Genomic DNA, 243,983 nt, shown 5'->3' on the forward strand with positions numbered 1-243,983 from the left:
GGGTAAACATGCGTCACAGTGTTAACGCTACGTTTTTATGGAAATGATGGCATGTGGTACTTATGTTATTGACTGTATTTGGGGACGTGGATTTTTTTAATATCCTGAAATAAAACCCCGTGAAAATTCGGGTTAGAATTGGTCTTCAGCAACCAAGTCTTGTAGGAGGCGACGATCGGGATCGGGTGGTCAGGCTCGCTGACTTGGTTGGTGCATGTCATCGTATCCCAATTCAGTAAATTGGTGCTTATGATGTCAACCCCTGGATTGTCTGTTAGATTATTTAAAGACCGCCATCATGTAGCTGGAATATAGCTGAATGCAGCATTAGAATATACAAGTATTTATAAGAGGTGAGGTGAGGTGAAATGGGGTTTAACGTCGCGTCCAAGATTATTGCACTTATATAGCGACGTGCATGTACGTGTGTGTGTTTGTGTGGCTGCTTGTACTAGTCCGGACTGATGCCGATTTATAGTGCTAGCTCACTGAGATACCATGCCGCAGTTTAACATGAATACCCCGCTCAGACACACTATACTGACTCCGAGCCGACCAGTCCTTGTTTAAGCCCCTTAATGCCCAGCGCCTGACAGGGTAACAACAAGTACCATCTTATAACGTCTTTTGGTATGACGCAGTCGGGGATCGAACCCCGGACCTTCCGCTCTCCGCTTCAGCACTAGACCACGGAGGTGGTAGTATTTATAAGAACCTATAAGGAATATATATACTAAATATAACAGTAACTATGATACTAAGTGGTGTATATGTTGTGTTATTGAAAATAACAACATACTATTAGATCATTTGTCTGTTGTGTTTTTCCCATGAGATGTGAGGCCACCCCATACCATTGCACTTCCACCCTCAAACTGACGACGTAGCGTAACACAGGCGTAGCTAAAACGTTCTCCTGACGCCTGTTGGCCCTTGCACGATCATCAGTGCTCTCCAGTATGAAACCTGGAGATATCTGTGAACAGTAAACTGTCCCAGTCGTGTATTTTGAACATCAGATGCTGTGTACACAAAGCAAGGTGTGGCTGACGGTGACGTGGAAGCAGAATTGGGCGTATCGTTGGACGTCGCGGTCGGATGTTTTGCTCCCTCAACCGGTTGCACATGCTTCTGCCACCTTTTGGTCTCAACCCAGGAATTGCCGAGCCCTTAATGTGGCAGTTTGGTATCGATTCATTAGATGCACCAACCGAATATGGTTGTCTTGTTGACGTGACGTCACACGTGGACGACCGGCCCGCGGCATGTCATGAGCGTTGCTTAGCTGTAGATAACGTCTCCAAAGATATGGTATTGTGTTTCGATAAACATTAAAATGTCGGGACAGTCTGTCTTTCGCCATTCCTGTTTGCAGCATACCCACGGCGTGTAGTCGTTGATTTTCAGCAATGTGCTGTTCACATTAAGAAACACGTGAGTATCATGCTCCCAACAAACAAGCAAACGCCTAAATTGTGGGCCGTCCATTGTGAATCACGACTTTAGATTCGAGGAGATGTCTTCATTGATATGTTTTGAAAGATGCATTATTTAATTTCAGAAAATGTTTTTTATTGAACTTTACGTGAAGCACAATTACTTTTTCTGTTAGTATAGTTTCTGTCCGTTAGTATAGTTTCTGTATTATATAATTATAATCTGTACAGGAGTTTCGTGAAGAATACCGTTCAATTTATTTTGCCACTGCGTATTTCAAATTATCAAAATTGTTGGTATACGGGTGATCCAGTAGAGGCGTCCTTTACCTTTACGAAGACTTCGTGTTTTACATGGATATGGAAATGACATGCCGTGATATAACTCACTCACTCACTCACTCACTCACTCACTCACTCACTCACCCACCCGATCCCTCTCACTCACTCACTCACTCACTCACTCACTCACTCACTCGAGTGTGTATTAGTCTATGTCACACCTGCACCAGGAGATGTCCCCTCCGTGGGAGATTGTAATGTGAGAGTCATACATGTATATCAGTTCCACCAATCCATACCGCGTCTGGCATTAATGATTCTGTCCACGGCTAGGGTAACTGCTGCACATCGGATTGAAGCAAGTCACCACACCTGTGACCCCTATCAGTTCGGTGGGTTGTGTGTAACATTCACATGTAATTTTCACTTTGTTCTGGGGTTTTTATTTGTATATTTTATTGTATTTTGTATTTGACGCTGATTGTCAGGTTTCTAATCAGGGTAGTTCATATTCACGTGGGAAACCAGGTTCCAGCCAGCAAAACACAGTTGTAACATTGATTATTTCTGAGACAGATCGATCAACGGAATCACAGGCTTAACTTAAATCTATAAAGTGAACGTGGACAGTTTCTTCTTTGTTTCTAGTTTCGACAATAGACAATCAGTAGAAAGAATAGAACATACACACCACACACGACACACACATACACACACACAAACACACACACACACGACACACACACACACACACACACACACACACACACACACACACACACACACACACACACACACACACACACACACACACACCACACCACACACACACCATCCATACATACACACCACACCACACACACACTATACGTACATACACACACCACACACACAAACACACACACACACACACACACACACACACACACACACACACACACACACACAGACAGACAGACAGACAGACATACATACATACATACATACATACATACATACATACATACATACATACATACATAAGACGAATGGTGCTTCTCTTTCTTCCGTGTGTTTAACAATGAAACAAAGATACCCTGGCTAATCGAGGATGGGTCATTGCAGACGTAAGTGGAGCAAGCCCCAGCCTGTGGGCCGGTAACTCTCCAGGTCTTACACTGATCCAGTTAGGCAACCGGATTACAGGTTGGCCTCCACACAAAAACAGCACAATCTCCCTTGTTGCTCAACAATATAATCCGATCAGGTTGTCACTGGACTCGACTGAGTCGCCATCCGACCTGTTCCCCTCATTTAGTGTTGTGCTGTGGGAGGACGTTACTGTTGTGGAGGTGGAAACAAACCTTGAAAATGTCGTGGAGCAGTTTAGGTAATGTCACATTGAACATAACTGTACCAGCATCTCACCACTTCTTACTCAATGTAGCTGTATTGCCGAAACCGCTCTTAGGTTGTACACCGGATGCTTGTGTTGATGGTGGTTGCCATTCGTCATTGAAGCATCCACCTGCTGGTTGTTGCCCATTGAATTAATCAATTAAACTGTTTCCATGTACCATGTGTTAAGTTGTGATGCCGGCTGACATTACATAGTTATATTATCACTGGTAATGATAAGATTAATATGCATTTATAATCTGTGTGTAGACGCAATGATACAGTCGGACATCGGAGCAGACAGACATGTACACATTGTGTATATATGATGATTAAACATAAGGCCATTCGGACATTATTTCATGTATTTTGTGTAGACGGGCTGTAGACGGAATATTATATGATGCATATACTATATATATAATATTTAGAAATTGAACGTGGGCGACATTTTAATATTCTTCGTGAATTTATATAATGTAAAGTTTGTAACTTAAACCATATCGAAAATGAATGTCACTTTTTGTCAATTTGTCCAGCAAAGTTACATAAAAATCTAAATTTAACATCTTTCCAAATATTCTGAAGTTTAATACACACCTGTCATCACAAGACCCTATTATCAATAAAAAAATACAGCAAACTACTTGTTTTTGGCCAATGCTGTAAGAACACAAATACTCCAACTTTGATCATATGCAATGATGTAAAAACTGCTTTTATTATTAAACAAAAACCAAAGAAATTGTATTTTTCGTTGGTACAAAAAACGTCTGTGGCCTACAAGTACTAAATAAAGTGTATAAAGAGTATACAATATAGAATATAATTATTTTGACAGATTTTGCAAGATTTGGTTTCTCGTGTTCTCAGATTGATAGCCGATGGAGGTGTATACATACACGAACTTCTGCTTGAAATCGAAACATCAGTTGTACTGTTAAATCTACTGAACCAGCCCATGCTTGCTCCTTTATAACAATGACCTTGTGCTGGGCGCCATTAAGTTCTATCAAAACCAGCACGAGAAAAAAACACTTTATTAAAATAACTTGCTTGTGGAAAACACAAAATGTTGTAGAGTATATAATATACCAGAGACGACAGCATGGCCGGGGAGGGGTACCGAACCAAGAGAGTGACATATACTGTTTGGTTGGATTACGTTTTCAGTTAAACACATGGATTGCCATATAGACATGCGTTAAGGTCTATAGTAGCTGCGTTTAATGCACCCGGTACAGGTAGGTCGGTGTGAACAAATCGGCTAATGGTTTCAAACCATTTGAACGGCCATGACAATCTCAACACACGAATATGTCGATATGACTATAGAACATAGATAGTATAGCCTTCGACTAAATACACACATGATCATATTAGCTGTTGATATTCCCTATATTTGCCAATCTACATGCTTAGGAAAACAAGTTTGACAAAATATCTTCCTGTCTACAATTATGGTTTTGTTTTTCTCGATGTGATATTTGTGGCTGGTGACATAGCTGACCGTTTTCAGAAGCTGTCTTAGATCTCCATGACATCCAGTCAATAAACATTAATGAAACTATTTCACCACAACGTGTACACAGCGAGACATGACCCGCTGTTTTGTTGTTTTGTAGAGCCCTGTAAATTAATAGAACCTACATATCTGGTAACGTTTGACACTAATCAGTGCAATTACCCCAGGAACAATAGTATCAATGTCGGCATGATTACGGCTTTACAATTAGGGTAAAGGGGGCTGTAGGCACGATTGCCCCGACGTTGTACCGTGACGTCACGAGGGATCATGCTCCAGTGCGCTGCATGACGTACCCCACCATCAGGCGCTATTGTCCTTGCGTACATGGAACATGTTATACGCCTGTATAATGTACATAATGATGTATTATTAGGATTAATACAACCATCTACAACATATTTCCTCAGACTTCAGGACGTCCGATAACAAGGTCTTATTATACACACTTGAACTTACATGAATACAATTCATCATGTTTCGTATTTTAGGAGTAACCAGAAACTTAACGTTAAAAAATATTATAACTTAAACTCTCGCATCACAACACACCCTCTCATCAACTTTCATATGTTCTCACAAAATAACACAAGCTCTCATATATTTATACATGCTTTCATTATATAACACAAACTCTCACTTTCTTCCAGACACCATCTTGAGCCAGCTTGACTCTACTGTCAACGGGAAGAAGGCTGATGCACTGGCACAAGACACCAACGCCATCGTCGCCTTTGTGCCTCGCAAACAGAAGAACGCACCAATAGTGACCCCTGTGGAACACGCGCACTTTGTCACAAAACGGGAATCTCGAAAAACTCTGATGGGAAAGAAAAACCGAATTTTCCCCAAAGGTGGGGACAGGCAACCTACAGAGGTGGATATCGAGATGGAGAAGTTTGCCGCTAGTGGCATTGACCTTGAGAACGTCACCGACGAGTTTAAACAGTCGGAGGTCATGGAAACCATCCGCGCACTTCCTTGTAATATGATGGTCAAGGTCATGTTGAGGTATATCGTGTTTCTGAATTCGTCTTTATTTGTATTTTTTAATCATTAGTTTTATCTCTTTCTTCGGTTATTTTTGTAATTGACTGATGGATTGATCCATCCATCATCCATCCATCATCCATCCGTCCGTCCACCCGTCCTTCCTTCCTTCCATTCTTTCATTCGTAACCTGAACACAAAGACCATCGAGAATATTATGCAACACATTTTCATGAAATACTATCACAATTGATAGTAACACGAACCTGCGCTCGCACCTATTCAGGATATTAGAACGCAGGTGTATAATGTATGTCAGATAGTCATTATCATCATGCAGTGAGTGCAACATCTGTGGCGGCAAGCAACGTGAGCCATGCTGCAGTGTCAGGTGATACATTGTAGTCTTCGGGAGGACATTATCACCTTCACAATCGTCGCTGTCCTGGTAATGGCGGGCATGGACACCTACAGGGAGCTCTGGGGAAATCTCTGATTGCCTCACCTGTCCTTCCAGGATTCAGGATTCCAAGCGATTCCCCCGTAAGGATATACATGGTGATATTCCAAAGATGTTTTGCATTTAGACGAGAGTGATTCCAACTGATTTTCGCTAACTCTATGTTTAGATACGAAAAGGTTCTGTGGGCAAGACTCTACAAATTGTAACTGCACCTGGACGCATCTGGAAGCGAATCATCATGATACAAATTTGAAAGGCAAAGCTACAGTGCACACATATTGGATCCATTGATATGTAAATGTATAAATGCGTATCACAGTTGGCACTACTTATGGATGAGGACATATATAACAGAGTGTCCACGGGGTTGTAAATCTGGTTCACATTGAGGTGCAGCGTAGAAATAGTATCCTTGGCGTCACAGATCCTGGCAGAATAAGCATGTTCTGAGAAACCTCTACAGTTGGTACAGCGGAGATCTAAACCCACTGAGGACCACGATGCGCCTGGGGAAAGGCGATAAGAAGTTGAGTCAGAAGGAGCTGAGGAATTTATTCATCAGGGATTATGTCAAGAGCGGGCGGATGAAATGGGCTCGTCACAGGTACATGGTACTTGGTGCACGATATTAGTGCATGATAGGTGATGTTTGGTGCATTGTGCATGGTGGCGTGGTGACGTGGTGGAGAGGTGTCGTGGTGTCGTGGTGACGTGGTGTCGTGGTGTCGTGGTGGCGTGGTGGCGTGGTGTCGTGGTGACGTGGTGACGCGGTGACGTGGTGATATGGTCGCGTTGTGGAGAGGTGGCGTGGTGGCGTGGTGACGTGTTGATGTGGGGACGTGGTGTCGTGTGGATGGATAAACTAAGGTCCAGCACTAGGGACTTGGAATATGATGGAATCAAGATGAAGGTTGATGGAGTCACTTTTCTAAGTCAAACACATCTGATAAGTAAGTTGGTAGCACTGATGAAGTCAGTAACACCAATCACCACCACGACATTTGAAACTACCACATTTTGTGTTTTATTTGTTTGGCATTAATGCAGCATCATGACCTCATATTTTGTTTTTAATGCAACCGTGAAATTGATCAACCATCACTGTTAGTCAGGCGGAACACTAATAACAGAGACATGGTGGATTCATATAGGATGTCAGAACGAATTCATAACTGAATACAGACATGATAGTAGAGATGTGTTGGTCATCAAAGAAAAAACAAATCAGGGGTTGGGGTTGGCTTCGACAGATGTGAAACACTGGTTGTCCACTTCCAGAGGAGATCGGTTTCTGTCCTGACACAACTGCCATACATGAACCGCCATTATTGGCATTGTACTGAACAGACATACATGTATGTCACATCTATGACTCATATATAAATATACATAGCATCTGGATGATACGGCTGCGATAGATCCCTATAAGCACTCATACAATGGTGACCTCAATATGTTTGCAGAGAGAAGCTTTTCGCTGGTCCAGTTCGGGGTCTATCAACATGGGAATCCTGGAAGTACCAAGTGTCCAGGGTAGGTATCAATGTACGCCCCATGGCTTGTTGCGTGCTGCTTGTCATTGAACGGATTTACTGTAATTTCCCTAAAACCATCTCTCTGTGGTACAAGCACGTCTCCAAAAGCAGTTTTATTTGTTATCTGTCATAAAAGTTTATTATATATTAGTGTAGATCAATTAGATTAAGTAGAAATGTATATTTGGATGCTTGATATCATCTGCTGAAGACGTTTTGCGATAATGGCAAAACTAATTGGATCGCTCATATAAGATTAGTATGCATTTAATATTTTAGTATGGATGGATATCTATGGTAATTTGAATTGTTTCATAAGCCTATTTAAACATTGCTGCAAGGAATAAATGTTATATTTGGGATAACATTTTCTTAGTATAGTACAGATTCTCGTACTCCCGTTCGGGATTCGAACCCACACTTGCACATAACATTTGTTACATTTGACCACTTTCTAAATGGCATTGTGTATTCATAGCTTTCGGCCATGGGAGCCGTGCCAAGTTACACTTGTCAGAGGGGTACTCAAAGTACGTGATCTAGACTACAAGTCGTCGGAGTTTCATTTTTGTGGAAGCCTCGGTGGCTGAGTGGGTTAGATCTCTGACTTTGTGTGCTGGCGATTAGGTGCCTCACTCTGGCAAGTGTGGTTACGAATCCCGGACGGGACTCAACTCAAAAATGTACGAGAATCTGTACTTTACTAAGAATTTTATCCCAAATGTAACATTTGTTACACTTTTTAAATTGCATTGTGTATTCAATGCTGCAAGTATATTGAACTTCAAAATTGCCATTGTAATATTGAAAACATCCACATGCTTGCAAGTATTTTATTCTTACATTTACGCCACTGTACCAGGGAAATATCTGTCTATTTTGCCATGTAAAATGTTTTGCGCACTTCGCTGTCTAGCTAAAAAAGATGAATGTACAATACATATTCGGCTCAATAAACAACATATTCATCACTTAGAGTATGTACGAAAAGTGATCTTTCAGAAATACAAAATGAATATCATTTTCTATTATATCGTCAATTTTTTTAAAATGTCAGGACAAATTTATCCCGGAATATTATTATGTAAAAACGTCATTTCAAAATTTAATAATAGTCACGATACCCTAAAAGAATCTATCAAATGTATGTCCAAATATTTAGGAAGAAATGTACCCATGAAATTAGCCATGCAACTATATGACTGTTTGTGAATGTATTATGCATGTGCAAATTATGTGTATCGAATATGTAAACGAACTTTAGGCCCAACTTCTTCTCAAAATATATTCAATAATATAAACATGATTTCACGCCATTTCCAGTATTGTGTTGACAGAATATATAGGCCATTGTTGACGTAATACAACCTCAATATTAAAGACGTCTCACCTTTACAATTGATGTCCTAATGGCCATGTTACCTTCCACGCACGGTTTTCAGTAGACACTATATGACGTATGGCTACTGAAGAAACAGTGTGTATCCCACTGACGTGTTAACTGACTACTATGGGATGCATACGTGGGGAAAACATTCAGAGAGTTGTTTCGTGAAATCAATACGACGCGCACACTCGCCCTATTTATTACGATTTATTCTCAATATAAGATAATGAAGAACCTTGTGTGTTTACATACCAGACTTCCCACAAGTAATTGGCAGAGATATACACTGAGGGGCAAAAGAAAGTATACCAACTTTGTTTTTTCATAGAATTAAAACTTAAAAAGAACCGGTGTTAAATTTGATAATGTCTATTAAACCATCACTCATCCCTGTAACAGTTTGTAAAAAGTAATCTGTGGCTGTGTTATTTTGCTTAACAACAAATTGGGGTATACTGGGTTAAGAAATGAATTTAAACCAAACCACACGACCACTGTTTCCAGTGGTATCAGCAGTTGTGTATTATGCGAACTTTTATTTGTTTTTTCTAAGGTTTTAAATCAAAACAAATGAAAGACAATATAACCATATAGACGTATTCTTTGATTGCTGACGAAGCATCAGCACAGTTCATGGTGGGATATGATATCAAACATATGATCAAATCAACTGAGAACTATGGTTTCCTATATTCACCAGATTATAGGTACTTGTGAGTGAGTGAGTGAGTGAGTGAGTGAGGTTTTACGCCGCTTTTAGCAATATTCCAGCAATATCACGGCGGAGGACACCAGAAATGGGCTTCACACATTGTACCCATGTCGGGTACCCGGGTCTTCGGCGTGACGAGCTAACGCTTTAACCACTGGGCTACCCGACCGCCCCCTAGGTACTTGTATTCTGTCTCTACACAAAATCGAGTCAGAGCTATATTAACACCTAGCTCCATTAATTGTCCCAAATTATTTTGAAATCTACTTTGGTATATTTGTATATGTGTTTTGCGGTCACCTTTAATTAATATATGCTCGTCTCTGTGAAAATACATACGTGTTATATGTCTCAGTGAATGTTACCGACTTGATACGTCATGTGTATTTTGGTTGTGCATGTACGAAGCCCCCTTGTGCTGTGAAGGACCATAGAGATGTTTATGGGCTTCCTAAAGGGGTGGTGGGGTAGCCTAGTGATTAAAGTGTTCGCTCGTGTCGCTGAAGATCCGGATTCGATTCCACACATGGGTACAAAGTGTGAAGCCCATTTCAGGTGTCCCCCGCCGTGATATTGCTGGAATAAAGCGGCGTAAAACAAATCTCAATCACCCCCCAAAGGGTAATACAGGACCATTTGTTTCATAAAACGTTGATGTCTTACAATCATTAATATTCGTTTCGCTGTCAGATATAATGTCTCTATAAAATGGAAGTAACAGATCTAAGAAATCAGTCATATAGCACCAGTCGTAAGTATAGATCAACGTCACAGAGGAAAGCCTTCTTTGTCCGTCGAAGATCACGGAAATAAAGGCATGCATATAGGCCAAGATGTATCATATTGGACGTCATCGTCTTCGTCAGTTACTTTTTTTCTTGAATTACGTTTTGCTCAACACTCAACACATGTGCGATTTGGAATGAATCAGTGGCGACCACATTTTATGACAGAGGGAGCAATCCTCACATAAGATCTTCGCCACGTTGAACTGTAAACGGAAAATTAACACTGAGGTTCAAGATATCACAGTATCAAAGCAACGCCTCAATGTATCTGAGTCAGTTCTCATTCGCATCATGTCCGTTCCTTAGTACTGTGTATAATGATGATGGTCAATATTATTGTGATCAACAGTCGTGGAAGAAATTCAGGATTCATTCAAGAGAAGTGATGTATTCCATCGAGTTATGGGGAAGCTCATTCCGTGGGATAGAAGGTAAGTACATATTATATCATTTTTTATTTACAACAATAGTAATCATAAGGATGACGAATGCAAATGTTCTTCTTCATAATGTTCATAGACAACACATTGACCTGTTTATATACTGCTACTGCACCATGCCCATGCGCGTGGGTTTAACCATTTTACTCGCATTTTCAGCCATTTTGTATTTATGTGATTATCTCCCTTCTTTCAAGGTCACCAAGGTACGGGGGTGCTGTCCTACTTTGTATTCCTGAGGTGGTTGTTTGGCCTCAACTTTGTGCTGTTTCTCCTCCTGTTCGGTTTCATCACTGTGCCCATGATCCTGCAGCCTGACATCAACTACACCGGCACCAGCACCGACACCGCCGTCAACCTCTCCTACTACTGCACAGAACTGTACATCCTCAACATCTCCACCAATGCAGGAGAACTCATACTCGATTTCATCCAGGGAACGGTATGTTATGACAGCCTGCCAGACTTATCCCCCTTTAGCCTCTTCAGTTGTGAAGGTTCTTTAACACCATTTCGTAGTTCATTAATTAGTGTAGCCATCTCGAACTGTACACATATCCGCTGACCTTTCGCCAATACTGACTGTCATCACTATTTGATAGTGATTCATAAACACATGTTCATAATATAGTGCGAATCATACAATGGGCTCAGTTTTTAGTAGGAGTTTCTTCTTGTTGCTTTTAATTTATACTAATATGGACAGATTTTTGGTCTCTATATGCCGATAAACGAAATACAAGTGATTTTAAAATGAATATCAACTATGTGATTAAAAACGTACAATTTGAAGGTTAACCTCTACATTTTATTATTTGATGTGTATTAATATTACATAAATAACTCATTGTAAGTCAGACTAAAGAAGGGAGTACCATGTTCCCCATATCTCTCCAGGGCTACATGGAGAAGACGTACCTGTTCTATGGCTTCTACTCGGGCACCCAGTTCCTGACGGGGTCTGGCGTTTCCAGCAGCTACGTGTACAACGTGCCCCTCGCCTACTTCCTCGTCGCCGTCGTGTGTCTACTTGTCAGCCTGTTCCTCATGGCTAAATAGTAGGTACCTGCATCCACTACACACTATGTATCTGCATACATCACACAAGACACACTATGCTCTATGATTGATTTGTACCTGCATACAATACACGCTATGTATATGCATACATCACACAAGACACACTGTGCTCTATGATTGATTTGTACCTGCATACAATACACGCTATGTATCTGCATACATCACACAGGACACACTGTGCTCTATGATTGATTTGTATCTGCATACACTACACGCTATGTATCTGCATACACCACACAAGACACACTGTGCTCTATGATTGATTTGTACCTGCACACAATACACGCTATGTATCTGCATACACCACACAAGACACACTGTGCTCTATGGTTGATTTGTACCTGCATACAATACACGCTATGTATCTGCATACATCACACAGGACACACTGTGCTCTATGATTGATTTGTATCTGCATACAATACACGCTATGTATCTGCATACATCAAACAAGACACACTGTGCTCTATGGTTGATTTGTACCTGCATACAATACACGCTATGTATCTGCATACATCACACAGGACACACTATGCTCTATGATTGATTTGTATCTGCATACAATACACGCTATGTATCTGCATACATCACACAAGACACACTGTGCTCTATGATTGATTTGTATCTGCATACAATACACGCTATGTATCTGCATACATCAAACAAGACACACTGTGCTCTATGGTTGATTTGTACCTGCATACAATACACGCTATGTATCTGCATACATCACACAGGACACACTGTGCTCTATGATTGATTTGTACCTGCATACAATACACGCTATGTATCTGCATACATCACACAAGACACACTGTGCTCTATGGTTGATTTGTACCTGCATACAATACACGCTATGTATCTGTATACATCACACAGGACACACTGTGCTCTATGATTGATTTGTATCTGCATACACTACACGCTATGTATCTGCATACACCACACAAGATACACTGTGCTCTATGGTTGATTTGTACCTGCATACAATACACGCTATGTATCTGCATACATCAAACAAGACACACTGTGCTCTATGATTGATTTGTACCTGCATACACTACACGCTATGTATCTGCATACACCACACAAGACACACTGTGCTCTATGGTTGATTTGTACCTGCATACAATACACGCTATGTATCTGCATACATCACTCAAGACACACTGTGCTCTATGATTGATTTGTATCTGCATACAATACACGCTATGTATCTGCATACACCACACAAGACACACTGTGCTCTATAATTGATTTGTACCTGCATACAATACACGCTATGTATCTGCATACATCACTCAAGACACACTGTGCTCTATGATTGATTTGTAACTGCATACACTACACGCTATGTATCTGCATACATCACTCAAGACACACTGTGCTCTATGGTTGATTTGTACCTGCATACACTACACGCTATGTATCTGCATACACCACTCAAGACACACTGTGCTCTATAATTGATTTGTACCTGCATACAATACACGCTATGTATCTGCATACATCACTCAAGACACACTGTGCTCTATAATTGATTTGTACCTGCATACACTACACGCTATGTATCTGCATACATCACACAAGACACACTATGCTCTATGATTGATTTGTACCTGCATACAATACACGCTATGTATCTGCATACATCACTCAAGACACACTGTGCTCTATAATTGATTTGTACCTGCATACACTACACGCTATGTATCTGCATACACCACACAAGACACACTGTGCTCTATGATTGATTTGTACCTGCATACAATACACGCTATGTATCTGCATACACCACACAAGATACACTGTGCTCTATGGTTGATTTGTACCTGCATACAATACACGCTATGTATCTGCATACATCAAACAAGACACACTGTGCTCTATGGTTGATTTGTATCTGCATACAATACACGCTATGTATCTGTATACATCACACAAGACACACTGTGCTCTATGATTGATTTGTACCTGCATACAATACACGCTATGTATCTGTATACATCACACAGGACACACTGTGCTCTATGGTTGATTTGTATCTGCATACACTACACGCTATGTATCTGTATACACCACACAGGACACACTGTGCTCTATGGTTGATTTGTATCTGCATACAATACACGCTATGTATCTGCATACACCACACAAGACACACTGTGCTCTATGGTTGATTTGTATCTGCATACACTACACAGGAGTCTATGTGTTCAATGATTGCAAAGGGAGATGTTCAAAACCTTGAGAGTGAAAGTGCTGACATCACACGCTCCGTTATCGTTTTTTAAAAGAAACCTAGAAAGCTCCCGGCGCAGTGGTGACAACTGTTTTCATTGGCCGATAGGTTTGCCGCGTTTGTCCATATTTCAAAGCCGTTATAAATCTACTGTGTCTTCTATATATGTAAATCCTACAAAGAACATTGCATACATTGACATACTTGACATTGTGAATAATTAAAATAACAATTAACAATCGGTAACTAGCGTTTAACAATTTACAACCTGTTTGGGTAATAAAACACCAGCTGTCCCCGACCCTATTCTGCACACTACATGGCAGGCATCTTCAGTGTTGGTACTAAGGTTACATAAGTAATCACGGCAATCAACTGGATTGTCAGACAGAAAAAGACTTGCGTCAAACAATCCGAGGCAGAAGCAGGCAGCCTGGGCGTCGGCCCGATCATCATGATCGTTGATATTGCGCAGCTCGTTTGTAAGCTTGGAAGAGGTGAAGGTCACTCATATGCTATGTGTCCCACTGGTTGCCCCGAGCTGTGTGTCCCACTGGTTGCCCCGAGCTGTGTGTCCCACAGGTTGGCCCGAGCTGTGTGTCCCACTGGTTGCCTCGAGCTGTGTGTCCAAATGGTTGCCCCGAGCTGTGTGTCCCACTGGTTGCCCCGAGCTGGGTGTCCCACTGGTTGCCCCGAGCTGGGTGTCCCACTGGTTGCCCCGAGCTGGGTGTCCCACTGGTTGGCCCGAGCTGTGTGTCCCACTGGTTGCCCCGAGCTGGGTGTCCAAATGGTTGGCCCGAGCTGTGTGTCCCACTGGTTGCCCCGAGCTGGGTGTCCAACTGGTTGCCCCGAGCTGGGTGTCCCACTGGTTGCCCCGAGCTGGGTGTCCCACTGGTTGCCCCGAGCTGTGTGTCCCACTGGTTGCCCCGACCTGTGTGTCCCACTGGTTGGCCCGAGCTGTGTGTCCCACTGGTTTCCCCGAGCTGTGTGTCCCACTGGTTGGCCCGAGCTGTGTGTCCCACTGGTTGGCCCGAGCTGTGTGTCCCACTGGTTGGCCCGAGCTGTGTGTCCCACTGGTTGCCCCGAGCTGTGTGTCCCACAGGTTGGCCCGAGCTGTGTGTCCCAAATGGTTGGCCCGAGCTGTGTGTCCCACTGGTTGCCCCGAGCTGTGTGTCCAAATGATTGCCCCGAGCTGTGTCTCCCACTGGTTGGCCCGAGCTGTGTGTCCCACTGGTTGCCCCGAGCTGTGTGTCCCACTGGTTGCCCCGAGCTGTGTGTCCCACTGGTTGCCCCGAGCTGTGTGTCCCACTGGTTGCCCCGAGCTGTGTGTCCCACAGGTTGGCCCGAGCTGTGTGTCCCACAGGTTGGCCCGAGCTGTGTGTCCCAAATGGTTGGCCCGAGCTGTGTGTCCCACTGGTTGGCCCGAGCTGTGTGTCCCACTTGTTGGCCCGAGCTGTGTGTCCCACTGGTTGCCCCGAGCTGGGTATCCCACTGGTTGCCCCGAGCTGTGTGTCCCACTGGTTGCCCCGAGCTGTGTGTCCCACAGGTTGGCCCGAGCTATGTGTCCCAAATGGTTTGCCCGAGCTGTGTGTCCCACTGGTTGCCCCGAGCTGTGTGTCCCACTGGTTGCCCCGAGCTGGGTGTCCCACTGGTTGGCCCGAGCTGTGTGTCCCACTGGTTGGCCCGAGCTGGGTGTCCCACTGGTTGCCCCGAGCTGTGTGTCCCACTGGTTGGCCCGAGCTGTGTGTCCAAATGGTTGCCCCGAGCTGTGTGTCCCACTGGTTGCCCCGAGCTGTGTGTCCCACAGGTTGGCCCGAGCTGTGTGTCCCAAATGGTTGGCCCGAGCTGTGTGTCCCACTGGTTGCCCCGAGCTGTGTGTCCAAATGATTGCCCCGAGCTGTGTCTCCCACTGGTTGGCCCGAGCTGTGTGTCCCACTGGTTGCCCCGAGCTGTGTGTCCCACTGGTTGCCCCGAGCTGTGTGTCCCACTGGTTGCCCCGAGCTGTGTGTCCCACTGGTTGCCCCGAGCTGTGTGTCCCACAGGTTGGCCCGAGCTGTGTGTCCCACAGGTTGGCCCGAGCTGTGTGTCCCAAATGGTTGGCCCGAGCTGTGTGTCCCACTGGTTGGCCCGAGCTGTGTGTCCCACTTGTTGGCCCGAGCTGTGTGTCCCACTGGTTGCCCCGAGCTGGGTATCCCACTGGTTGCCCCGAGCTGTGTGTCCCACTGGTTGCCCCGAGCTGTGTGTCCCACAGGTTGGCCCGAGCTATGTGTCCCAAATGGTTTGCCCGAGCTGTGTGTCCCACTGGTTGCCCCGAGCTGTGTGTCCCACTGGTTGCCCCGAGCTGGGTGTCCCACTGGTTGGCCCGAGCTGTGTGTCCCACTGGTTGGCCCGAGCTGGGTGTCCCACTGGTTGCCCCGAGCTGTGTGTCCCACTGGTTGCCCCGAGCTGTGTGTCCAAATGGTTGCCCCGAGCTGTGTGTCCCACTGGTTGCCCCGAGCTGTGTCTCTCCGACATACAGCCTGTAAATAATCTACATGAGCAACTATCGAGTTACCATGACACGCAATCAGCCACAACACATCTATTGTCAGGCTTGTCAGGGAATATAGTCTATTCAGGTGATCGTGTGACAGGACCTGTTGAGGATGGCATGAGGTATGTAAGCTGAGTCTTGTACTTACAGCACGGCCAGGGGATTTCGGGAATCCATCATGGACGAACGCGAGAACGGCAACAGCTGCAGCAACAAAGTGTTCGCCAGCTGGGACTACTCCCTCAGTGACGCCAAGACGGCCAAGATCAAGCACAACAGTATCCATTATGATATAGTCGTGAGTTAACCACTTGCATTGTCCAGCATAAAACAATAGTCAATGACCAGTTAAATGTAATACAATAGTCCGGTGCTCAATGGCAATAACGTCCGACGAGTAACCTCGGTCTACTCCCATGACCTAATGTCCTAGAGTGACCTCGCCCTACCCCCATGACTTATGTCCTAAAGTGACCTCGCCCTAACTTCAATGACCTTATGTCATGGAGTGACATCGCAGTAACTCCCCCTGTCTAAATGTCCTAGAGTGACCTCGACCTACCCCCATGACCTCATGTCCTAATGTGACCTCGCCCTAACTTCAATTACCTTATGTCATGGAGTAACATCGCACTAACTCCCCCGTCTAAATGTCCTAGAGTGACCTCGCCCTACCCCCATGACTTATGTTCTAAAGTGACCTCGCCCTAACTTCAATGACCTTATGTCATGGAGTGACATCGCACTAACTCCCCCCGTCTAAATGTCCTAGAGTGATCTCGCCGAGGAGCGGTTTGACAGGGAGCGGAACGAGAAATTGAAGGATGGGTGCAAGCGCTTCAAACTGTACTTTGTCAGGTTCCTGGTCAACGGCTTCGTCCTCGCCTGCCTCGCTGCGGGCGGCTACGTCATCTTCTATGTGACCACATGGTCTTCCAGGGTAAGTCCAGGTGTCGGAATACAACAGACTGGCCGATCGATAGTTCTCATGGAACACATATACATGTTCTTGACCACTTTAATAATATTTTAAGATAGGTGAATATTCAGCAAACATTATTTTGATACATAGATCATTGACATTATATCTGACTTCAGTGTTTAATGACCACTCTCCTTTTATTCAGGGAACGGGTGACTTAGATATCTGAAGATATCAATTCGCTGTTCAGAGTTGCGTACCTTAGCTTTACCATGATCCTCGTATACGAGTGTTCTCATACCAGGTTCTTTCCAAAAATAATCATAAGTTTGTTAGCATCATACCGTATTCGTTGATATCTCAAAAGTTGTAAGCAACCTGCACCCTGCTTTTCCCAACATCAAGCAAGACATACCGCTAAAATACTCTTCCAATCGGCGTTAAATCCAACTCATTCACGCACCGTTCTTTAAAATGCCGTAAGTCAAGGTCATCGTTGTATATAACGTCTCCCCCTACAGTATGTGGCGTCCAACAGCTCAGCCACGGGAACGTCCGCCTACATCCTCCTGGTGGTACAATACATGCCCTCCATCATCATCACCGTCCTCAACGCCGCAATTCCCATCGTCTTCAACATCATCGTCAAAGCTGAACAGTACACCCTGGACTTCGTTGTCAAGATCACCCTTATCAGGTACCGAAATGACTGGTTTGCTGGAACATATGTTGAATGTTGGACATAGCATCTGAAGATGAAGATGACCCATCTAAGACAATAAATTGAAGTCTATCCAGTTTGATAAGAATCTACATCGAAACTTCGCTTAATAAAACCAGAAGTTGTTATCCATAAAGTTGTGTGTTTTCTTATGTGTTTATGTGTCTTCCCAGGACTGTGTTCCTGCGCCTGGCCTCACTCGCAGTGCTGGTCGTGTCCTTGTATACGGACATCATCTGTGACCCAAGGGACTCGTGCCAAACAAACCAGGCGCCATGTACCGTCATCAAGGTAAGGCACCAGAAGGATTGTCTCATGGAGCCCCGGACCTGGTGCTGGAGGTAGTTGCTTTACTTCCTTCTTAGGCTGCTGTTAAAGTTGACTTTGTGACGTGTGTGACATCCATATATGACTGAGTTCTGTGTACAGTACTGACTTGTTCCGTTTAATGTCCATAGAATTATGTGAGTAATGTGGAATGGTCTGTGTGTAATGTGTGAGTGTTCTGTGTGATATGTGGAATGGTCTGTGTGTAATGTGGAATAGTCTGTGTGATATGTGGAATGGTCTGTGTGTAATGTGGAATGGTCTGTGTGATATGTGGAATGCCCTGTGTGTAATGTGGAGTGGTCTGTGTGTAATGTGGAATGGTCTGTGTGTAATGTGGAATGGTCTGTGAGTTATGTGGAATGTTCTGTGTGTAATATGGAATGTTCTCTGTGTAACGTGGAATGTTCTGTGTGTAATGTGGAATGTTCTGTGTGTAATGTGGAATGTTCTATGTGGAATGTGGAATGTTCAATGTGAAATGTGGAATGTCCTATGTGGAATGTTCTGTGTGTAACGTGGAATGTTCTATGTGTAATGTGGAATGTTCAATGTGAAATGTGGAATGTTTTGTGTGTAATGTGAAATGTTCTGTGTGTAATGTGGAATTTCTATGTGGAATGTTCTGTGTGGAATGTGGAATGTTCTGGTTGTAATGTGGAAGGTTCTAGGTGTAATATGGAATGTTCATTGTGAAATGTTGAATGGTCTATGTGGAATGTTCTGTGTGTAATGTGGAATGCTCTGTGTGTAACGTGGAATCTTCTGTGTTTAATATGTCACTGTTTTGTTTGTTATGTGGAATGTCCTGTGTGTTATGTGGAATATTCTGTGTGTAATTAGGAATGTTTTGTGTGTAATGTGTCACTGTTCTGTGTGTTATGTGGAATGTTCTGTGTGTTATGTGGAATGTTCTGTGTGTAATGTAGAATGTTCTGTGTGTTATGTAGAATGTCCTGTGTGTAATGTAGAATGTTCTGTGTATCATGTGGAATGTTCTGCTGACAGTGCTGGGAGACGTACGTGGGACAACAGATGTACAAGTTGGCCATCCTGAACTTCCTAGTAACCGTCGTCAAGGTGTTCCTGGTCGAGCTCCCGAGAAAGTAAGTCAACCTTCCAACGCATCATGTCAAACCAACCTGTCAAACACTCAAACTCAATGACAAACCAGTTGTTTCCTTGACCATTTGTTATCGGACCATTCATCTGAAGTTGGCCGCATCTTGCAACTAACGTCAACATAACTGTGTTGACAGGCTGGTGGTCAACAGGTGCAGGGCCAAGTTGTTCCAGATCATCGGGCCCCCGGAGTTCCAGATCGCACAGAACGTCCTTGACCTTATCTACACCCAGACTGTATGTTGGTAAGCAAATATATAATGTCTGAATTGAGTGCTTGTGAACATGCATTCACAAAGACAAAACTGTAAGTAACTTAGAAATGTATAACAGAAAAATAATGATCTGATGAGAAATCTGACATATCACCATAACTAAGGAAGAGAACATAAACATTATTGGAAAAAAAGATTCATTTAAAATTTTACAAAATTAAAAGTCGTTATTTAACCAATTCTTCAGTGCAGCGTAACACAAGTACACTTGAAGCATTCAAAGAAAAGGGGAGGGTTTTTTATTTAGTTAATCATTCATCCCACTATCATGACAAGAGGATATTGCGTGTGTCGAGTGAAATATCCTGTTTTTCTCATCGAGTGACGGGGGGAAAAGAGATATTTTCACGAGTGTCGTAGCAGTTGAGTATATGTGTTGTCCGCAGTGATCGTGTAGGCAGTGTATACTTTAAATTTAGTTGTAGTGAACAAGAACACCCCCTCCCCCCTTTTCTTTGAATTATTACGTTTAACTGGGTTACAGTGCTGAAAATAGAATAAATAACGATTTTAATAAACAATGTTAAAAAATGAAAATGAAAATTCTTTCTAATAATGTGTATATTGTTTAACAATGGAACTCAGTCGTGGACACGTCAGCAATCAGTAACCCTTTACCCTTATTGTAACAACATTCTTCACGCTTTAAACTTGTATCTTGTCAGTCGGTCCTCCATGTGAAACCACCTCTCTTCCAGGTTGGGATTCTTCTTCGCTCCCCTGATACCGGCCATGATAGTGATACATCTGTTTGTGTTGTTCTATGCCAAGCTTGTGAGTATGAAGCCAAGACTCGAAATACCCGTGTAAATATTTTTTTACCTACAACACTAATGGCCCAGTGAGATGTTAAAGCACGCCCTCGATACGATATTGGAGTGTGTAAATACTTTATCAACTATACAGAGATAGCTGGAAAGTGACTTTACCACCATGTTGTTCCGTCAGGTTTTGAAAGGGGCTGTTATGTTCCCAAGTCAATGATTACTGCTGCGAAATAGCCAGCCAGCCATTTTTTTAAATTTAATAATAAATAATTATACAGTAAACTACGGTTATAACGAACTCAAAAGGACCACTAATTTTAGTTCGTGATAACCGTAGATCTTTATATGCATATATACAGCATATACATCTATACAGCAAATTACTGGGACTAAACATAAGTTCGTCATATCCATCAGTTCGTTATAAGCATGTTCGTTTTAAACATAGTTTACTGTATTTAATAATAGATAGATAGAAAGTGACTTTGCTGTCATGTTGGTCCGTCAGGTTTTGAGAGTGGCAGTTATGCCCTCAAGCCACTGATCACTGCTGCAAAATAGCCAGCGAGACTGTAGGTTCTATTTAATATTTTGATACGTCAGTGACACCCCTCTTCATCCTCCTGTGTTGCAGTTGTCGGCCCTGGTGGCGTGCGAGCCGTCCAAGAGGCCGTACCGGGCGTCTCGCTCCAACTCCTTCTTCATGATGGTGCTGCTCCTGGCCTTCTTCCTCTGCTGTGTTCCCGTGGGCTACACCATGGCCGCGTGGGTATTCCGCTGACATTGTACTGAGTGAGTGAGTGAGTGAGTTGGTGTTCACGCCGCTTTGCACAGTGTTCCAGTCGTATCACGGCGTGTCAGCTTAATGTGGGAGGAAAGCCCAAAGTGATGCACGTCTCAGACGTTTACCACTTTGGTGAAACCCACGGGCACGGGTATGGTGCTGACAAATCTTGAAACATAATCGGGTCCTACCGGGATTCGAACCCACTATTATAGGTTTCTGGCGTGTCAAAGGGACACAATTCTGCACAACGAATTGCGGCGCCTTAGACCCACTAGGCCATCTCATTCAGGTGTAATTGAATTATCACATAAACCTAAAGTTAAATAAAGCCGTGTATGGAGTTCATGATTAGAAGACACGGGCTACTGGGTAGAGTCATGTGTCTTGTAGAGTTACTGCCCTTTTGACGCCAGGATCTGCAACCCACACCGATGGTTGACCCTTGGATTGTTAGCGACAATCACATGTTTAAGCATTTCATCGAATGGTGAACGTTTACGACCAGCGTTATGATTGAAATAATGTTCAAACTGTAAAACACATCGCACCTATACTTGAGAATTAGGAATCATCTCCATGGTGTGGTGGATACCAACGTTCGGAGTCAGTATACTGTGTCTGAGTGGGGTATTCGTGGGAAACTGCGACATGGTATCTCTGTGGGCTGGAGCCATTAACTGCCATAAAACCGGATCGGTACAAGCAGCCACACACGGGTGCATGCACACACGCACGTTACTATATCAGTGCACTAATCTTGAACGCGATTTTAAACCTCATTTCACCTCACCTCAGCTAGAAGTAAACATAAGTAGCATCAATTTTGTATCAAATCATGGTAGTGGTTGATTTAAGATATAGTATATTAACATGTCACATAGTCTACATTAAGAATAAACCAATGTATAAAATACCATATAAAAGCACTGTCCAGCTATTACTGTCTTATGAAATACAAAAAACATCTTTTGTAGCATAATTATTTTGGAACACTATTTCCGTCTTTTCATAAAAGGCATTAATAAAGAAAGAAAATACAAAACATACAATTTACGTCCTTGAAGATATGAATATTAGTTATTAGTTTTAAGGAAAATGTCAAATGTCATATTATGCTGATTTAGTTGTACTGTTTTCTTCGTTTAAATGAAGATTGAAGATATGCGGCTAAAGGATGACTGAATTCTTTACTTGACATAATAAATGTAAATTGGTCAATGAGTAACATTAGTGGGACTATCGGGTTCAAATGAAACATGTTTTCCTCCAGCTTGCCTCCCTCCAAGGGGTGTGGTCCGTTCCGCATCTACAACATGATGTACAGTGTCATTCAGTACACAGTAGCTGCATGGCCCGACATCGCCGAGACCATCTACAACGTTGCAACATCTGCTGCCGTCACGGCTTCAATCATTATACTATTGTGGTAAGGCAATTTGTTGAAGCATACAATCTCTCTTGTTTTAGGCCAATGTGTGTATGTTGTTTAATGTCGACAAGCCGGATCACTGAGCGGCCTCCGTGGTGTTGTGGATTGGGCGTCTGTTAGATAACAGGTTCTGGTGGTTCGATCCCCCGGCCTCGTCATACCTAAAGACATCAAAATTTTGTACTTTTTTTATCCTGCCTGGTGCTGGGCATTTAGGAAATAAATCGGCCCAGAGTCAGTATACTGTGTCTGGGTGGTGTATCCTTGTTAAAGGGCGGAATAGTACAAGCAGCCACACAAACACGTGAATGCACGTCGCTATGTTAGTGCAATGATCTTGGGCACAACGCTGAACCTCATTTTACTTCACCACAGCAACCTATGAAAAAATCAGTGCACGAAATAAGTTATGACGGTCCACCTCGTCGATAGGACACAAAGACCGCAATCTGTCAGGTCAAACACCCGGCACTTATTTTCAACCATAATTTCGGTGGGTTTTAGGCCACATATTTGATTACTATATACCTATACATGTGTGTATAATATTATAATGCTGTTGTTCCCGTTTCAGCCAAATATTTGGTTGAAGCACATTATGACTATATACATGTACCTATACCTGTGTGAATAATATTATAATGCTGTTGTTCCCGTTTCAGCCAAATATTTGAGTGAAGCACATTATTACTATATACCTGTGTGTATAATATCATAATGCTGTTGTTCCCGTTTCAGCCAAATATTTGAGTGAAGCACATTATTACTATATACCTATATTTATTATATACTTATACCTGTGTGTATAACATTATAATGCAGTTGTTCCCGTTTCAGCCAAATATTTGATTGATGCACATTATTACTATATACCTACACTTACTATATACGTATACCTGTGTGTATAATATTATAATGCTGTTGTTCCCGTTTCAGCCTGTTGGTGTATTACTGTTCAGCATTGAAGGGAGCCCACATCGAGAAGACCAAGACACTGATGCATCAAGTTAAAGTTGTAAGTTCCTCGGGAGAATAACACATCCCCGATTTCTTGAATGACTTTAACCCCAAACCCCAACCGACCCCACCCCCACGAGCTAATTTGCATATTTCGTGACGTTTGTCTTGTTTGTAAACAAACGCGAAATCAGAGTAGGGCGGTTGAATGAATATTTTTCGGTATAATTTACAAAGGGATTATATCAGAACCTGGCCTGCGCTGAGCATAAAACTAATGTATGCTCCATGGGGTGACCGGTCGCTTCTTATCCTGCAGAGTCGATACCAATGAAAAGAGGACCAAATTACAATGGTCATGACATCTCAGTGTACTTATTTATTACATGACACATATTTAACTAAATTACCAATAATCTTATCATAACATAACATAACATTACAATTGCTTTTTATCGCACGATAATGGGGAGATGGCACGGACTTCCATACTGAGGACGCCATTGCCTGTGAGAACAACACCAAAACAGGGTGGATTAATTGACCGAGGGTGTGCAGGTGCTAATGGGCTAAATTAGATGCTAAGCTGCCGTTGCATGGCAACTACCGCTGCCCGCCCCCTGGTAACATACATATTTTTAAGAAATGCAACGGCTGCTTAGCAACTACCGCTGACCGCCCTCTGGTAACATACATATTTTTAAGAAATGCTACGGCTGCTTGGCAACTACCGCGTTGCCATAGTAAGCTATAGCTGCCTAGCTCAGATCGCACAGAAGGCAACTTCCGTTGCCTGCCTAAATTAGCAAAAGTATTATGGCTGCTACCGCTGCCTGGCCAAAGTGGTAAAAGCATTGTGGCTAATACCGCTGCCGGGCCAATATACATGACCATTGGTTGCCAAACGTGAGCTTTGTTTACCATTCCACGATTCCACGGCAGGTTCCCACTTAATGTACCAAAAGTAAGTGATAAATAAATAATTGGATGATTGCTTAATTGTCTTGTGACAGTGGCACCATGTTGCCCCAAAACAATAAAGATTCAAGGCTTCAAATAACCATGTTCTACTATATTCCATTAAAATAACCATATGTGTCATCCATGTATTCCGCTTACATAACCACATGTGTCATCATTGTAATCCATCAAAATAACCACATGCGTCGTCCACGTATTTCACTACAATAACCACATGTGTCATCCTTATATTCCACTAAAATAACCACATGTGTCATCCATGTATTCCACTAAAATAACCACATGTGTCATCCTTGTATTCCACTAAAATAACCACGTGTCATCCACGTATTTCACTAAAATAACCACATGTGTCATCCTTGTATTCCACTAAAATAACCACATGTGTCATCCTTGTATTCCACTAAAATAACCACATGTGTCATCCTTGTATTCCACTAAAATAAACACATGTGTCATCCTTGTATTCCACTAAAATAACCACATGTGTCATCCACGTATTTCACTAAAATAACCACAAGTGTCATCCATGTATTCCACTAAAATAACCACATGTGTCATCCACGTATTCCACTAAAATAACCACATGTGTCATCCACGTATTTCACTAAAATAACCACATGTGTCATCCTTGTATTCCACTAAAATAACCACATGTGTCATCCATGTATTTCACTAAAATAACCACATGTGTCATCCTTGTATTCCACTAAAATAACCACATGTGTCATCCTTGTATTCCACTAAAATAACCACATGTGTCATCCATGTATTCCACTAAAATAACCACATGTGTCGTCCTTGTATTCCACTAAAATAAACACATGTGTCATCCTTGTATTCCACTAAAATAACCACATGTGTCATCCTTGTATTCCACTAAAATAAACACATGTGTCATCCATGTATTCCACTAAAATAACCACATGTGTCATCCACGTATTCCACTAAAATAACCACAAGTGTCATCTATGTATTCAAATACAATAATCACATGTGCTCCATGTATTCCACTAAAGAACCACGTGTCATCTTTGTATTCCGCTTAAATAACCACGTGCCATCTTTGTATTCCGCTTAAATAACCACGTGCCATCTATGTATTCCGCTTAAATAACCACGTGTCATCCATGTATTTCGCTTAAATAACCACATGTGTCATCCATGTATTCCACTAAAATAACCAATTCATTCAATTTTCATGTTAATAGCATTTATTTATTTTGGACTATATTGTTCATACACTGTCTGTAATTTATATAGTTAGAAATCTTAGCCCCAATGAATTATTAACTAATGCTGTTATTAGGGACATGTCAGAGAACGAGGCTTTCCCTCGTACCAGCATGATATAACGTACTATCTAACCTCAACCCGTCAGTCAGTACAACATGCATTGCCGTCCTATAGCTGGATTATTGCTAAGTGTGGCGCAAAACAACAAACAGTACCACGTGCACATCCTAAGCATGGGTGTTAAAGCTTATTGCAGAACCTGAAAACGATCGATTTGTGATTGAAGTCAAAACAAAATACCAATCTGTCTTACAAAATGCAAACCCTGATTATGGGTATTGAAGAGTATTGTTGAGCCTAATACCTATGGATTTCTTATTGAAGTCTAACAGCTGTGAAATGAACATCGAGCCATGACATCTTATGTCCTTCATTGGTACAGCTCAATGCGATTTCGACACAGACTGATGCGACACCTGCCCGTTTGCAGGTGGTGTGAGAAGCATGTTATAGTTCACTTTGACACACCGTAATCGGGACGTCGATGTAAATATCAATATACAATATACGCATAACTGTAACAGCTTTAACATACACAATTCATTTTACAGCAATCAGTCAACTTAGAACTCGAACCGTTACAGGGAAATCAATACGATAGTGGCAACCGAAGGGGTGGGGTGGGGTGGATTTGGGTATACGTGCCTGTGACAAGCCCGTGGTACCAAGATTCTCTTGTGATTGACAGCGTGCTGGTGGGGGTTGGGTTTCTGAGGTTGAGTTGAGTGGGGTTATAGTTTTCTAGCACATACATATGTTGTATCTGTAAGTGACATATCAGAAGCTGCAGGATCAATGATGATGATGCTTGACGTATGAAATTCAATTTATTTATTCATTCAAAGCGACACATGGTTCAGATGGTCGAACATTTTTTTAATCAGAAAAGGTACTAGCTCATTTACCTTCGCGCTGAAAGAATAAACAAGGTGTAGTCGCTTTCTCTCTTCCCAGCCCATCCTCTAAATGATATAATTATATGTTTAATAAGTAGAATTTTGGAGTTGTGTATCAATGAAGACATGATTGAATCATTTAAAAAGAGAAACTGACTTCCACTTTGTTTGAGTTTAATATAGTGAGGGTCAAACTGTCTGAACGCCGGAGCTTGCAAACTCACACAAAGTGAAAGTCAATTCTTGTTTCATGTCACCAGCTGGCATCTCGTAGGATATTTCATAATGTCTAATTGTGAACGTGGACAGTCGAAACACGACCGACTCTATCGCTGACAAAAATAGTGCCTCAATATAACAATGCCCTTCAGTAATATCATAACATCAAGTGTAGTTTAGGTACACCAACATTAGATTATAATGTCTGTTTAGAACCATCTCAGTATGTCAGTCACAATGTTAGCGCGACGTTACACATTGAGCTTACGAACGTTTATCAATTCTACCACAGTCCAAAAATGCCAACACGGTCACAAACATCTTTTCCACCTCAAATATATTCGCTCTATTATTACTGACAAATCTTTTAAAAATTATACAATTATGAAACATATCAAACTGTGAATCAGTAATTTGTTAAATCGTTACACATTAAATATATACATTGAACCAGTATAGAACCTGGCAAATCCGCTCGCAGGGTTCAAGCAAAACTCGGCATAGAACTGGTCATGTGACGAAACCGTCTTTCCCCCCGTCCGTGATCCAACTCCTGTTGACTTATCCCTCCGCCTGTTGTTGTTATCGATAGCCATGAAGACAACTTTTTGTACGAAAACAAAATCACATTTGAGATCTGACAAGGATGAGTTGCAAAACATGGGCATCTTTTTTTTGTCATTACCAGACGAGCTATCTTAGTTCTTGCATTAGACCCATTAAGATCCGGGTTAGAATAGGTCTTCAGCAACCCATGCTTGCGGTAAGAGGCGTCTAACGGAAGCGGGTGGTTAGGCTCGCTGACATGTTTGATGCATGTCATCGTATCCCAATTGCGTAGATTGATGCTCATGATGGCAATGACTTGATTATCTGGTCCATACTCGATTATTTACAGACCGCCGTCATATAGCTAGAATATTGCTGAGCGAGGCGTTAAACAACAAACAAACGAAGTTCTCGCATTGATACATCTTGCACTTAGCTTCATCCTATGGAATGCTTACTTTAGTACATATATAGATCAGAATTCCTATCACAACACTAAGTGACGTGTTTTATCTGTCTAGGAGGGACAAGACAAGCGGTTCCTGCTTGCCAGGCTACAGGAGGTGACGGGCGAGACCACACCCTTTCTGAAGGGTCGCAGGACACCCCGTGGGGTCAGCCAGAGACCTGATTCCGGCAGCAAGAGGAAGCCCCGCACGAGGGACAGCCAGCGTTCGGACACCCGCCTGAACATACCACCCGAACAAAGCAATGGCAAATCTCCGCACCCTAATCAGCCAGCTGACGACGATTGGTGATCTGCATGTGACCATCTTGCGTCAACTGTCTGAATGTTTCTGCGCACCCTGTGATAAAGTGTTAAAGTTATTTTCATATTCACTGTGCCAATATATGAAAATTGTTATGTACCTATTGCCATTTAAATCTGTCTCTTATTTAGCCGCTGCACGTTGCCATGATGGTTCCGTCTGACCACGTGTTGACTTCTCCTACCAGCAGCTGTCATGAGGAACACAAGAGTGGCGATGCTTTGACCTCGGTGTCACAGTCACCGCTCGTTACACCCACGACGAATATGCTGTAACCAGGTTGTTTTTGTTCATGACCAGACAAATGTTCCCAACCACAGCCATGATTAGTTGACGAATTTGTTGTTAAGTAACTCTGAAACATGAAACATTAAACTTGGAACAATAACACGAAACAATAAACATGAAACAGTAAACAAAACATTAACGAAGCAACATAAGACATGGAACAATAAACATGGAACAATAACATGAAACAATAAACATGGAACATGAATTATTAACGAATAAACATAAAACATGGAACAATAAACATGGAACAATAAACATGAAACATAAAACATTAAGGAGAAAAACATAAAACATGGAACAATAAATATGGAACAGTAACATGAAACAGTAAACATAACACATTATCGAAAAAACATAAAACATTGAACACTAAACATGGAACATGAAACATTAACGAAGAAAGATTAAACATGGAACAATAAACATGAAACAGTATACATTGTGAACATACACGGTTATTGCTATCTTGACGTGATCAATCTGTGATCTTTTACCTGTCTAGTTGATATGTTACCTGGTCAATCTGTGATCTGATCATCTCTTACCTGTCTAGTTGATTTGTTACCTGGTCAATCTGTGATCTGATCATCTCTTACCTGTCTAGTTGATATGTAACCTGGTCAATCTGTTATCTGGTCAATCTGTGATCTGATCATCTCTTACCGGTCTAGTTGATATTTTGCCTCCTCAATCTGTTACTTGGCCAATCTGTTATCTAATCAGTCTTTCACCTGTCTAGTTAATATGTTGCCTCGCCAATCTGTTACTTGGTCAATCTGTTACCTGGTCAATCTGTTATCTGATCAGTTTTTCACCTGTCTAGTTGATATGTTGCCTCGCCAATCTGTTACTTGGTCAATCTGTTACCTGGCCAATCTGTTTTCTGATCAGTTTTTCACCTGTCTAGTTGATATGTTGCCTTGCCGATCTGTTATCTCATCATTCTCTTACATGTCTGTTTAATCTGTTACCTCGTGACTGTGTAACCCGGTCATTGTGTTACCTGATGGTCAATCTGTAACCTGCCACCCAGTATTAAGACTAACTGTAGTGTGATAAGCCTGTACCTTATGTATACTCTGTGTTTGGAACGATTAGTATCCGTCCTGTGTACAGATCCAGTGTCCATGTGTTGTGTAACAAACCCCATGTCGTCTATCCGAGGGTACCACGTGGATGTGGCCACACTTTTCTTGTGATAACAAATAATTTCCCAACGCAGAATGTTTCCAATCTGCATAATAAAATCTATAATGATAATATTTGCACAATTCTTAGTTCGTAAAGATACATGAATATTATGCTATATTTTTGCATATATGTAATAGGTATGTATTTATACTGTATATACATCAAGTGTACACAATGAACAGTATTTTTCTTATGCGGGGTCGCTCTGAACCACAGCGGAGGCAACCCCTAGCCAGGATAGCTTTAATACACAGGATACCTTCATCTGGCTTCACCTCCTGTCTCTGCAACAGCCTCATTCCGAACTCCTTTTGACGAGAAGTGCTTTCCTAGTGTTCCGTTCTCAGTGAGATGCTATGTACAGCTGACAGATGCTATGTACAGGATGTACACGGATGTGGATTCCATTGCTGCGAAAACGTCCAAATCTCCCAGATCTCGTCACTGGTCACGAATCTTGCACCTTTAGTTCGAGTGAAGTGCCTTTCAATGTACACGACTAACCATTGACACATGGAGATGGGGTGCACCTTATCTGGAGCTGAGATCTAGTGTTATTCCACGTGATTCTTTCATGTGGCCAAGATTTGTTTTTTGTTGATTATTCTGTCTATTTCTGAATAAATCTACCGTGAATGTGTGTTGTTAGTAGTTTTTATGCTACCCATGAAGATGCGGTTTTAAATTATCTTCAGCAAGCCATGGTTGCTGAAAGTGGGTACAAACATGATCGAGTAGTCAGGTATGTCATCATATCCCAATTGCGTAGATCGATGCTCAGGATGTCACTGGATTGTCTGGTCCAGACTCGATTATTTACAGACCGTCGTCATGTAAAACTAGTGCTGAGTACGGCGTTAAACGGTGGGATACCTCGGCGGCTACTCGTCACGTTTGGGCGTCAACGGGGCTACCTCTACACAGTAATCAGAACCGAAGCTGTGGAGGACCTCGTGTATCGTCACAGCGTAGAGGTTGGGCACCGCTTCGATTCGTATGATGACAGCCATTTGCAATGAGTCCTGTCCTCAAGTGACAACCGAATCGACGTCTGTCCACCAGGGACCCATTCCACAAAGCGACATTAGCGCTCAGGTGATCGTAACTCCGATTCTTTAACATTGGCTAACGATTGTAGTAGCGCTTAGAACGTGGAACGGGGCCTAGAACCTTACCTTGAGGAACCGCTTGAGAGCAGCAGGAATAGCGTCCAGGAGAGTTATGAAACTCATCCTACTGACACAGCAACAACAGAGGTTCCGTTTGGCATGGTGTTAAGCACTACAACCTTGGCATCTGAGAACTGGTTGAAAATCCATTGTTCGGTTGAAAGTAGGTTCCTGTTCCATGTGATGGACGAACCATTGATGATTTGGAGGTCAGGGGATATGGCGTATACACCTTGGAGCACATACACATACACATTTGGAGCGGCTGCAGTTGCCACTTCAGCAGATCCGACGTCTGAGGGAGGCCGTCATTCGGGCACGTGGAGAGTTTACTTGCTACTGAATCTTTGAGCTACGGGCGTCGTCATGTAGGGACTCAAAGCATACTGGAAAGGGATATGTAAACATCATTAGTAAATTCATTCAAATTACTTTTTTTCTCACATTTTGCTGGCGATACCTGTATATTTGTAATTACCAGTTCTCTAAAGTGCTAAGTATCGCCTACTGTAAGTGTTTTCTTAGCACGTAGTGTTGACACAATAGAATAGCCAAACATACGGGTGTGGGGACACATCAAGGTAACAGCTATACAAGGAGCAAACGCCATCGATGAGTCTTACATGAGTTATAGAACTTATACCAACAGCACAGGAGTAATGTTGATGTCCTCGTGCTTGATTGTTCATCTGTGTTGAACACAGGATTATATATTCCAACGAATGTCTCAATATATTGACATGTGTAGCTTTACAATGCTAATTCTAATTTTGTTCATGATACAGGGGGTCGTTCGGGCAGCAAGTTCATTCAAGCCAGACAACAGTCAAGGATGACCATCCGGGTGGCCTATTACTATTATGCACGCATACCGTATGAAAGATTTTATTGTTGTACATATTGCCTCTACGTATCGACTGACTTAAACTGGCCCGGTTGTAACTAGATCTATATTTGTAGTATTTTGTAGTATTTGACGTCAGCGGTTATACCTGGTGGCAACCGACGTCAGCGGTTATACCTGGTGGCAGCCGACGTCAGCGGTTATACCTGGTGGCAGGCAACGTCAGTGGTAATACCTGGTGGTGGACGACGTCAGTAGTTATACCAAGTGGTGGACGACGTCAGCGGCTATACCTGGTGGTGGGCGACGTCAGTAGTTATACCTGGTGGTGGACGACGTCAGTAGTTATGCCTGGTGACAGCCGACGTCAGCGGTTATACCTGGTGGCAGGCACGTCAGTGGTTATACCTAGAGGTGGACGACGTCAGTAGTTATGCCTGGTGACAGCCGACGTCAGCGGTTATACCTGGTGGCAGGCAACGTCAGTGGTAATACCTGGTGGTGGACGACGTCAGTAGTCACCGGTTATACCTGGTGGTGGGCGACGTCAGTGGTTATACCTGGTGGTAGGCGACGTCTGTAGTTATACCTGGTCGTGGGCGACGTCAGTGGTTGTAACTGGTGTTGGGCGACGTCTGTAGTCAGTGGTTGTAACTGGTGGTGGGCGACGTCTGTAGTCAGTGGTTGTCACTGGTGGTGGGCGACGTCTGTAGCCAGTGGTTGTAACTGGTGGTGGGCGACGTCTGTAGTCAGTGGTTGTCACTGGTGGTGGGCGACGTCTGTAGCCAGTGGTTGTAACTGGTGGTGGGCGACGTCTGTAGTTATACCTGGTCGTGGGCGACGTCAGTGGTTGTAACTGGTGTTGGGCAACGTCTGTAGTCAGTGGTTGTAACTGGTGGTGGGCGACGTCTGTAGTCAGTCGTTGTCACTGGTGGTGGGCGACGTCTGTAGTCAGTGGTTGTAACTGGTGGTGGGTGACGTCTGTAGTCAGTGGTTGTAACTGGTGGTGGGCGACGTCTGTAGTCAGTGGTTGTCACTGGTGATGGGCGACGTCTGTAGCCAGTGGTTGTCACTGGTGGTGGGCGACGTCTGTAGCCAGTGGTTGTCACTGGTGGTGGGCGACGTCTGTAGTCAGTGGTTGTCACTGGTGATGGGCGACGTCTGTAGCCAGTGGTTGTCACTGGTGGTGGGCGACGTCTGTAGCCAGTGGTTGTAACTGGTGGTGGGCGACGTCTGTAGCCAGTGGTTGTAACTGGTGGTGGGCGACGTCTGTAGTCAGTGGTTGTCACTGGTGGTGGGCGACGTTTGTAGCCAGTGGTTGTCACTGGTGGTGGGCGACGTCTGTAGTCAGTGGTTGTCACTGGTGATGGGCGACGTCTGTAGCCAGTGGTTGTCACTGGTGGTGGGCGACGTCTGTAGTCAGTGGTTGTCACTGGTGATGGGCGACGTCTGTAGCCAGTGGTTGTCACTGGTGGTGGGCGACGTCTGTAGCCAGTGGTTGTCACTGGTGGTGGGCGACGTCTGTAGACAGTGGTTGTAACTGGTGGTGGGCGACGTCTGTAGTCAGTGGTTGTCACTGGTGGTGGGCGACGTCTGTAGCCAGTGGTTGTCACTGGTGGTGGGCAACGTCTGTAGCCAGTGGTTGTAACTGGTGGTGGGCGACGTCTGTAGTCAGTGGTTGTAACTGGTGGTGGGCGACGTCTGTAGTCAGTGGTTGTAACTGGTGGTGGGCGACGTCTGTAGTCAGTGGTTGTCACTGGTGGTGGGCGACGTCTGTAGTCAGTGGTTGTCACTGGTGGTTGGCGACGTCTGTAGTCAGTGGTTGTCACTGGTGGTTGGCGACGTCTGTAGTCAGTGGTTGTAACTGGTGGTGGGCGACGTCTGTAGTTATACCTGGTCGTGGGCGACGTCAGTGGTTGTAACTGGTGGTGGGCGACGTCTGTAGTCAGTGGTTGTAACTGGTGGTGGGCGACGTCTGTAGTCAGTGGTTGTAACTGGTGGTGGGCGACGTCTGTAGCCAGTGGTTGTCACTGGTGGTGGACGACGTCTGTAGACAGTGGTTGTCACTGGTGGTGGGCGACGTCAGTAGTCAGTGGTTGTAACTGGTGGTGGGTGACGTATGTAGCCCCTGGTTGTTACTGGTGGTGGGTGACGTCTGTAGTCAGTGGTTGTAACTGGTGGTGGGCGACGTCTGTAGTCAGTGGTCAGGGCTTGGTGATTTGATTGATGACGTGTCAACGAACCCCGACTGTGTAGGTCGTTGCTCACGATACCCATCACTGCGTTGTCAGTTACAGACACATGGACACACACGCATGCACGCACGCACGCACGCACGCACGCACGCACACACGCACGCACACACACACACACGCGCGCGCGCTCACACATACACATTGTAGAACCACAACCTACAGATTATACATGCCGTGTTTGCCATAGTGGTATTTCATTGCCAGCCACTATTGAATATATACAGAATTAATATATTATCAACTCGCCCGCACTGTAGAAGTCAGCTATGTTGTTTACTTCTTCTCCGACTGATTTCATAACACTGGAGAAAAGAAATGATCTCTTTAGAAATCCCCACCGTCACGGTCCTTGTGCAAACGTACCCGGTTACTAGGTACAATCGGACGACTTAACGTACGTTTTCCATACACGTCCAGAAAATATATTATCTATTCAACTGTGCACGGCCCGACTATTCTTCTTTTGCCTAGAGAACATTAAACCCACTGTACGATCCTTCTTGGAAATCTGTTTAGAGCAATCAATAGAGGAACAGTTAGTATGGTTGAGGAGCATTCATGTCGACAAGCCTACTCTTCGACGGTGTTATAACAGACGTATAGCAACAGTCGGGGCAGTCACACACAACATATTCATACCCTGATATATTCACAGGTAGGACAAATATATTCCTTTTGCATTTCTGTGCTGAAATTACATTTTAAACGTTAATTCATATCAGCAAGAAGTTTGAAAGTTGTCAATCAATTATATATGAACATAAACGCCAAAGACAAGGAAACCCTTTTACATTTAGCATATGGATTACTTCTCTTACCGCTTGTATGTGTCTTTGTTAGGCAATTAAAAGTTGGAACAACATGAAAACGTGACACATTTTAATAGATAACAAAATATTTTATTCTTTGTAAACGCTGTTTCAGAGCTACTTCTTGCCCCCTCACCAGGTGAATACTGAGTATACTCCACACCCTTACTCAGTGTTTGTAAAAATAAATGGCACGAATTTTGGTTTATTTCATAACACCTTCCTTACAATATATACACTGAAGAAAAGGATTTCGTGGGACATAGTTTCATGATAACATATTTTGATATTTGCAAATCCCTGAAAGACGTGTGTCTGTGTTTGCTATAGATGTTGTCAACTGATGGGTAAAGTCAAGATCTATCCGGAGGCAGGTGCGACGTCTGACGTCGAGAAGCAGAAACTAGCTGCAGGCAGTGGAATTAACCTGGAGACCATCCACGATGACCAGCAACTCATTGAGACAATCAGATCCCGTCCGATCTCCATCAGGGACAAGATCAAGCTGAAGTTTGTATTTCTAGCGAGAATTCAGTAAATACCACAACAGGTTTATCTCATATGTTTTGACAAGCAATCATTACTCCACTGTCTAACAACTGGGGTATGACTCTTGTTAAATTATTTGAGTTATTTGTGTGACTATTACAGTCTATTTGCTGACAATGTCTTATATTTTCCTGAGGTATCTGACAAATGGGCTGTGATAGGGACTTATCCATTTTACCACTAGGGTAACATACATTTGATATAAAGAGAAGACATTTGTAATTTTAAGGTGTCTGACAAATGTATATTGCAGCATATGATACCGTAATTGCAAACATAGACATTGCATTGTAATGTGTTCGGTATGTGTTATTTCCAGTATGTCAAATAGTGAACTCGTAATTATAAATGATTGACCATGTGGAAAGTTGTTCTGTGTTTACCATTATCACGGCAACACGATGTACTATCTTTCGTTCTTGTCAACGTTAACCATTATCCGACCACCATAACATACTGTTTTTCGGTGGGTAGCTTAGTGGTTAAAGTGTCCGTTTGTCACGCCGTAGGCCCTGTTTCGATTCCCCGCATGGGTACAATGTCCCTAGCCGTGGTACTGCTAAAAGCGGCGTAAAACACAACTCACTCGTTATTATCGACGCTAACCATTATCCCGGCACCCTGACGTTCTGTCTTTCATCGTCGTTTTAACAACATAGTTTACAGGGTCCGCCCGACCACGATTTTACAAACGCGAAAAAGAAAGTTCCGCCACGTGAGTTTCCCCCCTTAAGGCAGGATACTTCAAGACGGGTCCACATGGAGGGTAACTTGATGGCACTATGAAACAAACCTTGTTCACTGTTTCTTCATTTCTTCTCGCTGACAATCACATTTGGTACAAATCTGATGTATATTTAGACTTCAGATCTTACGATCTTAGAAACAAAATTCCGCAAACCTAGTTATTATTAACACATAGGCCTAAACATCCATCCTTAAAGTAGGAGGTTGAGAGCCAATCCTGACATTAGTTTTCAAATTGACAAACTGATAGTGACAATCTCGGATTAATATTTTCAATGGTTCTCTTTCTTACTCCATCTTCAGAGATGCGCTGTGTTCCGGGTCGGTCGGGCTCTCCACATGCGAGTCATGGCGGTACAGCATGGCCAGGGTAGGTAGCTGCCGATAGCCTCGGGGATGTTGTATAGAGTCGCGCTGACTGATACTGTATATACTACTGCCAACTGAAGCTGCACATATACATGGCGACGTGTTACATCTAGCTCCTGGCTTCTAACATATATCTCCTGGCTTGTTACATCTATCTCTTGGCTGGTGACATATATCTCCTGGATTGTTACATATATCTCCTGGATTGTTACATATATCTCCTAGATTGCTGCATATATCACTTGTATTGTTACATATACCACCTGCCTTGTTACATCTATCTCCTGGCTTGTTACATATATCTCCTTGCTTGTTACATCTATCTCTTGGCTTGTTACATATATCTCCTGGCTTCTAACATATATCTCCTGGCTTGTTACATCTATCTCTTGGCTTGTTACATATATCTCCTGGATTGTTACATCTATCTCTTGGCTTGTTACATATATCTCCTGGCTTGTTACATCTATCTCCTGGCTTGTTACATATATCTCCTTGCTTGTTACATCTATCTCTTGGCTTGTTACATATATCTCCTGGCTTCTAACATATATCTCCTGGCTTGTTACATCTATCTCTTGGCCTGTTACATATATCTCCTGGCTTGTTACATATATCTCCTGGCTTGTTACATCTATCTCTTGGCTGGTGACATATATCTCCTGGATTGTTACATCTATCTCCTAGATTGTTACATATATCTCCTGGCTTGTTACATCTATCTCCTGGATTGCTGCGTATATCACTTGTATTGTTACATATACCACCTGCCTTGTTACATATATCACATGGCTTGTTACATATATCTCCTTGCTTGTTACATATATCTCCTGGCTTGTTACATATAACTCCTGGCTTGTTACAAATATCTCCTGACTTGTCACATATATCTCCTGGCTTGTTACATATATATCCTGGCATGTTACATGTATCTCTTGGCTTCTTACATATATCACCTGGCTTGTTATATATATCTCCTAGATTGTTACATATATCACCCGCTTTGTTACATATCTCACCTGTCTTGTTACATATATCTAGTAGATTGTTACATATATCTCCTGGCTTGTTACATATATCACCTGCCTTGTTACATATATCTCCTAGATTGTTACATATATCATCCGCTTTGTTATATATATCACCTGTCTTGCTACATATATCTCCTAGATTGTTACATATATCTCCTGGTTTGTTACATATATCACCTAGCTTGTTACATATATCTCCTAGATTGTTACATATATCTCCTGGCGTGTTACATATATCTAGTAGATTGTTACATATATCTCCTGGAATGTTACATGTATCTCTTGGCTTGTTGTGTATATCTCCTAGCTTGTTACATATATGTCTTTGTTGGTGACATATATCACCTGTCTTGTTACATCTATCTCCTGACTTCTTACATATATCACCTGGCTTGTTACATATACCTCTTAGATTGTTACATATATCACCCGCTTTGTTACATATATCACCTATCTTGTTACATATATCTCCTAGATTGTTACATATATCTCCTGGCTTGTTACATATATCACCTAGCTTGTTACATATATCTCCTAGATTGTTACATATATCTCCTGGTGTGTTACATATATCTCCTAGATTGTTACATATATCTCCTGGCTTGTTACATATATCACCTAGCTTGTTACATATATCTCCTAGATTGTTACATATATCTCCTGGCTTGTTACATATATCACATGCCTTGTTACATATATCTCCTGGTTTGTTACATATATCTCCTGGCTTGTTACATATATCTCCTGGCTTGTTACATATATCTCCTGGCTTGTTACATATACCACCTGCCTTGTAAAATATATCTCCTGGCTTGTTACATATATCTCCTGCATTGCTACATATATCACTTGGCTTGTTACATATATCTCATGGCTTGTTACATATATCACCCGTCTTGTTACATATATCACCTGGCTTGTTGCATATATTTCCTAGATTGTAACATATATCTCCTGGCTTGTTACATATATCTCCTGCCTTGTTACATATATCTCCTGGCTTGTTACATATACCACCTGCCTTGTAAAATATATCTCCTGGCTTGTTACATATATCTCCTGCATTGCTACATATATCACTTGTATTGTTACATATATCACCTGCCTTGTTACACATATCACCTGGCTTGTTACATATATCTCATGGCTTGTTACATATATCTCCTGCCTTGTTACACATATCACTTGGCTTGTTACATATATCTCATGGCTTGTTACATATATCACCCGCCTTGTTACATATATCACCTGGCTTGTTGCATATATTTCCTAGATTGTAACATATATCTCCTGGCTTGTTACATATATCTCCTGCCTTGTTACACATATCACCTGCCTCGTTACATCTATCTCCTGGCTTGTTACATATATCTCCTGGATTGTTACATATATCTCCTGGCTTATAAAATATATCACCTTCCTTGTTACATATATCTCCTGCCTTGTTACATATATCTCATGGCTTGTTACATATATCCCCTGGCTTGTTACATATATCTCTTGGCTTGTTACATATATCTCCTGGCTTGTTACATATATCTCCTGGCTTGTTACATATATCTCCTGGCTTGTTACATATATCTCCTGGATTGTTACATATATCTCCTGGCTTGTTACATATATCTCCTGGCTTGTTACATATATCTCCTGGCTTGTTACATATATCTCCTGGCTTGTTACATATATCTCCTGGCTTGTTACATATATCTCCTGGCTTGTTACATATATCTCCTGGCTTGTTACATATATCTCCTAGATAGTAACGACTTCTTGTACAGCCAGGCCATGCACACTGATCATTCGTCCAGTTTCGTGGTACTGCGGTTTAAGTTAGAAATCCAAAGCTTAACATAACATATGTCATACGGCCACCTATCCTGATATAAACAGTTCTTGAAATAAGCAGCTTGAGTCTGTATCATTTTTATCTTTATCCCAACCAGTCAAGGCAGAAGTTCAACATGAAAGCAAAGGAAGCGATCAGTACCATTGAGTTATGGGGCAGCTCGTTTCACAGCATAGAAGGTAGGCCTCTATGTTATACCTCTGTTTAAATCATATGAAACCACATTTGTTACAATGTACATATTACACAAGGGAATTAAATACGATTATATAGGGACAAATGTTTGCCATTGGCTTTGACAATTCAGCCGTCACTATATTTAGTTCGCAGGAGTGTTCTGGTATGCATACCGGAAGTGATGTGGCTTTATGCTTGAATTATCTACATCTTGAATTCAAATCCCGCATTTTCCTATCATTATATGCATTGTGTTCATCATTATATCACATAGACCTTGAGTAATTTTGTTGAAAACTGACTAAAAATCATGTTTGGTAATAAATAACAAAACTCGTTCTCGTTTAATATCAAGTTCCCTCGTAAAATATTTCTTCTTCTCTGTATAGCTTGATATGAAATGGAAATGAGAGTTATTATATATTTATCATATCCTATAATTATATCCCCTTGTTCAAGGTCACCATGGTACGGGGGTGTTATCCTACTTCGTGTTCCTGAGGTGGATGTTTGGCTTGAATATCCTCCTGTTCCTTCTGATGTTTGGCTTCATCACTGTGCCCACCATCCTCCAGCCTGCCATCGACTACACCGCCACTAGCACCGACACCGCAGTGTCTCAGTCGTACAGCTGCACACAAACCTACAAGGAAACCGCCACGACTGACGTCGTACAGTTCATGCTGCACGTCATCCAGGGGACGGTCAGTTAGCTCCATATAGCGTGTGTCATATAGATTGTTTCATATTCTGGGCACACGGTTGACCATGTCTCCTGAGGCAGTTCCCGTTAGAGAGTTGCGTTATGTTAAGATATTAAGATGCTTTGTTCGTCAAATATCAAGTGGTCGGTCTCTTAACATATACTCACTGCCAAAAGAAACGCGAATACCATAGTTGATATATGACGACTTCTCATATTCAAGAGATATTAGATTGGGTCGATGCACATACTGGTATGTCGTTCGAACCGATGCTCATGAACGCATCACATGTGACGTCATAGGTCCATGACTAGAGATGCACCATTTGTCTCGTGCAGAATTAACGTGTAAAGTTTGGAAATCACGTGCAGCATATCGTGATAAGAATAAAGTCACTATTGGAAACATCTCTTCTTAACATACATACTTCTCTATATGTTTCTATGATTCGCGGTTTTTTTGGCGGTGAGTATATGTAAAGAAATTCCGATTAAGGAATATGGGGTGCAGGTTTAAGGTCTCGGCGGTGTAACATGTGACTGAAACATGTTTCGCGAAGTGCATAGATCGCTGAAAGAAGTTTGCTTATGAATAGGTGCATTCAGGCCTTTGTGTACAACGTTATACACATTGAAGAGATATTGACAATCGCCCTGGTCTTAAAACTTGGCGTGTTGGCACAATAACCCTGCTTGTGGGTTTCTGTGAGGTGGTGCATGCTTAGAACCTTCACACATAGTCAAGCCGTAAAAAACTAATATTAGTTCAAATCGCTGTTAAACCAAACACACCCATAATCAATAAATATAACAAGATTCTTTTTGCAATGAAATGTGGTACAGTGTTCTGATGTTGGCAAGGTCCATCATGGCAACGTCTGTAAGTAATCGAGTCTAGGTCAGTCTGGGTCACACGAGGAACGGACCCCGCCGTCGGGTGACACAATGACCACACGATCACCACCCTATCATCATACTGGTCTTGGACATGGGGTGTTTTGGGATGCGGAATCCCCTCAGAATCCCAATATGCTCTGCTGTGTCTGCCCCAAGGAGGCTAGGAAAGACGAAGTATTTATTTTCAAGGTCGCTATGTTGCTGATCACTTCAGATTATTACCTGAGTGTGTTTGCGTGTGCTAAATAGCATCCAGTAAACTACGTTTATAACGAACACGCTTATAACGAACTGACGTATATTACGAACATATTTTTGGTCCCGGCCATTTGCTGTTTATATGTTGTATATATGCTTATAACGAACTACGGTTATATCAAGCTAAAATAAGTGGTCCCTTTGAGTTCGTTATAAACGTAGTTTACTGTACACTTTGAAAACGCATATTCGATTTTTTTGTAATATTGGTTAAACAGACACAAAAATCAAATTGTTCTGGGTATTTAGGCATGAGATAATCAAACCAAACAATGTCGGGTTCGAATGTCATCCGATGTCATCCACAGGAGGTTAATATGTCTTTATCACATACTGTCATTATTAACATAATCGAGGTTTAATAGATATTGCTATTCACTACAGTATCTGCAGAAACCACGTGGAAATGTGACTAAAGTCCTTTGGCACTCGACCCTTCGCCCATGTTGGTGCCTCTCTATGGATCTCCCTTCCCTTCAGCCGTGAAAGTGCACCTAGTATCGCTGTGTTTGAGTCTGGACTCACTGTCCCCACTCTGTTGTATAAATGAACATTTGCTGATTTGTGCATTGAGCATGTCCCTCAGTGATTTGGAATTTGTGCTATACAAATAGCCTTATTATATTTTATTATTATGAAGTGACCAGGCCCACTAAGGATATCGAACCCACTGACAGCTGCCATGGCTGTTTACATACGCTCTCCCACATCGGGAAACCATCATCTCATCCTTTAGGGAACGTTATGCAATGGTTTTAAAGGAAGTAGCATCTACATACATACCTAACTATAAAGTAGATTCTACCAGATGATCTCATGTGCCTTATCGGATCATGATACTAAGTTTATCGAATTGGCTTATCGCATCGATAACACTAACCATTATAAAACGGTTCGGTTCAAGGCAGGCGATTGTGTGCCTCTGTGATCAGGCAAGGCTCTGTGTTCCAGGGCTACATGGAGAAGACACACCTCTTCTACGGCTTCTATTCGGGAACCCAGTTCCTGCGAGGAACAGGCACAGCTTCGACCTTTCCGTACAACATCCCCCTGGCTTACTTCCTCGCCTCTGCCGCGTGTCTGGTAGTCAGTCTTCTCCTCATGGCCAAGTAGTAAGTTTTCTTTTAGTTTGTTTGTATATAATTAACGCCCACTCATCACTATTGCCTCTATATGACGGTAAATAGTTGTGTCTGGACAAGGTAAACCAGGGATTGATATTAAGAGCAACAAGCCAATGTCGGGGTACATTGGCACGACATCACTGATTCCATTAAGTCGCCTCTCACAACAAGCATGGGTTGCTGGGGGCCAATGTTGACCCTGAATCCCCATTTGTTATAGATCCAATAGTCGCTCTTGACGGTACAGTGAGGAGTGAGTGAGTATGGTTTTACGCCGCTTTTAGCAATATCCCAACAATATCACGGGGACACCAGAAATGGTGCACATAGTGTACCCATGAAGGGAATCGAACCCGGGTCTTCGGCGTGACAAGCGAACGCTTTAACCACTAGGCTACCCCACCGCATCTCTGGACGGAAAAGTTCATGGTGTAATGTTTAGAGAGTTGAACATGACATTGAAAACAATAGTTTACTGGATTCTTTTTCTACTGTTAGGTACGTGGCACACTTGTGCCAATGAGATGTACTGATTTTTCTTTAACGATCTATGGGATCTACGGAGTCCGCTGTTTTACTTGATTATCCAGGAGCATCCTATGTTTCATTTGTGAATATATTTGTCAAGAAACCATCTCTGAAATTATGTTGCTTGGTTTTCCCGGGAATAAAACAGCCTCGTTTGGTTAGCAAACATTCTAAAATGGTCCATTTGGTGATTATATGTCTGGTACTGGGGTTACTTCAATTACAGTGTGTGAGTTTCTTCACGTAGAGGAATACATCTTTCCAGGACAATCCGTTGATTACACAACACTCCCCATTCGTTGGCCGCGTCATAACGAGAGACGTTACGAGAAGGTACTTATTGTTACCCTGCCTGACGCTCAGCATTAAGGATTAAAACAAGGACTGGTCGGCTCGGAGTCAGTATACTGTGTCTGAAAGGGTCATCCATGTTTAACTGTGACATGGTTTCTTATTTGGCTGACACTATGGAACCGACATTAGTCCGGACTAGAACGCGCAGACGCACATGTTCGCACGCACGCACGACGCACACACACACACACATTCACTATAATCTTGAACGCGACGTTAAACCCCATTTCATCTCACCTTTGTTTTGTACACATGTAAACTTCCCGTTTCTAGCACTGCGAAGGGTTTGTGGGACTTCGTGGTGGACGAGCACGACTCCGGCTACGACTTCTGCAGCAAGGTGTTCTGCAGCTGGGACTACTCCCTCAACGACGACCACACGGCGACTGCAAAGTACAAAAGTATTAGCTATGATTTCAAAGTGAGTGCAGTATTCTCGTCTGTTACTCCATGTAGCTAGGCCCCTCGCGTGTACATACATGGTGGCTAAACCAAGCTTCGATCTAGGACGTCTCAATAGCATCGTGTAGAAGTGTTCAGGAGGAGCCGGACATATATTTTCAGAACATCCGGTTTGTCAAGCAAACTGTTGTTTTGACGTTTTTATACCCTGGAGCCATACTATTTTTCCAGTACTTTCTAGCTCCTACTCCTACAAGAATACCAGAATACCAAGTGGCCCCTCCGACAATGTGCCCCTGCGTTTAGATCATTGCACTTGACAATCTCGTAATAGAGGTAACGTCAGCGGCAAATGGCGGAAGACTTCCATCACTTACGTCAGTCCTTGCTTAACATGAATTAATGTGAAGAACCGGTTCTTTACAAGGACAAGGCGTGTCAGCTTAATGTTGGAGGAAAGCCTGAAGTGATGTAGGTCTTAGACGTTTACCACTTCGATGAAACCCACGAGCAAGGGGTATGGTGCTGACAAACCTAGAAACATAATTGGGGCGAACCGGGATTCGAACCCACAATCATAGGTTTCTGGTGTGTCCAAGGGACGCAACTCTGCACAGCGAATCGCGGCGCCTTAGGCGACTTGGTCATCTGTGCCCCCTCGTGTAGATGAGATTCGTGTGTGAAAATGTTCATGTAGACTGAATAGATGAATGTGTGAAGACGCTCTTGTAGACTGAATCAGTACACATGTCAAGACGTTCGTTTAGACTGAATAGATACGTGTGTCAAGACGTTAGTTCAGACTAAGTAGATACGTGTGTCAAGACGTTATTTTAGACTGAATAGATACGTGTGTGAAGACGTCGGGTTAGACTGAATAGATACGTGTGTGAAGACGTTAGGTTAGACTGAATAGATACGTGTGTCAAGACGTTCGTTTAGACTGAATAGATACGTGTGTCAAGACGTTATTTTAGACTGAATAGATACGTGTGTGAAGACGTCGGGTTAGACTGAATAGATACGTGTGTGAAGACGTTAGGTTAGACTGAATAGATACGTGAGTCAAGACGTTAGTTCAGACTAAGTAGATACGTGTGTCAAGACGTTATTTTAGACTGAATAGATACGTGTGTGAAGACGTTAGTTTAGACTGAATAGATACGTGTGTGAAGACGTTAGGTTAGACTGAATAGATACGTGTGTCAAGACGTTAGTTTAGACTGAATAGATACGTGAGTCAAGACGTTAGTTTAGACTGAATAGATACGTGTGTGAAGACGTTAGTTCAGACTAAGTAGATACGTGTGTCAAGACGTTAGTTTAGACTGAATAGATACGTGTGTCAAGACGTCGGGTTAGACTGAATAGATACGTGTGTGAAGACGTCGGGTTAGACTGAATAGATACGTGTGTCAAGACGTTAGTTCAGACTAAGTAGATACGTGAGTCAAGACTTTAGTTTAGACTGAATAGATACGTGTGTCAAGACGTTAGTTCAGACTAAGTAGATACGTGTGTCAAGACGTTATTTTAGACTGAATAGACACGTGTGTGAAGACGTTAGTTTAGACTGAATAGATACGTGTGTGAAGACGTTAGGTTAGACTGAATAGATACGTGTGTGAAGACGTTAGGTTAGACTGAATAGATACGTGTGTCAAGACGTTATTTTAGACTGAATAGATATGTGTGTGAAGACGTTAGTTTAGACTGAATAGATACGTGTGTGAAGACGTTAGTTTAGACTGAATAGATACGTGTGTGAAGACGTCGGGTTAGACTGAATAGATACGTGTGTGAAGACGTCGGGTTAGACTGAATAGATACGTGAGTCAAGACGTTAGTTTAGACTGAATAGATACGTGTGTCAAGACGTTAGTTGAGACTGAATAGATACGTGTGTGAAGACGTCGGGTTAGACTGAATAGATACGTGTGTCAAGACGTTAGTTCAGACTAAGTAGATACGTGTGTGAAGACGTTATTTTAGACTGAATAGATACGTGTGTGAAGACGTTAGTTTAGACTGAATAGATACGTGTGTGAAGACGTTAGGTTAGACTGAATAGATACGTGTGTGAAGACGTTAGGTTAGACTGAATAGATACGTGTGTCAAGACGTTATTTTAGACTGAATAGATACGTGTGTGAAGACGTTAGTTTAGACTGAATAGATACGTGTGTGAAGACGTTATTTTAGACTGAATAGATACGTGTGTGAAGACGTCGGGTTAGACTGAATAGATACGTGTGTGAGGACGTCGGGTTAGACTGAATAGATACGTGTGTCAAGACGTTAGTTGAGACTGAATACATACGTGTGTCGCGTCCTTCTGTTGCCCCAGTGTGACCTAGCCGAGGACCGCTACAAGAGGCAACAAGCTCGGATACAGGACAGTTGTTGTAAGCGATGTGGCCTCTACACCCTCCGCTTCCTGGTCAACGTCTTTGTCATCGCTTGTCTCGCAGGAGGAGGGGCAGCCATCTTTTTCGCAACAAAATGGTCAACTGAAGTACGTTTCTTTTTTAACTATGTTTTCCTCCCTGCCACTTAGATGCCAAACATTACTTTCTCTGTCCAGACATCTACCATAACGGTGGAGTTATATTGATTCATTTGTCTTTACAAATAAAACACTCTGATAGCGACGTATGCTTGATACATCGTCTCACAATACTTCCACAAAACCATCAATTCCTGCAACTCAGTTGAAGAAGCGCATACCAGCATCAACGTGGTCACCTTTGGGCCAGGTATCTTCATTCTTCCAGGTGCAAACCCTTTCTTCCAATTTATATAAGTGAGTGAGTGGGTTGGGTATAACGCCGCTTTAAACAGTATTCCAGTTATATCGCGGCGTGTCAGCTTAAGGTGGAAGAAAAAGCCCGAAGTGATGCAGGTTTCTGACGTTTAAAACTTCGATGAAACCCACGAGTAGGGGTATGGTGCTGACAAACCAAGAAACATAATCGGGGCGAACCGGGATTCGAACCCACAATCAAAGGTTTCTGGCGTGCACAGCGAATTGTGGTGCCTTAGACGTATTTTGTAAAAGACTACATGTTACACAGAGACATATGACACCGTCCTCTCCCCTTTTCCCAGTTCGTGTCCGCTAACCCGTCCGCCGTAAGCTACGTGCTGCTGCTGGTGGAGTTCCTGCCGTCCCTCACCATCACCGTCCTCAACGTCATCATCCCCCTCATCTTCGACAAGGTCGTCTTGCTTGAGAAGTACTCCCAGGCTGTGGTCGTGCAGATCACCCTCATCAGGTGCGCAAACAGCAGGACTTCATTCCTAAAGACATGACGAGGCACACCCTCAAAATATGTGTATACATAGAATGCATGTTTGATGTTTGGTGCACTTTATGACGGCGGCACATATAATAATACTAAGTCCATTAAACATTTGTCCATGGCGCCACATTATTATCACCACGATCAATGGATCAGTGTGAACCCAAATTTTATTCTCAGCTCCCTGGGGAGTACACAACCCAAGCTGCCAGTCACTTAACCGTACCTTTCTCGGAGGCCCAAACATATTTCTTTTATGATTGTGATGTTAAAGTATACCACATACCGAACTGTTCAATCAATTACACACTCGTGAATATCTGGGTCGGAATAGGTCTTCAGCAACCCATGCTTGCGTAAAAGGCGACTATGCTTGTCGTAAGCGGCGACTAAAGGGATCGGATGGTCAGGTTCATCTTGGTTGAAGCATGTCGTCATAAACCAATTGCGTAGATCGATGCTCATGATATCAATCACTGGATTATCTTGTCCAGATTCGATTATTTACAGACCGCCGTCGTATAGCTGGAATATTGCTGAGTGCGGCGCAAACAACAAACAAACAATCAAATGTACACACTATTGATTATAACTTATCGCACTTGTGTTTGAAGGACTGTGTTTCTGCGTCTGGCCTCCCTGGCTATGCTGATAGTGTCCTTGTACACTGAGATCCAGTGTGATAACAGAGACAGCTGTGGGACCAATATTCTACCTTGTACAGTCATTCCGGTAAATATTTAGTTTACCTTTTCTGTTGTGAGTTCGGTTGTGTGAACACTGCGTGGAACAGTACATTCACAACACACTGTGTCTTACATCGGACTCATGGACGTCCACATCTATCCTGGGGCCCGTTCCACAAAGCGATTGCAGCGCGAAGACGATCGTAACTCCCATATTTTAACATAGACTTAGGCAGTCGTAGCGCTTAGATCGCTTTGTGGAACAGGGCCTTGATTCCAGCGGTTCTGAGGCAGTGGAGGTAGACTAGTGGTTAAAGCGTTCGATCGTCACGCCGCATGCCCGGGTTCGATTCTCCTCATGGGTATAATGTGAAGCCCATTTTTGACGTCCCCCGTCCTGGTATTTCTGGGGTATTGCTAAAAGCGGCGTAAATCGATACTCTCTCCATTGGCTCAATGTAGTCAACGGAATCTGGCTATTACCGAGTTATATTATTATTATTATTATTATTATTATTATTATTATTATTATTATTACCGCTATTTTCAAGATATGACGGTGGCCTAGTGTAACCATCTGACCATGATCGGATTGTAAGCGTTTGTCTTTCATCTAGGTGTGTCGTCACATCTGTCTGACAATTCGTGTTTGAGAATGTTTTGTGTGTAATATCATACTGTTCTGGTTGTGCTATCGACCGTCCTGTGTAACATCAGAATATTATGTATGTAGTTCTGTTCTGACTGTTGTGCATGGAATAGTGAATGTTCTATGTGAAATGTGGGACTGTCCTGTGTGTAATGTCTTACTGTTCTGTGTGTAATGTAGAATGTTCTGTGTGTAATGTAGAATGTTCTGTGTGTAATGTAGAATGTTCTGTGTGTAATGTAGAATGTTCTGTGTGTAATGTAGAATGTCCTGTGTGTAATGTGTTACTGTTCTGTGTGTACTGAAGAATGCTCTGTATGTAATGTAGAATGTTCTGTGTGTAATGTAGAATGTTCTGTGTGTACTGAAGAATGCTCTGTATGTAATGTAGAATGTTCTGTGTGTACTGAAGAATGCTCTGTATGTAATGTAGAATGTTCTGTGTGTACTGAAGAATGCTCTGTATGTAATGTAGAATGTTCTGTGTGTAATGTAGAATGTTCTGTGTGTAATGTGAAATGTTCTGCTGACAGTGCTGGGAGACGTACGTGGGACAACAGATGTACAAGTTGGTCATCATGAACTTCCTGGTAACCGTCGTCAAGGTGTTCCTGGTCGAGCTCCCGAGAAAGTGAGTGATGTGGACGTGACCTACAGTCTTATTAAGACCACACTGCGACAATGAATGAAGCATAAACTAATCCAATACATAGACCCACAACCCAGGTTGTCACACCTTGTTCCATAATAACTGACCTAACTCTGCCGGTAGTCAGTGCCCTTTCATCATTGACCTGCCGGTAGTTAGTGCCCTTTCATCATTGAGCTAACTCTGCCTGTAGTCAGTGCCCTTTCATCATTGACCTAACTCTGCCTGTAGTCAGTGCCCTTTCATCATTGACCTAACTCTGCCGGTAGTCAGTGCCCTTTCATCATTGACCTGCCGGTAGTCAGTGCCCTTTCATCATTGACCTAACTCTGCCGGTAGTCAGTGCCCTTTCATCATTGACCTAACTCTGCCTGTAGTCAGTGCCCTTTCATCATTGACCTAACTCTGCCGGTAGTCAGTGCCCTTTCATCATTGACCTAACTCTGCCTGTAGTCAGTGCCCTTTCATCATTGACCTAACTCTGCCGGTAGTCAGTGCCCTTTCATTATTGACCTAACTCTGCCGGTAGTCAGTGCCCTTTCATTAGTGACGAAGAGTTGCAGGTCGTCACTGCTGTTTCCTACTGCCCATGTATTAGTGACGAACAGTTGCCGGTACTCACTATTGTGTCTCACACGAACGTTCTGTCCAGGTTCATCGTCACCAAGTGTGGAGACAAGTCCAAGCTGCTTCAGATGATCGGCCCTCCGGAATTCCAAATTCCCACGAATGTCCTTGACCTCGTGTACACACAAGCTATCTGCTGGTATGTTGCTAGGATACACTGTCAGTCTTGTGATGTCACACTGTCTGCTGGTATGTTGCTAGGATACACTGTCAGTCGTGTGATGTCAGACTGTCTGCTGCTGTTGTTGCTAGGATATACTGTCAGTCTGGTAATGTCACACTGTCTGCTGGTATGTTGCTAGGATACATTGTCAGTCTTGTGACGCACACTGTCTGCTGGTGGGGTTGCTAGGATACACTGTCAGTCGTGTGATGTCAGACTGTCTGCTGGTAGGGTTGCTAGGATATACTGTCAGTCTGGTGATGTCACACTGTCTGCTGGTATGTTGCTAGGATACACTGTCAGTATTGCGATGTCATACTGTCTGCTGGTAGGGTTGCTAGGATACACTGATATTTGATATATATGGTTTCAATCAGCGGTATTGGCAATGATAACGCTCTGTAACAATAATGTGTCACATTAAGCCCGCAGTTATTAACTGATTAGTAAACTTAAGGTTATTCAATAGTTGCCGTCATAGAATGTTATTGAGGTGATGTGAAATGGGGTTTAACGTCGCGTCCAAGATTATTACATTTATATAGCGACGTGCATTCACGTGTGTGTATGGCTGCTTGTGCTAGTCAGGACTAATGCCGATTTTATAGCGCTAGCCCACTGAGATGCCATGCTGCAATTTAACTTGAATGCTCCACTCAGACAGAGTATACTGACTCCGAGCCAACCAGACCTTGTTTCCGCTAGTTAATGACGAGCGCCAAGCAGGTGATATGTTTTAACGTGTTTCGGTATGACGCGACCGGGGATCGAACCCCGGACCTTCCACTCTCCGGGCGGAGGCTCTACCACGAGACCGGGCTTTTAGAATGTAAGATGCAGTGTACTGTGTATATGTAAACCAGAATGTCATTGTGTGAAGGTCCTGACGAAGTACTTCCTCTGTTCCAGGATCGGCTTCTTCTATGCCCCTCTGATACCGGCGCTCATCATCGTCCACATGTTCGTGGTGTTCTATGTTAAGAGGGTAGGTGATGAGTCCAGAGACACCAGTCGATGGTAGGCATCTTGTATCCGAAACTGGTACTGTTTGCCTCGTTTTCTTAGCGTTCACTATACATCCGAACTGGTACACAAACTTTCACGGTCCCAACACTGACGGCATAAAGTATGTTTGTGTGTATGTTTGTCTGTTGTTTAACGTCGAAGTCAGCAATATTCCACCTATATGACGGCGTTCTGTAAATAATCGAGTCTGGACCAGACAATCAAGTGATTGATATCATGAGCATCGATCTAAACAATTGGGAATCGATGACTACACCTACCAATTCTGCGAGTCTCACCACCCGATCCTGTTAGTATATATTGTTATGTTTATTCATGTATGGGAGGCCATAGGGCCATGCACATTTCAGTTATATATAGAAACACACAGTTCAGGCAGTTTACATTGGAAACAATACTAAGGGTCTAATATCTGGTCTTTGTACGTAATGATAGCGCCTCCTTCACATACTTAGCTACATTTCTGAGTATACAGTCATTTTGATTATTTAAGAGATTGCGAAAAGTATTAATACATGGATTGTTATAGAATCTTACAGGAATATACTTTTATCTTGATGCGTAAAACGGGCAAACAAACACAGATTGGACTTCGTCCTCGATACAACCATTGTAACATAGCCGAAAAAGCGTTGTGAATAAACAATATCCTCTCTTCTGCCCATGTTACTCCATATAGGCAATTCACTTAATCTCAACAGGCACATCATACGACTATGGTCTCTATTTCTGAAAGTTGTAACACAGTATTCTATATCCAATAATATCTTGACGTGTAAATAATACCTTAATTTACAAGACTGATAGATTTTCATCTGTATAGTCTGTTAAATCCAACAAACGCTGTCTAAACAGCTGCAAGAAACAATTAACATCACCAATATTCTGTTCGTGCCACACATAACCAAATCCATAAATGTCGACTAAATATTTAACATGTGTTGCCCAAGTAATTCTACCACATTCATCCAGCTTCTTCTTTAACAAATAACACTGTCGGGGATATGTTTCATCATTCCAATCGTTATAAGAAGTTTACACTAGTATTTAACACACTTCACATGATAATCCACATGCAAACCATATCCACCACATCCAGCTAATATTGTTGTGTTTGATACATGTTTACCCACTCCAACTTGGTCATCCATCGTGTGCACTGTTCTGCGTTCCCGTTAGTCGCCTCTTACAACAAGCGTGGGTTGCTGAAGTCCTATTCTCTGCCCGGATCTTCACGGGTCTCATGGAATAAAGAAATGAATTATTTCGTAAAACCATACATTCGTGAGTGAGTGTGAGTGAATGAGTAAGTGAGTGAGTGAGTGAGTGAGTGAGTGAGGGAGGTGTTTGTTCCAAGCATCCCATGTTTGTACGTATCAGGAAGATGGTTACTGCATAAACTATGACTATCACCACAGCAGACACGAACTTTAGCTTTAAAGACAATGTTACCTAACGTGTGTGTGAGTGAGTGTAATGACGCTTTGAACAGTAGTACGGTTACACGAGGGCGTGTTAAGCCCACGGCAATTCAGGCCCCTGGAGACAACAAACCACGGGTCGTAAACACGGCGACCTTTATACCCGGATTGATGTTTGTCAGGTCATGTTTTCACATATTCCCGTCGTATAGGAAACCACTGTCAGCACTTGATACAAAGAAGATAAAAAGTGCCCGATGGATGCAAATCTAAAAAATGCTTTCAATAAACGTTAGTCAACACTGTGGCTTGTATTGATAACATCTTCTCCATGGAGTTCCAACCCTATAAGAAAACATGTTCACTGAACAAGGGAGAGACTGGATATATACTCATGGAAATAAGTAAGGGAAAACTTGATTCTAACATGCTGAATTTGTATGCGTGCTATATCAAATGTACTGACAGTAAAGCTTATTGGCCTATTCCCCTATTCGTTTCCATCAGCATACGACAACTAGATATTCGGCGACGTGAGCTCACACAGCATATATAGCACCCGTTAGTGAGTTGGCTCTGTCATCGCCTATAGCGCTATTCCAGCCATACCACAGCGGGGACGCCGGGCGTGAGCTTTACATAGTGTACCCATGTTAGGAATCAAACCCGGGTTCTCAGCGTGACGAGCGAACACTTCAACCAGCCTTGGGCTGATTTTGACATGTAGGTGTCTTAAAGTGTTTTTCTTTTAACGGTATATCGTTCCACAGCTTGACAGTTACCTTGTTTGTTGCAGTTATCTGCCCTGAAGGCGTGTGAGCCGTCCAAGAGGCCGTACCGAGCGTCGCGCTCCAACTCCTTCTTCATGGTGGTGCTCTTCCTCGCCTTCTTCGTCTGCTGCATCCCTGTCATCTACACCATGGCCGCGTATGTACTCAGTAACCTATTGTACCGCCCCTGTGGGGAGCCGGGGCCAAGCGGACCCCTGTCCACCATGGCCGTATGTACTCAGTTAACCCTTTGTACCGCCCCTGTGGAGATCGGGACAAGCAGACCCCTGTTCACCATGGCCGTATGTACTCAGTGAACCCTTGTACCGCCCCTGTGGGGAGCCGGGGCCAAGCGGACCCCTGTCCACCATGGCCGTATGTACTCAGTTAACCCTTGTACCGCCCCTGTGGGGATCCCGGACTAAGCAGACCCCAGTCCACCATGGCCGTATGTACTCAGTGACCCCTTGTACCGTCCCTGTGGAGATCTGGCCAAGCAGACCCCTGTTCACCATGGCCGCGTATGTACTCAGTGACCCCTTGTACCGTCCCTGTGGAGATCTGGCCAAGCAGACCCCTGTTCACCATGGCCGCGTATGTACTCAGTGACCCCTTGTACCGTCCCTGTGGAGATCTGGCCAAGCAGACCCCTGTCCACCATGACCGTATGTACTCAGTGAACCCTTGTACCGTCCCTGTGGGGATCCGGGGCCAAGCGGACCCCAGTTCACCATTGCCGTATGTACTCAGTGACCCCTTGTACCGCCCCTATGGGGATCCGGGGCCAAGCGGACCCCAGTTCACCATTGCCGTATGTACTCAGTGACCCCTTGTACCGCCCCTATGGGGATCCGGGGCCAAGCGGACCCCAGTTCACCATGGCCGTATATACTCAGTTAACCCTTGTACCGCCCCTGTGGGGATCCCGGACTAAGCAGACCCCAGTTCACCATGGCCGTATGTACTCGGTGAACCCTTGTACCGTCCCTGTGGGGATCCCGGGCCAAGCAGATCCCAGTTCACCATGGCCGTATATACTCAGTTAACCCTTGTACCGCCCCTGTGGGGATCCCGGACTAAGCAGATCCCAGTTCACCATGGCCGTATGTACTCGGTGAACCCTTGTACCGCCCCTGTGGAGATCCCGGCCCAAGCAGACCCCAGATCACCATGGCCGTATATACTCAGTTAACCCTTGTACAACCCCTCTGGAGATCGGGCCAAGCAGACCCCTGTCCACCATGGCCGTATATGCTCAGTTAACCCTTGTACCGCCCCTGTGGGGACCCCGGGCCAAACAGACCCCAGATCACCATGGCCGTATATACTCAGTTAACCCTTGTACAACCCCTCTGGAGATCGGGCCAAGCAGACCCCTGTCCACCATGGCCGTATATGCTCAGTTAACCCTTGTACCGCCCCTGTGGGGACCCCGGGCCAAACAGACCCCAGATCACCATGGCCGTATATACTCAGTTAACCCTTGTACAACCCCTCTGGAGATCGGGCCAAGCAGACCCCTGTCCACCATGGCCGTATATACTCAGTTAACCCTTGTACCGCCCCTGTGGGGATCCGGGGCCAAGCAGACCCCAGATCACCATGGCCGTATGTACTCGGTGACCCCTTGTACCGGCCCTGTGGGGATCCTGGGCCAAGCAGACCCCAGTCCACCATGGCCGTATGTACTCGGTGACCCCTTGTACCGGCCCTGTGGGGATCCTGGGCCAAGCAGACCCCAGTCCACCATGGCCGTATGTACTCGGTGACCCCTTGTACCGGCCCTGTGGGGATCCTGGGCCAAGCAGACCCCAGTCCACTACGTCCGTATTTACTCGGTGACCTCTTGTACCGCCCCTGTGGGGATCCCGGCCCAAGCAGACCCCTGTCCACCATGGCCGTATGTACTCGGTGACCCCTTGTACCGTACCAGTGGGGATAGCGGGCCAAGCAGACCCTAGTTCCCCATGCTTGTCGCAGGATCCGACTTAAATGAGGACCGGAAGGTTACAATGTGTGATCTTGTTGGTTGTGTGTCACTGCGCCCAGACAACATTGGTCGTAACCTGCCATCGTAACCTGGCCTTGTGTTGATTATGAACAGGCCGTCGTGCTATAGATGGAACAGTGCTGTCTAGGGCGTAAAACAACAGTCAGGCAATGAGTGTCCCCTTTAACATCAGCGTCAAGAACATCATATCGATAGTGACGTTACATGTGTTAAATGTTTCACAGCGCTACAAGTGGACAAGAACAAAGAACAAGGTCAAGTCAAGGTCATATTTTGCCAAATAATGCTGTTAATGAATAATGTCGTGTATGGGGACTATTTTTGGGCAGATGATATAATATTGAATCCTTTTATATCTCCATCTTGCAGTTTAAGTCCGTCAAAAGGATGTGGCCCGTTCAGGATCTACGCCTCAATGTTCAGTGTGATCGACGAAACAGTCCAAGGTTTCCCCGCTGTTGTGGAGTCTATTTACAACGTCCTCACGTCGGCCGCCATCACGACGTCGGCCATATGTCTGCTCGGGTAGGTGGTTCACACTGAATATACTCCCATTGCCAGGCGGTCCTTGGCTCTAAAGTGTATCCAAGGGAGGTCATTTAAAGGGGCATTGACACGGTACAAAGAGTTGGTACAACTTCTGGCATGCAATTAGTTGTACGAACTGAGGTTGTATAAGACACCATAACACCCCTCCACTATACGGCACAACCTCCTGAACGCAACAAGCCGCCGTTCGCCCTCCCCTTTGGCGGGAAACACTTTGTCTTCCTTTAGCTGTGAACAGACAGAACTGGCTTTCATCAGTCAAGACGGACTCTCTGCTAGGCACGTGGCTGCCAACGACGTACAATCCGGGCCCATATCAATCTCTGACGACGATGTTGCGCTGTCAATAACTGTACTCTGTAAAGTTCGTGAGCCCTAATTCCTTGAGCCATGGGTCGCCTGGCCCCTGTCTGTCGACTAACCTTATGCCCGAATGCACTCTTCGCTGATGACGTCACTGTCAGGATTCGATTCCGGCGATGCAAAGTACGCAAGTACCGGTCTTCATTGGGCATAGTTACCCTGGGTCAGCCTGTTCGTGGCCTGCCTGATGTCTGTCCGGTCTGTCTGTAACGCTGCATCAAGTTAGTTACAGCAACACGGGAGCAACCAAAAGTTCTAGCAATGTGGGCTTGGGTGGCTCCCATCAGTATCATACCGAGGGCTCGTTCGCGTTGTTGGGGTGTCACTGGTGGCCGTTCTGAGGTGATTGTTTATCAGTGTGAGTGTCTGACATGACGTTCGTATCACTTATATACCGTTATTGCACGTGTAGTTTGGCTGCCCAAGTGTTTTTCACTTTTTCGCATATTCTGCGATGATTTCAGGTTGTCGTTGTATATTCGCTACCCTGAACACGTTACCCATATTTCAGGTTGTTGTAAATAGTCTACTCCTGAACACGTTGCCCATATTTCATTTAACGCGTTGCCCATATTTCAGGTTTTCGTTGTGAATTCCCTACTCGTAAACACGTTGCCCATATTTCATACTGTCGTTGAATACACCCTACTCCTAAACACATTGCCCATATTTCAGGTTGTCGTATATATTCTACTCCTGAAGACGTTGCCCATATTTCAGGTTGTCGTTGTATATACCCTCCTCCTAAACACATTGCCCATATTTCAGGTTGTCGTATATATTCTACTCCTGAAGACGTTGCCCATATTTCAGGTTGTCGTTGTATATACCCTCCTCCTAAACACGTTGCCCATATTTCAGGTTGTCGTATATATTCTACTCCTGAAGACGTTGCCCATATTTCAGGTTGTCGTTGTGAATTCCCTACTCGTAAAGACGTTGCCCATATTTCAGGTTGTCGTATATATTCTACTCCTGAAGACGTTGCCCATATTTCAGGTTGTCGTTGTATATACCCTCCTCCTAAACACGTTGCCCATATTTCAGGTTGTCGTATATATTCTACTCCTGAAGACGTTGCCCATATTTCAGGTTGTCGTTGTGAATTCCCTACTCGTAAAGACGTTGCCCATATTTCAGGTTGTCGTATATATTCTACTCCTGAAGACGTTGCCCATATTTCAGGTTGTCGTTGTGAATACCCTACTCGTAAACACGTTGCCCATATTTCAGGTTGTCGTTGTGAATACCCTACTCGTAAACACGTTGCCCATATTTCAGGTTGTCGTTGTATACACCCTCCTCCAAAACACGTTGCATATATTTCAGGTTGTCGTTGTATTATTGCTCGGTGATGAAGAGGGCACACGTAAAGATGAAGAAACTGTTGCAGCACCAGCTCACACACGTACGTCACTTCTGGCTTGGGCTGATCCCATTGCACTCTCAGGGATATAAACACCATATTATAATCTCGGGGATAGAAACACCATATTGTAATATCGGGGATAGAAACACCATGTTGTAATATCGGGGATAGAAACACCATATTGTAATATCGGGGATAGAAACACCATGTTGTAATATCGGGGATAGAAACACCATATTGTAATCTCGGGGATAGAAACACCATATTGTAATCTCGGGGATATAAACACCATATTCTAAATCGGGGATAGAAACACCATATGGTAATATCGGGGATAGAAACACCACATTGTAATCTCGGGGTTATAAACACCATATTATAATCTCGGGGATATAAACACCATATTGTAATATCGGGGACGTAAACACCTTATTGTAATCTCGGGTATATAAACACCATATTGTAACCTCGCTTTATTTCTTACCATGACGCTGAGGGTCGTTGTTCATTTTAGAAGCCACTGGTTGTGTGACCAATGCTCCCTTATGGTTGCTGTGATAGGTCACCATAGTTAAAATGTCTAAATCAGAAGCTTTTGCACCTACTGTTGCAGAATGGAAAAGACAAGGATGTAGAACGTGCAAGATCACGATGGGGTCCGCGTGCAGTCAGAGGTGGAAGGTCGGCTGAACCGGTCAGAGAGAAGGTGAAAAAGCAGACTCCTACCTTTAGCGACATAGACAAGTCTTACAGCAATGGCGCAGCTCCATCTGATACCCATGCCTAACAGCAATGACACGGCTCCATCTGATAGACATGCCTTACAGCAATGACACGGCTCCATCTGATAGACATGCCTAGCAGCAATGACACGGCTCCATCTGATAGACATGCCTAACAGCAATGACACGGCTCCATCTGATACACATGCCTAGCAGCAATGACACGGCTCCATCTGATAGACATGCCTAGCAGCAATGACACGGCTCCATCTGATAGACATGCCTAACAGCAATGACACGGCTCCATCTGATAGACATGCCTAGCAGCAATGACACGGCTCCATCTGATAGACATGCCTAGCAGCAATGACACGGCTCCATCTGATAGACATGCCTAGCAGCAATGACACGGCTCCATCTGATAGACATGTGTAACAGCAATGACACGGCTCCATCTGATAGACATGCCTAGCAGCAATGACACGGCTCCATCTGATAGACATGTGTAACAGCAATGACACGGCTCCAATTGACAGACATGCCTAACAGCAATGACACGGCTCCATCTGATAGACATGCCTAGCAGCAATGACACGGCTCCATCTGATAGACATGCCTAACAGCAATGACAGTTCCTACCTACATGACTGTGACAAACGTTGCAGAATGATGTGTTGAACGTCCATCTTACCCGTCAGCATCTTGCTGATCTGAGCTGTACAGCCATACTGTGATAGATATTACATGTCGTAAGATATTTTATGTGTATTTATACCAAGAGATTATAGAAATAGTTATTTTGCTATATCTGTGATATACTTTATACAGCATTCAGGGCGCTTGCAGATGTTTGGGTGACGTTGGATGGGGAGGGGGAACAGCTAAATAAATTAAATGTGCGAAATGATTAGGACAACCATTATAAATGCCCAGGTACCCACCATAAGACACATTTGGTAAGTTGACATATCTGTGTATAATTTGTCGTATCTAGGTTGTGATTTATTACCTTCTAGGAAGCCTTGCAAAGTTATCCTTCAAGTTATCCTTCAAGTTATCCTTGTATTGTCATTGGCCAAGTATCATTATCAACATCCAACATTGTTCTGGCGAATGATATAATTACCTGCTATAAAGTTACCTTATATAAAGTCCAGGTATGTTTATGATATTTATTCTGTGCTAAATGATTTCATAATTAAACATGCTCTCCATGACGGTGTCTGTCCTGTCTTTCCTGAACGTGTCTTGATATTTTTTTATATATCTACAGGTGTGTTAGGTGATTGGCGAAAGCCAAGCCTCGCGCCCACAAAGAAAAGTAAACACATCTTTAGAACTGACACCATATAGTACATGTATAGAACTGACACCATATAGTACATGTATAGAACTGACACCATATAGTGCATGTATAGAACTGACACCATATAGTACATGTATAGAACTGACACCATATAGTACATGTATAGAACTGACACCATATAGTACATGTATAGAACTGCCACCATATAATACATGTATAGAACTGACACCATATAGTACATGTATAGAACTGACACCATATAATACATGTATAGAACTGACACCATATAGTACATGTATAGAACTGCCGCTATATAGTGCATGTATAGAACTGACACCATATAGTACATGTATAGAACTGACACCATATAGTACATGTATAGAACTGCCGCTATATAGTGCATGTATAGAACTGACACCATATAATACATGTATAGAACTGCCACCATATAGTACATGTATAGAACTGACACCATATAGTGCATGTATAGAACTGACACCATATAATACATGTATAGAACTGACACCATATAATACATGTATAGAACTGACACCATATACTACATGTATAGAACTGACACCATATAGTACATGTATAGAACTGACACCATATACTACATGTATAGAACTGACACCATATAGTACATGTATAGAACTGACACCATATAGTGCATGTATAGAACTGACACCATATAATACATGTATAGAACTGACACCAAATACTACATGTATGGAACTGACACCATATAGTACATGTATGGAACTGACACCATATACTACATGTATAGAACTGACACCATATAGTACATGTATAGAACTGACACCATATAGTGCATGTATAGAACTGCACCTAGGGACGGTAGGGTAGGCTCCTAGTTAAAGCGCTCACTCGTCGCCCCAAAGAGCCAGGTTCGGCTCATTACATAGGTACAATGTGTCAAGCCATCTGTGGTGATATTGTCAGAGTATTGCTACAGGCGGCGCGAACACCAACTCCCTCACTCCTTGTTACACCGGGAAAAGAGGGGTATCCTTAGCAATTAGGTCAAGAGTGTCACGCTGTAAAAGGGTGTAACCAACGTAACAGCTCAATTTACGAATATGCAAACATTGTCAGACTATACATCATGTATTAAGTGACATTATAATGTGGAGGGACCGTCATATAGCTTTAGTGTACCTATTCAGCTGCATCATATACAAACGAGACATGCGCTCCCCTGTGAACATGTTTATATTCAGCGCTGTGCTCTCCGTGCATGCAATATTAATGTCATCTGGATGTAGCAGCACATTAAAAAGCTGCTGAAAATGAGGTCTAATCAACGTCAGCTCTGGAGTGGGCGACTAATTGTCAGACTGTCGCGGATGCACGGGGACGTGATGTTTGAGGAAGTTACTGTTTGCTTGAGTCACGGACAGTGACGGCGCTAGAACACGTCACGGGTGATAGTCTTAGACGACATACAGTACTGAGTCTTCAGCTGTTTGTCAATGCAGTCGCCAGACAGGTCACATTCTACGAACCGTGACCACAATCACTGTGATGCTTCAAGGACGTACAACACGGGACTGTTCACTCAAGCGAACACTGCACGGATCGGTATACGATACTAACATTCAGTGTGAATTCTCCTCTTGAAGAACGTTTTGTGATTACATGGATCAACACTTCAAATGATGATGCACGTGGTTCGTGGAACAACCCACAGCAAACTGAGCGAAGGCTTTGACAGTTTGTAATTTCAGGTAGGTTCAAATAATGACCTTGACCCATGGTGGCTGAATTTAGGTCAGCTAGGTACAGATGTAACTGCATGCCAATTACGTCAATTTATGTAATTATGGGTAATTATTGAATTGCAGACATTTTATTATGCCGTAAAGCAAAGCAGTGTAATTATGGAAGTGTTTACGGAAGGTTCCCCGTGTAGCTGCGAAACATGTCGTCTGCTTCTCCACAGCAGTCACTACTTCCGCTGTCATGTCAGCACGAGATATTCAGAGCTCACAACTGTTCAAACGCCCATTGCTGTAATGCATGGAGTTAAACACGGACTGCAGTGTCCAGGCGTATTGTTAAACATGTAACTTGATGTACATCTAGGGTGTATAGTTAATGTGATTGTACATCCGTGCTTACACCGCACAACGGCGGAACAGCTGATTCGCAAGTCTTGCCAACAGTGCATGCTTGATCTTTTGTTGCAGACGACTGTGGACTTTTGCTATTGAAGTTTAGATTATTACATAGCCAACGCGCCTGCAAGTGCATATATTGTCTTCCTGGATATATTTGAGATCGTCTTTGGAGATCCATCCACTTCTAATCGCATACTTAATAGTCGGGAGATCTAGATTGTGTTTATCATTTTATAGTTTCACCTCGCCGTACTGATAGTGTCATGTGTGTGGACTGATAAATGTCACGGATGTCTGTGACGTAATGTATGTTAATAGTACCAGGTACGACTTGTAGCTTTTCCATGTCGAGTACAGGGACAAGTCATTTATTGTGGATTGGAGTCTTTACGGCAATGAGGGTACACAATTCATCGTTTGTATGTTCATGTTCGCCATGGACGCAGACTTGTTACAGTATTGAAACTGTGTTATCGTGAATAGCAAACAAATATCGTGTCAGATAGTGTCCCACATCATACATCTCGCCATTGCATTCCCTCAACAATTCTCCCTTCAAATAGTTGTCCATTTTGTTCCTAATCCTTACCGACGGCAATTGACAAAATATTTTTTGGTAAGTGTAATTAATATGCAGACTATGCTGCCGTTGTTGTAACTGTCCATTTCATTCATGATTTCCCCGAATTGTGTTTGTTTCTCAAGACCCTCCCCGCCACCGAACTTGTCAACCAACCCCTTCTCTCTCTCGCGGTACCCGCGGGTATTCGGGGTACGAATTAGGTCGTCTGCAACCCATGCTTGTGTTAAGAGGCGAATAAATGGCTTTGTGACCTGGTTGATGCATGTCATCGTATTCCAGTTGTGCTGATCGATCATCATGATGTCAATCACTGGATTGTCTGGTCCAGATTCGAATGCCGTCATTTTGCTAGAATATTGCTGAGTGTGGCGTTAAACAACAAACAAACAAATCCCTCTCCCGGGGGCGTCACCGGGTAGAACAGACCCCCAGTGTCCCATGCTTGGCAGCAAAGGAGAGGCTGATGAGGATCGGGTGGTCAGATTCGGTGACGGCTGATTAATCATTCTCCGATTTTGTGGATCGGTGGTCATGCTTTCGCTGAATGGTTAGTCTGGTCAAAAGTGGCAGTGTGAAACAACAAACCAAATATATAATGATAGGGTGTCGGTTGTGATATTTTCTCACAAATGAGTGAGTGAGTGAGTTTGGTTTAACGCCGCTTTTAACAGTATTCAAGTTATATCACGGCGTGTCAGCTGAATGTAGGAGGAAAGCCCGAAATGATGCAGGTCTCAAACGTTTATCATTTCGATGAAACCCACGAGCACGGGTATGGTGCTGACAAACCTCGAAACATAATCGGGGTGAACCGGGACTCGAACCCACAATCATAGGTTTCTGGCGTACCCAAGGGACGCAACTCTGCACAATGAAGTGCGGCGCCTTAGACGACTTGGCCTACCCGTGCCCCCTTCTAATAAATGTTTCTTAATGACAATCTTGAACACGACAAGTGCCTAATACGTCACCCGTGAAGATCCAAGTCAGAAAAGGTCTTCAACAACCCATTCTTGCCGTAAAAGGCGACTATGCTTGTGGCAGGCGGCTAACGGGTTTGGCTGGTCAGGCTCGCTGACTTGGTTGATGAATGTCATCGTATTCCAAGTGTTGTGGGTCAATGCACATAATGTCAATCACTGGATTGTCTGGTTCAGACTCTATTATGTTTTAGACCGCCGTCATATAGCTGGAATATTGCCGAGTGCGGCGTTAAACAACAAACAAACAAGCCTTAAACGTATATCACGACAATGAGAGCTGCAGTCTACGTGTTACAGTGTCACACATGCTAGTGCTCCTACTGTTTCCAGCAGACTATACTACACAAGCCCTGTATGTACACTGGGGACAGATCAGCAGGTGTCAGCAGGCGGTCGCAGGATGAGCAGGAGGACCACGCAGCGTCCCCCACTGGACCTGTCATCAGATAAGGTGAGCTAGATCGTCGTGGTCCATTATCGTTTTCTGCATCGCCATCAACGTCATTATCATCAACATCATCATCCCCCATCAACACCCCCTCTCCCCTCCACAATCAATGTCATCGTCATCTTCATCAACACCATCCCCATCATCACTGTTGTCGTCGTCATCATCATCCCTTTCATCGTTGTCGTCATCCGCATCACCACCACCATCCCCATCATCTTTGTCGTCGACGTTAACATTTGTTTTCATTATTATTATTATTATTATTATTATTTTGTACACCATGGCCAACCTCACCTACGTAGTATCACTGTGTCGGTATTATTGTTGCTGTGAAAACATTGTCCTAATACTGGTTTTACTTTCCCTAAAGCTAGCCAGAACACGAATTAAAATAGCACTGTTGTTACAATGTGAGAGTACCTCTTTGTATATATCATTATATATTTCTTTTCGGTTAATGCAAGATAACAGTGAATGTGTTGACTTGCCTTTGTTTGTGACGTGTGGCCGGTGGGGCAGGATACGCTCACATTTTCGCGAACACCTGGTATCATCACTATTTCATAGTGATTCATAAACACATGTTCATGATATATTCGGAATTGTACAATCGACTCTGCTTTTAGCAGAGATTTCTACTGGATATGGAAAAGGTTTTTTTCGCTTTTATTGTGAAGCCCTGGCAGTTGTAAGGAGTACAATCCATGAGGTTACAAATACATATAATTGACTGGTAATTTCCATCAATCACAGGAGCGGTTACGTGTTGAGCAATTACAGTTCTTGTACCGGAGTAATTAGCACAGAGTGTACTTCAGAAGTTGTGAATGTGTGAGTGAGTGACTGTTTAACATTGCTTTGTTTTCCCTGTTACGTACAATAAAACAGGGCTTCCAAACATGAACATGTTTAATTAGCCAATAGCATTGAGGATGTCATGCAGAAGATGATCACGTCTTGAATGTTGCCCGGATGTCCGGCACGCTGTCCGCGTGATGCCCCTCTTCACAGCCTGGTTCTCAGCGCAGCATACCCAGAGAACCAGGCTGCTCCACGTCCGCGTATCATTTCGTTTTGTTTGCTTGATGTTTAACGCCACACTCAGCAATATTACAGCTATGTAACGGCGATCAGAACAGTCCAACAAGTACTGCCAAATAACCTTCAGCATGGTACAGGATCACAGATTTCTATCAGTGATTGATCACTAGAAGCAGCATTAAATTAAATTAGGCATGCTATGGATTTGTTACAACGTGCAAAAAGAAACTATGCTGGAATCACGAGAACACATTTACAGAAGAAGAAAACTAGTTTATTTGTGTGCCCCGCAGTGCACAACAATCACGAAGTTACACTACTGAATTCAATGATGTACATTATCAGGCAAACATGGCCAATGAGACACAAATTAAAACAAAAAAAGTACACATTACAAGTACAAGGTGTTAAACAGTATATCAACACAAAACAAAACACTACATTACTTAAAATTCTAGCACAGTCATTCGTACTGCCGCCTAGCCAAGAAATGCAACATATGTACTCACGCAAATAAACTTGCAATGTCACGCAATGTGATATGAATATGAGATATAATTGCAATATCAAGCACAAGGACTCTTTTGCCTGTGGAAATAAATGTATACACTTAATTGATGGGCCGGTGTGATTCTGCGTCGTGTCCTGGCCATGAGTACGAAACCATGCCACACACTCGTTACTAACTGGATGTGGTCCTGGGGTACTTCACCATGGCCAGCCACTGGTCAAGTGTTATTTAAAGCATGCAGTCCGTCTTATGTCACACATCTACAAGAAAAACAACCGTTTATTTACTGTTGCCGCACAGCAAAAGCGCTTGCATAAAATGAGATTGTCATTGATTAAGTGTATTTGTTTCCTCATAAATGTTTCCATGAAGCTCGGGTTAGAAACGGTCTTCAGCAACCCATGCTTGCCGTAACACGTGACTGAAGTCAACAATGCTTGTCGCAAGAGGCGACTAATGGGATCGAGTGGTCAGGCTCGCTGACTTGGTTGATGCATGTCATCGTAACCCAATAGCGTGGATCGATGTCAATCACTGGATTGTCTGGTCCAGACTCGATTATTTACAAACCGCCGTCATATAGATGGTATGTTGCTGAGACCGACGTTCATCAACCAACCAACAAACAAACATTAAACACGAAGAATGAGCCGTTACCAAACTATGAATACACCACTGTAGACCCGATGATTAAACTCGAAGCTATCAAGACAATACTAATATGAACTAAAGTATGGACCAGTGCAATTCATTAAAATACGATTTTAGTTCTCGCTACCGCTAAACAAAACTTTGTTTAGCGGTAGTGGGAACTATGATCTGACTTTAATGAGATTGGGCCGAGTGTTTTAGGTTTAACTCGCTTTGAACAGTATGTTTTTATCACGGCGTTTGCCGTTGGAGAAAACCCACAGTATTGCATGCAGGCCGTATAGACGTTTACCGCTCGTAGAGCCCACGAGCAGACAGTCACAAGGCTCGACACGAAGGGGACTGGGTATTACTTCCTGATGGGTGTGATCCTGACGGCTCTGACCGTGTCCTCTGTTGCCTCACTAGTTCCCCATTATAGCAAGCTTCTCTCTGAGTTTGATACAAAGAATCATAAAGGTGCGCGATCTATTCATTCATAAAACATACCTTCAATGAAAGTTATTCGATTTTTATTCACATTTTCTACGCCATGGAGCTATACACGCGGAATTACGGGCGACAGTGTGTCAAGGCCCAGATACACTGTGACGATCTGTAACAGCTTGGACGACGTCCCACGCGCAATATATACGAAGGAGCGCGTTAACGAGTATAGTTTTACGCCGCTTTTAACAACATTGCAGCAACGTCACGGGGGACACTAAAATGGTCTTCTCCCGTTGTCGTAAGAGGATGCGGGTTGTCAGGTTCGACAGCATGGATGATGGCGTCATCGTAACCCAGCGGCGTGATACGTTGTTTGGTGGGTGCCACCGGTCGGGCGCGAACACCTGGTGTCTCACTGATTTTCAAAGGTCCATTCATACACTTTTCACCACTATTTTGGCTTTTACGACCAATTAATGGCATCTGGCTCGGCGGATAATATAGACTGGTCATTCTCTGACGTTGACATTACGCATTATAATGTCATTCACTTTTTGGGGGGGCCCAGGCTTGATGATATACAGGCTGACGTGATATTGCTTGAATATTACTTACCGCAAAACAAAAACCAAAGTGTGCTCATTCTAACATTTGAATCTACCACCTGAACAAAGTGTTTCAAGGTGATGATGACGCGCGTTCCCTCTTCCTCCCCGTCCAGTGCAGTGAGTGAGTTAAAATTTAACGTCGCATCTGCATTATTCCAGTGCAGTGACGAACCTATACGACCCGTCAAGATCCGGTGTAGAATAGGTCTTCAGCAACCCATTCTTGCCGTGTGTCAATCACTGGAGTGTCTGGTTCAGACTCGATTATTTACAGACCTCCGTCATATAGCTGGAATATTGCTGAGTGCGGCGTTAAACAACAAACAAACAAACAAACAAACAAACCTATGTCGCCTTCAGACTCACGCACGTACTGTCGGCTTCAAGTCTTTCTTATTCAGTTCTTTCCCGACTAATCCACCCGATATCGCACAGGTGTACCTACGACTTGTGCGTCCACTATGTACAATGTAAAGTGGGAATTATGTAAATGACTGCTCCGTGGGTGTATACTTGAATGTTGTTTTGAAGACTTGACTTGTCATCAACTAAATAACCGACGTATCGATCTGTTGGACGATCACTCTCGAAATGAGCAGTAGATCCGACATTCGCTTCTCGGGCGACGCAAAGTTGGATCTTTCAGACAGATGTGACGCCAGCGCTAACAGTTCTTTAATTAATGTAAATACAAAGGACAGGTTGTGTATCCAATGGAAATTATGGTAAATCACAGCAAGTCCATTGGTATGCATCGCGAGTGAGTGTGGCAGTATATAATTCCGATCATATTTATATATCTATATTCATATTTATCTTTTTAATTAGTTTAATCGGAGATGTTAACAACCATGATGTCAACAGTAAACAGGCCAACTACGTATCTAACACAAGCCACAATGTTATCCTACTTGACCTAACCTACCAATATAGTGGGTTGAGAGTTGACCACTTGGATGCTTCAATTGGATTTGGAGAGAACAGCTAATTTATATAGACGTTATACTCTATAAGTCGTGAAAGTAGATACACTTTGTAAATGTGATTTCTCCTGCAATTATTGGGAGATGCTGTTGTTATATATTTCTCGACACGTATAATGAACATATAGTGTTAAAATGTGCATAGTTCGGTATTGTGCACACGTGCAGTACAGAAAGATATGAGTATGCACTTTCGCGTGCCTTTAATCATTTTATCAATACATCTAGAGCTCAGGGGAAAATATCGTCGACGAAGTCGTTTGGCTGTTTTTTGGCTGTTTTATACTGACTTAACAAATTCCCTTTGTTGTTAAAATCAGTTCTGTCACAAAAACATTTAAAATATTAGCAGTTCGGGGTGAGATCATTGCACGTAAATTCTTCATTCTGGTGGCGCAAACACACACACACACACACACACACACACACACACACACACACAACCAGCAACCCATCCTTGCCGTAAAAGGCGACTATGCTTGTCGTAAGCGGCGACTGACGGGATCGGGTGGTCAGTCTTGCTGACTTGGTTGATGCATGTCACCGATCCCAATTGCGTGGATCGATGCTCATGATATTAATCACTGGATTGTCTGGTCCAGACTCGATTATTTACAGACCGCCGTCATATATCTGGAATATTGCTGAGTGCGGCGTTGAACAACAAACCAACTAGCCAACATACTCTACCACTCCAGTCTAACGCCGGTTTTACATTGCTAGCCTACTCAGATACCATACCACATTGTTTCGTCTCAGACCCGACCAGTCATTGTTTGAGCCCTTTAATGCCGAGCACCAGGCACGGTAACAACAAGTACCATCTTTAAACGTATTTTGGCATGACGCGGCGGGGCATAGAAGCACCGACCTTCGCTTTCTTGGCAGACGCTCTATCCCAAAAGACCACTGAGAAGGTCTCGCAGTTTAAGAAAGTTCTATCCACAAAAAAGAATCAAATGAGCAAATTGTGCCGCAGTAATTCAGTAACATAAGCAGTATCCTTTGGGAAAAGAACAAATTTCAGGAAAGGCAGTGATCAAGTACTTGCCGGAAACGGGATGTACACTAAACTCCATCCACAAAGATATGAGTACAGCATTGAGGAAGGATGCCCCTTCCTGTGCCACAGTAAAGAGGCAGACAGCGGTGTTGAAGCGTGGGAAGGTGAACCTTGCCGACGACCACTGTCCAATAACATCTGTGACGTCAGCAACACTAGAAATATCCAGAGAACACGGTACTGCGAGACCTTCCGGCGAATGACTAGTTCAGGAGGCATTCGGGGAGTACATTCCATTATCATAGAAACTGGCAATGAAGAATGTATCAGCTCGTTGGGTTCCAATGTTTTTGACATCTGATAAAAAAACGCAACATGTCTCGTGATAATCTAGCTCTGTTTGAAGCTGATCCAGTAAGGTTCTTGCAACGATTTGTGACTATGGATGAAACCTTGTTTCACCTTTCCATTCTGAGTCCAAAACAATGGAAGTATTTGACATCCCCACCACCAAAGTGAGGTGATGTTAAATAGGGTCTAACGTCGCGTCCAAGATTATTGCACTTATATAGCGACGTGCATGCAAGTGTGTGTGTGTGGCTGCTTTTGCTAGTCCGGTCTGATGCCAATTTATAGCGCTAGACCACTGAGATACTGTGCCGCAGTTTAACATGAATAGACACAGTATACTGACTCCGTGCCTAGCAGTCCTTGATTTAGCCCCTTAATGCCGAGCGCCAGACAGGGTAACAACAAGTACCATCGTTGAAAGTCTTTTGGTATGATGTGGCCGGGGATCTACTACTTGACCACTTGGCGGTCCCATCACCAAGGAAGAGTGTCCCATCAGCTGGAAAAGGTTAGTCTCCGTGTTCTTGGGTGCCAAGAATATCATTTTGGGGGACTATCTTCCAGAAAGCCAGACAACAAACGGAGCATTTTATGCTGCACTTCTGAGTCAATAATGTTATGAAACTAGTACAAAGCGGCGTGGGAAGCTGAGAAAAAGGACGTCAAGACAAAGCTCCAGTGTCTTGTCAACGGTATCTCCAGGCGTCTTAATGTACATGTCAAAACAGAGACTCTCGTAACTCTACAGTTAAAGATGCACGTTCGACTGTCGTTGCACTATAGACGCCTTGTCGATAGAGCCAGAACTGTCACACGCCCTCTGTTGTTAATCAGTTTGTCACAAATAAAATATTGAGGTTTATAAGACATTTAGTATTCAAAGATGGCGATTTTACTTGAAAGTGGACGTGTACTATGACGTCACAGAATGATAATTATGGAATTTTGTCAGTTATTAATACTTGGAGTGATGTTTTGTTTCAGAAGGTCCGTACAATTTGCATTAGTTATCAAAGTATGTACACAATAGATAATGATATCCATCGGCAAAATATCTGTAGACAGGTTCTATTGGCAGACGTTACCATCGTCATTGTTCATACTCGTAAAACGTCCTTGTATGGTTAATTTCAACGGTGGCGTGATTAAATGTGCAGCTGCTGTATCATGAACGTACACCCACAACGAAGGTCGTGGGTTCATTGTGAAAGTTTATTTCAATTTTGTCGCATCAAGCACACCTCATTTCCACGTCAGAGAGCCCACTTCACAATGTCAGCGGTCAATCCCAGCCATGTATACACACACAATGCTGTCTGATCAGCCTGTTCAACCAACAATATTTACTCTATTGCTTCAGCCCAGAAGCAGTTAATATAACTCAATTACAAATTCTTAACTACACACATAAAAAAATACCGAAACTTATTAGAATGTTCTTTTTCAAGAATAACTTTACACTGTCACTCTGTCAATAAGCATAGTGTGTACCTCTAAGTTTGTACATAGTGACAATTTGGTATGCAAATATCCCATCCCATCACCTGTAATTCATTAATCATTTAACAGGTATGCCGGGAGCAGTGATGTAATGATGCACCATTGTCAACACAGTTCGTGAGATATGCAAATAGTCCACATACTCCCCTTGTCAATTTCACTTAGCCACATATGTCACGTGACCGATCTAACGAAGCGAGCACGTGGTCGCTGTCAACAAAAAGTGCGTGCAAACACCGAGCGAGTTGAAGTCTTGCGAAGATGCTACGCCCGTTATTTGCGACCTCCGTCGCCTTTGGAGCAAGAATTCCGTGGACGTTATGGCGGAGAGCCGATTGAGAAAGAAGCAGAGTCCATACCCAACTCTTTCTGATAGCTTCTGCGACGGTAAGGCATGATCGCCGGCAATTTCCAAAGTCACGTGTTACTTTATCAGAAAATTGACAGCTTACCAGATTGGGATATCGACAATATTTTTGACGAAATACTTCAAACAGTGGTGGTTATGTTGTCAAACACAGAATTCCGAATGTTGTTTGGAAATTAAATCAGATGTGACTTACTTTTGGATGTCAATTGTGTTTGCACATAACTACTGGTAGTGGGATAGAACACAGCGCTTAACGATGCCCGGATGTGATTGGTAAATATAAGCAGGTACACATTCGAGTTTGAACTGGTAAGAGTTACCTACAGGGAACAAACCCAAATCTGACGTTTTATTCTCAACCCCGTTAATCCAGGACAGAATACAGTAAACCTGTATCATTTAGCCATCAATGTCTTCGGGAGTTTTTAGATTTTTTATAACAAACTATTTTTACATTTCTTGAACAGTTTATAAGCGCCACAATGTACGGAAATACTTGTCACATTCTTGAGACGAATGTATGTTCCATATATTTTGATGATGAAACCAACAGACAAATATTAGGTACTTGAATGAAGTGTTATGCTTGCACCAGCCATTCTACTGACCTATAGCAGTCTCTTTGTGGGGGAAACCACCTTACAAGTTGTTAAATCTCCATAGAACTCATGTGGAGTAAGTCAAGGGTGTATGCTGAGCCGTGTTTTATTGATATTTTCCGAAATGACTAACTGGACTGAGAGAGGTGTTTGTCACAGAGTGAAGTACATGATGTCAGGCTCGTTGACTTGGTTGATGGATGTCATCGATCCCAAGTGCGTGGATCGATGCTCATATTAATCACTGAATTGTCTGGTCCAGACTCGATTATTTACAGACCGCTGTCATATGACTGGAATATTGCTGAGTGCGGCGTTAAACAACAAACCAACCAACCAACATGATGTCATGCTATTAATGTACATGGGGTAAGGCTAACCAAAGGAAATGTTTCTCTAGCATCAGCTTTAAATCTGGCATGTCATTCATTTTTTTTGCCAATTAAAACTGGCCTCAAAGTTGAAATTTTTACCAAGTAGCCATATGGCTACAAGTATTTTTTTCTGAGTAGCCAGTGGTAAAATCAAGAAGTCAAGCCAATATTGTAGGTAGCCAAAAGCATTTGAAATTATCTTTTATCAAATTTATTACATGCACAAGACATAGCACTAGTCTTGGAATTGTATATTAGTGGAAACTGCACTTGAGTTTTGTTAGACTCGAACAGTGATGCAATTTATGTTTCTGGATAACATCGGTATATCCTTGCTTATCCAAAATACTATCAACTAAATTATAATACTAATTACATTAATATTTATGTATGTCGGTTCATTGTTGACTTTAGGAGGAATTATTTGCAAGTTCAATTAGTAGCAGACATGTTTATTTTTGTGTCTACATATGTGTAGCAATAGAAGATAGTCGCCACAAGATATTTTTCAAGGTAGTCATTTGGCTACCTCTGAATTTTAGACAGTAGACAAATTGAAATTTAGGTCGCATTGGTGACCATTTTAGTTGTAACTTTGAGGCCTGTAAAATATATATTTTTCAAATTTCCCGCTTCTTATGAAGCAGACTATTAGCTATGCTTGACAAAGGACATTGGGGGAAGATGTTCTCTCGGAGAAGTTGTTAATTGCTGGCTTTCAGAAATAGTGGATACCAAAGAGGTACAGAACATTGGACAATGATAGAAGCATCCTGTTACAATTACTTAGGGAGCGGTGGGGTAGTCTAGTGGTTAAAGTGTTCACTCATCATGCTGAAGAACCAGGTTCGATTCCCAACATGGGTACAATGTGTGAAGCCCATTCCTGGTGTCCCTCACTGAGATATTGCTGGAATACTGCTAAAAGCTGCGTAAAACAATACTCACTCGCTACATTTACTTAGGGATGATCTTCTTGTCCTGGTGAGCCTGGACAAAGCATGTGAAACATGACACTGCCAGCTGAAGGCGCATGATTTCCCAGCTTTGAAGTATTAAACAATCATCACTCTATATCATTCAAAATAATTTTAAAATTTTAACAATAGTAAAATATCACCATTATTGTAATAGGTTTGAAAACTTGGGGCTACTCATATGAGACCATGTAAAATGACCCAAAGTTTGTCTTTTAGAGATCTGTATGAATACCTTAGGTGTATCCAGAAGGGGGTTCCAGCCAGGGGTCTGGACTACCTCCCCTTTTGATAACCAAATGTAGTATGTTGTAAACAATAAAAATATCCGAGAGAGGATATTGATATTTTGGACTCTTCCCTCTTTCTCATGTTTGGTTCACACAGCACTGTAGATATATTTATATTTGATACAGCGTTTTAATCACAAATGTTAAAATATACAGTTTCAAAACTGTCATGATAAATTTGAGTCAGCATAATTTCCTCAGCCTTATGCTCCATATAAATCAATACTTAAACCCGTGGAGTACTGGTACCCACTGGAGCTATGTCCCAATTAGCACTGTAGTCTCCATACTGTGTCCGTTCCAGTGTCTGAGCCATCACTTGAATATTCAACAGGGTTATTCCTGTGGAAATGTCAATACAGCTGTACTAAAATGCAACAAAGGTAATTAAGGGACCAAAGATTTAATATTCTTAGGGGGACCTGGGATTTTGTCTGGAGATAAGATATATTTTCAACTACAGCTTCAATACCATATATCTTTTTGTATTGATAACTGTCGTAGAGAATTTGAGAAACCCTTGTCTGAATGAATAAAGGCTGATTACCCTGTAGCTATAAAATTTATACGCCTAAAATCTTAATTGCCATTACTTATAAGATGCTAATCCCAATTGTTTATCCCCAATGTATTGTACATGACTGTCAGCCATCCTGAACGAGCTGTGCAACTGTGTCACTCATTGCTTACTCAGTTACTGTGGTTAATATTTAGGACTTAATGGCTCATATGGATATGAGCCTTGGTCCCAAGATGTAAATGGAAAAAGGTCTTACCCTTAACCTTGCTAGGGTTCGGCTAGGTACCCTGGGGCACCAACACCATCAGAACTAGCACAATGTGCTAACCTGGCACATAGTGCTTCTTGTATTGTATTCTACCTGTCTAATGTAAACACCAGCCTGACTGTTTGTTTTTATTTTCTGTCATATGAATAAAATATTTTCATATAAATTGTAATTTTCTGAAAAATTAAATACATATATGCAACTTCCCATGAACTAGTTTTTCTAATAATATGCAAAATACCGAAACTGACTTCATGATTGTTACAGGGAACAGTAATATAGTGGTTTCTTTAGATATTATTATTGGCGTTTCTGTTTCCTGTTAGATTATGATGTTTCTGCGGCTTCCTTGCTACATATATCATGGTGGTGACAGGGCTGCCATGTGAAACCTACATGGTGACAGATGACACATTGTCGGGGTCATGGCTTGGCGGGTCAGGATTCACCTCAGTAAGCTTGTGAAGTCCTGAATCTCACACTCAGAACCTGTAATGGCGAGACTGGGGATACAAGGTAGGATATTGGAGTACTCGTACCAGAATTTGCTTCTACTTTGACTTAACATGAGTTGCACTCTTCCTGTAGTGGAGGTGAACATACTGTTGGAGGTTGGAGCAGGCTATGAGACTGGTAGACAGAGAGGTTGGGGCAGGCGATGAGACTGTGGTAGACAGAGAGGTTATGGCAGGCTATGAGACTGGTAGACAGAGAGGTTGGGGCAGGCGTAGAGACTGTGGTAGACAGAGAGGTTGGAGCAGGCTATGAGACTGTGGTAGACAGAGAGGTTGGGGCAGGCGATGAGACTGTGGTAGACGGAGAGGTTGTGGCGGGCAATGAGATGGTGGTAGACAGTGAGGTTGTGGCAGGCGATGAGACTGTGGTAGACAGAGAGGTTGGAGCAGGCTATGAGACTGTGGTAGACAGAGAGGTTGGGGCAGGTGATGAGACTGTGGTAGGCAGAGAGGTTTTTGCAGGTGATGAGACTGGTAGACTGTGGTAGACTGTGGTAGAGTTGCTGGGGAAGGTGATGAGACCGTGGTAGACGGAGAGGTTGTGGCAGGCGATGAGACTGTGGTAGACGGAGAGGTTGTGGCAGGCGATGAGACGGTGGTAGACGGAGAGGTTGGGGCAGGCGATGAGACTGTGGTAGACAGAGACTGTGGTAGACTGTGGTAGAGTTGCTGGGGAAGGTGATGAGACCGTGGTAGACGGAGAGGTTGTGGCAGGCGATGAGACTGTGGTAGACGGAGAGGTTGTGGCAGGCGATGAGACGGTGGTAGACGGAGAGGTTGGGGCAGGCGATGAGACTGTGGTAGACAGAGAGGTTGTGGCAGGCAATGAGACTGTGGTAGACTGGTAGATGGAGAGGTTGTGGCAGGCGATGAGACTGTGGTAGATGGAGAGGTTGTGGCAGGTGATGAGGCTGTGGTAGACGAAGAGGTTGTGGCAGGTGATGAGACTGTGGTAGACGAAGAGGTTGTGGCAGGTGATGAGACTGTGGTAGACTGGTAGATGGAGAGGTTGTGGCAGGCGATGAGACTGTGGTAGATGGAGAGGTTGGGGCAGGTGATGAGACTGTGGTAGACTGGTAGATGGACAGGTTGGGGCAGGCAATGAGACTGTGGTAGACGGAGAGGTTATGGTAGGCGATGAGACTGTGGTAGACAGAGAGGTTGGGGCAGGTGATGAGACTGTGGTAGATGGAGAGGTTGTGGCAGGTGATGAGACTGGTAGACGGAGAGGTTGTGGCAGGCGATGAGACTGTGGTAGACAGAGAGGTTGGGGCAGGTGATGAGACTGTGGTAGACTGGTAGATGGACAGGTTGGGGCAGGCAATGAGACTGTGGTAGATGGAGAGGTTATGGTAGGCGATGAGACTGTGGTAGACTGTGGTAGACAGAGAGGTTGGGGCAGGGGATGAGACTGTGGTAGACTGTGGTAGATGGAGAGGTTGGGGCAGGCGATGAGACTGTGGTTGACTGTGAAGTTGTAGCAGGCTGTGGTGTTGGGTTCGGAGTAGATTGGATCCTTCATTATAAGACGGTACTTCCCAAATAGATAAATAAGTTATTAGTTATATGTAAGAAATTTACAGTTGTAGTTATTGCATTCTTGGATGATTCATGTATACATTATCTCTCCTGAGATTTACAAGTGTTCCTCTGGTATGAACATGACTTTGTTCTTGTGCAACACTGATGTGTGTGTTAATTGTAGCCAGTCAGCGTGGTATGTGACATGAGGTAGAAGGCAGGCAGTCAGCTGATGGTGGCAATCAGTGACTGAATGGATTCTCTGTCTGTTATTTCCCATGTGGAGAAAAAGAGAAAACAGAAACAATGACCTACATTGTTACAGAGAGCATTGTATGCACAATTAATAGAATATGTTCCAGGAAAATAATGTTAGTAATTTCTAATGATAGTTACTTTCATTAACTATAATTTACTATGTTTACTATAAACATACTATTAACATTGACATAAAGGTAATATTTGTTCCTAGTTGGGTTTAACTGGCAGAGTCATTTGGACTGGCTCAGAGGCTGATATTTGAGTGAGTATGGTTTTATGTCCCTTTTACCAATATTTCAGCAATATCACGGCAGGGGTCGCCAGAAATGGGCTTCACACATTGTACCCATGTCGGGAATCGAACCTGGGTCTTCGGCGTGACACGAGAACACTTTACCAACTAGGCTACCCAACTGCCCCGGCTGATAATTGACCTCATTTAAGCACCAAATGTCAGTACAAATGGTTATTAAATGTTCATGTTGATATAGTTAGGACTAAAAGCTTGAAGAGACTTGTATTTCACTGATAACAGGACCAATAAAAACGAAGATCTGACTGCAATGTTAGAATACAACTCCCGATTGTTCTTCAGTCCCTGTTCTTTTATGCTACAATATAGCTATGTCATATAACATTGTAAATGAAGCAATATGTACCAGACAAGCCAGTGGTCGATAGTATGAGCAACACACCATGCTGTTGGACACATTGCGACAACTACATCCCCATTGTGACCACTGGATTACCATTGTGACCACTAGATCCCCATTGTGACCACTACATCTCAATTGTGACCACCGGATTCCCATTGTGACCACCAGATCCCCATTGTGACTACTACATCCCCATTGTGACCACTACATCCCCATTGTGACCACTACATCCCCATTGTGACCACTACATCTCCATTGTGACCACTACATCTCCATTGTGACCACTACATCTCCATTGTGACCACTACATCCCCATTGTGACCACCGGATTACCATTGTGACCACTAGATCCCCATTGTGACCACCACATCTCAATAGTGACCACCGGATTCCCATTGTGACCACCAGATCCCCATTGTGACCACTACATCACCATTGTGACCACCGGATCCCCATTGTGACCACCGGATCCGCATTGTGACCACCAGATCCCCATTGTGACCACCGGATCCCCATTGTGACCACCAGATCCCCATTGTGACCACCGGATCCCCATTGTGACCACCAGCAGTCACTTGTGAAGCTGAGATTCAGGGCTTGATTCTCTACATGGGTGCTATTGTGTGAAGTTTATTTCTGGCTTCCCCCACTGTGATAATGGCTTCAATATAAAAAAAAATAACCTTTTAGAAAATAAGGTAACCTGGACAAATTATTTAAACATTGTGGAGAGAAGCAAGGTATGTGTTTAAATGTTTTCAAATTGGATTACATATTCTGACAACCCAAAATTGAAAAGTGAAAAAACAACATCTTTAAAGCATTGTCTGTTTTCATTCCTCTGAATGCAAATGTTTGTGTTTGCCACAAAATGATTGTAGATTTAACTGCAAGACAATTAAATTAATACAACAGGTTAAGTGATGAGTCGAGTTTGACCAGCGCTGCTCACAGTCACAGGGTCAAATATTTCCTTTATGTTATCAATTTATGTTATCATTTCCCACCTACCAACCAGGAACAAAAATCTCTAGACCAAGAAATATGAAAGGTCGGCCAAAACATAGACGAGACATTTGTGCGAATAATACTTTGGTTGTGTGTGAGTGAGTGGTTTTACACCGCTTTTAGAAATATTCTAGCAATATCACGACAGAGCGCACCAGAAATTGACTTCACACATGGTACCCATGGACGAGCGACGGCCCCTTTGACTGTAGGACACAAGGACAGAGATGCAGCCATACTGCGAAACAAACTGAAGAGCAATGAGTGTGAATGCCACTTTAGGACAGCCGGCGTCCAGAGAACATCGGACTTGACGGTGTGAGAGGTGCACATGGAGTTTATTCTCTGCCTGCATTCGTCAGTGTAAACAAGGAAACCTCTCGCCCCTGCTGTTGTTATCGACTGCATGGATTATGCAGATTCTCGGGTTCAAATGTCAGGTCGTGAATATTTGAAAGTTTTTTTAGCAGTACATGTTAATTCATTCATCAAATCGTTGTCATCTTTCAGACCTTTGAAAAACAGCATGAGAATATCTTACAGAGAAAACCTAGAGCTCCCCATGGCATGAGACCAGATTGGGGATTGTTCTTCTGGTTTTTACGGATTCATTTTGCCAAGGTTTGCCTCGCCGGCCTGCTCCTACTGTTGACAGTGGACAAAACACAAACCCCTTCACCTGTTTTTGAAGCTGTACAAATGTTGTTGGCACTTTCTTCACCATGACTTGTAGTGTCAGCCAGGCCGGGTCTTAAGGCCACTTTTTAAAAACAATTTTGTATGCCAACCCTTAAGTGTATTGAAAATTAAATGAAGACTTAATTTTTTAACTGTTAAGTCACTTCTTTTTACATTTTTCCGGCAAAAGCACACACATTGGCACTTTGTCTACCTTTGTGTGATTTTTGGAATTGGTAGAAAAACTGTGAACCATACTATAAATCATTTTGACATGGCCCAACCTAATAGCAGGGAATCAGGTTTTCCCGAAAAAAGAGAAAAAAATGTGTAGGGGGTCTGGAAATTTTTATTTGATTGTATTTTAAGCAATTTCGTGCAAATTGGACAACATTCACACCAAGAAATGTAATAGCTCAATGGCAAAAGTCATAAGGCAAATAAACAAAGATGGTGGATGCAGTAAAATTTTGCAGTTAAATCAGTACTTGTAAAAAAACGGCATAACTTCCATGCACCCGGCTTCCACTGTCACAAGTGCGTGCAATGTCTGACCCTTTCCCCATGTTGAAGCATTTTGAAAAAAACTTACCCTGTACTTACTTACCTTTTGTTGAAAAAAACAAAACTCCATTGCAAACATAAGACATTAATACAACATATATCTCCGTGTTATGGGTTTTCGGACACTGAAGAAACATTCATAGTTTTCTCGCTAATCACATGAACAACTGTAAAACCTCTAATTCACTTATAGGCTAAAAGACAACTTTATCTTAAAGACAAGCCATCATCTGAGTATTTACAATTTCTGTGTGATGCCATACCTCACGTTATAGTGCAAGTATTCGTGATAGAAAACGTATGACGCGGAAAGCTCTGATCAAAAACAGGACAAACCGCAACAGTTGTCCGGTTTTCGATAACATTTTTCAGAGTGTTTTTTTTTAAATCTTTGATTATATTTTTACGTGGAAGATGATTTTTTACGAGGACTACTGTTTTTAAAACCGCGATTTACTGCTTTTCCAAGGAGATTTGACATCCCTGTGATAGTGAAAGTCAGTATAGTTGATCACAGAATGATGATGATGATGATGATGATACATTGTAAGTAGAATTTCACCTGAGTGTCTGTTGATGTCAAGTAAATTCACACTCAAGCTGCAGATTTTTAAACTTGCTTTGACTTGCATTGGTCTGTCTACCTGTATACAAGGGTACATACTTGAACAAGGATTCATTAATCCGAATATTTGTTAATGTGGAGGAATGCCGGGGGACCTGTATCAAGAGGACCACACTGTACTGGTGTCAACCTTTGGTTCCAGCCTCGTGTTAAGGATGCACATATAACTCACAGAAAGGTCTGATGCACATATAACTCACAGAAAGGTCTGATGCACATATAACTCACAGAAAGGTCTGATGCACATATAACTCACAGAAAGGTCTGATGCACATATAACTCACAGAAAGGTCTGATGCACATATAACTCACAGAAAGGTCTGATGCACATATAACTCTCAGAAAGGTCTGATGCACATATCACTCACAGAAAGGTCTGATGCACATATAACTCACAGAAAGGTCTGATGCACATTATTGTTAAGATTGGTTATGGAGGTTGGCCATGATACTAAATTGTTTGATCATATAATTATGTTCAAGTTGGATCTGTGTAACATCAGGTTTGTTTACTTGTAGGGCCTGATTTCTGACCCTGCCACAGATGACATTGAGTCAGTTTTTGACGATAACCCAGGTCAAGAAAGCAGACCTCTTCTTAAAAAGTGTTCGAAAGGTAAAAGTTTTACCGTAAAACTCAGATTATGTTGGTCGGATTACGATAAATAACCAAACAAGGCTCATTTATTGAACTGGACCATTGATATGACAAATTTGCTTTAGATAATGAGTCCTTGTAACTCTTGTCTTCCAGTCATTTTCAGCTGCAGTATTTACATATATGTATTTGGAAGCTACAAACAAATAGATCCTCTATTGTATTTTCACACTCTTTAATCTTATTATCACATGTTTTTAAAGTTCTTGCATGGTAAGGGGGCAGTGGGGTGGCCTAGTGGTTAAAGTGTTCCGCCTAAGATCCGGGTTTGATTCCCCTCATGGGTACAATATGTGAAGTCCATTTCTGGAGTCGCCTGTCGTTATATTGTTGAAATATAGTTAAAAGCAGCGTTAAACCGTAGATCACTCACTCATGCGTGGTGAAGGCTTGTGGTTGCAGAAAAGATATAACATGGTAGCACAATTAAATTATTAATTATTATCTTTGATCAGAGCCACTGTATTTGATACAAGAAAAAAATATAGTACCCAAAATAGACTGAATTTTGTGAAGCTTAACGTACAAAAACTTCAAAAGTAAAAAAAGTCAACCAACATAAACAAATGAAGGCTGAACCATCCAAGGGGGACAACTCATGTCAAGTCATTAGCTAGACAGTTGGCACAGTTCCAACTTGTGTTCCACATATTTGCAGTGTAAATATTGTTTGTTTGTGAGCACACAGACTGACAAGGCAGGGCAGCTGCACCCAATGTTATATGTATTAACCATAGACACACTCCAATATTTGAGGCTGATGTCAGTTGGTTGTGTCTAACTGTGATTCAACTGATGTTGCTTCAAAATAATGCCTTGTCTATTTGTGATAGCGTTACAATTTGATCTGAAACTGTGCATGAGGTGTATGGAAAACCTCATGAGTTTGTGTTGTATGAGACAACAATTATTTGTTGTTTGAACATATTGGGTTTAATTTGTTAATATTCTGTACTATGTTAACACCAAATATTTGCAAGGAAATAAAAAAAATGAAATTTCATTTCATTTTATGGTATACTTGAATTTAGTAATAGTCTTTAATGAAATATGAATAATTTGCACTTGTATTTCATGATATAGCGATTCCTTTGATATGACAATGTGTTACTATACATATTGCTGAGATTTGGTAGATATGTTGATTGTTAGGTCGCCATGCATTTCACAACAGGATACATAAGACGTCTACAATTGTCATTTGAAGTAGACATCCTTAAGTTAAATGACTAGAAGCCCAATATGTATCAATGAGTCAGTTAAGATAATAATCACTTGGGAACTCTTGTCCATACCATTGGAAAATTGTAATTTTACTCCCCATTTTGCTTACTGTGCCCTTCTTATTTCTAGAGTTTGATATTGATATGTAACCATGTAATATGATGAATAATTATTTGTGATTTTTTGTGATATTCCCAGAATCAGTTCCTTGTGATAAATTTGAATTTGTCTCAAGCTATATGCAAGTAACCTTGCAGCTGTGTAACACTTGGCTTAAAGATTTCAGAACCGTATCTCTAGGCAATCCATCCATGTTATTTCTTTACAACAAAAGGGTCCTTGTTTTCAAGCGTATAACCTTTCATTCAACTGTGGTTCGGTTCTTTAGTGATACTTTCAAGAAATTTAAGTAGTCTTCACGACCACCCGATGTCATTTCAGATGTATTTGTGGATGTTGACGAGAATGACCTACGCTGGAGGCGGTGTCCCCAGGCGGCCATCTTGTCCCGCCTCCCAAGTCACCGTGCGCTGTCGTCAGACCAGGGCTACACATTGTCCCGCACCCTGGAGAAGGCGAGGCGGAGGCGGAGGAGTACCCGGGCGCAGTCAGACGGAGGACGCCCCAGCGTCACGGACATAGAGAGTCATCCAGACGTCATCTCAGAAAGGACTTTAACAAAGCGGAAATCAAGGCGGAAATCATCCAAGGGTTACGAAGTTCCAGTGTTGGATGAAGTTGATGGTGACTCTGAATTCCTACGGAAGGAGAGCATACGGTCAATGACGGCGAGTCTGGCAGTCAAGCGGAAATACAGGTAGGACAAAAGTAGTCGTTGTCACGGTGATCATCATTGCCTGGATTATTAGGGCAAGTGAAATCATTCTGAGAATTTCATAAGTGCATTTTATCATTTTTTTTTAAATTGAAATTGTCATTTTCTGACAAGCCAATTAGAAAGAAAGCACTCCATGGCACATAGCTTATAGATTGAAAGTTTGACTGATTTTTATGGTGAGATTGACGGAAATGAAAACGTCAGAATTACTGCTTTGTGGCCTGAAAACATCCAGTGCAGTATCAATGTTGCTGTGCATAGTGAGCTGATCAACTGTAGCTAGGCCACGTATTAGTTCCCACTGTGAGATATGTGCATCAAGGGAGGTAATTCTAGCTCCTTACCCGGCAAAGAAGGAAAATCTTTGAGAGATTTGTCATTTAGGTCAGACCTGTATATGTGCTTCTTCGTTTGTGAATCTAATCTATTATAAGATTATCTAATCTTGTAGGTTAGAATGCATGCTTAAGACATGGGACAGTGTTAAGATCGTCAGTAAGGAAAAGAAATGAATGAAATAATAAGCATGAAATTTTAGAGTATTTGTTTCTTAATTCCTGTTCATGAAAACTTGAGGCAACTTGTTTTCGTTTCCTATAAATATCTTGTTTTAAAACTATAACTGCTGTTGATGGGGGATGGAGATGGCTGTTATAGGTGTAAAAGAATATTCTGTCCTTGTGTCCTTGTGACATATTCTTTTGTAAATATATTAAAATATAATATATATAAAAACAGGAAGAATATGATTTGACCTTAAATTCATACAAGAGACTACAGGTGATGTTGCACACTGTACGTTGTGTATTTGATATTTCTATGACATAACCTTCATCTGTGGCAGATATACAGCTAGCTCATGTATGCATACAAAGTGGACCACCACTGCCAACAGGTTATTGTCATTTCCTGACATACGACACGATCAGGATCTCATCGACATATTCAGTAGCACTTAAATAACAGCGTGGTCATCTGGTTACATTAAACATGGAAAATATGGACAACTGCCAAACAAACAAACAACAACAACAACAACAACAACAACAACTGTCTGGGCTGCATTTAGAGGGGGCAAGGGCCTTCAGCTCATGATGAGCCCAACCAGCCTGACTGTGCCAGGGTCAACCAAACTCTCTTTGTTCCATTTTTTATTTTAATCTGTAAATAATAATAATAATGATAATAATAATAATAATAATAATAATGTGTGTTTACAAAGCGCTAGTCTCCATGTACACTGCATGCTGAAACAGCACATTTAGTAATCACGAAACAGATGAATTTTGAGCTGAGATCAGAACATGTCCGAGATCTTATGCTCAGAGGAATTTGTTTATGTAATCTGTAATATTAAAACCAGAAGAGTAATGGTGGAAATGTCATTAACACGATCTCGGGAAGTTGATTGAGGAGGAAGACATATGGTATAAGCCTTTTCCTGTTGATATTTTCATATGAAGAATGTTCTAACAACCTGTTCATCCTGAAACATCATGGCTCCATGGTTGTATGACGAGGAAGCGGAGGGACACATCGCTGGAATCAGCCAAATAGTGCTCAACTATCAACAAACAGCAGCAGCCAGTTTAATACACCACGGAACTTCATGAATATGCATGGGGAAGAGATTCTACATTTCAAATACCAATGCTTTCATCTTTGAGTGCCATGATGTCCTGAAACTCGTGAATATATTCACAGAATCTAGGAAATGGTGAATTGGGATGTTGCAACATTGAGAGTCCTCCAGACTGTGGCACCATGCATGATGAACAGAGAGTTGGAAAACCGAGTGAGCGTGGCATCACTGAGAGCTTGAGATAATTGGGGGAATTAAACACTGACAGACTATCTGCCAGGAATCAATATGATCAGAACACTATGCCTATTAGAATAATAACAGACTATCAGGAATCATCGGAATCGGAGAGCTGACAAGGAGGTAACTTGATTTAAAGCTGTGTACGATTGATTTGATGTTTTCAAGGGAGGAGTTGGTGTTTTGCAATGATTAATGGACTATATCTGGTTTGTGTGTTCGTTGAAGCATGCATGATGTCAATGACAATCAATATCCCCTGTAAACACAGACAGGCAGATGGTATTGTCTTCTCCATGGTACTCTCCAGAGCACGACTAGTTTTGTTAGTCTCAGCTGAGGATAATGCTTCATTTTACTTCATTGATATGGAAAATATCAGTGTTTCTGTTGAGATCTTACTTGATTCAGGAAAGTGAGTGAGTGAGTGAGTATGGTTTTACGCCGCTTTTAGCAATATTCCAGCAATATCACGGTGGGGGACACCAGAAATGGGCTTCACACATTGTACCCATGTCGGGAATCGAACCCAGGTCTTCGGCGTGACGAGCGAACGCTTTAACCACCAGGCTACCCCACCGCCCCTGATTCAGGAAAGATAATATACAATTATATATACAGAGGATATTTGTATTTGTTTGTCAAAAAACATGTTCAGCTCGTTGACTGACATAATTGCATTGATATGTGACAAGAGCAGACAAATAACATTTGTATTTGGTGTGTCAGAGAAACGGTTTAGTTTGGTGCAATGTATTATCAAACACTATGCAAACGTCAGATAATATTTTCAATTTGTCACCTGAGACATACCGGTATAGGTGTTGAATGGCATGGGGTGTCATACAAATCGTTACATGGCACCGAAGTTGAAACTTTCCATTGATGTTTCCTAGTTTGTGTCATTCAATACTGATTGAGCGTGTTTTAATCACTGTGTTGCCTCCATACACCGGGTCTTGTGATCAGTGTTTGTCCTCTGTATACCAGGTACACCCTCACCCCAGTATCTTCCCGAGGTAACTGACTGTAAAAGTCCAGTTTCCACTCTTGCTGAACTAGGCTGGAATTTCTTGGTTCGATCGTAGCACCACCAGTGGCTATTACCAGTTATGTCCCTTCGATACCCCTCCTTCTGACCAATCAGACAATCACGGCGCCCAGTCAAGACAATCTGTTTGATAATCAAGATCTGTGTTGTAATAAAATGGGTCTTACTTCACGAAGTGGTTCAAATCACGTGAGCACCTTGATTAAGAACATGAAAAGGTATGGAAAATATCTGTTGATGCCGAGTTGATTGTTCACATGCTTTGCAAAACCAGCAGTTGACCGAAATCTGCACAGCCGTTTCCAAACCGAATGGTGATTTTGTTATACGATTTTGATTAGACTATGCATAGACTCATAGGTCCAACCAAAATATAACTCCACAATTCCAGACTAGTTCGGCAAGTGTAGAAACTGGACTTTCGTAGTCAGTTAACTCCCTTGCCTCATGAAGATGTCTCCCAGTGAGAGAGTCAGTGTGCAACCAGGGTCATTTACTAGGAGCCTGGTAGTCATCATCACCGCATCTGTGTTCAAACTGAATCATTCCGACTTCACTTATATTTAAACTTTATCTTTCAATTATTTGCCGTAATGATTAAACACTGCCATCATTAGCCTGCGACTTAATGACCTGGTGTAAGTGCCACTTGGATGGTGTTCAGTGTCACTAGCTATGTAGGTCACATGCTCATAGAGGGCATTTAGCGCTACTTGATGGATAGTGCATGTAGCACAATGGAATGTATAATCGGAAAACAATTGAGCTCACAAGGACAGAAGAACAAACTGGCATTGTTCACCAGATACTTTCCTTAGGTCCTAAGTACCTTAAACTTAAGAAGTACGACTGACACCATCATCGGACTCGGATGTGGTCGGACAGAAATGTCAACAAACCCTAATTCATACAGTTTGCACATCGTTTTCTCGGTTTCACCTCAATGAACCTACAAAATTCACAATCAATCCTTAAATGTATTTTCACCCAAACAGTACTTGACATTAGAATGAGAGTGTTTGTCTCGTTATGTATATGCATGGGCGGATACAGCTTTTTTGAAAAGGGGGGGTGCACAATTAAGATCTATTTATTTTCTTTGTTGGTAATTTATACAGAAATAAAGATTTTTTTCGAAATAAAAAGGGGGGTTGCGCACCCCCGCAACAACCCTCTGTATCCGCCCATTATATGGTACTATGTTATGAGTTCTGGCACGCATGCAAACACTTCCTAGTGTTTTACACAACAGAATAACAGTGCTAACAGCAGCGTATAGTGAGTGGCTGTCTTTGATGACATTGCAACATGTTGATAACATCTACGTGAGATACAGTATGTTGGCAATATTTTTCAAGTTGTTTCTAAAAAAAAGATTTAAAATTAGACATATATTTCATCAATTCCTTGAAAGGCATTTAGAAGCGATGCACATAAGGAAGAGACGTTATGGAGGGCATTTCTTTATTATGAGGAACACTTAAAGAAGCTGACATCCATAATTCTCTTCCTTATATCATATCATCTTTGCTAAGTGTTGCTGGTGATTGATTTACATTTGACAACAGCCTATCCACCGGGCGTATAAAGGCTTCTTTATATTATTTACTTACATAAATCCCTTCTCATAATGTCTGTGAAGGAATGCTGAAAGATAAATATATATATGTCTAAACGCTACAATGTGATTCCCATGCTCTTGGTATCTGAGAAACTGTCTGTTTTCATTACATGATTTCTATGATGTACATTAATCTGAAATTGATGACAGTTTCTGTGTTATTTATGTCAGTGGCCACCAGGTGGCCTGCACTCAAGGCAGGGGTTGTTAATATCAGCGAGGACTGACAGAGTCAACACAGAGGTGATATATAGGAGATGGTATATATACATTGGGGAATACACCTTATCAGCTGTTTGGGAAGGATCGATAGACTTTTGACTGTACACAACACCTCCTTGTGTCCAGGACATGTTGTGGAACAGAGTGACTCACTCCCCTGTTTTATCCAGATCCATTTGACAGTGTGCCATGTTACACTTGGCTCGCTGATGCATCTCATTCAATATGGATATTTAGTTGGAACATGAAGCAGGTTAACTGAAATAATAAATAACAGATTTATGTAGTCCAAGGTTTGAGTGGAATCTTGTTGTAGTATTTCTTTAATTGCTTGTGTATTGAATAGTATGTTATGTACATACTTTTCAATTAGTTTGTTGAAATAAATTTGGTTCAAACATGACTTGATTACAAACGATTCCTAGCTTTAACTATTTAGCTAGCTAATAGAACTTGTGTGTTTGTCTGCTGTGAGAAGTAAGTACAACCATGTCTCTCGTGAGAGTAGATGGAATAATCTTGTCTCCAAGTCGAGGTGGAATAACACTTAACCGTTAAATATTTAAGTTGGTTTAAACTCTTTTTTACTTCTTTTTAAATATGGGAAAGCTAGTTCCATATATGTCATTTGTAAACCTGTACCTTTCAAATATACAGGGTAAAACAAGGAGGTAGTTGTGATAAAAAACATGAAGATTATACAATGCTAACACACATGCATCCATCCTGACCTCTCACCTTTCACCAGTACCACGTCCCAACTACAGACGACATCCAGATGTCCCCTTCAGAATGAGTAGCTTGGTCCAAGGACCAACACCCATAAGAACTTCATGCTTACAGAACCCATGAAGATCCGGGGTAGTATAGGTCTTCAGCAACCCATGCTTGTGGTAAGAGGCGACTAACGGAATCGGGTGGTCAGGCTAACTGATTGATGCATGTCAACATATCCCAATTACGTGGATCCATGCTCATGCCATCAACCACTGGATTGTCCAATGACAGACCAATGTCATACAGCTGGAATATTGCTGAGTTCGGCATAAAACAACAAACAAACAAACATGCTTATAGTCACAATAATGAGCTTTTTAGCAGTAGTTTTTGTGTTGGGTTAGGATGTGATACAATTTGTATGGTACAGAAAGAAATGTTGAATTGCAGAGATTTGTGGCATCCATGTCCACAATACACAGATATGAAGGTTGATGTTGTTCATTGAGGTAGAAAACTGGGCGTGTTCAGTACTTAACTCCTTTAAGACTAATGTAAAGATCAGTGTGTACATTAAATGTTTCTCTGTCACGAAGTGGAAATAACACGGGTCATAAATAAACACCATTCCTTTAATCCAAAACCTTTAGTCATAAAAACAAACAAAAGGCATTGAGTAGTACATTCCACCTCATCATGAAGTATGAAGTAAATGTCCTACAAACACGGCCAGTAAGCATTGGGGCTGTCAGGTATAACATCTCGGCCAATTTGCATGACATCATGACGAGCACAACCACTATTGTCATGTTTGCCTGAGGTAACCACAGTGTACTTAGTCTGTCCACAGTGTACTTAGTCTGTCCACAGTGTACTTAGTCTGTCCACTGTGTACTTAGTCTGTCCACAGTGTACTTAGTCTGTCCACAGTGTACTTACTCTGCCCACAGTGTACTTAGTCTGCCCACTGTGTACTTAGTCTGTCCACAGTGTACTTAGTCTGTCCACAGTGTACTTAGTCTGTCCACAGTGTACTTACTCTGTCCACTGTGTACTTAGTCTGCCCACTGTGTACTTACTCTGTCCACAGTGTACTTAGTCTGTCCACAGTGTACTTAGTCTGTCCACTGTGTACTTAGTCTGTCCACTGTGTACTTACTCTGTCCACTGTGTACTTAGTCTGTCCACAGTGTACTTACTCTGCCCACAGTGTACTTAGTCTGTCCACTGTGTACTTAGTCTGTCCACAGTGTACTTAGTCTGTCCACAGTGTACTTAGTCTGTCCACTGTGTACTTACTCTGTCCACTGTGTACTTACTCTGCCCACAGTGTACTTAGTCTGTCCACAGTGTACTTACTCTGCCCACAGTGTACTTAGTCTGTCCACTGTGTACTTACTCTGTCCACTGTGTACTTACTCTGTCCACAGTGTGCTTAGTCTGTCCACAGTGTACTTAGTCTGTCCACTGTGTACTTAGTCTGTCCACTGTGTACTTAGTCTGCCCACAGTGTACTTAGTCTGTCCACTGTGTACTTACTCTGTCCACAGTGTGCTTAGTCTGTCCACAGTGTACTTAGTCTGCCCACTGTGTACTTAGTCTGTCCACTGTGTACTTAGTCTGCCCAACTATGCTTGTCGTAAAAGGCAACTAACGGGATCAGGTGGTCAGGCTTGCTGACTTGGTTGATGCATGCCATTGATCCCAATTGCGTGGATCGATGCTCATGATATCAATCACTGGATTGTCTGGTCCAGAATCGATTATTTACAGACAGCCGTCATATAGCTAGAATATTGCTGAGTGCGGCGTTAAACAACAAACCAACCAACCAGTCTATGGATACCAAAATAATGATGTTTTTATTCTATTACCCACTGTGAAGGTAATTTATCAGTTTTCTAATATATAAGAGACAAAACTTCTTACATATTCATAAGAAATCTCTGCTAAAAGCAGTCGATTGTGTGATTCTGACTATATCATGAGCATGTGTTTATGAATCCGTATCACAATAGGGATGAGGCCAGGTGTTATGAAATATTATGGATCAACTGCTTATTGTCAATTTATATAAATACCAGGTTGGAAGCTGACAATCAGATATAAATTGTCACTTCATGGAAACAGCAATATGAATCATGTGTATTTGCAGCTGTCATTGTTGGATGTTGGACGTCTATACAAGCTGGTTGGGTGCAGGGTCCGGGGTGGTGGGGGATGACAGAGCCATAGTGTCTACCTACTGTAGCAAAACATTATATACACAAAATGGAGAAACTTTATTGAACTGAATTTGAATAGTTGTACACATGACACTTGCTGTAATGTCTATAAGGTCACAATAAATCAATTACATGTAATTGACTTTCATCCAAATCTGAAGCAGGAAGCATCTGATATTATTTTTTGAAGGACAAACAGGGAAAGGTATCTGTGTACATTGACACGTGGTTCCCGTGCAGCATGAGTATTAGGACGGTGTATAGGAGGTGTTTCATCGCGTTATGTAAGAAGAGAACATTATGTGTGAGGTGTGGTTGATAGGTTTTGAGCCTCACAGAAAGATTTGATCAAAAGACATTAAAATGGATTATTTTTCAGCATAACCCCTAATCAACAATGTAAGGGGATGTTGAAGAAGCTGCCATGACGTCATTGTTGGAGTAGATATGGGTTCCGGCTGGGGCTTTCTTCATCTGTGGCAAAAGATGAAAGTCGTGTACACTCTTATAACTGTACATGTGTTGTGCTGATGTCAGCTGTCTGATGGTGTGCACTGTAAACAAGATTTAGTTCCATGCATTTATATTTAAGTTCCGGCGGAAGTTTGACCACCAACATTTGTTCCTTTGGAGGTGGATATCGCGTCAAGTCTTGGTTCCTATCACACTGACATGTGCTCCGGTCATATATTTCACACACATGTGTTCTACCTTGTGAAACTGTCAAGTGTAGGAAAGAGGGATTTTTTATGGAGCCATATCAATAAATGGGGCATGGGTGGGTGTAGAGGTGGAAGGGTGGAAGGGAGAAAGGATACATGAATTTTACGCATGGAACAAATACTTGCAATGCATGCAACAATTGCGCTGTGTGTGAAAATTCCTATTTGACACTTCCGTTAACATTTTAAAAAAAAGAAAAATTCTTTACACGAATGTTTTTTAATATATCTATGTTACCATGGTAAATAAATTTCTCCAGAGCTGCAGATAACTTTTTGAGCAATTGAGGGTTTCTATTTTAATTGGGTTGTTACATTTTTGTTTGGGTAACCAATATTTTTACACTCCTCTATTCATCACTCTATTGGGTTTTTCCCAAAATTAGGGATCATTTCAAGATGTAAAAAAATGAAATAATGTTTTTGATGTATATAACTGTTCTAAATATATAGGCTTGACTAAATTAGCTCGTAATTGTGGTTTGGAAACTAGCTCCTTTGTACACATGCTGGAAAAGCTTCATTGGGTATTTATGCGTGCTGTTTTTATACATTTGAGTTTTTCATTTAATGCATGTGTTTCTGTACGCATTTTAATTGAAAATAATTAGGTTTTGAATATTTTGGGGGGATATATTACGCAAATGCGCTGCTTATCTGTAGCTCTGTTTCACCTTTCATCATTTTCTGTTAGATATCTCAGTCTTTAGGATACTTCACCCCACAGCCCTAGTATTAACTGGCGAGTGCCTTTTAGTGTAATTTACTTGTCATAAACACCGTCATTTCATGGAATTCTTCTGCAGCACTACTTCTGATTTCGGTTGTGTTTTGGGCTCTGCATTCTATCCATTTCTGTCATAACTGAATGTTTTCACATTTGCCCTTATCATTAACTAACTACCAGGATTTGTTTCATGCTTTTCTTTGCCATCATATTCTTTTGTGTTTCTTTTAGATGATGTTTATTTGTATTGCGGTTGTAAGTCTTAGTTTCCCTGTTTTTCATGTTGCACTTTAACAGTATACAGGAACATTGCTCATAAACACACCCAAACATTGTTCCTGTCAACTGGAACATTTCGCTACAGGTTCGGAACATTTTCACTTAATTTTATGTATTTAATCCTCAAATTTTGTCCTGGGCAGAACTACTCGTAATACATGTCTACTTGCCCTAGTGTGAGCACAGAACTGGGCATAGTATTGTCACTCATTGGTTAGAGAGGAGCTCCCCGGCTCCAGACATCTCTGACACCGGAGGGGCAAGGCTACACAGTGACATTGAATAAGGAGTGAGATGAAATGGGGTAAAACATCATTTCAAGATTATTGCACTCAGATAGTAAGTGAGTGAGTATGGTTTTACGCCGCTTTTAGCAGTATTCCAGCAATATCACAGCGGGGGACACCAGAAATGGGCTGATGATGACGATGATGATGATGATGATGATGATGATGAAGAAAGGTATATGTCAAATAAATGAAAATATGAAAAATAAGGTGAGTTATGTAGGCTATATATTATATTCTTTGTTAAGTATTTACCTTTGGTCTGAGTGAGATTAAGGAAATGGTATCCAAGGACAACCAGTACTTTCTTGACAGCTGGCAACATGTGGCACACATTGCAATTTTCAAGAAAATGTCAATATAAAAAATATATTAATGTGGTTAAGTGTAACAATCTTGTGTACCAGATGTGACCTCACTTGATATGGTACCACTTTGTCTCACTGTACTGATAAACAAACAGGCAAACACAAGACCAGCTTATCTCCAAGTTGTCTCCAATCACCAAGCTACATATAGGTCAAGGGTCGTGAGATCACATGACCTGACATGTTCTCCTAGTGAGGTCACTGAGTGCAATGTCAGATAGAGCGGCCAGCCACAACTCTTCCTGAGTTCTGGGGGTGTTGAGTCACTGTAGATTTACTTGTCATTGTAAATCCACATGGAGATTTGAACTGGAGATAAACAGGATATGTCCCAATCTCCATAACTGCGTTGTTTAGGCTATGACAACCCCATGTATACAGTCACGTTGTATAGGCTATAAAAATCCCTTGTATACAGTCACGGCTGGTGACAGGCTTTGACACCAGTTCCTATATATATATACTGCATGATTCATGACGGGCACAGAGACTTCGACAGTCACGATAATGTATGGATGACGACTTGTGACTGAGAAGATGTCCAGGCTAAAGGTTTTGTTGAGTTAGGCTATCTTAAAATAGGATGAAGGTGTGTGTGTGTAGTGTGTAGTGTGTGTCTGTGTGTGTGTGTGTGTGTTGGGGGGGGGGGGGGGGGGGGGGGCATGGAGCAGGGACCCATCATTACTGAATACTGGTTTCTGAACACTGGTTACTGAACACTTGTTACTGACCACTGGTTGCTGAATACTGAACACTGGTTGCTGAACACTGGTTACTGAACACTGGTTGCTGAACACTGGTTGCTGAACACTGTTAATGAACACTGGTTACTGAACACTGGTTACTGACCACTGGTTGCTGAATACTGAACACTGGTTGCTGAACACTGGTTACTGAATACTGAACACTGATTACTAAACACTGGTTACTGAACACTGGTTACTGACCACTGGTTGCTGAATACTGAACACTGGTTACTGAATACTGATCACTGGTTGCTGAATACTGAACACTGGTTGCAGAACACTGGTTACTGAATACTGAACACTGATTACTGAACACTGGTTACTGAACACTGGTTACTGAACACTGCTGAATACTGAACACTGGTTGCTGAACACTGGTTACTGAACACTGGTTACTAAACACTGGTTGCAGAACACTGGTTACTGAACACTGATTACTGACCACTGTTTACTGAACACTGGTTACTGAACACTGGTTACTGAACACTGATTACTGAACACTGGTTGCTGAACACTGGTTACTGAACACTGGTTACTGAACACTGATTACTGAACACTGGTTACTGAACACTGGTTGCTGAACACTGGTTGCTGAACACTGGTTGCAGAACACTGGTTGCTGAATACTGAACACTGATTACTGAACACTGGTTACTGAACACTGGTTACTGAACACTGGTTGCTGAATACTGAACACTGGTTGCTGAATACTGAACACTGATTACTGAACACTGGTTGCTGAACACTGGTTGCTGAATACTGGTTACTGAATACTGAACACTGGTTACTGAACACTGATTACTGAACACTGGTTGCTGAATACTGAACACTGATTACTGAACACTGGTTGCTGAACACTGGTTGCTGAATACTGGTTACTGAACACTGGTTACGGAATACTGAACACTGATTACTGAACAGTGGTTACTGAACACTGGTTGCTGAACACTGGTTGCTGAACACTGGTTACTGAATACTGAACACTGATTACTGAACACTGGTTGCTGAACACTGGTTACTGAACACTGCTTACTGAATACTGAACACTGATTACTAAACACTGGTTACTGAACACTGGTTACTGACCACTGGTTGCTGAATACTGAACACTGGTTACTGAATACTGACCACTGGTTGCTGAATACTGAACACTGGTTGCAGAACACTGGTTACTGAATACTGAACACTGATTACTGAACACTGGTTACTGAACACTGGTTGCTGAATACTGAACACTGGTTGCTGAACACTGGTTACTGAACACTGGTTACTGAACACTAGTTGCTGAACACTGATTACTGAACACTGATTACTGACCACTGTTTACTGAACACTGGTTACTGAACACTGGTTACTGAACACTGATTAATGAACACTGGTTACTGAACACTGGTTACTGAATACTGAACACTGGTTACTGAACACTGGTTGCTGAACACTGTTAATGAACACTGGTTACTGAACACTGGTTGCTGAATACTGAACACTGGTTGCTGAACACTGGTTACTGAATACTGAACACTGATTACTAAACACTGGTTACTGAACACTGGTTACTGACCACTGGTTGCTGAATACTGAACACTGGTTACTGAATACTGACCACTGGTTGCTGAATACTGAACACTGGTTGCAGAACACTGGTTACTGAATACTGAACACTGGTTACTGAACACTGGTTACTGAACACTGATTGCTGAATAGTGAACACTGGTTGCTGAATACTGGTTACTGAACACTGGTTACTGAACACTGGTTACTAAACACTGGTTACTGAACACTGGTTACTGAACACTGATTACTGAACACTGGTTACTGAACACTGATTACTGAACACTGATTACTGAACACTGGTTACTGAACACTGAATACTGAACACTGGTTACTGAACACTGATTGCTGAACACTGGTTACTGAACACTGGTTGCTGAACACTGGTTACTGAACACTGGTTGCAGAACACTGGTTGCTGAATACTGAACACTGATTACTGAACACTGGTTACTGAACACTGGTTGCTGAATACTGAACACTGGTTGCTGAATACTGAACACTGGTTACTGAACACTGGTTGCTGAACACTGGTTGCTGAATACTGGTTACTGAACACTGGTTACGGAATACTGAACACTGATTACTGAACACTGGTTACTGAACACTGGTTGCTGAACACTGGTTACTGAATACTGAACACTGATTACTGAACACTGGTTGCTGAACACTGGTTACTGAACACTGGTTACTGAACACTGCTTACTGAATACTGAACACTGATTACTAAACACTGGTTACTGAACACTGGTTACTGACCACTGGTTGCTGAATACTGAACACTGGTTACTGACCACTGGTTACTGAATACTGACCACTGGTTGCTGAATACTGAACACTGGTTGCTGAACACTCATTACTGAAAACTGGTTACTGAACACTGGTTACTGAACACTGGTTGCTGAACACTCATTACTGAACACTGGTTACTGAACACTGGTTACTGAACACTGATTACTGAACAGTGGTTACTGAACACTGGTTACTGAACACTGGTTGCTGAATACTGAACACTGGTTGCTGAACACTGGTTACTGAATACTGAACACTGATTACTGAACACTGGTTGCTGAACACTGGTTACTGAACTCTGATTACTGAACACTGGTTGCTGAACACTGGTTGCTGAACACTGGTTACTGAACACTGATTACTGAACTCTGATTACTGAACACTGGTTGCTGAACACTGGTTACTGAACAATGGTTGCTGAACACTGGTTCCTGAATACTGAACACTGGTTCCTGAACACTGGTTACTGAATACTGGTTGCAGAACACTGGTTACTGAACACTGGTTACTGAACACTGGTTGCTGAATACTGAACACTGATTACTGAACACTGGTTGCTGAACACTGGTTACTGAACACTGGTTACTGAACACTGGTTGCTGAATACTGAACACTGGTTACTGAACACTGGTTACCGAACACTGGTTACTGAATACTGAATACTGGCTGCTGAACACTGGTTACTGAATACTGAACACTGATTACTGAACACAGATTACTGAACACAGATTACTGAACACTGGTTACTGAACACTGGTTGCTGAACACTGGTTGCTGAACACTGATTACTGAACACTGGTTACTGAACACTCATTACTGAACACTAGGTACTGAACACTCATTACTGAACACTCATTACTGAACACTGATTACTGAACACTGGTTACTGAACACTGGTTGCTGAATACTGAACACTGGTTGCAGAACACTGGTTACTGAATACTGAACACTGATTACTGAACACTGATTACTGAACACTGGTTACTGAACACTGATTACTGAACACTGGTTACTGAACACTGATTACTGAACACTGGTTGCTGAACACTCATTACTGAACACTGGTTACTGAACACTTATTACTGAACGGTGGTTACTGAACACATCTTACTGAACACTGGTTGCTGAATACTGAACACTGGTTGCTGAACACTGATTACTGAACACTGGTTACTGAACACTGGTTATTGAACACTGAACACTGGTTACTGAACACTGGTTACTGAACACTGGTTCCTGAACACTGGTTACTGAATACTGAACACTGGTTCCTGAACACTGGTTACTGAACACTGGTTGCTGAACACTGGTTACTGAACACTGGTTGCTGAACACTGGTTGCTGAATACTGAACACTGGTTGCTGAACACTGGTTACTGAATACTGAACACTGATTACTGAACACTGGTTGCTGAACACTGGTTACTGAACTCTGATTACTGAACACTGGTTGCTGAACACTGGTTGCTGAACACTGGTTACTGAACACTGATTACTGAACTCTGATTACTGAACACTGGTTGCTGAACACTGGTTACTGAACAATGGTTGCTGAACACTGGTTCCTGAATACTGAACACTGGTTCCTGAACACTGGTTACTGAATACTGGTTGCAGAACACTGGTTACTGAACACTGGTTACTGAACACTGGTTGCTGAATACTGAACACTGATTACTGAACACTGGTTGCTGAACACTGGTTACTGAACACTGGTTACTGAACACTGATTGCTGAACACTGGGTGCTGAATACTGAACACTGATTACTGAACACTGGTTGCTGAACACTGGTTACTGAACACTGGTTACTGAACACTGGTTGCTGAATACTGAACACTGGTTACTGAACACTGGTTACTGAACACTGGTTACTGAATACTGAATACTGGCTGCTGAACACTGGTTACTGAATACTGAACACTGGTTACTGATTACTGAACACAGATTACTGAACACTGGTTACTGAACACTGGTTACTGAACACTGGTTGCTGAACACTGATTACTGAACACTGGTTACTGAACACTCATTACTGAACACTAGGTACTGAACACTCATTACTGAACACTCATTACTGAACACTGATTACTGAACACTGGTTACTGAACACTGGTTGCTGAATACTGAACACTGGTTGCAGAACACTGGTTACTGAATACTGAACACTGATTACTGAACACTGATTACTGAACACTGATTACTGAACACTGGTTACTGAACACTGATTACTGAACACTGGTTGCTGAACACTCATTACTGAACACTGGTTACTGAACACTTATTACTGAACGGTGGTTACTGAACACATCTTACTGAACACTGGTTGCTGAATACTGAACACTGGTTGCTGAACACTGATTACTGAACACTGGTTACTGAACACTGGTTATTGAACACTGAACACTGGTTACTGAACACTGGTTACTGAACACTGGTTACTGAACACTGGTTCCTGAACACTGGTTACTGAACACTGGTTACTGAATACTGAACACTGGTTCCTGAACACTGGTTACTGAACACTGGTTGCTGAACACTGGTTACTGAACACTGGTTACTGAACACTGGTTGCTGAACACTGGTTGCTGAATACTGAACACTGGTTGCTGAACACTGGTTACTGAATACTGAACACTGGTTACTGATTACTGAACACAGATTACTGAACACTGGTTGCTGAACACTGGTTACTGAACACTGGTTGCTGAACACTGGTTGCTGAACACTGGCTACTGAACACTCATTACTGAACACTAGTTACTGAACACTCATTACTGAACACTGGTTACTGAACACTGATTACTGAACACTGGTTGCTGAATACTGAACACTGGTTGCAGAACACTGGTTACTGAATACTGAACACTGATTACTGAACACTGATTACTGAACACTGATTACTGAACACTGAATACTGAACACTGATTACTGAACACTGGTTACTGAACACTGATTACTGAACACTGGTTACTGAACACTGATTACTGAACACTCATTACTGAACACTGGTTACTGAACACTCATTACTGAACACTGGTTGCTGAACACTCATTACTGAACACTGGTTACTGAACACTCATTACTGAACACTGATTACCGAACACTGGTTACTGAACACTTATTACTGAACGGTGGTTACTGAACACTGGTTACTGAACACTGGTTGCTGAACACTGGTTGCTGAACACTGGTTACCGAATACTGTCAACCTTTACATCACTTGAAAATTATATTAATGGGGTAATATTTCAAAATACTGAGTTTTGTTGTAATTCTCAGCCCCTTTTACAGAATGAATCAGACACTCTGTGTAATGTCTGGCCAGAGTTTTACAAAGAGAATTGAAGAGATACAAAGAATTTGTGCAAACAGAGGTAGTATCTTCAAATACGTTTCATGGGTTATTTTGCTGGTAAGATCATAATTGTTATATGATATTTTAGGGCAATATCTTTTATTGTACTTCAAATGAAGGACTTGACACTTGGCTCTTTGCATAATTGTCAGTAGAACTTTAATGAGTGTTACAAGTGTGGACTATTATCAGATGATTGTTACCATGCTCTGGCTTCTGACAAGTGGCTAAATTCACAGACTGACATGATAAGGTAAAACATGACCTAACATCAGAACACTGAGGAATTTTGAAGATTGGTTGGTTACGATAAACCAGTAAATAAATTTTCTACAACTTATTATATTTACCATCTGCTATCAGAGACCATAAAATATTTAATGGACTTTGCGGCCATGTATTTCGTATGTTGTAAGCCTAGCTGGTTGAGTACACATACAAGTACATGATCATGTTCCCTGTCATGTGTACATGTATGTTTTATGATGCGTCCGACACACAGGGTCTAAATGATCTCAGTCAGCTGATCCACTGGAGCTTAAGTCAGCCCGGTCACACATGTACGCTGATGCAAGATGGCAGCAATAAGTGCAGTGTATGGAACTTCATCCTCCAGTCTGGTTTAAGGTCGTGGTTGGTGAAACAGCTAGAAAAAAACGTCGGATCTTCTTCCCATTACGTTGAGCCTCCCTTCCTAACCCCTCTCATTCTCATGCTTAGGAAAAACTTGCCTTGTAGACTTGATATATCATACGTTTTATTCATTAGGAACAAAACTCCATACACTCAATAACAAAACAGACGTTACTGCTTAGAGGTGGCATTTTTAAACCCAAGAAGGATATTGTCAAAGCTGTCTTGAGAAAGGGACTACCCGTGAAGATCCGGGGTAGAAAAGGTTTTCAGCAACCCATGCTTCCTGTAAAAGGCGACTTACAGGATCGGGTGGTCAGGCTGGCTGACTAATGGTTGATGCATGTCATTGTATCTCAATTGCATGGATTGATGCTCATGATGTCAATCACTGGATTGTCTGGTCCAGACTCGATTATTTCGAGACCGCCATCATGTAGGTGGAATATTTCTGAGTGCGGCGTTAAACAACAAACACAGAACAAGAGGAAGAGAAGGGACAATCAGCAGTTTAAGCTGACTAGGATTAAGATGGTTGTCATTGTAATTATCTGTTATTTCATATTGGTGGTTTTGCGCGTTTAACTTCGGGGATATAATATTGTGGCAAAAATATATCTATCATGTAAATTTGAGTTCACTAGCTACTTTGCAATACGCAATTTAGTATATGACAAAGGAGGCTGAACATAATGAGGTTTGGGTAATTTAGTTATGATGTGGGGAAACATGGTCCTTTCAAAGTTACCAACAGATGTCGTGTCTGGAGGATATAAATGAGGGATTTGAAACCTGCAGTTTGGAAAGTCACAGATCTGAGGGAAAGGTTACTGGATGAAATTAGTAATTAATGTCTCTTGTAACCTTGCACCTGTATCAACTCTGTATGAAGAGCCTGTTCGGTTTGTTCATTTTGTCACAAGCTTCTTAAATCTATTTTTTGGTTGAACATTCCTTAAGCCTTTGTCGAGAGCTACAAACCTTTACTGTGTGTCACTGACAGACACATGCATATGCATACATACATAAATACATACATACATACATACATACATACATACATACATACATACATACATACATACATACATATAATAGACACAGTGTCAGGCTAAGAAACTATGAATATCAATGAGCTGCAATGGGTGATAGTTTATGGCTTTGGAATTGATGTGGGCACACATAATGTGTGTTAAAGGGACATGATTCAATGAAGGCTCTGAGTGATCCATTGAAACAGACACTGTAGTGTTATCGGTGTGGAGTAACCGGAGTCTTACTTCCTGGTTGATTGGGCTGTGTCTTGGGCTGTAACATTACTCAATAGTCATAACGCTAGTCAGGCGTCTTTCTTGGAACCTTCTCTCCACTTCTCAGTAAGTACTGGATGGTAGCAACAGCACAGTAGCCTTTGTTTTACAAATCTTTGTCTCAGTGTAGCAAGGCTTGTATTTTTGTTCAGTGAATTTGTCGTACCTGTATAAATGTCTGTCGACATATGTCAGTTGTTTGCTGTTGTTCTGAATCACCAGGATACGTGTCGTGAACACCTTACAATGGCAGGGGTGTCGGAGACCCTTGTTAGCCGTCTCTTTACTCGTGGAAGGAGAAAACAGACTTTTATTAAAATAATAAGTTTATTTTAACCTAACAAGCATTTTTTTTAAATTATTTTGTCTTTTCATTCCTTATATAATTAGTTAAATGATGATAATGATTCCAATACTGAATACACATACAGTAAGCTAGAGTTATAACGAACTCATAGGGACTACTAATTTTAGTTTGTTGTAACCGTTACTAGTTTCTTATAAGCATAATATACATGTATACAGCATAAGAGCAAACAACCAGGACCGAAAAATAAGTTCGATATATCCCTCAGTTTGTCATTGGGGGCACGGGTGGCCCAGTCGTCTAAGGCGCCGCAATTCGCTGTGCAGAGTTGTGTCCCTTGGGCAAGAAACCTATGATTGTGGGTTCAAATCCTGGTTCGCCCCAATTATGTTTCTAGGTTTGTCAGCACCATACCCGTGCTCAGGGGTTTCACCGAAGTGGTAAACGTCAGAGACCTGCATCACTTCGGGCTTTCCTCCCACATTAAGCTGACATGCCGCGATATAACTGTAATACTGTTAAAAGCGATGTTAAACCCAACTCACTCACTCACTCAGTTTGTTATAACCGTGTTCATCATAAACGTAGTTTACTGTATACAGTGGTAAGTGGGAAAAAAAAAAACAATTTGTGTAAATCCATTAAATTGAAGGAAATATGGTTGGAAATTTGATATTTTAGAAATATTGTAGTTATGACATTTTGTGTGAAAGTTACATACACTTAAAGACTGTACAGAAAGTGAAATGGACGAGGCTGCTGTGACAGTTGAAGAACAAGCTGGAGGAAGTCAGTGTCTAGTTTGTGACTGTGGAGAGGAACCTGTGAGATGTGTGTGAGATGGACGAGGCTGCTGTGACAGTTGAAGAACTGGCAGAAGGAAGTCAGTGTCTAGTTTGTGACTGTGGAGAGGAACCTGCGAGATGTGTGTGAGATGGATGTGGCTGCTGTGACAGTTGAAGAACTGGCAGAAGGAAGTCAGTGTCTAGTTTGTGACTGTGGAGAGGAACCTGTGAGATGTGTGTGAGATGGACGAGGCTGCTGTGACAGTTGAAGAAATAGCTGGAGGAAGTCAGTGTCTAGTTTGTGACTGTGGAGAGGAACCTGCGAGATGTGTGTGAGATGGATGTGGCTGCTGTGACAGTTGAAGAACTGGCAGAAGGAAGTCAGTGTCTAGTTTGTGACTGTGGAGAGGAACCTGCGAGATGTGTGTGAGATGGATGTGGCTGCTGTGACAGTTGAAGAACTGGCAGAAGGAAGTCAGTGTCTAGTTTGTGACTGTGGAGAGGAACCTGTGAGATGTGTGTGAGATGGATGTGGCTGCTGTGACAGTTGAAGAACTGGCAGAAGGAAGTCAGTATCTAGTTTGTGACTGTGGAGAGGAACCTGCGAGATGTGTGTGAGATGGATGTGGCTGCTGTGAAAGTTGAAGAACTGGCAGAAGGAAGTCAGTGTCTAGTTTGTGACTGTGGCGAGGAACCTGCGAGATGTGTGTGAGATGGATGTGGCTACTGTGACAGTTGAAGAACTGGCAGAAGGAAGTCAGTATCTAGTTTGTGACTGTGGCGAGGAACCTGCGAGATGTGTGTGAGATGGATGTGGCTGCTGTGACAGTTGAAGAACAATCAGAAGGAAGTCAGTATCTAGTTTGTGACTGTGGAGAGGAACCTGTGAGATGTGTGTGAGATGGATGTGGCTGCTGTGACAGTTGAACTGGCTGGAGGAAGTCAGTATCTAGTTTGTGACTGTGGAGAGGAACCTGTGAGATGTGTGTGAGATGGATGTGGCTGCTGTGACAGTTGAAGAACTGGCAGAAGGAAGTCAGTGTCTAGTTTGTGACTGTGGAGAGGAACCTGCGAGATGTGTGTGAGATGGATGTGGCTGCTGTGACAGTTGAAGAAATAGCTGGAGGAAGTCAGTGTCTAGTTTGTGACTGTGGAGAGGAACCTGCGAGATGTGTGTGAGATGGATGTGGCTGCTGTGACAGTTGAAGAACTGGCAGAAGGAGGTCAGTGTCTAGTTTGTGACTGTGGAGAGGAACCTGCGAGATGTGTGTGAGATGGATGTGGCTGCTGTGACAGTTGAAGAACTGGCAGAAGGAAGTCAGTATCTAGTTTATGAATGTGGCGAGGAACCTGCGAGATGTGTGTGAGATGGATGTGGCTGCTGTGACAGTTGAAGAACTGGCAGAAGGAAGTCAGTATCTAGTTTGTGACTGTGGAGAGGAACCTGTGAGATGTGTGTGAGATGGATGTGGCTGCTGTGACAGTTGAGGAACTGGCTGGAGGAAGTCAGTTTCTAGTTTGTGACTGTGGAGAGGAACCTGTGAGATGTGTGTGAGATGGATGTGGCTGCTGTGACAGTTGAAGAACTGGCAAAAGGAAGTCAGTATCTAGTTTGTGACTGTGGAGAGGAACCTGTGAGATGTGTGTGAGATGGATGTGGCTGCTGTGACAGTTGAAGAACTGGCAGAAGGAAGTCAGTGTCTAGTTTGTGACTGTGGAGAGGAACCTGCGAGATGTGTGTGAGATGGATGTGGCTGCTGTGACAGTTGAAGAAATAGCTGGAGGAAGTCAGTGTCTAGTTTGTGACTGTGGAGAGGAACCTGTGAGATGTGTGTGACATGGATGTGGCTGCTGTGACAGTTGAAGAACTGGCAGAAGGAAGTCAGTGTCTAGTTTGTGACTGTGGAGAGGAACCTGCGAGATGTGTGTGAGATGGATGTGGCTGCTGTGACAGTTGAAGAACTGGCAGAAGGAAGTCAGTATCTAGTTTGTGACTGTGGCGAGGAACCTGCGAGATGTGTGTGAGATGGATGTGGCTGCTGTGACAGTTGAAGAACTGGCAGAAGGAAGTCAGTATCTAGTTTGTGACTGTGGAGAGGAACCTGTGAGATGTGTGTGAGATGGATGTGGCTGCTGTGACAGTTGAAGAACTGGCTGGAGGAAGTCAGTTTCTAGTTTGTGACTGTGGAGAGGAACCTGTGAGATGTGTGTGAGATGGATGTGGCTGCTGTGACAGTTGAAGAACTGGCAGAAGGAAGTCAGTATCTAGTTTGTGACTGTGGAGAGGAACCTGCGAGATGTGTGTGAGATGGATGTGGCTGCTGTGACAGTTGAAGAACTGGCAGAAGGAAGTCAGTGTCTAGTTTGTGACTGTGGAGAGGAACCTGTGAGATGTGTGTGAGATGGATGTGGCTGCTGTGACAGTTGAAGAACTGGCAGAAGGAAGTCAGTATCTAGTTTGTGACTGTGGAGAGGAACCTGTGAGATGTGTGTGAGATGGATGTGGCTGCTGTGACAGTTGAAGAACTGGCAGAAGGAAGTCAGTGTCTAGTTTGTGACTGTGGAGAGGAACCTGCGAGATGTGTGTGAGATGGATGTGGCTGCTGTGACAGTTGAAGAAATAGCTGGAGGAAGTCAGTGTCTAGTTTGTGACTGTGGAGAGGAACCTGCGAGATGTGTGTGAGGTGGATGTGGCTTCTGTGACAGTTGAAGAACTGGCAGAAGGAAGTCAGTGTCTAGTTTGTGACTGTGGAGAGGAACCTGTGAGATGTGTGTGAGGTGGATGTGGCTGCTGTGACAGTTGAAGAACTGGCAGAAGGAAGTCAGTGTCTAGTTTGTGACTGTGGAGGGGAACCTGTGAGATGTGTGTGAGATGGATGTGGCTACTGTGACAGTTGAAGAACTGGCAGAAGGAAGTCAGTGTCTAGTTTGTGACTGTGGAGAGGAACCTGTGAGATGTGTGTGAGATGGATGTGAAATGATGCGTGTACATTTCAGGGTGTCTTTCGAGGTGTGGTCACTTGGCTGTGGCAACATATGTCTATCTTATTCATTTCCTTGAAAAAATGACCAATCAACTGACCAAACTCCTCATCTGAAATACATTATGAAGTGCTTAAACAAACTTCTCCACGGAGACGAATCACTCCCAAGTCACTGTTTACTTAGCTGATCAGCCTTGTTCTAATGTCAGCATGTGCTTCAACATGACAAGGAGCAGTATACCTAACATGTCATAGATACTGCTGGTCCATTCGTGGCGAGAGTCAGGAGATGAAGGAGCAAGGAGCAGCCCTGAAACATTGTCTATAATACAGAACTAAGTGTTATCCATGATTCTCCTTGTCGTGAGTAAATACCAATGAGGACTCTCATATCCATTTCTGAAGTAATAGTGGGTATTTCATAAATAACTTAGCACTAAAGTTGTGCATAGATTATTTCTGTGTGAGATTGAAGTTGCTTGTAGCTGCAACTTTGAATTAATTCAGCTGGTCGGGAATGCTATTATAGGCTATTATTATGCATGACTGCTATATAGATTGAAGCTTCTGGAATCACTGTTGTCGGGGGAGTTGTTCCCTTTACCCTGGCTATATCCTGCTGTCACTCCCGTTTGTGAACAACTCAGCACCCGGTATACCAGAGCATTCAGCAGGCCATCCAATTACCTACAGCTGGATGAATTTGTGTCAAACTAGTTCTAGGCATTGTATAGAACTACAGTAGAACACGGATATAACGAACCCAGATATAGCGAACAAACGGATACAACGAACTGTTAAAAAATCCCCAATTTATCTCCCATATAATATCATATAAAATTTACGTATATAACAAACTCTCTATAGGGAACTAACGGTTACAGCGAACTGATATCTGATCACAAGCCCATTTATCACTTATTAGCGACGTGTATAGCGAACTGAGAAATCTCACTCAGTGTCAAGTGTCACTGACAATTGGCTGTATGCAATCAGCAGCGAATCAAAACAATGGCGGCGAATCAATACAATCAGTGGTGACGGATCAACCTTGTTAAATTTGCATTGTGTTAATCTTACCTGTACATGTAATCTTGTCTGTAAAACAAACAGTTTTTGACAGTTTGGCGGATCTGAACAATGCCGTTTCAAGAATGCCGTCAGCGAAACGAGGCCAAAGTAAAATCACAGACTACACATCTCGTATGTAAATCAAAAAATGATAAATATGTTTAAATTTTGTATGTGTATTTGATAACAATCTTCAGAAAATGTTATGAATTTAATGTTATTAAATGAATGTTGTAAATTGATATCAGTTGAATGATCACTGCTAATACAAATCAATGCTGCAGTTACGTGTGTATTGTGTTTTGTCTTATCCAAGATGGCGGACGTTTCCGAGCGAAAACGTGTATAACGAACAACGGATATAACGAACTGATTTCTCTGGTCCCTAGTAGTTCGTTATATCCGTGTTCTACTGTAGTTCTAGGCATTGTATAGAACTAGTTCTAGGCATTGTATAGAACTAGTTCTAGGCATTGTATAGAACTAGTTATAGGCATTGTATAGAACTAGTTCTAGGCATTGTAAAGAACTAGTTATATGCATTGTATAGAACTAAATATAGGCATTGTATAGAACTAGTTATAGGCATTGTATAGAACTAGTTATAGGCATTGTAAAGAACTAGTTATATGCATTGTATAGAACTAAATATAGGCATTGTATAGAACTAAATATAGGCATTGTGTAGAACTAGTTCTAGGCATTGTATAGAACTAGTTCTAGGCATTGTATAGAACTAGTTATAGGCATTTTCATGATATCAATAGATTTATTTCTATGAATTCACTTCCATATCTTAGCAATAAATTAAAAATGTCTTTTGGAGAAAAATACATCACAGACTTTTTATCAAATAATGTATATTTCATAGAAGAAGAGAGATGCTTTTTCTTCAATGGAATGGAAGTGTGGTTTGACCATATTTGGACAAATACTCAGTTATTGGGAGCATGTTATGACAGACAACACAAGGACAACACCAGCTGTTGAATGTGTTCTTGTCATAAAATTTGAAAAAATAGGGATAGTCAAACTATTGTTTTTAATTTAGAGGTGTCAAATCAAAAGTAGACACAATTTCTTAAATACTGTAAAGGCAATGTTTCAGTATAGATCCTTATGCCGTTGTCAAGCAAGACTGAATGAGAAACATTGTACATTACTTACTTACTTACTTTGGAGATTTAACGTGCGCTTTCCGACTGATGCGTATTTCGCACACGGGCCCGGCCAGGCCATGTAATGTGTTTCCGAAAGGGGCGAAAGTGGTCTGTGCAACCCAAGAGTGGGGTTTAGGGGTTGCTTATATAGAATTTGGGAATTTTGATATTTGGAATAGATGCCGATGGGGTTGGGGAGGAGAACTAAGGTAGCTGGGTATGGTGGATGTTTGTTTGTTTATTTGATTTTGATTTGGTAGGTTATTGTGTTTTTAGATGCGTTTTATTAGTTATTAATTTATTATTTTATTAAGAATACGCCTAAGGCCTTGAAGTTTTCTAGTTTATTTTGTGGGTTTAGTATTGCTTCTAGAGTGAGAGCCTTGTTTAGATTGAGGGTGGTTTGTAATGCGGTTCGATGTGTTAGGTAGTGTGTGCAGTGGATGAGTGCATGTTCTGGGGTTTCTGGTTGTTTGCAGTGTGGGCAGTTACCTGTAGTGTGTTTTTTATTTTTTTTTAGGTGGTTATTTAGGTTGGTGTGTCCTGTTTGGAGTTTAGTGATTACTCTGTCGATTTTTTTTGATGGATGGAGAATTTTTGGTTTGGTTAGTGGTTTGCTGAGCACTTTTTTGATTTGGCTATTTGATATAGATATAGGTTATGCCATTTTTTGGTGATTTTTTGCTTGTTTACACTTTTAATTTCTGATTTTGAGATGGGTAAGTTTAAGCTTATTTCTGGGATTTTGAGGGATAGTTTAGCTGCTTTATCGGCGTTTTCAATACCGTATATTCATAGTACAGAATATATATATATACATATATATATATATATAGTAGGTGGAGGATTAACAGAAGAGGAATAACAGTAACAACAATTGCATACATGAGTGGGATAACATGGGTTAGTAATGACAACAGAAGGATAATACTGTCACAACATGATGGACAGTGAACACATAGGTGGACGCCAGTGGGACATGAAGCCAAATATATATGTTTGCATAGGTGTGGTGATTATTGCTTAATGACTTCATAAGTAGGCGGATGGGATGAAGTAGCCTTGATCTCTGTTGATTGATGGCTTGTGACGGCGAATGTGGACAGCTTCTGTTAGTTTTCTTTCAGTGAAATCTTGGAGGTTGTTGGAGTGGATTTGGACGTTGTCCTAGTTGATGTTGTGATTAGGACAGTTGCTGATATGGTCCGAGATGACTGATTTGCTGCTTGTCCTGCTTGACAACGGTATAAGGATCTATACCGAAATATCGCCTTTACTGTATTAAAGAAGTTGTTATCCATAAACTGTGTCAACTTTGTCATCCGCCAACTTCTAAGTAATGTCTATCAAACAATTCAAAGTAGACACAGTTCAGGGATAACATCTTCTTTATGTACGGTAAGGACTACGTTTCGGTATAGATCCTTGTACCCTTGTCAAGCATGGCTGAATAATGAACATGGTGCAGAATATGTATAGTAGGTGGAGGATTAAAAGTAACACCAGTTGCACACATGAGGGAGATTAACAGGAGGAGGTTAAGTAATGTCAACAGAAGGATAATCCTGTCACAACATGATGGACACAGAACACATGCTGACTTACGAGAGTCGAACCATTCAGCCTTGCTTGACAACGGTATAAGGATCTATACCGAAACGTCACCATTACAGTAAAATAAAGTAGTTGCTATCCATGAATTGTGTCTACTTTGTCATGCATTAACTTCTTAAAAATGCCTATCAAACAGTTTGTGTCCCGTCTAAGTTTGAGAATGCCTGTACCTTCATTAGTGAGTGAGTGAATGTTACTTTATGCTGATGTCGTCATGATAACACATGTAAACCAGTGGTTGATAGCATGAGCAATGTAGAACAACAGAGCACAAAGACACACAGACAGTCTGGTCACATAGTACCATATAATATTCTAAGTAGGCACGTTCGACTAGCCTACTAGGGTACCGGGGAGCAATTCCTCCTGGGCAGAAACCCAAATGGTGAAGGCGTCCTGTAGCACTGTGTCACTGTGGCCTTCCATGCATGTGCTAGCAGCACGACCAACCTGTGTGATGAACAGCAACAGCTTGTTTTCCTGGCCAGCTGTGTCCAACTGACACACTTCTTCATCAACATCTGTGGATGGAGTTGCATCAATATAGGTCTGCAGTGGGATTAGTTAGTAAGGGGATCTCAGGATTAGTAGTAGTCACATCTGCTGTCGTGCCGTCATACAGACAAATGTCACACTACTACTAAACACCGCCCATTTCACAAAGCAATCTTTGCACTAAGACGATCGTAACTCCCATTCTTTTTTACACTGACTTACGAGAGTCTTAGCACTAAGAACGCTTTGTGAATCGGGTTCTGTTTAGTACCAGTTATACGAATATAGTTAAACAGGGTCCAGTTTCAAAACAGTCAAAAAGAGTTTTAAGCCAGCATTTTATATCATCCAAGTAGTGGGATCTATATGTATATGTCAAGCTGTTAATGTTTTCTGCTTAACGCGGCACTCAGCAATATTCCAGCTATATAACAGCGGTCTGCAAATAATCGAGTCTGGGCCAGACAATCCAGTGATTAACATCATGAGCATCGATTTATGCATATGGGATACGATGACTTGCATCAACCAAGTGAGCAAGTCTGACCACCCGATCCCGTTAGGTGCCACTTACAACAAGCATGGGTTGCGGAAGACCAATTCCAACCCAGATCGTCACGGGTCCTTTAAAAAATGAAAAAATAACATGTTGAAAGTTTTTTGACATTACGTCTTCAACATTTTCAGTACCCATTGTATCAAATGATGTTTCGAAATACATGCTCTAAATAGTTCTCTTTTGTCAATACACTGTTTGCTAATAATAATAATTATTATTGCCATTCAGTGAATTGCATATTAAGCTTAAACAAATCCCATAAAGAGAATGTGATGGACAACTTGTAAGCAAGGTGTGGCTTTCACACTAACCAGTCAGTCAAGTGATGACTCTACATGTTCACCTGTAAGTTATTATCTGAGAGGTGTAAATACACCAGTGTCATTGAAGTGTGACCGACCTGTTACATCATGCAAGTTAGTGATATAACCTATTTGTCTTGAGGACATACGGACCTGTACAATGTCATAATGTTACCGGTATATACACACCTGTAAAATGATATGTACACCTGTTAGAAGGCTGATTGTCAGGTCAGGTTCATGTACGCTGACACTCACAGGATCTGTTTGTTTGTTTGTTGACCTAGTGTGAATGAAATTGAGACTTGTGATATTTATCTTCTGTAGTGATTAATCAGGGCTAAACATAACAGTTGAATGTTATCAGTATGTAATTAATATCATATGCTGATAAAATTAAATTAAAATTGCAACTTTTACAAACAGTTTAAGTCACTTTTGAAATTTTATGTTTAACAATTTTCCCTCCCATTTTCCTCCGTACCAAAACATCCCAGTTTCACGCCCGTACTTGACACCTAACTGTGCAGCAACACTGCAGCGATGTGCATCTCCACACCCAGCCTTTCAGCCTTCCTATATACAGTGGCCTGTGTGACAGTGCCCATTCCTCTGCAGGCTGCTATATATATACACCAGTGTGGCAACCTGCTTCTGTTTATCAGGACCAGGCATTCCTCAGGGCAGTGTGGCCCATTCACAGGGTAAGCCAGGCTATTATCCCTCCACTCGGGTATGCTTTGTTTCTCAGACTCCAAGCCTGTTTACCCAGCTAGTCACAGCTCCATGCTTCAGTAGAACACTGCTCACAAAACCTTGGTGAAATTCAACCTGTGCACTACCGGGCTCGGGTCAAGGTGGTGTACTTGTGAGTGAGAGTTTGAGTGGAAGGAAGGAAGGAAGGAAGGAGAAGGCATAAAACATCTAAATTGATCCTGTAGGCAGTGTACCTAGTGAGGTGTTATGTTGAGGCTGTGGTGTTAAGTTCAGGGTTGACTGGCTATCTTCACCGAGTGAGTATGTTCTGGAATAGTCATGTGGATACTATCATATAGAACTAATCCAACTCTGTCTGTGCCCCACAGCCCTCCTACTTTTGGTGGGGGAAATACAAGTATCTGAATTATGTGTGGTTGAGTCCGATGGTTGAGTGGATTCTGTTGCAGGTGGGTTGTGTCAATATTTGATTGTGATAACAGAATATTATTATGCTGACGTATGGTATCAGTTTTATTAAGAGATATTGAACTGTTGGTTTTTGTATGTGTATATCATGTGTTGTTACATTCCTGTGAAAATGTTGATCATTCTAACGTATGTCTTATTAATTAATAACTCTTTCAAGCAGAAAAAAGTATGTTTTGGATTATATGAAAATATTTGTGTTATATACTGATATGAATGATTTCATGATAAAATTATGGAAATAAGCACCTCTGTTGACTAGTCGTGAGTGATCTTGTACTTGGTCCTGTGTGTTGTCAGAGTTAAATGAGCACAGAACATATTTGTAAGTACGTAAGTGAACCCATCAATTATTAAGGACAGTTTTGTTTTCACGGCCACATACCCAGTGGCAAATGTGTGTGATTCTAGAGGATGCAGTATTATTCGTGTTATCAGCCCACTGTCATTCGGTGAAGTGGTGAAGTTTACCCTAGGGGAGACATTAACCAGCAGACAATGATGTTCATCTTCATTTAATCCATAACTCCATTTATTACAAATTGATACATCATTGTTAATGATTTGTCAATTAATGTTCCTGTTTCCGTAATACTCAGAACTATGTGGTGTTGTTTGTTGTACACAATACAAAGTTAATGGTCTATTCATGAAGTATGGCAAACACGATGTTGTGAGATCAATACCCGTGGTCTCCTGTCGTAGACACCAGCTGTAGTAGGGCAGTGGGGCGGTGGGGTGCCTGTCATTTCACGAGAGGGGATGTGTATTTCATTGGAGTGTGTGATATCATATGCCCTTTGATGGATCTCAGTAATGTGGAAATCCTCTAATTTTCCATTTTAAAAAAAAATGTTTTCAAGTGTTTAATTTTGCTACAGGTTATCCCGGGAGGTCGTGTATTGGCCTTGGTGGTTTGTGGACAGTGTAAACGGCCTCAGTCTGTACTCAATTGGTTCTGGCGAATTTTCAAAAGGATTTTGAAGTCTCAAAGCATGTGACATCACGTCTGTACTGATCTTCTGACTGTAATGATACACATTGAAGCAACGTTTGTGTCTGGAGAGCTGACGTGCTTCACTGATCACGGTAGTTAGTGTGATTCAGCATGGATGAATATAGAGGCAGGTCACGGGGTCACACGCGGAGTAACCCTACACCTTATGACTGGGATAATGTGGCCCCGGATTACGAGGACAACGCTAGTCCAAGACAATCACCTGAAAGAGGCCCCAGTTGGACTTCACCCAGTCAGCAGCCACCAGGAGCATATACCCGTGGTGGGTCGAGACAATCAGGCCGTGACATGGACCGAGGGAACAGGTCCGAGTTGGGTCCAGGGGGGTACAGGTCTGCCATGGAGGACATGAACAGAGGAGGGGTAAACGCAGGGTACAGATCCTCTGATGACAACATTCCCTATGGAAGGGATAGATCTGATGTTGAGAGGGGGTATTCTCCCGCCCGGCAGCACAGCCGACAAGGCTCAGGTGGATATGACAATCAAGGGTTTCCAGACGGACCACAAGTTTATGCAATAGATGATTATGAGAGAGAAAGGTATATGGAACAGCGTGGCCGATCACCTGAGATTACAAGGAATGAAGCCTTCCAAATGTCGGACAATGGAACATCTCCGGATGTTGTTTCCAATTCTTCCCACCATCCGCAGCTGGGACGGTACAGTGACGAAGTAGATGGACGCTACATACAGCATCATGGACGGCATTATCGTACAGACAACGACAATCATTCTGTGTACAGCTTGAATTTGGGTGAGTTTGCAATGGGAGAAAATGTCTGGGATAAACTGCACACAATTCGGCTCCGGAGAAAGAGTCAAAAGTCACGTAAATCTGCAATGACTTTGTCACGACGTCGACGTGGTTTAGACGAGGGAGAGAAAGATGGTGATGATGATGAAGACAGGGAAGGATTACTACCAAGTCTGCAGGCTCGTGTCAAGCAGAAATCCCTTCATGAACGTTACATGGATAAGGTGCAATCGACAACCGATGCAGCCGAAGCAATGAGGTAAATTGTAGGATGTGAAGTGCGCATTTATATACCCAACAACATCAGGATCACACTTATCATTGCTCATTCAATCTCGCTTGTCAATTTTCTGACTGAAAATTAAGATTTTCTCAGAAACATTAATAATAATAATAATAATAATAATAATAATAATTAAAAAAAACAAAAAAAACATACCCTCTTAGCTGCAGTTTATATTTTAATCTGTAAATGATGATGATGATGATGATGATGATGATGATGATGATGATGCCTGCTAGGCGCTAGAAGGTTAACACCAACATTGTCATCTCATCCTACCGGGTACCCATTCACTGCTGGGTGAACAGATGCCCTCATTCGAACAAAGTCACTTGCCTAAGGAAACACCATGTGTTCCATGTGCTTCAGTTATTTGAGAATTAATTTGACTAATAGATGACTGGTGTCGTGTGACAGATTAATGCTTATTCCCCCTAATATTGTATTTGTTTATGTTCAATGGACTCCCTGAGTTGGGAGTGAACCTGGTGAAGGGTCCACTTGAAGTAAGCTCCACGTTTCTCCCATGTCTACACAAACCTTAAAAACAACCAATCAAGTATTTATCTAATCCCCATAAACTTGCATAACACAAATCATCATACTGATGTTTAATCTTTGTCAAATAAAGTTGCGGAGGGGCGGAGGGTTAGCTTAGTGGTTAAAGCGTTCACTCGTCACACCAAAGACCCGGGTTCAAAGCCCATTTCTGGTGTCCCCCCCCATCGTGATATTGCTGGAATATTGCTAAAAGCGGCATAAAACCTCGCTCACTCACTCACTCACTCACTCACTCACTCAAGTAACGGAGTACCACCAACACACCAAGTCATATTTTTCAACTAAACTACCATTCTTGTATCTCATCTTGTTTTACTCTAGTCTCTATACCAGTCCCTTGGGAATAAGCTAACTAATGAATCCAACTCAAGTCTGTAATTGACAATCTTGATTTCCTCCTGAAATTAAACATTGTTCTGGGCTCCATTTGGATTATATTTTTATCCCCCGGTTTGAAATGTTTGAAACCGCAAAAGCGTTGAATATTTCTGATGAAACTGGCTATACACACCTGTCTAGTTGTGAACTGGTGCCTTTAGATGATTTGGGATTTTTAGTTTTTTTTAATTCTTATTTCTGTTTTCATGATGACAAGTTGTACTTTACTGAAAATGAGGTTAGTGCTGAACTGAAGCTATCCAATGGCAGTGAACCAAATAGCTCCAATAGCTCGGAGGCAGTATACTGTGTCTGAGTGGGGTATTCATGTTAAACTGTGGCATGGTATCTCACTGGGCTAGTGCTATAAAATTGCCATAAGTCTGCACCACAATCTCACAAGTACAAGCAGACACACACACATGCATGCATGCATGTTGCTATATAAGTGCAATAATCTTAAGTGTGACGTTAAATCTCATTTCACCTCACCTCAGCTATCTGCCTCACAGTCAGCCATTGATCTCTGGTATCCAGTGTGGGCGGATGACTGGGAATCAGTTAGATGCAAGACTTAAAGCCAGTACACGCTTAGCACTTACTGACCAGGTCATATTATCTGTCATACAGCGCTGAAACAAATATATCCAATAAAGCCCATGCATGTCTATAATGTTTGGCAAGTCTAAAAATGAAGAATGTCTCTGGGCTCCTTTTTATTATATTTTATGACTACAATTAACAACTGTTTTTTCTGTACAATATGTTCATTTCAGAGACTAGATGTTAGTCTACAGTTCATGGAGTGAGTTGGTTTCTGTATCTTAAGTTGGGATACGTTGTTTATGAAATAAATAAGATGAACAATCACTGCTTTTGGGTTCTGATAGCTTGAGGTTTTTATGGACAGTTGATCAGCAATGTAACATGCTTTTCGTTTTGGTTTACAGCTTTTTCTGACCCTAAAATAAATAAAAAATGGAAAGATATCAAATCTGAAAAGCGGTATTTGTTTGTTCTACCAGGTGCATACTTCCACTACACAGAAGTGTTTCTCTGCAGGAGGTGATGCTGCGCTAGGTTATGTTAGTTTAAGCAGTGAGACCCTCACGGCACACAGCAACAGATGTAGATAGATGCCTCTATGAAGAACAAAATGTGAAATCCACATACAACGAAATAAGAAAGCATGCAGGCAGTGTATGAAATTCCCTGAAATTTCAGTCAGACAACCAGACTGGCAACTTTGCCAAGTTACCAGACCAGATAAAATGTTGCCATTCCAGAATTTTTGAGAGAAACAAACAATAGTAATTATTAATAGTACTGTTTAATGTTAGTTCTAAAAAAATAACAATAAACAAGTGGATTGTCAACTTAGTAACATTAACTTGTTAAAATTTCAATGCTCAATAATGTCTAAAACATTTACAGTTAATTTTCCTCTTACATTGAATTAAGACTCAGGTAATTTAGGGATACAATAGTAGCCCGACCATCGGGCGTGCAACTTTTCAAAACTGACCGTCCATTAGCGAAAACGACTCTGTCAGGCTGCTCGATATTTTAAGCACTGGTACAGGCCTGTGTAAGAATGAAAGTTTGCATGCTTATCTAAGTGATACTTGTCAAGACAGAGTTCGGAAATTGGTCCCGTCAATTAATTGTTTACAGAGTTACGGCCTTCGATCCATGTTATTTGTGCAAGGGGGGCAAGTTTTCTCAGAAACAACTGAAGTTAGCTAATCTAAGAGATACCTATAAAGATTCAGATATTTTTTCCAGAGAAAGGGCCTTTTATGTGTATTAATTTCACATTTCATAATTCTTTCAGATGATGATAAGCATCCTAAGTGCCTATCTTTAAGGGGCTCTTTTTGTGGTTTATGTTCACTACTATATGAACAAACAAACTTCTAATGTGTCTCATGGCTGGGAATAGTGATAACGCCGTTTTCTTGATATTATTACTTAATTTTCTTTGCATCTTTCCTACAAATGTACAGACAGTGTCTGAGGGTTTGGCTGTTCAGACATCTGATGCACATGCCTGCCAATAACCAGTGCGTGTCAGATTCTCTCCATGACAACACATTTTCAAATCGTGCTGGCTTTTATAAACTTCTTTTGACATAATCAACCAGCATATGTTTGAATAGTGTCATATTTCTCCTAGACCTGTCATCTTAAACTTTGGAAGGAAAAAACTGAATGCTATCTTCATATCAGAGGGGAAGGCTTTCTGAAACTGGATACCAGGCAAATAGAGATTTCAGCTTCAGTAAACATTTGGTATGCCATGTCATATTGACAGTGGCCTGTAGTACATTTCAGCGACATGGCAATATCACTTGTATGCCATGTCATGTTGACAGTTGCCTGTAGTACATTTCAGCGACATGGCAATATCACTTGTATGTCATGTCATGTTGACAGTTGCCTGTAGTACATTTCAGCGACATGGCAATATCACTTGTATGTCATCACCGTGAGTCATATTGACAGTTGCCTGTAGTACATTTCAGCGACATGGCAATATCACTTGTATGTCATCACCGTGAGTCATGTTGACAGTTGCCTGTAGTACATTTCAGCGACGTGGCAATATCACTTGTATGTCATCACCGTGAGTCATGTTGACAGTGGCCTGTAGTACATTTCAGCGACATGTCAATATCACTTGTATGTCATCACCGTGAGTCATGTTGACAGTGGCCTGTAGTACATTTCTGGGACATGGCAATATCACTTGTATGCCATGTCATATTGACAGTTGCCTGTAGTACATTTCAGCGACATGGCAATATCACTTGTATGCCATGTCATATTGACAGTTGCCTGTAGTACATTTCAGCGACATGGCAATATCACTTGTATGTCATCACCGTGAGTCATGTTGACAGTTGCCTGTAGTACATTTCAGCGACATGGCAATATCACTTGTATGTCATCACCGTGAGTCATGTTGACAGTGGCCTGTAGTACATTTCAGCGACATGTCAATATCACTTGTATGTCATCACCGTGAGTCATGTTGACAGTGGCCTGTAGTACATTTCAGCGACATGTCAATATCACTTGTATGTCATCACCGTGAGTCATGTTGACAGTGGCCTGTAGTACATTTCAGCGACATGGCAATATCACTTGTATGTCATCACCGTGAGTCATGTTGACAGTGGCCTGTAGTACATTTCTGGGACTTGTCGATATCACTTGTATGTCATGTCATATTGACAGTTGCCTGTAGTACATTTCAGCGACATGGCAATAACACTTGTATGTCATCACCGTGAGTCATGTTGACAGTTGCCTGTAGTACATTTCAGTGACATGCCGATTTCACTTGTATGTCATATTGTCAGTTGCCTGTAGTACATTTCAGGGACATGTCGATATCACTTGTATGTCATATTGTCAGTTGCCTGTAGTACATTTCAGGGACATGTCGATATCACTTGTATGCCATGTCATATTGACAGTTGCCTGTAGTACATTTCAGCGACATGGCAATAACACTTGTATGTCATCACCATGAGTCATGTTGACAGTTGCCTGTAGTACATTTCAGGGATATGTCGATATCACTTGTATGTCATATTGATAGTGGCCAGTGTAGTAAATTTCCATGACATGTCGATATCACTTGTATGTCATGTCATATTAACAGTGGCCTGTCCGAACTTGATTATTTACAGACCGTTGTCATTTAGCAGGAATATTTCTTTAAATATTTAAGTATTTAAATATTGTTTAAACAACAATCCCCAAAAAAATCATGTCATATTGACAGGGGGATAACAGGTCATACATTTCAGTGATGTAGATTTATGAAATTCATTTGTAAATGTTAGGGATATATTGTCATGTTAATAACCAAATCAACATTCAGCATAGCAACAATGACTTATTTATACTGTATGAGAAACATAGGCAGTTTGCAGTTATAGCTCAATGTATACAGCAGAGACCATACATTCTCAGAATACTGAGAGTAACACCTAGTTAATGGACGCTGAGACTACTGTAAGGTCATTAGATGCGAGCATCACAAAGTCCTGGAGGGGGAATCTTTGCATCTTTATGTATTTTTAATAGGAGAGGCATGATGTAAGCTACAGACATAAACCGCAGGTCAACGTCATGTCCTGGATGGCCTTTGAAACATTGCATTTGTGTGGTTATGCAAATGAATCGCTTATTCAGAAAATAGTCGTAATACTATTTTCTTTTGTTGAAAAGAATAATGGAAATAGATTAATTGTGATTTGTTGCCTGAAAAAGTCTGTATATATTTCTTATTGTTGTCTGTATATTTCATAGCACACTGGCATTTGGCTGGAATATAATCTTGTATATTTCTTAACACAATTTATATAAGGACATGGCTCCATTATGACAGGCTCCGCCATCATGCATGATAGCGGAGCTTCAAATTAAGACAAGAGATATTATTGGATGAAATGGTCGCGGATGTGGAGGTACTGGTGGACTACGGCAATGAGCTTAACCCCTGTTAAGCAACCCCAACTGCAGCAACCGCTGCCCTGCAACAACCGTTGCCAAGCAACCCATGTTGCTTACCAATGCAGCGCCCGCTGCCCTGCAACTACCGTTGCCAAGCAACCCATGTTGCTATGCAGCTATCGCTGCCAGGCAAGTACCATTGCCAAACCATGAGCGAGGGCAACTATTGTTGCCAAGCTGACCATCCGCTGTAAAGCGGACGCTAAGCCATCTGCTGTAAAGCAGAATGGATAAATTGGTTCCTGCTGTAAAGCGGGTAACCCTATCCTAAATAATTTATAATTTGGGATGTATCCCAAGACGCCAAATGTAACTTGTAATGCAGTCCACCAGCACCCCGCCCATCCGCAACATTTTATTCATGACAACATCATTATATACAAACATTATGCTCCAGTAAAATTCCACCAATTGACAACTGCAAAGCTTGAATAACTTGGAATTAAGGATAACAGGGTGGGTGGGTGGGTGCAACGAACTCTAGATGAATGCGCGAATATAACTATGTGTTGTACGGCTGAAAGCTGGAGAGCAAGTGCTGCGTGAGCTGATGTCACGCTACAACAGGTCATAGAAAATATAAACAAACGCTCCTTTACCGGACGTGCCAAGAGCGGAGCGGAGCTTCAAATTAAGACAAGAGATATTATTGGATGAAATGGTCGCGGATGTGGAGGTACTGGTGGACTACGGCAATGAGCTTAACCCCTGTTAAGCAACCCCAACTGCAGCAACCGCTGCCCTGCAACAACCGTTGCCAAGCAACCCATGTTGCTTACCAATGCAGCGCCTGCTGCCCTGCAACTACCGTTGCCAAGCAACCCATGTTGCTTACCAATGCAGCGCCTGCTGCCCTGCAACTACCGTTGCCAAGCAACCCATGTTGCTTATCAATGCAGCGCCCGCTGCCCTGCAACTACCGTTGCCAAGCAACCCATGTTGCTATGCAGCTATCGCTGCCAGGCAAGTACCATTGCCAAACCATGAGCGAGGGCAACTATTGTTGCCAAGCTGACCATCCGCTGTAAAGCGGACGCTAAGCCATCTGCTGTAAAGCAGAATGGATAAATTGGTTCCTGCTGTAAAGCGGGTAACCCTATCCTAAATAATTTATAATTTGGGATGTATCCCAAGACGCCAAATGTAACTTGTAATGCAGTCCACCAGCACCCCGCCACAAGCACCAAGGTGCTTCCCCACAACCACGACCATTCGCGCTCATGTACACCCACCGTGTTATCCTATACTGAAAATGTTTCCTACAAGCATACCGCGGAAAGGGAGCTGCCAATATTTTGTGTGAAAAGATCAAGTCCGGCCGGTGACAAATGAACCCTGTCACGCAGGTACAGTTGCTGCCCCTGCTGGTTGAACACTGTGTGGGGAACCCGTATCCCCCCAAGCTCACGGGCCCTGTTCCCGACTCGTCTGTTCAGCTTCTGCCTGGCCCCGTCCAGGTCCTGGGCACGGCTGGCTACATGCCAGTACCTTCGTGGCAGCATGTCTGACCACAGAATGACCGCACCAGGTAGGAGGAGGTGTATCCTCAGGAGTGCCAGCTTGATCTCATGATATAGCTGACACGTGGTTACCTTTCCCAGGTCGTTCGAACCAAGGTGAATCACCACCGCCTTTGGTGGTGTCTGCATTGCTTTGACCTGGGCATCTATCAGCTCGGTCAGCTCCTCCCACCTCATGCCGCCCCTTGCCAACCAGAGACATCCCCCTGGAATACCGAAGTCACTGTCCTGTAGGTGCTCTCTCGCCCGGGTCAGGAAGCTGGACCCAATCAACCATACTGAAAACATGAATCAATAGGAAGAAAAACCGTTCTTATATGGTTGGCGATTTAAATGTTTGCAGGTATGCGTATATAGCTTTTATAACATTCTGACCCCCACCTACCAAAGTGCTGTATCAAATCTGAACTCACTCCGTTACCGGCTGCTGTTGTTGCTGCGCCAATCCTGAAGGAATGCGAAGAGTATGCTGCTGTGCAGATGCCGCTATGCGCCAGTGCTCTTTTTAGCACGGCCTGAAATTGATACCTGGTCAGGGGAGATTTATGAAAGTGTACGAAAGCTTGAGTCTGACCCTGTGATCGAACTGTTAGGTATGCTTTAACTGCAGCCACTGGACACAGATTGTGGCCAGGTATGGCGGAAATGGAAACAACTATGCCATGTGAGTGCCTGTCCGTTTTTGAATGCCTTAGAGCGACTGTTACTGTCTTAGTCGTGTCTTGGACTTCTAGGTCCAAGAAAGCGCACCCTGGCTGAGAAAGTTTGGTTTGCACGAGTTCACTCACCCGAAAGAAACCAAAGAAGGCCAAGCAATATACTGCTTTGAACAATCTTACTTCATAGGTAGAAGAGCAGACAAATTGCAGGTTGTTACAATTACTTTGAGCAGGTCTATTGTTATTGGTTTTCTGTGATCCTGCCTCCCCTGACACTTTTGCATCCCCGTAATCATTTTAGTAATAATAAAGTGGCCGGTGCGGTCTTCCATGCTGTGTAGCCTATGGTACGTTGAGATACCGGCCATATACGTTCTTACCGTACTCGGTGCATGTCCTGACACTGACAGGTGAGCAATGAAATGTACCAGAGCTATTGGAACCGGCCAGACATCTCCCAGGTTTTGTGATGCCCTGAATGCTTGCAATGCTTGGGTTCCTGCCTGGTAAGTTGCCCACGTGTTTGCCGCCAATGATCGCTGAAGGAGCCTCTCTGCCTCGATTGTTAGCCCTGCCAGAGATTGTCTGGAAGTGGTGTGGGATGCAGATTGGCTGATGGAGCTGCATTGCGGAATCGTTCCCACTGAAATCTCGACAGTGCATCTGCGATAATATTGTCGTGTGTTGTTATATATCTGGCCTTGAACAAAATGTTGTGTTTGAGGCACTGCAGCACTAGCTGCCTAATCAGTGACATGATTCTGGGTGCCTTTGAAGACTGTTTATTTATTATTGACACTACCGCTTGGTTATCACAAAAGAAAAGTACTTTCCTGTTAGCAAAGGCTGTCCCCCACAGACAAACTGACAGCACAATCGGAAACAACTCCAGCAGTGTCATGTCACGAGTCGAACCGTCCTCCACCCACTCACGGGGCCAGAGCCCGTTTGCCCAGTTCCCGTTATAGTATGCGCCGAACCCCACAGTGCTGGCTGCGTCAGTAAACAGCTGCAGACATGTATTGTCAGCCCACTCTTTATTCTGAAACACCGACACACCGTTAAATTCCCCCAAGAACCCGAGCCAAACCTCTAGGTCCTCCCGAACTCCCCGCGTGATGCGAACACGGTGTGCTTGATGACTTACCTTTGTATAGGCGTCAATCAGTCTGCGGCAAAACGGTCTACCCATGGGTATTGCCCGGCACATGAAATTTAGCTTACCCACCAGAGACTGCAAAGCTTTACGGGTCACTTTGTGCTTACCTGAGGCCAGCATATCGTGTATGATGGCGTTGATATTTACAATCTTTTCCTGTGGTATTCTAACCTGCATCCTGACAGTGTCGATTTCAAGACCTAGGAATGTTAAGCAGGATGCTGGACCTACTGTCTTCTCATGTGCTACGGGTACGCCCAGCTCCTGGAAAGTACTGAGACATGTATCAAGGTTGTCACTACAGTCTTTCGTTCCTGCAGTTCCGCCTGTGAGAAAATCATCATGGTAATGCATGAGTTGGCCGTTAGGCAACTTTTGCTGGACACACCATTGCAAAAAGGTGCTGAATTTTTCAAACACTGAGCATGATATGGAACAGCCAAACGGCAAGCATTTATCAAAGTAGTATTTACCTTGAAAGCACAAGCCTAGCAACTCAAAGTCCTGAGGGTGTACCAGCATAATCCTGAAAGCCGATTTCACATCAAATTTTGCAAGTAGAGCATTTGGACCAAGTTGCTGTACCATACTGACAGCCTCGTCGAACCGTGCATATGACACGGAGCATGCTTCGCTGTCTATGTTGTCGTTGATTGATCTGCATTGAGGATAAGAAAGGTGGTGTATTAAACGAAAATCGTCTGTCTCCAGCAAGGACTGATTCTTACCCGTTTGCTTTTTGGGTACGAGACCGATGGGTGAAACTTGTAGGTTCAGCAGGGGCGGCGTTTCAAAAGGACCTGCCACCCTACCTAATTGTACTTCCTTTTTCAATTTGGCAGCTACTATCTCTTGTAAAATGGGATCCCTGGCTGAGCGTAGATTCTCAGACCAACGACTTAGGCGTGCCCCACTATATTCCAGTTGAAAACCTGATTCCAAACCTTGTAATAAATAAATGGCATGGGCATGGTTAGAATGCTTGTACAGTTGCAAATGTCGCTTTAATCTAGTGAGTATGAGTGGAGTTGGGGCCAGTGCCTTTAGCATGGGTTGCCTGTGTGGAGTTAAGTTGTTTGGAGGGTCTACGACCCCCCTTTGCGCGAAAGCAAGAATAGGCGGGATGTTGCTCGCCACAATTGGAGCATTTATGAATAAACTTGCATTCTGGCCTGGCGCACCTTGACCTGTTGTAGTCCCAGCATGCGTTGACTGTAAAGTCACGGCCCCTGCTGAAAGGCACTGTAAAGCGTTCAGTCTTATTTTCTTGAACACGGGACATAGTCGGTGTCATGTGCTTCAACCACAATTCACCGTCTATCTTGCCCCACTCCCGAATTGGGTCTCGTGCCATACGGTGTCGGAATTGCTGGTCGTAGTTTGACCAGCCAAAACCCCCGGAGCGCACTGCGGCATTACGGATTGTTTCCATGTATGCCAACATGCCCTGTATGGTGGACTGACAAAAATGTTTCACCACGTAAATGCTCATATATATGTGGAAAGCTGACGTCCATTGGCCTATGCTTAATGCCCTGGCGTTAGCCGGCTTGGTCGGCGAGAATCGCAGATTACCCGACGAATCCATCTGCATCTTAAATGCATCGTCATCGTCATGCGACTGTGCGCCTGGCAACAATGTAGTCAACTCCACAAACTCCCCTCTCCATACTCTCTCCCGTACAACTTGACGGACGTGAGCGCTGATAGCATCCGCCTGGAAGGTCAGGGAATCCCCTGTTCCCTGATTGGTTGACCCCGCTCCTGACTCTGCACGTGGTGTGACGTCACGGGAAACTCCCGGCTCGCCCGAGTGTGCACTGCTAAATGACAACACATCGGGATTTCTTGATACCACCGACCCCGTTACCCCCAGGTCATTTGTACTTACCCCTCGCATGCCAGTAAAGCTCCGAGAAGTATCTTGGGCCATCCGTTTGCCTAGCATATCCAGTATGCTGTTGAGTTGGCTCGATATAGCTAGCATCGACGGAACGGGCGACACCACTTGTTGGGGCTCTTCGATGTCTCCATGATCGACTCGCGGGAGAACGTTTGAATTGTCCGAATCATCTGCTTCAACTAGCAAGTTAGCAGCTATTTGTACACTTGGCAAGGGGGGTCCGTGCAATGGAGATCTAGCTGATCTCCGTGACTTACCAGTAGCCGATGTCGCTTGCTGGACACTTGGTTCCCTCCTGGCTATTTTCCCGCTCCTTACGAGGCGGTGATTTAAGGCGGCCCGTCTTTTTGGTGGCATTCTTAATGGTAATTGCAACGAACTCTAGATGAATGCGCGAATATAACTATGTGTTGTACGGCTGAAAGCTGGAGAGCAAGTGCTGCGTGAGCTGATGTCACGCTACAACAGGTCATAGAAAATATAAACAAACGCTCCTTTACCGGACGTGCCAAGAGAGGATCTAGGCCAGAGACGATGGCACCATGCAAAACGGCACGTAGCCGCACGGAATGAAGGTATTTCGCTGTAATAATATTAGCAACTGTGCCAAGCCTAACATAAAGGCATTTAGTTCTAATCACTAAATGCTAATATATTCTTCTTGTACATTTCACTGAACATATCGCCTGTGAATAGTTACATCTCGAATGTTTAGAATGACCTTCTGATTGTCTCTCCAACAACAGTTTACTCAATTGGTTAATTTTTTAAGACTTTTGTATCAACATATTATTGTTTAAAACATTTTCCATCAAACTGATTGTTAAAATTCAACATTTATTAATGTGTTTTGTTCTTGATAAAATGAGAACCAGGCATAATGAAGGACATATTCCCCACAGACACTAATGGAGTATGGGCACACACACAATGAAAAAAATAGGTCCTTGTAATTTACATCCTCTCCCAATTAGGTAAGCCATTTGGGTTAGAGGATAATAGCTTGGTGCCAGAAAAGAATTACTGGCTATTTTTTAATCCTCTTCGGCTATTTCAGCTTGAACTTTTGGAATAGCATTTCTTAAAATTTCACAACTCTTACTAATGACAGAAGAAATTTTGTTCACGCAAAAGAAGCAGTTAGAATGTTAACCAGTAATGAGATCTGTGTATGTGTTTATGACATAAAGGTGTAATGTCCGGTATTAATTCAGGATAATGTTGCCACAAACTCCAAGTGTTATCTGAATTGCTGGGTGTGACCAGGATATGTCTGACCACTTACACAGTTAATGAGATATTGGAAGGAGATCGTCCAGATACTATTCTCATAAAACTTGTCTCGTGACCTGTTTAGATTCGGCCCACCTTGGCAAGGTGGAGTCCAGCAAGGCCTCATCTCTGGTTTCAGGGCCTGCGTGACACAACACTGGCACTGATCATCACTGACAGCACAAACTCTGCGCAGTCAGAGCACTTAAGACTAAACTTTCAATATGAATTCATGGCTGTAATTAAGAAACCTCCATTGTTATTACCTCAGGATGTGCCAACAAAGAAATATATTGCTCTGAAGATAAATTGAAGGAAGTACATCAGCAATAGGAGTTTCTAATTGACGCTACAGATATTACAAATACTATAGGGAAGTAGTAGTTTTGTTGGTTCTGACAAACATTGCTCGTTGAGTAGAGTACGGTTACCATTTGTGTCAGGAAGAAGTAATTTGGTTGAGACTTTGTAAGGAAAAAGCGAGCATCAACATTTTGAAATATTGATTCTAAGTCCTCTTCCCATGAAGATATTTGATATGGTTTGTTTTTTCCTACAATTAGCCTTTCCAGGAAGTCAACGTCCAAACATTGCCGCATTCCCTCCTGATTCAGTGTACTAGACAGTTGTATAATGATTGAATTACTTCGATAAATGTTCAGGGAAATATCAAATTTGATGTTGCGAATTTACTAAGAACAATGAATAATTGAATAGCTGATCATAATGCATGTGCAAAGCCAATATTTGTGTTGGGTTCTCTGGAGGAAACGAGAGTTGGGTTTATTTTCTTTGCAGACATCCATACACAGGATGAACCACAATTTTGACATATTACACACATAATTGTCTCCCTTGGTGCACAACCCTCTCCTGCTGTCATCTTGCAGAAACATTTGTATTAAAGATGAGTTGTTGTGTCTGAGTCCAGCTGAATGATTTAGTTAAAGGTTATATCTGTTCCATGTACCCTTCAATTGTAGGGTTCAAAGGTGGCCCAGTTGTCCAAGATGTCCAATTTGCTGTGCAGAGTAGTGCCCCTTGGTTGTGCCAGAATCCGATGATACTGGGTTTGAATCCCAGTTTCAGTCTGATTTTGATTCTTGCATTGTCAGCATCTGACCCCTACTTGATGGTGCAGCAAGTTGATACACAGTGAGTGTTTAGGGAAGACATGGCCGCAGGCATGTTGACACTGGGCTTGATTATTCATGGTAATCTTTCAACATTTCAGAGACACTGCTGCCCTACAAGCCGGGGGTGTCTCATCCGTCAAACAAAGTATTAAACAGGTAAGCAATTTATTGTAACAGTTGAAGTTTACATTTTTATTGACTCTTTTAATTGTTCAGAAAAGAGATTCAATATGATTGTTTGTTGTTTAACCCACACTATTCCATCTGTATGATGGCGGTCTGTAAATAATCAAGTCTGCATCAGACAATCCAGTGACTGATATCACCCACACAATTAGGTATGACGACATACATCAACCAAGTCAGCAAGCCTGACCACCCAATCCCATTATTCGCCTTCAATATGTAACTAGTAAGGCCAAAATGATTGTGTTTTTTGGATCACAGATTTTTGGGGGGTGAAGTCAGAGGAGGTATAAAAGAATATTTGAATAGAAGCTGAACGATTTGGCGAAATATTAATGTCAAATTGAGCATTATACAGTAAAGTCTCGTTAATCCGACACTCGTTTATCCGACAATCGGCTTTATCCGACACAAATGATGGGAACCGATTTAATCAGTGCTATTTAGACCCGTTAATCCGACAGTCTCGCACTCCGATTCCGACACACCTAATTTGCAACGAAATGCTGAAATCACTCATTAATCAGTCTCGTTAATCCGACACAGTGATCAGAATACTCCGTGGTCATCTGCCGGCGAGTACACAGCCCGTGTTTTGATGCAAGACGAGTCGGCGAGTAGCTGCATATTTCAACGGCTGCAGAGATAAACTTGCTTAACAATAAACAATTCCTTTTTTAAATACACAAAACAGGATTAATCACATGCCTCGATCTCATAAAAATCGGATACAAGTTCTCGCTACCGCTTAAGACATCTCATTACAGGTCACGTTGCGACCTTTCGCGAACTTTGACCTACCAATGAAATTACTGACAGGATGTCCAATTTTCGATCACGAACGTTCATACTACCTAATTTCGTTTATCCGACATACTCGTTAATCCGACATAATCATATGCAACCAACAATGTCGGATTAATGGGACTTAACTGTAGATGATTTTTGTAAACACTGAATAATCTCAAAATACTTTTGTGTCTTTGATGTGTCGGTTGAAAGTAAACAAAAGTGTAACTTAGGATTAATTTTTTTCCAGTTTTTTAAAAGATAGGGTTGATAGATCAATGATCCAACAAATAAAGAATATAACTGCCTTTCAAGGAAGCGTACAGTGTCTATGTCCAGTGTTGTGTAAAGAAGCAGGAACATTTGTAGACTGGAAATAGTGTTTATTGCTTCATAATTAATACTTAAGTGTTTACAATTTTGAATTTAAAATCCAATTGACTCCATAGTGGTGTCACATGCCTCGGAGTTGTTAATTTATCATCCAAAACTGGCCTCCGCAAGAGATATTGGAGGTGAGATCTACTAGGAGACAATGGTGCAATGACATTGCACCACAATACTTTGCAGACCATTGTGATGTCATTGGTTGCCGTGACATCACAATAAATGACATCACTAATCAATCTGCCACTGAAGCTGGTTGACTGTTATTTTTCAAACTCAAGACACTGGTACAGACTGAAAAGGTTGGAAGAATGATGTTGGATGATAAATAGAATCTCCCCCTCATGTCTTTGATATCAATTAAAACAACACAGCAAGCCTCACATTTTTAAACTTTTACCCACCCCTGTTGATATATTTGATATCCGAAGACACAAGGGTGAGATTCTCCATGTGAAAATGAAATTCAAAGTTTATAAATCTGATTAAAATAAATGAGACAAGGACAGGATGGATTCAGCCCCAGAACTGTCACAAGTTGCTCTGAAATACGACTGAAATTGGGATGTTGTGATGAAGTTAGGGTATTTATGAAGGAGGTGGGCGATTCGATTACATCGATTACTGTGACATTTACTTTCATTACAACTTCATGGCTGACATTATTAATATTGACCCAGTTTGTAATAGCCAAGATGTCCAGTGTGACTAGGTCATCAGTGCTCCGACCACCTGTCACCGAGCTGCCGTTGTGAAGCACTTGATGATGGCCATGTGTGTTTCAGAGCTGGCGGAAGAAGAGGTCCCAACTGAAGGGATGGCTGTACCAGCTGGAGTTATGGGCGAGCACCTTCAAGGAGATCGAGGGTGTGTACACCAATATTCATAGCTACTGGTTATTTAATGAGTTTGTGTTGGCTACACCTGTAGTGACAGGAGGTGAATTCTCCTTGAAATCCTGTCCTGCCAGCTCCCTATGGAGCACCATTACAGTTATTGCTGAATTTAGGGCATCCTTTGTCATAAAAAAACACCAACATTTTATGAAAAGGACAGGCTAATGTTTGTCACAAAATAATGTAGAAATAGTTGAAATGGCTCAAAACTGCTTCTTTACAAATGTTGTTTATTTGTGGTTTCAAACAGGATAACAAGGTATTGTTGTTAAACAAACAGGATCTCTAAGTGTGCCATCTCTGCCATCTGCTCTGCGATACAAGGAATTTCTAACCCTGAATTGGAATATTTGTTTCTAAACATCTCCATATATATCTATCAATGCAGATAACAGATACGGTTGTACTGGTGTAATGTATTTGTTTTTTTCGTGTTATTGTGGCTAATAATGTTATTTGACTCGCTGAACAAAATCACATATTTTATCAAACAGATGTCCAGGATTATTTCAGAATCATTAATAGAAACGTGATTGTTAGAAAGGTTTGCATGGATGTTTCGGGACAGTGAGGTTTGCATGGATGTTTCAGGGACAGTGAGGTTTGCATGGGTGTTTCAGGGTAGTGAGGTTTGCATGGGTGTTTCAGGGTAGTGAGGTTTGCATGGGTGTTTCAGGGTAGTGAGGTTTGCATGGGTGTTTCAGGGTAGTGAGGTTTGCATGGGTGTTTCAGGGTAGTGAGGTTTGCATGGATGTTTCAGGGTAGTGAGGTTTGCATGTGTGTTTCAGGGTAGTGAAGTTACATGGGTGGTTCTGTGTAGTGAGGTTACATGGGTGGTTCTGTGTAGTGAAGTTACATGGGTGGTTCAGGGTAGTGAAGTTACATGGGTGGTTCAGGGTAGTGAAGTTACATGGGTGGTTCAGGGTAGTGAAGTTACATGGGTGGTTCTGTGTAGTGAGGTTACATGGATGTTTCAGGGTAGTGAGGTTTGCATGGGTGGTTCAGGGTAGTGAGGTTTACATGGGTGGTTCAGGGTAGTGAGGTTACATGGGTGGTTCAGGGTAGTGAGGTTTACATGGATGTTTCAGGGTAGTGAGGTTACATGGGTGGTTCAGGGTAGTGAGGTTACATGGGTGGTTCAGGGTAGTGAGGTTACATGGGTGGTTCAGGGTAGTGAGGTTACATGGGTGGTTCAGGGTAGTGAGGTTACATGGGTGGTTCAGGGTAGTGAGGTTTACATGGGTGGTTCAGGGTAGTGAGGTTACATGGGTGGTTCAGGGTAGTGAGGTTTACATGGATGTTTCAGGGTAGTGAGGTTACATGGGTGGTTCAGGGTAGTGAGGTTACATGGGTGGTTCAGGGTAGTGAGGTTACATGGGTGGTTCAGGGTAGTGAGGTTTACATGGATGTTTCAGGGTAGTGAGGTTACATGGGTGGTTCAGGGTAGTGAGGTTACATGGGTGGTTCAGGGTAGTGAGGTTTACATGGATGTTTCAGGGTAGTGAGGTTACATGGGTGGTTCAGGGTAGTGAGGTTACATGGGTGGTTCAGGGTAGTGAGGTTACATGGGTGGTTCTGTGTAGTGAGTTTACATGGGTGGTTCAGGGTAGTGAGGTTTGCATGGGCTCTCCTCCAACATAAAGTGGGGTGGTTGGTTAACCTAGTGGTTCTCTCATATCAACCCGAAGGCCTGGGTTCGATTCCCCACATGGGTACAATGTGTGAAGCCGATTTCTGGTGTCAACTGTTTTGATATTACTGGAATATTTTTTTAAACTTGGCATAAAACCATACTCACTCCAACAGAAAGCTGACATCCTATGATAAAACTGAAAACTAGAGATCAGCATGAAGCCCTGCTCACTCACTGACTTAAAACCCACAGTGACTGCTGTCTCTGTTTAAGTGTTGACACTCTCTTCCACTGTTTTGTCATTCTCGGGTTCAATGATGCTCTAACACATTGTCCCTTCCATAAATGATGTAACACAATTACAACACTCTCTCTCCCTCATCCCCCAGGTCGGTTCGGAACAGCGACAGTGTCTTACTTCCGCTTCACACGCTGGCTAATGTTCCTCAACCTGTACATCTTCCTGCTGATGTTCTGTGTCATCGTCATCCCCTATTTCGCCCTTCCTACCCCCGACTTGTTCCACAACATCCCCACGGTGAACCGATCTGACACCTACTTCCAAGAGGCTGACAGATGCACGACTCTCTACAAGGACTACATCGACAACCTCACAGCCAGAGAGTCTGTGGGGGACATGGTCCTGGACTTCATTCAGGGCACCGTAAGTGTGGGAGGCTGTAGGGGGCACCGTAAGTGTGGGAGGCTGTAGGGGGCACCGTTAGTGTGGGAGGCTGTAGGGAGCACCGTTAGTGTGGGAGTCTGTAGGGAGCACCGTTAGTGTGGGAGGCTGTAGGGAGCACCGTTAGTGTGGGAGTCTGTAGGGGGCACTGTAAGTGTGGGAGTCTGTAGGGGGCACCGTAAGTGTGGGAGGCTGTAGGGAGCACCGTAAGTGTGGGAGTCTGTAGGGAGCACCGTTAGTGTGGGAGTCTGTAGGGGGCACCGTAAGTATGGGAGGCTGTAGGGGGCACCGTAAGTGTGGGAGTCTGTAGGGGGCACCGTTAGTGTGGGAGTCTGTAGGGGGCACCGTAAGTATGGGAGGCTGTAGTGGGCACCGTAAGTGTGGGAGTCTGTAGGGGGCACCGTAAGTGTGGGAGTCTGTAGGGGGCACCGTAAGTGTGGGAGTCTGTAGGGGGCACCGTAAGTATGGGAGGCTGTAGTGGGCACCGTAAGTGTGGGAGTCTGTAGGGGGCACCGTAAGTGTGGGAGGCTGTAGGGGGCACCATAAGTGTGGGAGGCTGTAGGGAGCACCGTAAGTGTGGGAGTCTGTAGGGGGCACCGTAAGTATGGGAGGCTGTAGTGGGCACCGTAAGTGTGGGAGTCTGTAGGGGGCACCGTAAGTGTGGGAGGCTGTAGGGGGCACCATAAGTGTGGGAGGCTGTAGGGGGCACTGTAAGTGTGGGAGGCTGTAGGGGGCACCGTAAGTGTGGGAGGCTGTAGGGGGCACCGTTAGTGTGGGAGGCTGTAGGGAGCACCGTTAGTGTGGGAGGCTGTAGGGAGCACCGTAAGTGTTGGGGGCACCGTAAGTGTGGGAGTCTGTAGGGGGCACCGTAAGTGTGGGAGGCTGTAGGGGGCACCGTAAGTGTGGGAGTCTGTAGGGGGCACCGTAAGTGTGGGAGGCTGTAGGGGGCACCGTAAGTGTGGGAGGCTGTAGGGGGCACTGTAAGTGTGGGAGGCTGTAGGGGGCACCGTAAGTGTGGGAGGCTGTAGGGGGCACCATAAGTGTGGGAGGCTGTAGGGAGCACCGTAAGTGTGGGAGTCTGTAGGGGGCACCGTAAGTATGGGAGGCTGTAGTGGGCACCGTAAGTGTGGGAGTCTGTAGGGGGCACCATAAGTGTGGGAGGCTGTAGGGGGCACCATAAGTGTGGGAGGCTGTAGGGGGCACTGTAAGTGTGGGAGGCTGTAGGGGGCACCGTAAGTGTGGGAGGCTGTAGGGGGCACCGTTAGTGTGGGAGGCTGTAGGGAGCACCGTTAGTGTGGGAGGCTGTAGGGAGCACCGTTAGTGTGGGAGGCTGTAGGGAGCACCGTAAGTGTTGGGGGCACCGTAAGTGTGGGAGTCTGTAGGGGGCACCGTAAGTGTGGGAGGCTGTAGGGGGCACCGTAAGTATGGGAGGCTGTAGTGGGCACCGTAAGTGTGGGAGTCTGTAGGGGGCACCGTAAGTGTGGGAGGCTGTAGGGGGCACCGTAAGTGTGGGAGGCTGTAGGGGGCACTGTAAGTGTGGGAGGCTGTAGGGGGCACCGTAAGTGTGGGAGGCTGTAGGGGGCACTGTAAGTGTGGGAGGCTGTAGGGGGCACCGTAAGTGTGGGAGGCTGTAGGGAGCACCGTAAGTGTAGGGGGCACAGTAAGTGTAGGGAGCACCGTAAGTGTGGGAGGCTGTAGGGGGCACCATAAGTGTGGGAGGCTGTAGGGAGCACCGTAAGTGTAGGGGGCACCGTAAGTGTGGGAGGCTGTAGGGAGCACCGTAAGTGTGGGAGGCTGTAGGGAGCACCGTAAGTATGGGAGGCTGTAGGGGGCACTGCAAGTGTGGGAGGCTGTAGGGGGCACCATAAGTGTGGGAGGCTGTAGAGGGAACTGTAAGTATGGGAGGCTGTAGGGGGCACTGTAAGTGTAGGGGGCACCGTAAGTGTGGGAGGCTGTAGGGGGCACCATAAGTGTGGGAGGCTGTAGAGGGAACTGTAAGTGTGGGAGGCTGTAGGGAGCACTGTAAGTATGGGAGGCTGTAGGGGGCACCGTAAGTATGGGAGGCTGTAGGGGGCACTGCAAGTGTGGGAGGCTGTAGAGGGAACTGTAAGTATGGGAGGCACTTTGGGAGGGAGCAACCATATGATTTTCATTGGACACCAAAAGTGTGGGAAGCTGAAAGGAGCCACCGTATAATTTTTAGTGGGGCCTCTGGGATTGTTTTCTAAGTGTTTAAGCCCCTTTTTTACTGACAATTTGTTTTTACATATCTCTCACTTTGTAGTTTAAAAAACTACAGTTTCTTATTTTTGTTATTTAAAACATGATAATTTAGAACCTGTTTATGTTCGAAAACATTATGGAGCTCCAAACATTTTTAAAAAATGGTGTTCTCAAACTTAAATCCAAGCAACTTGGCAACGGTGTGAGGATTTATACCATACATTAATTATAGACCTGTGTGCTAATAGTTCCCTGCCTGTTGTAGGGGTGGATGGAGAGGAAGGAGTTGTTCTATGGTGTGTACTACAACCGCACCTACCCCCTCCCCGACAACAAGCACGGCACCTACAACATGAGCCTGGCCTACCTGCTGACCACCGGCATCTGCTTCCTCCTCAGCTTCATCCTCATCGTTAAGAAGTAGGTGCAACATCACTGCAACATCACTGCAACATGTTTTCTATGTGTTCTATGTTTTCTATGTGTTCTATGTGTTCTACCTGTTCTACCTGACTGAGTGATGTTCTGTACAGTTCCGGCAAGAGCGTGAAGGAGGCAGTGGTGGACCAGGAAAGCTCCAAGTCCCTGTACTGCAACAAGGTGTTCTGTGCCTGGGACTTCTGTATCTCCAATGAGAAGACCGCCGGTTCCAAGATGGCCAGCTTCACACGAGAGCTAGAGGTACCAGTTTCCTTATACAAGGCTTTTACAATAAACACGATAAACACCTTGTGTTAGTAGAAAAGTTCAAATCTGCAGAGGGACTATCAACCAAGTCAGCGAGCCTGACCACCCGATTCCATTAGTCGCCTCTTACGATAAGCATAGTTGCCTTTTACGGCAGCATGGGTTGCTGAAGACCTATTCTACCCTTGATATTCACAAGTTCTGATATTGCCTGCCCCTTTTTAGCAGCTGAATTGCTGGCATTCCTGTGAATCAAAATTACACCTATCAACCAAACTTTATATGCAGTTATCACCAGTTGGTATCTAGTCACTGGAAATATGTCAACAACAATGTTTTATCCCAGTATGGCAACACACGATCCTTTCACACCTGCCTCAACAAAGGGCTCTTAGTATTACAATTCTGTTACTGGTAACTCATAACTGGTACTTTATGAAGGCTGGAGCTTTGACATTTATCTCTCGGTCATTACATAGTGTAAATGTATTGCCAGTTGTGTATAAGAAACAAGAATCACCATAAGCTAAACTAGCAAATATATGTCACTTAACCTTTAGCCTGCTGAATTATTTTCACACTTCTTACCCCTCCCTTTTTGAGGTAAATAAACTACTGAAAGTTTTAATATTGAGCAAGCTGAGCATTTATGCATGCCAGACGTAATTTTAATGTTACGCAAAGCCTTCTTGGTAAATAGATATGGCGAGTTTTGTTTGTGGGTGTCCTTATGCTATTCATTTGCCTGTCGAACTGGTTCGACAGTAGCAACACGGCTAGTGACAAACTCTGTCGAACTGGTTCGACAGTAGCGTTGAGAGCTTTAATAATAACAAAATATTATAGGTACAAAATCATACCTGCAAAAGTTGTTCTTGTAGACAATTCAGAGATTACAATGCAGTGATTTGATCCAGGATGACCTGAACGAGGAGCGTCGACGGAATCGACAGGCTGAGAGATCCACGGGAGAGAAGTGTCGCCTCATCTTCGTCCGTATTTTCATCAACCTGTTCGTCATCTGTATTCTGGGTGCCTCTCTCTACCTCATCTATTACACCACGGAGACGCTCCTTGAGGTAAGCAGCCTTTCCTGCATCTTCCTCACACCTCACACTGGTGTCCGCTTCAGTGCATGCACGTCGCTATATACCGTATTCGACGTAATAAGCACCCCGCACTAATAAACGCCCACGGCGATATTTGCTAATATATTAGCTTGTAAACAATCTCAATTAGCACCCCCCCATCCAATTGATCAATGTACACAAGACTTATTTATTCATGTATAATACGCACTCGTGTGTTATATGCACCCTTAATTATGGGCAATTAAATACTGGCAATTAAATCGTATATAAACTTTTCAGGCTGTCAGCATTAACCACGAAATTTACGATCTGTCAACATCTTTCTTTTCACCAAAATAATATGCTAATAAGAGCCCCCTATTTCTCATTTTGAGAGCGCCCTGGACGCTTATTATGTTGAATACGGTAAGTGCAATAATCTTGAAAGTGACGTTAAACCCAATTTCACCTCACCTCACCTCGACTCACCTCACCTCACCTCACCTCGACTCACCTCACCTCACCTCACCCCACCTTCTCCAATATGACGTCAACCATGGAGTTGTCACCTTTTGTCACCCCTTGTTGATATGTTTGACATTATCATATTCAATGATATAACTCAAATCTTTTTTTGTTTATGTCACTTTTACAATCAGTCGCCCTCAATCCAGTAATGTTCAGGGAAGTGTTTTTTTATTGTCAACAGAACTTGGATTCCTAGTCCAAGTCCACGTTTACTATCTGGGTAACTGACACCCAATTACCTGACCCTAGCCAGCTACCCGCTGTAGGTCTCATGAGTTGGGCACAAAATGTCCTTTGGGGGGATTGTTTTACAGGAGCCCTGGCAAAAACTATTTGGATAAACACATTAAATGGTCTGATGATGCATACACTGAAGCTGACTGAAGCTTTATCTTTACACAAACATATAAAAGTCAGAATGAATGTGTGCATAGGCAGAAAAAATGAGAACATTTAGCGGCTTGTAGTGTCACCATGGAGTTTGATTGTTATTGTCCCCAGGACCCGCCCGACCCATGTACCCGAGTTACCCGTCCCAGCCCTAATTCCTATGATTTATTCCCTGACCTGTAGACAATACATGAACCATTGATCCCGTGAAGAATTGGTTAGAATTGGTCTTCAGCAACCGATGCTTGGTGTAAGTTGGTTGTTTGGGTTTTAACGCTCCACTCAGCAATATTCCAGCTATATGAGGGCGGTCTGTAAATAGTCAAGTCTGGACCAGACAATCCAGTGATTGATATCATGAACATCGATCCATGCAATTGGGACACGATGACATGCATCAACCAAGTCAGGGAGCCTGATCACCTGATTCCGTTAGTTGCCTCTTACAACAAGCATAGTCAGCTTGGCGTAAGAGGGATTAGATGGTCAGACTCACTGATTAGGTTGATGCATGTCATCATATCTCATTTGCGTAGATTCTCGTGATGTCAATCACTGGATTGTCTGGTCCAGACTTGATTATAGCCAGACCACTGTCATACAGCTGTAATATTTCAGAGTGCGCCATTAAACAAACCAACAAACATGAACTATTGTGAAGTATTATCCTACTGAGTCCGTGTAGGCTTGTAACGATGATCCTACATGCCAGCATGGGGCAGTAATGTCAAATACAGCAGTACATGGGCAACTACATACACATGTATCCATTATTAACCTGGTGTTGAAAGAGACACAACGTGAGGTCATGTTCGAAATTTGACAGAAAAAACACAAACACAACATTTTGATTCTTTGTACATTGTGTTTCAAGGAATGTATTATCATTTAAATTAACACACCTTCATCCTGGAGTTAAGTGGAGTGAATGACATTGTATATTTTGATGCCACATTGTTGCCCTCCTGCTGTAGCTGGACAAGACAGGCCAGGCTGAGTTCGTGGTGCTCATCTACCAGTATCTCCCCTCCCTCGCCATCACCGTCCTCAACTTCCTCGTCCCCCTCATGTTCTCCAAGGTCGTCATCGTTGAGGACTACAGTAGCAGCTTTGAGCTGAAGATCACCCTCTTCAGGTATGTTCCAGTGTAAAGAAAATGTCTGACAATATTTATAAGCCAAATAAATTGTTTTGTATCATGTATCATAAAATGATATATGACACTAATATTAATGTTTTGAGCAACTGACTTAATTACTGTGTGTTGGGTCAAATGAAACAAATTTTATGATTTATTTTAAATATATGCCACCTAACAATTAAGTCCACAATTTTTCCGTATTTCACACTCCTGGCCAAGCTCATTCCGCAAAAAAATATCTTAGAACAACCATGGTATACTAGTTTGGATTACCTCAGTGGTCTTAGAACTGGCATGATCCAACATTATAGTGAATGAGTTATGAACAGTGCTAAGATGACTTCAAGGAATGGTGCCCAGGATGAATGCACAGACAAATGTGAGTTGTTTATTCCAGGACGGTACTGCTTCGACTTGCTTCCCTGGGAGTGTTGATTATCTCCCTTTACATCCAGCTGCTCGGTGGAGGAGATAACAAAATGGACTCCACCTGTGGGAACAAACGCTGGTCAGCAGCTAATGGATCTGACGATACCAGTACCAGTATTAAGGTACATTGAGGCAGAAATTCTCAGTTAAATCAAAGCTTACTGAGCGTTACTGAGTTCAGAAGTCACATGTCTGTCTCACAAACCTGTCTGATTGAAAACTAAATACATCAGCTAAATATGTGAAAATTTAATATATATTTAGTTGTCATGGGACGATACATCGATGCATTGGTGGATCATAGTTCGCTACTTCTCAATGCAAGGATCGATCACAGTCAAACACTAAGTAAATAATATTGATTCATACCTTAAATGTTTGCTTTAATAGACGTTACATCAAAGACTAATTAGTAGTGAAAATTGGTAGTGAAAACTTAAATATTTTCATCCATTGAGCCATACTTGACACTGCCAACTGTAAATCATCAGTGTGCCAGGTATTTGGCCATCTTGTCTATGAAAAAGATGGCCTACGCACGGCAGGTAAGAGCTCAAGCAAGTATCATGAAACGTTCGGATCATGATCTAGTTATCATGATACACATCGGATCACACAGTTGGTGTATCGTCCCAGCCCTAATATTTAGATATATTGCAGGACTGTTTTGTGTTGGCAGTGTTGGGAGACATATGTTGGACAACAGTTCTACAAGCTGGCTTTACTGGACTTTGTCACTGTTGTACTTCTCACATTCCTCGTGGAGTTTCCCAGAAGGTGAGTACATACAGTTGAATGTGCACTTCTTTCTGAATTTACAAATGCATAAAAGCTATGTTAATAAAAGGTGCAAATACAGAACCAATTAGATATACAGGGCCACAGAGATCCTATGTGAGCCAGTGGTGTACTCCCAAGGGAGCTGAGAATGAAAATAGAGGGCACACTGATCCATTGCTTTAGGGTGTGGAACTGGTTAGTTATTTAATGTGCATATGTGTTTCAATGAATTGTTTTTTTATGAGATGATAGTTTGACAAGTACAGACCTGGCCATTTGCTAGTCTACCTGACATATGCATGTTCATGGCAACCCCATCTTCCCGAGGCAAGAGAGTTAACTCACTATTAAAGTCCAGTTTCCACCCTTGCCGAAGTAGGCTGGTATTATGGAGTTACATTTTGGCTGGACTAACGAGTCTATGCATAGTCCAATCAAAATCGTGCAACGAAATCGAAATCTGGATCGTAAACTGTCATGCAGATTTCAGTTGATTGCGTGATTTGCAACGCATGTGCACCGCCAACTCGTTGTCAACAGATATTTTCCAAGTCTTTTCGTGTTTTAAATCTAGGTGCTTATGTGATTTGATGCACTTCTCGATGTAAGACCCGTTTTTATCACAATATAGATCTTGATTATCGATCAGATCGTCTTCACTGGGTGCCGCCATTTTGTTTGAGGCAAATGCAAGAGATACGAGAGGTGGATTCTGATTGGTCCATAGAAGAGGCTTAGAAGGGACATAACTCTAATAACCACTGGTGGCGCTACGATCGATCCCAGGAATTCCAGCCTAGTTCAGCAGAGTGGAAAATGGACTTTTAAAGTCAGTTAACTCCTTTGCCTCGGGAAGATGGGTCACTTGTTGACATTCACTCGCTCACATTTATCAGAAAAATAGGATTGTGTACTTACCATGTGTTAACATAAACAGACACAGGTTCATCCTATACACTTACACTTGTACTCATCAGCCAACAATACACCTCCTGCACTCCCACAATTAGCTGTCACTTAACTGCCAGCCTAACGCAAACCAAGATGGCTGCTGTAGTCATTCCCAAAGTATAGAGGGCAGTTTCGTATTCGAGGGGAAATTTCATATCCAGATATTGACACCATGTTGTGATTGTTTCAGGGTAGTTGTCCAGAAGCTCTCCAAAAGATTCAAGCTGATCAAGCTGATCGGGGAGCAGGAGTTTGACCTCCCCAAGAATGTGCTGGACATTGTGTATTCACAGACACTTTGCTGGTCAGTTCAGTTGGACTGTGAAGCTCCGGGTTAGAATAGGTCTTTGTAACCCATGCTTGCTGTAAAAGGCAACTATGCTTGTTGTATGAGGTGACTAACAGGATTTTGTGATCGGGCTTGCTGACTTGGTTGATGCTTGTCATCATGTCTCAATTGTGTAGATAGATGCTCATGATGTTAGTCACTGGATTGTCTGGTCCAGACTCGATTTACAGACCACCGTCATATAGGTGGAATATTGCTGAGTGTGGCGTTAAACAATAAACAAACAAGCAAAATATGATATCAATCACTGGATTGTCTGGTCCAGACTTGATTATTTACAGGCTGCTGTCAGAGTAGGTGGAATATTACTGAGTGTTGCATTAAACAAACAAACGTGAACACTATAAGCGATAAGTTAAAGAGTCTGAGTTTGCTAGGTACTGATTCTCTTTGTGTCAGCAATCCAAGAGGTAAATCTGTTTGCACACAGCTGCTTGCACTGATCTGTCCTCTGTTTCTCTGCCACACAGGTTGGGCATGTTCTTCTCACCCCTCATCCCAGCCATGACACTGATGAAAGTTCTCGTTATATTTTATGTGAAAAGGGTAAGTTATTGTCAAGTCCAGTTGACATCTTATGTCTCTTACACCATGCATGACTGACCAGCTGTATTTGGATCTCACAAGACTTTGTGACATTTGTCCATTGATTGCTTGTGGACCTACACAAAGGACAAATATTTATGTAGTTACACAAGTTTTATATTACATGTAAACATCCTTGCTTTAATCAGAAAGCTTCATGACCAGTACCTGGTATGTGTTAAAACATCCCTCTCCAGAAACCAATCTTTGTGTTTAGATTTAGAGGTGCAATGACACGTATCTCGATACACTGGTCATGATATTGATGTGTATCTCGAAATGCTTCTCGAAGTGACCTACATTCATCCCTCTGTCTGATCTGCTTGTGTGCATCCGGCCAGGTCGAAGAGCCCTACATTTGAACTCTTGCAAATAGCTATGGGTGAATGTAACCAATAAGAGCTAGGCCAGGTTTAGCATGTAAAGTTCATAACAGTAAGATAGGGTTATTCCTGAAAAACCTGTATCTTGTATCATCGTAGTCAGTACGGATAATGTATCATAGTGAAGGCCATGTATCATGGTGGAGCCTTGGGGTAGTGTTTCACCTTATTTAGACTGTTGTAATCTAGGATATTACAACACTCCATGCCCCCGATGGAATTATGGGTCAGAATTGGTCCCCAATAACCTGTTTTTGCCATACAAGGCGACTTAATGAATCGAGTGGTCAGACGTTGTTCCCTGACCAAGTGGATTATTGCCCATAGTATCAACCACTGGTTTATCTGGTCCAGACTTGATTATTTACAAGTTGTTGTCATATGGTTGGATGATTGCTGAGTGTGGCATTATTCGATAAATTCTAGTGCCATGATTGCTTTTAGAAATGGGCGCTGCTCGTGTTTGATGGTTTCAGCTGACTGTGTTAAACAACTGCATCCCAGCCTTGCGGCCGTATCGAGCATCAAGGTCACACTCGTTCTTCATGACAGTATTACTGTTCTCCTTCGTCCTCTCGGTCATCCCCCTCGGATACCTCATCGGAACGTAAGTTGCAACCTCAAACAGATATCTGTGTAGATCTGAGTCAAGCAGCTTTGCAGTTCTATCACTTGAGTGATATCTGGCAATCTGATTTTTACATAGAGATTTCTTCTGTGGCCTTTTGCAAGTCATCACTGCATCATGGTTGCAACAAGTAACTTGATCTGCATAACATTTATTGGGTTTGCCGGTATGCTTATAAAGATGTATTGCTGCTGGGGTACGAGTTCCTCCTACAAAGGTAGGCATTATTAGGGAAGTTGTAGGGATTACTCTTTAACCTGGACCAACATCTCACAGGAAGTGTTTTCTTGTTGTCAGTGTCCATCCATCTCAGAGTTGCGGCCCCTTCCGCCTGTACAGCCATGAAGACTATGTCATCTTTGACACCATCACCAACACCGTGAGGACGTGGCCCTCCGTGGCCAGGGACATCTTCTCCTATCTGGGCACAGTGGGCTTCTTTGTGCCCGCCATCATACTGCTGTGGTAAGGACATGGGTCATGGGTGTAAGGTGCTGACAGGGCAAGGCAAAGTTTCTAGGACTGTACACACAGGGCAAATATTAGCCTTGAAACCTCTGTACACACAGGGCAAAGATTAGCCTTTAGACCTCTGTACACACAGGGCAGTTATTAGCCTTTAGACCTCTGTACACACAAGGCAAATATTAGCCTTTAGACCTCTGTGTTCACAGGGCAAAGATTAGCCTTTAGACCTCTGTACACACAGGGCAAAGATTAGCCTTTAGACCTCTGTACACACAGGGCAAATATTAGCCTTGAGACCTCTGTACACACAGGGCAAATATTAGCCTTTAGACCTCTGTACACACAGGGCAAATATTAGCCTTTAGACCTCTGTGTTCACAGGGCAAAGATTAGCCTTTAGACCTCTGTACACACAGGGTAATGATCAGCCTTGAGACCTCTGTACACTCAGGGCAAAGATTAGCCTTCAGGAGCCTCCTTGAAAGTCAGTTTCTGACATTCTGAAGTTGTACAGCAGTGCTCCAAATGATTTTAAGCCAGTTGGTATTATTCTCATTTATTCATTCTCAGTGGGTATTTCAATTTCCTCTTTTGGGTAACCAATATAGTTGAACTTGTCTCCCTTGGGTCAAGTTTGTTGACTGTTTTTAATCCAATCAGATTTCTTTAACATGATTCTTCTTAATTGCTGTCACTACGCATATTACGTACATAAATATTCTGTTTTTTCTTTACACAATTTGCATCAGATTGTTTAGCTCTGACTTGTTAGGTAGTCTTAAAGAGGGGAGCACACTTCAAGCTCACAACAGCAATGTATGTGTGCAGAGTTTTGGTAGGGAAGATGACAACCGCCAGCATTACCTCCCTTTTTTGTGGAAAAATCATGTGACAACTTCTAACATCAGAATGTTACCTTGACAACTTATAGAGATATCATACTTTAAAATAACAAGAGAATTCTTTAATTGAAATATGTGTTCATGTGTGAACCTGTATTAATGTGTGACCATGTATGTTGCAGTCTTCTGATGTACTACTACTGGGCGGTGTCTCAGGGCTACAAGAAGATGGAACAGCTGCTCAAGGAACAACTCAAGATGGTCAGTGAAACCTGGACATCTTGTCCTCGTGCATCATAGTGCTCTGTAGTGTTCCATAGTGCTCCAGTCATTGATATTATGCCGGGGTAAGACAGGGCTTCATCAACCATGTCACCGAGTCTGGACACCCAATCCATGTAGTCTCTGACGATCTGCAGTGGCTGCTTGGGATCTATTCTAATCCGGAGTCCTCACATGGGTGTTCCCTGATACGTTGAATTGCACTCTGCTTCGGAGTGCTCTGTGCTTCAGAGTGCTGTCTGCTTCTGAGTGCAGTCTGCTTTTGAGCGCTCTGTGCTTCAGAGTGGTCTGTGCTTAGGAGTGCTCTGTGCTTCTGATGGCTCTGTGCTTCTGATGGCTCTGTGCTTCTAATGGCTCTGTGCTTCAAAGTGCTTTGTGCTTTGAGGTGTCTCTTGGAGAATTCCAGGACAGTCGTGATCCACGTTCCATGCCGAGCCACAGGATCAGATGGTCATGATTGACCACATGTTGGTGTGGTCCAGATCCAGGCACATGGTTGGCTTAGTGGTCTAGGTTGCTAAAAACTCTTTGTCATGGTGTAGGTTTGAATCCTTGTTTCAGCACATCATGATCTCAGTACAACATCTTTGTTATGTTCTAATCAGATCAAGCCATGACCGGTGTGGCAAGACCATTCGTTTTATGTTTTTTTAAAGATGTCACCTATCAAGTAAATATGTTTTTTTGATTTTAGGAGGGCCGTGATCGTCAATTCCTGCTGACTCGTGTAAATGAAGTTATACAGAGGGGGGAACTTGGAACAGCAGTAACCGGATAACAGATATACATGTGCGCTTACTTTTACCACCCTTGCTCAACTGCTGATCTACACCTGCCTTGGTTTCAACAGCTGATATTGGAGATGTTCCACTGTTCCCTAGTTCTGGATCTGTTACAAGTGCCTTTATACACAGCTGGTGTCAAACCTGGTAGTCGTCAATATACCAGGTGTTTTAATGATGCCTGTATCACATATATCGTGATGACTGTAGAAATGGGATATATTGCATTAATATTGGCAGAATTCATAAGACCTAATTAGAGGTCATGCAAGTATTACTTGATGAACTACGAATGTGAATACCAGCCTGGAAGAAAACCTCTAATGAAGTCTTCCAAAGGTTGTTATATATAATAATCCATATATATAATGTGGATCATTCGTGACTAACTCGTGTTATTCCGTGTTATTATTAGTGACTCTTGCCCCTCTAATGGCCATTTTTGCGACTGGGTTCCATCTAAGTACAGAACATTCATCAATAGGGGGACAAGTCCTCTTGCAGGTCATTGAAAAGGGCATGTGGTGATGAATGAATATGGACATGTCATCACACTTCGTTTCATGCAAGACCGTGTTCATAATATCTGCAGTTAATTAACCCAAGCAGCAATGGAGGAAGTGTGTGGAGAAAGGTCATCTCCCTGCTCCTGGATGACATGTATGTCATCAAGATGGCTGCTGATGGTGGACAATACATGTACACACAGCATCATGGCATACATGCCTTGTATCACCACACGGGGGACAGGCTGACCCTGCAGTGTTCTACATGTACACACAGCATCATGGCATACATGCCTTGTATCACCACACGGGGGACAGGCTGACCCTGCAGTGTTCTACATGTACACACAGCATCATGGCATACATGTCTTGTATCACCACACAGGGAACAGGCTGACCCTGCAGTGTTCTACATGTAAAGATATGGTCGAGCTGGTTGTGGACGTACTTCAATGCAATATCTGCACAATTATTGTTGCGTTGCTGTGAGGAATTGGTTGTGCTGCCTTGATCCTCATTATTCCTCTGCAATAGGAAGGGAGATGGTATTCCTTTCATGGCTGATCAAACAGCTACACACAACCAAGTTGTTGAGAGACTTAAGCGACTGTAGGTTTGTTTTGACTCAACTGTAAAGCTTCCATGGGAAACAATACAAGTTTATCACATTGGAAAACAGTGCAAAATATAGAGAACGGTAATAATCGGACCTCAATATTATTTCAGTGCTATATAAAGTTATGATGTTTGAAGATTAATATTGCTTTTCTATGATGGTGATAGTGGATCTAAGTACACGAATAGTTATATAATAATATGTTATGCATTTCCACTGTGTCATATTGCAGCAAGAGTCTACAGACAGGATTTACCAGTTGTGGGATTTATGGCAACCTCATGTATGTGTGTGTGTAAGTAATGAAGCTACTGTACATCTGTGATATGGAGAATCTCTCACAAGTGTCTTTTTATATCAAATATAGTCGATAAAAGTTTAAAACTCTGAGGCTTGTTGATATATTTGATATCAAAAGACACTAGGGTGAGATTCTATTTATCATCCAACATCATTCTTCCAACTTTTTCAGTTTGTAGACAGTAATAAAACAGTGTCTAAAAAAAGTACTAAATGTAAAAAGTAATGCCAACAGCTTCAGGGGCAGAGCCATTAGTGATGTCATTTGATTGTGACATCATGGTATACAATGACGTCACAATGGTCTGCAAAGCATTTTGATTTAGGGCTGGGACGAGTCCAAATTTTCTACCAGGGTACCCACCCCCCTATTACTGGACCCTAACCGGGTACCCACTGTAGGTCTCAAGAGATACAAAATGTCCAATTGGAATATTCTTTTTACCACAGCACTTGCAAAATATATTTAGATACATGTATTAAATGATCTGGTCATGCATACACTGAAGTTGACTTAAGTTATATCTTTATTCAACCATATGAAAAATCAGAAGGAATGGGTGCACAGTCAGAAGAAGTTGACATCCATATATTCCCTTCCTAATGTGAATCACTTCTAAATGCCTTTCAAAGACCTATATATCACACGACTATCCACGGGTCCGAGTAGTCCTGTGGGTACCCGGGTCCTACTCAGTACCCACCCGACCCGGGTACCCGAGTTACCCGTCCCAGCCCTATTGTGATGCAATTCCATAGCAGTGATATCTACAATGTAGATATCGCTTGCTCTCACCCAAGTGATATCTCCTGTGGGAGCCAGTTATACTGATTGTAACCGACACGTACATGACAATCCTATTTAGCTTAGTACATACACAAGTATATCAACAATTAAGTGGTTACGTTCTATTGCAATATTCACTCCTGATGTAAATAATGTTTTCAATGTAAATATTGCCATCACTTGGCACTACATGCTCTGCTCCCAAATAGAGCAGCCACACCACAGTGAGGCTGAACGTGGGGGGTAATTACATCTGGGCACACACGATGAGCACCAATGCTAACCCTTGGTGTGTCACAGAGGACAAATCAAGTTCTATGTATGTTAGCTCTCACAAAGCCACTGTGTTAGACAGAACGTTTCTTTTTAAACAGATTTTACTTTTTTTGCTCCTATAGTCCAGACATTTGTGTTTCCGAGATGCTAGGGAGGAAAAGATCTTTCCAGTTGATTGGAAATCAGTTACACGGAAAATGTAAATATAAAGTACATGGCCTCAGAATTCCTGTCTGGATTTTGTTTTACTAATGCCTGTTGATTATCGGTCTTGTTCATTTTTTCTCAAAATTGCCCTGGAAAACATGCATATAGTTTTAGCAAATTACAGTGAAAACAGAAACTAAAAACAGTCTTTTTTAAATATATATATTAGTCAGACCTTTTATCAAAGCTTAATCTCAGGACCACGTTTTGTGAATCATTTCCACCATCGGTGTTGCCTTCAAGATTCTCTACAGCCCAATCAAAGTCTTTTCTTCTTGAGGGACATTACCGGTACACGTGGCCTTGGCTGGTATATGTACGTACAGTGTTGTTGGATTGGACCTCCATTCCTGTTGTGTTCAATGATGATCTTCTAGGTTGAACATTTCCACAGCACTGTACAGACTGTCGGTGGATGGCACCACCGTCTCGATCCTGCTGACTGACATACAGTATTCAGGTATTGATGCTCAAATTCGTACATATAAGTTTATCTTTTGTACATTTGCATGTGTATATTTTGTAAAGCAAAGCTATCTGTGAAATATTTTATTTAGAGAAATTGTGTTCAGAAGAATCTATATTTGTTATTTTGTTAATATGATGTTGATTTTATGAATAAAGAACTTATCACCTTCTACACCTGTAGAGTTGTATATATCATGACACCACAGTGAGTCACTTAGTCACTTAGTGAAGTACTAGTGGTCATTGGTGTGCCGTATCTCTTCACCCCCAGTCCCTAATACACTAATGCTGAAAGCTGCACGTGTTGGTGGCTTGAAGTTTTCATTAAATTCAGGATATGTCTATTATTCAGGCAATTCATTTGTTTTTTCAAATTACTGGGTTTTTTCATGCTTCATGATTTTGCTAGCAGGAATGTCAGTTATGATGTCTGAGACTGATTTCTGAATCATCTGGCCGCAGATTTAGGATAAAGCTTCTCACTGGACAACTTTCTACTCGTGGTAGGACGATGCAACGGTGGATCCCGATTTGTTACTTCTCGATACAAGTATTGATCACAGTCGCACACTATGTAAATATATTGATTCTTACCTTATATGTTTGCTTTTAAAACAGTTACACTAAAGACTAATTGGTAGTGAAAACGTACATATTTTCATCCATTGCGCCATTCTTCACACTGCCAAATGTTAATCGTCAGTATGCCAGGTATTTGGCCACCCTGTCTGTGAAAAAGATGGCTTACGCACCACAGATAAGCGCACATGCAAGTATCGTCATGCATTTTTGATCGTATCCTGGTCCGTATCGGATCGCAGAGTGGATGTATCATCCCAGCCCTACTTTCTACAGTGAGCTCAAATTATACTATGTCATTAAGGCAGACATTTTGGTTTTTTTAAGAAAATTGAGCCACCGGTTTCTTAGAGCGAGTGAATGAGTTTGATTTAACACTGCTTTCTATACAAAGTGCTTAACAATGCCCCCTAGTAGCAGTGTAATGTTGGAGGCAAAGGATCTGTCTAATGTCTGTATTAAAATAGATTTCCAGTTCAACAAATAATGACTCATTTATTTTGTGATAGATGAGCTGGTGAGATTAGGGGTGTCATGAAAAATGCCAAAGCGAAAGTGGGAGTGAGGGTGGTCACCAAAATTTATCACAATTATATAGAGACGACTGTGGACAAAATAGCTCTATTTGTTCAAATGTGAACATTATTTTGTATAAATAACAGTTTGCTGTGGATTCAGTGTGTGTGAGTTAAGAGAGGGGTGCTCATGAAAAAAAAACAGGCGGTGTCGACAAAATATATGGTCCAAAAACAAATTTCCCCCAACCTCCTTAAAATAACTGGGCAGTCCCTGAAAGTCTAGTCGTACCTGTGCAGATGTTCTCAGTAGTGATCAGTAAATTAGGGTTTCTTGAGGCCGGACATACGGTTTACACTGTGACGAGGCAGACATGAAACCCAGTAGTGATCAGTAAATCAGGGTTTCCTGAGGCGGGACATACGGTTTACACTGTGACGAGGCCGACATGAAACCCAGTAGTGATCAGTAAAACAGGGTTTCCTGAGGCCGGACATACGGTTTACACTGTGACGAGGCCGACATGAAACCCAGTAGTGATCAGTAAATCAGGGTTTCCTGAGGTCGGACATACGGTTTACACTGTGACAAGGCCAACATGAAACCCAGTAGTGATCAGTAAATCAGGGTTTCTTGAGGCCGGACATACGGTTTACACTGTGACAAGGCCAACATGAAACCCAGTAGTGATCAGTAAATCAGGGTTTCCTGAGGTCGGACATACGGTTTACACTGTGACAAGGCCAACATGAAACCCAGTAGTGATCAGTAAATCAGGGTTTCCTGAGGTCGGACATACGGTTTACACTGTGACGAGGCCGACATGAAACCCAGTAGTGATCAGTAAATCAGGGTTTCCTGAGGTCAGACATACGGTTTACACTGTGACGAGGCCGACATGAAACCCAGTAGTGATCAGTAAATCAGGGTTTCCTGAGGTCAGACATACGGTTTACACTGTGACGAGGCCAACATGAAACCCAGTAGTGATCAGTAAATCAGGGTTTCCTGAGGTCAGACATACGGTTTACACTGTGACGAGGCCAACATGAAACCCAGTAGTGATCAGTAAATCAGGGTTTCCTGAGGTCGGACATACGGTTTACACTGACAAGGCCGACATGAAACCCAGTAGTGATCAGTAAATCAGGGTTTCCTGAGGTCGGACATACGGTTTACACTGTGACGAGGCCGACATGAAACCCAGTAGTGATCAGTAAATCAGGGTTTCCTGAGGTCAGACATACGGTTTACACTGTGACGAGGCCGACATGAAACCCAGTAGTGATCAGTAAATCAGGGTTTCCTGAGGTCAGACATACGGTTTACACTGTGACAAGGCCAACATGAAACCCAGTAGTGATCAGTAAATCAGGGTTTTCTGAGGTCAGACATACGGTTTACACTGTGACGAGGCAGACAAGAAACCCAGTGCTACAATCACAACAATGAAGAATAGTTGCAGCAGATGGCGAGAGATCATCAAAAAATGTATATTCAATAGATGAACAAAATACATATACACAAACCTACAAGGAATCCATTCACCAAGATTAGAGATTAATTAATTATGAAAATGTTTAAATTCTCTTTCTAAAGTCCTCAATGATATCTTTCCACTGTCCATCTGTCCAGTTGTCTAGCCGCCGCTTGCCTCGGAGATCTGTCTTGACGTTGTGGTGTGATGTGAACACGATGTGCTCCCAGGACGGCTTCTTGCATGCTCCTGTTAGAACAGACACCACATGCATGAGTGAGTGAGTGAGTTGGGTTTTACCCCGCATTTTGCAATATTCAAGTAATATCACGGCGGGGGACACCAGAAATGGGCCTTACACATTGTACCCATGTGGGGAATTGAACCCGGGCCTTTGGCATGATTCTCAAATGCTTTTATCACTGGGCTACCCCAGCGCCCCACCACTTGCATGATGCTCCACCTGACTTCTCAGTTTTGGACAAGCTTGGAGGAAGGGGAATCCAGGTACAAAACTCAGATAAGCTTCTCACAAGAAAGATTTCTTTTCTGAGTTGTGATATTCAAAACCTTTGCATCTGTAAGATGCTATGAAGATGTATTTAATGTCATTGCCGTAACTCATCAACAAGAGTTGTCACCCTTCTTTATTATTTAAGAGTTGTCTCCCTTGAATAATCTCAGCCAGCGCCTCTTGTAAAAGGGTCACTACAAGAATACTGCTGTCACTAATACTGTGATGTCACTACAAGAATACTGCTGTCACTTACACTGTGATGTCAGTATAAGAATACTGCTGTCACTAACACTGTGACGTCACTGTAAGAATACTGCTGTCACTAACACTGTGATGTCACTATAAGAATGCTGCTGTCACTAACACTGTGACGTCACTACAAGAATACTGCTGTCACTAACACTGTGATGTCACTATAAGAATACTGCTGTCACTGACACTGTGATGTCACTACAAGAATACTGCTGTCAATAACACTGTGATGTCACTATAAGAATGCTGCTGTCACTAACACTGTGACGTCACTACAAGAATACTGCTGTCACTAACACTGTGATGTCACTATAAGAATACTGCTGTCACTAACACTGTGATGTCACTTTAAGAATACTGCTGTCACTGACACTGTGATGTCACTATAAGAATACTGCTGTCACTGACACTGTGATGTCACTATAAGAATACTGCTGTCTCTAACACTGTGATGTCACTATAAGAATACTGCTGTCACTAACACTGTGATGTCACTATAAGAATACTGCTGTCACTAACACTGTGACGTCACTATAAGAATACTGCTGTCACTAACACTGTGATGTCACTATAAGAATACTGCTATCACTAACACTGTGATGTCACTACAAGAATACTGCTGTCACTAACACTGTGATGTCACTACAAGAATACTGCTGTCACTAACACCATGACAGCAACCCAAGAATACTGCGTTCACTAATACTTTGATGTCAACCATGTTTATCAAATTCTCGCATGACATAGGGATGCAACTGTGCATAGTGAATTACAGTGCTCCTAGTCCACTGGGCCAACCATGCCCCTTGAAGATGAGTATATGAAATGCTTCCCGTATGATACTGAAACGAACCTTTGATGTAAGGTCGGTCATCGAAGAGTATATGGCCATACATCATGGTCTTGTCCTTGGCAATGATTGTCCGGTCCACCCAGGCCGCCCCCAGGTGCTTCTCCACCCACTGGAACTATGGACGAACGACATGACGGACAGTAGCATTGGATATTGTAAACAAAGAAACGTGGTGCTATATTTTGTTTGTTTATTTGTTTGTTGTTTAACGCCGCACTCAGTAATATTCAAGCTATATGATGGCGATCTGTAAATAATCAGGTCTGGACCAGACAATCCAGTTATTGATATCATGAGCATTGATCTATGCAATTGGGATACCATGACATGCATCTACCAAGTAAGCAAGCCTGACCACCTGATCCCGTTAGTCGCCTCTTACGACAAGCAAAGTCGCCTCATACGTCAAGAATGGGTGGCAGAAGACCTATCCTATTCTAACCCGGATCCGTGATGGTATGACAGGTCCGTGATGGTATGGCAAGTATGAATATTGAGCTATAGAATTATAACCTTTAGTGATTTTTCATACATTTTCTTTATTCTAGAACATGACAGCTTAACTATTTTCTGTCTGCCTTCCATGCTTTTATGAAGCTTCTACTGTTAGACGACACAGAATGGAACACCAATGAGTATGCGTGAGTTAGAGAACTGCGTGACAGTATTTCAGTGAAAGGTTAGAGACCACTTCAGTGAAACCCAGGAATGTTGGTATGGTTTGTACTGATCAAGGATCATAAACTGAGCCGATCTGGGGTTCAAACTCCCACCAATATATCCTGGTAGGGATAAATCTCTGCCCACTGGGCTACCATAGACATCCCACCAAGACATCCTGTGTTTGAGGCGTAGCACCTAGTCCACACTTAGCTCTAGAGTCTCTGCCTTGGTGTGGACAGATGGAGCTCTATCGTAAATGCCAAGGTGTGGACAGATGGAGCTCTACGGTAAATGCCAAGGTGTGGACAGATGGAGCTCTACGGTAAATGCCATGGTGTGGACAGATGGAGCTCTACCGTAAATGCCAAAGTGGGGACAGATGGAGCTCTACGGTAAATGCCAAGGTGTGGACAGATGGAACTCTACCGTAAATGCCAAGGTGGGGACAGATGGAACTCTACCGTAAATGCCAAGGTGGGGACAGATGGAACTCTACCGTAAATGCCAAGGTGGGGACAGATGGAGCTCTACCGTAAATGCCATGGTGGGGACAGATGGAGCTCTACGGTAAATGCCAAGGTGGGGACAGATGGAGCTCTACGGTAAATGCCATGGTGTGGACAGATGGAGCTCTAGGGTAAATGCCAAGGTGGGGACAGATGGATCTCTACGGTAAATGCCATGGTGTGGACAGATGGAGCTCTACGGTAAATGCCAAGGTGGACAGATGGTGCTCTACGGTGAATGCCATGGTGGGGACAGATGGAGCTCTACCGTAAATGCCAAGGTGGGAACAGATGGAGCTCTACCGTAAATGCCAAGGTGTGGACAGATGGAGCTCTACGGTAAATGCCAAGGTGTGGACAGATGGAGCTCTACCGTAAATGCCAAGGTGTGGACAGATGGAGCTCTACAGTAAATGCCATGGTGTGGACAGATGGAGCTCTACCGTAAATGCCAAGGTGGGAACAGATGGAGCTCTACGGTAAATGCCAAGGTGTGGACAGATGGAGCTCTACCGTAAATGCCAAGGTGTGGACAGATGGAGCTCTACGGTAAATGCCAAGGTGTGGACAGATGGAACTCTACGGTAAATGCCAAGGTGTGGACAGATGGAGCTCTACGGTAAATGCCAAGGTGTGGACTGATGGAGCTCTACGGTAAATGCCAAGGTGTGGACAGATGGAGCTCTACCGTAAATGCCAAGGTGGGGACAGATGGAGCTCTACGGTAAATGCCAAGGTGTGGACAGATGGAGCTCTACGGTAAATGCCATGGTGTGGACAGATGGAGCTCTACGGTAAATGCCAAGGTATGGACAGATGGAGCTCTACGGTAAATGCCAAGGTGGACAGATGGAGCTCTACCGTAAATGCCAAGGTGGGGACAGATGGAACTCTACCGTAAATGCCAAGGTGTGGACAGATGGAACTCTACGGTGAAAACCAAGGTGTGGACAGATGGAACTCTACCGTAAATGCCAAGGTGGGAACAGATGGAACTCTACGGTGAATGCCATGGTGTGGACAGATGGAGCTCTACGGTGAATGCCAAGGTGTGGCCAGATGGAGCTCTACGGTAAATGCCAAGGTGGGAACAGATGGAGCTCTACGGTAAATGCCATGGTGTAGACAGATGGTGCTCTACGGTAAATGCCAAGGTGTGGACAGATGGTGCTCTACGGTAAATGCCAAGGTGTGGACAGATGGAGCTCTACGGTAAATGCCAAGGTGTGGACAGATGGAGCTCTACGGTAAATGCCAAGGTGTGGACAGATCGAGCTCTACGGTAAATGCCAAGGTGGGGACAGATGGTGCTCTACGATAAATGCCAAGGTGTGGACAGATGGAGCTCTACGGTAAATGCCAAGGTGTGGACAGATGGAGCTCTACGGTAAATGCCAAGGTGTGGACAGATGGAGCTCTACGGTAAATGCCAAGGTGTGGACAGATGGAGCTCTACGGTAAATGCCAAGGTGTGGACAGATGGAGCTCTATGGTAAATGCCAAGGTGGGTACAGATGGAGCTCTACCGTAAATGCCAAGGTGCGGACAGATGGAGCTATACGGTAAATGCCAAGGTGTGGACAGATGGAGCTCTACGGTAAATGCCAAGGTGTGGACAGATGGAGCTCTACCGTAAATGCCAAGGTGTGGACAGATGGAGCTCTACCGTAAATGCCAAGGTGTGGACAGATGGAGCTCTACCGTAAATGCCAAGGTGTGGACAGATGGAGCTCTACAGTAAATGCCATGGTGTGGACAGATGGAGCTCTACCGTAAATGCCAAGGTGGGAACAGATGGAGCTCTACGGTAAATGCCAAGGTGTGGACAGATGGAGCTCTACCGTAAATGCCAAGGTGTGGACAGATGGAGCTCTACGGTAAATGCCAAGGTGTGGACAGATGGAACTCTACGGTAAATGCCAAGGTGTGGACAGATGGAGCTCTACGGTAAATGCCAAGGTGTGGACTGATGGAGCTCTACGGTAAATGCCAAGGTGTGGACAGATGGAGCTCTACCGTAAATGCCAAGGTGGGGACAGATGGAGCTCTACGGTAAATGCCAAGGTGTGGACAGATGGAGCTCTACGGTAAATGCCATGGTGTGGACAGATGGAGCTCTACGGTAAATGCCAAGGTATGGACAGATGGAGCTCTACGGTAAATGCCAAGGTGGACAGATGGAGCTCTACCGTAAATGCCAAGGTGGGGACAGATGGAACTCTACCGTAAATGCCAAGGTGTGGACAGATGGAACTCTACGGTGAAAACCAAGGTGTGGACAGATGGAACTCTACCGTAAATGCCAAGGTGGGAACAGATGGAACTCTACGGTGAATGCCATGGTGTGGACAGATGGAGCTCTACGGTGAATGCCAAGGTGTGGCCAGATGGAGCTCTACGGTAAATGCCAAGGTGGGAACAGATGGAGCTCTACGGTAAATGCCATGGTGTAGACAGATGGTGCTCTACGGTAAATGCCAAGGTGTGGACAGATGGTGCTCTACGGTAAATGCCAAGGTGTGGACAGATGGAGCTCTACGGTAAATGCCAAGGTGTGGACAGATGGAGCTCTACGGTAAATGCCAAGGTGTGGACAGATCGAGCTCTACGGTAAATGCCAAGGTGGGGACAGATGGTGCTCTACGATAAATGCCAAGGTGTGGACAGATGGAGCTCTACGGTAAATGCCAAGGTGTGGACAGATGGAGCTCTACGGTAAATGCCAAGGTGTGGACAGATGGAGCTCTACGGTAAATGCCAAGGTGTGGACAGATGGAGCTCTACGGTAAATGCCAAGGTGTGGACAGATGGAGCTCTATGGTAAATGCCAAGGTGGGTACAGATGGAGCTCTACCGTAAATGCCAAGGTGCGGACAGATGGAGCTATACGGTAAATGCCAAGGTGTGGACAGATGGAGCTCTACGGTAAATGCCAAGGTGTGGACAGATGGAGCTCTACCGTAAATGCCAAGGTGTGGACAGATGGAGCTCTACCGTAAATGCCAAGGTGTGGACAGATGGAGCTCTACCGTAAATGCCAAGGTGGGGACAGATGGAGCTCTACGGTAAATGCCAAGGTGTGGACAGATGGAGCTCTACGGTAAATGCCAAGGTGTGGACAGATGGAGCTCTACGGTAAATGCCAAGGTGTGGACAGATGGAGCTCTACGGTAAATGCCAAGGTGTGGACAGATGGAGCTCTACGGTAAATGCCAAGGTGTGGACAGATGGAGCTCTATGGTAAATGCCAAGGTGGGTACAGATGGAGCTCTACCGTAAATGCCAAGGTGCGGACAGATGGAGCTATACGGTAAATGCCAAGGTGTGGACAGATGGAGCTCTACGGTAAATGCCAAGGTGTGGACAGATGGAGCTCTACCGTAAATGCCAAGGTGTGGACAGATGGAGCTCTACCGTAAATGCCAAGGTGTGGACAGATGGAGCTCTACCGTAAATGCCAAGGTGGGGACAGATGGAGCTCTACGGTAAATGCCAAGGTGTGGACAGATGGAGCTCTACCGTAAATGCCAAGGTGTGGACAGGTGGAGCTCTACGGTAAATGCCAAGGTGTGGACAGATGGTGCTCTACGGTAAATGCCGTGGTGTGGACAGCTGGAGCTCTAGGGTAAATGCCATGTTTGGGACAGCTGGAGCTCTACGGTAAATGCCATGTTTGGGACAGATGGTGCTCTACGGTAAATGCTGTGGTGTGGACAGATGGTGCTCTACGGTAAATGCCATGTTTGGGACAGATGGAGCTCTAGGGTAAATGCCATGTTTGGGACAGATGGAGCTCTACGGTAAATGCCGTGGTGGGGACAGATGGAGCTCTACGGTAAATGTCATGTTTGGGACAGATGGAGCTCTACGGTAAATGCCATGGTGTGGACAGATGGAGCTCTACGGTAAATGCCATGGTGTGGACAGATGGAGCTCTACAGTAAATGCCATGGTGTGGACAGACAGAGCTCTTCAGTAAATGCCATGGTGTGGACAGATGGAGCTCTAGGGTAAATGCCATGGTGTGGACAGATGGAGCTCTAGGGTAAATGCCATGGTGTGGACAGATGGAGCTCTAGGGTAAATGTCATGGTGTGGACAGACGGAGCTCTACAGTAAATGCCATGGTGTGGACAGATGGAGCTCTACAGTAAATGCCATGGTGTGGACAGATCGAGCTCTATGGTAAATGCCGTGGTGTGGACAGATAGAGCTCTACGGTGAATGCCATGGCGTGGACAGATGGAGCTCTATGGTAAATGCCATGGCGTGGACAGATGGAGCTCTATGGTAAATGCCATGGCGTGGACAGATGGAGCTCTATGGTAAATGCCATGGACTTAGAGTAAACAGGATTTGTGACAAGGACCCCTTGATCATTTCATTCTCAGTTTCCACAGCAACACTACAACTGATATTGTGAAGACATTGTGCAACACAGGCCTTACCTGACACATTACAGTAAGGATGAACTCACCTTCTCACTCAGACAATATCTGTAGAACGTCAGGGGACTTGTACATATAAACACGTCGACACTGCAATACAAACACACTGACACTGTTATACAGCCAGTCAGGAAAGAGAAGTCTGTTAGAGGGTGTGGATTCATTTCTTCCCACTTTATTGAACCATAAATTCCCCAAAATGGTTGGTTAGCCAATCAAATGCCATGGAATCACTTGCAATTTATTTATATTTGATTTTACCAAACTACAAATCATTACAAGGCTTCTTTGAGAGCTGTGAACATTAATCTCAGACTAAATTATTGTATGCTGTATGTCAAAATGGGATTTTTCACCCATAAGGACCCTTATCTCATGGTTGGTCATAAATATATTTTTACTTTCAACATACTCCTCCATTTCTGCCATTTCCTTGGCCGCCGCCACGGCCCCCTCTATCTCTGGGAGGTTCAGGAAGAACTTCTCCTCCATGTACACGTCCCTCACTCTGTCCTATCAACACAGACATTTTGTCATATTTATTTATGCTTCAAGTCTATTTTCACAAAGTGAGGATACAGAGGGCTATTTTTTAGATAAAAAAATTATTTTAAGGACTTTTTATATATTTTCTTGTCATATGTTAATATTTCCCAAATGATGATGATTTACCATCGATCAGATATTTCTGAGTGTTTTTTCAGGGTTTTTCCTTCCACCTAGCACCTGTTCGTGATCAGAAGATCGATCGATAAAATGTAATTGTTGTAATGTTTGTGGCTTTATGGATACATTCATAATTATTATGGGCAAAAGTCTTTCAGGAATTATTCACATACTGGCAGATCGGACCCTAGTTTAGCATATTGGTCCCTCAGGTAGAACGTGTTTCGGTCCTTCTCTTCAATGAAGGGCAGATCGGGGAATCTCTCCTTGTATCGACGAAGAAAATGGCCCTCGAAGTCAGCAAGAACTTGGTCCAGATCTAGAAGTACTTTCAGTCGAGTCTGGCCACTAGATTGGGCAGAATGACGTTTAGACATGACAACGAATCGTTTAAGAAATGTAAGACAAAATGAAGTATTTGGCCCGGTTATCAGATTATAGGTTTGTGGAGACTGAGTTAGTCTATTGGCCGCATTTGTGACTTCCAGGAAACGACACGCCCACTTTCTCGCGTGCCCTGACAACGTGGCAAACATGTACAACAGACCAGATTGATTACAAACAGTTCATGAAGCGCCTGTGTGTAACGAAGAATGTATCCCGTGAAAATGTAAGAGTCTACACAAAGAGGGATTACAAATTTAAAGCGTCAGCCAGTCAGCATAGTAGTTCCGCGCTCTAATGTTGCGTCCATACGTGTTTACTAGGTTGATTGTAAAGGTAGGACTGTAACGAACTAAAAACGAAATATGATTGAAAATATAACTCAAATCTGTATGTTTGCTGTTATGAGTTATGTAGAGGAGTTACCACGAAATAGCATTAAAAATAAAACGCACCTTGTTTGTTGTTAAACGTTTATTATTAACTAAATTGCTCTTTTATCGAATGCAACATAAATATGCGATTCAGTAGAATATAGAAGAAAAAACGGGACACATCTGCCAAAGTTTAATAAATATAGTGCAAATCTATTCATAAAATAAGTATATAGTTAGTAAACGATTGCAAAAGCCTTTAGAAGAGAACAAGCTTTTTTCTGAAAGAAGTAAAAAAAAACACTGAAAGAATTTTCCTCACAATACTGTTCGACCCAAACAAGTAAGATATATAATCTGTTATGTTATATTTCAAATACGTCTTCAAGACCAGAAACGTACAGAAATGAAACATGGAATTCTTCTTGTTAAATTTATTTTGTTGTGTATTGTATCCACTTCATGTATTTTTACCTATGGCCTATCATACAATAAACATTTGAAGTTGAAGTGGAAATTCTTTTGGGTGAAATTCGAAGGGATATTGCTAAGTTCTGAGATTTACATAGACAGACTTGGCCTAAAAATATTATGATATATTTTTCAACATAATCACCTTCCACATTGATACACTTTTGGCAATGATGTGGGATGGATTTTATCCCAGTTTGTTAGAAAGACTTCACTTGGCCGTTCCGCAGCTGCAATGACGTCATCGTAAGAGTCGAAATGGGTTCTGGTCAGAGCTTTCCTCATGTTCGAGAACAGATGGAAGTCTCATGGAGCCAGGCCAGGAGGACAAGACGGGTGTCGAAGGAGTTCAAAGATACAATAGCCATTGTAGGATTGTAGCCATGTCAATTTGATGGAAGTCTCGTGGAGCCAGGCCAGGAGGACAAGACGGGTGTCGAAGGAGTTCAAAGACACAATAGCCATTGTAGGATTGTAGCCATGTCAATAGGATGGCACACGAGTACACCTTTTATCAGCTTCCCACTTCTCTCAGTCTTCTTATCTGGCTTTATGGACGGTAGTCCCCCATAATGACACCCCCTGGATCCCAGATGAGGGAGGCCATAATCACTCCAGTTGGTGGATTCTTTGGTAGTGATAATGTCAAATGCTTTCACTGTTTTCATTGTTGTTTGGACTCAGGCTGCAAGTGGAGAATCCAGGTTTCACCCAAAGTCACAAATTGTTGCAAGAACCTTTCTAGATCAGCTTCGAACAGAGCTAGATTATCACGAGACATGTTGTGTCTGGCGTACGTTTGAACAGATGTCAGAAGCTTTGGAACCAAACGAGCTGATATTTTCTTCATTGCAAAAGTTTCTGTTACAATGGAATGTTCTCTTCCCTGGAAAATACTACCAATATGATCAGCCACGGCCATCAACATATCCTGGATTCTCGAGATCACCTTTGGTGTTGTTGCCTTGACAGGCCGTCAAGGACAGGGGTCGTCTTCAAGGCTCTCCCTACAACTCTGCTGCCCACATCTTTACTGTGGCATAGGAAGGGGCACCCTTCACTTGTGTTGTACTCATATCTTCACGGATGGCTTTTGGTGTTAAGCCCCTTTCTGCAAGTACTTGATCACTGCATGTCCCTCAAGGTTGGCCATTTTCCAAAAGTCACTGACCCCTGCTCATGTTGCTGACTTGTCACAGATACACGTTCTGATCATTTGACTCAGCCGTTTCTTGATATACCTCTATGACACCATGTACTGTCCACAACAAAAGAGTTCACGATTACACATTATCTATCGGTCGACCCTCGAATCTAGTAATAAAAACAACATTGGTTCATGAACAAACCTACAAAGTATCAGAGTAAACGCGAAAAAAAAAACATTTGTATAACAGTGTTGTTGAAAACATATATCCGTGATTCTGGAAAGTCTTCTACGTTAAATGTATTAATTTCTTCTGAAGAATAATCTAAATCTTTTGCAGCCTTTGTTTCCCTTTCATTTTAATATTCAGTCGGAACTCGCAATGCCCAGGTCTAGATCCATCCATCAAAGTATATCGGCGTCGTGATTTTGCAACGGATTTATGAATTGAAGTGATACAGAAATTTGCCATGGTATCTTTGTGGGCTAGCACGATTAATCGGCATCAGTCCGGAATAGTACAAGCAGCCACACACACACACTTGCATGCGCGTCGCTATACAAGTGCAATAATCTTGGCATCTTCTCGAGGCAAGAGAGGTAACTGACTTTAAAAGTCCAGATTTCACACTTGCCGAACTAGGCTGGAATTACTTGGCTCGATCAGTGATTATGATGTTCTGATGTTCTGCTGGTGCGTTACGTTTATGGAGGATCAAGCATATGCACACCCAGCTTTCATAAAGGTTAAAGAATAACTGTCATTTTCTGATTCGATGTAAACAATAAATCAGGCGATGGATGTTGTGCATTTCATAGCTTAAAGATGTTATCACACCCTATTCCAAGCCATTCAGTGACTTTGAAAACGTTATCTGACACACATATATACAACGGCGCTGTGAGCAGAATATTGAGGATATCGGCGTTCTTGTCAACTTACATAACATGCGACCTCATCGACTGACACAGGTGATATTTTCATGGGCTGATATTCAAGAAATACCACGACAGCCTTTAACTAACCGAGGCTGATATTCAAGCTATACCACAACCTGTAACAAACCGAAGCTGGTATTCCAGTTATACCACGACAACCTTTAACTACCCAAGGTAGGAACAGGCAAACCGGTGGTCGATAGTACGAGCACCGACGCACATCGTCAAGGTACGGTCTGCATCGAAACACAATCAACCATGTCGCGCACAATGACCACCCAATCCTCAGCTGAGTCGGGTCTGAGTTACTACCAGCAGGTGGTGCAAGGACATATTCTGTTCCGTAATGTCCACTGAGAAGCTCACAGACCAAACCAGCCAGGTCACAGATGAAATGTATGCTGTTGGAACACATGCGTTTGAAGACACAATCAAAACACTAATCATCTCCACTGCTGACCAAACGGGGCATCTGATTCAGCAGATTCTAAAAGTGAGTGAGTATTGTTTGGCACCGCTTTTAGCAATATTTCTGCAATATCGCGGCGAGGGACACCAGAAATGGGCTTCACACATTGTACCCATGAGGGAAATCGAACCTGGGTCTTCGGCGTGACGAGCGAACGCTTTAACCACTAGGCTACCCCACCGCCCAGATTCTAAACGACCTTGCACATACTGTGTATTCATAAAAGAAATAACACATATTGTGTTAAACCAGTTATGATAATAAATAAAAACACAACACTATTCATATTGTTCCAGCATGTATTCTATTTTGTCAGCTTGTCATATCCTCTTCTGAAAGTCTTCAATGAGACTCCTCCACTGTCCGTCTGTCCAGTTGTCCAGCCGTCGTTTGCCCCCCGCGTGAAACCTAGCGTTGTGGTTCGCCGTGAAGACTATGTGCTCCCAGGTGGGCTGCTCACATACACCTGGAGGAAGATAATGCACGCTTTCACTAATATTACGGTGAGTCTTTGCATTAAACGCTTTCCTTTCCCGTATGAACTTCTCAATACAGTTTACAACAAAGGCATATTGCTTAGTGTAATCTTATCACTCATAGGGAAGTTATTTAAATGACATTGTGGAGTTGACCCGTGAAGACCCGGGGAAGAATAGGTCTTCAGCAACCCAGGTGACTAACGGGATCGGGTGGTCAGGTTCGCTGACTTGGTTGATGCATGTCGTCGTATCCCAATAACGTGGATCGATGCTCATGATGTCTGGACCAGACTCGATTATTTACAGACCGCCGTCATATAGCTGGAATATTGCTTAGTTCGGCGTTATACAACAAACAAACAAACAAACAAACAATCAAACACTGTGGAGTTAATTAAAAGTCGATACAATTGAAAGTGTACTAATCTTGTCTTGCCTCCAAGTAAGGCTACATGAACATTTTCCCGAGATTTACCTGGCGACCTACGTCAAGGTCGCAACACATCGTGTGCATCCATATTTAATACCGAGAGTGTAACACAACGGGGACAAAGGTTCAATCATTTGGGGTGTTTCATTCATGAACTTTTTTAGCAATATTCCAGCAGTATCATGGCGGGGGACACCAGAAATAGGTTTTACACATTGGGAATCGAAACTGGGTCTTCGACGTAACGAGCGAACGCTTTAACAACTAGGCTACCCCTACTTACATTAGATGGTCCATAACTACAGTAAGGTCGACTCTGAAACACCACCTGCAATGTTGAGTCTGTCGTCCACCAGCACGTGCCCGTGAACCAGCGTCTTGTCCTTGGTGATGATCATCCTGTCCAGCCACTGCTCGCCGAGATGCTTCTCCACCCACTGATACTACAACCAGACACGGAACTGCTTACTGGGTCAGCCCACTGATACTACAACCACACACGGAACAGGTTACTGAGGTCAGCCCACTGATACTACAACCAGACAAGGAACAGTTTACTGGGGTCAGCCCACTGATACTACAACCAGACACGGAACAGGTTACTGGGGTCAGCCCACTGATACTACAACCACACACGGAACAGGTTACTGGGGTCAGCCCACTGATACAACCACACACGGAACTGTTTACTGGGGTCAGCCCTACTGATACTACAACCACACACGGAACAGTTTACTGGGGTCAGCCCTACTGATACTACAACCAGACAAGGAACAGTTTACTGGGGTCAGCCCTACTGATACTACAACCACACACGGAACTGTTTACTGGGGTCAGCCCTAATGATACTACAACCACACACGGAACTGTTTACTGGGGTCAGCCCACTGATACTACAACCACACATGGAACAGTTTACTGGGGTCAGCCCTAATGATACTACAACCACACACGGAACAGTTTACTGGGGTCAGCCCACTGATACTACAACCACACAAGGAACTGTTTACTGGGGTCAGCCCTAATGATACTACAACCACACACTGAACTGTTTACTGGGGTCAGCCCTAATGATACTACAACCACACACGGAACTGTTTACTGGGGTCAGCCCACTGATACTACAACCAGACAAGGAACAGTTTACTGGGGTCAGCCCTAATGATACTACAACCACACACGGAACTGTTTACTGGGGTCAGCCCTAATGATACTACAACCACACACGGAACTGTTTACTGGGGTCAGCCCACTGATACTACAACCACACATGGAATAGTTTACTGGGGTCAGCCCTAATGATACTACAACCACACACGGAACAGTTTACTGGGGTCAGCCCACTGATACTACAACCACACAAGGAACTGTTTACTGGGGTCAGCCCTAATGATACTACAACCACACACGGAACTGTTTACTGGGGTCAGCCCTAATGATACTACAACCACACACGGAACTGTTTACTGGGGTCAGCCCTAATGATACTACAACCACACACGGAACTGTTTACTGGGGTCAGCCCACTGATACTACAACCACACATGGAACAGTTTACTGGGGTCAGCCCACTGATACTACATCCACACAAGGAACTGTTTACTGGGGTCAGCCCACTGATACTACAACCACACACGGAACTGTTTAATGGGGTCAGCCCTAATGATACTACAACCACACACGGAACTGTTTACTGGGGTCAGCCCTAATGATACTACAACCACACACGGAACTGTTTACTGGGGTCAGCCTACTGATACTACAACCACACACGGAACAGTTTACTGGGGTCAGCCCACTGATACTACAACCACACAAGGAACTGTTTACTGGGGTCAGCCCTAATGATACTACAACCACACACGGAACTGTTTACTGGGGTCAGCCCTAATGATACTACAACCACACACGGAACTGTTTACTGGGGTCAGCCCACTGATACTACAACCACACATGGAACAGTTTACTGGGGTCAGCCCACTGATACTACAACCACACACGGAACTGTTTACTGGGGTCAGCCCACTGATACTACAACCACACACGGAACTGTTTACTGGGGTCAGCCCTAATGATACTACAACCACACACGGAACTGTTTACTGGGGTCAGCCCTAATGATACTACAACCACACACGGAACTGTTTACTGGGGTCAGCCCACTGATACTACAACCACACACGGAACAGTTTACTGGGGTCAGCCCTACTGATACTACAACCACACACGGAACAGTTTACTGGGGTCAGCCCACTGATACTACAACCACACACGGAACTGTTTACTGGGGTCAGCCCTACTGATACTACAACCACACACGGAACTGTTTACTGGGGTCAGCCCACTGATACAACCACACACTGAACTGTTTACTGGGGTCAGCCCTACTGATACTACAACCACACACGGAACTGTTTACTGGGGTCAGCCCACTGATACTACAACCACACACGGAACAGTTTACTGGGGTCAGCCCACTGATACTACAACCACACACGGAACTGTTTACTGGGGTCAGCCCTACTGATACTACAACCACACACGGAACAGTTTACTGGGGTCAGCCCACTGATACAACCACACACGGAACTGTTTACTGGGGTCAGCCCTACTGATACTACAACCACACACTGAACTGTTTACTGGGGTCAGCCCACTGATACTACAACCACACACGGAACAGTTTACTGGGGTCAGCCCACTGATACTACAACCACACACGGAACAGTTTACTGGGGTCAGCCCACTGATACTACAACCACACACGGAACTGTTTACTGGGGTCAGCCCTACTGATACTACAACCACACACGGAACAGTTTACTGGGGTCAGCCCACTGATACAACCACACACGGAACTGTTTACTGGGGTCAGCCCTACTGATACTACAACCACACAAGGAACTGTTTACTGGGGTCAGCCCTACTGATACTACAACCACACACGGAACAGTTTACTGGGGTCAGCCCACTGATACAACCACACACGGAACAGTTTACTGGGGTCAGCCTACTGATACTACAACCACACACGGAACAGTTTACTGGGGTCAGCCCACTGATACTACAACCACACACGGAACAGTTTACTGGGGTCAGCCCACTGATACTACAACCACACACGGAACTGTTTACTGGGGTCAGCCCACTGATACTACAACCACACACGGAACTGTTTACTGGGGTCAGCCCTACTGATACTACAACCACACACGGAACTGTTTACTGGGGTCAGCCCTACTGATACTACAACCACACACGGAACTGTTTACTGGGGTCAGCCCACTGATACAACCACACACGGAACAGTTTACTGGGGTCAGCCCACTGATACTACAACCACACACGGAACTGTTTACTGGGGTCAGCCCACTGATACAACCACACACGGACCAGTTTACTGGGGTCAGCCCTACTGATACTACAACCACACACGAAACAGTTTACTTGGGTCAGCCCACTGACACTACAACCACACACGGAACAGTTTACTGGGGTCAGCCCACTGATACTACAACCACACACGGAACAGTTTACTGGGGTCAGCCCACTGATACTACAACCACACACTGAACTGTTTACTGGGGTCAGCCTACTGATACTACAACCACACACGGAACAGTTTTCTGGGGTCAGCCCACTGATACTACAAGAAGACATTGTGGAATTAATTAGTCATTACAGTCGAAAAAGTGACGTATTTGTTCACACGTTTTCTCATGCATTTTTTAATGGCCTGTTCTATACGCATTAATAACATCATACAACTGAAACACGCGAGACACAAGTGCTTTCTACATTATAACAAAGAACCAAAACGTCTGATCTCATTACGATAAACACTGCACGAGTGACTTACCTTCTCGTGTAGACAATATTTATAGAACGTCATTGGAGCGGTGCAAATGAACACCTCCACACTGAAACAAACACGCACGGTATTGAGCGCTTCCATATGGCAAATGCAGAAATAAGACTCGGTAAATCCTACTCTTACTTTAGAGAGTAAGATTTCGATGTTTATTTTTTTATGTTTACAAGCATACTTACAAAACATGCTTACATTCATCACACGTTCCTCGTGTTAAAGTTTGGGGAAAATGTGAAGTGAGGTGAGGTGAGGTGAAATGGGGTTTAACGTCGTGTCCAAGATTATTGCACTTATATAGCGACGTGCATGCACGTGTATGTGTGTGTGTGGCTGCTTGTACTAGTCCGGACTGATGCCGATTTATAGTGCTAGCTCACTGAGATACCATGCCGCAGTTTAACATGAAGACCCCACTCAGACACAGTGTACTGACTCCGAGCCGACCAGTCATTTTTTTAGCGTCTTAATGCCGAGCGCCAGACAGGGTAACAACAAGTACCATCTTTTAATGTCTTTTGGTATGATGCAGAAAATGTGAAAATAGGTTGTTGTGATAGTGAAAATAGTTGTTATAGTGTAGCTTAACCTTATGCCTGAAACATAGACATAATTATTTATATAACGACCGAAATCGGCCAATATGCAATTTGTCGAGATAACTTAACTTGCCTGTGTGCTTGTTTGGTTGGTTGCTTGTTGTGTAACGCCGCACTCAGCAATATTCCAGCTATATAACGGCGGTCTGCAAATAATCGAATCTGGACCAGACAATCTAGTGATTGATATCATGAGAATCGATCCACGCAATTGTGATACCATGACATGCATCAACAAGTCAGCGAGCCTGACCACCCGATCCCGTTAGTCACCTCTTACGGCAAGCATGGGTTGCTGAAGACCTATTCTACCCCGGATCTTCACGGGTCACGGCCAAATGAAGACATTCCAACATATACACACTCCTCCATGTCTGCCATCTCCCTGGCTGCAGCCACGCCCCCCTCTATCTCCGGGAGGTTCAGGAAGAAGAACTCCTCCGTGATGATGTCTTCCACCGTCTCCTGCAGAGGCAGATACAGAGTCACAGAACAGTCTGCACAGCTCGGTCATAGATGACAGGCTACCTATCGATGTCTTAAATCCACACACACCGATTATGTTTCTAGGTTTGTCAGCACCATGCCCGTGCTCGTGGGTTTCACCGAAATGGTAAACGTCTGAGACCTGCATCACTTCAGGCTTTCCTCCCACATTAAGCTGACACGCCGTGATATAACTGGAACACTGTTAAAAGCGGCGTTAAACCCAACTCACTCACACCAATGCACGGCTTGATCATTTACAGGGTGTCCAATAACTATCAAGCATATCGTTATTGCGTTTGGGCCGCCGTGGCTTTGATGATTTTGTTTTCATGCCCTGTGTTCATACCTGTATAGCACGTGTGTAAGGCACATACAGTGTTATACAACTGCAGTTGCTCAGAATATATACTCTTCAAAACAGGAGTCATCAGGAGATGACATATTTCCCCCGATTTGGTGCAATTCGGAAATGGAGTTTGGGTACTTATACCCCAATTTTGGTTCATTCCCATTTTATGCCTTCAGTTCAGTGAAGAAATAAATAATACTGTTCAATATTTTTCCAAATCCCAAATCATCGAAAGGCACCAGATCACCACTAGACTGATCTATGTAGTATGTTTCAACAAGAATTATTTCACGGTTTTGGAGCACTGCCCCGGAAACAGAAAAGGGACGGCTGACCGACAGACAGACGGACATGCTGATCGCTGTATCTCTCCGGGATTTTTTCAAACCGGGGGGATAAAAAGTAAGGGATCGTGAACCATAAATGTTAATACCAACTATATTACTACTGTATTAAAATAAAGATAAGTGTCGACGACAAACATCCCATGCAAGGATGTTTAATACGTCTGTAAGTCTTAACACATCCTGTAGTTTGCACGTGTCTCACGCAGTAGCGCCACACACGTGCGTAGGGTGTCATGTCTGATTTTGACGCTTTCAAGGAAGGTCGATTAATCCATGTGGAACATTATTTCTATGAGTCTTACTGATTCTGCTTAACAAACAGTTGTGATTTGCTTGATTTGATTCATTGTTTGCGGAGCGTCTACGGGCTATTGGTATGCTGGAAACTGGCAGAAGTCAGCGTGCACTGGCCAATCCGTTCAACCTTTTACAACCTTTCACAAAATGTTGACGATCGACCCCGTTCAGGACGTCATAGGTCAACGACAAGAGTACAGGATCGATTGATCCGAAACCATGCTGAACGAAATCGAACTCACATGACGAAATCAAATTGCCGCAAACTTTCATCAGGCTACTGTAGTACGAGTTACGGGTCAGACGATTAGAAATCGTCTACATGCAGCTCATCGCCATGCTCTACGGCTACGTGTTGTGCCGCCCCTTACAAACCGTCACATTGCCAACAGACGTCCCCTGATTTTTGTAAGAGTATATTTTGTTAAGGCAAGATTAGCTACACTTCTCAATCAGCAGGGGGAGGCTGAACATGTTGTCACTGTAACTGCCCTTCACTTGCTTTCAGAGACTTCGAAAGACTGTCAATTTGAAACTGCACTTTTGTTTCTTGTAATACTGTTTTCTTCGGAAATACTCTTTTTTAACGTTATCAAGTGTTTTCCAATAAGCATTGACATCATAAACGTGCTCAGCATTTGGAGCGAAAGAATAATTCCGGCGATGCTATTTTCTTGCCTAGGTGTGGTGAAATATATTTTTGCGCACAAGAATATTTTGTCCTGATTAAGATGTGTTGTATTCAGTTATTTCTAAATGGACCCATGACATAAAAGTATCAGTCCACTTGAATAGAAGGTGTCAGATGTCCTCGACCTTGTTATGAAATATTATCACATTTCGTTCCTACATTGTCCCAGAAAGTTCTTGAAAAAGAAATTTCCCTTTAGGTTGTTGAAAAAAAGAAGAAATTGTCTGCCACACAAATTAGACTGTTGCAGTGTGTCTTTCTTTTAAAAAATATTCAGGCTCATAGTTTCAATTAAAAAGCATTATCTGGTCTTGCATCTGTACCTGAAAATATGTTTAAATAGTGCCAGAATTAATGTCAATAAGACTATGTATCCTACTGACAATCACCAAGACCGTAAGCCGGACTCCTGGTAGCGGTATGTTCCACAATTCAGGTTTATATTCGCGTTACAGAAGAAAATGAGTGTGGGGGTGGGGTGGGGGTGGGGTGGGGGTGGGGTGGGGGAGCGGTGGGGGAGCGGTGAGATGGGTCTTTGGACTATATCATATTTTGCCGAAAAAATACCCAAGATAAGTTAAATGTGTTCAATAATACTGTATAATTCCGCACGCCCCGATGTGCTTTAAATTGCATCTGAAATATATATAATATATGGGAAAATATATGTGAACCATTACGCAACGAGTTGACACTTGTTTGCCCTAAGACAAAACCCGGTAGCAAAAGTGGCCACGAGAGAGGCACGAATCGCTATTCGCCTTGTCCCGGAATAACACGATTTGGTCACGAATGTGTATAATAAGTGTGCCAAGTTTGGTGCTTTTAACCCAAAGTGCAAAATTGTGACAAAATATCCAGCCTTAACCGCCCCACTAGATATCTATTCAAAGACAGTGAACTATGACATTATTATTGATAGTCAAATAAGCTGGCTGTGCTAGTCCGGTCGATGTGATATACCTACGGGCAGGTCTGGACTCAGAGTGGCGTATTGTTCAGATATGTAGAAGGTGTTTCTGTCCTCCTTCTCTATGTATGGCAAGTCTGGATGCTGTTGTTTATAGGTGTTGAGAAAATGTCCTTCGAAGTCGGCTAACACTTGATCCATATCTAGCAATACTCTCAAGCTAGTTCTGCCACTAGCTCTAGCCTGGGCTCCCTTGGCATGACGTTTGGACATCGCAGTGTGGGGGGCCTGTATGTGTGTCTTAACTACGTTGTATGTCAGTGAACACCCTCAGACATGCGGCTTTGGAACAAGGAAGCGGGATCTGCCACAGACATGCGGAAACTCATTTAAGGTATAATTGAAAAGAAGGACTGCATATGTGAAACGAAATATTATTTCCGTTTAAAGGGGACACGTGTGGCGCGGTGAAATAGTTCAATACAGTTTTCCCTGAATTGTAAACGCTTGCATTTAAGAATTGCATTTCTAGATAGGCAATGTACCATAATGTTCTAAATAGTTTCTAGATTGTTTCAGCCAACCGACGCATTGACAATGAAACACATATGAGTGAGTGAGTGAGTGAGTATGTTTTTTACGCCGCTTTTAGCAATATTCCAGCAATAGGAAAGGATACGTTTTTGTTCCATACTGAAAGGCCTCAGGCTCAGTACAATTCTGTTTTCGGGAGTGGTTACAGATCCGTTTAACAGGTCATATTCTAATTAACATAGCATGCATGATAAATGAACATTGATAGATTTTTTAGAGTATCTTTATCAGTTGTTGACATGATCGTTGTAAATGTTTGTAGAGTGGGATGTACATAACTAGGCAGATCAATATATTGTCTTCTAAGGTGGTCGTATATTGGACAAACTAACAGAAAATGAAACTCATCTTCAATCACATTTAAACCACATTTCTCACATATTCTCAATTCTCTGGTTATGTTTCTATGCCTGCCTACTTCGATCCTAAGTCTATGAGAGCTGCATCTAAATTGTGCGAAACTTATTCTGATCCTTTTAAAGTTGATGTCAAACAAATAGTACTCTGGGGAAACTGTTGTCTTGAAAAGCTTGTAATAATTACATTTTTCTGAACTTAAAACATGCGATGCCCACTTTTGTAAGTATATATCCTTCAGTCGTTGGCATGAAGATAATAAAAACGAATCTGGATTGTTTGGTACACATTGGTTATGCGAAACATACCCATAGCCGCAATCATTTAATAACGACTTTACATCATATACCCAATTGCGGATTCCATGTTTTTCATACAATAATATCGTATCATAACATATTTAGGTAATCTATCAATAGGCATTTTAAGAATCTTGAACCAATACTTGAGAATTCTAAGATGTTGAAATATGTAAAGTGTTACACGTCCACATTCACCATATACCATAACACTCGATGTAGAGTTTTTTACGCCAAGAAATCGTTTACAAGCATATAGATGGACCAATTCAATAGTTCTGTATTCAGTATGCCCCCAGACCTCTGCTCCATATAAAAGAATTGGAGTATTTTTTGTATGAAATATATTAAAGAAGGTTTGATATGAAAGATCAGTGAAAGTTTTTAATCTATATTTATGTAAGATTCCCATTAGTATCTGCTTTGCCTGCATTGCTGCAGTATAATTCCACGATAATCAGCCTGTGAAGGTTACCCCCAGATTTTTATTTAAGAAGTGACAATTTGTAACGGTTGTGAGTTGAAGAACCATTTTTCCCTACTTGATAGTTTATTTCCTTTTTTAAAAACTAACACTTTCGTTTTCTTAGTGTCACTTGGAGTTTACAGTTAGAGCAATATCACGGCGGGGGGTACCAGAAATATGCTTCACATATTGTACCCATGTCGGGAATCGAACCCGGGTCTTCTGCGTGACGAACGAACGCTTTAACAACTAAAGTAGATGACTGAAACATTCCGGTTGTAGAAGTGGGGTTTACCGTTGCGTTCAAGATTATTGCACTTATATAGCCACATGTGTGTGTGTGCGTGCGTGCGTGCGTGCGTGCGCGTGTGCGTGTGTGTGTCCTTGTCCGGACTCCGAGCCGACCAGTGCTTGTTTTAGCCTCTTAATGCCGAGCGCCAGGCAGGGTAACAACAAGCAACATATTTTAACGTCGTTCGTTATGACGCGCGCGGGGATCGATCCCCCACCTTCCGCTCTCCACGGAGGCGGTCTTTTCAGCGCATGGAACATGCACTGTTACTGTGGTACCCTTGAACATACAGGGTTTAGCTATAAACCTAGAAACATAATCGGGGCGAACCGGGATTCGAACCCACAATCATAGGTTTCTGGCGTGCCCAAGGGACGCAACTCTGCACAGCGAATCGCGGCGCCAAAGACGACTGGGCCACCCGTGCCCCCTGAAATGTATTAGTGAGTGATTGAGTGAGTTGGGTTTAACACCGCTTTTAACAGTATTCCAGTTATATCGCGGCGTGTCAGCTTAATGTGGGAGGAAAGCCCGAAGTGATGCAGGTCTCAGACGTTTACCACTTCGGTGAAACCCACGAGCACGGGCATGGTGCTGACAAACCTTGAAACATAATCGGGGCGAACCGGGATTCGAACCCACAATCATAGGTTTCTGGCGTGCCCAAGGGACGCAACTCTGCACAGCGAATCGCGGCGCCTTAGACAACTGGCCCACCCGTGCCCCCTGAAATGTATTAGAGTCAAAAGAAAACATTATATGGAATATGACTCCTTGGACACAACGTGGACCTGCAAGGCAACGCGAATGAACAGATCGCTGAGATCAAAACGGATACATGTGATATCTGTCCTTTAACCTGTGTTTCCAACTGTGGAGTGTAGTTCGTCTTGGTCGTCAACGCCTACCCATGTCTACCCGCTGAAGGCCCCAGCTGCGATACAAATAGACAGTTGTCCCAACTAAGGGACATAACTCTGCATAGCGAGCTGGACATGGAAGAACTAGAAGACCTCTGCAGTTCGCATCTAGTCTCTGCAGCGACCTCCACACGGTGTTCTAATACAAGCCATCCCCATCAGCATGCACATTAACTGGTTTTACAGTTGTTTCGCGCAGCAACTTGCCTGCTATTTGTTTTCATTCGAGAGAAAGGATGAAAGAATGCTATGTTTAGTGTCGTCCAATCGCAGCCTTCGATAAAAAAAACCCGACTACCTGTCTACTCATTTAAGTAAGGGGAGCCCAGTCATCATGCACATGAATACATTTAAAGGTTTTTGAAAGCCTCTGCTGTAAAGTAAGATATCGTGATTTCAATAATTATGTCTTATTGATATGTTATAAATAAAAACCAAAGAAGTAACAATATAATATGAATAAGTTTAATGTCATGATGTGAGTTGGCTACAGAAAATATGAATACGCACGCACGCACGCACGCACGCACGCACGCACGCAAGCACACACACGCCCACACACTTTCTCAAATCACACGCCATCTTACTTGTCGGTCATTAGCCTGTATGTAATGATACATGCTTAGCATGTTGTTTAACGCCGCACTCAGCAATACTCCAGCTATATTGCGGCGGTTTGCAAATAATCTGGTCAGGACCAGACGATCCAATGATTGATATGAGCATCGATCTACGCAATTGGGATACTATGACATGCATCAACCAAGTCAGCATGTCTGACCACCAGATCCCGTTAGTCGCCTCTTACGGCAAGCATGGGTTGCTGAAGACCTATTTTACCCCGGATCCTCACGGGTTTATTCACTTCAGTAGCTCAACAGCAACACAAGCAGCCAAGGAGAGTGTCTGGATTATTTGCCTCTGTTGTGATTAATCAGTTAAACACCAACGCATGTATTCACGTACAGCAATCATGCATCTCACAGACACTCGACGCAGATCTTGCGCCAAAGTATGTCTGCACACAGGAAGGTGGGGTCTGAGGATTTGTCAAAGTCCAATTAACAAAATACACGTATATTATCCATTCCATATGTAGTGGTAAGTATCACTGAAAAATTGTTCTTGAAAATGTACGTCAGACAGGACGGTGAAAAAAACCAATTTGTCACATTAACGACCCCCACCCCTCCCTCCAGTGCTGTCTTAAAGTTTCAGCTTAGTTTACGGGACGAACTTTCCCAATTCTCTTTCCCACTAGTGCCCTCACACACGTTCAGTTTTATACATACAGACTACAGTATGGTGAATCTGAGGAATGTGCCGCTGTCAATGCAATTTAGGTACAATAAGATCAGTTCTCAGTCCAGCTGCCACAACACTTCATTCTATTACAAACCCGTTTCTACACAAGAGATATGCTTTCTCCTATCACAGTTACAACTTTCGCGGGTTTGTGCGTTTTGAAAACGTTTAGTATGGACATAATACGTTATTTCCAGCTATGACTTCCAACAACTGTGCTCCCTCCTACTGTAGCATTACCCCCATGTACAGTGTGTAAAGACTAGGCGTTTGGGAAAGGAATACACAAGTTGTCATTATCAAGATGACATGAAGTTGAACATGTTCCGGCAATCAAAATAAACTTAAGAATTAAAGAATGTTCTTTCCCATGGTAATATAGTGAAACCAAAACAGTGTGGCAAGGAAGTAGTTCTCATGTCTTTAAAGGACAGGGGGCACGGGTGGCCCAGTCGTCTAAGGCGCCACGATTCGCTGTGCAGAGTTGCGTCCCTTGGACACGCCAGAAATATATGATTGTGGGTTCAAATCCCGGTTCCCCCCGATTATGTTTCTAGGTTTGTCAGCACCATGCCCGTGCTCGTGGGTTTCACCGAAGTGGTAAACGTCTGAGACCTGCATCACTTCGGGCTTTCCTCCCACATTAAGCTGACACGCCGCGATATAACTGGAATACTGTTAAAAGCGGCGTTAAACCCAACTCACTCACTCACTCTTTAAAGGACAGGCAAAGTTCATGTCAGTCCCTTCATAACTAGATATGATCTGACATGCTTAACAAACTACATACCCCAACTTCACGTTGCCGAACACAAGTATCCCTTTTCATTCATCTAAGCGAGCCCCTATCTTTCCATTCTTGGACGTGGCTCGTAAGTTATGTTGTGAAAACATTCGTCGAACGCAAACTAATATGTCATTCCTTAGTTGTGTCTTCGAAGGAACACGGGGTTCGAGTGGCCGAGCCGTCTAAGGTACCTGGATTCGTCACAAAATTTGAACGTGGGTTCGAATTCCATAATCGCCCTGATTGTGTTTCTTGCTTTGTCAACTCCATACCCGTGTTGGTATGATTCACGTTAGTGGTAAACGTCTAGCACCATCACTGCAATGTTGTCCTTACAAAACAACTGTTCCTTGAATGTCGGGTCACCATTTAACACAAAAAACACACCAGAAGAGTGAGTTGGGTTTAACGCCGCCTTTAACAGTAATCCAGTTATATCACGGCGAGTCAGCTTAATGTGGGAAGAAAGCCCGAAGTGATGCAGGTCTCTTCGGTCAAACCCACGAGCACGGGTATGGTGCTGACAAACCTAGAAACATAATCGGAGCGAACCGGGATTCGAACCCACAATCATAGGTTTCTGGCGAGCCTAAGGGACGCAACTCTGCACAGCGAATCGCAGCGCCTTATACCACTGGGACACCCGTGCCCCCAACACCAGAAGAGCCCTAAGATGACCCTAATACAAAAACAATTCCCTATTATACAAAAACTTGCATCACAATTCGTCCTTATGTACTTCTGCGTCTTTCCATCTCTGAGTGGTTGCTAGATAGAGGTCGTGAGCTGTGATGTTTTCACCCACTTCATAGGACTGGCGGAACACCTCCGCATTCGTCTCGTAGAAGGCCACCTCGCGATCACGAAGAGGGTCATGGACAGTTTTACCGTTTTCGTCATACTTTACGGAAGGTAAAGGACAATCAAGATGTTTCTGATTGGATTGTGCCTTCGGCAGGGGTCCTCCGGACGATTTGGCATCAAGTGCCTTGTGCAGCTTGTCGCAGAGAAAACACTCGTATCCTATAACAGCCTTGACGAAAGTCTCGCCAGCAAACTGGGCAGGAGGCAGTCGGCTTACTTCTGACTTCAGGGTTGGGTTTGAAATACCCGTATGTTTGAACTGGCGATATGACTCATATTGTTCGTCGTTCCGGTCAAGATGTTTGATGAACTCGGCCAATTCTGCAACACTGGCGAAGTCTTCCACGAGAATCGCTGACTTGTTGGACGGCAAAAAGTCCTGTAAATACATTGAACATTAAATCCCAATTTTCATTAATTTTACAGAAGTACTATCAACAGAAGTACTGATCCTACTGAGCGAATGTTGTTTGATGTCGCAGTCAACACTGTTCTTCACATCACATCGATAACACCATCCATGACACCCACTTTGCCCAATCACAGATTCTGACCTCCCGACCTCCATTTTAAATGTCCATTACGACAGAGCTACTGGGTACTTATTCCGACCCAAAATTCGACATATATTCCGACTTACATAAATATATAGGTCATATATACTACCTTTTATCTAATGTGTGACTTAATTCATCCACTTGACCACAGAGGTGGTCCTAAACGGTAATAACGACCCGTGTAGTTTTATCACTAAACGTGTGTACCCTACAGCAACGTATTGTTAAAGCATAAGAAATTTAATCTGACCAAAATGTCTTCACCTACACAAATAATCTCACCCTGATTGTCGGCGAGCCGAGCACGATAGGGACAGCTCCCACCTGCAGAGGGCGCCACAACTTCTCTGTGATGTAGTCGTCACAGATGGCGTTCTCAAAAGCTATTGCAAACTTGTAGCGGGCAATCAGTTTAAAAAAGTCTTCCTTCATATAACCAGCCATACCATCCAAATCCTTTAACCTATACAAGAGAAACGACAATAGTAACCATTTTCTTATTCCCTCAACACTGAGTAAATTTTGATTTTTAGCTATCCAACAGAATAAGAATTGTAAACACCTCTTGCTGGACAAAATTTAACGATGCTAGGTGCGCACCGATTACGTTTCAATAGGAAGGACCCCGTGTCATGGTGATTACCAAAGTTGTAAACGCCTGAGAACCGCTTCACGTCGGGACTACCTCCCACATTAATATGGCACGCTGTGATATAACTTAAATAGTTTTAAAAGCTGCGTTAAACCCAACTCACTCACTAACTCACTCAGTATAACTTTGAAAGGATACGGCAAACACTTTCTGTTGGTGCCTACCGTTTGTTTTCCAAGAGATTAGACCAGTTTAGTTGGATATTGAAAGAGCATAAAGCAGAACAGAACAGAACAGAACTTTATTACGCTCAGGCCGAGATCCTCGGCATATGAGGTACAAAATGACAGCAAAATACACATTATAATAGCGGATATGTGGTTAGCCGGAAGATTTTACAATTTGCATTACATATTTACAGAATTTACTAAGGTGTTTTAATACAGATATCTCTTTACAAGTGAAAAGTCTTTGAAATTTAATCATATTAGGTCTTTTAGAATATGTAGGTGGGATATACAAAAGCAGTACAATAATTTCCAAATGAGAAGCTATTCCGAAGAAAGGTTTTAGTCACCTAGCCTATATGTGGATCTGCATATACCTACAAAAGACGACCCTGGCAGTAGCATAATAATTGTTTCATTTCATCCATAACTTAATTCTTTGTTCGTCAATGGTCGTAGTCTCGTACCAACACACTCTCGTCCTGGCCCTGTTCGATGGCTGACGGTTGTTCTATAACAACATTACTTTATGCTACTTCCCTTCAACTGACCAGCACAATATGTGTGCATTTCATTTGCAGTAAAACAAGGAACAGGAGATGCAGTTACAAAATACTGAGGCTGCAGAATTTCTGCCCAATTCTAGAATAAATGCTTTTAAAGTGAGTGAGTATGTTTTAACGACGCTTATAGCAACATTCCAGCAACATCACGGCGGTGGACACCAGAAAAGGGCTTCACGAAACGAACAGTCTCGGTTGATGAGTTAAATGAGAAATTTACAGTTTATAACAAAATATTTGCAAGAGAATAATAAACGCGTGAAAATATCTCCTGTCCTCCCGTCACGACATGAGAGAAACAATATAAACAAAAGTAGCAAAAAAATATTTAGGGTCGCGAAAATTCTGTATCATACATATAGATATGATTAAATTAAAATCAACTTTAACAAAAAATATTCTTGAAAACTTCGAGACCGCCATTGGAAGCGAAAGAATTCACGCTCGTCAAATAACAAATATATGGCGCTTCGCCAAACGAACGGTCTCGGTTGACGAGTTAAGTGAGACAATTACAGTTTATAACGGAACATTTTGAAGAGAATAACAAACCCCACGAAACACAATACATGACCATCTGTCATTATTTCGCCTTGTCAACTAACATAAAAAGAAAGTTATTGTTACGATAAAGGGAGACAATTTGCGGGGAGGTCACTTTTGTATGACAATAGTTCCGTCAAAGTGTTATATTCACAGCAGTGAAATATCAAGTCTTATGTTCACTGCATTGAAATATCAATTGTTATGTTCACAACTATGAAAATATCACTTTTCTCAACTTCGGAAAATTGGTTTTCGCACTGAAGTATATAATAAATACTTACTCCCCTGGGAAGTCCTTGTTATGGAGACAGGAACCGTAGGAGTCGACATCGACGTATTTCTGTAGCAACTTGATGTACTGCTCCCTGTTGGACGGCGTGTGGCAGTCGCTGTGGACAAATATAATGGGAGCGAGACCACCCTCGGTTCTCAGCAGGTTCTTCTTGTGAGTCGGGACTAAATATTCCTTACTCAGCAATGCATCTAGGTTTGTGAGCCAGTGGGTGGGGAAGGGGTAGTCTGACCCTCGCTGAAAGGTTGCAGTGTAGTTGAACAGCTCCATGGTGCTCGCGAACGAAAACAGCCATTCACTGTTCTTTGGTGACTCCTCGTGAACAAGTGCCCAAAGGTCGCCATCTTTCCTTGGCAAAGGGAGGCCACTCGACAGGAAAAGTGAGCCGTAAAATAAGTACACCTGTAAATAGAATTTGGGACTTTATACCAAACAAAGACAAAAATCACATATTCTATATACCTAAAACGGATAGTGGGAGGTGCGCGTTGTGTCGGTGACATGGATGAAGACATTACTGTGTGTGTTGCTCTTAATGTTCCAGGGGCGGTCGGGTAGCCTAGTGGTTAAAGTGTTCGCTCGTCACGCCGAAGACCCGGGTTTGATTCTCGACATGGGTACAATGTGTGAAGCCCATTTCGGGTGTCCCCGCCCTGATATTGCTGGAATATTGCTAAGAGCGGCGAAAAACCATACTCACTCACTCTTAATCTTCCAGGAGGGTCTGATGTAAAAGATCACGACCCTAAAGACAGTGTCAGTTGATTATGGGACTGTGTGCACTGGCTACGTGCACCCGACAGAATATTCCGAGAACTTTGTCCTCGGTTGTATTCTGAAACCTTTAAACCTTGCTCTCAGAGTACGTAGATTGTGAATGGTTATATTCAGAGGCATTCAATTGTAACTAAACCATTTCCACACACAGTTGATATTATCGACCCGTAAAGATCCGGGGTAGAATAGGTCTTCAGCAACCCATGCTTGCCGTGAAGATCCGGGATAGAATAGGTCTTCATCAACCCATGCTTGCCGTGAAGATCTGGGGTAGAATAGGTCTTCAACAACCCATGCTTGTCGTAAGAGGCGACTAACGGGATCAGGTGGTCAGGGCCGCTGACTTGGCTGATGCATGTCATCGTATTCAAATTGCGTGGATCGATGCTCATGATGTCAGTCACTGGATTGTCTGGTCCAGACTCGATTATTTGCAGACCGCCGTCATGTAGCTGGAATATTGCTGAGTGCGGCGTGAAACAACAAACAATACAACAATACATGATATTATCGGTCGACTGTACATAGTCTAGTAAACTAAAATTTGATAGTTAACCGTTTTCTACAATCACATGAGAGCGGGTAAAGTGTAATAAATGCGTGGCTCACGTGTGTCCAGCACTAAGCTGAACTTCCCAAAACCTTGACCGTCCATATCTTCTCACTGGTACTCGACCCGTGAAGATCTGGGGTAGAATAGCTCTTCAGCAACCCATGCGTGCTGTAAAAGGCGACTATGCTTGTTGTAAGAGGCGACTAACGGAATCGGGTGGTCAGGTTCGCTGACTTGGCTTATGCATGTCATCGTATCCAAATTGCATGGATCGATGATCATTATGTCAGTCACTGAATTGTCTGGTCCAGACTCGATTATTTACAGACTGCCGTCATATAGCTGGAAAACTGCTGAGTGCGGCGATAATCAACAAACAAACAAACATCACTGGTACTCACCTTTACTTGCTGCCGGGGCGGTGCTGTCTTGTTTCTGGACACGACACATCTCTGCTCCGCTTCACAGGAAATGACGTAATCAGAATATTCACCAATCGTCTCCCACCACGTCACAACTGGAAGGTCGGCGTGACTCTCATCCACTGTGTAGCTTACAATATGCCCTGCACGGTGAGAAGACAAGTTCTACCTAAAAAGACTTGAAATAATTCATCGCCCACTTCTCATCCTACCAGGCAGCCGTGTTGAGTGTCTGCCCAGAGAGCGGAAGGTTGGTGGTCCGATCCCCTGAGCGCAACATACCAAAAGACGTTAAAGATGGTAATTATTGCTACCCTGCCTTTGTTTCGACATTAAGGGGAAATAACACTCGTTGGCTCGGAGTCATTATAATGTGTGTGGTATCCATGTTAAACTGGTATCGCATGGTATCTCAGTGGGCTTGCACCGGTATAAGACGGACTAGTATACGCACGCTCGTGTACACTGCACCGGTATAAGACGGACTAGTACACGCACGCTCGTGTACACACACATGCACGTCACTATATATGTGCGGTGATGTTGAAGGCGCCGTTAAACCCCCTCTCACTTCACTCCACCCCCAGAGAAGGGAACTGAGTAAATGTTGTAGTATCGTACAACCTATTTATAGTCGCGCCTTGACCACGCAAACCGGTGGTTGATAGACTGAGCATCGAAAGACACTGCCGGGGCACGGCGACACACAATATAGGTCATTGGTGCCGACAAGCCACCCCCATCGGACCACGCCTACTTCGTGCAAGGATTGTGTGACCTCTATCTCGACGTGGAACGATGAGAATGACATAAATCAGTATCGTTTATTTACATGATGTTGTCAAATAGTTTTTTATCAACTTGACTCACTCTCTCACAGTTGGACCTGAAACGTTTTCAGTGAGTGAGCGAGTTGGGTTTTACGCTGTTTTGAAAAGTATGTCAATTATGTCATTAACGTCACGGCTAAATGCTGGAGTGGAAGAGGTCATAGACGGTTATATGAACAATTTGGATGATTGATCACGGGACCCGTCTTCAGCAACCCATGCTTGTCGTAAGAGGCGACTGTGCTGAATGCGGCGTTAAACAACAGACCAACCAACCAACTGATCACGGATCATACTAAGGGCAAATCTGGGAACCGAACCCGCGACTAGTGTGTTCTTTTGTATCCGTGAAGATCCGGGTTGGAAAAGGTCTTCAGCAACCCATGCTTGCCGTAAAGGGCGACTGTGCTTGTCGTAAGAGGAAGCTAACGGCATCGGGTGGTCAGGCTCGCTGACTTGGTTGATGCATATCATCGTATCCAAATTGCGTGGATCGATGCTCATGATGTTAAGTCACTGGATTGTCTGGCCCAGACACGATTATTTACAGACCGCCGTCATATAGCTGGAATATTGCTGAGTGTGGCGTTAAACAACAAACAAACAAAACAAATTAATTCTTTTGCGACTAAGGGACGCAACCTTAACAAAGAAATGGGACACTTTAGACTATTAAATATACAACATTAAATCAATGCACGAATATCAAGATCAGCTTACCTTCAATTGTTACGTAACAACTTCCAAGTAGGATGAAGAGAACCAGCAAATCTGAAACACATCAGGATATTGTGTTGGTGGAGCTGCTCCAGGTCTGGACGACAGTACAACATGGAACTAGTGTGGACTGTTGCTTAGAGTATCCCATGCTTGTTGACTACTGCAGACTGGCTGGATACAGCTACATTAGTGTTGAAAGTAACACAGTGAGTACTTATGGGTTTACCCCGGTATAGCAATATTCCAGAAATGGGCTTTACGTATTGTAAGTCGGAAATCGAGCTGAGCCTGCCGTGTGTCGAGTTTTTACCACTTACCTTCACCTCATGACCTTGCTCAAAAACTCACTCTCTCACTCTCAACTATCAACAAAAACAATCACTCAATTACTGACCCACCCCCCCCCCCCCCCCACCAACTTACTCAATTACTTACATAGTCACTCACTCACTTACCCACCCACCAACTCAATTCCACCACCACCCATCCAACCCACCCCCCACCCCCCAATCACCCACCCCCACACCTACACCATCCCCACCCACTCACGTACCCAACCACCGAACATAACGGCCCGTCGATAACGGCCGGTCTATCCGGTTTTCAGGACTATATATTCCAGGAGACGGCCCACAATATAAACATGATTTCATTATACACAATTACTGGCAAAGTTGACCGGCCCCACACCTCCAGTGGGTAACTTTATCCTACAACACTGTATCACCAGTCTACCCGACTCCCACGCGACGAGCTCCAACACAGCGCGTACGTAAAGAAATACCCACTTCGCGTGTAATGCCTGAGAAACTAAGGAAGATGATGAACGTTACACGTTTCACACACACACACACACACACACACACACCCCTCACCCCCCCCCCCCCCCCCCCCCCCCCCCCACACACACACACACACACACACTCACACGTGTGGTAATAAATAAATAACGGATAATCGATAAGGAACTACGGTGACATGATACGACACAACTTACCTGGACGAAACATCTTGTACTCCTCGCGATCACAAACAACGTCACTGAATAGCCTGGAAGGGTCAACAGATCTTCTCCGAAATATCGCTTGAACGCAGTTGCCTCCCTTCGGTTGAATGTTGCTACACACAGAACACGACTGAGAGGGTAGAGCTTGTTCTGGGCATGCTGCAAGAAGGTTCCAGGTCAGATGAGTTCAGTGCGCATGGTGGGAAATGAAGCGCGACACTGGGCTTACACTTGTGCGACCTGCGTAACACGGTTTTGTAAGGGGCAGCTAATAATGGGACAGTCTCTCGGGGTCTTACGTCACCGATAGGTGTAGTATAACAGTTAGTCACTATCAAAATTACCTCCAGCCCGTCGAACATGCAACAATAGTAGCATAAAGACAATTTGTCATATAAGTTAACATACCTCTATGTGTGTGTGTGTGTGTGTGTGTTTGTTTGTTTGTTTGTTTGTTGTTTAACGCAATGTTCCAGCTATAATAAATAATCTGTAAATAATCGAGTCCGGACTAGACAATCATGTGATTGTCATCATGAGCATCGATCCACACAAGTGGAATATGATGACATGCATCAACCATGTCAGCATAAGTCAGCATAAACCACATGTACACTAATTGATTCTGCTAAAAGAGTTTATCTTACCGACATATTTTAATATGAAATTGTAAAAGAATTTAAATAAATTCAAAATTATTGAAAAGAGCTGATCGATTGAGCTGAGGGTACCTTGTGCTATGTCACGTGACTTTCATTGACTCGGAAAAAGCGGGGTAAGGGGGATTTATTCCGCTAATTAGAAATTCACGAGCAGCGTAGAAGGGTATAAGGGACTTATTCACCCGCTGAGAAATTTACTTCCCTTCAAGACGTGATACATTGAATTTTATCAAGATGAATTGAACGAATCAGACCTCATCATTCTGACATGGAGGTATGATAAAAGTTATAGGTCACCAGCACTGATCCAGACTTCACTCACCAGGTGACTCCATGTCACGGCAGCAGACAAACCTGATTACATCCACAATGTAATAAATAAACGTGACCTCTGTGTATTCCGTAACACTGGGCTCCCCCGTCCCCTACACACAGTGCAATGCGTTACCTGTCACAACGAACCGAATCTCATCCGTCAAGCGACGCGCTTGTGTGGCTGATTTACATAATGTGTGAGGGTAGGCCAGTGTGACATGCCACACAGAGCACTGCCTGTACACAGTCCGCATGCTACCAGGAGAACCCCAGCACAGCCAAATGCAAGTATGAGTGGACCCGAGACACCAAGTCTTTACTTCACAAGGTAGGGTTTTCCTCATACACATCTTCACAGTTCATGTCAACTGGACAAAAAGATTGCATCCTGAATAGGAACCCCTGCTCATTTGGCCAGTTAGTCGAATGTGCATGTGTTGACATATTAATCATTGCATGGAACAATCAACCAGTATGATTCAGATAGAAAATAACATATAAGAATAAAATTATTAATTTATCAAATATATATAATTGCGTGCTAAAGCATTATATCAAACTATTTTCCGAAGGATTTTTATCATTGTACTTAAGAAAACTCGAAATCAACCATGGTAATTTTAAACATACATTTAGAGTTCTACCCAAACCAAGCACGACACCGCCTCCCCTATCCCACAAAACAAGTATAATATTTTCATCATTGCGAAAATGGTTTTAAAACTGTATGTACACATTAGGTTAGAGACCCCCTACCCAATCCGTCATCCGCTTCCTCAGCCAGAGTCCTGCTAAACTATCATAAGGTTATATCATCACTGCGAACATAGCATGTTATAGGTATGTACATGCTAGACGTATCCTAATGGACCCGTAAGTGGATGGTTGAAAGTAAATAACACAACGGGACTTTGTTCTGATCATGAGCGACGTAGTAGCTAGGGCATCTATGTATATCCACTCATCCACGGAGCAGAAGGAAGGATGTCATGTAGCGATGCAAAGTCAGGCTAACGTAAGCAAACTGTTTGACATGGGAGCAAATATGGGGACATTGGCAGCTAGCTTATAGGCCTTGTCGCAATGTAGACAGGAGAGACATCAACGTCTAAACAAGGTTAATAAGTGTGTCGGAACAACTGTTATGGTCGACCATGACAATAAAATACGAGAGAAAGGAGACCCTTGGTACACACCACTGTTTACAACATTTCAATTTGACTCGTCTTTTTAAAATTTTAGTATAACTGTCATGGACTGGTTAATCTGAAAGCAACTTCCGCGCTATGTTTTCATAAATTGCCATCGCCTTAATACACGTGCTGTGGCGTCAGCTGTCATGAATGAAACTGAAATCACCAGTTTACATTTTTCCTTTAGACTTTTTATTGCGAAGATGATGAGCGAACATATTACAGTGATAAAGAACGTAAAGACGTCAAATATGATAATGTTGCTTGCATTTCTAAGCTAGATATGTCTAGCTATCATACCATACAGTTGAGTGAGCGAGCGAGCGAGAGTGAGTGAGCGAGGTGGGTTTAACGCCGCTTTTGACAGTATTCCAGTTATATCGCGGCGTGTTAGCTTAATGTGGGAGGAAAGCCCGAAGTTATGCAGGTCTCAGACGTTTGCAACTTCGGTGAAACCCTTGAGCACGGGTATGGTGCTGACAAACCTAGAAACATAATTGGGTCGAACAGGGATTCGAACCCACAATCATAGCTTTCCGGCACGCCCAAGGGACGCAACTCTGCACAGCGAATCGCGGCGCCTCAGACGACAGGGTCACCCGTGCCCCCATACAGTGAAAACGTACACGTTTCAGTTAGCTACCCAATGCATGAGGATACCAGTGTTTGGTAATACAGTAATACTTCCTATGTTTCAGCACTGCTTCCAGGGACGGAATCAGCTTTACCTTAAATGACAAGATATATAGAGGTATGACAATATTGCATTTTGTTATTATCTCAGCTGGGATGGTAATTCTTGCACTACAGATGAAAGAGGGTCCTATGTATCTATATTATTCATACCGCTGAAGGAAAGATGAACCAAAATACAAATTGTGAAAATTATTCTACATAACAAAACTTCCATTGGGACCGTTCCTCGAGCAAGTCGCTTGCAAGTACATCGTTGTTCATTGGGAACTGAATACCCTTCATTATCGAGAGGTGTGTAGACATGCAAGGTGAGGGACAGAGGTCTTTCAAACAAATATACGTCTTTCAGACTATTCGCCTCCCACCACCCCGCCCCAATTATGATAACTCGCATCTAGTGATTGGTCGTGCCCAGCTTAGTGAGTGAGAATCGCTTTACTCCGCTTTTAGCATTATTCCAGCAATATCACGGCGAGGACACCAGAAATGGGCTTCCTACATTATACCCGTGTGGCATGCCCGACTTAGAAGTCGATCAAGTTATCAGTTGTGGGACGTTGCTTATAATGTCGATCACTGGTTTGTAAAGCTGGAACATTGCTGAGTGCGCAGTTAAGAAGAAGCAATGAAGCACAACAAACTGCCCTACTAATCAATATCTCTCTCGGAATAGTGCTTCTATTTTGTGTAAGATGCCTCATGCTAATGGTGTGATTGAGTCGTGTGGGTCTTGGCGGTGGCGACCCTGTCGTCTAACGAAGTACAGAGATGCCAGGATAAGATGTTTCAGAAACCTTTGATCGTGGATTCGAATTACAGCTTGTCAACACCATTCCCGTTCTCGAGGTCTTCGACAGTGGCAGAAGTCAAGGGTCTAATCACTTCGTACTTTCTGTCCACATCAAGCTGACACGCGGTGATATAAACAAAAGATACTAGTATTCATAGTGGCATTTTATCTAATTCCTCCACTCGCTCTCTGCGGTAGAATGCTACAGGATAAGCCAAGAGACGTACCGATTTCTTGTAATTAGTCAGTGAGTTGGGTTTAACGCCACTTTTAACAGTATTCCAGTTACATCACGGCGTGTCAGCTTAATGTAGGAGGAAAGCCCGAAGTGATGCAGGTCTAAGACGTTTACCTCTTCGGTGAAACCCACGAGCACTGGTATGGTGCTGACAAACCTAAGAACGTAATCGGGGCGAACCGGGATTCGAACCCACAATCATAGGTTTCTGGTGTGCCCAAGGGACGCAACTCTGCACAGCGAATTGCGGCGCCTTAGACGACCGATCTCTTGTAGTAGAGTCATGATTGTTCTATCAGTAAATTGTCTACTTTGTCTTGTCAGTGAGCAGTGACTATGACTTGACGACATCCCTCAACGACTACATCCGTGACGGTGCGGGTCTGAGGGGGACCAAGGTGATGTGTAAGGAGGGAGGGTGTGGTTGCTGTGCCGTCACCGTCACCAAACCAGACCCCAACACCGGGAAGGACACGTCATTTTCTATCAACTCTGTAGGTCGTTTAGTTAATTGTCAGCGACATGCTTCACAGCAAATTGTTTGTTTATGGGTTTATTTCTACTATTTCTCCAGCGCCTCTGCGTAAACGCATATGTATGGAAGCGTATTGGTGCCACGGTCTAAAAGAACTCACATCTACGTAGACGATACTACTCACGTCTACATAAAAGAACTCACATCTACATAGAAGAACTCACATCTACGTAGAAGAAACTTTCATCTGCGTATATGCTATTATAATTACATAAACAATAGAGTGAGGTGTTAAACAACAAACAACAAAACAACAACATAAACAATAATAAAAGTTAATATTCATATCAATGTGTGTAAGTTACTGAAGTTAGACACATGCCACACTCTCTCACAACCGTGAAAATGAGAAAAGAGCACGGCATGTTCTCCAGATTACAAACAAGAAATATAGGTCTCATCCAAAATTTTAGTAAATTTATATATCAATCATAACATGGTTTAAGTCGGAGAAATCACTCTGAAATATGTTGATTCTCCATTATGCAAATTAGGTTTAAGAGATAAAATGTGAATATGGAGTGGTGAGAATCACTCAAACTATAACATCTATTTCAAAGCAATACCCGTCATCATCCTATAAAGCACGGAAGGTAGAATTCTGTATTTTAGCGCTGACAATTTGACAATTTGAAATAATTTCAGTTTGTTGTGTAAACACGGAAAAAGGCGAAATGAAAATAAACGACCAACATGTTCCCAAACATTTAATTAGATTAACAGTAATTAAGTAATCATCTTTATTTAATTATGTTTGTATAAACTAGTATCCAACTAGGGTTGCAACTTCACAAGACAATATCGCTGTCTGAGTCACGATACGTAAGATATATACGTGGAGGAAAGTATCATCTACATGGAGGAAAGTATTATCATCGAAGATGATATTTTGTAAGATTGTTGTACTATTAGCTTCCAAACGTATTGAATATGCCACTTTTTAAATATATCAGGGCACCAGTAATGCATGACAGTAGACACAGTCTCAAGTAAGTTGCTCGTCCTGTACTCGCCCCTCGAAGTGGCCACAGTTAAAGAGGGAAATGTGCTTTTTTCCAATACTCGGTAATACATTGTTATAAATATTCATCTCATATATAGAAACTAGTTGGGCATGCAGAATATCATGGATCAAGTATGATTCGTATATCAATGTACTGTTGATGTGATCTGAGGAATTTAGAGATATCTGTGAGAGTAATCAGTGGGAATCAGTTTCATCAATTTTCCACTGAGCTGTCTCAATGTCTCACTGAGTTGTTCCAATGTCTCACTGAGCTGTCTCAATGTCTCACTGAGTTGTCCCAGTGTCTCACTGAGCTGTCCCAATGTGTCACTGAGTTGTCCCAATGTCTCACTGAGCTGTCTCAATGTCTCATTGAGTTGTCCCAATGTCTCACTGAGCTGTCTCAATGTCTCACTGAGTTGTCCAAATGTCTCACTGAGTTGTCCCAATGTCTCACTGTGCTACCCCAATATCTCACTGAGCTGTTTCAATGTCTCACTGAGTTCTCCCAATGTCTCACTGAATTGTCTCAATATCTCACTGAGCTGCCCAAATATCTCGCTGAGCTCCCCAAATATCTCACTGAGCTGTCTCAATATCTCACTCAGCTGTTTCAATGTCTCACTGATCTGTCCCAATGTCTCACTGATTTGACCCAATATCTCACTGAGCTGTCTCAATATCTCACTGAGCTGCCCAAATATCTCGCTGAGCTGTCTCAATATCTCACTGAGCTGTTTCAATGTCTCACTGAGTTCTCCCAATGTCCCACTGTTTTCCCAATGTCCCACTCAGCTGCCCCAATATCTCACTGAGCTGTCTCAATATCTCACTCAGCTGTCTCAATATCTCACTCAGCTGTCTCAATGTCTCACTGATCTGTCTCAATGTCTCACTGAGCTGTTTCAATGTCTCACTGATTTGACCCAATATCTCACTGAGCTGCCCAAATATCTCACCGAGCTGTTTCAATGTCTCACTGAGTTCTCCCAATGTCCCACTGAGTTGTCCCAATGTCCCACTCAGCTGCCCCAATATCTCTCTGAGCTGTCTCAATATCTCACTGAGCTGTCTCAATATCTCACTGAGCTGTCTCAATGTCTCACTGAGCTGTCTCAATGTCTCACTGATCTGTCTTAATGTCCCACTCAGCTGCCCCAATGTCTCACTGAGTTGTCCCAATGTCTCACTGAGCTGTCTCAATATCTCACTGAGCTGTCTCAATGTCTCACTGATCTGTCTCAATGTTTCACTGAGCTGTTTCAATGTCTCACTGATTTGACCCAGTATGTCACTGAACTGCCCCAATATCTCACTGAGCTGTCTCAATATTTCACTGAGCTTGTGTCAATGTCTCACTGAGTTGTCCCAATGCCCCACTAAGCTGTTACAATGTCTCACTGAGCTGTCTCAATGTCTCACTGAGCTGTCTCAATGTCCCACTGAGCTGTCTCAATGTCTCACTGAGCTGTTTCAATGTCTCACTGATTTGACCCAATATGTCACTGAACTGCCCCAATATCTCACTGAGCTGTCTCAATATCTCACTGAGCTGTCTCAATGTCTCACTGAGTTGTCCCAATGCCCCACTAAGCTGTTACAATGTCTCACTAAGCTGTCTCAATGTCTCACTGCGTTGTCTCAATGTCTCACTGAGTTATCCCAATGTCTCACTGTGCTGTCAGTAATCAGTGGGAATCAGTTTCATCAATGTTCCACTGTGCTGTACCAATGTTTTACCGAGTTGTCCGAATGTCTCACTAAACTCTCCCAATATCTCACTCAGGTGTCTCAATGTCTCACTAAACTCTCCCAATATCTCACTCAGGTGTCTCAATGTCTCACTGAGCTGTCTCAATGTCTCATTGAGCTGTTTCAATGTCCCACTGAGTTATCCCAATGTCCCACTGAGCTGGCTGTCTCAATGTCTCATTGAGCTGTTTCAATGTCTCACAGAGCTGCTCCAATGCCTCACTGAGCTGTCTCAATGTCTCATTGAGCTGTTTCAATGTCCCACTGAGTTGTCCCAATGTCCCACTGAGCTGGCTGTCTCAATGTCTCATTGAGCTGTTTCAATGTCTCACTGAGCTGCCCCAATGTCTCACTGAGCTGTCTCAATGTCTCATTGAGCTGTTTCAATGTCCCACTGGGTTGTCTCAATGTTTCACTGAGTTGTCCCAATATCCCACTGAGTTGTCTCAATGTCTCACTGAGTTGTCTCAATGTTTCACTGAGCTGTGTCAATGTCTCACTGAGTTGTCCCAATGTCTCACTGAGCTGTCTCAATGTCTCACTGAGCTGTCTCAATGTCTCACTGAGTTGTCTCAATGTCTCACTGAGCTGTCCCAATGTCTCACTGAGTTGTCTCAATGTCTCAATGAGCTGTCTCAATGTCTTACTGAGCTGTGGGTTCGAATCCCGGTTCGCCCTAATTATGTTTCTAGGTTTGTCAGCACCATACCCGTGCTCGTGGGTTTCACCGAAGTGGTAAACGTCTGAGACCTGCATCACTTCGGGCTTTCCTCCCACATTAAGCTGACACGCCGTGATATAACTGGAATAATGTTAAAAGCGGCGTAAAACCCAACTCACTCACTCACTCACTCTTACTGAGCTGTCCCAATGTCTCACTCAGTTGTCCCAATGTCTCAATGAAATGTCCCAATGCCTCACTGAGCTGTCTCAATGTCTCACTGAGCTGCCCCAATTTCTCACTCAATTGTCCCAATGTCTCAATGAAATGCCCCAATGTCTCACTGAGCTGTCTCAATGTCTCACTGAGTTGCCCTAATGTCTCACTAGTTGTCCGAATGTCTCACTAGTTGTCCAAATGTCTCGCTGCGCTGTCCTAATGTCTTTCTAAGCTGTCTCAGTGTCTCACTGATGCATTATCAATATGTACCCCCAGTGCCTGTGTCCCCTGTACAGTGTGGACGGCTGGGGCATCACCACGACCGAGGGACTCGGGAACTCCAGGGATGGATTCCACCCAATACAAAAGAGAATCGCAGAGTTCAACGGCACTCAGTGTGGCTACTGTACTCCAGGGATGGTCATGAACATGTATGGGTAAGTGTGGCTCCTGTACTCCAGGGATTGCCATGAACATGTATGGGTAAGTGTGGCTCCTGTTCTCCAGGGATGGTCATGGACATGTATGGGTAAGTATGGCTACTGTTCTCCAGGGATGGTCATGAACATGTATGGGTAAGTGTGGCTACTGTACTCCAGGGATGGTTATGAACATGTATGGGTAAGTGTGGCTACTGTACTCCAGGGATGGTCATGAGCATGTATGGGTAAGTGTGGCTCTTGTACTCCGGGGATGGTCATGAACATGTATGGGTAAGTGTGGCTCCTGTACTCCAGGGATGGTCATGAACATGTATGGGTAAGTGTGGCTACTGTACTCCAGGGATGGCCATGAACATGTATGGGTAAGTGTGGCTCCTGTACTCAAGGGATGGTCATGGACATGTATGGGTAAGTGTGGCTCCTGTACTCAAGGGATGGCCATGAACATGTATGGGTAAGTGTGGCTCCTGTACTCAAGGGATGGTCATGAACATGTATGGGTAAGTGTGGCTCCTGTACTCCAGGGATGGTCATGAACATGTATGGGTAAGTGTGGCTACTGTACTCCAGGGATGGCCATGAACATGTATGGGTAAGTGTGGCTCCTGTACTCCAGGGATGGACATGAACATGTATGGGTAAGTGTGGCTCCTGTACTCAAGGGATGGCCATGAACATGTATGGGTAAGTGTGGCTACTGTACTCCAGGGATGGCCATGAACATGTATGGGTAAGTGTGGCTCCTGTACTCCAGGGATGGCCATGAACATGTATGGGTAAGTGTGGCTCCTGTACTCAAGGGATGGTCATGAACATGTATGGGTAAGTGTGGCTACTGTACTCCAGGGATGGTCATGAACATGTATGGGTAAGTGTGGCTACTGTACTCCAGGGATGGCCATGAACATGTATGGGTAAGTGTGGCTACTGTACTCCAGGGATGGTCATGAACATGTATGGGTAAGTGTGGCTACTGTACTCCAGGGATGGCCATGAACATGTATGGGTAAGTGTGGCTCCTGTACTCAAGGGATGGTCATGAACATGTATGGGTAAGTGTGGCTACAGTACTCCAGGGATGGTCATGAACATGTATGGGTAAGTGTGGCTCCTGTACTCCAGGGATGGTCATGAACATGTATGGGTAAGTGTGGCTCCTGTACTCCAGGGATGGTCATGAACATTTATGGGTAAGTGTGGCTCCTGTACTCCAGGGATGGTCATGGACATGTATGGGTAAGTGTGGCTACTGTACTCCAGGGATGGTCATGAACATGTATGGGTAAGTGTGGCTCCTGTACTCCAGGGATGGTTATGAACATGTATGGGTAAGTGTGGCTCCTGTACTCCAGGGATGGTCATGAACATGTATGGGTAAGTATGGCTACTGTACTCCAGGGATGGTCATGAACATGTATGGGTAAGTGTGGCTCCTGTACTCCAGGGATGGTCATGAACATGTATGGGTAAGTGTGGCTACTGTACTCCAGGGATGGCCATGAACATGTATGGGTAAGTGTGGCTACTGTACTCCAGGGATGGCCATGAACATGTATGGGTAAGTGTGGCTCCTGTACTCCAGGGATGGTCATGAACATGTATGGGTAAGTGTGGCTCCTGTACTCCAGGGATGGTTATGAACATGTATGGGTAAGTGTGGCTACTGTACTCCAGGGATGGTCATGAACATGTATGGGTGAGTGTGGCTCCTGTACTCCAGGGATGGTCATGAACATGTATGGGTAAGTGTGGCTCTTGTACTCCGGGGATGGCTATGAACATGTATGGGTAAGTGTGGCTCCTGTACTCCGGGGATGGCCATGAACATGTATGGGTAAGTGTGGCTCCTGTACTCCAGGGATGGTCATGAACATGGGTAAGTGTGGCTCCGAACATGTATGAGTAAGTGTCGCTCCGAACATGTATGGGTAAATGTGGCTATTGTATGTTATTGTAGTTATTGATGATCATATTATTTGTCCATAACATCCAGGTTAGTGCATCAGAAACCAGCACTGACAAAGCAGGACATCGAGGACAATTTCGACGGCAACATTTGCCGATGCACAGGATACCGACCAATTCTTGACGCCATGATGACCTTTGCCGGGACCACTAGCGCCGGGCTGGGTTTTGATATAGAGGTGGGTGTCCTATGCTTACACTAAACGTCGTCATGGGACATTGTGTGTGTGGAAGAAATCTGCCTGCGAACTGCGTTAATAATAGGCTAACAGTCAGTCCGACGTTCAAACACCCTCACTTTCCCTCTCACGCATATACCTCTCGCGATAAATAACTTCATTGTATATTCACAGTCCTCAGATGGACGGTTAGCATAGATAGTTCAACCTTTGAAAGTTTGAAATATGCTTTGTCGCCTATTTTACAATAGGATCAGTGAATACTTTGATTTTCCCAAGCATCAGTGGGATAAATGATTGAATATATCACACGATATGAAGCATTATTAGAAAAAAAAACTTTATAATAAAGTGGTTCATACAGAGTATTCTATACAATGGTTCTTCTATAGCTACCTGAAAAGATATATTGTCTGAAACAACAAACAGTCAGTGTCTGAGCCTACTTTCTACCCATGCCAGTATGCAGTTTCAGAATCGGCCTACACTTTCAATATTCAATACCTTCTTTTCTTTCCCCATCTTTCGCCTTGTAAGGATCTTTCGGAGTCACGTTGTGACCGCACGGGCAAGTCCTGTTTGGGTTGTGTGAGCAACGGTTCCTGCAATGGCGGTTCGAAACAAACCAGCAACGTGGGTGACGGCCTGGACGTATTCCATGTTGTCAGGGGCGACACTGAGTGGTACAAACCCAGGTCCATCAGCCAGCTGACCCTTGTGCTGACCAACATCTCCACGTCCCGCACAGTCCGTCAACTCGCCGGCAACACTGCCTCGGGTAGGTCATCGCCTTAACAACCGTGTAGACTGTCATAACGCATAAGTGAGTGAGTCGGTGTTAACGCCACGTCATTTCTGTAATACCACAACGTAATGCTGAAGAACAAAGCACCTTTACCAAGTTGTGAAAGCATCGAGATGGGATATAGCGCCGAGAACCCAAGTTTCTGGTAAATATGGGATTCGAACCAGCCACATTCAGCGGTTTCTGGCTCGGCTAACGTATGTTAGTCGACCTGCGGCGTCTTAGACCACTGGGCCACCATCTTCCCTTAAGCGTTCCCGCACCATGGCAGCCATGACATGTAGGCAACATGTCTGACCATTGATTGCTCTGGCCCATGGAGTTCAAGGATCTGGGAAGACGAAACCGCATCTAATGACCGGCTGTATTAGCGTGTGGTCGTACCTGGGTAGTTTACTGTCACACGTCCTGTTGTAGAAGTGTACTTAGTGCAATGAAACCGCTGCAACTCGAGGTGTCGTTGAAAACTTTTTATCATCATGTAATATCGGCACTCCGTATATGTCGAACCTCGGATAGCCCGATCTTTTGTGCCCCATGGTTTCGTGTTATAGAGTTATAGAGGTTTCACTCTACATCCTTCTGTGTCGTCCTGTATTGCATCATCGCCACCTTATTGAATATACGTTCAATGCAATGGAATCCTGCAAGGATTAATACATGGAATAGATCAGGTCAAGTAACGGATGCATCTCAAATTATATTTGTGTGGGGGTGCTGGTACAATGTAGCATATACCTTATTGTCATTTCTATTGCAGGAATCTACAAGCACGATGGCCCTTTTGACACATACGTGGATCTACAGAACATTCAAGAGTTTTACAAAACTGAGGTTAAACACAGTTCCTAATAAAACGTAGTATACCCCTCGGGGCGGTCGGGTAGCCTAGTGGTTAAAGCGTTCGCTCGTTACGCCGAAGACCCGGGTTCGATTCCCGACATGGGTACAATGTTTGAAGCCCATTTCTGGTGTTCCCGGCCGTGGAATATTGCTAAAAGCGGCGTAAAACATCACTCACTCACTCACTCACACACTTACCCACTCACTCACTCACTCACTCACTCACAGTTAAAAATAATAGCTACAATGTTTATTTATAGGACGAGGTGTTTCCATGTTAATGATGTACTAAAACCGGTACCCATGCAGCCCTTGTACAAGTAATTCACCAAGTTGGATATTCTGTCAGCTGTAACTGCTTACGCTTAAACGGATGCAGGTCAATAAAACGTCCGCAATAAGGAGACAAGGCGTTTCAGCCTGGATCACTGACTACTGTTGAAACTACGTATATAAAGGCAAAACATGGTTGTGTTGAATCAAGTAACAAGTCTATATATATATAACTTATATGATGTACATTTGTTTGCTAGACTCGGAGGTCCAGTGTGACGATCGGCTCCAATGTGACTCTCAGTGCGCTGATTAAGACGTTGGTAGACATGGCGTCCGGGCCGGGCTACTCGTACTTCACGGCTGTAGCCGCACATCTCCGGAAAGTCGGCAATGTCTTGGTCAGGAATGTAAGCCGAATATTAGCCGACGACATTTTCTCGTAAATCTAGAAAGGCGGGACCTATTTGTTCCTTTCGACACGTTTTTAATGATGTTGATATTTTTTTGAAAACAACAACTATGATAACAATACCTATCCCAGTAGTTGCGTTTATATTCTGACTGACAGTTGTGTTATGATTACAGTTAATTGTATAGTTGTACACATACATTTGTGTCAGAATACCTCTGATAATAGCATACCAATGTGTGGTCCTCTAGGCGGGCACGTGGGCCGGAAACCTGATGGTCAAGCACTGCCACCCTGAGTTCCCGTCCGATGTCTTCACTCTGCTCGAGGCTGTGTCGGCCCGTGTGCACATCCTTGGTGAGTTCTCATGAAACATGCGAGGGTTTTTTTAAACGTTCTGAGTCTAACTACGAGTGATGTATAGTACATCCTCAACAAGCTGCATGTACTAAATAAAATACTTACAATGCTTAGAGGATCAATGAGCCACAAACAATTCCAAGCAGTATATCTCTGCAGGCATCAGTGTGACAAGGTTCATGTATTTCTTGTTGGGGAAAGGGACACACTTGGCTATCGTGTTGTCATCAAGTATCTCCAACTGACAGACCTAACTCCAATAGTCATCCAGTCGGACATGGGGTACACTTTAGGGGATGATGATCCTTCCCAGTCACTGTTAAGAGTCGGACAGCGGGGTAGTAGAGGGGAAGAGAGACCCTCGAAGATGACCAAAGATCAGGGGCACCTTCAACTGTCATCACAGAAAACTGTAGATAAAATACATGTTATTATTTTTCATTATAGTATACTCACCAAACGACACAAGATAGATGTAGGGCCTTTCTGAGGAATGAACTTGGCTTCATTCCGCTGGATTCCAGGGCTTCTGACTTCTGATCAGAAACGATCTCCGTTCATTATCTCTCATGGGAAATAACGGTCGTTTTGAAGCAGACCTAACTGATTTCGTTTAACGATACGAAACCATGGATGAGTTTTTGATTCATCACTACCAGCCAGAGACTAACCAACAGTCTAGGCAATGTAACTATACAACAACTCCTCCTCGGAAGAAGGCAAAGTCTGATTCGTCACTACCAGCCAGAGACCAACCAACAGTCTAAGCTGTGTAAATCTACAATAAGTCTTCCTCGGAAGAGGGCAAAGTATGATTCATCAGCTGGCAAAGTGATTTCATCGGTTTCCTATTGGAGGACTACCTCCCGAAAGTTCAGATCATGAATGGCTCATGTTATGGTAATCTGGTTAGGCATATCAGTTCTAACACCTCGTGGGGAAACTCAGAAAAGCTGTGTTGTTATACCAGGACAATACGCCTGTGCAGAAGTCTGTTGTCACCATGGCGGCAATACATGACTGTGGCTTTAAAACTAATTGAACAACCTTACCAGATTTCCATCTCCTTCCACACTAGAAGAAAGACCTGTCTGCCAATCCTTATTCAAATTATGATGATTTCATTTTTGCCGTGGATCACACGTTACACCACCAGCAATAATCCCAGTTATTTTGTTTTGTTTTCCGATTTGATCAAATGCAGTGATAGATGTATAGATCCTACCCACCGGGGAAGGGATTCTGGGATGGATCATGTCTGCAGAATCCTATAAGGATCGAGTAGTTACATTGTGTGGCAGTGGTATGCTGCTCACCATGTCCAGCACGGTGTGTCCCTGGTACAGCTTCTTTACAGGCTGCCATGATAAAGCAGGTGCGGAGTGAATCGCCATCCCTTGCTCATTATAAGTAGGTTAGATTGCCCTCATTGCATTTCAATCATGAGAATGCCCAATTTACAGATGGACACTCAGGGACTACAGAGCATAACTGATTAATCATCCCGTTCATGTTATGGTTGGTTGATGTGGGGATGAAGTCCCCCACATGGACATTAAAACAGCTTGCCATTTATTTTATGGAAATAGTACTACGGTGTCTAACGAAAAGTGATTTTTTTAGCTTTATTGGAAACCCAAGTTCAATTCGTGTTCTTCACGTGGTTATAATGCGAGAATCCCAATCTCTGGTGCCCTTGCCATGATGCAGCTGGAGGTAATGCTATATTTCTACTCACTAATTCACAATGGATCCTGGCAAAGCACTAGCTAAAGGACGCAAAACTGTAATGCTGAATGAAACATGTATGCCTGTTAACGTTCGTTGATGTATCCCAGATCACGGCTCTGGGGCTGAAGGTGACCACAGCCTCAAAGACTTCCTGCAACTTGACATGGCAGGAAAGACCATCACGCGCCTTGAGTTGCTCCAGATGGATTCCAGGGCCCGTGTCCAGTCTTTCAAGGTATCCCCCAGACTCCAGGTACAGTACCCATGTACAAACATACACGTTATATCCAAGTCCCGGCGATTATCGAATACATGTTATCCTTACGTTGAGACAAGCGGAATGCCGAGGTTTCGTTGGGGACCATGCGCGTAAAATTCGGTATATCAAAGTAATTATGTCCGATATCTTGAGTTTATAGTCTTAGATGTATTGAGTTTATAGTTTTAGATGTATTGAGTTTATAGTCTTAGATGTATTGAGTTTATAGTCTTAGATGTATTGAGTTTATAGTCTTAGATGTATTGAGTTTATAGTCTTAGATATATTGAGGTAATAAAGTTCGATATAAGCTGTTATTAATATGAGGAATATGGTATAAATGTGTCCTTCTCTTCGGTATAGCTGGATTAGTAATGTTGCGATAGTTAAAAACGTTTTTTTGGGACACTTTTACGATGTAGATACGTCTATTGCAATGTAAGTACATATATTGTGATACAGATACATATACTGCACTAAAGGTACAGCTATTGCAATGTAAGTACATATATTGTGATACAGATACATATACTGCACTAAAGGTACAGCTATTGCAATGTAAGTACATATATTGTGATACAGATACATATACTGCACTAAAGGTACAGCTATTGCAATGTAAGTACATATATTGTGATACAGATACATATACTGCACTAAAGGTACAGCTATTGCAATGTAAGTACATATATTGTGATACAGATACATATACTGCACTAAAGGTACAGCTATTGCAATGTAGGTACAGCTTTTGCAATGTCGGTGCGACTATTGTAATGTGAATACAAGCATCACAATGTAGGTACAACTATTGCAATGTAGGTGCGACTATTGTAATGTGGATACAAGTATCACAATGTAGGTACAACTATTGCAATGTAGGTACAATCGTGGCAATGCATTGTAGGTACAACTATTGTAATGGTGGTACAGCTATTGCAACGTAGGTACAACTATTGTAATGTTACAAGTATTACAATGCAGGTACAAGTATGGCAAAAGTCCCGCAACTGGTTAATGAGTACCTCTACCGTTCCAAATATAAACTTGTCTTTAAAATATTTGACATGAGAAAGCCGACGCGCCCGAAAATCCCGAATTCAGCAGATGCTCGACAGTTAAAGATGGTACTTCCGCACTGTCTAATATCGATCTGCACTGTCTAATATCGATCTGAACTGTCTAATATCGATCTGCACTGTTGATTTGTTAAATTGCAATCGATGTCCTACCATCGGGCCATGAAAATAGCGATACAACAATAATGCGATTAAGTGTTACATCCCTAGTTTACAGAATGCTTGAAACACAGCCTTGTCGTAAACCTAACTTGATTCTCTTGTTTGAACTGTTTGTATCAGAACGCCCATGCCTATGTGAATGCTGCATTCTGTTTGACCCTGGACTTGCACAGCCAGGTCCTAGGCCGGCCGTCTTTGGTCTTTGGTGGTATAAGTCCAGACACGGTGAGACAATTGCTAACATTCTATTCTGTACTTGATTCAGCTGAATTTCTACTGAATGATAGGCAAGCCACAATTTGTATAAATAAATATATAACCTTCTAAATTACTTAAGTTACAACATATTTCATTAAAACTTCGTACTAGTAATTGCAGTTGCTTCCAATTCACAAATGTACACATCACGCAGGTACTGTGACTGTTGGCTGAGGTAGATTTACACACACCTTCTGTTGCCGCAGATTCATGCCAGTAAAACTGAAGATCTGTTGATGGGCAAATGTCTGACGGACAGGTCGTTATTGCAAGGTGGGTGTGTCTGTCAGTCACGTCGTTATTGCAAGGTGGGTGTGTCTGTCAGTCACGTCGTTGTTGCAAGGTGGGTGTGTCTGTCAGTCACGTCGTTGTTTGAAGGTGGGTGTGACTGCCACTCACGTCGTTGTTGCAAGGTGGGTGTATCTGTCAGTCACGTCGTTGTTGCAAGGTGGGTGTGTCTGTCAGTCACGTCGTTGTTGCAAGGTGGGTGTGTCTGTCAGTCACGTCGTTATTGCAAGGTGGGTGTGTCTGTCAGTCACGTCGTGAGTGACTGAGTTGGGTTAAACGGCGCTATTAACAGTATTCCAGTTATATCGCGGCGTGTCAGCTTAATGTGGGAGGAAAGCCCGAAGTGATGCAGGCCTGAGACGTTTACCACTTCAGTGAAACCCACGAGCACGGGTATGGTGCTGACAAACCTAGAAACCCGAGCTAGAAACTTGTCACCTGTAGTTCGTTTGTATGTATCGTTAACTGCATTTAAAATTCGGGTATCGTTAACTTTATCTCACATTCGGGTATCGTTAACTGAATCCTACATTCGGGTATCGTTAACGTTATCTTACTATAATATTCCAGCTATATGACGGCGGTCTGTAAATAATCGAGATTGGACCAGACAATCCAGTGATCATCGATCCACGCAATTGGGATCGATGACATGCATCAACCAAGTCAGCGAGCCTGACCACCCGATCCCGTTTGTCGCCTTTTACAACAAGCATAGTCGCCTTTTATGGCAAGCATGAGTTGCTGAACGCCTATTCTACCCCGAATCTTAACGGGTCACGTGCCCAAAGTATTTTCCGGTTCATGAAAACATAAATGCGAACAGATTCCTTGGTTACCCAATCAAATGCCACGGTTTAGTTGCAGTGTAGTACCGGCTACACCATCCTATCTGAACATTACACTTACAAAACGTACAGGTGAATAGGTTTTACTCAATACATTGATTACTTCTAAAGGTAATCAATGGGCAATCTTACCAAAGTGTATAATCCACCGATATCGTCCACCAATATTTGTGTCTGTCCAGGCATCCTGACGTACCTCCACGCTGAACTACACCCATCACAGCAGCAGCCGCTCTCGGCGAGCCCAGAATACAGACGCCAGTTGGGTGTAAATCTCTTTTATAAGGTATTACGGTAATCTCAGATTAGTTCTGTTGAAGTCAATTCTTGTAAATAAATACGCCAACAATACTAACTTCACAGGCTGCAGACAACAGTACGAAATCGGTGCCATCGTAACGCAATAATGCAACACTAGCCCCGACCACTACACTGTCAGCCAATCAGGAAATACTAGTCCTTCAGTAGGGGTAATGATTCAATCGAACCATGAACGCGAAATCTATTGCTTGGTTAGCCAATCAAATGCCACGGAATCACTTGCACTTTATTCATATTAAAGTTTTATATTTTCCCGAGATCACTTCGGTGGGGATTCAGGGGAAATGTGTTGCTTGTATCGCACGCTTGTTGTAGAGTCTAGTTGCGATTGGGCATCAGCCACGATGTGTGACCTTGCTGGTTGTGTGAGACGGCAACCCTGTGGGGAATGTTGATCACACTGTTAACCTCTGGCTTGTCTGTCCAGACTCCACTCAGGTCGCCTTGGCATACCATTAACTGGGGCGTAAAACCATATCCCCTCACTCACTGTTGGCAGAACGAACTGTTTGTTTGTTCGTTTGTTTGTTTGTTGTTTAACGCCGCACTCAGCAATATTCCAGCTATATGACGGCGATCTGTAAATAGTCGAGTCTGGACCTGACAATCTAGTGATTGACATCCTGAGCATCAATCTACGCAGTTGGGATACGATGACATGCATCAAGAAAGTCAGCGAGTCTGACCAATCCCGTTTGTTGCCTCTTACGACAACCATAGTCGCCTTTTACGGCAAGCATGGGTTTCTGAAGACCAATTCTAACCCGGATCTTCACGGGTTTTGTAGTGGGCGAGTGAATCGGGTATACACTGCTTTTATGACTTGGATATCCTGGGCTGCAAACATGTGTCACCATCCAGGTCTCCAGCGTGACGAACGAAAGCTTAAACTATTTGGTCACCTGTCAACCCTTGTGTTGTCCGAGCTAGAATTTAAATCATGATCAAAGATATGTAAAGTAGGTAAGATGGTAATTTCGGCATTTGAGGGACATTCAAGGCCGAAGGCGGAATATTTATGTATAATAATCATATTTGAATGCACTGGTGCACACAGTTTTGTGTTTGACCAATGACAGCCTTATAAACAACACAATATACTTTCAGTTTCTCCTGAGCCTTCGCAACGAGGAAAAGGGAGACAACTCCTACTGCCCTCTGTCGACAAGTCAACATACTTTTGAAAATCTTCAGTCAGAATGGCCTTTGAAAGCGCCGATGCCCAAACTGACCGCGCCGCTCCAGGTGTGTGGAAAGACAGTTTGTTTGTTTGTTTGTTTGTTTTTTTTCTTTATCGCCGCACTCAGCAATATTACAGCTATATGACGGCGGTCTGTACATAATCGAGTCCGGACCATACAATCCAATGATTGACGTCATGAGCATCGATCCGCGCAATTGGGATACGATGACAGGCATCATCCAAGTCAGAGAGCCTGGCCGCAAGATCACGTTAGTCGCCTCTTACGACAAGCATATTCGACTTTTTGATAACCAAGATTGCTCTTGACAATATGTTGTTTAAATCAGAGTTGAGTTGCAAGCGTTTTGCCACGAACTACATCTTCAGTGTAGTTTGTAGTGCACACTTTTCGCCGTTCTCCTAGACGCCTAGCATGAACCTTCCTCCCTCATCGAGGTGCCACGACCTAGTATCACTAAACCTCACCCACTAATCCAACCACTGAAAACCAATTTGTATCGTCAGGCATCCGGGGAGGCAGTGTACGTGGATGATCTGCCGGTGATGAAGAACCAACTGTATGGATCATTCGTGCTCACGTCTGTCGCCAAGGGCAAGGTCATCGATATCGACGCCACAAAAGCTCTCGTAGGTTGTGTCCTGTGAATGCTTCTCGACGCTATTTACATCCATTGAATCCCCATGATCTCTAAGTAGGTTTGTTCCATACCAAAAGATGTTAAAAGATGGTACTTGTTCATCCTGCCTGACGCTCGGCATTTAGGAATTAAAACAAGGTCTGGACGGCTCCGAGTCAGTAAACTGTGTCTGAGTGGGTAGCCATGTTATCTCAGTGGGCAACTGTTATAAAACCGGCATTAGTTCGAACTGATAAAAGCAGCCCCACACAAGCACGCACGAAGCATGTATGTTATATAATCTAAAACACGGCGTTAAGCCCCATTTCACCTCAGCCCAATTTGTACACCCGATTCGTTTAAACTGCTTCAGAGCATGCCTGGTGTGGTCAGACTTTTTACAGCCAAGGACATTCCTGGCGAGAACAATGCCCTGAAACAGGTGTCATACCCCCAGCAGAGGGAGGAGGTGGGTGAATTATTCTACATACTACTCATGGTTTGGGTTGTACGCATAATTAAGATATGCAAAATCTCTTCTAGGACTTAGGGACCGACCATATGATATTCCGGAACAAATAAATTGTCCCCGTAAATCCTTTTAGGGTGTTGATGCATGTAGGGTGTTGATGCGTATAGGGTGTTGATGAGTGTAGGGTGTTGATGAGTGTAGGGTGTTGATGAGTATAGGGTGTTGATGAGTGTAGGGTGTTGATGAGTGTAGGGTGTTGATGAGTATAGGGTGTTGATGAGTATAGGGTGTTGATGAGTATAGGGTGTTGATGCATGTAGGGTGTTGATGCGTATAGGGTGTTGATGCATGTAGGGTGTTGATGCGTATAGGGTGTTGATGCATGTAGGGTGTTGATGCATGTAGGGTGTTGATGCATGTAGGGTGTTGATGAGTATAGGGTGTTGATGCGTATAGGGTGTTGATGCATGTAGGGTGTTGATGAGTGTAGGGTGTTGATGAGTGTAGGGTGTTGATGAGTATAGGGTGTTGATGAGTGTAGGGTGTTGATGAGTATAGGGTGTTGATGAGTATAGGGTGTTGATGAGTATAGGGTGTTGATGCATGTAGGGTGTTGATGCGTATAGGGTGTTGATGCATGTAGGGTGTTGATGCGTATAGGGTGTTGATGTGTGTAGGGTGTTGATGAGTATAGGGTGTTGATGAGTATAGGGTGTTGATGAGTGTAGGGTGTTGATGAGTATAGGGTGTTGATGAGTGTAGGGTGTTGATGAGTATAGGGTGTTGATGAGTATAGGGTGTTGATGAGCATAGGGTGTTGATGCATGTAGGGTTTTGATGCGTATAGGGTGTTGATGCATGTAGGGTGTTGATGCGTATAGGGTGTTGATGCATGTAGGGTGTTGATGCGTATAGGGTGTTGATGCATGTAGGGTGTTGATGCGTATAGGGTGTTGATGCATGTAGGGTGTTGATGCATGTAGGGTGTTGATGCGTATAGGGTGTTGATGCGTATAGGGTGTTGATGCGTATAGGGTGTTGATGCGTATAGGGTGTTGATGCATGTAGGGTGTTGATGCGTATAGGGTGTTGATGCATGTAGGGTGTTGATGCGTATAGGGTGTTGATGTGTATATGGTGTTGATGCGTGTAGGGTGTTGATGCGTATAGGGTGTTGATGCATGTAGGGTGTTGATGCATGTAGGGTGTTGATGCGTATAGGGTGTTGATGCGTATAGGGTGTTGATGCGTATAGGGTGTTGATGCATGTAGGGTGTTGATGCGTATAGGGTGTTGATGCGTATAGGGTGTTGATGCGTGTAGGGTGTTGATGAGTATAGGGTGTTGATGCGTTTAGGAACATATGGCCACACTGCATATTGTCAATGGATTTCCTTATTCACGTCTTGCAGCTGTTCTGTAGCGGCAATGTAAAACATGCAGGACAACAGATCGGATTCCTTGTGGCAGGTGAGTCTGTTTGATTTAATAATACGCTAAACCAGTTGGTGAACTATATGCCTGAGTTAACGAAGCCAGTTTGTTGAATTCTATGCTTGATATATTGAAACACAAAAACCGATCTACATGCTTGAGATAACTAATTACAAAACCAGTGGATCTATACACGTTTCAGATAATTAAGCACACATCGGTTAACTGAACTAAATGCTTGTGATGGTGACGCATAAAACCAGATTGTTGAACTAAATGCTTGAGATAACGAGGCACAAAACCAGATTGTTGAACTAAATGCTTGAGATAACGAGGCACAGAACCAGATTGTTGAACTAAATGCTTGAGATAACGAGGCACAAAACCAGATTGTTGAACTAAATGCTTGAGATAACGAGGCACAAAACCAGATTGTTGAACTAAATGCTTGTGATAACGAGGCACAGAACCAGATTGTTGAACTAAATGCTTGTGATAACGAGGCACAAAACCAGATTGTTGAACTAAATGCTTGAGATAACGAGGCACAAAACCAGATTGTTGAACTAAATGCTTGAGATAACGAGGCTCAAAACCAGATTGTTGAACTAAATGCTTGAGATAACGAGGCACAAAAACAGATTGTTGAAGTGTGCGTTATTGACAGTATGAATGGACATTGAAGTATTTCATTTATTTTTCTTTTATACTGAAAGTCAGCGACCACTAACTATATTGGCCTGTGTCAACACATGAATCGGGTGGACATGGGTGTTCAATAGGTCTAAGGGGCACGGGTGGCCCAGTCGTCTAAGGCGCCGCGATTCGCTGTGCAGAGTTGCGTCCCTTAGGCACGCCAGAAACCTCATCACTTCGGGCATTCCTCCCACATTAAGCTGACACACCGCGATATAACTGGAATACTGTTAAAAGCGGCGTTAAACCCAACTCACTCACTCACTCAATAGGTCTAAGGCACTGCAGGTTGGTGTGCAGGTGTGCGTTCCAAGCCGTGTCAGAACCCGGGGGTTCAAATCCCAGAGATCAAATCCCCGATGATGAATCTTGATCGTCCAACACCATAGTGAAAATCATGTGTTTTTCTTCTCGAGTGGTGCACGACCACGCCCTGCGTTGGGATTTCGCCAACATAAAGCTGACACACGGTGATATTAACAAAACACTGTTCAAATCAACAACTCACTCACTCACATGTTTTGCAGAATCTCAGAGCCTGGCTGAAGAGGCATCGAGGCAGATTTCCGTCACCTACACTGATACTGAGACGCCAATACTGTCGGTTCAGGACGCCATCCACAACAACAGCTACCACGCCAACCCACTGAAGGAAACAAGGATCGGGAAACCTGAAGGTTCGGAAACCCCTTATTCCTATACACACAGTAAATACAGCACATCGATAGCAATTTTTTAATGTGGAATTAAACGATATACGGCTTTTTCATTGGACGAGGGGTCGGTCACATGACCGCGAATTTGACGTTCATACGTTTTTCACGAGACCGTATTCTTGAAATGACGTCAACACTGACGGACTACTTACACATTCCTGGGGGAAACCCTGGGAATTCCCTATCACGAATACATACAGAAGCGTTGTTTGTGAGCTTTCAGACCCTTTAATCTTGAACTCAGCGTTTTAGCATACATTGATAAACGTCAGAGAGTAATTTCACACACCCATGGTTTGTTGACGTCATGTAGACACCATTGTTGACGTAATATAGCTATCATTGTCGACGTCATGAATGCACCATTATTGACGTCATGTAGACACCATTGTTGACATGTAGACACCATTGTTGCCGACATGTAGACATCATTGCCGACGTAATGTAGCCATAATTGTTGACGCCATGTAGACATCATTGTTGACGTCATGCATACATCATTGTTGACGTCATGCATACATCATGTTTGACGATACTATAGGAAGAATATTTGGAATGATGGTGATCATTTGACATACGATGTTGTTAGTGATATGTTAGTGAGATTCTGCTTCCGGATTATGTCAGATGTGCATTACCGACTTGACACTTGGCAGGTTTAAGGTACTGGAACCCTGTCAGAATGATTTGTGACTGTCTGTCGTCTGTTTGTATACCTATTCCAGCTACAAGAGATCAATTTTTGTTATTTATTTTTAAAATATTGATATTCAAAGGTAAGAATATAATATTCCCGTTATGTATTATGCGAATCTTTCTTTTTAATTTTGAAAAGTTATTTATTCAAATTATATGTTAAAAAATAAAACCTTGTAGAAGTATCCTTTGAGCGCTGACCAAGCGCCAGTAAAGTTCATATTGTGGATATAATATCGCTAACTTACGATATTTTCAATTGAAAATCAAACATATGATAAAATCATCTGAGAGGTATAGTTTCTTTTGCTCCTCAGTTAAGTAGAAAGCAGATGGGTATGGTCGGATGTTGGTTCATGGTTGGAGGTCATGTATTCGTAACCTTCATATCGTTGTGCGTATGAAATCAGAGTTATTGGTAATGAGATAAAGTTATGGAATATGTCAGACTGTCGCTATCCTAAGAAATGTTATTATATTATGCTTCATCCAGAACGTTATAGCTAAATTAATTGGGTCTCAAAATGTAAATCTTCATTGTTCAGCTTGGGGTGTGGTTATGAGTAGGGATAGCAGTGTATAAGTCATCCTAAGTCGATTTGTCAGAATTTATGTCGCGCCGTAAATTTATTCTTGAATAGGATTGGCCTAGTCTTCTTGAAAAGAGTAGTACATCTTTTTCGAATGGTCTATTCAAGGTATTGTTTGGTACAGAGCTGTATCTTAACAAATAAATGTAGTTACACTTACTCAGTTAGATATTTTTCGTACCAGCTGTGTATTGAAACTGGGAGATACACTAATATCCCACGAAACAGAAGATTGCGTTGTTTGTAATGTTGTTTGTACGAGGAGGACGGGTAGCCTTGTTTTGTTGGTCTGCTCTGGTTATAACATGTGATGGGTGAATGACCTATTGAGAAATACTGCGTGTCTCCGACCAAGCATACATTAAATATCCTCAAGGCTACAAATGAATGTAAAGTAACTGAACATTTAGCTATGTATATTGATCAAGCGATGTCACTTTGTGGTACATTTCTGTCAGTACTTTAATATCTGTGTAGATAACGCAATTATCATCATGGGCGGATGGCTACACTTACGAAATACACCGAGTAACGAACCAAATATAGTAGTGCCGTCGTGACTCCTAAGCCAATCAAATAGCGTTATTTTCTGTTCCAGCAAGAAATTACTAAAATGTTAATTTACCCCCATCTCACTCCCTTGCGGGTAATGATTATTTATTATTGATAAAATATAGACTATTGATATGTTTAATATGTATGTGTGATGGTTATTTTTTAAGTTTAGATTCGAAAGTAGATTAAATAACATTTCCTACATAACAACATATTAAGGTGTCTACGGCAGGGTCAGGGGTCAATAAACTGAAGGGTACAAGAAAGTATGTAAAAAATATTGATTTTCAAACATAAGATGTCTAAGATACCCATTTGCGGTTATGAACTGTGCGAATCTGAAATTTTTTAACTTTTAGAATTTTTATATCAAATTACATGTTGAAAAATATACCCTTCTTTGAGCGCTGACGAAGCGCCAGTACAGTTCATATTGTGGATATAATATCTTTGCTTTAGATATTTTCTATTGAAAAGGAAACGTATAAAAAAATCGTCTGAGAGGTATAGCTCCTCGGTTTAGTGGAAAGCAGATGGGTATGATGGTTTGTTGGGTGGTGGCCCAATGCGAAGTGTTAGTTATTCTTCACATCTTTGTGCGTATAAAAAGTTATTGGTTACAGGATAATGTTATTGAATGTCCGATTGTCGCTACCCTAAGAAATGTTATTATATGATGCAGAAAATAAAATTAATTGGATCTCAAAATGTAAATCTTAATTGTTCAGCTTGGCGTTTGGTGATATTTGGGAATACCAGTCACAACACTTTCATGATAATATATGGATACATACATTAATGACATGCTTAATTGACAACATGGACGTACATTTGACATAGGATATAATTAATAACGTACAAGGGCGTTTAACTATTGTGCACGTCATCAATACAAACTGTTTCTTTATCAATTCTAATTATGAGAATGACATAACGGGGCAAGGGGTACAGAAACAATATCTATACAAATTAGTATATACGTCCCTGGGATGCTTAGCAACAATTTAGATGAGCATTGCCAAGATGAATTTCGCAATGTGTTCACCCAGCAGTGAATGGGTACCCGGTAGGATGAGATGTAAAGTGGCTGTTAACTTTCTAGCGCCTCGCATGCAGCTTCGATTGTGTACTCCTCAGGGAGCTCAGAATGAAAAGAATCGAGTGCACACTCATCCATTGATCGGGGTAAGAATGTCAGCGCCTTGAGCATACAGCTTGTGTAAGCAGATTAGCGCCAATATACGTACACACAAAACTGTCTACTAAAAGCAGAGTGCATTGTGCCATTCCGACTAAATCATAACCGTGTGTTTTTGAATCACTATCAATTAATGATGACACCATGTATTCACGTACAATTGAGCGCATCCTGCTACAAATACATGCAAAGACAAGTCAAATGTTCACCTGAAAAACACGGTAAAATATTGCACAATTCAAAATAGTGAATAGCCACAGACTCTTTTTTGTCACTGAAGCGTTGAATTTGGAAATTCCTCCACATGCCTACGATTAAACATATTGAAATCTTTACTGAGGCCATATGTGTTGTAACCCTGATCAAACAACTTTTGAGCAAGGGTCGTAGGATGCTGTTTGAAATCTTCGTAGAAATTGCATGTTCGATTGCACAACAAAGGAGAGAGACAAAATGTAGAGAGGAAAGGCTGGAGCTGATGAAATATTGCTCGACATAAAAGGAAAGTGGACTATTGGAAAGTGTCTTGTCACTCTGAACCGTTATGTGCAGATCGACATGGGAAACAGATGAGTGGAAATCAGTAGAAGAAAATTGGTCATTGTATGGTCAATTAACAGTATCAGATCATCGACATACCAGGGTGCGGTTGTACAAAAAACATTCTTAGCACTACGACTGTATGTCCATGTTAAGGTATTGGAATTACGACCACCTTATAGCTAATATCACTTTGTACAACGGCCCTCAGAAGCTTAAGCTAAACTTCTTGGCCAAACTATCTTGCTTTTATATTGCCAATCTAAGCAGATATTCCGATTCATATACATAAAGAAACCGTTTAAGAAGAAGGGGAGGGCAATCGGTAGCTATGGGCATGCCTACTTCACTGAAGTGACAACTGATTGTATGTGAATGGGAAACAAGACAGGTTCCATAATCAGTGTGAGACAGGATGGTCACGGGCGTTGTTCCTGTACTCCATGCCTCTTTGTCAGTGATAGGTTCCTTGCACTTTTACTCCATACTTCCTTGGGTGGAAAATGCCGTTTTTAGGTAAATGTATTCGTGACATCATAATCCATATTCCTTCGTAAGTTCAAGGAAGTCAAGCATGTCTATACATCCCGATATAAACACCAAACCTATTGACAAACAGGATCCCATGTATGTGTTGTGTCCCTGATCTGCACAATCTACCAATTAACAAAACTTGTCATGTGTAGTCTGTGCCATATCAGGGTGCGATGTTGTGAAGGTTCTGTGCAGTTCTAGAATAAAATCTTCTGTGTTCCGGCCTCTTCAGTCTCAGCCATGTCACAATAACGCACATGGCACAATAACGCACATGGCACAATAACGGACATGGCACAATAACGCACATGGCACAATAACGGACATGGCACAATAACGCACATAGCACAATAACGCACATAGCACAATAACGCACATGGCACAATAACGCACATGGCACAATAACGGACATGGCATAATAACGCACATGGCACAATAACGCACATGGCACAATAACGGACATGGCACAATAACGCACATGGCACAATAACTCAATGTCACAATAACGGACATGGCACAATAACGCACATGGCGCAATAACGCACATGGCACAATAACGCACATGGCACAATAACGCATATGGCATAAAAACACATATGGCACAATGACGCACATAGCACAATAACGCACTTTTCACAATAAAGAACATGGCACAAAAACACATGGCACAATAACGCACATGGCACAATAACGGACATGGCACAATAACGCACATGGCGCAATAACGCACATGGCACAATAACGGACATTGCACAATAACGCACATGGCACAATAACGCACATGGCACAATAACGGACATGGCACAATAACGCACATGGTACAATAACGCACATGGCACAATAACGCATATGGCATAAAAACACATGGCACAATGAAGCACATGGCACAATAACGCACTTTGCACAAAAAAGAACATGGCAAAAAAACACATGGCACAATGACGAACATCGCACAATAACGCACTTTGCACAATAAAGAACATGGCATAAAAACACGTATGGCACAATGAAGCACATGGCACAATAACGCACTTTGCACAATAAAGAACAATAGCAAAAAAACACATGGCACAATGACGCACATGGCACAATAACGGACATGGCACAATAACGCATATGGCACAATATATTTGACAAAACATGTTGTTTATGATGTGTAGGGGCGATTAATCCTTTTGAATGTTAAGACAAACTGTTTCTGTTTTTGATAAAGTAAATTAGAGCCTACAGCACGATCTTGTAATATGGATTAGACGTTGTTTGCTTGACACATTACGAACTGCGACGGCTGTGGGGGAGCGAATGTGGTAGGTGGGTAAGAATTGATGAGGGACATTCAAGGTAAGGCACACATACTGTAACTATGGCAATCATTTTGAAGGTTAAGACAAACTGTTTCTGTTTTTGATAAAGTAAATTAGAGCCTACAGCACGATCTTGTAATATGACGTACATTGGATGTTGTTTGCTTGACACATTATAAACTGCGACGGCTGTAGGGGTGCGAATTGGGCAAGGGGGTAAGAATTGATGAGGGACATTCAGGGGAAGGCACACAGATTGTAACTATGGCAATGTAAGAATACAAAGTTACTCATTAACACGGAAAACTGTCTGTGACATTGCATGATAACAAATTATATATACATCATCAAGTTTGAATTCTTGGCAAGGTTCGTGAAACGGGTGAGCGGGTGTATTGGGGTGGTTGGTGTCAGGGGTACACACGTGACTGGGGATCTGGTGAAGGTCCAGCTACAAAACACAATACTCTTAACACAAATTCGTGGGCTTTTTGTGATAAAAAAGACGTGAGTTTGCCCCACCAAAAGGAGGTACACTTGGAGAAGGTTATATTGTAGCCTGTTCTACTCAGGTAGAGGAATAATCTCTGAACCTAAAACTGATAAAGGTGTACAGTACAAATATCTCAGCCACTAGATGGGCCGCCACCATTTTATTGTCAGAGTAAGATTAATGATTCTGTGATCAATTTCTTTCACGGTATTACTGCATGTGTTTGACATTCAAGTGTCTCAGGCCTCTTTAGAAGACACATTCATTCTTTATCTAACTATGAGGAAATATATTATGTTGCCTTGTTTATTATTTCCACCACCTTGAAAATTTTTGGTTTGAGGCGCCCGTTACAGATATACGTGTATGTCTGATTTTGTGAAATAGAAAGCTCATGTAAAACATGATTATTTTTGTGGTTAGCTGAGTTTCCTTAATCCAAAAGGGTTTAGATAGTTCTTGTTTCTACAGACGCCATGGCTGCCTCATCCTCGACAGTGGAGGGCCAGTGTACCATGGAGAACCTGTTTCATTTCTACCTCGAGAACAACGTACGTATCAGGGTGACACTATTCTTAACGTTACGAATTCGACGACTGAACATGTATTAAGTAAATGAGCTTTGCATAATGCTTAACGTATATAGAGTGGCATCTCAATATGGAAGGAATGCCGAATGTGAGATTATTAATTAGATTAAAGTAATGGTCATGTGATGTAGATCGCCACAATTCACTGTGCAGAGTGGCATCCCCTGGGCCATGATATGTCTTGAATATGCTGCTTGGTTTATCAGCAACACACCCCTGCTTGTTACACCAACACATCCCGGCTTGTTACACCAACAGACCCCTGCTTGTTACACCAACACACCCCGGCTTGTTACATCAACACACCCCTGCTTGTTACACCAACACACCCCTGCTTGTTACACCAACAGACCCTTGTTTTGTTACACCAACACACTCCTGCTTGTTACACCAACAGACCCCGGCTTGTTACACCAACAGACCCCTGCTTGTTACACCAACACACCCTGCTTGTTATACCAACACTCCCTGCTTGTTACACCAACACACCCCTGCTTGTTACACCAACACACCCCTGCTTGGTTTATCAGCAACACCCCCCTGCTTGTTACACCAACATACCCCTGCTTGTTACACCAACACTCCCTTGCTGGTTACACCAACATACCCCTGCTTGTTACACCAACACTCCTGCTTGTTACACCAACACACCCTTGCTGGTTACACCAACAGCCCCCTGCTTGTTACACCAACACACCCCTGCTTGTTACACCAACACACCCCTGCTTGTTACACCAACAGACCCTTGTTTTGTTACACCAACACACTCCTGCTTGTTACACCAACAGACCCCGGCTTGTTACACCAACAGACCCCTGCTTGTTACACCAACACACCCCTGCTTGTTACATCAACACACCCCTGCTTGGTTTATCAGCAACACACCCCTGCTTGTTACACCAACACCCCCCTGCTTGTTACACCAACACTCCCCTGCTTGTTACACCAACCCACCCCTGCTTGGTTTATCAGCAACACCCCCCTGCTTGTTACACCAACACCCCCCGGCTTGTTACACCAACACACCCCTGTTTTTTACACCAACACAACCCGGCTTGTGACACCAACACAACGTGCTTGTTACACCAACACACCCCGGCTTGTTACACCAACACACCCCTGCTTGTTACACCAACACACCCCTGCTTGTTACACCAACACACCCCTGCTTGGTTTATCAGCAACACACCCCGGCCTGTGACACCAACACAACCTGCTTGTTACACCAACACACCCCTGCTTGTTACACCAACACACCCCTGCTTGTTACACCAACACACCCCGGCTTGTTACAACAACACAACGTGCTTGTTACACCAACACACCCCTGCTTGTTACACCAACACACCCCGGCTTGTTACACCAACACACCCCTGCTTGGTTTATCAGCAACACACCCCTGCTTGTTACACCAACACCCCCCGGCTTGTTACATCAACACACCCCTGCTTGTTACACCAACACACCCCTGCTTGTTACACCAACACTCCCCTGCTTGTTACACCAACACACCCCTGCTTGGTTTATCAGCAACACACCCCTGCTTGTTACACCAACACACCCCTGCTTGTTACACCAACACTCCCCTGCTTGTTACACCAACACACCCCTGCTTGTTACACCAACACACCCCGGCTTGTTACAACAACACAACGTGCTTGTTACACCAACACACCCCTGCTTGTTACACCAACACACCCCTGCTTGTTACACCAACACACCCCTGCTTGTTTCACCAACACACCCCTGCTTGTTACACCAACACACCCCTGCTGTTACACCAACACACCCCTGCTTGTTACACCAACACACCCCTGCTTGTTACACCAACACACCCCTGCTTGTTTCACCAACCCACACCCCTGCTTGTTTCACCAACCCACCCCTGCTTGTTACACCAACACACCCCTGCTTGTTTCACCAACCCACACCCCTGCTTGTTACACCAACACACCCCTGCTTGTTTCACCAACCCACACCCCTGCTTGTTTCACCAACCCACACCCGCGCTTGTTTCACTGTGACCGTTCCTCCCATATGAAGCATTCCACGAAACAACTAAAATGCGGTGACGTTTTTCCCTAATCGCCCGTACAGTTTGGCTTCTACAAAACATTTTGATTGCCGAGACATTGAATATTGGATGTATGTTAGAACATCATTTGATAACATTTTATCATTTGTTAAACCAAAGCATTGTCTAACTGATGTGGATACTATGATACACACCGTTTGGTTCACATACGGTAAAATATTTCTACCCAGTAAATGTCCCGCACACACAAATGTCTGGATTAATCATGAGTCTGTAGTAGTAAATCAGTGATCACTCGTACGTAGGGCCGCCTCCGTGGTGCAGCTGATAGAGCGTCTCCCCGGTTGCGGAAGGTCAATGGTTCGACCCCCAGCAACGTAATAACAAAAGACGTTAAACACTTGATACTAAATCTTGTTGTTTCGCTGCCTGGCCCTCGACTATATAAGTGCAATAATCTTGAACGCGACGTTAACCACATTTCGCTTCACCTCACTCGTAAGTAGGGTTTCCGGATTGACAGGGTTATGCTTTGAGACGAATCCATGTCTCGTGTTACAGGCTGCAGTGTGTGTTCCTTCAGAGGATGGTCTAGATGTATATACGCCCACCCAGGCACTCGGTGGCGTTCAGCGGGCCATCGCTGCAGTCATTGGCCAACCCTGCAACTAGTAAGTCACCTTGGAGCCATACGTACACATGTCATTCAGCTATTGAGTAGGGTTTTCCCACCACATTTCACCCAGGTTCCCGCTATATCACTGTGTGCTTCTCACATTGCACCCATGTGGGGATTCGAACCCAGATCTTGATGTCAACATTGCGGGTTCCCTGGGACATTGTGGCGGGACGTCTGTTGAGAACTAGTATCTTCGATTGGTCAATTTGAACGCAGAAACAAATGAGTTTCAGTTTTTATGTTCAGCGTCACATTATGCACCAATTTTGAAACAATCATATTGTTACACCAACACACCAAACATTGTTATGCCTTGGCTCTCTGTCTTAGATGTAAATATAGAGACGGGTGGTAAGGCTCGCTGACTTTCTTGGTGCATGTCATCGATCCCAATTGTATGGATCGATGCTCATGATATCAATCCCTGGATTGTTTCGTCTCGACTCGATTATTTACAGACCGCCGTCATATACCTGGAATAGTGCTGAATGCGACGTTAAATAACAAACAAACAAACAAACAAAAAAACAAACATCTCTGTCTACACAGGTTCAGGACAATTTGTCAGAAATGAAAGCAAATATCACCTGAAGTTTCCTGAGAAAATGCTGTGAAATGCTAGACGTTTTCATTGATAACATCTATGTGAAATTTGGGATATGTCATTTAGGCCAGGAGTAGGGTCCCCTTCTTGCAGACATGTTTATGTTTCTTCGTGGATATGAAGAGGAATTCGTGCTCGGAATGACATAACCGAAACACCGGAATTTGGCCATAAAGTTGAACTTAAGCTTCAGGTATATCCATGTTCTAATTTCGTTTAATAAATCCCTTCTGATTTACCAACCTGGGCTAGAACTAAAAGAGACATGTGAAACCGACTCATCTGTTTCATATTTAGATCTATGCATAACGATTCAGAGTGACAAAAATATCCACAAGACAGTTTGACAAGAGGGATGACTTCAACTTTCCAACAGTCAACTTCACCTTTCTGTCGAGCAACATTCCATCAGCTCCCACTGGTGTCTACATTTTACAACTTTGGAAGTACAATCGAGAGGCTCTTGCCAAAAGTTGTTTAATCAGAGTTCCAGTTTTCGATGTCTATAAATTTCCAAATAAATATTGCAAAACGTTGCAATGTGGTTGACATGAGGACATTTAACAATTTAAAACATCAGTAACAAAAAGTGACATTTCATGCATTTGTGACACGATACATAAACACGTGCCGATGAAGACATACTCGGACTCGTACATTAGACTCTTCTTTTAGCAGAGATTTCTTGTGATTCAGAAAGGGGGTATTTTGTCACCTTTATTTATGTTTTTGGAAAGGGGTTTGACACTTATATTTTAATGAATATTTAACCGAGGCCTGTTCCTTTCAGCGTCAATGTAACGGTCCCACGAATTGGAGGATCATTTGGGGGCAAAAACATCGGCACAGCCCCTCCTTGCATTGCTCCAGCGTTGGCAGCCTACAAACTGAATAGGTACACTGACAGAAGAAGTAGAGTTTACCAACTTAGTGAACAGGGGCGGTCGGGTAGCCTAGTGGTTAAAGCGTTCGCTCGCCACGCTAAAGACCTGCGTTCCATTCTAGACATGGGTACAATGAGTGAAGCCCATTTCTGGTGTCCGCCGCCGAGATGTTGCTGGAATATTGCTAAAAGCGGCGTAAAACCATACTCACCAACTTACTAGTTAGTGGACTTCTCTGTCCAATCAGAAACAAACAAGTTGGTAGGTGGCCTATCGTAGATTAGTACAATTACTACTCTACGATAGTAGATATTACTATCAATCTCTAAGGAACTATTGGTTTTATGTAGTTAATAATACTAATTGAATAATTAATCTTCTCTAAATCTACATCTAAACTACAATAGTATATTTACTAAGTGTGTAGTAAGTTTTACTATACTCTAATAAATGGGCTCACTGTTAACAGTTGCTGAATACAATTTGATAAGTAAATAACAAATGAAAAATGTTCCCCGAGCCTTTGTCATCTACACCTCGTTTTTAGGATTATGAAATACATGTCCGGAGCAAGAATAGAATGTATATAGGACGTAACAAATGTTATATTTGGGATAACACTTTCTTAGTATAGTACAGATTCTCGTACCTTTTTGGGGTTGAGTCCCGTCCGGGATTCGAACCCACACTTGCCAGAGTGAGGCACCTAATCGTCAGCACACAAAGTCAGCGATCTATCCCACTCAGCCACCGAGGCTTCCACAAAAATGGAAGTCCGCCAACTCGGTAGTCTAGCTAGTAGTGTAGATAACGTACTTTGAGTACCCCTCTGACAAGTGTACATTGGCACGGCTCTCAACGGGGTACTCAGAGTACGTTATCTAGACTACCAGTTGTCGGACTTCCATCAATGTCAAGAAGAATTTTTAATGTCAAGCACGAAATATTGTAATTTTTTCTGTCAATTTCTCAGGGAAAGGTGTGTAATAGCATCACCATCGAAACTAATGCTAGAGTCACGACCTTCTTTCCACGAAGTTGACAGTAACGATGTGCGTAGACGCATGAATCACATGTTTGCGCGATTAGCAGGTTACAAGAATGAGTGTCGCATCGGGCCGCGTCTGTCTGTGCGACCCTTAGTCATGGGGAGACCCGCTAATCACAGGCTGTGTGATCAAATACAGTCTTTGTAAATTTCAGTTCTTTTCATTTCAACTCGTCTAAAGTTATAATAATATTACCAAAACCACTGAAAAGGGTGACAAAGGCGTTGAAGACACCGCATCGTTCTGTGTAATCATGAAAATGCGACCCTTTGTCATGGTCCTTTCGAACGCCAGACTCCTCTGGTTTGTCACCGCCTACTCTGGGCTTTGATGAAAAAAGTCTTCCTCTCCGTGAGATTGCAGCTAAATTTAATTCTTCAACTCATTTACTAGATTACAAGATCGCACTGCACAACATGTGTTCTGAGGATGATCCAAATGTGTTCAGTCCATTTAATTATACTTTGTAATGATGATGGTAATGCAGATATTGACTAATTGACTTTCCAGATTGATACATAACAAACCATTTCTCAAGACCGAGCAGGGAAGCTTGCTGCCGTTTAAACGTGCGTTGGGGTACAAAAAGGTCACCCCTCATGATGAAATCATATATATTTTCTATTCAACACATCTTGGCCTCTTTATGGGGCATGAATAATTATAAGACCGGAGAGTTTTTAAGGACACACCAATTTGACGACAGAATTTGAATTTGCTTTTATATTTTTATTTAGAAATAATAAATCTTTAGGAAACCCATAGAGTTGACATTCTGCTACAAACACCACTGCACTTGTAGAGAGTAGAAAGTAGCTTTGAAAGTGTGATCAGTTACTAGGATGAACTGTCAGTGTTGGCTAGGAAGAACTGTCAGTGTTGGCTAGGATGGACTGTCAATGTTGGCTAGGACGGACAGTCAGTGTTGGCTAGGAAGAACTGTCAGTGTTGGCTAGGAAGAACTGTCAGTGTTGGCTAGGACGGACTGTCAGTGTTGGCTAGGAAGAACTGTCAGTATTGCCTAGGAAGAACTGTCAGTGTTGGCTAGGAAGAACTGTCAAGGCTGGCTAGGAAGAACTGTCAGCGTTGGCTAGGAAGAATTGTCAGTGTTGGCTAGGAAGAACTATCAGTGTTGGCTAGGATGAACTGTCAATGTTGGCTAGGATGGACTATCAGTGTTGGCTAGGATGAACTGTCAGTGTTGGCTAGGAAGAACTGTCGTTGTTGGCTAGGAAGAACTGTCGTTGTTGGCTAGGAAGAACTGTCAGTGTTGGCTAGGATGAACTGTCAATGTTGGCTAGAATGAACTGGCATTGGTGGTTTGGATGAACTGTCGTTGGTGGCTAGGATGAACTGTCATTGGTGGCTGGGATGAACTGTCAGTGTTGGCTAGGATGAACTGTCAGTGTTGGCTAGGATGAACTGTCAGTGTTGGCTAGGATGAACTGTCGGTGTTGGCTAGGATGAACTGTCAGTGTTGGCTAGGATGAACTGTCAGTGTTGGCTAGGATGAACTGTCGGTGTTGGCTAGGATGAACTGTCATTGGTGGCTAGGATGAACTGTCAGTGTTGGCTAGGATGAACTGTCAGTGTTGGCTAGGAAGAACTGTCAGTGTTGGCTAGGATGAACTGTCAATGTTGGGTAAGAAGAACTGTCAGTGTTGGCTAGGATGAACTGTCAATGTTGGCTAGGAAGAACCGTCACATAACCGTCATTGTTGTACAGGGCACATTAAGCTGACACAGTAACTAATTGTGGCTGACTGAGTTTTCCGGCTCAACGTTTTATCCCCGAGGCTTCCCTCGCCCTCCAAGCATGATGTTTGCGATGATAAAAATTGGGATACTAATTGTAGAATTGTTTCTGCAGGCCTGTGAGAACCACCATCGGTCTGGCAACTGCTATGGAGATGCTGGGTAATAGAGGATCTATCCTGGCCAAGTATCAGGTATTTAGAAAGTTAATGAGTAATTGTACAGCTGGTATCTTGGAATGTCTCAAAGAATGTGTGTGAGTAATTGTACAGCTGGATCTGGAATATTTAGGATCGAATGGTCGGACCCAGTGACTTACTTGGCTGGTTCCTTATAACCGTTCCCCGACAGCGTAGATCGGGAGGCCAGACTCAGTGACGTTGCTGGTTCCTTGTAACCGTAACAAAAGTAAATCTCAAACAGTGAAGCCAACACTCCACAACTTGAACCTTGTGGAAATACTATTTGAAAGTTCCACGAAGTACCTTCTCCCATATATAACGCTCTCTCCACTAAGTTAACTTCGGAAATAGGAATTTCGATTAACACTCCAGGAATGGTAGGTATCAGAAAAAATTAATTCCTTGAATCCAAAGATCCCAAATTTCAGGGATTCATGCGTGAATCTCGGTGACGTGACGTGACAATGAAAGAAGCAAACAATACGCAACAATGCACAATATACAAACGACCACAGCCATTCACCCAGGATTGTGCACGTCGTACCCTGAAGGTAACCATGGTGTGTATGACTAAACTCGTTACATCCCAGGGTGACCGTTTTCTTTCAGTAACTTTAAATTAGCTTCGACAGTATGTGAGTCGACTGGTGGAAAAAACGGCCAATTTAATTCTTACAATAAGAGATTATTAAGAGTGGAGCTTTTACAAACACTACATTTTAGCTCCAATCCTACCGTATCAGGTAATTACCGTTTCGGTATGGTCATTTTGTACATGTATGGAAAAATAAACTTGTGTGTTCCAGGCCGGCTTTGACGGGGACGGACGTCTCCAAGCCGTAACCATCGACGTGTACTGCGACTGTGGCTACACCTCCAACTGGGTGTACAACTTCCTTGGCATACTCGCCGATATTGATGGAGGTAAGCAACAGCCCAAAATAGTCGTCTTCATCACCTGTTCTTTAAAAGATCTATTACTCATTACAAACTTACACGCACCCGCGCATATACACAGCGCGCGCGCGCACGCACGCACCCACGCACGCACCCACGCACGCACGCACGCACGCACGCACGCACGCACGCACGCACACACACACACACACACACACCACAACACAAACAGCGCCCATACAGCACAACACACACAGAACACATACACACTCAAACACACACAACACACACATACATACACACACATACACACAGCACACACACAACACAATCACACACACACACACTTAAAACACACACACACTCACATACAGCGTCCATACAGCACACATACACAGAGCCCATACACACTCAAACACACACAGAACACACACAGCACACATACAACACACACATACACACACAGCACACACACACTCAGCACACACTCACACACTCAGCACACACTCACACACAGCACATACACTCACACACACACAGCACACTCACACTCACACAGGACAGAGCTCATGTTTTAATAGGGACAATGTAATGAATGACGACAAATATGAAAAGCATACACCGTGTGTTGGTGGCTATAAATGAAACAAACAAGAAATGGTTATTCAATGGTGATGTATTTTATGCAGGTATCATAGTTGTGTTTTGGACCTTAAATTTATCTTGTGTGGTATTTTATATTGTAGAATATCAATTATACCATATACCATATACCATACGTAAATTAACAAACAAATATTACGACAGTTGCTGAGGGCGTAGACAAGGACAACCACCATTTCAAACAGCTGACCAACCCCTTGTAAATAAACAGAGTCTGTTATCAATGGAGAAAGTACTTAACACATCGCAGAGTTCGAGGAAAACATCAATAAGCAAAGTAACAGGTTAGACAATAGTTAGTTATAAAGCGGCAGGTAACTTCAATGTAACAGAGCCGTGTGGGCGGGAGGTCTCACTTTCTACGAGGACCTTCTCTGTCCTGGACTTCAGGATATGGCCATTCCCCCCATGTTTATTTAATGGGTCATTTTTAGTATTCACTGTCATCAGGCTTGTCAGGAGGTTCCTTGATCATATATTCTAAACAGTAGACAACAATAAATAAAGGGAAAAAACTCTTTGGTAAGGGAAGTAACTGTTTATTCAGAAAAAGTATCCCGGTCAAAAGTATTATTCTACTCAATGAAATAGTATGTTATCATTATTGATTCAGTGAAAAAAACACGAAAGTTTCGCTTCCTATCTTAACCAAAAAATAAGTATTTCATCCTTATAAATATAATAAGTCATGCTATCCATTTATACAAGACACCGAATGTCGCTGTGCCGAGTTGCATCCCTTAGGCGTACCTGGATCCGATGATCGTGGGTTAGGAAAGCAGATTCGTGCTCATTATAAACAATAATTTATCAGCATTGTATCCGTGCTCGTAGTTTGTGTTTTGTGGCAAGCGTCTTTGACTTGTACCACTTCCGGCATTCCCCTGACTTATCCCTGCTAAACGCAGTGCGGGTACAAAAATCATGATCTCAGCGGCTTTAAACACCCAGCCACTGTGAGTATGTACACATAAGTAATCAGTTAGACTCCAAGCCACTGTTTACATATATAACATAATTACTCAGGCTCCCAGCCATTGTTTACATATATAACATAATTACTCAGGCTCCAAGCCACTGTTTATATATAAAACATAATTACTCAGGCTCCCAGCCACTGTTTACATATTTAACATAATTACACAGGCTCCCAGCCACTGCTTACATATAAAACATAATTACTCAGGCTCCCAGCCACTGTTTTCATATTAAACATAATTACACAGGCTCCAAGCCACTGTTTACATATATAACATAATTACTCAGGCTCCAAGCCACTGTTTATATATAAAACATAATTACTCAGGCTCCCAGCCACTGTTTACATATTAAACATAATTACACAGGCTCCCAGCCACTGTTTACATATATAACATAATTACACAGGCTCCCAGCCACTGCTTACATATAAAACATAATTACACAGGCTCCCAGCCACTGTTTACATATTAAACATAATTACTCAGGCTCCCAGCCACTGTTTACATATAAAACATAATTTCTCAGGCTCCCAGCCACTGCTTACATATAAAACATAATTACTCAGGCTCCCAGCCACTGTTTACATATATAACATAATTACACAGGCTCCCAGCCACTGCTTACATATAAAACATAATTACACAGGCTCCCAGCCACTGTTTACATATTAAACATAAATACTCAGGCTCCCAGCCACTGCTTACATATAAAACATAATTTCTCAGGCTCCCAGCCACTGCTTACATATAAAACATAATTACTCAGGCTCCCAGCCACTGCTTACATATAAAACATAATTACTCAGGCTCCCAGCCACTGTTTACATATTTAACATAATTACACAGGCTCCCAGCCACTGCTTACATATATAACATAATTACTCAGGCTCCCAGCCACTGTACACATATGTAACCAGTTAGGCGTGTCATGAAATGATAGGAATATCTCTAACTAAAGTCGAAAAGTTGCTATACATGTAACTCATTTGGTGAGGTAAGTTCCCTTTACAGGACGGTGGACCAGTCGCCTTAGGTGCCGCAATTCATTGTGCAGAGCTGTGTCCCGTGGTAACGCCAGAATCCTATGATCAAGGGTTGCAATCCTGGATATGTTTCTAGGTTTGTCAGCACCCCACCCGTGCTCTGGCTTTCAATAGATTGGTAAACGTCTAAGATCTGCATCACTTCGGGCTTTCCTAACGCGTTAAGCTGACACGCCGTGACATAACTGGAATACTGTTCAGAGCGGCGTTAAACCCAACTAACTCATTTACTGAACAAAGCAGAAAAAAAGTTTTTGCTTTACCTTACTTTTATCTAATGGCATATATATATTTTGTTGTCCAGGTTACTTCTGTCCTAACAGGCGGGTGAGGATTATTCTGTGCAAAACCAACAAGCCAACCAGCCAGTCTATGAGGGCACCAGGTACGTACACTGTGCTCCACGGTGTGCTGGTCGTGTTCAGATGTTCACGCTATAATTAGTGTCATAGGGCGAACTGAAACACTGTCTCTCTGTTCTTATGGTAATGGCTACCTGCTCTATTTATATAAGTAATATTAACCCAAAGTTAATGACAGCGATGTTTCCAGGGACTGCCATGGGTCCGAGCCAAGTACCTTAAGCTTTAAGCCTAACCTTTAAACACGGCGTCGTGGTGAGCGAACTACGTTATATATTTGTCACCAATACACCTACTTGGGCACGCTGACATATATACTTTCACAAGTGCGTTCATGCGAGATTGTGTGCAACAGATACAAATGCATAAAGCACTTCAGATGCGAGATGTAAGCGGTTTTTAAAAACGTTCTTTACGGATCGTCAAACTAAAGTTGCTGTAGATCAAAATCTGCTTTTACCGTCAAGCCCATCAACTTGATTCACTAATGACTATAAGGTAGGCTAGAAAAGAAAGAACAGTTTCGCTTTGAGTTTGCTGCACCTTCTACCTTTTCTTTATTTCAACCGAAAGAAATTTCAGAAATCACCCAATGCTTTTTTTTCAAATCTGTTAAAAAAATCGACCAGCGACGCTGCTAATTTTGAAAAGAAGGTCTGTAAAACGAATAATGTAAACTGGATAATTAATAGAGTGGCCTCACGTTTCAGCCAACTATCCAGCAGGCTTCATCATCGAGTCAGTGATGGAGCACGTGGCCAGCTTCCTCCAAATGGACCCGGAAGTTGTGAAAGAGATGAACTTGTACCAAGAGGGTCAGGTGTGACTGTTGCTTATGTTAGACCCTCTTTTATATTGTATTTACTGATAGAGATGGATGATTTTGTCTGAATACTCACATATTCAAATACTTGTGAAAAAATAAGTTTGCTTGACAAAACTGATACCATCACCCACCATCATTCAATGTTTGCTGTACAGTAAACACAGATTTCAACATGTCATCACAGTAATACACCCCCATCCCCACCCTCACTCTGTCAGTCTTTGATGTTCAAGATACTTAAAGGGGAAGTGTACACGCAAAAATCACTTTCTTTCTTTTTCTAAACAAAACGCAATTTTAGAATTAGTTAGTATCTGTGTTTGAAAATATACACTCATTTTTTTCCACAGTGAAAGTAGGAAGCTCACAATAGTGTGAAAGTGATATGCCGTTATGAGGCCTTCGTTTTACGAGCGAAATAGGCCTGAGTTATCCCCCTTAGATTATGACGTAATTGGTGCCAATTCAACTGGGTCCCTGTCTATTCTCAACGCAAAAGATATCAAGGACCAGTTTGCGGTAAAACAACATGGTCTACGACACATTCCGGCGCAGTGGTGACTCAGCATAACACAATTCTGGCTGGCATCTGAGATGCTAGAATCACAAAACTGTACCTACACCACGTGAAGCGGCTCTAACAAAGCATGATGACGTCATAATGTTTATCAATTGGCACCAATGACGTCATATTGCAAGGGACATAAGCCATGGTGTTTTTGTTATGGAAATAGAACACTTGGTAAATGTGAAAAATATAAATCGTTTTAGTGCAAAAAATATGTTAATTAAATATGATGTTTTTATATTTTTGTCTATGACACTTCTATGTTAACACTTTTAATGTGGAAAAAGTACAAGAAAAAAAGGTTCATTTCCGTGTGAACTTGCCCTTTAAGTATGACATCTTTGTAATCTCATTACATTTTCTCATCCTCCCAATAGTCAAGTCCAAATAGTGGCATTTCTGTAACAATTCATGATCTTAATGTTAACAGAAGCATACATGCATGTATGATTGTATTTTCGAGGTGACAAAGACCTTGGGTTTCCACAGCTATGTGATACTTGTCAAGACACAGCTGCGAATGTAATCTGTTTAACAGGTGTGCTCTCTGGGGAATGACATGAAGTACTGCACTCTGCGCAGGCTGTGGGCACGCCTACATGAGACTGCTGAGATTGAGAGACGCAAGGCTGAGGTAGAGGCCTTCAACAAGGTAATAACACGCTTCATGTACACATCCGTTGTAGCGAGTGCATCCATTTAGGCACCGCCTGTACATCCGTTGTAGCGAGTGCATACTTGAAGGCACTGCCTGTACATCCGTTGTAGTGAGTGTATCCATTAAGGCACTGCCTGTACATCCGTTGTAGCGAGTGCATACTTGAAGGCACTGCCTGTACATCCGCTGCAGCGAGTGCATACTTGAAGGCACTGCCTGTACATCCATTGTAGCGAGTGCATACTTGAAGGCACTGCCTGTACATCCGCTGTAGCGAGTGCATACTTGAAGGCACTGCCTGTATATCCGTTGTAGCGAGTGCATACTTGAAGGCACTGCCTGTACATCCGCTGTAGCGAGTGCAGCCATGAAAGCACTGCCTGTACATCTGCTGTAGCGAGTGCAGCCATGAAAGCACTGCCTGTACATTCGTTGTAGCGAGTGCAGCCATGAAGGCACTGCCTGTACATCCGTTGTAGCAAGTGCATACTTGAAGGCACTGCCTGTACATACGTTGTAGCGAGTGCAGCCATGAAGGCACTGCCTGTACATCCGTTGTAGCGAGTGCAGCCATGAAGGCACTGCCTGTACATCCGTTGTAGCGAGTGCATACTTGAAGGCACTGCCTGTACATCCGTTGTAGCGAGTGCATCCATGAAAGCACTGCCTGTACATCCGTTGTAGCGAGTGCATCTATTAAGGCACTGCATGTATATCCGTTGTAGCGAGTGCATCCATGAAGGCACCGCCTGTACATCCGCTGTAGCGAGTGCAGCCATGAAGGCACTGTCTGTACATCCGCTGCAGCGAGTGCAGCCATGAAGGCACTGCCTGTACATCCGTTGTAGCGAGTGCAGCCATGAAGGCACCGCCTGTACATCCGTTGTAGCGAGTGCATACTTGAAGGCACTGCCTGTACATCCGCTGTAGCGAGTGAGCCATGAAGGCACTGCCTGTACATCCATTGTAGCGAGTTTATCTATTAAGGCACTGCCTGCACATCCGTTGTAGCGAGTGCAGCCATGAAGGCACTACTTGTACATCCGTTGTAGCGAGTGCATACTTGAAGGCACTGCCTGTACATCCGTTGTAGTGAGTGTATCCATTAAGGCACTGCCTGTACATCCGTTGTAGCGAGTGCATCCATGAAAGCACTGCCTGTACATCCGTTGTAGCGAGTGCATCCATTAAGGCACTGCCTGTACATCCATTGTAGCGAGTTTATCTATTAAGGCACTGCCTGTACATCCGTTGTAGTGAGTGTATCTATTAAGGCACTGCCTGTATATCCGTTGTAGCGAGTGCATACATGAAGGCACTGCCTGTACATCCGTTGTAGCGAGTGCATACATGAAGGCACTGCCTGTACATCCGTTGTAGTGAGTGCATACATGAAGGCACTGCCTGTATATCCGTTGTAGCGAGTGCATACATGAAGGCACTGCCTGTACATCCGTTGTAGCGAGTGCATACATGAAGGCACTGCCTGTACATCCGCTGTAGCGAGTGCAGCCATGAAGGCACTGCCTGTATATCCGTTGTAGCGAGTGCATACATGAAGGCACTGCCTGTACATCCGTTGTAGCGAGTGCATACATGAAGGCACTGCCTGTACATTCGTTGTAGCGAGTGCATACATGAAGGCACTGCCTGTACATCCGTTGTAGCGAGTGCATACATGAAGGCACTGCCTGTACATCCGTTGTAGCGAGTGCATACATGAAGGCACTGCCTGTATATCCGTTGTAGCGAGTGCATACATGAAGGCACTGCCTGTACATCCATTGAAGCGAGTGCAGCCATGAAGCCAAGTCTGTCAAGTCGCTGTACCTTTACTTGACAGGAGCACAAATGGAGAAAACGAGGCCTGGCCATGACTCCTGTGAAGTTCAGCGTCATGTACAACAATGTTGGCTACACTGTAGATGTCGCTATATATGAAGTAGACGGGTCCGTCACTGTCACCCAAGGCGGCGTTGAGATGGGACAAGGGCTATATACAAAGGTATTTCTGTCACAGACATGTTTTGGAGTCAAGAGTTATAAGGTGGACAGTACGTAAAGGTGACAGTCTTTGCTGGAGGGAGAATATTTTTCCAGTCGACGCTTCAAAACATGTCTTTCTCTGAAAGAAGCCAAACAATTTCGTTTTACACTCACCTCGTTTTCTTCAAACAATATGGCCTGTCCAGTGACCGGAGAATAATGTTTTCCAAGCATTTTCAGGGAGATATGTATTGCTAAGCAATTCCTATGTCACTCTTGAAAATCAAATGGAATGTGTGTAAAGATAATGTTACAACCATGGCACAGGAAACACGTTACTGCACTGTCATTGGTGGTAGGGTGGATAGTATGTAAAGATAATGTTACAACCATGGCACAGGAAACACGTTACTGCACTGTCATTGGTGGTAGGGTGGATAGTATGTAAAGATAATGTTACAACCATGGCACAGGAAACACGTTACTGCACTGTCATTGGTGGCAGGGTCGATAGTATGTTAAGATGATGTTTCACAGAACAGGTATACTTAAGTGAGTGAGGGAATTAGTTTGATTTAACGCATCTGAACAGTATTCCAGATATATCACGGCATGTCAGCTTGTGTGAAAACCAAAGTGATGCAGGTCTCAGATGTCGTCCATTTTGGTGAGACCTGGTATTGGACCGGTATTTTGGTCCAAACCGGTATTGGACGCACAGTCATAGGTTTCTGGTGTGCCCAAAGAGACGCAGCTCTATATGCGATTTGCGGCGCCTTAGACGACTGGGTCACCCGTGCCTCAAGTATATGGCGGTGTGGGGTGATACATTTATAACATAGTAACCGTGACTATGCCTAACTGAGGTACATACCCAACAGTGCTGTAGCATGTCTCGTGTAAACGTCAACTCTATTGCTATCCAGGTGGCACAGGCGGTGGCAAGCAGTCTGGGTATACCAGTCACAACCATCAAGGTCCGCCCAAACACCTCCCACGTCAGCGTTAACAACTTCCCCACGGCGGGCAGCTCCACCAGCGAGCTGGCTGTGAACGTGAGCTTCAGGATTGACTTTATCGAATGTCATGTAATCCAGTTTGTACCTAACTCGTCGTTATACAGGTCATACTTCGGTCATTTTTCAGTCATACACTGGTCATTATACAGGTCATACACAGATCATTATACAGGTTATACACCGGTCATTATATAGGTCATACACCGGTCATTATACAGGTCATACACCAGTTATTATACAGGTCATTATACAGGTCATACGCCATTCATTATACAGGTCATACACCAGTTATTATACAGGTCATACACCGGTCATACACCGGTCATTATACAGGACATACGCCGGTCATTATACAGGTCATACACCGGTCATTATACAGGTCATACACCGGTCATTATACAAGTCATACGCCAATCACTATACAGGTCATACACCGCTCATTTTACAGGTCATTCACCGGTCATTATACAAGTCATACACCGCTCATTAAACATGGCATACACCGCTCATTATACATGTCATACGCCGGTCATTATACAGGTCATACACCGGTCATTATACAGGTCATACACCGGTCATTTTACAGGTCATACACCGGTCATTATACAAGTCATACGCCAATCACTATACAGGTCATACACCGGTCATTATACAGGTCATTCACCGCTCATTATACATGTCATACGCCGGTCAATATACAGGTCATACACCGGTCATTATACAGGTCATACGAGGTTATTATACAGTTCTTACACCAATCATTACACAGGTCATACACCGGTGATTATACAGGTCATACGCCAATCACTATACAGGTCATACACCGGTCATTATACAGGTCATACACCGGTCATTATACAGGTCATACACCGCTCATTACACATTGCATACACCGCTCATTATACATGTCATACGCCGGTCATTATACAGGTCATACGCCGGTTATTATACAGTTCTTACACCAATCATTACACAGGTCATACACCGGTCATTATGCAGGTCATACACCGGTGATTATACAGGTCATACGCCGGTGATTATACAGGTCATATACCGGTCATTATACAGGTCATACACCGGTCCTTATACATGTCATACGCCGGTCATTATACAATTCATACACCAATCATTATACAGGTCATACACCGGTCATTATACAGGTCATACACCGGTTATTATACAGATCATACACCGGTCATTATACAGGTCATACACCGGTCATTATACAGGTCATACACCGGTCACTATACAGGTCATACGCCGGTCATTATACAGGGCATACACCAATCATTATACAGGTCATACACCGGTCATTATACAGGTCATACACCGGTCATTATACAGGTCATACGCCGGTCATTATACAGGTCATACACCGGTCATTAGACAGGTCATACGCTGGTCATTAATATACAATTCATACACCAGTCATTATACAGGTCATACACCGGTCATTATGCAGGTCATACACCGGTTATTATACAGGTCATACGCCGGTCGTTATTCACTCTCTTACACTTACTCTCACTTAAGGCATATTTAGGTCCCAAGGTTGCATTCTATATTTATGTTGTGCCGTTCCTATCTTTAAGTCTGCCCTGCGATGCTGTGAGATTCTGAAGGAGAGGATGGAACCAGTCAGGAAGAATGTTCCTGAAGGTGCTGACTGGCTAACTGTCATCAGGGCGTGCTCTAAACTCGGCATCGAACTGGCAGCCAAACACAAGTAGGCAACACCCCCGTGTGCGTGTGTGTTCAGTCAAGGGCAAAGTGACCAAGTCGTTGTTTTATTTGTTGTTTGTTTATTGTTTTACGCTGCACTAAACAATATTTAAGCTATGTGACGGCGGCCTATAAAGAATGAAGTATCAATGCCAGAATATCAAGTGATCAATATTTTGAAACAACGATACACACCGTCGGGGTACGGTGACACGCATACAACCATATCATTATCATTATCATTATTATCATTAAAGGGAAAGATACTATTCGAAGGTCATCTCGAGCCTCACCACTCAATCAATAGTTTGCTGGGGACCAATTCAAACCCAGGATCCCTATAGATGGGCCACACGTTGATAGACAGTATATAGAGCGGTATTAATGCCATGGGTGTCATCTCAATCTGATGACTGGCATCCACAACAACATTTGGTACCAATCTGCGAAATACATGAATTTCATATGGTGCAGAAAGGTCGTCTTCCATATTATAGTTCATGTTATGTCAGCATCTCTTAGTTTCCGCCTTTTCAATACAGTGGCTGTAATTGACTTTCACATTGAGTGAGATCATTGGAGAATGAACCTTCATAGAGTGAGGGCCAAACTGTATGAACGTCGGAGCTTTCATACAATGTTTGGTCTTCACTCTATGAAGGTTCGTACTCCAATGAACTCACACAAAGTGAAATGCAATTCTTATTATTTATTATATCACTAGTTTTACCTCAAAGGACGTAGACCTTAATCGATACACAAGTATATTTAGTACGTGTGACTTCATGTTTACACTAACAGCCATACAACAACCAGCTGTATGGCGTAATACAATAGTTCCTCAAAACGAGAGGTGACATGACCGTATGTATGCTCAACATACTCAAAAGGGAAGACTTTTGTAGTTTCTTTAGAACAAATGTGCTCAAATAATATCCTCATTAGATGAGGAAGGCCTGTTAAGAACTACCTCAGAAAGTCAGTCACAATGACAGCGCGTCCTAATACATTTACATCAAGTAAAAGACGTCAAAATGGCCGACAAGAAAAACGTGACGGGAGACGTGACGTTGTTATTGAATGGCGATTACATGTGTCAGTCATCATTGGTCAGCTGGCCGATCATTGAAAGGTGATTAAAGATGTGTCAAACAGACACTTAGGTAAATTCATAGATTGCTGTAGACGGTCACTGTCACCCAAGACACGGATCGAGTCGATACTACGATATTTTTCTGATTATTTCGAACCTTTAATCTTGTGTTCAGCGTGTCACTATACATCAAGAAACGTCAGAAAGTTTGACGCTTATGTATGTTTTCGTGCTAAGGAATTCCCAGGGGTTTCCCGACTAATGTGGAAGTAGTCCGTCAGTGTTTACGTCATTTCAAAAGCAGGGTCTCGTGAAAAACGTATGAACGTCAAATTGTGTCGTTCAGACACTGATGAAAGTCAATTTCACGGTCATGTGACCGACCTCTCGTCCAATGGAAAAGCCGTGTATCGTGTAAACGTCAAATCTTTTCATTATTTCATATTTCTCATTTCATTAAATTTCTCATTGTAATTCTCATTGAAGCACGTTTAGTTATAACTACACGTGTAACTGATTTTGTGGGGTCGATAAAACACTGCAAATGTATTTCAGATGGAAACCAGAATGGCAAGGGGGTGCCTACTCCCCTGCCTATTGTGCCTTCGCAGCTGGGGCGAGTGAGGTGGAGCTTGACGTTCTGACGGGGGAGAACTATATCAGGAGGGTGGATATCATCTATGACTGTGGCGAAAGGTGAGTGAGTGTGTATTGAGTGAGTGAGTGGTGTCGCGGTGATAAACCATGATTCACATTCAGGGTGATACGGTAATTCCAATTAAAGATCATCTGATCCTGGTCTAATACTAAGGGACATAACCCTGCGCGGTAATTGTGCGTTGCCTGGGCTACACGCGCTCCTGATTGGAGTAGTATGACATGACTGATATGTTACACCCAGTCGATACATAATGTATTCATACTCCAGTGTCGGGGACACGGGTGGCCCAGTTGTCTAAGGCGCCGCGATTCGCCGTGCAGAGTTGCGTTTATTGGGCACGCCAGAAACCTATGATTGTGGGTTCAAATCCCGGTTCGCCCCGGTTATGTTTCTAGGTTTCTTAGCACCATACCCGGGCTCGTGGGTTTCGCCGAAGTGGTAAACGTCCGAGACCTGCAGTCAAGGGGTGAAAGAGCTCGCTCCTTAAGCCAACGGCCAAGGTTCAATGTCCCAGATATTTCGTCTTGTGTATATTGCTAAGTAAAGCCAAAGTGAAGGAGATGTGAATCTAGTTTCATATACAGTGAAACCTCGTTAACTCGAATTCGATATACCGGTTACAACTTAAGACGAGACCCGTGAAGATTCAAGTTAGAAAAGGCACCCATGGTTGCTATAAAAGGCGACTATGCTTGTAGTAAGAGGCGACTAAGGGGATCGGGCGGGCAGGCTCGCTCACCTGGTTGATGCATGTCATCGTATCCCAATTGCGAGGATCGATGCTGGATTGTCTGGTCCAGATTCGATTATTTTCAGACCGCTGGAATATTGCTGAGTGTGGCGTTAAACAGCAAGCAAACAAACAAAGGAAACTTAAGACGTTTTTTGTATCAGCACTATGGTCGCCCGTGGCTTGGCTCGAACTACAGAATAATATATTTTCAGTGATTCAGAAGAATTGAAATTGACGAGGTTTCAAAGACTGACTGCCTTCGTAGTCTAGCGCTAGACCGTCTGAGGTCGGTGTTTCTATTCCCTGGACGCGTCATACAAACAAGCGTTAAAAGATGGGACGCACGTCAAGACTCACACACACGTCGCAATATAAGTTCCATAAACTTGAACGCGACGTTAATCCCATTTCACCTCACCTCACAAGACAAGATGTTTCGTGTTACAGCTTGAACCCAGTCCTGGACATAGGCCAGATCGAGGGCGCCTTCATGATGGGCGTGGGAGGGCTCCTGTTGGAGAGAGTTGTGTATGATGACGTCACAGGCAGAGTCGTCAACAACAGTACATGGGTATACTGATCTGATCTGTTATACTGATCTCTACTGATTAGACACATGTCTCAATGCACGGACAGTCCATTCTGATTAACAGTTGCTTATTGGTAACTTTGTATTCGTCATTGGAAGTGTAAGTGAATGCTCTACCCTGAGCCGTGACAGGATCTGCTGATCAGAATTCCAATCCAAGCACGTGCTCATGGGTTTCATCAAACTGATAAGCGTATATGCGTCAGCTCTTTGGGGTTTCTGTCAAATTAGTCATACACACCATGTTTGCACTGAAGTAAAGTCTCAGAATATTATTATTTGAAGCTTTTCCCTGTTTGTCTATTTTCTTTAAATAACTGCTTACAGAATGGTGGTGATTTTGAATAACACGCTTGTATGATTGATACATATATATCTTAGCGAATGCACTGACACAACGATAGGATTATGATATAGTACTGAGAGTGTCATGCTTTCAAGAATAGTAATGTTCAGGGAGATTGTGGTGAGCGATAGAATATGACTATAGGGTTGAGCAGCGTTGTTTAATGATCGTGCAATGATTAAACCTCTCTCGGCAGAAAAGTGCGTTATTGTTGACGATGAAGTGCATTGACGTTGATGATGAAAATGTATTGACGTCAACAAGTAATGGAACTTCAATTACGATATTGGCGTTTATAGTTATAAAATTCATGACCTGATTCCCTACTTACGTCTATCGCAAATGTCAAACAGCAAACGGAAGCACATGGGGTAGTTGCGAATCACTCAGCTTCACTGATGATACGGTTCATGGTGTTTGAATTGACGTGTCCTTCATTTTGAAACGCTAATGAAGAACAATTTGTTTCTTCTTACAATCAATTATATTTCTGATTAATTTTTCTTAAATACCCTTATAAGCATTTATTAAATTGCTGATGTCATTGTGATATTAATATATTATCGATATTTAGCATAGAATACATATCATTCATACATAACGCATTCATGACACAAACGGCAATTGCATTATTGCAAGAATTAACGAATTACAGTTCAGCAACCCCCTGTTCTTGGCTCCAAACAGTAATAACGAGGAAATAGACTCCGGTGGATGATAGGACAAGGCCGTGTCTTTATCGTGGGTGTTGTAGCGCTTCCTTGGAGCATTTCTCCTTCATCCTTATATTCATACCTATCATTATCATATTCGTCAGTTTTCATATTTATCATCAGGACTACAAGCCCCCGACATGTAAGGACATACCAATGGACTGGAGGATCTCCCTGCTGCCCGACTCCCCGTGTCCACAAGGCGTAAGGGGATCTAAAGGTATGTGCAGCGTATTGCATGGATTGCCTCGTGTCAGCCTCGTGCCAGGGAAGCCAAGCGTGGTGCAGATGGTTTACGTTACCAGTTAAGTGACACCCGGGAGCAAGTGTAGAATCTCATATCGTGTTCATCCGGGGATTGACCATGAGCAGGTCACGGTACAACTAGGAAGCCATTGGCTCCCAGATCCACCAGAAGGCTCCATCGTGTTTAACATGGCCATTACTCTAAACATTCACCATATCTCATAGTAATTTTTAACATTCTTTATTCAGTAAAGTTGTAGGCCACCGGCACTTGGTACATTGTCTTGCACAGTAAACAACTCAGCTCAGTTACACATTGTAGCATTGTATAGTGTTGCCGATCATAATAACTTAAGCTTTCTAATATTCATTGCACGGTAGATGAAGGTAGAGGAATTTCTTAAAACTGTTTCATTGAAGTAGACATTAGTATTTTAATTTTTTACCCGTGATAGATGGACATAATATTTCTGAAGTAAGTATATTTGGCGGAGATGTTTGTACACATTACAGATTACCAACACATCGTACATTGCAAAACATGACTACCAGTCTTGCATAGTCTTTGTTCCCTAGGTACATGTACATATCTACCTGTAAAATAGATTATCTGATTTGAGCTACAAGGGAACTATGTAGTAGCACATCTGAATTTAGATAGTGTCATTTTATTTATATAAGACTCTACAGAAAATTGAACAATGAATAATGAAACACTGTAGAACAACCACACATATTAGCATGTCAATCCTGCTTCAAATACATTATGCTATAAACGATTCCTCAGTTAACTCTGTGGTTTTCCTAAATAAATCCAAATTCATAAAGTGAGACTTTAAATTTGATGCCTGGTCTGTTACAAACTGCTAATATAACTGTAAATAACTTTTCTTTGGATACCGTGAATCAGGCATTTTTGTCAGTTTACACCAATAGTTGATACAACGTTTAAAAGCCAATATATTGAGTGGATATCTACATATTCACCTCGAGCGACATGATTCGGCGTGGAGGATTTGACCGCTAGGAATCTTTCACAAGCAGGTGCGTGTACAGCTTGTAATTCTTTAATATTATTTATACCCCTAAGCTTTAGTACCATACGGGAAATGGGAACAACTTTGCATCAGTGCCTTAACAAAAGTTTATAAATAATGGGTTTAAGTATCACAAGTGATTTCAAGACAGAAACAGTTTTCTTTTAGCCTGAGATGTACAACTATTACGGCGTTTTGACCAAGATACATTCCTTGCAAACCATAAACCTTAATATTTGTAAGATGACACACAATCAATTGGATTAAGACCATACTTCTACTTTTCATATCTTGAAAGAATTCCGGCAATTTTAAGACAACAACTTTTGTCTTATCCAGGTTTAGCGATCACTTGTAATAACAGCAATACCTTTCCTACATATCTATTCTTTTCTGTAGGGCAAACACTGTATCAGAAATAAGAAATAAGTGTAACATGACAAGAAATACCTGTATGACATCAGGTCTTGAATTTCCCTTGCTGGATTATCAGTAAATATTCCAAAGAGAAAAGGGCTGAAGATGCAGCCCTGGCTGAGACAACATTCAAATATTTCATTAAAGCAGTTTAACACTTGAGATACGCCTTTGAATATAGAGACAGTATACATCCAGACATATTTGGTGAATATACTGACGTGCCAGCATTGTGTGCTTTGTGTTTCACCTGCTATGGGATATAATGAACGCATCTCAGGCAAAGATCAGTGACCTTAACCGTCCATTCACTTACGTCCCTTCAAATTGTGTACAAATGCCATAGTCTCATGTTTATCTCTCCAGCGGTGGGGGAACCTCCTATTATGCTGTCGACAGGGGTTTTCTTTGCCCTGAAACACGCAGTGGGTGCGGCCAGGCTTGACCTGACGGGTGACAGCAAGTACCAGGAGTCAGGTGAGGGGTGCTGCTGGGGGGCTGTTCACACAGTACGACGGTCGTATGAACTGAAGTATGCATGTGTCGTTCATACAGCAGTGTCATGACTATTTACATAGACAGCGTCGCATATATTCCCAATCGATGTCAAAGATGCCCGTCTAATGCCCTGTTTGATATTCACAGTAAGCATGTGAGTGAGTGAGTGAGTGAGTATGGTTTTACACCCCTTTCAGCAATATTCCAGCAACATCACACCGGGGGCACCAGAAATGGACTTAATACATTGTACCCATGTGGGGAATCGAACCCGGGTCTTCGGCTTCGTCGTGACGAGCGAACGCTTAAAACACCAGGCCACCCCACCGCCCAAGTAGGCATGTACATGTATCACGCCTTACAGTGGACATTTCAAACATTTCAAAGCACCATGTGAATAGAATTTACTCAGACACGCAGACCTTTGATAATGTTAAAAAACATTTAAAAATTGACAATTTGTCACAATGTTGTCCAACGTACCAATTTTCCATAAACCTATATTCAATATTGAAAAACTAGATGCAAAACACAAGCCGGAGTCTGTGTGGTCATATTTAGACTGTTTTGGCTTCAATAGATAATATTCTGTCGGACAATTCTTACTTAATAGCATGCTGCAAGTTGTGCCGAGTAAATGTTCCTAAACGGGTATTCTATATAAGTTAGCCCAGTGCAGAGTCATATCATGTACATATCCGTGTAATTAATAACGTATTTGTTAAACGTATCTGTACATTGATAAAGAGCAACGTCTGAGAAGCATCAGTATCTCGTTCTACAGAAGGACCAGTCTAGAGTGGCTGCATGTGGCATGGTAGCAGTAAGAATGGTAAAACACTCGTGCTGAACATGGTTGAACCGTGCAAGTGAGAAGGAAGGAAGGATGAAAGTAATATACAGTCAAACACTGTTGTGTCGAAGTTGAAGGGACCTTCGTAAATACTTCGAGTTATCCGATGTTCGACACAACCAATATTGATGAAAAAAGAAGGATTTTTACCTCGATATTATTTACTCGTACCTCGTGGGTTATTTAAAAAATACTCAGGGACCATGCTTATACTTCGAGACAACCGTAAGTTCGACACATCAAAGTTCGACACAACGCTGTTTGACTGTAACAGCTTGTGTTCATCTTACTCTTGAAACAGGGGTGTTGATGTATACGGTTTCACTCTTCCAGCTGCTCCCATGACGGTGGAGAGAGCGCATCAGGGCTGCGGAGTGATCGTGGACAGCCTGAAGCTCTAGCAGGCACACTCGGGATGTCCCCACCCACCGCCTCTTGCTTCTGGGTACAAATCCAGTCAGCCGTGGGAATCCCTGAAACAAATCCCTTCATTTTGCTTCCTACGGGAACCTGTTCCGTATCCGGAGGTCACACTGGCAGTGTGTTCGTGTTTATTTCCAATTCGTTTGTTTACCCGCTTCTTTGTGTCTGAGAAGGTGATTCTGTTGTGAAGCAATGTGCATATAGCATAAGGTTAAAAAGACGAGTTTTACTCGTTTTGAACCGATTTAATTACCAAAGCATAAAAGCTGGAACAAACTTGACCATAACATTGTCGTGAACCAACATGGTATAAAGAACACAATGAAAAATATCAATTAGTTGTTGTTGTTTTGTGGATGGCGAAAATGTTACACATTCAGTATGATGTAGAGTGTGTGTGCGTGCGTGCGTGCGTGTATGCGTGCGTGTATGCGTGCGTGGGAGTTTTCTACGTGGATGTATGCAACTATACGAAAGTGAAATTTACAATATGGTATAATTTTTAAAAATGCGAGAAGATTGATACTTCTATTAAGTTCTTCTCCTTAGCAAGCACGAAGATGTGCCACCTCGCATCAATGATATTGACGACAGTACACGACTTCGGCATCAGGCACGGTCATTGTGGATAATCCCTTGTACTCCTACATGTATATGGAGCTACATATATTAGTTAAACTTTTCTTAAAAGCATTAGGCTTAAAGATTTGTAGGGCGTTTCAAAACATACCAGACCCGTGAAGATCCAGGGTAGAATAGGTCTTCAGCGACCCATGATTGCCGTAAAAGGCGACTATGCTTGTTGTAAGAGGCGACTAACGGGACCGGGTGGTCAGGCTCGCTGACTTGGTTGTTGCATGTCATCGACTCCAATTGCGTGGATCGATACACATGGTATTAATCACATGATTGTCTGGTCCAGACTCGATTATTTACAGACCCCTGTCATATAGCTGGAATATTGCTGAGCGCGGCGTTAAACAACCAAATCAAACTAAAAAAAACACTCATGTATATAAATTTGTGTGAAGGAATGTAGCTGTGCTCAGGCCTTATGTTATTGAATACTCGATTCTAAACTGGTCAGTCAGAAGAATCAAATCATGATAATCACCTAATCAGCCGAAATGACGACCGAATCACCGCGGAAGATGTTATTAAAAGGAAAGTACTTCTTTATCAGTCATTGCCGGTAGGGATCTGCTGAATAGGTATACGTACTGTTATAGATTATAGAGAACATATTTGCAAAAACTACAATATTCATAGTATGTGTGACAATACATTTTGTGCAGGAAACACAGTAGAATTCGACTGAGAGAGCGTACTTCTGTAAGTTCCGGAGACAACGGAGGGGTTGACATTTGGCGCGTGTCTCTTGCCCACTTCGATTTCAAATGTTCTGCAGAACAATGAGTGAGTTGGGTTTAACGCCGCTTTTAACAGTATTCCAGTTATATCGCAGCGTGTCAGCTTAATGTGGGAGGAAAGCCCGAAGTGATGCAGGTCTCAGACGTTTACCACCCCGGTGAAACCCACGAGCGCGGGTATTGTGATGACAAACCTAGAAACATAATCGGGGCGAACCGGGATTCGAACCCACAATCATAGGTTTCTGGCGTGCCCAAGGGACGCAACTCTGCACAGCGAATCGCGGCGCCTCAGACGACTGGGCCACCCGTGCCCACTGCAGAACAATGAGCGGTGTGACGTCAAAATAGTGACGTGCGGTATCGAACTAAACCTTGCAAGGTGTAGTTTTCTTTAGGGTGCACACTTCATGCTGGCTAACTAAGTCACTGTAAATACTACACATTTCAAAGGTTGCCATATATGCGAGTATCGCATATTGATGTGAAATAAAACAATGTTCGAACACATTAAGCTGTATCCTTTGTATAAATGCAATATTGGTGTTTCACGAACTGAAATCTACGGTGGCCCATAAGGCCAATCTATTTTACCTGTCTTGTGTATATATGGACACCAATCTAAAGGTGTATTTTACCTGTCTGCTGTATATGTAGACACAATCTAAAGGTGTATTTTACCTATCTGGTGTGCACGTAGTCACCAATCTGAAGGTGTATTTTACCTGTCTGGTTTGCACGTAGACACCAATCTAAAGGTGTATTTTACCTGTCTGGTGTATATATAGACACCAACCTAAAGGTGTATTTTACCTGTCTGGTGTGCACGTAGAGACCAATCTGAAGGTGTATTTTACCTGTCTGGTGTGCACGTAGACACCAATCTAAAGGTGTATTTTACCTGTCTGATGCATATATAGGCACCAACCTGAAGGTGTATTTTGCCTGTCTGGTGTGCACGTAGACACCAATCTGAAGGTGTATTTTACCTGTCTGGTGTGCACGTAGACACCAATCTGAAGGTGTATTTTACCTGTCTGATGTATATATAGACACCAACCTGAAGGTGTATTTTACCTGTCTGGTGTGCACGTAGACACCAATCCAAAGGTGTATTTTACCTGTCTGGTGTGCACGTAGACACCAATCTGAAGGTGTATTTTACCTGTCTGATGTATATATAGACACCAACCTGAAGGTGTATTTTGCCTGTCTGGTGTGCTCGTAGACACCAACCTCAAGGTGTATTTTACCTGTTTGGTGTGCCCGTAGACACCAATCTAAAGGTGTATTTTACCTGTCTGTTGTATATATAGACACCAACCTGAAGGTGTATTTTACCTGTCTGGTGTGCACGTAGACACCAATCTGAAGGTGTATTTTACCTGTCTGGTGTATATATAGACACCAACCTAAAGGTGTATTTTACCTGTCTGGTGTATATATAGACACCAACCTGAACGTGTATTTTACCTGTCTGGTGTGCACGTAGACACCAATCTGAAAGTGTATTTTACCTGTCTGCTGTATATGTAGACACCAATCTAAAGGTGTATTTTACCTGTCTGGTGTATATATAGACACCAACCTGAAGGTGTATTTGCCTGTCTGCTGTATATATAGACACCAATCTAAAGGTGTATTTTACCTGTCTGGTGTATATATAGACACCAACCTGAAGGTGTATTATACCTGTCTGGTGTGTAAGTAGTCACCAATCTGAAAGTATATTTTACCTGTCTGGTGTGCACGTAGACACCAATCTAAAGGTGTATTTTACCTGTCTGGTGTATATATAGACACCAACCTGAACGTGTATTTTACCTGTCTGGTGTGCAAGTAGTCACCAATCTGAAAGTGTATTTTACCTGTCTGGTGTATATGTAGACACCAATCTGAAAGTGTATTTTATCTGCTGTACCTTTAGACACTAAAAAGTTAATGCTCGGCCGCCAATCATACATCTTATTTAGGACATATCGATTCATGTCGGACGTCAATCACACATCTTATTCGAACATATAGATTCATGCTCGGCAGTCAATCACACAACTTATTTAGGACATATAGATCCATGTTCGGCAGTCAATCACACATCTTATTTAGGACATATACATTCATGCTCGGCAGTCAATCACTCATCTTATTTAGGACATATAGATCCATGTTTGGCAGTCAATCACACAACTTATTTAGGACATATAGATCCATGCTCGGCAGTCAATCACACATCTTATTTAAGGACATATAGATCCATGCTCGGCAGTCAATCACACATCTTATATAAGGACATATAGATCCATGCTCGGCAGTGAGTCACACATCTTATTTAAGGACATATAGATTCGTGCTCGGCAGTCAATCACACATCTTATTTAGGACATATAGATCCATGTTCGGCAGTCAATCACACATCTTATTTAAGGACATATAGATTCATGTTCGGCAGTCAATCACACATCTTATTTAAGGACATATAGATTCATGCTCGGCAGTCAATCACACAACTTATTTAAGGACATATAGATTCATGCTCGGCAGTCAATCACACATCTTATTTAGGACATATAGATTCATGCTCGGCAGTCAATCACACATCTTATTTAGGACATATAGATTCATGCTCGGCAGTCAATCACACATCTTATCTAGGACATATACATTCATGCTCGGCAGTCAATCACACATCTTATTTAGGACATATAGATTCATGCTCGGCGTCAATCACACATCTTATTTAAGGACATATAGATCCATGTTTGGCAGTCAATCACACATCTTATTTAGCACATATAGATTCATGCTCGGCAGTCCATTACACATCTTATTTAGGACATATAGATCCATGTTCGGCGTCAATCACACATCTTATTTAGGACATATAGATCCATGTTCGGCAGTCAATCACACATCTTGTTTAGCACATATAGATTCATGCTCGGCAGTCCATTACACATCTTATTTAGGACATATAGATCCATGTTTGGCAGTCAATCACACATCTTATTTAGGACATATAGATCCATGCTCGGCAGTCAGTCACACATCTTATTTAAGGACATATAGATTCATGTTCGGCAGTCAATCACACATCTTATTTAAGGACATATAGATTCATGCTCGGCAGTCAATCACACAACTTATTTAAGGACATATAGATTCATGCTCGGCAGTCAATCACACATCTTATTTAGGACATATAGATTCATGCTCGGCAGTCAATCACACATCTTGTTTAGCACATATAGATTCATGCTCGGCAGTCAATCACACATCTTATCTAGGACATATACATTCATGCTCGGCAGTCAATCACACATCTTATTTAGGACATATAGATTCATGCTCGGCCGTCAATCACTCATCTTATTTAAGACATATAGATCCATGCTCGGCAGTCAATCACACATCTTATTTAAGGACATATAGATCCATGCTCGGCAGTCAATCACACATCTTGTTTAGCACATATAGATTCATGCTCGGCAGTCCATTACACATCTTATTTAGGACATATAGATCCATGCTCGGCAGTCAATCACACATCTTGTTTAGGACATATAGATCCATGTTCGGCAGTCAATCACACAACTTATTTAGGACATATAGATCCATGCTCGGCAGTCAATCACACAACTTATTTAGGACATATAGATCCATGCTCGGCAGTCAATCACACATCTTATTTAAGGACATATAGATCCATGCTCGGCAGTCAATCACACATCTTATTTAAGGACATATCGATCCATGCTCGGCAGTCAATCACACATCTTGTTTAGCACATATAGATTCATGCTCGGCAGTCCATTACACATCTTATTTAGGACATATAGATCCATGCTCGGCGGTCAATCACACATCCTATTTAGGACATATAGATCCATGCTCGGCAGTCAATCACACATCTTATTTAAGGACATATAGATCCATGCTCGGCAGTCAATCACACATCTTATTTAAGGACATATAGATCCATGTTCGGCAGTCAATCACACATCTTATTTAG

At 43.0% G+C, this 243,983-nt stretch overlaps 9 protein-coding genes and 2 pseudogenes across 13 annotated transcripts; 5 read left to right on the forward strand and 6 right to left on the reverse strand.

Moving 5' to 3' along the window:
• Positions 1-3,039: 3,039 nt before the first annotated feature.
• On the forward strand, positions 3,040-30,914 carry LOC139468616 (transmembrane channel-like protein 7). The gene is made up of 17 exons (XM_071250733.1): positions 3,040-3,087; positions 5,271-5,631; positions 7,537-7,606; positions 10,845-10,926; positions 11,133-11,377; positions 11,833-11,993; positions 16,941-17,088; positions 17,563-17,730; positions 18,234-18,409; positions 18,607-18,724; positions 19,769-19,866; positions 20,020-20,127; positions 20,856-20,931; positions 21,559-21,689; positions 22,982-23,137; positions 24,077-24,155; positions 28,560-30,914. The coding sequence occupies exons 1-17, from the start codon at positions 3,069-3,071 to the stop codon at positions 28,794-28,796; spliced, it is 2,433 nt and encodes an 810-aa protein (XP_071106834.1). The 5' UTR covers positions 3,040-3,068; the 3' UTR covers positions 28,797-30,914.
• Positions 30,452-34,580, reverse strand: LOC139469254 (uncharacterized). Its single transcript, XM_071251395.1, has 5 exons — positions 34,547-34,580; positions 33,131-34,131; positions 31,793-31,845; positions 31,466-31,523; positions 30,452-30,574 (listed from the first exon to the last, which is right to left on the reverse strand). The coding sequence occupies exons 1-5, from the start codon at positions 34,578-34,580 to the stop codon at positions 30,452-30,454; spliced, it is 1,269 nt and encodes a 422-aa protein (XP_071107496.1).
• Positions 34,581-35,142: 562 nt separating this feature from the next.
• Positions 35,143-59,857, forward strand: LOC139469452 (transmembrane channel-like protein 7). The gene is made up of 17 exons (XM_071251629.1): positions 35,143-35,213; positions 35,698-35,877; positions 36,967-37,033; positions 40,007-40,088; positions 40,546-40,790; positions 42,896-43,056; positions 44,224-44,371; positions 46,700-46,867; positions 47,461-47,627; positions 48,269-48,386; positions 49,523-49,620; positions 50,291-50,404; positions 51,338-51,413; positions 53,672-53,802; positions 56,026-56,181; positions 57,898-57,976; positions 58,551-59,857. The coding sequence occupies exons 2-17, from the start codon at positions 35,711-35,713 to the stop codon at positions 58,722-58,724; spliced, it is 2,151 nt and encodes a 716-aa protein (XP_071107730.1). The 5' UTR covers positions 35,143-35,213; positions 35,698-35,710; the 3' UTR covers positions 58,725-59,857.
• Positions 59,858-61,274: 1,417 nt separating this feature from the next.
• On the forward strand, positions 61,275-113,040 carry LOC139469465 (uncharacterized). 4 transcript variants are annotated; one of them, XM_071251646.1, is made up of 5 exons: positions 61,275-61,713; positions 64,003-64,123; positions 80,946-81,042; positions 82,750-83,125; positions 112,920-113,040. In XM_071251646.1, the coding sequence occupies exons 2-5, from the start codon at positions 64,073-64,075 to the stop codon at positions 113,020-113,022; spliced, it is 627 nt and encodes a 208-aa protein (XP_071107747.1). In that variant the 5' UTR covers positions 61,275-61,713; positions 64,003-64,072; the 3' UTR covers positions 113,023-113,040. The 4 variants fall into 4 exon arrangements, 1 of the variants encoding a protein (XP_071107747.1); XR_011653732.1 differs by lacking the exons at positions 61,275-61,713; positions 64,003-64,123; positions 80,946-81,042; positions 82,750-83,125 and adding an exon at positions 101,548-101,642 and having other exon boundaries at positions 112,920-113,003; XR_011653733.1 differs by lacking the exons at positions 61,275-61,713; positions 64,003-64,123; positions 80,946-81,042; positions 82,750-83,125 and adding an exon at positions 111,572-111,866 and having other exon boundaries at positions 112,920-113,002.
• On the forward strand, positions 113,041-147,619 carry LOC139469464 (transmembrane channel-like protein 7). Of its 2 annotated transcripts, XM_071251643.1 has the most exons (16): positions 113,043-114,072; positions 127,310-127,367; positions 129,359-129,440; positions 131,492-131,766; positions 134,273-134,427; positions 134,541-134,688; positions 135,612-135,773; positions 137,657-137,817; positions 138,221-138,374; positions 138,932-139,029; positions 140,174-140,287; positions 140,803-140,878; positions 141,777-141,907; positions 142,226-142,393; positions 143,421-143,499; positions 144,215-147,619. In XM_071251643.1, the coding sequence occupies exons 1-16, from the start codon at positions 113,147-113,149 to the stop codon at positions 144,296-144,298; spliced, it is 2,871 nt and encodes a 956-aa protein (XP_071107744.1). In that variant the 5' UTR covers positions 113,043-113,146; the 3' UTR covers positions 144,299-147,619. The 2 variants fall into 2 exon arrangements, with proteins under 2 accessions (XP_071107746.1, XP_071107744.1); XM_071251645.1 differs by lacking the exons at positions 142,226-142,393; positions 143,421-143,499; positions 144,215-147,619 and having other exon boundaries at positions 113,041-114,072; positions 141,745-141,807.
• On the reverse strand, positions 121,411-125,288 carry LOC139468617 (integrase/recombinase xerD homolog; annotated as a pseudogene).
• Positions 123,731-124,887, reverse strand: LOC139468824 (uncharacterized; annotated as a pseudogene).
• A 2,473-nt stretch (positions 147,620-150,092) lies between the features above and the next one.
• On the reverse strand, positions 150,093-158,632 carry LOC139468618 (5'(3')-deoxyribonucleotidase, cytosolic type-like). Its single transcript, XM_071250734.1, has 5 exons — positions 158,113-158,632; positions 157,686-157,786; positions 157,303-157,363; positions 151,657-151,771; positions 150,093-150,283 (listed from the first exon to the last, which is right to left on the reverse strand). The coding sequence occupies exons 1-5, from the start codon at positions 158,473-158,475 to the stop codon at positions 150,138-150,140; spliced, it is 786 nt and encodes a 261-aa protein (XP_071106835.1). The 5' UTR covers positions 158,476-158,632; the 3' UTR covers positions 150,093-150,137.
• Positions 158,633-162,020: 3,388 nt separating this feature from the next.
• Positions 162,021-170,571, reverse strand: LOC139468619 (5'(3')-deoxyribonucleotidase, cytosolic type-like). The gene is made up of 5 exons (XM_071250735.1): positions 170,240-170,571; positions 167,464-167,564; positions 166,492-166,552; positions 162,961-163,075; positions 162,021-162,189 (listed from the first exon to the last, which is right to left on the reverse strand). Exons 1-5 carry the CDS (start codon positions 170,453-170,455, stop codon positions 162,044-162,046), a joined length of 639 nt encoding a protein of 212 aa, XP_071106836.1. The 5' UTR covers positions 170,456-170,571; the 3' UTR covers positions 162,021-162,043.
• A 5,195-nt stretch (positions 170,572-175,766) lies between these two features.
• Positions 175,767-183,294, reverse strand: LOC139468620 (alpha-(1,3)-fucosyltransferase 10-like). The gene is made up of 6 exons (XM_071250736.1): positions 183,143-183,294; positions 182,146-182,196; positions 180,575-180,738; positions 178,833-179,245; positions 176,906-177,086; positions 175,767-176,445 (listed from the first exon to the last, which is right to left on the reverse strand). The coding sequence occupies exons 1-6, from the start codon at positions 183,153-183,155 to the stop codon at positions 175,921-175,923; spliced, it is 1,347 nt and encodes a 448-aa protein (XP_071106837.1). The 5' UTR covers positions 183,156-183,294; the 3' UTR covers positions 175,767-175,920.
• Positions 183,295-184,341: 1,047 nt separating this feature from the next.
• Positions 184,342-238,676, forward strand: LOC139469473 (uncharacterized). Its single transcript, XM_071251654.1, has 34 exons — positions 184,342-184,456; positions 186,020-186,072; positions 187,370-187,539; positions 191,495-191,655; positions 193,655-193,805; positions 194,343-194,583; positions 195,371-195,444; positions 195,987-196,136; positions 196,390-196,495; positions 198,337-198,482; positions 199,850-199,954; positions 200,194-200,260; positions 201,306-201,409; positions 202,552-202,689; positions 203,153-203,275; positions 203,639-203,734; positions 205,150-205,207; positions 206,395-206,544; positions 212,965-213,044; positions 215,680-215,789; positions 217,192-217,296; positions 220,205-220,283; positions 221,078-221,195; positions 224,159-224,239; positions 224,927-225,036; positions 226,149-226,262; positions 228,112-228,273; positions 229,181-229,309; positions 230,866-230,999; positions 232,644-232,784; positions 233,930-234,053; positions 235,254-235,350; positions 237,197-237,307; positions 238,515-238,676. The coding sequence occupies exons 1-34, from the start codon at positions 184,347-184,349 to the stop codon at positions 238,580-238,582; spliced, it is 3,966 nt and encodes a 1,321-aa protein (XP_071107755.1). The 5' UTR covers positions 184,342-184,346; the 3' UTR covers positions 238,583-238,676.
• The last annotated feature ends 5,307 nt before the right edge of the window (positions 238,677-243,983 follow it).

This window comes from Haliotis cracherodii, unplaced genomic scaffold (assembly GCF_022045235.1).
Source record: "Haliotis cracherodii isolate W230 unplaced genomic scaffold, xgHalCrac1.p SCAF_2, whole genome shotgun sequence".
Taxonomy (NCBI): domain Eukaryota; kingdom Metazoa; phylum Mollusca; class Gastropoda; order Lepetellida; family Haliotidae; genus Haliotis; species Haliotis cracherodii.

Bases quoted from the DNA above. Each gene is read 5' to 3' on its own strand.
- LOC139468619 (XM_071250735.1), bottom strand. From the start codon at position 170,455: ATGTCCAAACGTCATGCCAAGGGAGCCCAGGCTAGAGCTAGTGGCAGA. The intron at 163,076-166,491 runs GTAAGTCACTCG...GTCTGGTTGTAG, and splicing joins AATATTGTCTACACGAGAAG to TATCAGTGGGTGGAGAAGCA. The intron at 162,190-162,960 runs GTGGTGTTTCAG...ATCTTCCTCCAG, and splicing joins CGACAGACTCAACATTGCAG to GTGTATGTGAGCAGCCCACC.
- LOC139468618 (XM_071250734.1), bottom strand. From the start codon at position 158,475: ATGTTTGCCACGTTGTCAGGGCACGCGAGAAAGTGGGCGTGTCGTTTC. The intron at 157,787-158,112 runs GTATGTGAATAA...CTGTGTTGATAG, and splicing joins AACTAGGGTCCGATCTGCCA to GACAGAGTGAGGGACGTGTA. The intron at 150,284-151,656 runs GTTCGTTTCAGT...CTGTTCTAACAG, and splicing joins TGACCGACCTTACATCAAAG to GAGCATGCAAGAAGCCGTCC.
- LOC139469452 (XM_071251629.1), top strand. From the start codon at position 35,711: ATGGGTAAAGTCAAGATCTATCCGGAGGCAGGTGCGACGTCTGACGTC. The intron at 43,057-44,223 runs GTAAGTTTTCTT...TCCCGTTTCTAG, and splicing joins CTTCTCCTCATGGCCAAGTA to CACTGCGAAGGGTTTGTGGG. The intron at 46,868-47,460 runs GTACGTTTCTTT...CCCTTTTCCCAG, and splicing joins CAACAAAATGGTCAACTGAA to TTCGTGTCCGCTAACCCGTC.
- LOC139469465 (XM_071251646.1), top strand. From the start codon at position 64,073: ATGAGCAGGAGGACCACGCAGCGTCCCCCACTGGACCTGTCATCAGAT. The intron at 81,043-82,749 runs GTAAAAGTTTTA...ATGTCATTTCAG, and splicing joins TCTTAAAAAGTGTTCGAAAG to ATGTATTTGTGGATGTTGAC. The intron at 83,126-112,919 runs GTAGGACAAAAG...ATTTTGCTACAG, and splicing joins GCAGTCAAGCGGAAATACAG to GTTATCCCGGGAGGTCGTGT.
- LOC139468616 (XM_071250733.1), top strand. The intron at 18,410-18,606 runs GTACCGAAATGA...GTGTCTTCCCAG, and splicing joins GTCAAGATCACCCTTATCAG to GACTGTGTTCCTGCGCCTGG. The intron at 21,690-22,981 runs GTGGGTATTCCG...GTTTTCCTCCAG, and splicing joins GTGGGCTACACCATGGCCGC to CTTGCCTCCCTCCAAGGGGT.
- LOC139469254 (XM_071251395.1), bottom strand. From the start codon at position 34,580: ATGGGTATCGTGAGCAACGACCTACACAGTCGGG. The intron at 34,132-34,546 runs GTTCGTTGACAC...GCCAACCACCAG, and splicing joins CAACGACCTACACAGTCGGG to TGACAACCACTGACTACAGA. The intron at 31,846-33,130 runs GTATAACTACAG...ATCCCTTTCCAG, and splicing joins CTGACGTCGCCCACGACCAG to TATGCTTTGAGTCCCTACAT.
- LOC139469473 (XM_071251654.1), top strand. From the start codon at position 184,347: ATGCCACACAGAGCACTGCCTGTACACAGTCCGCATGCTACCAGGAGA. The intron at 203,276-203,638 runs GTAGGTTGTGTC...AAACTGCTTCAG, and splicing joins TCGACGCCACAAAAGCTCTC to AGCATGCCTGGTGTGGTCAG. The intron at 226,263-228,111 runs GTAATAACACGC...TTTACTTGACAG, and splicing joins AGGTAGAGGCCTTCAACAAG to GAGCACAAATGGAGAAAACG.
- LOC139468620 (XM_071250736.1), bottom strand. The intron at 180,739-182,145 runs GTAAGCTGATCT...CTCACCGTGCAG, and splicing joins TTGTTACGTAACAATTGAAG to GGCATATTGTAAGCTACACA. The intron at 179,246-180,574 runs GTGAGTACCAGT...TTCTATTTACAG, and splicing joins CGCCCCGGCAGCAAGTAAAG to GTGTACTTATTTTACGGCTC.
- LOC139469464 (XM_071251643.1), top strand. From the start codon at position 113,147: ATGGATGAATATAGAGGCAGGTCACGGGGTCACACGCGGAGTAACCCT. The intron at 137,818-138,220 runs GTATGTTCCAGT...TGTTTATTCCAG, and splicing joins CTGAAGATCACCCTCTTCAG to GACGGTACTGCTTCGACTTG. The intron at 140,288-140,802 runs GTCAGTTCAGTT...TCTGCCACACAG, and splicing joins TATTCACAGACACTTTGCTG to GTTGGGCATGTTCTTCTCAC.